At 38.0% G+C, this 288,358-nt stretch overlaps 1 protein-coding gene across 4 annotated transcripts; it reads left to right on the forward strand.

Annotated features, from left to right (window-relative positions):
• The first annotated feature begins 6,729 nt into the window (after positions 1–6,729).
• On the forward strand, positions 6,730–224,036 carry Drat (Death resistor Adh domain containing target). Of its 4 annotated transcripts, none has more exons than XM_083117531.1 (8): positions 6,730–6,851; positions 139,859–139,997; positions 157,108–157,394; positions 165,220–165,389; positions 185,493–185,646; positions 194,202–194,349; positions 197,812–197,964; positions 222,277–224,036. In XM_083117531.1, the coding sequence occupies exons 2-8, from the start codon at positions 139,881–139,883 to the stop codon at positions 222,391–222,393; spliced, it is 1,146 nt and encodes a 381-aa protein (XP_082973657.1). In that variant the 5' UTR covers positions 6,730–6,851; positions 139,859–139,880; the 3' UTR covers positions 222,394–224,036. The 4 variants fall into 4 exon arrangements, with proteins under 4 accessions (XP_082973657.1, XP_082973659.1, XP_082973658.1 ...); XM_083117533.1 differs by lacking the exon at positions 222,277–224,036 and adding an exon at positions 219,410–219,492; XM_083117532.1 differs by lacking the exon at positions 6,730–6,851 and adding an exon at positions 85,138–85,171.
• Positions 224,037–288,358: the final 64,322 nt, after the last annotated feature.

Here is a 288,358-nt window from a genome sequence, read left to right on the forward strand (position 1 = left end):
CCGACTAAAGTCAGAGATTGAAGGGGGTCGAGTGGAGGATTGTTTTTGCCTACTAAAAGATCGACCAAGAAATGGAGTCCTATTTTCCTTTATCTTATAGAAAATATAACAAACACCCCCGGCTGCTGGATTGTGTGACAATGCTCCTTTTTCGGAGCAACACCTGACTATTTGGCATGGGCACATGTTGGAAATTGTTTGGTGTTTACTTGGATCAAAATTTCCCTCATTCCTCCTTCCGACCGGTTTAGGCGGTTAGGCGAAATGGGATGCCATCCGAAATTGGAGTATTTGTTCAAATTGGCCAAATGGTTAGTGCAAGTTCTTTATATCAGAATTACTTTAATTCACAATTCCCTGCGAAGATGAATTATTAATTAATACCAGTGGCGTGTCCAGGATTTTCGCAGTAATTTCTATAATTTACTGCCTTTCACGTTTTTAAAATAATACTGGAGAAAAGGGGAGGGGTTATGAACCCCACCGATCCCCTCTTGGCACGCCACTGATTAATAGCTATCTGGCTGTCATATCCCTTGTCATTTTGAAACACATGATACCTCCTCATACAACCACATTTTTTCACAGGCACAACAAAGCAAATGAGTACTGATTGATTCCCACAAATCTTTCAGGGGGAACAAAAAGAAGGGGAGAGCTTTATTTATTTTTTCAATATGCTTTAATTGCAGTGGAGTCTCGTGGCCTCAAATTTGGCCGGGGCTTATTTTTTAAAGAATTTAAAATATAATGACAATTCACATGAATTGCAAAAAAAATGTATTTTTTCTTCTCGACTACAAAACTGGACTTACTTTTTTAAAAGAATTTAAAATGTAATGACAAATTACATGAATTACAAAAAAAACGGGTATTTTTCTTCTTCTAAACTACAAAACTGGACTTATTTTTTTAAAAGAATTTTAAATATAATGACAATTCACATGATTACAAAAGAAACAGGCATTGTTGTGAAACATACCTTTATACGAACGTTGACTCCTGTTCTTCTGCTCAGCAAATTTTGTTATTACTTTTTCGTTGAAGCCCTCTATGTTTGAAATGTATTATTTCTCTATTGTAAGCAAGTGCCAAGGCATTTGGTCTGTCTTGTCCCATTGCATTTCTTAAGCAGGTTTTAATACGCTTCAATGTGCTGAAACATCGTTCAGATTCAGCTGTTGCCACTGGAGTTATTAAAACTATGTTTGTCATTTTTACTGTTTCTGAAAAGTTACCCTCTAAATAATTTTAAATAAAAAATGAATGCAATCTACTGATAGAGTTTATGTTTTTCAACTCTTCACTACAATAAAGAACACGAAGTTCCCTCTTTAGTTTTCCCTCTTCTATGAAGGGATAATAAATCTGGGAAGATGCCTCTGTTTAAAGATTGTTCTCTTTCATTATGTCCTCGTAGAGCAAGTTCATGTCGACCACAGAATTTTAAGCATTCGATAATTCTATTTAATATATGCCTATATTTCCGGACAAATTCATTGTGTCTTGTAATTGACAGCCAATGTCCTTCATCAATTTGTGTTCGAACATCAACCCTGCCAAACTCACTCAAACATAGCGAATGAAAGCCACCAAAATACTACAGAACAACACACGAGATCGAACGCGACACAACGGAACTAGCCCCGAATCAACACTCAAATCCATTGTACTCTCCTCTCCTCCTTTGCAAGGGATAAAATTTCCCTTTTTCGCCAATTTTTTCCCTTCATTTAAGAATTAATAATAATAATAAATATTATCGGTGACCCATGTTCGTATGTATGTATAAAATGTTAAACAATTTAACTTTTAAATGCTACTACGCCAGTGGTCCCGGGTTCGAATCCCAGCCTGGGCATGGCTGTTTGTGAGTGTCCATTCATAAACTTCATCATACCATCACTCACCCCCATCTTTTTCAATTAGCCAAAAGTGGTAGAAAAGTGAAGTAAAATAAACCAAATCAATAAACAATAAAATATAATAAATCAATAACTTTAAAGGTTTTTTTTTTGGAAGATTTAGATTTTATTGCTATTAAACCAAACCATTTTTTTTTTTCGTTTTGAGATGAAAGCTAAAACTACGTTAAAGTTGGAAACTGAAGATTTCTTAAGTAAAAACAAAGCACACAAACAGTGATTGCATTTAGGGAGGCCAATACCCCTTGTCTTCATTACACCATCAGAAGAAAATTAAAAATATTCTTGTAAGGCTGTTCCAATAAGCGCAGATGAAACGTCACTTCCTTTAGATATGAAGAGTTTGTGTGGAAAATCACATTTTTGCCTCCCCTTCAAAATTTTTAAATTCGGCGCATGTGTATAGTACATACCTGAGTAAATGTTCCATTCTGGTAAATTTCACATATTAGGTGAAAACTTCTAAAACACAGCAAGTTTTTTTAATAAAATTTAATCCATTGAGTCTGAGAGGTATTGTTGGTCACTTCTTGCCACTCCGCACGGAAATATTTAACTTGTTTCCGTGGTGTTTTTTCATCTTCCAATAATTCTCCACGACGTTTTGTATATTCTGAAGCTGCAGATCGTTTCATTTGCTCTTCTTGTTCCTCCAAACAATCGCACTCACACACGAATAACCCAGTGTCCAATGAAGACTGAAGTAAAGATAGTTTGCGACCAAGAGAACTTTATGGTTTACACGTGCAGTGTTGAGGCAAAATTCAGAGAACCACGGAAAACTTTACATAAACAATAACCTCAGACTCCCACTCACAAAACCGGGACATGAGGGTGAATGGTCAATGACCTCCGGCCCCAAACGGTAGCCAGATGTGGACCAACCCAAATTCCACCCTTCCTCTCAGAACAAAGTATACGACAATTTTTTTTTATTAAAAAAAGTTCTAATTTTCAAAACTGGAATCTCTTATAATGTTTAATATATAATTAATGTTGAGTCTGTCTTAAAATTTCCCTGAAAATTTGCTATTTTTAATCGAATTTTCCTTTTCCCAATGGCAGTAAATTTTATGCTTGAAGTACATCCCTGGGTTAGTAAATTCAACATATGGTTCGTAATTAGCTCTGAAATGTCGATTAATATATATCTGAAAATTTCCGAGAGCCCTCCTCCTTCCATCGATACCTCCCCACTGCTTCGGGGGCAGCGCCGCCTGTTGCCCCTTCCCTGCTCCTCTCGTTCGTATTTTCTCCCCCCCCCCTTCCGTAGTTCATGAATTGAATTGAATTGAATTGAATTGTTGTTTTAAGTCCACTTCATGCACAGATAGGCAGGCTAATCTGGACTGGACCTACAGTTGAAAGTGACATCCGAACCACTATGTGCCTCTACTGGGTATCGAACCCAGGAATTCTTGATTGCAAACCTCCGTAATTCAGAGTTGCTATTAACGGGAGATGTTTGCTCTCTGTTCTTGCATCCACCATAAATTCTGTTATGTTTTGTGTTAAGTTCCTCGATGCAAGAAAATAATCTATAACGCTAGCCCCGTTATCAGTGACGTATGTTAAATCCCCCTCTCTGTCCCCTTCGCATCATCCGTTGAGGATGACAAAGTTAAAAATCTCCCCGAAATCCTCCCGTCTGCGTTCACGTCACGTGCGAGTCTTTGCTTTGTCTTGTAAAAAATATCCGGTCGTCGTTTGATTCGCCCCTCCCCCTCCCCCCTCCCATGGGATCATCCCCTCGATCATATCATCTATCCCTATTCTTGCGTTAAAGTCACCCGCGACTAACATGCTTGCCAGGGACGGCGCTACAGGGGGGCTAAAGGAGGCTGCAGCCCCCCCCAAACCGGTCTCAGCCTCCCCTGTATTCCCCCAAGATTTTTGTAGTACGGTAGACGCATTTTGACCGAAAACTTAAAAAGTTTAAGTTTACATTTTCTATTATTCAAATTCCATTGAGGCAAATAGAATGTTCAAGTACATTTTCTAGTTCAGTTAGATCGCAGAGTTACTTTTAATACGATGTGTTCTAAAATCAAGGGAAGGTGGGTATATGCAGATATGCCTGGATAGCAGTGGCTATCATTTGATACTACGCAATGGGCCAATCATGAGTGCCAGCCAAACTTGCTACGAAATCTGTTACCTGCCTCGTAGGTGGACGACGTATTCAGGGACTGTGAGATTGTTCTTTAATTGTTGGCATATGTAGCTAAACGTGTACATTATTAGGCTCCATAAATCGCATTGCTATATTTCTGAATAAATCTAACAGATGTGTAAAATGCTTTTTTTTTTTAAGTAGGAAAACGTTCAACATCTAAAGACCCGTCAATGTTATTTTCTGTTTGTTAGTTCATCATTCGAGTACCGACAATGGTATGAGTGTATCGATGTTCTCTCATTGTTTTCATCATTATAACTATCCTTATCGTTGCAAATATTCAAGAGGGAGAAATAGGACGTTAAGAAATCAAAGAGTACACAGAGTAACTAATTCTTAAATGTTAAGAATTGGAAATTAAAATTGGCCCTCTCCGCCCTGGTTATCTAGCAGCAATACTGCTGCCTTGAAATTAAGGGGTCCCGGGTTCGATCCCCGGTGGAGGCACATATCATTAAGTGGCTCGGATTCCAATATAAGGTGTAGGTCTCGTCCTAATTAGCTTCTGTGTATATAGTGGATGTTAATACAAATCCAATCAAGTAAACATTTTTGCATACGAGGCAAAAATCAGCACGCTTTGGCAAATTTCATTCTTCGCAGGCCTAGACCTACATGCTCCTAATTATTATTTGTGATGCTAGAAAATAATTTCTGCAGTACCGTCAAAGTGGCCAAATTTGATTCCGTGCAGAAGAATCAATCTTTGAAGCACATCTCATAAAACTATTGATCCAATTCTGATCAATATTCAGAGCATAATATATTCTGAAATAAAACTATAATCTTCAGCAGTCACTTCTCTAACCAAAATGCCCAGTGCAAGAGTTGCAACTACATATATTAATTGATTTTATGTCAATATATTTGTCTCGTATCGTAGTGGAGGTGGATTTGTGGTGAAAATATTTTTGTTCCTTGAGAGTGGCACGTCCTAAGTGGACGATATTTCTCACATCCTCTCCATTTTAGCCCTAAGTTCTGAATTCCAGTCGTTGAACAAGAAAAATAAGATATTTCATCATGGAAGAGAAAATGGTATAATTAATACAGTTTCTATTCAAGGGTGTTTTCGCTTATTTGATGCCTACTTTATTAAGTTAGTGCCACTTTTCTGAAGCATGAAAAGCTACAAACTTTTTTACGCTCCCTACCGTTGTGATTTGGACAGTTCAGAGTCATGGCACACTATGAGGCAGAATGGAAGCCAAAATACTGACCTTCAGCAGCTACTTGCAATGATTGAAACATTCAAAATTTCCTTTTACGAACTTTATAAGCTTTGTACTATTGAAATATTCATATCCCCATCAATGGTTGCTTGTGAAAAACCTTCGAAATCTAATTGGTGACGAGAGGTTGAGTGCTCTATCTGTTCTGTCCTTTGAAGAGCTTGCAAAATCTTTGGATTTAAAAAAGGTTGTGGCTGCTCATAAAAACAGACGTATCTTATCGTAGTTTTTTGCTGTGGCTCATTTTCTCATTTTAGCAACAAGTTAGTCACCCTGTTTACATAGAAATAGTGTTACGTGTAGTATTTATACGAATATCCAAAGAGTTGATAATGTAATGAGTGTAGTTTCTATGGTGTATTTTGTACTCTTCACATGAATAGTAAGACTCTGATATTATTCCACTCAATAATGGCTTAAGAAAAGAAACAATATAATTATTGCATTTTATTTGACTTAAAAGATTCGTGCCTAAAAGTACTTTTGTATATGATGGAACAAAATGCAACATCTCATTGATTCATCTTGATTTCTGATTGTAAAATATGCAAGCGGTTAAATTATACCCTAAAAGTATGAAGTATGTACATTTTAGTCGGTATTAGTTAGCCCCCCCGAGAATTTGACTCCGAAATCTGTAGCCCCTTCCCCTCTTATTTCAGGCTGGCGCCGTCACTGATGCTTGCATCCGGAAACTTGTCCTCAACCTCATGCAGAAACATGGTTAAGTTCTGAAAATAGATTTTATCCCGGTGTTTGGACCCCGTTGGTTGGTTATAAACCGTTACGAGACAGAATTTCAGTCCCTCCAGCGCAAAGAGAGTCCCCAGAATTCCATCGTGCTTGGCATGAGTTAAAAACAAAGCAAATATTTAAATGCCTCACACCCTGCTCTTTGGCAGTTGGGGTCGCTTTAGTGTTATATATATTAAAATTGGGGGTGCAAGGTCAAGAGAAAGAAGAAAGACAAGACAAAGTGCTTTTCATTCAAGAAAAGAATAAATGGATAAAAATGTCGAAGCAAGTTATCGTCATTGTTTGCGTAAATGTTTCATATGAGAAACACGACAATAATTTTTACTTTTTCCGGGCCCCTTTAGGCAAAGGGCCCACCTGTCTGTATGTTACGCCTCTGATTTGACGTATTCGTTCAGATTATAACGTTAAACTAAAATTTAAAGCCAGATAAAAACAATGTCCATAAAAGTTAGCCATTTCCATCCATTTTTTTTTATTTATTACATTTTTCGTATCAACCCTGAACAACATGGGACGCGAGACCCCGGGCGGTCACCCACTTCGCCCACACCTTGCTACGCCACTGTATAGGAATATCCAACTCTCGATCAGCTGCTACCGTTGTTCAGACTTCATGATAAACAGTCAGTCGTGACATCTCTCGGTCAATCTAGACAACTGGCGGACATGCGCGCAGTTGCCTGGCTCGCAGGAAGAGTAGCTTCAGAAGCACATACGGCGTCTTTCCAATTGATTCTATAGAAATCATCTTCTTTTAAGGTAAGAGGCAAAGGAAAAATAGTACTTTCTTCTTGTTTCTTGTTTTATTGTGTGTGAACCAGTGACTAAGCATCGTTATTCCTTCAGAGGACGTCTTTCTCGGAACCCGAAAAATCAATAACTAGGCCTAACGTGCGTGTCGCAATACATCTTGCTTCTGATAAAAGCTTTAAGAGCAAGAAAATTATATTTTGGGAGGGAAAGGATTTACAAATGGGAGAAACTTGTTTCCTCGTTGTGTTCACTTGACATAGACAATGATTGTTTCAAGTTATAAAGAAGTTCCCATTGAGGTGGACAATTATACTCCATCGTTAATTCTTTCCGTGGACTAAAGAATATGATGTGTTACTCTACTTGAGTGTTAATTCAAGTTTGAACAAATACTGTAAACAATTTTCCTTTTCATTTTTGACTAATTTTGTTATTCGAAGCTATAACGGATAAGTTACGATTGAGTGGGAGAAAGAGAGAGATGCATGTATGTGTGGGGTCCTTATTACAACTCAGAATAAGAAAACTTGCATGAACAAGTGGGAAGACGAATAATAAGTTACTTAGAAGCATAAAAAGGAAACTTCATATCCCTTCCCATTGTGCAGTTCTTGGACACGCAACCTTTTTCTTTCAAATCAATTCCATGTGGGTACAAAGAAAAACGAAGGACACTACATTCCACTTCTGAATCATTACAATATCTTTGTTCTAACGTATCTCTAAGATATCGCCCTGTAAACTTCCCATTACACTGTTATTAACACTATTTTTAAAAGAAAAAATGCAGTCAATTACGAGAGAAACTCGCACCTAGGTTAGATGCCTGTTTTACTTACGTAGTAGTTAATGCCTTCATTTCCATAACAATGTCAGTCTTATTCAACGAAACCAAGGGAAAAACAAAATATTAGCCTTTTAAAATACCAATAGAGGTGTCTTTATTATTACGTACGGGCAGACATGAAGTTGACCTTCCAATACGTATGTCCTCACATATATAATACACACCATTTGCACCTTGTAGCTGACACAATGGTAAAATTAATGTTATAAATAGCAAGTTTCATCCATACATTAATGTTGAAACAACAACTTTCTCTACATTATATTTTTCACAAATTGGCCAAATGAAATGCAGTTCTTTGCCCGTACTATCTCATCATGATTAAATCATTAACGCACGGTCACGTACGGCATTTATAATCTCATTGTTCATTCAATACTCAAGGTTAACGTTTCATAAACACGTTTATCTTCTCAACTGAAGAAGCACTATGCGAACAATTACAAGTTGTTTTTGTTGTTTCAGTTAAAAATAACGTTTACATGTATCCCTACTCTTCGTGATTCTCGTCACGTTCCCGACTTTAGTAAATTAGAATGTGAGGTACGTACATGAAAATTTCACCCAACCTAAAAATTGTTTTGCTATGCGACTAATTCGGACGTACCAAAGGTTGGCTCTGTAGATAGTTTTATTATTGCTCAACAGACAAACAAATATGCATTCATACAAGAACATCATCTGCGTTTTTGTTTCTCCGTTGATTCCGAACTAATGGCAATCTATTTATTTATTTATTGAGAAAATTCTAGATACAGCACAGGTGGCCATTTTACACTGAAATTGTCACACACACGTGATAAATTTGCAAAAAACTTAGTTTCGTAGGTATTTTTATTTACATCTAAATATCAGGTAACTTGTAAGTAGATCAAAAACCTCTAATAACATTCTTTGTAGATAATTTCAGCGCCGAATTGGCAATATGTCCGTTCTGGCAAACGTCAGAATGGCCGCTCCTTAAGTCGGTCTTGGGCCAAGTTGAGCCGATAAATTTATTATATGTACAGAAACACCAAACCTTGCTGTGTATTTGGCTCAAACACTGTACTTTTGAAATCATTTATGTCAACGTGGGGTCGTACAACATCGTTACACACTCAAGCACTGGCAATCAACCCAGCTGGACAGGCGGCTCAATCCGGTGAAACTTCTAAAAAGGCTGGGGGAAAGGGGAGGGGGGCAAGACCTCTTTATCTAATTCAAACGCTAACTGTGGTACATTTTTTAGTTTGTTGAGACTTTTAACGGAGGTAGAAATTCGAAAAAATTGCATTTCGCCGTTTTTGCGGATCACGTTTGTTTGTCCGAACTTGTTAAGTGTGGGGGGGAAAAGTGGCATGAAATAGATGGGACAACAACTGCCCTCCCTTCAGTGGCGGCTCGTGGCCTGGCTTTATGGGTGTGCACTTCAGTCTATCGTCCCGAAGTGTTATACCACCCCTGTGAAATACTCACGCCCGTTTGTGCGTACATAATGAAGCTTAATATATTGGCAATCCAAGTTTTGATCACCTTTCACTGAAAATGGGGCTATGACAGAGTTACACGTATTGCATGATTTTTTTAACACGGATTTTTTTTTACAAATTTCAAATATTTCGGAAATTATCCAGCCAATCACGAGAAGAGCGATGTTATTGTGCAGTACGTAATTCAGCATTCGATAACCTGACAAAATCACTCAAAACATAGAAATACCGATCTACAATATCAATACTATTGTCGATTTGCAAAATATTTCGTAAAAACTTTCTCCCCCGCTCTGCTGATATTAATGAACAAGGAGAATAACAACATTGGCGTACACCAAAGAAGCCGATCCAACTACCACATGGAGGAAATCAGTTGTAATCTATCTAGCTGTTGTTTATTTCTAATGACAGACTCATCAAACCAAGCAAATCAAGCGAAATCAAGATAATGATAAATGTTAAAGCAAATAACAGTACTCACTAAGTTCACACTGCCCTGCTTCGTAATCGTACTTCAGAATTTTCCTTCTCTTCCGTCGTATCCATATATTACTGCAGTTGCTACAGGTTTTGTAGCTAACTTCCCTCCAAAAATTCAATAACGTTAAATATTAAATCTGCTTTCGCTATGTACAGTTTCTCTATTCATCATGAAATCAAACACTTTGCACTGAAACAGGAACGACCTTTTGACAGCGATAAATAATTTTGTAACGCAGTAACAGCCACACAATGCAAAACAGCTTACTATTTGTTGTACGCTCCCTCCCCGCGGGTTGATAATTCGGCTACTGCGCCACAGAGGCCGTTTATTTTCACCAAGATGCACGAAGCAAAGGCGTGCTTAAAACACCCGTTTTGGTTTCAGTTGCCCTCCCCTCCTTTTCTTTCCCTGTTATGCTCGGGACAATATGCCATCGAAATTTCCCTTTCATAAAAAAAATCCCTCAATTTGCGATGATGTATGGGTTTCATCGACTCTTTCACACGATCTCCAATGGAATGGGTTTGCAACACTACATTTGCTCGCACACAGATCGCTTTGTTCCCGGCTTTCCTAAATGATGCAACCTCCCCTCACACGGCGCTCAAGCCAAAACATCCAATCAGCGTCCTCTACGCGACTGCTGCAACAGCGTCATAGGGAGCGAAACTACCATTGTGTTCCAGCCCCGATCGCGGCCTGGTCTACGCGGGTTGATACCACTGATCGCAGGCTTCTCCACCATCTCTCTTGGTGGAGTGGTGTGGGAACACTTGATGTTTCGAAGGAGATAGAGTTCAATAAATAAGTATAATAATAATGATTTGCATTACAGATTTATTTGGGTGTGCACGTGCGAATGTGCGGAAAGGCATAAGCCGCTACTGCCTCCCTTGCCCTCCTAATCGCCGCCTCCGTGTGTGTGTGTGTAACGCGCGTGCACAGTCACACACACACACACACACACACACACACACACACACAAAGGTGCCCCTCAGAGGGGGGCAAGGGTTCCCTTGCCCTTTCTGAGATATCATAAAAGACTTTATATAATTCAAATTTTGAAATTGTATCGTGAAAAAGTGGACGAGAGGTGCCCGTGAAAGACAGCAGATTATTAAGTGCATGTGCAAATTATCCTAGCGCTGGGGATGTTTCATGAGAATTTTCTGAACCGGGGGAAAGCATCACTCTGCGTTTTCTTTATTTTGATCACTGCTGACCCCTACCCCTTGATAAACAATCCTGTTGGCTTCCTTGACTTAAAGGTTACATACAATACACCACATGTTTTTTCTGTGTAAGTCACCTCCTTTCAGAGTGGGGCTCGCCCGGTAGTAGACTGTCAGCATCTGAAAATACAGTTGTGTTTCGCACGCATCACATTATAATTTTTTTGTTGAGACTGTAGGGGCCAGCAAGGGAACCTCAAACTAGGCTTCACTCAAAGTGCAAGTTTCCTGGAGGAAAAATAAATTTACCACATTTCGTTATTTAATCCATAGCCTAAGATTTCAGTTAAGAATAATATTGTGCTTTTACATTGCCCACATTTTAGATTAATAGCGTAAGCGTACGCCGGTGTTGGCTACCTGACTTTTCACAAGCACTTTATCCTGAGGAACCACAATAAACATACCAGAATCATTCTGATTGCAAATTGCTGTAGTTTAAACTTTTGACAGTATCTTGGCAAGTTCCAGTGTTTGGAAGTAACTAGTTACTAGTAATAGACAGTCTTTTTTCTCATGATACATGGGCAATTCCATGAAAAAGTTAACCTGATAGGCAAAATACAAAAGAATGTGTACGGGTAAGAAAAATGCACAAATGGAAGCTCAGATACCCATATTTCATGATATCAGCAATATACAGTCTGTTGTCAGTATTTCTGGCAGTAGCAACATTGCAAAACAATATGGCTTCCAGTGCCCTATGCCTACACACAGTGAACTGATTTTTTCACAGCCAAATCGTAGTGTATATGTGTAAATTCATTAGCACAAAGGGATTGATATTGAAAATATAGATATGGAAGAAGGAATTACTAGTAGAAAAACAGGAGAACATCAGCTATAGAAGCAAATATAGTCCTGCAAAGTACGTAGTACCTGTAGGCTGATTCCGTCACAAAATTTTGCAAATTTGGCAACAGTGAAACTGTACTAACGTGCAGAACAATAGTATTGTGTATTTAAAGCTAAGTTTTCATGACAAACAAAGCTACAAATGAGCAACAGGAACTTCTCATTCTTCATTTTGCTATAATGGCGTCACGGAATCGTATGTACGTCACGGACACTTCTGAGTTGTAACGACCCTATTAAAGAAGTACTGAAGCAAGCCATCCATGTCTGACCACCAAGCGCCTTGTGACTAGACAACCCAAACAACATTGTAATTCTGCGGCTTGTATACCAGTCACGGGTATACATTTCTGTAAATTGAGCAGTGATGCCAAAGAGAAATACAAGATGAAGATTGTCGGAAGTAATGTCTCGTGTTCTCGACATGGAATAATACTCGGTCCAAGTTACGTTCCTTTATTTAATGTTGTTTGGTAACGAACCTGACGGACTGGGTTTATATTTTCACTCCTTGCATTACAGTAAGCCCTATATTTTACAATTATATTAATTCTTTGAACGAAAATAATACTTAGAACAGCATCCAACACACGTTCACACCACTCTTGTCACACACATGCACGTGAAAACACACACACACAAAGCTAAGTTTTAACTTCCAAGTGAATGTCCAAATAACAGTAAACGGAGAAGCATGATGTGTGGAACATGGGATATTTCACAGAAAGAATGCGTCTATTTTTGACACACGTGGTTCCTATTAATAGACAATGAGACAATTATCAGAAATTAAGATGCATTTGCTTTTCCATGTGGTGAGGAAGGAAACAGACTGACTGGAAAAAAGAAAATGTAGTGCTATTGATAGTGTGTTGGTTAGCGTGCAGAGCTTTCATCAGCGAGGCCTGAATTCGATCCCCGCCATGGGATAACTTTTTTATTATTTTCTTGCAGTGAACAAGTTTATTATATTGTTTTCTAGGCATTTTAACGAAAGGATACACATCAAATTTAATATTTTAATCTGTCTTTTCATTCTTCTAATAGGTTCTCTATCACAAGGCATTTAGAGATTCTCTATCTTGGCGAAGGATATTTTCTCCATAGTTCCGTAGCTACGATTCTCCAGTCCCTTCCACCCACTTGTCTTATTTATTTACTTTCTTCATCTCTACTCACGAAATACCATGAATCTACGAAAACACACAGATATAGTTAGAACAAGAAACACACCTCGCATCGAAGGTTCCAGGCTCGGGTTTTGGATTTTTTTGCGAGGGTGTCTATTTATCATCTTCGTTTAAAAAAACATTCCTCACTATTCCCGTGATTAACCTAGGGAGAGATCAAAGCTACTCAAATAACAAAAGTACAGAAAACGCAAGACACACCTGGCTACGCATGTCATACCTTGGGAACTAGCAATCTGAAAATAAACTTTCGTTTTGGTGGACTACTTGCAAAATCGTTTCGTTTTGTCTTGTTTGGAGTGTTGGTTAGCGTGTGCGGGCAACCTGAGTTCGAGCCCAGCGGAAGCTAACCTTTTTTTGTCTAATTTCATCCAACCTTATTTATAAAACTCAGGTTTCTTCAAAACCTTTTGAATTGCATGCCACTTCGTATGTTGGCAATCTGAAAGCAGCAAAGATGAAAATTTCTTATTCCGAAGCGACGATGTATGTGTGTATAGGTTGAAAAAACACACTTATTTATTAGCGAAAAAAAATGCACCCACGTGATCATTGAGAACGCTTCCTAGTTGTCAGTGCTAATATGGCAGTAGCTACATTCTGTCAACACACCAACTTTAACGTTCCCCGTAAAATGATTACTATTCCACGTTTCAAAATCGTGAGTGCTGTCTAAAGTAAATACTTTGATACTTGCGTTTGCATGTTCGAATCCAAAGTAATACGTTTTTCTTTCCCAGCAAATGACATTGAAACAATTAATAACCGTGTTTGCAATGTGATATTGATATTATATATTGAAAGATTAAAAATGGAGAATTGCTCTTAAACCAACTTATAAATACCACTGATGTGAGGCGTAAGATGCACGATCAGAAAGCCTGAATTTTGCATTGAAAACTGCAGAGAACCATGACTGACTTATGAACAGCGAAAAGTTTTTCTGTGCTTCAATGGGCTTTTAGATATTACTATAAATAAAGAAGGGAGAAGAACACAGGTTGGTTTGATGAACTAATTTGTAAACTAAAAGTTTTAATTAAAGAAACAAAACACGTTCACGATTTAATATGGCATTCAATTTCACGCACATAAATTCCACCAACTGAAAGACTATTTTCAAAATTAATAATATTTGGATAACCGACAAATCCAAACTTGACGTTGAGCCCGTAAAGTACTTGATAATTACAGAAATATACGTAATTTTACTTGAGCATGCCTTTAATTTTGTCTTGATTGTGGAAACAATGTGTTGCAACGAGCAGTAGTATGTTTTAGAGAGTGTTTATAATCTCTTTGTGTACTGCATGAGAATACTGAAGTCATTCTTAGTTTCCTAATCAAATAAAAAATATTTATTGTAATCTTTAAAAAGGAAAGCCTTTGTTTCTTTGCAGCTGTTAATGATAGAAATTCAATTGCAAACAAGTTACCAAATTAACAAATATTTATCTTACATATTTGTGCTATGTGTTTGTATGCTTTATACAGGGTGAGGAAGGAAGCAGATATAATAGGTAGAAAATTACTCTTCTTGGGTAGCCTGTCCTGCTTTTTTCAGAAAACCTGATCAGTATACTGAATCAAGCCATCACATGAGATACGACTTCAATAATAAGATCCGTTTCTATGGCCAAATAACTTGAAAAAAGGTAATAAAATTGTCAGTGTGAGGAAACTGAGAAAAAATTGCCTCCCATATTACATTATACTCTGTATGCCTAGTGTGGTTTGCCTGTCCCTAAAGAATAAGCTGAAGACAAACCTCTGTCGATTGTAACGCGTGTAAAGTCTGTTCCAGCTTCCAAATCACATGAAATACCTTCGCTCGCTTCAGTGTGCTGCACAAGGTCATGTTCAACAGATAAGCAGATACCATGTGCCTCCGCGGCCAACCGACAGCACCCCAGAGAACCTTCTGTAACTTTGCGAGGTTCCTTCGCATCCCTGATAAAGAGCATGCATGTAGTCCTGGCACACTTTGCATAACTGGGTAACTAGCAGCGAGTTTGGACTCTGGATATTTTTTGAACTCGGAGAAAAGTAATGATGTGCAGAAAAAAACATTTTTTCTGTATGTTTCGATTGTGTGCTCAAATGTTGCAGTAAACATATCTCCGTGACACACAACAACAATTACATTAGTCATTCACTCCCGAGAAAAAAGCGCTTCAATGTTTAGAAACTTAGCAAGCGTTACTCACGAGACGAATATGTTGTCCGTCTGTCAGAAGGCCCGGTGCTGTGGTGGTAGTGTGTTAGTTTGTCACGTAGAAGGTACTTGGTTCGATTCCAATTTTTTCTTAACTCAAGCAACTAATTATTTCATTTTATTTATTGCACACATTCTTATTTTATTTGCTGTGCGAATTGTTGAATTTCGAATTGAATTTTGTTTTCCAAACTTTTACGATAATTACTTGAGAATACAATAATATTTATTCCTGGTTCATTTTCTCGAAAGAAATGTATACTTTTCACCAGGTATAACATTTTTTGAATAAAACACGTGGACAATTTAATATGTAAATGTTTGTAAAATAATGAGAAAAGTGGAAAACTATCTTAAACAATTATTTTCATAAATAAAATTGAAAGCGGTAAAATAGAGATTTCCACCCAAAAATAAAGTAAAAATATATTTCACCTTTATTTCAATAAATTATTAAATAAAATGCAAACATTTGTTGCTCGAGTTATTAAAATAAAATTGGGCAGTAGAACGGGAATCGAACCCAAAACCTTCTGGACGTGATACTTATTCGCTACTATGGGTCTACCTGACTACTTTAAAGTCATACAATAGCTTCTCCTCATCAAGGCACTTGGAGAGCATCGAAACCTTCAAGCGTCCTAGAATTTTTTCTTCTTTTAAGTCCACTTTATGCACAGTAAGACAGCTTATACCGGACTGGACCTACAGTTTAAAGTGGGATCCCAACCACTCCCGTCTAAACCGGGTATCAATTTTTTTCTTGGAAATTGCTGGCTAACGTGCGATATTATCAATACTCGTTTCGGGCATGGATGTTTATGTTTGTCCCAATGAGAATAAAGAGAACATAGAGAAAATTGACATGTATGAAAACTGAGAAAAATGTGAAAAACTTGGGATACTGACAAGTAGGTGTATTCCTTTAATTCAATAATAAAAAAAACCTGCAAGGTACCATACCACTATAGAAAGTCCCGTCCCAAACCGTAGCCTCTCCTTCTTAGATGAAATCAACAGATATTCGCAGTGTGTGACTTGTGTGCTTTTTCCTGAGAAACTTAGATATTTTATTTTAGTTTACAATTTTAGTTCATCATTAGTTCTTCTCTCTTATTTATTTATATTAATAACTAAATTCCTATTATAGTACGAAAATACATTTCACTGTTCATAAGTCATCCATTGTAAACTGTTAAAAAATAATGCATTGTTCTCTGCAGTTTTGTGCAGTAAGTGCAGTTTATGTAATTACATTAAACGTAACAGATCAACTACAGATCAAATTTTTCACATCAGATAGACATTTAAGAAAAAGGGGAAATATAATCAAAATGTCCATCAGCTATTCATTGATTTAAAAAAAGCATATGATTCGGTCAAAAGAGATAAATTATATAATATATTAGTCGAGTTTGGAATACCTAAGAAGGTTGTTAATATGATAAACGTATGCACCATGCAAAGTTAAGCTTGGTTGCCTACGTTGCCTAGCATACGACGCACCGACTCGGTTCCCCTCGAAAGACCAAGACCGGGCGTCGCTGCCTACCAATTATCTTTCTGTTACAATATATGCCACGACTATGCTCAGTACCTGCGGGACATGAGAGTCCGCATCTCAAGGTTCGGGTAAGGGTCTGCTTTTGAATAATAATAATAAAAATAATAATAATTTATGCTTACTTATCTAAGACTCCAAAATAAGGTAACCATTCTCCTGCTTAAACTTCCCTCGTGATCGCACCCGCATCCCACTGACCAGTGAGGATACGCATGCGAGTCGCGAGCGAAATCAGCATAATCGAATCTGACGTCCTTTGGATTGATAAAGCCTCCGCCTCACTGACCAGTGATGGCGGGACACCTCACCAAACCCAAAGGATGCCAGTTAATTTATACTTATGAGACAAATTTACTATAAGGAAATACCTATTAACGATTACAAATTTATTTACAAAGCTAAACATAGTGAAATTGAAAGAAAAATATACAAACTTCTGATCAAAGAAAACTATAATGCCAAAATAAAATTTAGATCAATAAGACTTCCGTATAACATAGTCAAAACTATCTATTGAGTAAACATAAAACCCAGAGAACTCTCTCTTATATAACATGTCCATATCCCATCATAGAACTAACACAGCGTTAACTTGGTTTCAATAAACAGGTGACAAATTATTCAGTAATGATCGACAAAATTTCTAGGAAAACAAAACAAAAGAAAAATTTTCATAACATCTTTCCGTAAATATCTATTCGTGCTTCTGTCATATTTTCACATCTGCATTATGTTCTCTAGAACTCATGAGGTATACTACCCTCTTCAGGGCCAACCTCCAATAACATTCATAACAAAATATAAGGGGAGCCTTTCTCTACACAATATCAAAGCCATATCTCGGCCACAAATTACAAATGTCCACGTGGAATTCCTTAACATAACAGGGGACACTGTCTACCCTTTTTGGCTACTCACATTGCAAAAGCAAAACAATAGACTTTTACATTAAATGAATTTCTATAAAAAAATATACTCGACCGGTCACCTATTATAACTGTTTCAAAATTATATCTAATATAAAACCTAAATAAGAGAAACCAATAAACGTTCCGGATACTCAGACTTTAAAAACGGACATGAAAATATATAAGCTATGAGATTTAAAAGGCACCCTCTGACCAGAGGTATGCTCTCGGATTTAAATATCAAAGAAACAAATTTATTTAAATGAACCTCCTGACCAGGAGAATTCAGAATGATTTAAGAATAAAAATTAACTAGACGAGAAGGATGTATATCTTGAATTTATATCGGAGTCACACTGACCAGTGCCAACTTCGATAGAATTTATGAATCAAAATTTTAAATTATTAAGATTAAATATGTATGAATAAAATTATTTATATGCTCGCTAAATCCCCTTCAAGGATCATGCTGACCAGCACAAATCCTGAAAGGTGGCTTACGGAGAACCTCGGACATTGTGGAAGGGAGAGCTGACCAGCCACTCCCCACACAACGCCCGTATTCTCCCAGCCCTGGACCTCGACAAGCGATTTAATCACCTAACGATTCCGGAATCTACTGCTATACTCCTTATTTTGCCAGCGAAACGGCTTGTATTTATACTTGCGAGATTGCGCAATTCTATTCCCCAACAAAAGATTTGGACAAACTGAAAAGTTATTTTTAGCATTCAACAATTACCCCTTCCAAAAAGGCATATCGAAAAACACAATACAAGCTAAACTTATTTACAAACCCGAGCAGCGCCGAACGAAAAAGAACCCATTGTTGTTAAGAAAGAAAAATAATGCTGCTTCAACTTGCTTCGCGTTCTCTTTCGCTTGGCAGAAACTGCGTTACAATTTTTAACAAAGATAAAATGTACATTCAAAAGATTAAAACTCCAAAAGAATTTATACGAGGGCTATCGAAAAGTAATTTAAATAATAAAGAAATTTACCAAAATTTGTCAATCGTTACAACCAGTGAAACAGAAAGTAAAATTCGTGTGGGTTTTAATGTGTCTGACAAATTTACAATTCATGATGGATTAAAACAAGGAGATGCATTATCTCCATTGCTCTTTAATTTTGCCTTAGAATATGCTGTTGGGAAGGTAAAAGAAACTAACGAAGGACTAAAATTAAATTGTGTGACTCAGTTGTTAGCATATGCAGATGATGTAGAATTATTAGGGGATGATATAAATACAATTAAGAATAATGCTAAAATATTTTTCAAAACTGCTAAAGAGATAAGTTTGGAAGTTAACCAAGAGAAAACTAAATATATGTTTACAGGCCGAGACCAAGTGTTAGGTAATAATCAAAATCTAATTATTGATAACAACTCGTTTGAACCAGTTTCAAAATTCAAATACTTAGGAGTAATATTAACAAATGAAAATTATATAAGAGAGGAAATAAAAAGTAGGCTTAATTCAGGAAATGCATGTTACTTTTCTCTTCATAAACTTTTGTCTTCTCGTTTAATATCTAAGAAACTAAAAGTTAAAATATACAAAACAGTAATTTTGCCTGTACTATTATATGGGTGTGAAACTGGTCCCTTACATTGAAAGACGAACATACATTGAGAGTATTTGAAAATAAGATCCTTAGGAAAATATTTGGACCTAAAAGGGATGAGGAGACAGGTGAGTGTAGAAGGTTACATAATTTGTATTCATGTCCAGGTATTATTAGAATAATTACAATAAATCAAGAAGACTTAGGTGGGCAGGTCATGTGGCACGAATGGGAGAGGAAAGAGTAGTTTACAGGATTCTTGTTGGGAAACCTGATGGTAAGAGACCTGTAGGAAGGCCAAGACGAAGATGGAGGGACAACGTTGAGTTGGACCTAAATGAAATCCGTAGGGATGGAAAAGAGTATATAGATCTTGCTCAGGATAGGGACAGATGGAAGGCCTGTGTTGCTGCAGCCATGAACCTTCGGGTTTAAGAAGGTTAGAGAGTTAGTTAGTTCTCTGCAGTTTTGAATGCAACATACATGCTTTCTGATCGTGCATCTTACATCAGGATATGATCATTTATAAGTTGGTTTAAGCGAAATTCTCCATTTTTAGTCTTTCAATATATGATATCAATATCACATTGCAAAAACCGTTATTAATGGTTTCATTGTCATTTTCTGGGAATAAAAAAAAATCGTATTACATTTCATCTTTGCTACTTTCAGATTGCCAACATACGAAGTGGCATGTAATTCAAAAGGTTTTGAAGAAACCTGAGTTTTATAAATAAGGTTGGATGAAATTAGACAAAAAAAGGTTAGCTTCCGCTGGGCTCGAACTCAGGTTGCCCGCACACGCTAACCAACACTCCAAACGAGACAAAACGAAACGATTTTGCAAGTAGTCCACCAAAACGAAAGTTTATTTTCAGATTGCTAGTTCCCAAGGTATGACATGCGTAGCCAGGTGTGTCTTGCGTTTTCTGTACTTTTGTTATATGAGTAGCTTTGATCTCTCCCTAGGTTAATCACGGGAACAGTGAGGAATGTTTTTTAAACGAAGATGATAAATAGACACCCTCGCAAAAAAATCCAAAACCCGAGCCTGGAACCTTCGATGCGAGGTGTGTTTCTTGTTCTAACTATATCTGTGTGTTTTCGTAGATTCATGGTATTTCGTGAGTAGAGATGAAGAAAGTAAATAAATAAGACAAGTGGGTGGAAGGGACTGGAGAATCGTAGCTACGGAACTATGGAGAAAATATCCTTCGCCAAGATAGAGAATCTCTAAATGCCTTGTGATAGAGAACCTATTAGAAGAATGAAAAGACAGATTAAAATATTAAATTTGATGTGTATCCTTTCGTTAAAATGCCTAGAAAACAATATAATAAACTTGTTCACTGCAAGAAAATAATAAAAAAGTTATCCCATGGCGGGGATCGAATTCAGGCCTCGCTGATGAAAGCTCTGCACGCTAACCAACACACTATCAATAGCACTACATTTTCTTTTTTCCAGTCAGTCTGTTTCCTTCCTCAGCACATGAAAAAGCAAATGCATCTTAATTTCTGATAATTGTCTCATTGTCTATTAATAGAAACCACGTGTGTCAAAAATAGACGCATTCTTTCTGTGAAATATCCCATGTTCCACACATCATGCTTCTCCGTTTACTGTTATTTGGACATTCACTTGGAAGTTAAAACTTAGCTTTGTGTGTGTGTTTTCACGTGCATGTGTGTGACAAGAGTGGTGTGAACGTGTGTTGGATGCTGTTCTAAGTATTATTTTCGTTCAAAGAATTAATATAATTGTAAAATATAGGGCTTACTGTAATGCAAGGAGTGAAAATATAAACCCAGTCCGTCAGGTTCGTTACCAAACAACATTAAATAAAGGAACGTAACTTGGACCGAGTATTATTCCATGTCGAGAACACGAGACATTACTTCCGACAATCTTCATCTCGTATTTCTCTTTGGCATCACTGCTCAATTTACAGAAATGTATACCCGTGACTGGTATACAAACCGCAGAATTACAATGTTGTTTGGGTTGTCTAGTCACAAGGCGCTTGGTGGTCAGACATGGATGGCTTGCTTCAGTGCTTCTTCAATAGGGTCGTTACAACCCAGAAGTGTCCGTGACTGTACGATGTCACAAAATTACGTAAGATGGTGTAGGATGTGGTAACGATGACTACCTACTCCTGAGAAAGATAATATTTTATTTTGTAATTTTGTATCATATGATTGACACGTTGGTGCGTAATGAACCACAGATAGTGGCGTGCTCAAGGAGTGGTTGGAGGGAGTCACAGCCCCCTTTGGCTCAGTATTCCTAGAGAAGAACGTCAAATGATTCCAGACATTGCTTACCATGGGAAAACTGTATTGTACGTTGTACGTACCATCATAGCCTTTTTATTATGAGAGAAAGTGTGGGTGAAACAGGAGACTGTTTCTAGGTGTCTTGATGTGCTGGACAGTCAACTCTCTCAATTTATAAAGCACACATTCATCAAAAGAAAACAAAGTACAGAATTTCAAACAGCAAATGAAAGCTATGATGATATATTTTGCAGATATACTGCAAAGAAAAAATCCATAATTAGCCAAGGAGAGATACAATCTGTTGACTATGATGCTATTTCTGTGCATCAATATCGTGAAGACAGGAATGCAAGCATTTGTGTTAGATACCTATCAGATGTTGACATTCAACAAACACAGCATGACCTTGATGCCGATGGGGTAATCTAAAGTCAGTTAATATTCCTGGCACAAGGAGCACACATTCTATTCTTGTAGGTACATAATTATTCCACTATCTTGCTGAAGGAATATCGTGATGCTGCAACATGTAAAACTTTTCAATATGGGATACACCAAAATCTGCATCACAAAGACAACAATGAAAAAGTATTTTTCTTCCTGGATCCATAAGATAGTTATTGGGTTGATGCAGATGACATGGGCTTTCTTTCCTAGCAGCCAGAGATGCAAGTGACTGGATATGTTCATTGTTTTCATCAGTTGTATTCCGTGACAGTAGATAATATTAATAGTTGCTTGCTTGATTGATTGTGTTTATATTTCTTCGCCTTTCTGCCTCTTTTGGCTAATCGCGAGGATATGATAAGTGATGGTATGATGAAATTTATGAAGGGATACACAGAAAACACCAATGACCAGGCCGGGATTCGAACCTGGGACACTACCTTCATGGCACACTGTGCTAATCACTCCACCACAGAGGTCGACTGTATATAAGGATAGCATTGGTAATCATGCATGTAAGATGATGACATATATGTATCACTCATTTTTTATTTGAGTTATATTTAATATCAAACACTTTACGTGTTTTGTATGTGTATTAGTAATATTGGACAAATTCTGATTCCGTGACATGATATCAATCAAGATATTATTTTAGAACTCTATATGTCTGAAGTTAAAATATCTTGTATTTCTTGCATTGTGTTCCTTGCATCATGTACTTTTTTATGAATAATAGATATTTGTTTCTTCTTTGTGCATCTCACAGATATATGTTACTGTTACTACATGCCACTATACTTACAATGGTTGACCCGAAGATGATTCCGTGACATTTTCATTACTAATGTTTCAGTTTATTGTCTACTGCCTTGCACTTCAACATGCCATGACTGTACACCACAATATGCATGACCTGTTTCTTATACTTTTACATACTTAGAAATTATCAATCATTAGGTAGTAACATCATGGCCGTAGGCAGGAAAAATTTTCGGGTGGGGGGGGGGTTCACTCATAATTGTTCCCATGGGCGTCGCATGAAATTTGAATAATGGAATTAATAACAATAATAATTGTTAATATAATAATAACAATAATTTTTAAATTTCATAAACTAATTAATTCCAAACGTTTTATTGTTATTGTTATTATTATTATGATTATTATTGCTGTCCTTATATCCTTGAGGAGACTTTTCTACTCTATCCATCAGAAGTGTGAATATACAGCACAACTGTTTCTATTTATTTATTTTACGCTTCTGTATCGGCGTAAGCAGAGGTACGGCCAACTGTGGGATCCTCAAGGAATTGGGCTTGAACAGGGACACGGCACAAGCACGGATGAGGGTTTTCAAATATTGGATGCGATTATCATTAGAGGGCAGGGGCGATTCCTCCATGTAGGAAGTGAGGAACTTTCCCCCATTCTCTTACTCTTAAGTGAGGAACTTCCTACAGTTCATTTGTACTTATTTCGAGTTCTCTACTTTTTAGGAGTTTAATGCGTGTTATAAAATTGTGAGCGCAAGGTACGTACAATTGACTAGATTAGCTACTGTCAAGAGTTGAGTGCTTTCGCACGCACCAGCAGCAGGCGAAAGACGATGGCCACAGGCTTTCTGCCGCTCGCTGAGGATTGAGGAACCACGGCGGTCATCCTACAGACAGATGGGTGAGGGGTGGAAGGGGCAGTGAAGGGAGGGGCAGTGAAGGGAGGGGCGTCGAGGATGTGATGATCGGCGAGGACTGAGGAACCAGCAAGTTGTTCCTCAATCAGCGTTGTCAATCCCAGCAAAATGGTACTAAACCAAGCACAGTGCAAACGCCAGTCCCTGGGAGAAGAAAAATCGAATTCAATGGAATATGTTTTCAGGAAATAGAAATAATATTATGTCCAAATCTTATTTCTAATTCACCAGCGGACATGTTTCAAACAAAAGGGAGTATGCCGATCCAGTGGCAAGCTATTTTACAATCATGCCACAATCCATCTTCTATATTTTCTTCATCCAGCCCGATTTAGTTCGTCAGGAGATTTTGTGGTAGGAAATCGGTGGAAATTTGGAGATAAACAATTTTCTCAAACCTTTTTAAGTTCTATGTTGAACTCATGTTGTTTGTTGCACACTTTTAAACAATTTTGGGGGGAAATTTATACTATTACATAACTGTTAAGAATAAGTAACGCAAGTTCAAAACTCTAGAAAAGTAGATGCAGAATTACAATTATCCGAAAAAAAGTAATTAATAATAAATCCTAGCACAATTTAGAAATATTTAGCATAATTTCGAAGTTTTAGCAGCACTTTTTGTTATCGTGAATCCACTCGACGACAGGGAGGGAGAAGAAAATCGAAATTATTGAAAAATCTGAAATATCGTTAATGTTATTTTCGTCGGTTTTTATAAGTTCACATTTAACTTGCCCTACCTTGAGCATAGGCCTGCAGCTAACATTCGAAATGCAAAGGATAGTACAAGCGATACGTTTGAATGTTATTGAACGCATTTTTCAAACTTTCCTCGGTTTACGATAATTTCTTCCTACACTCCGAAAAAGTCACGAGTCGCTACTGTTAGAGGGCCAAACTACACTGAGGAGACAATGCTTAGAAATACAGACAAGGGAGGAAAACGTTCACAACTGGGGTTGGGAAGTGAAGAATCTCTTATACAATAATGGAATGGATTGGGTATGGGAAGAGGGAGAAAAAGGGGGGGGGGGGCATTTCAACAGAAAACCAAATCAGAGACAGATTACTGGACATAGACAGACAAGAAATAACAGCAGACTGCCAAACGAAGTCCTCAATCAGGGAACAGTTAAGAGTAAGAGAATGGGGGAAAGCGAAATATATTAATGTTGTGGGAAAAGAGGAAAGAGGCGCGCTGGCATGGTTCAGACTATGGGGATGGAAACAATTAAAGAAGAGAAACGAAAAAGGGGAAACGATATGTTCTATGTGCGATGGAGAGGAGACGGACGAGCATATCCTCCTGAACTGCCCTTCTACACGTGACCTAAAGGATAAGTTTCTGAAAAACTTAACAGCGGGGGAGGTGATAGAAGTGGTAAACGATGGAATGAAGGCAAAGTGGCAAAGTGGGACAACAAGTGGGGAAATGACTGTGGGAAATAAGAGAACGGCGGGGGTAAGCTATTATAGAAGACAGCGAAATTAGTTATCATGCTCAAACCGAGCCACCTTTATAGTGTAACGTAAAGTGTAAACACCCCTTATCACATAAAGAAGAGAGGATAATGGAAGTGTGAAAGGCAGCCCGAGATATAGTATAAGGGGGGAGTTTGTGTGGGAAGTGAAAGATTGAAATAGAGGTATATAGAGACTGGACACCTAAGGAACCAGACACATAACTTTATTTATAACTTTATTTGATTGCTAAACTATACTTATTATGTCTAATTTTCTTATATTCTAATTTTCTTATATCTGATCAACTACTAAGAATATCTGTATATTAACGTAAAGAGGCTACAATATTAATACATGACTGTAAAGAAAAATAAAGTGTGTGTAAAGTAAAATTTATGTAGTGCGTACAGCGTACAGCTCGCATAAGGAAAATACAAATGAATAAAAATACTGAAATGCACAGTTATTATATTTTTTTATTAAATTTTAGGTACCTCAAGAAAAAGCTTCAAAAGTAAGAGAGAAATTTTAGTCATAAAGTTTATGTTGTTTGACCATTCACATATAATTTCCGGAATTTTGAAAACTGTGGAACCAGTTATTCTTTGGATTAAATTGTAAAACATAACCTGGTGCCTGTATTGTAACCTCAATTTTTCGATCTAACGCCGTTTTTCTTTGGTTATTCTGTTGGGATACTAACTGGACTTTATTTCCGTTATTAGCAATAAAACTAACAAACGTTCTGCTATTTGTAACTTGCAATAAACGATGCCAATTCGGAGGGAGGGGGGTGTTTCTATAGACCAGTTCTATCCCACTTTCCGACGCTCATATTGTTCCTATACTTACCAAACAGCATTATATACAACCACTATGCACTATACAAGTATGTGTTTTATAGGACCGAATAAAGGTTAAATACGTACTATATCGACCGGTGGGTGAAGGATAGTGAATGTAACGCGCTACGAAGTTGGATATCCTAGGTTTGAAAGGGGGAATTTAAAAGTTGGAACGGGAATTTTTGGACAATCTATAACGATAAAATCTTGCTAATTATCAGGTAAATCAATTAATCGCCGTAATAAGCAATAATATGCATTGGATGGTGGCTGTTCACAGAGAGTTGGACTGCAGAGAGCGGAGGACTAGCCTGTTTCCCGAGCGAGGAGGCCGATCCTCGGATAAAAAAACATAAAATACAACTTTAGTACCAATGATCAGATTCACCTGAAATTTAAGACGGCGCAGCAGCAGATTATAATCGACAAAATCCCAAAAGCAGAATTTGATAGGAGATGAATTAAGCCAGATATTAAAGATTAAACAACGAGACTGGACAACAATAACTACAGACTCCCTGGCGCTCTCTTCGGAACGAACGTGCAGGTTACAATGGGCCCGGTCTTTGGGTAACCTCTCTTCGAGGTGTTTTTGGAGAAGGGTCAAAGAACTCCAAATACACGGGCGAAGATAGCAGGACAAGAGGCTACGACTTGAGGACGATTTACCAACGCTTGGCAAGAGAGGGTACCGTAACGAACCTTTTGAATAGCAAATAAATAGACGAGCGGAGAAGCGGAAGACACAGTTTTACTCAGATTTTCTTCGACGTGTTATCGTGCACAATCTCTCGCGAACCACCCGCGTAAAGTATCCGCTTTGTGTGTCGCACCGTTCCGTGTTGTGTTTATTTCGCACGTGGCTGTTTACTATCAAGATAGAGTAGAGACAGCGAAAGGCCCCGCTAAGGGGGGCGTCCGACCTAGTTGCCACCCTTGAAGATGCGAAAATCCAATCTTATCGCCCGGAAGCCAGCTATTGACCACGCCGCCAAGCATCCATACCTCGACCACGAGGACTTCAGTCAGAGCCGACAAAGGTAAGCCGGAATGGACGTGAAAATGGATAAGCTTCGTTCGCCCCGTCGTGACATCCAATGAACTCGCTTAATTACATAAAAAATCTCGAAGAGACATTGCTTATTACGGTGATTAAATTGTATCAACTATAATTTTAACATGTAAAACCGTACAGCTTCCAAGTATTCATTTATCCAAAGTATTTAACATTCAGATTGTACGACGCTATAAATTGTCAATATAATTATATAACAGTGATCCTAGTTAACCTCAAACGTAACAATATAAAGATTAACATTCAATTACAACAACATAAAAGGAGTAGTGTTTTGTCGTACAGGTTAAGCTCCTACCGGAACATGGTTTTCCCGGAAAAGAAAAAGTAAATGTCAAATTAAGAACAGTTTTAATCAATGTAGCTAACTTTAAACATGCCGCCGAACTATTTTTGTACTAATTACTCATGTCTATTGGATTGCCGAGATATGAATGCGTGAGTGAATGTATGAATGAAAGGGGCAATGATGTAAAGGTTTATGCATGTGCTCTTATATAGCAATTACAGTATATATAGAACTAACCCTGTGGTGTGATTTGTTCTACTCTATGTAATCTCTTGGGCTCCGACTGATGGCACTTACCCTGGGACAAAAGGTAAATAGGTTATTAATGACTGCCTTTTGTTTATTTGTTTAATTGTTTTTGTGGGTTTGACATTACCATTGTAATGTAGAACCAGAACGTCGTCAGGCACGTTAAATAAGGTAGACGTGACGTTACAAATCACAAGGAAAATTTCAGTCTGATCCTGGAACGGCACTGAAAAGAGGACTGCAGAAGTGAAAATGAAGGGGATTCTGAGAATTAAATTAGTTTCGCTCAAATTTCAGAACTCAAAATGTTTGAAAATTCTAGCTCGATCATTCCAGGATTGTCTCCCTGTTGTATTTTTGTGAAACTGCGAATGAAATTTTGAAAAAGGGTTACAAATTTTGGTTCCTGAACTTCCATTAATCCAACATGCCAGAAGTTTCGGGGAGGGGGTTGAACCCTAAACCCCCCCTCTAAATACAGCCATGAGTATCATTAGTCCCAAACTGATTCCGTGACAAATGGAATAGCCCACATATAAGACATAGAAAACTGATAAATTCGTACTTAAAGTGTACAGCTGACCGCTCAGGAGAAGATCCCTGACGGAAGTGAAGTGACGTAGCAGCAGCCGACTCCACTATTAGGGTCGGGGGTGTGCACCCTGAGTGAAAAACACATGTGGGCTCGCTGTAACCGGTGCAGCGACGCAAGTCGTTTAGGGTTACCAGAAGTTCTCTTTTACCCGGACAAATCCTGTTTTTCGGGTACTAATAATGCTCCGGGCAGGTTTTTAGGAAAATTTGGAAATATCCTATTTTTGGGGGTATAGACAGCTGCTTAAGATTAGTAACAAAATGTTATTTGTAAACAATTATTAATATTGTTTCCGTTTTCAATTTCAAAGTAAAGAAATACAACAGTCTCAGTTGCAAGCGCAAAGAAAATAAACTTTTCTTGCAACAACGAAAAATTGTTGGCCCTTGGCGTCTCTTCTCTTGTCACCGCCGCGCCGAGTGAGGTTTTGATTTCAAACCATTTGTGACATCTACCGCGGCTCTTGGTGAGCAGCAAGTTTCTGACAATAGGTAAGAATATGCAATTCGCCGCGGCTTACTTTGATTTGACTTTCATGGCAGAATTCAGAAATAAACAGTATTTTTTAACTGCCGTACTTTTGTTGTTCCATGGCAGTGGAGTAGTGAAATTCTGTCGATCAGCAATCTGAACCATGCCAAAATGCAAATGTGTTTTTAGTGACGTCTTACAAAAACGGTTTCGTGACTTTAGGCCTGGAAGAAAGAAAACTCCGAGGCAGAATGTCAATTTATGCCATTTTTTTTAAAGTAAGAGACCAAGTTTCACAACCGTATAATATTAGGAGCATAGGGAATAAATATTAGAATATTAAGACATTTGCCTACAATGAGGCCTATTATTAGTTATACGGAAAAGGTGTAAAATTATTTTACAGGGGTGTCTGATCTACAAGCTCACCAAACCACAGTAGACGGTACTACCCTTGACGTCGTTTTTCATCGATTATCTGTCATTTTTAATTATGATTAATGGGTTTTTTATTCATTATCGAGGGGTGACGCTATTGTTAATTAATCTAGCGCCACGTGTCGTGGGTGGAGGAGGAGATGAGTCACCGATGACTCATGCACACGTGTGAGTTTGAAATTAATGGTTTTCCATTAGTGCACAAAATACACTATTATGTATTCCGTTTTTACCCTAACCTAACACTATTGTTGTATTTTATTAATGCGTTTCTGCCGGATATGAGTCACAGATGATTTATACTGACGTTGGAGTTTGGAATTAATGGTTTTTGCCATTAAGGTACAAAAGACACTATTATGGAGTTCGTTTTCGGACTATTCTAACACTATTGTTGTATTTTATTAATGCGTTTCTGCCGGATATGAGTCATGGGTGCTTTATGCACACGTGGGAACTTGGAATTAATGGTTTTTCCATTAAGGTACAAAATACACTTTTGGCCTATTCTAAGGCGTCACGTCCGGCCATTTTGGCGTCGGTGGTGAGTCATATTTGGTATAATTAAGGATCCGGATTTACCCGAATTCAACCGGTGTCGACGCGTTCGATCGAAGGTAGAAGATATTATAACACATGTTCGCTTTAAAGGCGAAGAAATTGAACGATGTATCCTATATGCAAACGAAGTATGCGGGCAGAAGATATGTTATTAATATTAACCTGTTACGGAAGAACCTGTTATGTGGTTGCATTCATCGGCACCCCCAAACCGCGCGCGTTCATGGACATGTGAGGGGGAAGAAAGGTTCTCTATTGTTACGGCCCCCAACGCTTGGTCTTCTTCCGAAGTTGAATGGAAGTCAAGTGTCGCCAAATTTTTACACACGAGTATTGATTTTCTTTGAGGTTCCAATTTTATTTGGCAGAAGTAATCTACGCGATGTTTTCTCCCGCCTTTTGTAACATTGCAAAGACTATTTAACCAAATCCGTAAGGAATTTGGCTGAACTAGGAACATTCAGTTCCAGTATCTACAGGTTAAAGTGGATGCGATCCACTATTTGCTCTTATTTCTGGGTTGCGAACCACGGCCCATTTGATTATTGGGTTATAAACATCAGGATTCATGTAAAATTGACCAGATGTTTTTACTGTTAGAGACAATATTTCGCATTTTTTGTGTATTTTTACTCAGAAAACGCTATTTGAACGATTCAAGCAAGAGTTCGCATGGCAATTTAGACACACAAACTGTGTTTCTTCAACTTTAGTTGAAGTTTAGGTTTATTTTTAATACTGGGGTGGATTATTTACTTTTCAAGTACCCTTTTTTTTTAGTAACTTAATACCACTTTTTATAAATGAAACAAATGGTTTCTACACACGAAATTTTTATTTTCACAAACTAGTCTACTACAAAGTATGTAATACATCAAGCTTTTTCAATTGTTACATATCATTCTACTACAAAGTAGCGTTATACTAACGCTTTTTTTATCTCTAATATAATTTCTTCACAAGTGCGATATTCAGGCTGATTGTTTTTTACTGTTCACTCAAAATTCTGCTATCCATGTTCACATTTTACCCAAGTACTCTGAGGCTAATGAACCTCCAGCTACTACAAAGCTCTGTGCCCTGATTAGGCTCTCACAGCATCCACACTGTTGATAAAGTCAAGAAAATGCATTTGTAAATTTTTATCTCACTTGGCGGTCATTCTTTTTCAAATCTTTCCCAAAGAAAGATAGAAAGTATTCCATAGTTAGATTTCTGCTGGCATAATAGAGGAACATAATACAGTACAATCCGCACACACTGGACAACGGATTCTGAATAACTGTTCTGTTTATACACCAACAAAGGCACCTGCGTTTCAAAAACGCTGTCACAGAAGCACTGGGGTTTTCACCAAAACTGTCAAAATATGTTCCGTGGCAATTCGAATCAATGTACAGGGCAGTCCAATGTATTCCAGGCCCCGAATCTCTGTCTGTATTGATAATCAGGGAAGCTGGAAGCTTGATATTTTTCGGTAACGTATTGTCTGCAAACACTCCAACGAAGCTTTCAGATAGAACACTGTCTTGATGTACTGTCATGGCAATGCTTATGGTATCCATTTTGCAGCCGAATTCAATGAATATAAGTTCTCGTCTGACGACGAGATGCTGCCTTCTTTGTAGTCTGATGACGAGTTGTTCTCGTCTTGGGTTGAGGCACATGCAGGTAAAACGTGCTGAATGAAACTGTAGTGGTGTAGAAACTGACCGTACAGGTGCGCGTTTCTCAGAGCACAAGCTATTTTTCTCAGGCGGTGGTTCTTCTTACAGCAGGTATAGGCAGAGAATCTTAGTAGTGCTGATTTAGGGCATCCAAGCTGCTCCAAGTTAATCACAGTGCGTTGAAGTAAGGTAGAAAGGAAATGGCACTTTTCTGCGTCAAAGGAATAAATGGCTGAGGCATTTTCGGTACAGCAGGATAAAATAGTGGACATATTGGTAAAATTCACTTCTCCAGCTTGCCAAGAGAGGCCGTGCACATTTTGAGTTTCCCATAAATTTTCATTTTGTATTCGGATATCGAGATCATCCCATGCGCACGGAGGTTTAAATACCCATGATTGCAAACAATTAGAATCTGGATCCACAACAGCTATTTCTTTCGGAATATATTTTCCATGATTATCTCGAAATCCTATAAAATCGATAACGGCTCTCATATTGTGATCCTACTTTGAGGCCGACAGTCACTCAACTGAAGGCTTATTTGCTATAATCAGTATATATGGCGCGGTTCTTGTCAATTTGTACCAGAGAATCAAATTCTCCATAAATAACACAAGTGACTGAGGAGGGAAGTGCCGAAGCAAAAGAGACCTTTAATGTCACACTACTGTCGCGAATTAAGTCCCAGGTGGAATCAATTTCCATGGTTGGTGAAAGAATAAAGGCATACAGGGCAAATCCATTATCGTAGTCCTCACGCGATATACCGTTCCCACTATCAGAAAAATAAAGAGAAGTACCAGAGAATAATGAATAATATTTTTGAACGATATTTTGAGTGCCAGAGGCTGACTTGGGATAGACTTATTACCAATTTGAAACTGAAGCGAACTAAGATTGAAATGCTGAAAGTTGAAAGGGTTAGAGTCAAATCTACCATTGAAAGAGCTATTCGATACGAATCCTACTATGATACGTTTAGGTACTGTACCTAAAAAGATGTTATCCAGATTGTAGGAAGTGATATTTTGAGGCAGTGTGATTGATTTTACTTCTACTCGTGTTATAGGGTACTTTGCTGTTGCTTTTTCAAGGGCTTCACTGTGAGCTAAGCCTACATGAGGTATAATTGTCACACGGCGAACAAATAAGGAGACATCTTGTAACTGAACTCGATATTCTGAATTCCCACTAGTTATTAAAGCAAACGCATCGCTTGTTCTGTGCAATTTAACTCGCATAGACACTTTGTTCATTAGAAGGCGGGGCTGAGAGGTAATATCTGTATGAAGCCGACCATACATTTCGAAACTACGGCTACCTGTTGCAAAAGACATGCGTTTCTCAATTCCTTTGTTTTCTGTTAGATTTTCTAGTTTTCCAGGAGTATCGCGATACCAGAGAGAGGCAGTGAGGTGAGATTTTTTAGCTTCGTTCGAGTAATTCAATAAAGTTTCAATGTAAGCACGGTAGGCATATGATCCAGAGGAGGATGAAATCAATTTGTCGTTCAACATTACGTCAACTTGAGAAAAGAGTGAATGTAGAAAATTGTTCACGGGGGAAACCAAGTTATCTGGAGCCAAATTTGCTCCATCCGGTTTAGTAATTTTACATCTCACATACAAATAAACATGCGAAGGGTCCAAATATTCATCGCCGCCCCCAACTACTGAAAATTCGACTGGAGAATCTGAAGTTAGCGTTGAAAGTGGGCGATATTCAACTAATGCTGAATTCTCTATACTTGTCTGAGTGAGTGGAATTGTAAACAAATCAAGTTCCGAGTTTGTACAATCACAGGAGCCAGGATGTAAGAACGACATGGTGGTTAGCTATCGAAAATATCTCTGTTTACCCTACGCCTTCTCTTTTTGAACTGAGAAGGTACTAGAGGGATGCCAAATTTTATAGTTGCACCCTTCCGTTTTCTTTTTCCGCTACCAGAGAGAAGTTGAGAAACTTTTTGTTCTGCCTTGCCTCTCAATGTTTCTCCTGCTTCGCCTAACCGAGTTCTAATCGAATGCTTTACCGGCTTATTTTCCAGCACATCCCCCACTACTTGCATCCCAGTTGTCAGTGCTTGTTTTCCTAAAGTTTTAGCGCCTTGTTTGAGTAATGGAATAGCCAGACGGAACAACCCCTTGAAGATAGATCCTAACCCGTGTCCCCTTTGAAAGGGTGGACCTGAGTAATATGGGAGTCCCGAACCGGCCTGCTCGAGATAGTAATTGCGGTACAGTTCGCCTCTGTCGTATTTCATTTTCTCTTAAAATGAAGTTTAACGGTCAACTCCCCAAATGCAAATGAAGGTTTACGACCAGCATTGTCCCTTAAAAGGATTTCAATGGTGTCGAAATAATGCTTTGATGCTGATAAATAATGAACAGGATTGAAAATAATGCTTTGTGAACGTCCATACGGAACAGAAGGTATTGTAAACATTCTGAAAAGTGGAGCTTTAGTATCTCCTACTATCTGGTGACTTACTATGTCGCTGTACACCATAATTTGTTGTGGAACGCCAATACTTAAATTTGGTTGTTTCGAAGCTTGTGATTGCTTCACAATATTTCTATCTGGTTCAAAGCCCAACTGTAATGCTAAGATGGGCGAAAATTTGAGTGTGGATAATTGAGAATCGTAGTTTCCTTCGACAGAGTTTGCGGAGTAATTGCACCTGAAACGAAAAAGCCCTTCTCCTATGTGATTTTCATTCAAAACTTGTAACACAGAGTCTACAGTGGGATAATATCCAGGGGGCACCACCGTTTTTCCACTCTGCCTATTTGCCTGACCTGGCTGTGAGTTTTGAACTGTCCATGCAATCTCATTTTCCCCTTTCATAACATTGTAAAGACTATTAGTAAAGTGGACTTCAGAGAGCCCTACAACCCATTCTCCAGAATTTAAGTTGATTGGATATGCAAGTTTGGTACTAAAATGAGAAGGTGTATTGTTTCTGAAAAGTTTCTTGGACGCATTTGAAACCAAAGTGACGTAATATTCATTGTCACTGCCTTCAGCGATCATTGTTCCGCTTTTTTAAAATGTAATGTTACGCTCGACGCTCCAAACTGAAATGGGAGAGGGGTGCCGTGCTCTGATTTTAATAGTATTTCAATTGTTTCAATATATTGTTTTTCAACTTTTATGTATTGTCGTGGTTCGAAAATATAACTTATCTTTGCTCCATATTCATAGTCTACAGTGCTGAATGATCTTATCACGGGGCCGATATTTGGTTGAGATTTCACAATATTTAAGCAAATGTGAATCTCGTGTGGAATATGAAAATCCATGTTGCATGGATACGTGGAACAGGTTCGTACTATCCCTGATCCCATATCAGAATGTATAAGTTCCTTTTTCTCTGGAACAGATAACGAATAACCAAACACTGGAACCAAGGAAGGCGACAAAAGTACTTTCATGCTTTCATCATGTTCCAAAGTTGTTTGCACGTAAATTGTGTGTTTATGTGCATCGTATCCTAAAGTTACATGTTGAGCAAGCACTTTTCGTTTTGGAGGAGGAATATTCGAAAGCAACAAAGAAATATTGGAATAAAATCCTTCTCGGACCACACTTTCACTGTAAAACACTTCGTCTCTGTTTTTAGGTTTATATTCATATATAATAATATTGTTATCTCCAGCTATATTATAGAAACTACATGTCATATGTACTTCAGCTACAGCAACGACCCACTTTTGATCCAATTCGATTGACTCACTCAACTTTGTACGAAAGTGAGCAATTGTGTTGTCTGGAAACAAATCTAAACATGCATTGGAGGGTAAAGTAAGATAGAAATCGTCTTGTGCCATAGTGTCAACTAACCTAAACTTGAGTAATATCAGAAATAAATACCCATGATCTCATGGCTCTGGGATACCCCCGCCAATGTACAAACGCCTTATTTCCTTTTCGCTTCAATATTTTTTCAATAATAAAAGGTCTATTTGGATCCAATTTAATTTTCTGTAATTCAGGTTCGTAAAATATCCCTTCTATAATTTCTCCGTTCCAATCTTTGATTCTATACTAATTTGTTTGTCAACGACAAAAATTTCCTGTGTCCAATTAGGCAAATAACCTTTTTCGAATTTGAGCTTGTTTTTACTTATTCTTACATAATTACCAATATTAAATTTAAATTTGATATTTTCTTTTGGTTTAACGCGAAAGCGAGACCACACTTGCAAAGCATTATCAAAATTTACTTCTGCAGGCGCCATTTTTATGGATCTATGGTAAGAATGATTGTAGGATTTAACAATTTTAGCTAGAATATCAATATATTTGTAGGTATTATTTGCAGTGAAATGCTTATACAATTTTGATTTCATAGTACGTATAAATCTTTCGACCACGGCTGCTTTCATTTCAGAATTAACACTGTAATGTTGCACATTATACTTGTGAAACACTTTCTTCACATGAGCGTTGTAAAACTCTCTGCCTTTGTCTGTCTGACAATACACGGGAGGATATTCCAACATATTTATAATCTTTGTGATAGCCTTTGCCATAACCTCGCCTGATTTGTTTTTTACTGGGAGACAGTACGCTTGTCTTGAAAACACATCAATTGCACAAAGAATGTATCTAAAACTGTCGTTAAATCGAGCGATATTTTGCATGTCAGCTAAATCCATTTGAACAAGTTCAAGAGGAGCCGTAGCTTCGTAACGTTTACGAGGGAAAATTTTACGAGCAGGAACATGTAAGGTATACGCATCCTGTTCTGACAACCAGTTCTGAATTTGAGTTCTAGATTGTGTTGAAGCCTTAGATAATTTTTCACTATTAGAAAAAGAAGTAGGAAGTTTATGAGTATAGTACAAAGTTTTCAGATCCATATTACAAGTCTTCCCAAATCAATTCAGGTTTCCTTTTTCTTAAAGGGGGTGGAGGCGTGTGTGTAACAATATATTCGCGAGGGATGTTTAAAGAGTGAAGAATGCGTTCGAACTGATCTTTTCCTATTGGTTCCCTGCTTTTTTTACGTGGGCGTACAACTTCGTTAATCAAATCGACTATATTGGAATTTTGATATAATTTCCCATGCATGGTGACTGTTCCTTGAGAATCCCAGCTTATGTTCCGAGAAGCAAGCAATCTTTTCAATAACAATTCTGTCTTTTTCTGGAGTGTTTTAGGCACCGAAGCAATAATTTCTTCTTTGAATGTGGCAGTTTGTGGAGGTTCTTTTCGCTCTGTATCTACACGTATTTCTTGTTCTTCTATCACGGGTAAATATATCTGACTGGGACTCGTATGTTGTAAGTATCTTCGAAGAGCCTGTTGGTATAATTTCCATTTTTCGGGTTCACTATAATCTTGCCTTGCCAATATAGCATGAATATCAGAATCTAACCGCGATTCGTGCATTTGTGAACGAGTGGCAGAAGCTTGCATTGCGGCTCCTGCTTCTTCAGGTACCAGTATCATTTTTTTTACACTCATTTGTTAAACAAGGCACTTCCTAAGGCTGCGATAATATGGCCAATAAGAAAAGGTAGAAATCCAGCTCCTTTTTGTATAAGCAACTTTTTCTTCTTTTTAAGCGAAGTGCTCTTTGCAGCTAGCTTTCGTAGAGTGACTTTAAATTTTTGGAGCTTAGACTTTTGTACTTTTGAAAGTGGAACATTCCCTTTTATTGTATTGGCAGCACATTGACCGAGAACGCGTACTAGATCGGGGGACGCACGGTGCAACAATAGTTTACGCAGCTGAGGGTTGGATTTGCACAAAACTTTGAGCGCTGGAGCGTGTTGGTTCAGTTGTGAGGTCATTCTGAAGTACGCAGCAGAAATGACTTGTTTGCGTGCTTTCGTGCCGCATATATAGTTAATTGTTCGTCTGGAAATATATGCGCCCTCATTCTTAATATTTCGGGACTCTGTTGTGTCATATCGAACATTAAATAGCTATGAGGTTTCTCTGTTGCATCTTCGAATGCTTGCAAAACACTTCTACTTTCGTCAGGTTTGAATTGTCGTGCCAAATAATGTATTTGTTGCTTATCTCGAGGGTTCTTGAAATACACAATGTAATGCGCGTTCAAGCTTATATCCCGCATCTTTGCACCTTTATGAAATAAATTTTGTACAATAAATATAACACTCATGTTCTTGTGGTGAGAATACTTGGTACAAATGTCTGCTACTGAAGAATCTTTTCCACTCTCGTTCATCAGATCGTCAATAATAATTAATCCTGGAGATTCAATATCCATATTTGCAATATTGGGTATTCCTTCAACAAACTGAATATTGGTGTCTTGACACAATTTAAGATTTGGTCTAACAGCGCCATACGCCCAGAGTATCGATTTCGGTACTCGAGTAAACATTTCATTTTTATAAAATAGTAACTTATCCACAAATGTAGTCTTCCCGCTCTGAGAAGGGCCGCACACAATCATAGCAAACGGGTGACCAAAGCGAAAATCCATTGTAAAATGAGCTTTGTTCCAACGTGAGCGTTTATTTTATGTTCTCTTGCTTGAACAGCAAACACAAAATGGCTGACCTATGCGATGTAGTCAGTATAGGTGCCAATATTTTCTCTGTTGACTCTATTCGGCGCTTAAAATGCATTTTGTCTACAAAATACGTATCCTTCCGACATTCACATTCCGGGGGAACATGAAATATAGTTTCTATGTTTATAGCAAAATGTACTTTTGACTTGTTCATTTTTCGTTTCAAAATAAAACTAATGCTTGTTACGTACAGTCATGGAAAAAAGTTCTTCCCCATAAGGCTTTAATAGGAGCAAGTAATGCAGGAGGGTAGGCAACACATATTGCACCCTTCGATGATCGGGTGATTTTGCCTGTCTTAACACCGAGAAATGTGTTCCACGCGAAGGTCAACATGACAGGAAAGCAAAGAGGGTCACGTGACTATTGGTTACGTGGAGTGTTGTGCTTCTCCACGTCCCCAGTTCTTGATCCACATTGCAGAAAAAGTAGAGCTGCATGCAATATATGAAAATAGGTTGTTTTCAACTACACGCTTAATTATGATTTTCCCAATTGTAAATCTATCAGACGTGTCTCCCGATTTAGTCGGGACAGTCTTTTACTTTGAATTCCTGTTTTTTCATAGGCGTAACTTGACGGGAGCAGAAAGGGCATTTGTAACCCCCCCAAAAAATCAGGTTTCTTAAAGCTGCTAAAACAGGAATTAAATACTATGATTTGACGCGTCCAAAAAAAGTATTATATTGAAAGATTTTTCCCAAATACGTAGATAGCAATTTAATACTTTGAAAGTGTCTCAGATTTGTTTATTATGTCACATCTTAGTGTGGCACAGGTCTACTACAAAAGTGGAATTTCGTAACAGAAATATGAACCCACTCCTTTTATTTCGTAGCCGATTTCATCTTGAAACTGAAATTAAGAATATTAGTTAACAAGGTAAAAAGGTAAAGTGTTCCCCTGTGCATAGCACCACGCCATGAAGGCGTATAGGGGGTGTGGGGGTAACGCCCCACACTTTCTTGATCCGGTCGTGAGTGGGGGTGATGTGATCAGCATCACGCCCCTGCCGCCTTTACCCCCCAGGGTTTCCCCCAGGTACCCATGTTATTCGACGCTGGGTAGACGCCGGGACCGCTTCCACCGTTAACAAGGTCATTGGTAAACAATAAAAAAATGTGTTAGACCCAATTCTTTAATACCTTATCATAATCTTTATCGCAATTTTAAATTTTGTTGTAAGTCCACTTTATGCAAAAAAAAAAAAAGGTAAAGTTCTCACCTGTGCTTAGCGCTACGCCATGAAGGCGTATAGGGGGTGTGGGGGTAACGCCCCACACTTTCTTGATTCGTTCGTGAGTGGGGGTGATGTGATCAGCATCACGCCGCCCCATACTTTCTTGATTCGTTCGTGAGTGGGGGGTGATGTGATCAGCATCACACCCCTGACCGCCTTTACCCCCAGGGTTTCCCCCAGGTATCCATGTCATTCGACGCTGGGTGGGCGCCGGGGCCGCTTCCAACGTTAGAAAAGTTCCCGGGCTTGAACCGGCCGGGGATCGAACCCGGGGCCTATAGCATGGTAGTCAGACGCGTTACCGACTGAGTCACCGGCACAGATAGACTAATCTGAAATGCATACAGTTTAAAGTGGGATCCGAACCACTATGTGCGATCACCTGGTATCGTACCCGAGACCCCTTGATTACAAGGCCTTACCACTACGCGATCAGTGAGGCGCACACAATCTTTGTATTTCGACCTTTTTAAACCTATATGTATCATATAAGAGGTTGTTTAACGTTGCTATGCCTCTATGGATTATATATAGCCAGTATTCGAGCACATAGCGTCAGGTTTCATAGAATATAAGCTTCTCTTGCATGTTTATGGTTTCCTGTCTGCAGTAGAAAAACTGGCAGGTTCCCGTAGCTTTTCTTTCAATAGTCTTCCAATGGTTGCATATCATATCACTCAAATTTGATTCATTCGTTGCGAACACAATCCCCGATGGCGGAGTGGGATCGTGGGCGCCTTGTAATTAAGGGATCCCGGGTTCGATACTCGGTGGAGGAACATAGTGGTTCGGATCCCCCTTTAAACTGTAGGTCCATTCACGATTAGCCTAACAGGACATAAAGTGAACTTAAGACACCAAATCAAGCAACCAACACAATCCCGTTATTGTCCAGATTATCGAATCCAGAGCCTTCGTCGCGAATAACATAAGCAGGAAGACAACATGAAATAACCGAACAGAAACAGAACCTAAAACCTACATCGGATAGATTGGATTAAGTCGACGATACAGCACGGGTTCTGAAATGAAACAGAATACGAAAGTTGAGGGACCTCTATACGCACCCACTTTTCCTCCACTCAATGGGGAAGATATCCTTCTAGCTCAGAAGCCTTTACGTAGGAGTGCCCTGAGGGAACTTCAAGGCCACTACGATAAAGTGTTCTACGTGCAGCGGCGTATACTCTGGGTCATCTAGGTAATCGCAGATGACCCGGCTGTATTTCATTTTTTAATATATATATATATATATATATATATATATATATACATTTCCTCGCAATATTCTTCCAAACCAATTTCGATGCATACATTTCCTTGCTTCCAGCGCGCGAATACTTCCAATCGTTTGCCACCGAATGTCCGGGAACCTTTCTCCAGCCGGTGGAATGACTTCAGGGAATCTCACCCTGACGTCATTCCTCCCGCTTTCCTTACAACCCTTGGCGAGGAGGGAGGAGAAAGGAAAGAGGGGGAGGAAACACTGCTTTTCAGGCGCGGTGATTCCGTGCCCAGGGTAAGCTCCTTCTTGTGAGAGTCCACCGGTCGCACTCTCAACCTTGAGAGCCTTTTCCGTTCCCTCCGCTCAACTAGGGAAAACATACCCGGTAGAGTGCGAAGAACAGGAAAACTGAATAACATGGGCAAACCAATTCTACGCTAATTTTCACTTTACATTTGCTTCTGTCTTGCTGATTTCTGTTACTTGAACATAAATTTATCAAAAGGGAAAAGCTTAAATATTGAAGATGAAGCAAACTGAATTAAAATTCAAGGCTTAAGCAATTAAAGCACCTATTTGCTGACTCCCCCCATCCTTGTATTTACAAAAATAGTGATTGTTTCTCCTCTCTAATCTTCAAAAGCAGCGAGAATACTTATCTCACGGAACTGAATATTTTTTTAAAGGGAAACCCCCCTCCCCGAAATCCTACAAATATCTAATTTAAAAAGTGTATAGTGGTAATTCATTTTACTTCATTAGCAGGATTAAACACTTTGCTTAATACGTTCTAATAATCTGAGATTCATCTTCAGGACTTCTAACCCCACTGTTTCAAATTTATGTGGCGGCTGATAATAAGGGATGATCCTCATCCCGAATTAAAATTCTGACTCTGACCTGCAATGATTCGAACTTTTAAAAACCTGTCAATTCGAGCTCGGAAAGGGATTTTTTTTATTATTCATAGGGAATTTCATTCTGAGCCAGGAACACAACAACAGAAGTTTGGCGCGTGAAACTGAATGCGTGTAGTCGTTGGCTTCGTGCTGTGCTTCGTGTTTATTATTTATTTAGGTGTTAGTGTTTGTCGTGATAGTGCTGTGTTAAAGGGTAATGGATGTGATACAAGATTTGCTGGTGAAACCTTTTGGAACAAGATCTTTTCAGGAGAAGTTGCAAATTGTTAATACAGGTAGGCCAGTGTCATCGCTTGAACTTATTTCTACACACAAAGACAAAATCGGGAATATGTGAGGCATTTTCGCAAGCAAATTATGACAAAACACCATGGTTGACAGGAAGTATAAGTGTTAATAAGCTTTGCATTTTTGTTCGCCGTGCTTACTTTTCGGGGCTGAAAAGAATGTATGGACGCGTGACTGTAATCTTTGCAACACTTGTGCCAAACATGAAAAATCCAAAAGTCACATAACTTCCTTTGTTAAGCTGCAATCTTTCGCCCAGACACGTATTGACGTGCAACTGGACAAACAGCGTGCTTTGGATGTAGTACAGCACAAGTAATCGGGTCCTGGAGTAAGTTGAATTTTGCACTTAAATTAATATTGCGGGTTTTTATTTCACTAGTGCACGTCTTTCATTTTTATATTTCACAGGCTGTTTTTTTATAGCTTTATAATACTGTCTTGTTTTATTATTTGAAATTCTACGCGTATAGTAAACTGCAATAACGAGAATTAATTGATTGTGATCGTAGCAATAAGACAAACATTCCGACACAATATTCCTAAATCCAATATGGAGCGTGACATAAATTGCACGGAAACTTTTGGAGTTTGAGGATCAAAAGGTCGGAGATTACCCACTCGTTAGAACCAGCATACGCCACTGTCTACGTGCAATGACGGGACCAAAACATACGTCAGATAGCTGTGTTCCTCCTTATTTCGTACGCCATTGATAACTGGAACACGTGACCTCGTCTTTGGTAGAGCACAAGCCTGCTTGCTTGCCACCACCCTTTAGTTCAGTGACCTTCGCCCGTAGTCAGCAAGAGTGAATGACTCACCAGATACTTGTTGTCTGTGAGGCTACACAAGAATAGTTTCCTGAAACAAGAAGAAATTCGAAGACGCAAAAAGAGTTGTATAAGAGTAGTTAACAAAAGGAAAAAAGAAGAAGAAAACGAAAATGTAAATGCTGAAATAAATTATGGTAGAGATCGAGTGAATAACATTTTGTCATGGGGCCTCCTCGATGGAGTAGTGATAACGTCGTCGCCTTGTAATCAGTGGATCCCGGGTTTGATACACGATGGATGCACATAGTGGTTAGTATCCCACTTTAAACTGAAGGTCGAGTCCAGATTAGCATATCTGTGCACCAAACCAAAACTAAGAAAGAAATTGTCACAGTGTAAGAAAATTTCATGTTCAACCAGATACGAAACAAAAGGGAATAATATATTGCAGGTTGGAGTTCACATCTGTAGCATCTAACCAGCACAATTATGAATCGCAACATATCGTATGAGATCCATTTTTATTATACATGTATGATAATATAAGAGAAGTAGAGGAAAGAGAAAACCAAGCGAAACACGGACGCCTTCTCCAGAATTTCAAATCTCGTTACATAAGGTTCTGGGTTGGAGTCCCGAACAGGCATGACTTTCTTGTTCTTGCCCTTTTATCTGCTTCATTTCATCATAATTCATCGTTATGGTTTACCTGCAGGGGAAGAATAATGACAATAATTGCCAATACAAAGCCAATGACAAACAGAACAACTCGATTACGGAGGTGCCAAGAAGAAACGAGACTTGACAGTTTCTCCGCCTCTCGGTTTGTCGAATTGAAAATTGCTCTCCCGTTCTCGGTCTCGACTAGTTAAATATAGAAATCGAAAATGTATGTGAATGAATATACATGTATTTTATATATTCCGGTTTTGTAGGAGATTTCGTGAGAGATGAAATAAGTACTCTTCCATCGTATTTATTTTTATAATTTTTATTCCCTGTTCGATGATCGCGACGATAAGGACGAGTGACCATTACACGAAATTGATGACGAAATAGTCAAACACCCCCGACAAGGACGGTACTCAAACCCGGGAACTTTGGCGACGATATCGAATGTCAATCACTTAATGAGCTTGACCACCGAGCCTGCTTAATGTTGTTTCTGTCAGGTAATTCCTAATAATATCCCACATTCACTATCATTTGCTTCATAATTTATCTTATTGTTGTGATTAACCTGAATTCAAAGAATTAGTTGAAAGGCAAAAATGCAAGATTGAATGTCTCTGATGTTACTTCGTGCCGAATAATATGACGTGGTATTATGATATGAATTTATTAATCATATAATATGCCTATTCATTCCATTGATTGATCCCAATTGAGCACACAAAATATGCTATAATGTCCACTCCATGGAGGAGTGGTTAGCACAGCGCGCTACGATGCCATGGGTCCCTGGTTAGAATCTCGACTTGGGCGTGGGTGTCCTTGGTAAGTGTCCCTTCATCAATTTCATCATAGCATCACTCATCTTCATCGTCGCTATTTGCCAAAAGTGAAAGAATAGCAAATCTAAATAACAAACATCCAATCAAATCGAACATCTCTACCGATTTAATTCTATACGGTACCGAATTCCCACTTTATTACTGCATCTTAAGTCATTTTACAGCATCTCAATTGTTTTCCGATTCGAAAACATTTGGAATGTTGTCTTGTGCAGTTGATTGTGCATTGTTTCGTTGTTTGGATTGTTTAATTAACGTCGCATTAATTAGTTTTAGACCAATCGTGACGGGGGAAGCAAGAGCACAAAGAAAGCGAAAGAGACAAGGAAGAGACCACGGCTTTCTTTAAAGATAGCATCCCGTGAATACAACTCAAGTGACTGCAGAATATTATGAATAAAATTTATTTCGCTTTTTCCTTTTATTTCTGTTTCAGTTATTTTACTTCGCTTTTCTTCTACCACTCGCGTTACTCGTGTCGGTGAGGAAGAATTATAAACTCGTGAAATGGACGATGGTACAAAAAAATATATGCCTCTCCCACGGTTCGAAACTGTCAGTACAAAATATTGTCTTATATTTAAAATTTACGGGCAAATATGGTTTGTCAGGTAGCAATTTTCGCTTATCTCTTTCTCAAGGGGTTCCATTGCCTCTCTGATGTCGTAGTAGTAACGTCTTCGCCATGTAATGAAAGGCTTCCGAATTCAATACCAAGTAGAGAGGCTTTGGTTCGAATCCCATTTTAATCTGTAGGTCCAGTGCATGAACTAGACTTAAACAATTAACGTGTGGCATGTGGTCTGTGATGAGAACCATCATTTCAGCGAACCTTCTTGACAATGACTCTAATATCACTTGATAGAATAGTATTTCCTTACGAGTAGCTCTTGTCAAGAAACCAGTTCCTGAAATTTTCTTCTGGAGGCATCGTAGCACCCAGCTGTTTGTTGTGGCTGGGGCACGAGTCATGTGACTCATGCTATCAAAGCTCAATCCTTCCCGAGAAGTCAGAATCACCAGGCAAACTTAAGCGAATATTTTGTTATTTGGGTTGCATAAACAACAGGCTTTAAGACGTTACGAAATTCTACGTCCCGTGGCCCAGGTATTTTTTTCTCAGACTGTACATGCGGAACATTTTATCTTTACATCTCGTACGGTAAAAAAAGAGATGGGGAACATCTAAGTCTAAAATATACTCGAAAATACTCTGACAGAAAGTTGACGGTTATCTGAGATCGAAATTTTCAGCTCATGCATAAAGTGGCTCTAGGACCCACCAAGCCTCAATAAAAATGGAAACATGCAGTAAAAGCCCTTGGAGAGTTGTGGTGATCACATCATATGAAAAACATGCAAGAACAAAAATATATGGAACCCTACTCATATATTTAGGAAACTTTACCTACCCTAACAGTAAGAAAATACCTAGGAAACTCTAAAATAAGCAAACTTTCCTACGAACCAAACCAAAAATAGCGTAGTGGAAGTCAATAAACCCTAACAACAACAATAATAATAATACTAATAACAATAGTAATAATAAAGTTTGTGGGTACAGTTTTACTTAAAAGTACTTCTTCCTTAGTGATAGAGAAATTTTTTAAATAAAGAACAAAACTCAAAGTTAAGAATTAAAAAATATAAGATACAAAAGGCAATAAATAGAAAAATTAATAAAAGAATTGAAAAAATTATCTTTGCAAGTCTAAACTGGAATAAACACTCCTGCCAGAATAGATGAAATTGTGATATTAGAGTAAAAAATGGAAATAAACTTTTAAAATAACAAGTTAAAAGTTGAAAAATGTCTTTGTGAGTCCCAAATGTAATAAAAAATGTTGCCTGAATAGAAGAAATTGTGATATTAGAGTAAAAATACACAAAAAATGCGAAATAGTGTCTCTAACAGTAAAAACATCTGGTCAATTTTACATGAATCCTGATGTTTATAACCCAATAATCAAATGGGCCGTGGTTCGCAACCCAGAAATAAGAGCAAATAGTGGATCGCATCCACTTTAACCTGTAGATACTGGAACTGAATGTTCCTAGTTCAGCCAAATTCCTTACGGATTTGGTTAAATAGTCTTTGCAATGTTACAAAAGGCGGGAGAAAACATCGCGTAGATTACTTCTGCCAAATAAAATTGGAACCTCAAAGAAAATCAATACTCGTGTGTAAAAATTTGGCGACACTTGACTTCCATTCAACTTCGGAAGAAGACCAAGCGTTGGGGGCCGTGGCCTTTAACTTTTTTTTTATCAGGATACAAACTTAAGTCAGCAATTTCTCGTCAACTATGAAATAAATTATAACCCATATTTAAAAAAAAATTTTACAAAGCTTCATTTGAAGTTAAGTGACTCGTAAAATGGAAATGTTCGACCCCCGTAAATTGTCGAGGTATGCCCTGGATCCCTCTCATGGACACAAAGACACACACACGCACATGTGAGCAGCGAGTGAGAGAAACTGGTATGTTAGATGGTAAAAGTCATGCTATTTCTGTGCAGTTTCTAGAATCCCCCCAATTGGAAATTTCTTAAATACGTAGAATGTGTGTGTGTGTGTGTACATATATATATGGGGCATTTCATTGTCACGTGTGGGATACGCGGACTACATTTCTGATATTAAAGTAACTGTTCTATTGATAGTTCAGCAACATTTTTCTTACAGTTTCTGTGCAATGAAATATGAAACTTAACACTGTTGATTAAACGTAGCTACCCTTGAAATACTTTCCCAGATTTATAGCTATAAGTGAACAATTTTGTGTCACGGGTGGGACAGATAAAACACTGCCTCTTCACTTAAGACATTTATTTTAATTTCTGTGAATTGTCAAATGATGAAAAATAAATTATTTAAGGCAAAGAGAGAAGGTATTGACCTTTGAATATTCTAGTGGAGTTGAGGGGGAATGTAACAGTTAAATAAGAAAAGTAATTGATTTTGGTAGGACATAATATAATGCAAAAGTAAATCAAAAGGTTAAAATAAATTAACAATATGTAAAATACCTTCTACCTTCTAACTTTTTTATGTATAATACTCGAATGTGTATCCAAATGAGAAGTCTATATTGTTCGCTCAGAAGATAGGATAAAGTTACAGCATTGCATTTAATTTTTAAAAATGACATTCAGGGGCACTTTGACATGAAATGCCCCATATATGAAGATTTATATACCAGTAGCATAAGTCTTCACAACATATTTTATTACAATTAATGATCGATCTGTGTAATTTGTTTGCAAGAAAATTTCTAGCAGAAAGTAACTGTAAAAGTAACTTACAGTTACTTTTGAAGCACAGGTAACTGTAACTGAGTTACTTTTTAAAACAAGTAACTGTAACTCTGTTACTTTTTTAAAGTAAGTAACTGTAACAAGTTACCTTTTAAAAAGTAACTTTCCGAACACTGGTAAGTTTCCACTCCACACTTTTCTTCTCCCAACGCAATGTCACTTTAATCATTTCATTCTCCTCCTTCTCCTCTTCTGCTTTCTTACTTTCTCTAAAATTCTCAAGTAAGGAACCGATATCTATTGTGGCGTTTACATGTCTTTATCTATGCTGCAATCAGCATAGACAAAGCATTGAAAGCAACTTCATTGTATGCAGTGTTGCAAGTCCTGCTGAACTCTTTCTTTTTCTACACTAGCAGTAACTTGACCTGTAAGAAATCCTGATTTTTCGAAACACTTTGTCACGTTTCTGGTAAAAACTTATTTACAGCTTGACTTATGCAGTACATATAACTTCGTCTAAACGCACGGCCATGAAAATAGGCGGCTGGACAGAATTACGCTGGTGTCACGTATGGGAAAAGCAAAGTGAGAGCGAGCCAAAAGTTGCTGGCACCACGCACCGTCTGCCAATGTCAACTTGACCCCGCTGCCTAGTTCGAGCGTCGGACCGATCTCTCTACCAGGCATACAGTTGTCACCCCTGACCTTCCGATTGATTGATTGATTTGGTGTTTTAAGTCCACTTTATGCACAGTAAGACTAATCGGGACTGAACCTACTGTTTTTAAAGTGGGATCCGAACCACTATGTGCCTCCAACGGGTATCGAACCCGGGACCCCTTGATTACAAGGCGACGACGCTACCACTGCGTCATCGGGGAGGCCACCTTGACCTTTCGAGTAGATACTGTCAGTTTGTATCACGTGGATTGCAAAGACCAACGCCACAACCAGGGCCGGACTGGGACCGCCAACGCCAAGAGGTGAGTGGCAATTTTCCTCAACAGGGCGCCGATTTTGAACAGTTGGAGAGAAAAAGGCACCGAATATACGAGTATATCTTTTCGGAAGGGCACTGACAGAGCGTACCGGGATTTTGACAGGGGTGTCACTGTCGCGTATTTCATAAATGCACATGGGATTCGCAACTGGACAATTTTCAACCAGTCACAAGGGAGAAACATGCTGACGTCATTTGCTGCAAGTGCAACGAGAGGGGAGGTTCTTCAAGGTCGTTCGCTTTCACCTCCTCGAAGCCACCCTTCTTTCGACAGAGTTGAGGTTTACACGTGTTACAGCTACATAACAGTTATCAATGTGAGTCAAAAAAACAGCTCAGTTGATTACTATAATTGAAGAAAAATCTTCAGTGCACAACAAAGTTTGCTATAATACATACCGTCTAGGCGAGGACTGTAAGAAAGTTCTTCCAGATGTTGGTAAAAAAAAAAGAAGTTTCAGTAAAGTAAATTTGAACTGCGAAAACATACAGGTGGAAATATAAATTCAAATGATGTTCACAATTCTTATTTAAATTACATATACCACCATTTGAATTTACACAAAACTTGTACTTACTACTACCAAAAAAATATACATGCGTCGTACAATATGGAGAAACAACACTGTTAGGAACTTATCGAAAAACATGCTGAAATTCCTACAACTTACACTCTATCCTGTATTGCCTCTTTGATTCTTAACATTATCAGGGTGGCGACAGACCTGGAAAACCTGGAAAACCGGGAAAAGTCAGGGAATTTGAGGTGTCAAAAAAAGTCAGGGAAATGTCAGGGAATTTCGTCTTCATTGACTTTTTTTTTTTTAAAAAAAATATTTATTTAAATATATCGTTATGAAATTCTGCACGGGAACAGGAAATCTTGTTTGTAAGTTTCGGCCTCAACTTTTAGGCCCCTTTTATGCGCAACACAACCAGAAACACAACCACACCACACCCACAACGCCAGAAACCAGTGATGACAGGAGGAGAGAGAGAGAGAGAGAGAGAGAGAGAGAGAGAGAGAGAGATTTCTCTCGCTCAGGCTTCTCGGCGGGAATTTTAAATTTGAACACTCTTTGGAGGAAAATTGTTATAACTCGGGCACTATGGGAGCAATCTACTTCGGATAACTTTTGTTTTTCAGCTAAAACATCATCGCATGCATCCGTGTACAATTCAGAACACCAGACCGAGGAAGGGGGTTTGGGGGGGCACGTCCCCCGAATTTCAATGGAAAAAACATATAAATCTGGAGTTTGCACCCTGCTTTGGGAGAAGGCGCGACCTTTAATATTCTTTTCAAAGAATGGACATTTCTCAAGAGAATGAAACATGTTTCATGTTCTTGGGTGCCATACAAGTTGAATAATAAGCCAAAATGTGAATATATTTCTTACGAAAAATAGGTAATTTGCATTTTTGAAGGAAAATTGTTATAACTCGGGCACTATAGGAGCAATCTACTTCGGATAAGTTTTGTTTGGCAGCTAAAACATCATAGCATGCAACCGTGCACAATTCATAACGCTGGACCGAGAAAGGGGGCTTGGGGGCACGACCCCCGAATTTCAATGGAAAAACATAAAAATTTGGAGTTTGCCTCTTCTTCCCCCGCTATTGTGGGGAGAGGGAGCAAACTTTAGTATTCTTTTCAAAGAATGGACATTTATCAAGAGAATGTAACATGTTTCATGTTCTTGGGTGCCATACAAGTTGAATAATAAGCCAAAATGCGATATTTCTTTTACGAAAAATAGGTAATTTGCATTTTTGGAGGTAAATTATTATAACTCTGGCACTGTGGGAGCAATCTACTTCGGATAAGTTTTGTTTTTCAGAGAGAACAACAGTGCATGCAACCGTGTACAATTGACAACGCCGGACCGAGGAAGGGGGCTTGGGGGCGCGACCATCGAATTTTAATGAAAGAAAACCACAAAAATCTGTAGTTTGCCCCCTCTTCTCCCTCTATTTTGGGGAGAAGGCGCAAACCATAGTATTATCTTCAAAGAATGGACGTTTCCAAAGAGAATGAAACATGTTTCATGTTCCTGGGTGCCATACAAGTTGAATAATGAGCCAAAATGTGAAACTCCGTTCGGAAATGTGGCATGTATATGTTGCGGAGTGGGGGGGGGGGGGGTGAGAGACGGAAGGTTGGTCATCAATGTGAAGAACTTTAGACTGCAAATATTCTGCTGGAATGTTATTACTCTTCTGGCTCACTTCACCTTATTTAATGTAGCAGTGCTTACGAAGGTCTTTTTTCATCATCCTGACGTATTACTGGTTTCGCACAAGTTAACATACGTTTACAATGACATTGCACTATTCTTAGATATCAAGAAGAATCCAACCAAACGGGATATATATTGAATACTATCACGAAAATGTGAAACATAAATCTGCATTGGTGAACGTTATAAAAATTGGCATGTGCATGCTCCCAACCTCAAATTTACTGCAACACTAGTATTGCAATGAAATTAACGCCACTCTCTGTCCTGTCTGTTTAAATTCGTGAGAGATGGTCATTAATATCTCACTGAGTAAGGTTATATTATTAAATAAAATACTAATAATAAATACGTAAATATTTTAATATCATATTTACTCGAATCATTCGATCATAAAAGCAAATCACTTTCACTTTCAAGAATTGACTTTTCTCTGCCAGCCTGGTAAATTTTCACTTTCCATCTACTGATTTATACGAGGGGTGGTCAGAATGTAATTTCCAATTAGTAGAGACATTGATTTTTCGCAAACATCAAAAAAGTGAAAAATGGTAATTGCTGCGAAGTTATGTTTAGGAATGTGCAGTGATATCTGGACACATATTTCACCCGTTCGAAATATCGAAATAATGCGAATTGTGGGCGTTTTCAGCGTTTTTTTTAAAAAGAAATGTCCTAAAACAACGAAAAATTACATGAAATCCAACATTCTTGTCTTTTCTAGGCCATGTTTGTGTACATAGAACATGCAAGTTTTCCAACATTTTACTCAAGAGTAAACTATAGAGTTATACGTACATGGAATAATTCCGACAGCCACATTAAATCATGTATTTCCAACGATTTTTTCAACTTCTATAAAAGCCATTTGCATCACAGAGCAAAGTGGCAGGGTTCTAACAGAAGATCGAGTGCGTATCTACCGTCACACGGGAGCCACATCTTCGTATTTGTCGCACGAGATATGTTTTGAATTACCAAGCTAAGTGTGCACCATCGGCATTTGTTGAGCGAGTAATAATGGAGCTCAGTTGTTAGGGCGTCTGACTACTATGCGAGAGACCCGGGGTCAATCCCTTGCGGGGTAGAACCGGGATGTTTTCCACCTATTCAAACTGCTCCGGCGCCCACCCAGCATCATATGAAAAAGCATCACTTTGAGGAAACGTTGAGGGATAAAGGTAGCCAGGAGCGTGGAGCTGATCACATCACCCCCACCTTCAGCCGTGATCCACACCCCTATACACCTTCATGGAAAAGTGCAGGGGAGCACCTTACTTTTACTTCCTCAAAAATCTGCTCCAACATATCAAACTGTCACGAAAATACGTAGACCATGTAACCTACAATTTAAAATAATAGTTTAAAAGCACAATGGAGTATTACGTTTCGGTATATTTGGCAGATAAATGTTCTAAAACAGAAACGCGAATTTTGGGAAACGTAACACTAACAAGTCAAAAATGATAATGCCAATTTTTGGTGCCATAATATATCGGTATCTGTCACGTGAGATTGATTGATTTTATTTTTTTGGGTGCGTTGCCATTGATTTTAATTTTTTGGGTGCGTCACCACTTATGGTCATTATGCACCCTTCAGTATATACGGGGAAAATTACATTTTCTACAATCCTTACCTTAAAATTAAAAAAAGGGGTATGGAAAATAACTTTTCCAAAATAACTTTCAATATATCAAACTCTCACAAAGAGGCATAAGCCATGTGACTTACAATTTGAAACAGTAGTTTAAAAACACCATGAAGGTATAATTTGAGATATTTGCCAGAAAATGCGCTAAAATGAAAATGTGAATTTTGGGAAAAATAACAGTATAGTAAAAAATAAAAATAAGAAAATACACCAATTTGAAAAAAAATATCAAGGTCCCTACCGATTAGGCATAAATAAAACAAGAATATCAGTTGTAATTTATTGCATTAGTAACAGTGAGTCCTAACCTAATTTTCGGCATAATCACCACCGTTGTTCTGGCATTTGTCGTAGCATGGCACTAAATTTTGTATGCCCATGGCATATGTGTCTGACAGCAAAGACTTTAAATATCTCTACCGCAGTGTAGCTGTCAAATCCTTGTCCTTCCAGAAACCTCTTCAGTTAAACAAAGAGATGAAAGTGGGTACATTCAAGGCGAGTGCTGTACGGGGAGTGGTCCAAGATCTCTCACCTGAAGTGGTGCAAAGGGCCCGTGTGTACTCAGCTGTATGGGGTTGTACACATTCGATTGGCCTTCCGTGAATTGTCTGCACCATCGTCTGACCACACTATCACTCACGACGTCCGGTCTGCACACCTCACACGATTGCAGGTGGCTCTGTGCCAAATTCTGAGCGTGCAATGTAGGCTACATCGCAGTCGGTGGGAGACTGTATGAGAGCTGCAATCTTTAACCTAGAACTGTCCTAAAACGGCTGCATTGCAACTGTACCAGATTACAGCTACATGCCACTTCTTCCTGCCTGCATGTGTGTGTGTCGCTCTCCGGCCACTAGTGCTGCGTATAGGCACCATTGGAGCTTTTTCAGGATGCCCCTCGTATATGAACTTTCAAAAACTATTATTATTAGAGTGTTCCTGTTTTAATGTGTGGTTAGCTAAATCAGGTACCTATACAATGTAATTCTATAAATTCCTTGCGTTAAATTTCTAATACCTACATACCCTTTTCGTCAGCATTAATGGTATAACTGCATGTTGTCAGTTTCACAGTACTTCACTTGGATATACTGTACTGAAGCAGAAATCCCATTGATAATGCAAGGAAATATAACACTTCCTTTTGTACAATTCAATTGTTTCACTTCTATGCAAGAGTTAAGTTGTTTGCTTTACAGAGAAGAGAGAAGTAGCTTTATGCATCGAAAAATGAGTCTGCACCCATGGTTCTTGCAAGCAGAGGGTTCCAAACCGCAGTGGAAATATCAACATATAATACCGAGAATGTATAAGGAGACTGATAAATTACAAATTGTATTTCTTAATCAATCACTCTTCACTCTTATATCATTTAGTCGTAACTTTAAAAATAATCAAGTATTTTATTTTAAACTTACTGCGTATGACAAAATTCCGTAATCCTTCCCTAGCTTGTGAATTGTAATAATTTTCCAAATTCACTATTTTGCAGTTTGAATTCAAATCATAGGGAATAGAGAAATTAAGTCAATTTCATTGAAGATAATATTGGTATTTAACAAAACCATACGTAGAGCTGTATGAGTATATTATTTCCATTTGCAAAAACATCGATTTAGTTTAGTTTGTAATTGTCAGGGAAAAATGTAAATTTTGTCCTGGAAAACCTGGAAAAGTCAGGGAATTTAATTTCTGCTTGTTTGTAGCCACCCTGATTATGTTTATTGCATGCCGAAAAGCAATATAAATTTACAATGTATTTTAAAGATTTCATAACTAAAGCATCCAATCACATTACGGCGTTTCTGTGGCGAAGCCTGTGGAAAGGTGGACTCTCGATTTTGCCACCGAATGTTCCAAGTTCGACTTCTGTCTGGGCATGGGTGACGACTTTCTAAGTGTTCTTTTATCCTATCACTAGTCATCCTCAGGGCTTCGATTAGTTCAAGTGGCAAAAAAGGTGACGCAGAATAAAATGTGGTGTATATAGTGGGACACGTGAAAAACTTAGAATTTTCAAAATGTGCTCAAAATCTGAGAAAACTTGTAATTCATTTTAAAATAGTATTATCTAGTTCTATGTATATATTCTTGAAGTTTCGTAACAAGCGAAAGTCAGCTTTCGACTTATCCTGACATTAAATGTCCAGTAATATATGCGTATACGTATTTGGAAACCGAAGATCCTGGAGTATTACCTAGGTAGTATGAATATATTTAATATATAATAATTCAATATCTTCCTGAATGTACGATGCATTTCAATATATGTATGATATGAGTGGGTGGGTGCGCGTGGTTTTCGTTTGATATTTGGAATAGTTTTATTTTCAATCTGAATTTATTCACTTTGTATGTGAGGGACACAATCTCATTCCAGTTTTCTGTTCTATTGTATTAACGCATAGATGCAAGCAAGGCCGACAGCAGGACTTTTTTCAGGGGGTAATAGTGCTTAAAGTAGGAGAAACGTGGAGTGATGATGCTTTCCCGCAGTTAAGAGAATTCTCATAATGATGAATTAAAAGAAAGGGCACTGTAGATTTGCTTAGCTATGTAAATATAGTCGTATACATATAAATACGGTAAATAAAGTGTGTCGAATGGTAATTAACGTTAAAACAGCAAGTAAATTAATCACCAGCTTTTCCGCAAGTCATTTTAAATGTTAACTTTTGAACGAATTAGAAATAGTTTTTTTTCCCAAGAGCAGTAAAAATTAAAAGAAACTCAGAAAAAGAACAAATCTCACAAACTTTTTGTTTTAGGGGGCGGTTTCTCGGATGAAACTCCAAAGTATTATTTTGTGTTTTGTACAGAAGGTATTTAAGATCAGTTCTATTTCATTAATTTCCTTAATTCACTGTGTGTTCGAGAGAAGAAATACTGAGAGTAAACGCACAGACATGCTGGCATTATAAATATTCGGTGGTCGATTCCACATTGTTATTGTGCCCATTTCAGAAGAGAATTCTGCGTAATTGACAGACTCTTTGTATGCAAAATATCAATCACTCTTAAATAAAGTAAATAATTCGAATTAGAAATTTGACGAAATAAGGACTTAAAATGTTTTCACAAAGAATCCTCAATTAATTTATGAACTTTTCAACACACAAATAATATTTTGTTGCAAAATTAAGTAATGTTGAAAGCTATACATTGGGCCCCTTAGGGGAGCTAAAACGATTTTTCGGTGGGCCCGGCCTCCCCCGGTTTCGGCGTCCCTGGGAAGAGGTGAGAGCGGGAATGGGGCTTGAGTTGAGTTTTAAATTCATTTTATGCACAGATAGGCTAATTCCGACTGGACCTACATTTCAAAATGGGATTCGAACCATTACTGGTATCGTTCCCAGAACCCTTGACTACAAGGCAACGACGTTACCACTACGCGTCACGCGATCAGAAGGTGCGAAGGTTGGGCGGGGGTAATAATTATGGTGGCATATCGTAGAATTTTACAAGGAATTAAAGGTGTACATATTTTTAATTTTCATAATATTAGGGCCTCTCTAATATAGTTCGCACAGAGCCTCGCGTTTGATAACGGCAGCCCTGGGGAAGACATTTTACTGAAATATTCTGAGATGGCATTGTCTCCATTGGTATTTCCATACTTCCTGGGTGGGTAAATCCTGAATCCTGTTATTATTGCTTCTCTAAATATTGATGGGGCTCCAGCCCGGCCCGTTTTGATGCATTTGGTGGTTGTGAAATCAAGACGAAGCGCGAAGTTAATCTGTACATCGCCTGCATTGTGTATGATATTTTATTATTTTCTTTTGAATTCTTTTGAATTGTTGCACACCATAATTTAAACACCATGAGTAGTTTGTAATCTACGTAGTCTGGGAACTGTTACTAAGTAAAATGGTTCATGGATTTTTGAAAAGCCCCTCGTATTTTTCCTTCTTTCAAGTAGAATTATATAATTGTTACTCCAGATTGTAGAACATCACATTCAGACTAAAAGCACACTAACATGAACAGCGGTTTCCTAAAAATGCTGGTGGTATTCGAGGAAGTGTTCATGATCGAAAGAGGTGAATATGCTTTTTATTACTAGTTTTTATTGCATTATCTTATGTTTTTCCGTACCCAATGTTATTTTCTTCTTTTAGGAAAACTAGACCCCGACGGTGAATAACAAGTGAACCAAAAAATCAAATAAAGGAAAGTCTTATTGCAGAAAGGCATACGTGTTCCTCCATGTGAATGCAAAGTCCACATACAATATCTTGAATACAGACTTGAAATTTGTTCTTGCGGTGTTTGTTCTTCGATAAGGAGCTTTGCAGATAAAACATTCGTCACACACAATACTTCTTCCGAAAAGCATACTAACGCCTACAAACATTGTGATGACCGATTTAAGAGATTCTCAGACAGTTGACCTATTAGCTTTGAAGATGAACAACACACTGTTACCGTTATTGAACTTTGCCATATTTGATTTGGGAACAGCAAGCAAGCACTCGTTCAGCTGCACGCCGAGTCGATAGAGAAAGCAGCCATTCAGTTCGTGCAGTTTCAGCACCTTTCTGTCTTTCATTTCTATCCTGAAAAGGAATGCTGTCATTATTAATTATAATTTGGGGAACCCATTATTGAAAAACGTCGTGATCGCTTTCCTAAGGTGACAAACTGGTAAATAAATTTGAATTGCATTTGTATTTTTTCTTATTGTACTCCATTTTCTGCTATTTTTGGCTAATCGCGACGACGAAGATGAAATAGTGGTTATGTGAAATTGGTGTCATGTTTAGACCAGGACCAGTGGCGCAACCTCAGGGAGGCAGGTGGGCATTGCCCCCCAACCTTGGACTTGTGACGTGGTCGCGTCCTTTTGTATAATGGTATAAATTTGGAAGCTAAACAAAAATATGAAATAGGTTTTGTTATACCAGTAAGTACACGACCACTTCACATCAGCACTGGCAAAAAAAAATAGCCACAAAAAAGGTTGGTTGCCCCCCCCCCCCAAAAAAAAAAAACGATCTGTACAAATATTCGAAAAAACCCACAACCCTTTTCTCTTTTGCTCTATTCCACTATTTATTACTACCGTGGTAAAATCACCATTCAGTCCAAAACGATGACCACAGATATAATTGGCCCCCTTGCGCCGACTCAAATTAACGTGGATCTTCGAGCACCAATCCCCACCATACCATATATTTCCCAGCTTATCTAATCGTCGAGATTTAATATTGGTTTCAGTGGTCGTCTAGCCACGAAAACGGAAACGCTCTCAACATATATATATATCAAAGCAAGGTGGAACGCTAATGAACGTAAAAATAAGAACCATTGCATACGTCATACTTCAATTTTAGTGTCCTTTTATTGTAACAAATTAGCACCCGGACAAATAGAAACATCTCCCCAACAATTTGACAAAAATCTCCCAATATATATATATATATATTTAATTGTATGTACAATATAATAAAACCCACGTGGCAAATATAAATACTTCCCTTTTTTGCTACATGCCGTTAAAATTTATAACCCGAAACACCCGTTAAATAAATACAAAGTCATATTTGTGGTTTAGGTGATCGGAATCCTATATCGACGAAATTATCTATAATCAAGGTGGCGAATTTTTAACTGTGTTACGTCGGTCATGGAATAAATGCACTAAGTTTTAAATCACAAAACGGATAATTCCAAAAAGACTATTCCTGAAAATCATTACTAAACAAAAAGGACCGGTCACTTAACTTTAACATAAACTGAAATAATTTAAATTATTATACCCCGTTATTCCATGTCCAGACATCAATCCAATGCCACAGTCAAATTCCGATGTCGATGCGGATCCGATCACCCGCGCCCGTGACCAAGGAAGGAGAAGGAAGCTCCTTACTATACCAGTGCCTTAGCTGCCAAAGAGAATGGCTCTTTGCTTAGCTGCAACGTACTGATTTCTCGGGAGAAAACTTCGCCCGCAGCCGAAGCTTTCCACCTTTAGTTACAAAGTTTTCCGCTAGGGGAAACAGTTGCCAAATTTACTCTGCTCGACGTCCAGAGCCGAGCGTCAGGAACACAATGACGCAAAAACTCCTTGTTAGAATAACGAGGAGAATGTGGTGGAGCTTTTGAAATTATATAAGATATAAGCAAACACCACAACCTCCCCCTACATCGAGAAAAATCAACACAGGCACCTTACAAAACAGTCATAAAAAAGGTAAGGCAACAATCCTAATAATTTACAAGCATAACAGCAATGACGAATAAAAGAGTGAAAATACTAACATCAAAAGTTGCCCATAAATACCATGACTAGATATAATTTGTAAGCAGATAATATATTTCACATTTCCCATAATTTTCCTGTTTTTGTCCTTTGTTTATATTATTTTTTTTAGTTTTTTTTTTTTAGATTTTTACATGTTTTTTTTTTGTTTTTAACCCAATAATAATTCCCATCCAAATATGCGATATATGATATATGCAAGCTTTCATCCCCACACAATATGAACACGAAAGCTCCATTATATTAAAGAAACCCACAGAGATATATGAAATCTCACTCAAGTGATAAACATACACAGATATATATATATATACAAATATGATAAAAACATGACATGAATATACCTTTCCCGGAATGAAAAGATGAAAATAGCGAACCAGCGCTTTTAATATAAATACAAATCCATCCCTATGATGGATACCAATTTTCTTTAACTACTGGAGATTCAAAGTTCAAAAAATGTGGAAATATTTGGGTATGCAAACAAGGCAAATAACCACTCAATCACACTTGACACATTTTGCGGATGGAACCTGAAAAAAAGAAAGGCTGTCCTGCCAAAGAAAGTTTCTGCTCAGTAACATCCTAATGTCAGAATCCTCTTCTAGCCAGGGTACAACCATAACCTCCAATCCAACAAAGGCATTCCATTTCATTCCATAAAGTTCTCATATCCACTTGGGGTCCGGATTCCTTTTGTGAAACACACTTCTCCAAGGACATCAGAGTGCTTCCCGCACAATGGACTCAGGAGAATATATTCACCATAGAAAGTACATCCAATCCATATTTGCAGCCAATCCATTTCCACACAATCTTGGCGAAAAAAAAATCCATTTCTCGAATATTAAGGAGCCTACGTCAAAATGCATCCCGCATAATGAACTCCCTTAAAGAGAATCTTCTGAAATCTTGCTACGAAGATTAAATATACAAGGTATTTATACATCCTTGAAAACTTTTCACTTTAAACACTCACATGTGGAGGTACAAAAAGCATTTGTGAGATAAGCACAAAAAAACACATCGAGCGAACTTCACTAAGTGAACACATCCTTGGGATCCTTGCAGGAGAAAAATACAGTACCAAACATACCGGAAATCCATCGGTGTGAGCCCGTCTACACCGTCACAGAGATCCAAGTTCCATTTTCCAGATGAGCCATCGACGAAACGACGACTATGTCCAATCCCGGCTGCGACGAAAAAATTCCAGGCAGTGGCAACCATTGAAGAGCAGGTGCATGCGATTCAAGCAGAATCTGTAGTGGCAGGTCAGCAGGTGGCAAGCCTACAGCAATCGTGCATATATTGCGGAACATATCTCCATCGAAGTAAAAAACATGAAACAAAAAATAACCCAAGCATTAATAAGAAGAAAGAATAGAATAGAAGAAACAAGAAGGTATAGAAAAGAATAATGAAAATATTCACGCAACAATTATTAATCTGCCAACTTTACTACAATTTTGATTCCGAAGTATACAAGACAAGCTTTACATATTATGCCCCTGTTGAGGGGTATTCGGTAACCTAGCTCTACAGAATTTTTGAAAATGCCCCCATCGTAAACAGCGGCGGCATTGCACATTTCTTACATTATATGACCTCTGAATGGTGCCTGTTAAATTCACATTAGGAGAAGGCGTCGCGGTTAACCTTTGTATCGAAGTTTCATCTTTTGTATCACCATTTGCCGGAGCCACGTCAAATTCGTGCTCCATAGAAGAAGTTTCTTGAGCAAGGCTTTCCAAATTCAAGAGGCAAGCGCCTAAATCTGAATCTGGTTGGGAAAGCACCTCGTCCTGATCTGACCCTTCCCGTAAATGATACGGTTTTAAATGCATTACATGCATCTTACGCAGAAAGACTTCTGTTTCTGGATCAACAAGTAGGGCAGTAACAGGTCCTAATAATTTCAAAATTTTTGCGGGACCCGCCCAACGTTCCATAAGCTTTGCTGCTATATGGTTTAAAGCATTACTTTTGGGAAAAACTTTGTACAATACCAAATCTCCATTTTTGAACTTCACACTGACGCTTAGGATCGTAACTTGCTTGGCGCCTATTCCATACTTTCACCAAATTTTGAAATACCTCTGACCAAATTTTTGCTCTATCCTGAGTAGGGTTTGCCCCCAAATCATCTTCCCCCTGAAGTTCCCAAAAGAAATGCAAGGGACCATCTAACTCTCTACCAAAAATAATTTTAGCTGGTGAACATTTGGTACTTTCATGTACCGCAGTATTAAATGCGTAGGCAATTTGCTGAAGAGTAGTATCCCATGCCCGATGGTCTGTAGAATGATAACAGATCAGGGCAGATTTCAAATTACGGATAAAACGTTCCGCCAAGGAAGGGTTGGGATAATGCACACTAGTATAAATATGTCGGATGGAATGCTCAAACAAGAAGGTGTTGAAAAGAGTAGAGCGAAAATATGAAGCATTATCAGAGACAAGCTCAGCAGGGCTACCAAATACATGAAATAACGACTTCAACCTATCAATTATTTGCGTTGACGTAGCTGCTCGGAGAGGGAACAAAGAAACCCATTTAGAAAAGGCGTCTACGACTACAAGGATATACACATTTCCCTTTACCGAGCGAACTAGGGGGCCAACCAAATCGATGTATAGACGTCGCCAAGGGTGACGAATGATTTCTGATGAGAGAAAACCCACAGGCTTCCCTACCGTCAATTTGGCCCGCTGACACAAATCGCATGATTTAACATATGCCTTGATATCCTTCTGTACACCTTCCCACCAAAAAACTGACATGATTTTTCGTGTCGTTTTGGCAATACCCAAATGAGCGCCACCTAAAGGGAAGTCATGATAATAACGACAAATAATATTATGCAGGATTTTTGGTAGCACTATACATGCAGCATTAGAGCGCGGCGACTTCCAGACAAGTAAATCCTTGTGAAGATGATAATGTTGAAGTTGTTGACCATTTTGAATTTTGTCCCGTATATCTTTCAAATAAGTATCCTGCAATTGCAAGAGCTTAATATCCCCTGTTGAAAAAGGTATTACAGCAACCTTGGGCGCTAAACATAAAAGTTCAGCAGGTGATGAAGAGGAAGTAAAAGAAACTTCGAATTCTTGTGGAGAGTGTATACGAGATAGGCAATCTGCTACTGGATTTTGTTTGGAAGTGATATGCTGCGTCGTATAAGAAAAACGGGAAAGATATAATATCCATCTACCAAATTTACCATATTGTTCTGGGTGCTGTAACAACCATGACAGAGCCTGGTTATCAGTCTGCAATATGAAGTACTTACAAGTCAAATAGGTTTCGAATTTCTTAAAGCCATAGACAATAGCACTACACTCTGCCTCATAAATTGACTGACGTCTCTCCAAGGGATTACGCTTTCTGGAAGCAAATGCAATCGGTCGTAGAGAACCATCAGCCTCACGTTGGTTCAAGGAGGCCCCAATCGCCAACCCTGAAGCGTCGCATTGCAATACGAAGTCTTTTGAAAAATCAGGCAATGCCAACACCGTATGTTCAATAAATTTCTGTTTAAGGGTCCTGAATTTAATGTTATCCTCCTGGGTCCAACTGAAGGTTGAATTCTTCCTCTTTTTATCAGACAGAAAGGAAGTTAAAGCCGCGTAATTAGGAATAAACTTGCTGTAAAAACTCAATAAGCCCAAAATTTTCATAACTCCCTGTATTGAGCGTGGAGGGGGAATATCCTGAATAGCAGAAATGCGATCAGGATCCATTATCAATTTCCTTTCTTCAATAATATAACCCAAGTACTTGATACGAGAAGCCATCCATACACTTTTGGACGGATTGACCGTAAGTCCTGCCTCCCGAAAGGCTTCTAATACCAACTTAAGATGCTGTATATGGGATTCCTTGTCAGGTGAAAATATAAGCACATCATCAGAATAATTTACCAGAAATTTATATTTATAACTCCCCAAAACCTGATCCAAGGCCCTGCCAAGGAGTTGTGTACCAAGGTTAATACCAAAGGGAACTCTCGTATAACGATATAAACCCCAAGGAGTACAAAAAGAGGTAACATCACGACTGGGTTCATCCAACGGTAATTGATGGAACGACTTGAGATCCAAAACCGAAAACACTGACGCCCCTTTCAGGTGCTGTAACAAAAGGTCAATTTTTGGGAGTGGAAAAGAATCGTACGAAATCAACGTGTTGATGGTTTTGAAATTACATACAAGACGCTTCGATCCATCCGCCTTATCCACCATGAAGCAAGGGGTAGCATAAGCAGACCGCGATTCCTCCACAATGCCTTGTTTCATCAAATCGTCAATAAGTTCCCTCATAAGTTTTAATTGATTGGGATTTAACTGATAGGGTTTGGAGCGAACAGGAACATCGGACTTAAGGGGAATATGAAACGGGCCCAAACGACATTTTCCTACTCTGTCCGTAACGACGTCATCATAAATAGTGAATAACTGTTGCAGTTGATGACGCAGGGGGTCAATAGGTAAGGGAGAAGCAACATTATCATGAACTGCAATAGTCTCCCGTGACGGGGAAGCACATGAAAATGGTACGCCATCAGGCCAATAGGGAAAAGAAATTAAATTGTGATGAAAAGAAATTGAAACATTATGTGAACTCAAAAAATCACTACCCAATATCAAATCAAACGGCAATTCATCAGCAATCCAACAAGGCCATTTCCATGACAAAAAATCAATTTTGATTGGTAACAAAACACGTTCCTTTAAGGTGACTGTTCTATTATGCACGTCATTAAGTACTATGGAAGTTTGTTCTATGGGAGGTAACATCATATGCAAGACATTATACATTGTTCGAGAAAGAATAGACACCGAACTACCTGTATCCAACAAGGTACGCACTGGATGTGTCCGAACTGTAGAAACAAGAACAGGACATTTAGTAGTTGAAATATCAGACGTAAAACTTTGTTGCAATTTGTGAGCTTGTGAACCTTGAAGTTTATTCTTATCAACCGGCGTGGAGACACACGTAGTCTGGGAAACAACCGGGGTACGTAAAGATACCGAAGTTTGACATTTTTTAGATAATGTGTGTTTCCTCGACGCATTTTTCTGCTCCTTTCGATCTAAGTCCCCGGGAGGTAAGCGAAAAGGGATACCGTCCTCCAGTTCAATATGCCAAATATCATGAGCCAATTCAAAAAATTCCTGCAAGGAACGGGGTTTACGCTCGCAAAAAAGGCGATTACGTGTATTCATAGATAACCTCGAAATGATCTCTTCAATCAAACGTTTGTCAGCCCATGTCAATTGCAAAGTACGGGTGGCATCTATAACCTCGTTAAGGTAGTCATACAAACTCAGTTGGAAGTTGACTACGAGTAACAAAGGCGGAAATAAGTTCCTGTAAAGCATTACGGGTGACAAGACGCTGCCAAAGAGCGCACTTAAACACAGGCCATGGGAACTTCCGCGAAGGAAAATCAAGCCAACATGTACGAAGTATACCCGCAGTCTTTGGTATGCATTCCAGTAAGATTGATTCAGAGTCAAAAATATTTAATTTGATTACATGTTCAATGGCCAAAATAAATGCAAACAAGGAACGAAAATCAGTGCCATCGACCGAATGGAAATCTTGTAACAAAAAAATCACCGTATTATAACGGATCTGGAGTTGTCCGAAAGATCTGGCGTTGGAGAAGGCGTCCGCAAAAATCCCAAAAAAGGACTCACCCGATCACGAACTAACTGATGAGAATGCTGCAACGGAACTGATCGCGACGGTTGTGGTGTTAAATTAGCAGTGGGAGTTACATTTACGGAGGAATTGTCACTGGGAGGACTCTGTGGTATAGTTTCTAAAGATTTGCTAAAAGGCCTGGCACGTAAGGTGGAAGGAACAGCTTGAAGGCTTATTACACTAGTTTCCAAAACATGCGACATACTAATTCCCCAAAAAGACAATAATGCTATAGCTGAAAGGAAAAAATATAAATTACAGTAATCGGTGTTGGGGGGGGGGGGCTCGTTTTTTGCTCTGCTACCATAGAATGTTGTGACGTGGTCGCGTCCTTTTGTATAATGGTATAAATTTGGAAGCTAAACAAAAATATGAAATAGGTTTTGTTATACCAGTAAGTACACGACCACTTCACATCAGCACTGGCCAAAAAAAAAATAGCCACAAAAAAGGTTGGTTGCCCCCCCCCCAAAAAAAAAAACGATCTGTACAAATATTCGAAAAAACCCACAACCCTTTTCTCTTTTGCTCTATTCCACTATTTATTACTACCGTGGTAAAATCACCATTCAGTCCAAAACGATGACCACAGATATAATTGGCCCCCCTTGCGCCGACTCAAATTAACGTGGATCTTCGAGCACCAATCCCCACCATACCATATATTTCCCAGCTTATCTAATCGTCGAGATTTAATATTGGTTTCAGTGTTCGTGGTCGTCTAGCCACGAAAACGGAAACGCTCTCAACATATATATATATCAAAGCAAGGTGGAACGCTAATGAACGTAAAAATAAGAACCATTGCATACGTCATACTTCAATTTTAGTGTCCTTTTATTGTAACAAATTAGCACCCGGACAAATAGAAACATCTCCCCAACAATTTGACAAAAATCTCCCAATATATATATATATATTTAATTGTATGTACAATATAATAAAACCCACGTGGCAAATATAAATACTTCCCTTTTTTGCTACATGCCGTTAAAATTTATAACCCGAAACACCCGTTAAATAAATACAAAGTCATATTTGTGGTTTAGGTGATCGGAATCCTATATCGACGAAATTATCTATAATCAAGGTGGCGAATTTTTAACTGTGTTACGTCGGTCATGGAATAAATGCACTAAGTTTTAAATCACAAAACGGATAATTCCAAAAAGACTATTCCTGAAAATCATTACTAAACAAAAAGGACCGGTCACTTAACTTTAACATAAACTGAAATAATTTAAATTATTATACCCCGTTATTCCATGTCCAGACATCAATCCAATGCCACAGTCAAATTCCGATGTCGATGCGGATCCGATCACCCGCGCCCGTGACCAAGGAAGGAGAAGGAAGCTCCTTACTATACCAGTGCCTTAGCTGCAACGTACTGATTTCTCGGGAGAAAACTTCGCCCGCAGCCGAAGCTTTCCCCCTTTAGTTACAAAGTTCTCCGCTAGGGGAAACAGAGTTGCCAAATTTACTCTGCTCGACGTCCAGAGCCGAGCGTCAAGAACACAATGACGCAAAAACTCCTTGTTAGAATAACGAGGAGAATGTGGTGGAGCTTTTGAAATTATATAAGATATAAGCAAACACCACAGACTGAAGTCAATTCTAGGGAGGAGGGAATGCAAACATTGAAGTAAAAGAAACACAAGGCTAGCAGAATCTAAGAGTAGCAGGACAAAGGAATACTCAAGATATATAGATTGATTGATTTGCTTTATTTCACTTCGCTTTTTGTGCCACTTTTGGCTAATTTGCGAAGATGGGGATGAGTGATGACATGATGAAATTAATGAATGGACACTCACAAACCACACAAACATCCATGCCCAGGCCGGGATGAACCTGGAACCCGTGGCGTCATAGCGCAATATGCTAACCACTCCGCCACGGGGGCCGACGATACTCAAGATAGAATTAGTATTCATGTATTTTTCTTCCAGACAGTCAACGGCACGCAGGGGGGCAGAGAGGGGCAATTGCCCGCCCTCTATTTAAAATTATATGCAAGTAAAAATACATTTCGTAAAGTTACCTTCCTAGCTTCGCTCAAAATACCTGCATTTCTCACAGGTTCATCAAGTTCAGAGCCGTAGAGTTGTAAAAGAGAGAATGCCATGACAACCCGTGAAATTATTTGCGGCCTCTTCGTTATATATATTTTTTAATTTGCAAGAAATAAAGAAATTAGATCGAAATGTTTTTTTTTGCTCGCTTTGCTCACAACTTTATCCTTTTTTGTAATGCATTGTAAATTACCAGAGACAGAAGTAAAACCAAATATGTACTTCAGACTGTTGCTGCTAAACAATTTTGTCTTAATTGCACGAACAATTGTTTGGAGGAATAGGAGCGTGCACCTGTGAGAGACAATTTACATCATTTTTGCTGTTCGTTTTGTTATGAGATAGATGAATTGATTGATTGATTGATTTAGTGTTTTAAGTCCACTTTATACACAGTAAAACTTTAATCGGGACTGGACCTACAGTTCAAAGTGGGTTCCGAACCACTGTGTGCCTCCACCGGGGATCAACCGGGACCCCTTATGGATGAATTGATTATGTATTTAAATAATATGTGTTAATACATATGTATTATATAAACTTTGAATACGTACACAATTTGGTGTTAACATGTATTTTTTATTTTATGTTGCTCTATGTTGCATACGTGTAAAACGTATATTGTAGATGAAAGTTATGCATGTGATGTGTACAAATAGAATTATATTTGTCATGCGTTTTCTGTCTTTCAAAGATACAGTTTGTGTGCTTGTTTTCCATTATTAGCTAATGTGAAATTGAACGTATTGAAAAAAAATATTTCAAATCCTTTGTTCCAACATATGCTTTAGCACCGACTTCTACCCTTGTGTCATTTAGAAGAATAATAACGTCTTTGATGCAACATAATAATAATAATTAGGGCTGAGCCGATACCGATACCGATCATCGGTGAGCTAGAAGAGCGGGTAAAGGCAACAGCTCGTCTCAACATTTGTCCTTTTTAAAAGTTCGTTCACCCTTCCTTGTGACAGATTGGGAGGCCAGCAGAGGAAGTCCCATAGATTTTCCTAGAAACACTGGAAAAAACCCCACCCTCCTGGGAAGCAGATGGCAAGATCAAAGGCATGGGCAGGGGTTTATCCAGGATTTTTCCCTTGGGGAGGGGTGTTGGAAAATTTGGGGGGGGGGGTAAATTTGGGGAAGTTAAGTGCATATTTTGGACCGTTTTAAAAATGTTTGCCCTAATTCAATTTGTTCATGGATGTTTCTAGAGATTAACCCCCCCTCCCTTCTCTTCACGTAACATTTCAGAAGAAAAAATATGTCAAATACAGGAAAAGATGGAAAATAGATTAATGTTAACATTTCAGTTTAACGTTCCGAGTATTGCTTTCTTTCCGATAATGTTCAGTACTTGATTTAATCAATCGTTAGACAAAACACAAGGAATGACATTAAAAAGAAACACAAAATTTTAACATATTATTACAAGGAATCATTTCATGCAATTCTTAAGCTAGTTATAAAGAAATTAGGAACACTTGCGCAATATTTTAACTGTATTTGTATCGTTCTTGCCGTAGGTGTAACTCGGAGTTCAACTTGGGGGTGCCCAATTGAAATATCAGTGATAATGCATTGCATGGGTGTGGGCACACTTGCCTGTCTGAAGTAGTAGTAATTGTTACCCTGCCCCCGTGTCAGGGCAACAGTGTTTTTTTCCTTATTTAAAAATTTATTCATATGTTAATTAATTGGGTAATTACGTGTATAAACATATATATGTGTTATTAGTGTAAATCAATTTATTATGCATTTTTAGGTTCATATTATTCCATGTATAAATACCATGTAGCTCTCTGTTCTTGCTTAGTGTTTTGAACGTTCAGAAGAAAGGCGGGCAGTTTAGCTGTTAAAGATTAAAAATTTTGAAAGAAGGGCGGTTGGCAACAGACGCTAACCAAACGTATATAAACTCCCAGATGAGAGTAGAGGGGTCGGCTGTTGGATCTGAGACTTGGAAGGGAGAGGCTGTTTTTGCTTCGGTTGGCTAGGACCGGAGGACAGATCTCCCAAAACGGATGCTGTAAGAGATTGGATTGCCGGGCAAGCTAGTGCCTTGGTGTCCAGTTTACAGGTAAAAAGGTAGTTTGTACTGGATGTTATTTTGAAGTAATTACGGTGCGCCGGGCAGCCTAGTGCCTTGTCACCGTGGAGGTTGAGAAATGTACACGTCGGGCGGCCTAGCGCCTGTTAAGACGTTTCTTGGAGTAACGCGAGTCTACCTTGTGACAAGCTTACTCCTGATGTAATTCATGAAATGTAAAGCATCCAGGTACAAACAATAGAGATTCCAACATCAGAATTAGAGTTTTGGCCCGATAATTAGAGAAATGAACGTTCGGATACGACTTGTATATACTTTAAATTTTACGTTAATTAAACTTATAGAAATTATCCAAAATTTCCGTTTTTAATTTCACACATGCTGGACAAGGTAATTTATCCCCTATAGCAATAAGGTTTCGAAAAGGTTATCCGTTGTCTCTTGTAGTTAATTATATAATTATGTTGACTTGTAGCAACCCACGTGCACTGTCGTACAAAGAAAGATACCCCTAGACAAATCAGAGCCGAGTACGAATTGCACCGAACCTCGAGTGCAGAGGTAAAGTGTGGGGGGGCCAGGCGAGTAACATAATAAATACAGATATAATATGACTTAAATAAATTATGACACTGCTAGCGAAGCGAGCAAGAAAATTTTTAGAACTATCTCTTTGCAAACTGATAATGCATATTATTAGTTAAACATAGCGACAGTATCCCATGATGTTTACTCTTTACAATCTTGCTTTGCTCGTTCGTTGAAGACTTCAATATGAAATTCCTTGGCCGATCTCGTTCAAAAGCAATATCAGGTATCTATCAAACGTGCATCCCAACTTCCCACTATATTTTAACGTCTTCATGGCCATGCTCTAAATACGTATATCGAGTTTCATTACTTTATTTCAGTTTTTGAATCATCGTTTAAACAGAGATTTGAAAACACCAGCAGAATTTGGAACTCACTCGCTACATAGAACTATTAAAATAATACATGCATATTTTCTAACTGTTAGAACAGGAGGGGGCAGGGGGCATGTGGTGAGATAAAGAGGACGCCGAACGAGCAAAGGAAGATTGTAAAGAGTAAACATCATGGGATACTGTCAGGACCGGATTAACCTATTGGCAACTGGGGCAATTGCCCCAGGGCCCCCACCAATAGGAAGCTGTGAAGGGCCTCCACCAAAAAAATATTTTAATCAGCTGGCTATGCTTGTGAAAAATTACATAAGAAGTTGTATTTTTAAAATAAAAAAACTTGAATATTGTCGTATGTCTACACTCTTCTGGATCCAATTGTTGCACAGCTCTCAGTCGATCTGTTTGTAGATATCTGAAGCTCAGTATACTTTATAACATGGATTGATTTGGATGTGGTGTGGAAATAAGGCACACTTATTCAAACAATCAATTCTCAGATACGATTAAGATAATAAATAATCCTACGAAGTACATAACTTTCTTTCGTTAATAACATCGTTTTAGAACTAAGCTTTTATAGGGAAAAAAATTGTGGAGATACTAGCGCTCTCTCTCGGTGCATAAGTGAACTACGGGACACCTAACTTTAAGCAGCGCTTTTGTGAACCGCGCAAACGGCGGAATGAGTTGATTGTTTCCTTTCGGCTAAATGAACTAGCAGAGCTAGTTGAATTGGGTAGGGAAATCAGCGGCTAATGCATTTCCTACAGCTGTTCATTTCTTCGATTTTGTACAAAGGCTTTATGTGTTCTTCACAGCATCACCTCACCATTATCAAACATTGGATAAGTTAAGACAGGCAGCAGGGAAATACTATGTTCCCAAGAGTTTAAGTGAGACTCTGTAGGCATATAGAGCAGATGCCACAAGAGCCATAGTCCAAGGTTACGAAACATTTAAGGAAGCTCTTGTCGAAATAGGCAATGACAAAGAAGAGAAGGCTATTGTAAGAAGTGAAGAGAATGAGTTCTCACGGCAGATGTCATCCCTGGAAATAGCATTGTTAGCCGTCTTCTGGAATGACATTTTAGAGAGATTTGATGCTACGAGCAAAACACTCCAGGATCCAAGACTTCTGGAATTTTATTGAAGAAAGTGTAGTTACTACAATTTTCACAATGACCCTGTCGGTAATTGTCCAGTAGATGGACCGTGCATATGAAGTGACATATTTACTCTTAATTGTAAATACGTAATATAATTTAAAATAAATTATGTACGTAAGTACAGTCTACTGCTCAGTTATCTGTTTCCGTCTGAACCCCCTTACTATTTACCATATATTGTAGTTACGGTGTTCACTCTTCATAATATACTGTAGACATTTAGATGTAGAAATTTACTGCTGCTATAGCGCTACAATTTTCGTCCTGTAACTTTATTTTACTGCGCTATTCTCCCTGCAAACCTATCTGCGATATGTCCGACTGTGAATGACTAGTACTGATTCTGAAATCAGGTCTACCATTTCAACTGCTGAAAATTGGTGGTAAACATTTTGAGCTAATAAAGCTCCTAGTAAAAAATAATTTAAAAAATGGGGGCCCCCACCAAACATTTTGCCCAGGGGCTTCCACAAACCTTGATACGGCCCTGGATACTGTCGCTGTGTTTAATTAATTATATGCATATGCATTATACCCTTACAAAACTTTGGAAAATACGCTTGGGGCTTTTGTGAGTTTATCTTTCAAATATTAAATAAGAGAGTCTAGGGAATTAGGAGTCACGTGCCTCTTTGCCTTAAAGAAAATGAAATAACATGTGCAAATAAACGCATGGCGTGTTAACTGCAAAAGGAAGGCAAGGAATTTTCCACTTCTAAATTGAGGCAATGCTCTATTTTCAATTATTTAAAAATTGAATAGCATTTATTTCACTATCCAACACAAAGAGCACAATGGACCAAACAAATTTTCTCTCTCCACGTTTTCCAGCAGGCAGTGGCAAGCGCCGTCGTGTCTTCACTGGTGCGCCTATGATCAGATATAAATTTTGGACTTAATGTAAATTAAATTTCTTTTATGTTTAATTCCTCACACTCAGGCCCGTAGCCAGGAATTCTTTGTAGGGGGGAGGCAAAGTCAATCCTAGAGGGGGCAAATTTTTAATATATTGTGTCGCATTGGCAGATATAGCAGGGTACACAGATGTACTTGACATCTCCCCCAAAAGAGATAAGTAACAGAAAAGAGATGATATCTTGAAACTGCAACGGACAAAAAAAAAAACAACCTTCGAGCAACATCAAATGCCATTTTTTCGATAATGACCTTTCCAGATTGGCAAATAATATAAAGTTTAACATAAATAGGCTAATAGGGACTGTATCTACTTGATATTTACAGGTTGATAATGTTAATAGACGATTAATTGGCGCCTCTGCAGAACTGATTAAGGGAGCCCTTTATAAATCATGCTTCATAATGATTCCCTCTAGTTTCCAGTATGCAAGATTTTTCCGCAGAAAGGAATCTAACGAGAATCCAACAACACCATTGTGTTGTGTTATGAAAGAAAAATCGAATTAATTAAATAATAATGGTTACATATTATCTACACTTTGATGAATTGCGTAAAAATTTGTAATACATTTTTTTTGTACTTGCTAAAACATGGGTCCCTTATTCCTCCACGGACTCTATTTCCTTCAAAGGGGAGACTCTTGCATCACTACAGACAATGTTTGCCTACTGGTTACGTTAACCATTTTGCAAAATATTGTGTGAATTGTGTTATATTATAGTTGAAATACATGTTTTGACACCTGCCAAACAATAGGGCCTCCCCGTTGGAGCAGTGGTAGCGTCGTCGCCTTGTAATCAAGGGGTCCCGGGTTCGATAACCGGTGGAGGCACATAGTGGTTCGGATCCCACTTTAAACTGTAGCTCCAGTCCCAATTAGCCTTACTGTGCATAAAGTGGACTTAAAACACCAAATCAATTAATCAATCAAACCTGCCAAACAAATAGGAATACCTTGATTGTTCAATGACTTCTTGGATTACAGTGTCATCATTAATATTTCATATTGAGTTTCATAGAATTAATTTTTTTAATAGGGCGCAAATAATTTTACGGGGCGCCATGGCATTCTCTTTAACATTTTTTTTTCATATAGGTCGTTTGGCTCCCAGGGCCGATTCCCACCGCCCCATAGCTATGGCTCTGAACTTGTACTATAAGAACAGAAGAAATTGCGAGCGAAGCGAGCAAGAAAATTTTACCAAATGTATTTTTATTTGTATAAAATTTGAAATCGAGAGGGGGTCAAGTGCCCTTGGCAATACAGAAGGAAAATGGAAGGAACTCGTAAAAACTAATTCCATCATGAGTATCCAATTTTCCTGCTATTCTTAGATTCTCCTAGTCTTGTTTTTTTTTTATTTCAATGTTTGCTTCCCCTAGAATGGACTTCCGTCCAAGGTCGGGAAGGGGGGGGACAATGCCCCCTGCCGCCCTGTGGTTGCGGTACTGTTTATGAGTGTCTCTTCATCAATTTCACGTCATCATTCATTGTTGGGATTAGCTATAGCCTAAGTGGCAGAAAAGCAACGCTAAGTAACAAAAATCAAATATCCACTCCCTCTCTCTACCACATGAATCACTATTACTAAAAAGGAAATCCCCCCCCCCATCCTGATACGACATTATACTGAATCCCCACACCTTCATAAATCACAAAATCAATACGTGTCTCTGTTATGTTGCTAGAGTAATTGTAAAGATTAGTGAGAATTCCAGGTATTCTGTATTTTTCATAGGGGGGCAAAGCAGGCTACGGGCCTGCTTACACTTCCTTTGCTTCCTCTGGAAAGTTGAATAAAATTAAACATATCATTATGTCAGGGAACCGACTAGATTCAAAGAGAAAGACATTTTTTACTAAAGCTATATCTTTGCAAACTGGCAATAACTTTAATTTAATAGGGTGTCAGTAATTTCACAGGGCACCACGACGTTAACGTTTTTCTATTTTTATCTGTTTTGCTTGTTCGGCACCCCATTTGTACTTAGCGCTCAGGCAAGCACCACACGTGGACCCTCCCGCTTTTACAACTATCTTTCTAATAGTATATAATTTATTTTATCCACAAAAATGGTCATCAACTATAGACGTGAATGAAACACTTAGGTTCTTCATGAAATACTTGCCATTTTATATCGAATTCTCGGTCAGTAAATTTTATATTGGTACTTTATGAATATCTGTTGGAAGAAATTATACCTACATATAGCGTCACTGATTTTCTACTCACCACTTTCGGTTTCTTTCTGTCTGGTTTTTCATTTTCTCTATCTTCTTCAGACAGTTTTGCAGTAAAGTTTCAGACATTGTTATACACTAACAGAACGACAACACACGAACGGAGATGCTACACTGAGACTGACCTAAGGCCAAAGGCATTTGACTGTTCTTTTCTCTACCACTCCAAAATCATTCATCTCGCCAAGTTACAGAAAATAGTGTTGCTAACCATAGTAACAGAATTCACTACAAGGAGTCGAAACTGTATCTTTGAATTTCTTCCCTTACTTTTATCGTACATTTTTCACATGCAAGAATCGAAAGGAAAATGCAACAAAATGTCAATTTCATTGACTCAGGGGTTGAATAATTGAATTTACGAATCTGTAACGTATTCAAACGCTGAACTGTCAACACTGTGCGCGGAATGTGCTCCCTGGAAGGAGGGCGAGAGGTCAGTTTGACATTTTCCAGATGGCAGTGTTCCTTCCCTAGAGCTGACCGAAGCCTTGTCAAGGGAGCTAGTGTTTCCAGGAAATGACGATGCTGCACATTCCACCCTCCTTCCTTGACACTTTGGTTTTCGTTGATCGAAAGGTCCATTGGACTACGCTTCTTCAGCTACAAATGATTTCTTTCTGTTAATGTTGAAGTATTGTCATTCTATTGTTGATATAAACATCCATATTTACACCCCCCCTTGTAGGGGGGTGTTCCACTTTTCTGCTTGGGGGGTGTTCACCAAAATTTGGGAGGGTGTTAGGGGTGTGGTTAAATCACTGGGTTTATACATGTAGGTTAAAACTTTTCTTGTGCTAATGCACTTACAATGTCGGGCCTCCCCCATGGCGCAGTGGTAGCGTCATTGCCTTGTAATCAAGGGGTCCCGGGTTCGATACCCGGTGGAGGCACAAGTGGTTCGGATCCCACTTTAAACTGTAGGTCCAGTCCCGATTAGCCTTACTGTGCATAAAGTGGACTTAAAAAACACCAAAACTTACAATATCACTTCTTGACAACAGTTTCGGTCTGCTTTTGTGACTAAGAAGACATTCGATTTGGTTGGAGGAAAATACTGGTCGAAGAATTTCCCTTATTTTCTTAGTCACGTTGAAAGCAGGTTGCTTTGATTTGTGAAGTTTTACTAACTGTTGCCACAAACTTTTATTGCTAATTTGTAAATTCTTCACTTTATGTAATATACGATTGCATTGTTCCTTTACTTTGTTTACTTTTTTAGCACTTTCATCCTGTAGAGTCTGCAGTTTCTTCATTTGTTCTTCAGCACATTTTCATTTCTTTTTCAGTGAGTATATTGAGTCTCTGAGTTGTGTGCCATGTAAATTCTTTTGCGAGGAGATAACTCTTCAAGTATTCCCACTGCTCGCTTTCGATTGAATTGTTGTTTTAAGTCCACTTTATGCACAGAAAGGTTAATCGGGACTGAACCTACAGTTTTTAAAGTGGGATCCGAACCACTATGTACCTCCACCGGGTATTGAACCCGGGACCCCTTGGTTACAAGGCGATGACGCTACCACTGCGCCATCGGGGAGACTGCTCGCTTTCGAATCTGACGTTTATTGGCACGTCGACTTCGATCAGTTATGTAATTTGACTGTTGCACACTGCAATTCACCATACAACCAGGCAAATTTAAACTTAGTACAGCGTTTTTATTAAGCTGCAGTCTAAATGTAATGCTCAGCAGTTCTGCTTTTAAGTTTCGTGTAATCGGCATCCAGCTGTTTTGGTGTTAACATGATCTAATCTCTTACACTTTGAAACCCACATCTTGCACGTAATCGGATCATTTGGAAACGAAAAATAGCTTACACCTACTGTATTTTTGCCGCCTCCCCCCGTGGCAGACTGGTTAGCACATCGCTCTATGACGCCAGAGGTCCCGAGTTCGAATCTCGGCCTGGGCATGGATGTTTGTGAGGGTCCATTCATCAATTTCATCATGTCATCACTCATCCTCATCTTCGCAAATTAGCCAAAAGTGGCACAAAAAGCGAAGTAAAATAAAGCAGATCAATCAATCAATCAATCTACTGTATTTCTTGCGTTGTTCGGAAACAAAGCAACAGCACAATTACGCGACATCTTCCTGAAGTGTTACTGTTGTTGAAAAAAACCTCCACTATCACACAAGCTACAGAAAAATGAAACACAAGGTACTTTCACGCTCCCTCGCACAAATGCAGATCCTATAACAAGCGGAATGGTCAGTGACAGCGTCACCCCTGTCCCGTCAGGGTTGGGACCGCCCACGACCCTCTTTTTTCAGCTTCGAGAGGGAAGATTGCGCTACTTTCTCAACTATATTATATACTTACTTTGTTGCCGTCGACCTTTTTCTTCAGGAAGGAAGAAGGACACTGACCATGCAAGAACTGCATAAGTCACTCGAAAAGCTGGGAGAAAGGCGAGCAGTCAGTCCTCCTCCTTCCAACGCGGATCAGCTGTGCCTCGTTGCCGAGGCTCGTAAAGGGTGCAGCCGCTTTATGTTTGCAGCCAATACGACAGGAAATAGGGGAATTGAAAATTTAGCATATGTAAATATGTTAAACTAGATAAATTACATTCCAAGGTGTATAAAGGCTTTGAAAAACATGAACTTAATATATCAAAATTGCTTTTAAACAAACAACGCAAGCGGCGCTTACACCGCCTTCCTTTACCGCACGCTTCTGGCAGGGGCGTGCCGTGACCTTTCGTGATAGGCAAGCGATGGGTTAATTTTTCGTTTCGGTTAATTATAACAATTTCAAATATAATATAGGCCTACACACATCCCTACTTACAATAATGTGCATAATGGTGAAGTATCGGGCTTGAGTGTGTGAAGTGCATACATACCGTAAAATCAAATCTTCGCTGCACGGTTTTTAAAGAAGAAAAACAGCCTCTCGATATAAACTTGTAAATTTCAACCATGAAGAAAATAATGATTTACTTGATATTTGAGGGCGGCAACTGTAAATTAAATTATGTTCTTTTTTAACCCTGAAAATAATAAACATCCTTTAGCATAAAGTTTCGATCTTAAATAAACGGACGGGTTTCAGTTTCTTACTTAGCTAGAATTATGAATCATGACTTGTCTTCAGTTGGATGCAAGCGCAGATGTGATTCTGGGAACGTTCGTGTATTTGCACTGCATTATAAAAATTGCTCAAGTCACAGTAGCATGCCTGTATAGTTCCATGGTCCTAAATTTGTATTGAACAAAACACATAGCAACAAAATAATTTATTAATATCATTGCTGCCGCATAACCACATAATATTGTTGTACTGCGATGTTTTAAACTGCCTAATGAAAACCTTCTTAGTTGCTTTGGTTATGCACAGTTCAGGACAATGTCGCTCATGGTTCACAATCACAAGCTCAACTTTACACCATATGTTCTCGAACTGAATGGTTTTGAGAGAAAGTCCCTAATCAAGTCCTTACCTGCAGCACTGCAAATCGATGGCTCGTCTGATATGTCAACCATGGTGGAAATTTTCAATGTAGAATCATACTTTTACACCAGGTACAAAAAACACGACACAAAGAACAGAAAAAAAAAACAGCACGATATCACAGTAAAAAAACAAAAAAACACGCATCCGCAGCATCCACGCTTCTAAATTAACTTTCCTTTTTACCCTACCTGCAGTGTTACATACCCTCCATCGTCCTCGCCTTGTAATCAAGGGGTCCCGGGTTCGATACCCGGTGGAGACACAAGTGGTTCGGATTCCACTTTAAACTGTAGGTCCAGTCCCGATTAGCTTTACTGTGCATAAAGTGGACTTAAAAAACACCAACTCAAACCCAACTCAAACATACCCTCCATATTTCCGAGTAACTGACCACATGACGAATATGTTCAAGTACCGGCTGCGATTTCATTTCTTATAAATAGCATACGACTGGTGATCACTGGCTAACTTCACAATGTAATTTGTTGATTACTATAGAATTTCAAACATGAAAATCGTACCGCGTTAGGTTGTGCTACGGATGCACAGAAAATTCTGGAAGTTAGCAACACTTGTGGCCAGTGTGGACGAATTCTTTCCAACACCCTTGCCAAAGACAGATGCGGTCTTGGTGTTGCTTGCCCTCGGCCTTTTTTCTTCGTAAACGGGGATGGACAGTGTCCATGCAAGAACTGCATAAGTTACTCGAAAAGCGGGTAGAAAGGCGAGCAGTCCTCTTCTTCTAACGCGGTCATTCGTGCCGCATCGCCCAGCGTCGTCAAGGATGTAGCCGGTTTATGTTTCAAGCTAAAAGAACAGAACGTAGGGGAAATGAAAATTCTGCATTATAAATATCTTATAGTAAATAAATTCCATTCTAATGTGTATAAAGGCATTGAAAAATACGAAATTAAGATATCAAAAGTGTTTTAAAAAACAACGCAAGCGGCGCTTGCCCCGCCTTTCCTTACTGCACGCTTCTGCACAGTAGCACCTTTCCTCCTTACACTTGCCATAACTCTTAAAACACCACGAAAACCACGCAAAATCCCCCAAAAAATCACAATTAAACACACACGCACAAGGACTTCCACAACGACAATGACCGCAGCGGAAGACTTCCTGCTACCACTAAAATCTGCAAATAGACCGGTCTTCCCCTGTCCCTCCGCACGTCCTCTCCCCTCATTTGAGGATCTTCTCGTGAGCGATGAGCTGTACCTGGGGGGTAAAGGCGTCAGGGGCGTGATACTGATCACATCACTTTCTTGATCCGGTCGTGAGTAGGGGTGATGCTGATCACATCACCCCCACTCACGACCGGATCAAGAAAGTGTGGGGCGTTACCCCCACACCCCCTATACGCCTTCATGGCGTGGTGCTAAGCACAGGGGAGCACTTTACCTTTTTATTTTTTTTTTAAGTTGGCAGCTACATTCTGCCGTGCTGTCGCCTAACGGAAAACTGAACCCAGGACTGTGGAGTTCTTCTTCCCCTCTTCACCTCAAATGGAAAGAAAAATGACAAAAGGGCTCGGCCACTATTCGTAGGATTTTCGAGCTTTCTCAGGAGTGATAGTTCTTCCTATTTATGTCAGTATGTGTGTGAATACATCACCGAGGTGGGTTGTAAAAAGAGAACGAAATTAACAAAAAACTAGATCGAAGATATCTGGGTGGGGGAAGGGTGGAAATGATATCGTCTAACAACCACAATTGTCTTTTGGCAGATAACACTGTTGAAAAACTCACGCCACGTGACTGCAATAACATAAAAATGATCGATCATACGTGTACTTACGCGTATTTTCTTGATACCCCGCTCTTGAAGTGGAAAATGTAGCTTTGGGTATGTTTGGTCGAGCCTAGGGGTTAACTAAGAGGATGTTTCCATGATTTAACATTGTGACAATGAGACAACTGGGGGAAAGCTTTGCAAAAAATTTGCTAGCTGGGGGATACCATTCCCCCTCACTTCGAGCATCATTAATTCTTTCACGTATATCACACACACACATACATTTGTCATCTGGAAAAAACAACCCAGCTACTCTGGTATCAATTAAAAATTCAAACCATTTCAACCAATGTCTGTATTTGTACGTTGCGGGGTAAAGGAAATATGGAAATGAGAGATTTCCTGAAAAAATCGTCGTGAAGCTAAACATACTGAATACAATTAAACAGTGGCATCTCGTCCTTTGGGGCTTCCGGGGTTTAGCCCCTAAAGAAAAACGGACGTATTCACGTAATTATCAATCACCATAACGCATAACTATCACACAGTCTTTTAAAAGGCGATTTTTACCCACGTAAATTCATCGTCTGTTGCAATGGATACGACAGCGCTCCTAGCGGCATTGATGTCAATTATCGTTTTCCGGGGCACGTCGTAAAGGAAGGCGTGACCTACACCCACCTACGCTACAGTGAAGGTCACATGCTAGCAGAGAGAGGGAAGAGTGCAATGGATTTGAGTGCTGATTCGGGGCTATAGCCTGACAAGTTAAGTCCCGATATGCGCAGATCGCCGCGGAGCACTTCCTATTACGTCATCCTCCCCACCACTCTTCTACTCACTGGTCTGGCGTTGAGAGTACCAGTGGTGCCAACTCAGCAAAATTAAGCTAAAACAAATATGACGATTTTCATGGTACAGTGGCTCTCAGCGACAGACAAACCTGCAAACGAAACTGAAATCGATGCGGAGAATAGAGTGAAAGCATTGTGAACAATAAACAAAAGGAAATTGTACTTAAAAATTCAAAGTGTACCTTATGTGAAACAGTATGCGATTGACACGAAATTTAGAAACGCGGGGCACACCATAATACGACTTCCGCCTTACCACGCAGACTTAAATCCCATTGAACTTGTGTGGGGGGGAAATCAAGGGTAAGGCAAAGGAATTCATTTCGGATTCACTGGACACAATGAAAGATTTGCTCCGTTGCGTCGCGTTCGATCTCGCGTGTTGTTCTGTAGTGTTTTGGTGGCTTTCATTCGCTATGTTTTAGTGAGTTTGGCAGGGTTGATGTTCGAACACAAATTGATGAAGGACATAGGCTGTCAATTACAAGACACAATGAATTTGTCCGGAAAAATAGGCATATATTAAATAGAATTATCGATTGCTTAAAATTCTGTGGTCGACATGAACTTGCTCTACGAGGACATAATGAAAGAGAACAATCTTTAAACAGAGGCATCTTCCCAGATTTATTATCCCTTCATAGAAGAGGGAAAACTAAAGGGAACTTCGTGTTCTTTATTGTAGTGAAGAGTTGAAAAACATAAACTCTATCAGTAGATTGCATTCATTTTTTAGTTAAAATTATTTAGAGGGTAACTTTTCAGAAACAGTAAAAATGACAAACATAGTTTTAATAACTCCAGTGGCAACAGCTGAATCTGAACGATGTTTCAGCACATTGAAGCGTATTAAAACCTGCTTAAGAAATGCAATGGGACAAGACAGATCAAATGCCTTGGCACTTGCTTACAATAGAGAAATAATACATTTCAAACATAGAGGGCTTCAACGAAAAAGTAATAACAAAATTTGCTGAGCAGATGAACAGGAGTCAACGTTCGTTGAAAGGTATGTTTCACAACAATGCCTGTTTCTTTTGTAATCATGTGAATTGTCATTATATTTTAAATTCTTTTAAAAAAATAAGTCCAGTTTTGTAGTTTAGAAGAACAAAAATACCCGTTTTTTTGTAATTCATGTAATTTGTCATTATATTTTAAATTCTTTCAAAAAAGTAAGTCCAGTTTTGTAGTCTAGAAGAAAAAAATACATTTTTTTTGCAATTCATGTGAATTGTCATTATATTTTAAATTCTTTAAAAAATAAGCCCCGGCCAAATTTGAGGCCACGAGACTCCACTGCAATTAAAGAATATTGAATTTGTCTTTATCATAGGCTAAACCAAGGTTTAAGAATCAACGTAATGCGCGTGCACATCTCTCATGTCTCCACTGTATTATATTTTCACTTACCTGCAACTTACGTGTTTCTTCGTTGCATATGCGTGCGCAGAAGGTGGGGGGAAGCCTTCATGAATGTTCAATCGGAGATAGAAAAACCTCAATTCATATCACTGTTTTATTGTATTGATGGGTACGAAACAGGGGCGTGTATAGAGTGTGTCCGGACCCATCGAAAATCACTATATCCAATGTCCGTGGCACCAATGTTCTTTGCCCCTCCTTCAATTCCCCTCTCTGTGATTCCGAGAGTAATTTACATGTACAAATAGTTTCGTAGAGCAGATTCAAAACAACTACACCTACTTTATTCTTTTCCATCAGTAACGGTCATCAGGGGTGCCCCCCAAGGCCAATGGGGCATCCCCCCAAAAATCAAGTCGTGCGTCCCCCCAAATCATATCATTTTCGCCCTCAAACCATATCGTAATCCCTACAATGTATTTAATTACGACAGCGTGTCTACCGAAAATAACCTTTTCCTTAGCTTTACTTAACACTATACTTAATCTGCCCCTCCTCCGTAAACAGGGGTGTCCACCACTCAAGACCGTCCATAAAATCGTTCATCATAATCCCCCAAAATAGTTTGGATGAGTACGTAATAATTGATGTCTGAATGAATCTTAAACTGTCCATATTTTATAAATGTTCGATTTTCGAAAAAAATTAAAGTTATTGATTGGCTTAGTAAATTAAATTAGGTAAATGTGCATATAAATAGTGGTTGTGAGTCGGTTTATAAAACTCACAATTTGAGTATTTAACACAAATTGTTACACAACTTAAGATAAAGATAGAAAATTCTACACTGGCAAACCAAATAACATGTTCCAGCCGTATGACCGATTCAATTAATGCTTCACGAGACATTACCGAACCCTGGCTAGAAATCCTTAAGCTCAGGGCGATAATATAATACGGTTCCTCTTTCAAATAACTCCCCCCTTCCCCCGCCGTTTTCTTGTTGTAAATATAATTATTTTAGTAACCCATAACAATAATTACGTGGATTTTATCTTCAGTGCAAATTTAACTCTTATAAAGTAAAATTTTCCCGTGACAAGAAGTTAGAAATGCGGATTCTATATATTTTTGTTCCAAATGATGCACCTGCATTAAATTAAGCAGTATACCAACACTATATTTTAAGAAGTGATGTTATTAATGAATATCGAGAATGTCTTGTAATACAGCTATAGTATATACTATAAAACTTCACATTCACCTCAGTAAAGCGTCAAACACAGATGCTCGAAATACATTGCAAACGAACCAACCAAGAATATTTTTTTCATCCATTTCTTTGCAGACTTTCAAGAATATTAATTTAATGAGGTGTCAATACTTTCTTAGGATCCTAAGATATTTAGTCTTTTCCAGCTTCTCTTTTGGCACGTTCGGGGTCGAAAACGTGTGGATACCATATCGCTAAATAGAGTCTCCAAAATTTAATGTTCGAACTCTCTCTCCAATACAGAAATCCCTTGACTGTAAGATTTAGCACTTTATCAAGAGCTTCCTATCTCCCCCTTTAAATTTAATACTCAATCCTACCACCAAAATTACCATGCCAATTTTAGACTTACTGTTGATATTGAAGACTGGATATTGCCCCCCCCCCCAATAAATTAATACAGTCTCTATACCAGAATTTCCGCAAAAGTCCAAGACAATAGTAATACACAAGAATTGGATACCCCCGTCAATTTAATGCTCAATTCCCCCCTCTAACTAACATACCCGCCGTAATCGAAGACCTAGATTTGAATACTACCCCCCGCCCCAACGTTCAATTCAGAATCCCTTAGAACCCACGTGTCAAATAAGGCCTAATATGTAAGAGTTGGATATTTCTCTCCCCCGCTCTCCTACAATAATACCCTTAATTTTTTATTTTCTTCATCTAATGAATTAAATAAAATTTAAGGTGTAAAATTATTACATATATTTTGGAAAAATATATAAATGTTGCATTTTTATATTATTTGAAGGGAAAAAATCCCCCCCAAAATCTCGATGGCGTGGCTTGCGCCATAATTCCTCACTGTGGGCACCTCTGACGGTCATTAGGGGCACCATTGTTTTATTTATTTCGTCATGTTTTACATGGCGAAGTTAAGGCTGTGGAGCCTTTTCTTCCACTTGACCATGTTTACACAATTTTTGAATATGGAAGTTATTAGTCTACATTGAAGTATTAAAAAAAGAAAAAAAAGCAATATAAAGGAACAAAAAATAAAATAAAAGAAAGAATTACATATTTAATCTATACACGAGCACACACACACACACACACACACACACACACACGCTTTTACCATTGCATTATGGCCCTTTAATGCTAAACCTTGTCTACCTTGAAAAATTAAACTGTTCTTGACCAGCTCCCACTCCATCAGATACGTAGCCAGGAGAAGGGCACTGGGGCTGAGCCCCGCCGAATTCCTACAAATATCTAACTTCAGTAATGTGTAGTAGTAATTGAGGACTAAAAGTGGTAAACGTTGTACGTAAGTGCCAAAAGCGAAAGTGTTTGGAAATCGCATCGTTGCGCACATCAGCCCGTAAGAACGTGCACACTAGTGACCTCTTTACACGCCCTTTGAACTACTTAGAGGGCTGCCAGCCACATTTCACGTTTACCACATTATAAAGCATGGCACATTTCACAGTTTAACGTGGAAAACGGTGTTTGATTTATTGTGGCACTTACAGCGTTTATCGATTTTAGTCTTCAATTACGTAATTTTACTTTCTTAGCACGATTAAGCATCTTGTACAGTGCGATCCACTAGTAGCATGACTATTTTCATCAATTTTTCTCTTACATGTTTGATTTTTTTTGTATGCTGGTGCAGAAGTTTGTCAACAGCTTGTTTTGAGTTTCCTTTAAACTCTTGAAGCTCTTATTGGGTCAAATAAAGTGCACAAACATGGCGATGGACAATTTGCACGGTAATTCTCATGGATCCTACTCAATTAATTGTAATGTCCTGAGAAATTCATATTCAGGGCTTTTAACCCATTTTTTCGCTTTTAGATGTCGGCGGCTGATAAGGGATGATCACCCCAAAATAAAATTGTGGCTACAGGCGCCTGCAATCCCCAGTTTCGGCATCCAATCACCACTATTGACTTCCAATGTATGGGCAATTTATTCTGCAAACACTTAGAGGTAACACAAGTAACGGATAAAGTATGTGGGAGTGTTAATAACAAAAGAAAAAAAATTGCTAGAGAATGAAGTTGGGTAGTTCAATTACATAGGAAATAATGCGCCCCTTCCGTATCTCCTCTCCTTGAAAGTTTCGACAGCTTCAAAATACTTATTCCTTTCAGAGCATAATATTATTTGACTACGGTGATTAGATTCCTCTACACAAAATTTCTAAGTAAGAGTATTATGGGGGGCTACTGCCCCCTCTTGCACCCCCATGCGCACGCCTATGGTTCGTTGCCATTCCGATATCACTTGCAAAAGTTACAACAAACTCTTCACCAGCAGAAGTTGAATGGTTGGCGACAGAACGCTGGAACGGGCAGCAGGTGCAGACGACAGAAACGCGCGGGCAACAAAATCCTCGCCTCTGATTGGATAATTCCCTAGATATGGCATAGCTGTTTGTTAAATAAATTCTCGCGTGCGGGACAGAATTTTTTGTTTCGGGTCGGGATGGTAATTTTTTTTTAAATCCCGGCATTCGGGACGGGAAAAATTCACAATTTCCCGACAACGTCAGGAAATTTTCGAAATTTCCTGAAACTCTGAAAATCTCGAATTTACACGTCATTTTCACTTTAAGTGATTGTTTTTGCCATTCTGGAATAAAAACTAACAATTTCCGATAAGTTCCAGAAATTTACAATGCAGAAAACGTCGAGAATTAAAGACTTTTTAAAATGACCATTCGGTATTTCCTGACTGCTCGGGATCGGGACGGGAATTTTTTTTCCCGATCCCGGTCCCGACTTTTCGGAATCCCGCACACTCCTAAAAATAGCCAAAAACCATATATTTCTCAAACAAATTGAAGAAAAACAAAAGAAGGTAAAACTTTCGTTTCAGCAAAACGTATTTCTTCAATTTTACAGGAGAAAGTACTTACCGGAATTAGAGACGTTTGGTGGTTACTGAAATTTTACCGAAAAGAATTTACAGACGAAAAATAGAAACTTCAATATCAAAAAATAAAGGCCGAGTCTGCTGCCACGCACGTGTTTTTTGAGGTTCCAGCAGAAAAAGAACGTGGCAGCAGACACTACCAAAAATAAAATGAAAATCATAAATACAGGTGGAAACACGAAATAAAAAAAGTTGAATCCTAGTGGAAATTCGCATACATATCCACGTTAAAAGTTCGACCTGGCAATACTGTGTGTTTACAACATGGATTCCGATGAAGGGAAGCATTTGTGGTAAGTAATGTAAGAAAGTTTGTATTATTTCACAGAATAGGAACTTCTAATTGAGAAATGCACAGTGCTAATTAGAAGCACAAATTAAGTACTACGAGTGAACAAATTTCCTTTTGCGCGAAAATGGTAGGGTGAAAATTTACAGTAGTAACTCCACCGGAAGTACCTGCCGCCATTTTGAAAATCACGTCATCATTCCAAACTCGCATCATAACCAATCAAAAACGAACCGCCATATTGAAAATACAAAATTAACAATTTCCGAACACAAAAACGATTTACGCCTTTTAACACACAGTAAAATCAAATTGGAACCACACCAGTAAACACGAGGAGGAAACACGCCAATAAACTCAAGGAAGAAATGCGCCTTAAAAATGAAAATGTAACCACGCCAGTAAACACGAGAGAAAAAGACGCCACTAAACACAAGGGGGAACGACAAAAAAATAAATGATTTACCCCTTTCAACACACAGTAAAATAAAATTGGAACCACACCAGTAAACACGAGGAGGAAACACGCCAATAAACACAAGGAAGAAATTCGCGTTAAAAATGAAAATGGAACCACACCAGTAAACACGAAAGAGAAAGACGCCACTAAACACAAGTTGGATAATGCCAGTAAACACAAAGGGGAACGACACCAGTAAACCCAAGGGGGAACGACTAAACACAGGAATAAACCACTCCAATAAAAACTTTCAATTAAAAAATCTTCATTTATACTACTGTTGGGGCTCCGCCCCCAAACCCCCGAACCAATCCAAATCAAAATCACTAAATCTAAATTTCTATGAGTACCCGAATTTAAAACTAAACGAAAACTAAAAAATTTACATTACAACCACAAATTACCTACTCCAAAATAAAAAGAAATCAAACTTACCTTACTAATCACAATTAGCTGGAACATAAACTGGTGAAAATTTACAGTAGTTTCACCAAATTCAACGTCCGCGGACGTAGAAGCCGAGGCCATACCAACATGACCCACCAGTAAAATACGCTCAACCGGCAACTGATAACAAACTACTACACAATCTGTGACTACACACCAAGCACTAGCTAATTGAACATCACCAGAGCCACCTACCATCAACTTACTAAAATAAACATACGCTCGCTGACTTACCACATACAAACCACAACTTCCGGTGGATACACGGCAGTAAAGTTTAACCAATGGTAGAACACAAAGGTCGATTGTGCAGTATAGCCGTCGTCGCCTTGTACTCAAGGGGTCACGGGTTCGATACCCGGTGGAGGCACATAGTATTTCGGATCCCACTTTAAACTGTAGGTCCAGTGCCAATTAGCCTTACTGTGCATATACTTGACTTAATAATACATAAACTTGACTTAACACCAATTGAACTAAGTAACAAGTAGTGTCTTGCGTTTTGTAAAATTACATTTTTTGTGAACGAAGTTGAAAAAAGAATCATGAGAGACTGCAGAAATTGCTACCAGCTAAAAGCACAACTGGAAAAACTGAAGACTCAACTTGGGTAAATTTCTCGTATCGGACAAACGGCTGAAATTTGCTAGTTCATTTAATTTGAATATTCGTACTTACGTATTCTGCATTGAGAAATATTGCTGAAGGTGGAATTTCGCTTATTTCACGGAAATAAGCTTTATTTGCGACATATCGAGTAAGTTTTCTTCGTTTCTTTTTGCTTTCGGTAACATGAAAAATGGCGGTCACAGTTTCACTACTGTACTCTGCATGCAGTGTTTCCACCCCACTACACCCAAAAATACCTACGTAGCCCCACAAACCATTGACACATAGCCCAACGAATCATTCATACATAGCCCCACGAACCATTTCCGGTAATGTTAGGTTAGGTAGGGTCACGTATAGGTTACAATAGTTAAAAATTAGTTTTGAAAAAAATATGTGTAGCCCCACACACCATTCTCGCATAGCCCCATGAACCATTGACACACAGCCCCATAAACCATTTGCGGAAACATACCTTCTTCAGTTACAAAAACACATGTTTGGAGAAACTGACCTGGATTACGTCGTCACACACAGGCTACATCCACCTGGAAGTAAATGGATGCAAGAGCTTTTGTGCATCGGTCACACATTTATATCGAAAAATAGATGATTTACCGGCAAAATTCAATGAATGTTGTGAGAAAACACTTCTCCGACCTTCCACAAGTATAAAGAAACTGCATTTGGTAAGTAATTTCTCCTGTAAATTTGGAGAAATCCATTTGTCCCATACGAGAAATTTACTGCGAGCTACAGGAATAACTACAAAGGGACATGGAGCGAATTTACAAGATATGGCACAAAATGTAGTTTGCTTCCATGAGGAGGTTTACCACAAATAGCTTCCATAAAGAAAAGCTTCACACCCAACCCGACAGTAGCTCACTAGAATCCTTTTGGGCCTCCCCCATGGTGCAGTGGTAGCGTCATTGCCTTGTAATCAAGGGGTCCCGGGTTCGATACCCGGTGGAGGCACAAGTGGTTCGGATCCCACTTTAAACTGTAGGTCCAGTCCCGATTAGCCTTACTGTGCATATAGTGGACTTAAAACAGCGGAGCGATTTTACAATACCTGGAATTTCTCCATTTTGTTTGAAATTTGGCGTACTCACTAAATTAGGACTCCTAATCACGAATCTGAAGTTAAAATTTGGCGCTCACGTGTCAAACTTGCAAAATAAGAGGGTCAGTCATCGCAACCGACAATGCACAATTGCTCATTATTTATCGCAAGATTTTCCGTTTCGAATACTTAAAGAACGATATATATATATTCCTGATATTACTATGACCCTAAAATTTTTTAACTATGTTTCCTAACCTAACCTAGCCTAACCTAACCACGCGCCAATGGTTCGTGGGGCTAGCCATAATTCAGGAATTTCTATACGTGAGCGCCAAATTTGAAGTGCAGATTCGTGATTAGGAGACCCAAATTAGTAAGTATCCGAAATTTCAAACAAATTGGAGAAATTCCCTGTATTGTTAAATTATACCAAAACAGCAACTCAATAACAACAACAGAATCCTTTTGCTATACTTGACAATCCCGCGATAGCAGAAGATGATATGTGACCAACAAAGGTACTCAAGACCAATATAAATCTTAGTCCACACAACAATATGCATAGTGCCGAAAGCAAGAATACACGAGTAAAAATGCAGGAAAAGGTAATATCACTCAAGCTACAAGTGTTAAATCCGATGAGAAGAACATTAATTACACCAACAAACATAGTCGTAGCCTCAGGGAAAGTAGTACTGAAAAGATAGGCATACCACAAAACAAACCAAAAAGGAAAATGCGATATCATCACCAAAAATTCATATATATGGTGACAGTCAATGTCACGGACTAGCTCCAATTTTGTCAAAAGAGACGAACAGCAGTTTGTGGCACTGTGAAACCTGGTGCTACATCAGAAAATGTACTAGAAAGTGTCAAAAAAGAGTGTACAATGTTAGGACATAATGATCAGGTAATAATAATCACTGGCACCAATGATGTATCAAAAAATGAAGGTTCAAAAGTAATTAGATCACTAAAAAAACAACCTAAAAAACTTATTGATACCAATTTAATTGTAGCACTACCCCACACAAATATGATCTGATGGAAAATTCTTGTGTGAACAAAGAAGTACAAGCTGTAAATAGTAGAATAACAAAATTGTGTAAAGGGTTTGCAAATGTAACAGTTCTTGAAGTCCACGCTATTGCCAGAGACATGTATACCAGACATGGACTTCATCTTAGCAAAAAGGGTAAGGAATACTTAAGTGATAGAATAATATAAATTGTAAACCAGAAAAATGATAAATGCAGTGAACCCATTCCACTTACTTGGAAATCTTACCTACAAAGTATCAGATCAAATGATAAGGGCGAGAGAGGAATGTCAGGGGAATATAATGAAACTGATAAAACAAAATGAGTAAAAAATAAAAGTCGTCTACATGAAATGTATGATTTCCGAGTAGATTCAGTGGGGATTTTTTATGGTAAATACTTCTGATAAAATTACCAAGGTCAGTGATAATACAACAGTGTTCGGCATAAATCTAAGCCATGGAAAATCAAACACTTACTCATCATCTATAGACAGTACTAATACACCCAAGTTCAAAATTGCAAATAATGTAGATAGTCAAAACAAATTCAAACATATACACCAAAATCTCTCGCACCACTATGCACCTATCACACTGGAAACTAAGGAAACAGATTTTAAGAAAACACATTCAGGCTCTAACCACAGAAATAAAAATATGCAAAATCATATGACAAATAACTCTATTCTGACAATTATGCACAATAGTGTACGTACAATCTGACACCAACAAAGTAGATCTCATAGAATTATGTTTACATGAAATTCAACCTGACATACTGACATTAACTGAATTTGGTCTCATGGAAGGTGAATCTCAATTTTATACCCTAGAGCAGGGGTGGCCAATGCGTCGACCGGTAGGCAAGCCGCGAGAGGTAGCCTGCAGTGCTCTATCATATTATACGGATTTTATTATGCATAGTCACAATACATTTTATTACTTACCTCTCTGTATTTTCAACTGTTGTATCAGGAAAAGAGCTTTGTTGTAACAGATAATTTCTTTGTTTGTTGAATCACATAATAATTAACCATAAAAAATGTAAATGTTCTTTGCCTTCTCCATTCGGAGTAACCAACAATTCATTATTGAATGACTGAACAATGGGCAATCAAAGGCTTTCTTCTTCTACACTACATTGTTGTTAGCGACAAGGCTGGTTTGATTACATTGTTAGACGCAACATTGTTTGCACAAAATACTGGGCCAGTAGGCAGTTATTCGCAACCCTGTTGAAGGCTGTGATGTTTGTTGAAAGTTCGCGATCGTAAGACTCTAAACTCGCTGTGAGGCTGCTGTCGGCAGTTTATTAGTCGTGCTACAAGCCGCCAAGTCATGAGTGAACCAGGTAAGAAGAAACAGAAGACTTACCACTCATAGTGAATGGGAGCAAGAGTTCTTATTTATTATAGTGAAAGGTATGTGTGTCTGTCTTCTTTGTAACACAACTATTGCGCTCCCTAAAAAGGCTAATGTAGAAAGAATAAAATTGTAGTAATTATGTTTATGTAAGAAAGAATTTTTTTTACCTCTTCATTAATAGGGTGAAAATATGCTAATGATGAACTGGGGAGATACGGCCTTAAACAGGTGCCAGGCCCACAGTACTGGAACCAAGACTTATTTAATAAATAAATAAATAAATACATACATAAAATAAAGTAATCAATGTCAATGTTATGGTATTGGCCCTTTGCTTCCTTTTTTAGGCTCTCATTGTTAGATAAGTAGACCGCCAGTGATTCTTGAAATGTAAATGAGCCCTCAAACCAAAAAAGGTTGGCCACTGCTGCCCTAGAGGTTAGTGTCAAAATTTACCAGGGTGGAACATAAAAGTGGAGGTATTGCCATATATACAAAAGCGAGCCTTTCAAGGACTAAACAGATCAAGTGGTTTAAACAATTATGCATTGAAATGGTATTCAAAGCAGCTGGAATTGAAATCAATGTAAATAATCACATTTACACAATAATAACCGTATACAGATCTACAAGTTGTAATATCAATGATTTTCTCTCAAAATTAGATGTATTACAAAGGCTAATAGTGCCAAATTGCAAGGTCCTTATTCTAGGTGACATAAATATTGATCTCCTTCAAAACAATGCAAAAAGTAAAGAGTATATAGATCTTAAATCTCATGCTCTTAATCAAATTGTTTAAAACCCCACCAGGATAACACTCACTACTGAAACTCTTATAGATCATATTACATGGTGGCGACAGACCTGGAAAACCGGGAAAAGTCAGGGAATTTGAGGTGTCAAAGAAAGTAAGGGAATTTTGTCCTCAATGACTTTTTTTTTTTTAGGATATCGTTATAGAACTGCACAGGAAATCTTGTTGCTAAGTTTCGGCCTCAACTTTTAGGCCCCTTTTATGCACAACACAACCACGGTGCCAGAAACCAGTGAAGGCAGGAGGAGAGAGAGAGAGAGAGAAATTTCCGGAGGGGCAGAACAATGTGTTAAGCCTCTAAATATTACGTGGAAAATGCATTGAATTATCATTTTTTTCTTGTCCGTATGGGAGTAGTAAGGGGACAGAACTGCCAACAGATGGAGGGGATGGGAGCAGGTGGCGCCATCCGATAGTTGTCGGACATTGCAGTATGGCATTTTGTTGGACAAACTGAAGGAACATGGAAACAAATAAGCTCCATTGATGCATACGATTTTTGTCGAATATCGCCACCCGTCAAAGTATCTCACTACAACATGCATCAGAAATTGCATGCATGGCAATCTTATGTAATTGATTTTTGTTGGATGTCTTTGGACTGCAACATCCAACAAAAATCGCATGCATAAACAAGAGCTTTAAACTCGTGAGAGATGGTCATGAATCTCTCACTGAGTGAAATTAATGTCCAATATGAAATAAAATACTAATAAAAAATACGTAAATATTTTAATATATTTACTCGAATCATTCAATCATAAAAGCAATTCACTTTCTTCAAGAATTGACTTTTCTCTGCCAGCCCTGCTAACTTACTACTTTCCATCTACTGATTTATACGAGGGGTGGCCAGAAAGTAATTTCCAATTAGTAGGGACATTGATTTTTCGCAAACGCGACAACCGTGAAAAATGATAAGTGCTGCGAAGTTGTGTTTATGAATGTGCAGTGAAGTCTGGACACCTTTTTCGCCTGTTCAAAATATCGAAATTATGCGAATTTGGCATAAAATGCGAATTGTTTGCATTTTTAGCGATTTTTTAAAAAAATGTCTTAAAACAACATTGTTGTCTTTTCTAGGCCATGTTTGTGTACATAGAACATGCAAGTTTTTATTCAAGAGTAAACTATAATGCTTGTTATACGTGAAATAATTCTGACAGCCACATTAAATCATGTATTTCGCACGATTTTTTAAACTTCTATCAAAACCATTTGCATCACAGAGCAAAGTGGCAGGGTTCTAACAGGAGATCGAGTGCGTATCTACCTTCACACGGGAGCCATATTTTCAGTATTTGTTGCACGATGTGTGTTTTGAGTTACCAAGCTAAGTGCGCACCATCGGCATTTGTCGAGCGAGAAATAATGGAGATCGGTCGTTAGGACGTCTGACTACCATGTGAGAGACCCGGGGTTGATCCCCTGCGGGGGAGAATCTGGATCTTTTCCACCTATTCAAATTGCTCCGCAGCCCACCCAGCGTCATATCAAACGGGTACCTGGAGGAAACCTTGAGGGATAAAGGTAGCCAGGAGTGTGGTGCTCATCACATCACCCCACCTTCAGCCGTGATCAAGAAAGTGTGGGGCCCTAACTCCACACCCCTATACACCTTCAAGGCAAAGTGCAGGGGAGCACTTTACTTTTACTTCCTCAAAAATCTGTTCCAACATATCAAACTGTCACGAAAATACATAGACCATGTGACCTACAATTTAAAATAATAGTTTAAAAGCACAATGGAGTATTAAGTTTTGGTATATTTGGCAGCATAATGTTCTAAAACAAAAACGCGAATTTTGGGAAACTTAACACTAACAAATCAAAAAAAGATAATGCCAATTTTTGGTGCCATAATATATCTGTATCTGTCACGTGAAATTGATTGATTTAAATTTTTTGGGTTCGTCGCCACTTATGGTCATTATGCACCCTTCAGTATATACGGGGAAAATTCCATTATCTAAAACCCTTACCTTAAAATTTAAAAGGGGGTATGGAAAATACCTTTCCCAAAATAACTTTCAGGATATCAAACTCTCACGAAGAGGCGTAGGCCATATGACTTACAATTTGAAAGAGTAGTTTAAAAACACCATGCAGGTATAATTTGAGATATTTGCCAGAAAATGCGCTAAAATGAAAATGTGAATTTTGGGGAAAATAACATTGAATAGTACAAAATAAAAAATACACAAATTTGAAAAAAATAACAAAAAATCAAGGTCCCTACCAATTAGGCATAAATAAAACAAGAATATCAGTTGTAATTTATTGCATTAGTAACAGTGAGTCCTAACCTAATTTTCGGCATAATCACCACCGTTGTTCTGGCATTTGTCGTAGCATGGTACTGAATTTTGTATGCCCTTGGCGTATGTGTCTGACAGCAAAGACTGGAACAATCTCTACCACAGTGTAGCTGTCAAATCCTTGTCCTTCCAGAAACCTCTTCAGTTGAACAAAGAGTTGAAAGTCGGTACTTGCAAGGCCAGGGATGTACAGGGAGTGGTCCAAGATCTCTCACCTGAAGTGATGCAAAGGGCCCATGTGTTCTCAGCTTATGTGAATTGTCGGTACCATCGTCTGACCATACTATCACTTGGTCTGTGCTATCACTCACGACGTCCGGTCTGCACACCTCACATGATTGCTGGTGGCACTGTGCCAAATTTTGAGCGTGCAAAAATCTAATTACTACATGTATGCTACATCGCAGTCGGTGGGAGACTGTATGAGAGCTGCAATCTTGAACCTAGAACTGTCCTAAACGGCTGAATTTTGACTGTACCAGATTACAGCTACATGCCACTTCTTCCAGCCCACGTGTGTGTTGCTCTCCAGCCACTAGTGCTGCGTATAGACACCATTGAAGCTTTTTTCAGGATGCCCCCCGTATATGAACTTTTAGAAGCTGTTATTAACAGAGTGTTCCTGTTTTAATGTTTGGTTAGCTAAATCGGGTACCTATACAATGCAATTCTATAAATTGCTTGCATTAAATTTCTAATACCTAGATACCCTTTTCGTCAGCAATAATGGTATAACTGCATGTTGTCAGTTTCACAGAACTTCACTTGGATATACTGTACTGAAGCAGAAATCCCATTGATAATGTAAGGAAATATTACACTTTCTATTGTACAATTCAATTGTTTCACTTATATGCAAGAGTTAAGTTGTTTGCTTTACAGAGAGGAGAGAAGTAGTTTGAAAAATGAGTCCGCACTCATGGTTCTTGCAAGCAGAGGGTTCCAAACCTCAGTTGAAATATCAACATATAATACCGAGATTGGTATTAGGAGACTGATAAATTACAAATTGTATTTCTTAATCAGTCGCTCTTCACTCTAATCCCATTTAGTCATAACTTTAAAAAGAATCAAGTATTTTATTTTAAACTTACTGCCTATGATAAAATTCCATAATCATTCCATAGCTTGTGAATTGTAATAATTTTCCAAATTCACTATTTTTCAAGTTTGAATTCAAATCATAGAGAATAGATAAATTAAGTCAATTTCATAGAAGATAATATTGGTACTTAACAAATCCATACCTGGATCTGTATGAGTTTATTATTTCCATTTGCAAAAACATCGATTTACTTTAGTTTGTAATTGTCAGGGAAAAATGTAAATTTTGTCCTGAAAAACCTGGAAAAGTCAGGGAATTTTATTTCTGCTTGTTTGTAGCCACCCTGCACCAACTTGCCTTTTGACATGATAAAAACAGGTGATTCACATTAATATCAGACCACACAGCACAACTAATGCAAGTAAAGTTGCCCACAAACAATAATATAACAAAAAGATATATAATAGAATGTAGAAATATGAATGAAGAAAATATCAAGCATCTATCTAATCTTCTAAAAAAAAGAAGAATGGGCAGAAGTGTACCAATCAGACACTACAGAAAAAAGATTGGGAAAATCTTATAAATACACTTGTATACCAGCGCTGCTGTAAGGGAATGCGAGGCCCTGTGCAAACTATATCCGCAAGGCCTTTGTGTTATGTAATGTTAAAATATCAATTACATCCGTTTCTCATAAATTTCTTCTCTATTGCCAACCTGTTTTTTTAGAATTGTGTAATTATTGCCTATAGTAGTGTAAAAACCCCTATTATAAACCCGAGAAAGTATGAACCCCCCTCATGCAGATTTGGCTACACTTAAAACAAGCTCAACATGCCCATATGAGCTTTTTGCTCAAGTGTGGAACCCTGTCTAATCCAAGATTTTTGTAAAAATGCCCTCGGGAATTTCCTGAGAAAGTATGACCCCCCTCAGATTGATTTGTCTACACTTACAAAAGGCACTTCTGTGAGATTGTTGTCCATAAACCTGTCAAAAATATGCCCCTCCTGATATTTTTTTTGCCCACACCTAAAACTACGCCAAACGTATTAACACACACACACACACACATATTTACTTCCGGTTTAAGTTCAATTGGGCACCAGGCTCAACTTGTATATCTAGTATTAAGATAATGTAATTTTTCTAGAATTGCTCTGTGACTCTCTCATTTCTTACATCATAAACATAAGATTTTTCCCCTATGAGAATAACATTACATATAGTGTCATCAGGGAGTGTATCGTGGAATTCACAGATAATTTTAATGTTTGTCCTGTCATTAACCACAACTTGTTTCCTTTTTGAAGTGTTGATGACAAACATGGGTCTCTGTGCTTTGAATTCATCTGGTGTGTAATACATGTCAGTATTGCCAGTAGTGACCCTTTTGTATGCTGTAAATGCTTCATATAATTTAAGGAAATCATTCTTGGACATGTCTAAATTATAATTTTCTCTAGGGAATACCTCATTTCTGCCATTTTTAAGATATATGTTCTTGATGTTGCAGTTATCAAATCTACTTGAATTTTTTTCCTGATTATTGTGTCTTCCAGTCTGAAACAGAACCACCACAAAATCCGGCATGTCATATTGTATACTGGAGAATGAATTTGTAGCATCAAACTCATAATAAGTACCAGCGGCAGGCTTCTGTACACATTGATATGTATAAAATTGTAAAGGAATTTGTGGATTTTTTATTATATCTGCTTTGTATTTAAGAGCATAACTGGCTTCATATTCAACAACTGGGATTCTTAGCTCCATAGTCTGAATAATGCATTTGCCTTCATCAGGTAGGGTATTGGGCAGAGCTTCCCCTGTAGAATTTAATGTGCTGTACCTCATCAAAGCATTATTATCATTGACAGCTCTTCTAAATGTGATTCTTAAACCACCCTTCCACATAATATCTTTGTATTCTGAGAAGAATCCAGGTAACAGGCGCATAGGGAACAACACTGTGTGGCTCTTAGATATAATTTTATCACCAGCCTCAAATCCACCTATTTTGTAGTAAGAAGCCTCGGTTTTGGATAATTTTAGTGTGGCCAAAGCTGTGGAGGTAATGCCGGGATAATCCACTCTGTTTATAACAACACCATGCTTTCTGATCTCAATTTCAGAGAATAGATGCGGCACAAAATTGTTTACCAATCTTATATGTGAATTTGCCGGATAATCTGTTCCATCGAGCTTTACAACATCAAATTTGATGTATAGATCTGCTCTGTGGGGGTGTATAAAGCCATCCCCTACATCAAGATCAACCTCAATTTCTGTGTTGGGTTGATTTAAATTTGCAAATGTCCTCCTGTTTGGGGGGAATGATTGTAGCTCATAACTCTCAATATTTTCCATTTTTTTGTATGTATTTTTATTTAAATATTAATCTCTATGATTGCAGTTGTTGTGGCTCCAGCAAAATCAACTAATTCTTCTTTTTCATTAGTGACCATCAATTCAATGTTATCTATTCTATTATGGCACACAGGAAAATATAATGTTGGGGATTGGCTCCATAAATTCAGAATTAGGTTTAAATGTTGCAATGATGCCAGTTTGTTTGTGAGTGCCTATGCCATTTGATTTGGTGATCATACCCTCGGCCACATTACAGTGAATATTCAGAGTCTCTATGGCTAAGAATTTAGGTATATTAATAGCAGTGTGTTTGATGGCTGCTTCAAGTTTTGTGTTGTTCTCAAAGCCTAACAGCTCTCCTATAGTACCCAGATCCACTGTTTCTGTAGCAGATACAATCTCTACTCTGTGAGTGACAGAATTTTGAGTTAATACTATACCTCTGGGTAATTGAGCATTTAGAGTGGACAGATTATACTGCCCTGGAGTGATGACAATTTTTTGATCCCCTACTGCAATTTTGTTGTTGTGGTGTGTAATATTAGGGATCAAGTACATGCCATAAAATGCTCTGAGAGCTATTGTTTTGGGATACACTATATCATCATGTAATTTGAGTTTCAATATTGAATTTTGGCTGGTGAGATGGAATGCCCCCATGATGTTTTAAATACCACAAGGCTTTTTGAAAATTTTCAATTGATGGTTTATTTATTTGAGACATATATCTGAGAACAGATAAACACAAATGTCCACAATTAACATCTTTGAAATTTTGAACACGGGCATTATTGTAATAAAGATTAGCTGATTTTAGATATTTTATTAAATTTTCAGGTGGAACACCTCCAAATGAATCAAACACAAATGCCTCATTGTTTAAATATTTAAGATAACAGATCCAGTGTGTGCCCTGATTTTTATACTTATCCAAATTAACAATGCCACACTCTTTGTTGAGTGGTTGTTCTGGTAAAGAATCAGACATGTACACTCCTCTAAAATTTTTGATGCCCAGTGGCTTGATTAAAGCTTCAATATCTTGGTTTGTAAGCGGCTCTTGTTTTTTTTAAACTTATTCATGGCTCTCTTAACACCTTTGCCTTGTTTCTCCATGGCCAGGTTATGGCGCTTCAATTCATCTAATTCTGCCCTATTTTTCTTGGCATCTATTACTGTTTTTGCTATGGCAGCTGATCCCCCAGCCAAGCTCCCAACAGCCCCAAGTGCTGCTAAGATGGCCGGGATAGTAAATATGAAACCCCCCACATGTGATTTTTTTCTGGATTGTTGTAATTTTTTTAATTGGGGGGTACTAAGCAACAATTTCATACCATGGCCCTTGGCAATACAAGAGCTTTTTTTCTTGCGCTGCTTTTTGGTTAAAAGACTATCAATAGTTTTAAGAGATTTAAGACCTGCATAAGGTATTTGATACATAACACCCTTGGCCTTCATTCTAGGTTTATTATATATATATATTCACAACCCCCACCCCAGTTTTTGTTTGGTGTTCATAGCTATAGTGGTTCCCAATGCTGCTATTTTTTCACTCAAAGAAGCATCTTTGCTTACAAATCTACCAAATGCAGCCTCTTCTAATTTCTTGTCTGCAACATGTCTCTTGTCAAGATCAGAATGTGTGTTGTATGCTATGTCATGGTCTCTACAAGCAGCATCTAGGAGATTAACACCAGGATCACCTCTGTTAATCTATGGTCCAATTTTGTGCCTGGACCACAATACTGATAGCCTGGAATGTGTAGTTCAAATGGCAGCTTGTTTATAATGTCATTAACCAACCCCCGGCCCTCAGAAATATTCCAAAATTTAGGTGGTAGAGTATTAATAATTTTTATAAGATATCCAATCCCCTTAGTGTCATTCACTATAAAATTAGACAATTTGGTGCTTATCATGTCCATAATTCCAACCTTTTCATTGTAAAAATTGTGGTTGCCAGCATTTTCCTCCCCAGCTATCACCAATAACCTATCTACAAGTTTCCTGACATCATCAACCCAGACAAATTCTTTAGGCAGGGTGTTGTATTGTTTGATTCCACTGCCAGTCTTAATTTGTGACCATATGGGCTTGATTAAGTTGTTGTATTTTGCTCCACTGCTAGACTTGACTCTTTTTTGTGTGGGATCATTGTTCTGGTATAGAGCATCTGATTTTATTAATATTTCTTTGTAGTGCTCATAATCTTGATCTGTATAGCTGCCAGGCCTTTTCCTAGTCATCAGTTCCCACAATCCAGGTGTGCCGGGATATTTAACAAAACCACTTTTTTCTCCAAGATGAGATTCTGAATATACAATTAGATCATCTCCCATAAATGTTACTCTGAAATTGCCAATTCTATGTATGATGCTACCATCACGCTCTGTGTCAGCTTATAAGCCAAAGACCTCATCTTTGTTGTCTTTAGGTGTGCTTAAATATTTTTGAGCAAGAAGACCCAATTCAATAGGATCCAGAGTAGCTTCAATTCTTCGAGGAGCAACAGGACTAGGTGTATGAATACTGGAAAGTGGGGTGATTGGATAATCTAATATGTTCCTTGCAGCTACAGGTACAAGCTCTGTGATCAAATTTTGATTTTGCTCTGTAACAGTTTTGATATTTTTACCTAATTCACTAATAGCATCAATAATAGGCTGTTCTGTTTGTTTGTGTTGTTCATAAATTCCTCGGTTCTCTGATTTCCATCCCTTAAATCTTTTTACAAGATAATCTCTTAATTTAAGATCATCAATGATTGGCCTTTTCATGGTTATTTATATATGTTTCAATGTCTAGAAAATTGTTGATTTTATTTCTGTATTTGCCACTATTGGGTTTTCTTGTCATATCAATTGTGACAAACCCATAACTGTCCTGGTTCCAGCACCTACTGCAAAACTTGGAAAAATCATTGTAGCTCAAGTCCCCACCTACATATTCATCATGTATGTGTTTGAGGTTGGTATGATCTTGATGAAACACACATATAAAATTGCTGTTGTCTCGGATCAGCTCGGATGAGGATCGGTATTTTAGAAAAAGTCTGTGCCAGGTAGAAGCAATCAATGTTTTTGTGTCGGCCCTGTGTAAAGAAATTTCTAACCTTGTTTTGATTATCCAGTATAATGTCATCAAACACAACAACAGAATTATCGAGACATTCATGAAGTGGCTTAACATCTGATTCAAAAGTGGCTATATCCAATCCATCATATAGTTTCATCAGCTGCTGATATTTTAATTGTTCCAAGCTCTTAGAAAAAACATACAAGTGCCTGTTTTTCCAGTCTAACCAGTTGGGTGCCAATAAAAAATTATCAACCATTAGTGTAGTTTTACCACAAGCCGATGGCCCAACAATAAGACATCTAATATTTTCAGGCAGCAACTTGCCATTTCTCTTAATCTGCTGTTCAGGTTCTGGCAGTCTTTTTATAACATCCCAGGTGCTCATATTATCACTTTGTCTGCATCGATCCAACTGTGTTCTGGAAGTCCTAGCCATTTGACAAATAACTTGTTGCCTTTTCTGCGGATGATTTTTTCTATGAGATATGTGTCAGGCTGTTTAATTTTGCTGAGTTCTTCTTCATAGAATCTGCCTTTGAGAATTTCTCCTCGGTGATCTTTTATTATATATGTGTTAAGGGTCCCAGGTTTAATTTGAACCACTGTAAATAATTCAGTGCTCCAGTTTCTTGTAAAGCCTCTTTTGAATAAGTGCTTATATTTGCTGATTCTTACTTGATCACCCACCCTGTATTTGACCTTTCTTGTTGTTGGCTGGTATCTAGGATAATAAACAGTCCTGATCAATTTTTGCTCATCAGGTGAAGTTACTTCAGAGGGTTTCATGTTGATTGTGGAATGGACCGAGTTGTTATATTTATGTAGAAGTTCTGGAAGAATATTAACCCATTTATAATTACCTTGAAGTGTAAATTGTTTATACATAAGATTTTTTAGGGTTTTGTTGAATCTCTCTACAATTGAGGCTTTGAGATCACTGTAACTCGAGTAATGTTTTATTGATTGGCTTTTAATAAATTGTTGGAACACAGAATTATAAAATTCTTTGCCATTATCTGTTTGCAAATAGCGCGGTGATCTTCCACTCTGATTGATGATTGTCCTGATGGCTTCTGTAACACATTTTCCAGTCTTGGATTTGAGTGGAACAGCCAAGGCAAATTTTGAAAATGTGTCTATTACAGTAAGTAGATACTTGTAGCCCTTGTTGATTTTGTCTAAGTTTTTCAACTGTCCACTTGCCATCTCAATCAAGTCGCTCTGCCATAAATCATCTATGCCTTTTGTGACTACTGGCAGTCTCTTATAATTATGTCTGGCTTGTCTGTGTAATTCATCAACAATAATTTGTCTAGACATAATATGAAAACAGGAATATTGCAACTATGGGGTGTTCAGCAGCTGATACTACAGGATTTTCTAAATATAATTTGTCCCCTATTTGTATTTAAATTCCAGAGAGCCATCATCTTCAGCATAGGCTGTTTCTAATGTATTGGGATCTGTAAAATCCTCTAACTCTACACTGGTGATTTTTGGTTTGTTGTCAGCATTTGTTATTGATAAGGTGGGGTAGTGGTGTGCCTGTGGTTGAAGCCAATATTTGATCTTGATTGGTCTCAGTGTGCCCCCAACAAAAAACTGGTAATAAAATTGTGCAGGGGACAGCATATATATTTTGCCACCTGGTGTAAATGGTGAATCATATTCTTTGTTGGGGATGCTGTACAATTCAAGAATTACTGTATGTTTTGGATTCTCGATTATGCCTGTCATTTCTTTTTCTGCTGTAAGCAATCTGCTTGTTACAGATTCAAGATGCTCATTGATGGTCCTAACAACATCATCATGGCCTGGCTTGATTTTTATGTCCACAATAAGTTTCTTGTATTGTTGCACAATCTCTTGAAGCTGGGTGGCAAAAACAGACAGAGCATTTGCTTGATTGGATTCCATGGTCCCTAGCTGTTGCTTGATATTAGCTACAATTTGTTGCAAATTTTCAATAACTGCCAATTTTGAATTTTGAGCAGTAAGATCATGGACCTGTCTTCTGATATCCTCAAACAGGGCATACAGTTCATTAATATGTTGATTAGTTGGTAGAGTGGCCACTGTCTGAGTAAGTTGTTTGATCTCTGTCTGGATATTCTTGATATCTTCTGATTTCAATATGCGATTCACTGCTCTCTTTATATTTTTAAGTTCCTGTGATGTAGGCAGATTTGATACAGTATTTTGCAAAGATTCAAGTGCCAATTTCACATTATTTAATTCAGATGCATCAGCCACATTTTGCATAGCATTTTGGAGCAGGGTTATATCTGCCTGAGTAGGTGTTGATTGTTGTAAAATTTCAAGTTTTGTTTGGATATCATCGATCAAGTGATGAAAATGAGATAGTTCAGATTCAGTGTTGAGGTTTTCAAGCTTTGTGATCTGTTGCTGGACACTGACAAGTGTGTCTACAATACCAGGCAGGCGGGATTCTAGAGATTATTGTACATTTGTCAAATCACTTTGCACTGCTGCTATTGTACCCTCAAGATGGGTTATGGTACTTTGAATTTTTCCAAAATCTTCATATGTTTCAAGTTGCAGCTTAATGTTGGCAACACTCCGAGTTATTGCACTCAAAGCATCAGAAGATGGCAAGTTGTTCATAAAATTTTCAAGTGTGTCAAATTTTTCTTTAACCTCGGCTATGGCATTGTTCAAGGGGTCCAGATTAGGTATTTGGAGTGATTGAATCTGTTCTTTTAGAGTGGAAATCACTAGATCAAAATCTTCTTGTGATTTTATGCTTTTGACAATTGTTTGGAGCTGTGCCTGGACATTATTTATCTGCTCTTCCAATTGCTGTTTCAATTGCTCAGAGTTGGTGGCCTGGGTCTTAAATTTGGCTTGAAGAGCTGCTACAGCTTCTTCTAAACTTTGAAAATTATCCAATGTGGCCAAATCAGTATATTTCTGAAGCAGCACTTTGAGTTCTGAATCAATTTTAAGAAGAGGGTCCATGCATTGTGATTGTAAATTTGTAATTTCTAGTTGAAGACTGGCATTGAGTGTGGTTTTTAAAGCTTGTAAATCACTTCTTAATTTTTTCACTCTGACATCAAGCATCAGAATCTCATCACTGTGATCTTCATGTCTTGTATGGCCAAATATATCATTAGGTATTTTTGTTTTAGTGGTTATTTATTATTGAATATCTGATTCTTAATTCTATAAAGAAAGGTATAAGCTTGTCATATGATCCCGGGACCTGAATATATAAGCAGTCACCAGCAGAAACAGTATAAACAGTGCCAGAAATCATGTTTGAGTGCTTAATTCTATAAATATTTCTCCCTACTGAAATCTTGACATCACCCTCAGGGGTTGTAATAAATTGTAATTGACCACCTACAGGTAATTGGTAATGATTTAAATTATTGTTAAATATGTACAATGTTTTACCTGTTTTATCATCAACATCTGTAAGTATGCTGTTCAGATGAATAATTAACAAAGCACTTAGTTTAGATATCATATCAGAAGAGGGTTGTGGTGTTGGCAGGTCCATAATAGCCTGTTTTTTGAACCCAAATAAGTTCATAGGCATGTTTATTTATTTCAAATCATGCTCTGTAATTGGGCATTGATTGCTATTTTTCAAATCACAATGACCCCCATGGTAGAGTATGTATGCCACATGATAAAATGCATCTCTTATCATCATGTGGGTCCAGAGTCACTTTTCTTACAATATTGCTAGTCAATAAGTGATCCACACTCTGAGTTCTATTTTCTGATGTTCTGATTGTGCTACATGATTTGAGACAATTTTTGTAATCCTCAAATTCAAGCTCTTTGTCCACAGTTACTCTGCCAATGCCCTTGGCCTTTTTGGCAACAACACCACTACATGTTTCAAAACTGTACATCTTGGCCCTTAACCCAGCAAATGCCACAATAACATCACCAAGTGTCTCATCTTTTAACTTGCCAGGCACCTTTTTGTTGTGGTGTTTAATTTTTGAATGTTCAGTGGTATCAAAATATTTAAACAATTCAGGCTGTGCTATATCTTTATAAACATCTTCTGTTTGAATATCAAAAACAAAACTATCTGTGTCCATGTACATCAGTTTTACACAATCACCATAAAAAGGTTTCAACACATCATAATACAATTTTAACATGTGTAATTTGGCCAATTCCAATATCACAGCCCCTACATAAATAGGCTTATCAAACTTAATATTTGTTTTTTTCATGTTGAAAAGTGCCATATTCTCATCATAAATTCTTCTGTAATTGAAGTTTGGCTTTGCAATCAATTTTTTGCTCCGGCTGGGGTCAGTAATTATTTTAACATCAATATGTTTTCTGACATTTTCAATTGTTTTGCCATACACTGAATTGACCATCAATTTAAACAAGGTCTTATCAAATTGGCTCAATGCAGATGTTCGAAACTCTGTGTTTGTATCAATATATGGTTTCAACCATCTTGAGTGCCTGAACCTCAAAACTTTTCCAACTTTGGTCACTTGAACACCATGATTCATCAGGAACTGGAGGTTTTTGTAATATATGACATAATCCTGTTTCGGCTCTAGAGTCATCATCAATTTCTTCTGTTTAGAGCCAGGTGAACACTTAACCTCAGGAATTGGGGGCAGATCAGAAAATATGTTGTGTAAATTATCAGGAATTGTCAGATCAACCTCTAAGAACAGGCCATAGTTACTGTCATCAAAATCCTTAAGATCTTCAATATTGAAATCTTCGACCCACTCAAGCCCTGCATATGGCAATTTATCCATCATAGCATAATCATAGAGGCTGTTTGCATCTACATACAGTATATAATTTGATGGCAGTGCTGGATCATAATCAGGAATATATTTGTTATTTGCTCTGGCATATCTCTGAGAACATTGCACCATGCCTCCTCTTATACATTGCTCCATAAACAGATACATGTCCTGATCCTGGATCAGATCCAATTGCATTTTAGTGTTTAAAAACATTGCAGACCATGCTAGGCCCAGAGCACTGTAAAAATACATTGGATCCAGCTTATAATTTTCCATGGAAGATTTTCTGAATGCCTGCAGTATATCAGCTAAGAGGGTCACATCAAGTTTTAAATATGCCTTGTGATAATCACCAAATGTCTGGCATTTTAAATTGTTCCACATCAATTGGGCATGGTAATAATAATCATCAGTAATTCCAGATGCTCTGATTTTGCTGTAAAACTCTTGTTGTGGTGGCAGAGAACACTCATCAAATTTAGAGAAATCTGTAACATAATCATATGGATATACACCCTTCCGCCTAATTAATTTCAGCTCCTGATTTGGAAACAAAGCACATGTGATTTTGAATTGATCATCAGATAATTGAGTGGCCAGTGTAGCCAGGCTAGCCGATAAAATTCTGTATGAATCAAGAAATCTTAAGTGAATAGAAACACCATTAACTTTAATTATTTTGCTAATGGCAATATATTTCTCATTATTTTCAGCTAAAATATTTAAATTCTGCTTGTCAAACCCCTCGTACCTGATCAAATGATGAAAATCATAATTGGATGCACCATGGCAAAATATAGGAACAAATTTTGGTCTCTGGATCTGAATATTGCAGCTATTACACAGGGCCATTAAGAATTTACCATCTGTATGAGAATGGTGATGAACCTTGATATTTGCATCTGAAAATTCAGAATCACATACCGGGCATTTTTCTGCATTGTTGAAATCTTCAATCTGTTTCTCTGTTAAAGGCAACATGGGTTTTGATTTTAATAAGATATTAGATGCTATGTCATGGCACTCATTTTCTATTCTATCTGCAAATTCTTTGATGGCATCTGCTCCCATGTATAAATCTTCTTTACTAACAACCCCATCCTGTACAACCACATAATAAAAACTGGAAGGTTCATGTAACTGGTATGGTGTAATTGAAGGTTCATCAGGATCTGGGCTACAGAATGCAAGAGGTTTGAGGTTTGATTCAAAATCACAGACTATATATGCTGGGTGTTCCAACAGGGCTTCAAACTTTTTGAATTTTGCATTTTCACTTGGCATTGGCATCACCATATGAACAGGTTTATGGTTGCCACAGTATTTCAGATGCTCAATTAACTTGTTTTTAGCAATTTCTGCATTCTCTTCCCGAACCCCTTTCACCATTTTTTGACCATCAAATACAGACAAACATCTTCTGCACAACTTGAATATTCTGTGAGTTTTGTCTAGTTGTGTTCTGACTAAAGCTTCAAGATTATGTATCAGAGTGTAATGATTTGTGCCATCCCCTTTAATTAAGAGCAGATCAATCGGAATAGCAGATTCATCATCAAGTGTACTGATTCTGAGAGGATCTATCAAGCAATTGTCACGGCCAGTAGAACAAGTAAATACATTAATAGATAATTGTTTGCCATTGATGTGCCTGGCCTTTTTTTCAAATTTATCAATATTCTGAACAGGCATTGGATATTCTAAACCCTCCATTGCCTCATCAAAATCATTTTCATGTTGTTTATAATAAGTTATTCGCTGAGGATCCTTTGAAACTGGATACAAAGCAGCTAAAATACACCACAAAAAGCATTTCTGGTCATTATTTTTTATATTAACCATGGCTGTTTTGTTTTTGATATTGGCAGGTAATGGCACATAAGTGGAACCTTGTAATGGGTTGAATTCAGAAATATTAACATATAACTTGTGTGAAGATCCGCATAGGCTCCATCCAGACTCTTTTGCTGCAAATTCAGAGTGTTTAATATTCAATTGATCTATCAAACTGCTTATTATTTTGTCTGAATTTGCATTTGAATATACCGGTACAGTTTCTGTTATGTGGGGCTGTGTAAATTTTGTGCCATTTGGCTTCTTATATTGTGTAAACAATTTGAGAGACAGCTTATAAGAGCCATTTTGTGATTTTAGAATTGCCTGCACATCAGAATTTATACTGTTCAAAAAATTCTTGATGTCACATCTTGGCTCTGATACAAAACGGTGATCCCTTAATTGGCCGTTAAAACTGCTATGGATGGGTTCATAGCGTGGCTGCTTTGCTGGTCCAGCATTAACAGGTGTTTCATGCTTCCTTTTCAGACCAGATGTAGATGGTTGTGGGGGCAATGTTGATGACTGTGCAGAGCAAGTACCTTTATGTTTATATGTGAAATATTCCAGATTATATTTTCTATGGCATTTTGGGCAAATTTTTGTGGGAGTTCTGCATTTGTCTGGATTACAATTCCTTTGATGCTTAGCCCAATTGGGGCTGGATATATTCTTTTTGCATTGATTACAATATTTTTGATTTGGCATTTTTGTTGTTGTTTATTATATACAATTTCTTGGGATTCAAATCAAAATTCTATGCTTAATAAAAAATATCAGTTGGGTTCAGCAGTGTGATTTGTATATTGTGTGTGTGTGTGTATGTGTGTATGTGTGTGAATATTTTTGGCTTTGGTATTTATATAAAATTTCCTGGGGTTCAAATCAAAACTCTATACTTAATAAACCTATGACAGGTTGTTAAAAATTCTATATATTAAATCAAATAGATTTGTAATTCAATTTATACAAATCTGCAATATTTTTGTGTTTAAAAAATATGAGCAGCACTGCAACAACACACCCTCACTCTTTAACAACTCTCACAATACTGGCTGATATGCAATGCAAAATCTCTTTATATACCCTAAGCACGGACCGCATTGAAAACATCTGAAACAATAAGCCAATCAGAATATAACACATCATCACATTATGTCATAACCAACCAATCAGAAAACAACACATGTCTAATGCATAATATTGGGTAATAATTTGTTGCAAAACATGATGCAATATAAATAAACCAGAAATAGGCCACAAGTGGACCGGAAGTAAATATAAGTGGGTGTGTGTGGGTGTGTATCTGAGTGGGTGTGGGTGTGTATGGGTGGGTGTGGGTGTGTATGTGGGTGTGTGTGGGTGTGTATGTGGGTGGGTGTGGGTGGGTGTGGGTGTGTATGTGGGTGGGTGTGGGTGTGTATGTGGGTGTGTATGTGGGTGGGTGTGGTCAAGGTCAAGGTCATCTCAAAGTCAAAGTCAAGGTCAAGGTCAAAATAATCGAAAAAATAATCGAAAAATAATCGAAAAAATAGTCAAGGTCAAGGTCAAGATCAAGGTCAGTGTGTGTGTGTGTGTGTGTGTGTGTGTGTGTGGGTGTGTGTGTGTGGGTGTGTGTGTGTGTTAATACGTTTGGCGTAGTTTTAGGTGTGGGCAAAAAAAATATCAAGAGGGGCATATTTTTGACAGGTTTATGGACAACAATCTCACAGAAGTGCCTTTTGTAAGTGTAGACAAATCAATCTGAGGGGGGTCATACTTTCTCAGGAAATTCCCGAGGGCATTTTTACAAAAATCTTGGATTAGACAGGGTTCCACACTTGAGCAAAAAGCTCATATGGGCATGTTGAGCTTGTTTTAAGTGTAGCCAAATCTGCCAGAGGGGGGTTCATACTTTCTCGCGCTGGTTGTATCATCAATTACACTACTGCCTATCGTTAAGCACGAGCGTGCGTTCGCAGTATCGCCGTTTAGCACTAATAAAATTTAAAATTTGGCAACCAGCTTTTCTTAATGACTGCTGATTGAGACCTTGTTTTAGTGATACAAACCCTAGAAAAAAAATATGTTATCCTGTGTGTTCGCAGCCATGTATTGTAAATTTACCCTTGTTGTTGATATGTATTTTTTCTGCCAGAAAATGCACTAAGTACGGAAAGGGGATCATGACAGCAAGAGTCATTTTTTTACAAGCACTATTTGCAATCTGAAGTGCTTGGAATATCACCAAATAAGGGACAAAAGATTGAAGCCAATCCTGTATTGAGAATTGCTTGCCAAAAAAAAGCAGGAAATTATTATACATGCAGCAAAGCTAAAATGAAAACACAATGAAAATTAATTCTTGTAAACTGAGGTTTGCTTAAATACTGCAGTCACATTTCAGTGCATTAAAGTGACAGGCAAAATATGGATTGTGCCAGCCAGCAATGGGACTGTTCTCAAACTATATTTATGCCTACTTTTCTTATTTTACGTCACTTTTATGCCTCTTTAGTTAAATCGTAACGATGAACATGAATGAAGCTTATATAGAATTGAGGAAGGGACACTCACAAAGGAACATCCAAGCCCACGTCAGGATTCGAGCGAGTGCATTTTTTGAGAATTAGATATTTGAATAGTAGGAATTAAAAAATGGGATGATATGAGTGAAGCAAATGAACTGAACTTATCTTTAATATCGAAATTCTTGACAGTAATGTTGCTACAAACAACTCCGTGTCGCAAGAGCCGTCTTAGGGCACAAGCTGCCAATCAGCTTTTCTTTGGGTGACTCGTGCTGAGCGCATCGAATCCCATCGCCGCTATTTTCTGGCTTTCAAGACTGGAGCCCACTACTGTTTTTTTCAAGTAGCTCCTTCATTGTTCTCCCGATGGGTTAACACCGAAATTTTGAGAGTTTGTACTGGGAATCGAACTCGTGACCATTCGCACCAAAATCTAGAGCGCTAATGAGTTGACTTCGCAGGAGCACCCTTCACAATAATAGGTACGCTTAAATTTATTTCTTTAATATAAAATAACATTCTCCTTATTTCATCTAATCACCATTCATCATCGTCGCCACGATTAGGCCAGAAAACAGAGAAATGCATTTTTATCCTTTGGATGCCTATTTGCCTATTTGATTCAGAGATTTTTGCTGACTACAAATCTGCACCCCTACCCATTATTCTCGAAAACAAGAGCTTTGCTTTTCACTAATGGAGTATTTATTAGACTCTCGGTAGACAGTTTCATCTTGCCACTGCAGTTGTAACACTAGAGGTTGTAGTAAAGAACCCAGCAGACCCTCAAGGCTTTGATGCCACCTCTTGTTTTCATCTTTTCGCGGAGCGGCACACCCTCAAATTTGTTGGGCCTCAGTTTACAGGCAAATAACCATTTTATGATGCCTGTCCTTGGTCGAACATTAGGCAGGAAATCAGGGAAAGTTGGAGTCACAAATGGGTCGTTGATCCTTGTCAGCAAATTTTCACTAATGGCTTGACAAGAGGAGACATAGTTGTTCGTTACCAGAAATACAACTTTGTTATGACACAATTTTTGTTTTCACAACAATTATGTTCTTCCATTTATTCGAGTGCAATCGCGTTTGCACAAAATATGAGCAAATAAGTGATTTGGAAGCCCAAGGCCCTGTGCGGTGGCATGCGTCGCACACCCCGAATGGTGGCCCTGTCGTATATTACCTAAATATTGCATGTCCCTTTAAAAAATACATATTGAAGTGTGATTTAAATAAAGATATATATTTAAATATATCAATATATTTAAATAAAAAAGCAAAGCTTGGGTTACAAACAAAATCGTCCAGAAAGAAATTAACTAAAAAGCATCCACGACAAATTCATAGCTACCAAGGACAAAATTTATAATGATATGTATAAAAGTAAGAAAAAAGAATATGAAAAATTAATTAAATCTGAGAAAGCTCACCATTTATCACAAAAAATAAAAAGTAATAGCAATATGTCTAAAATCATATGGGATATACTGAACAAGCAAAGAGGGAAAGATAACAAAATATCTAAAGAAAATATTTCACTAGCTATAAATGGTACCGATGTAAAAGACCCACAAACTGTTGCAGCAATATTCAATAACACTCTTCTGAATGATAACCCAAACACTAGAATGAAATATGCTAAACATTTGGGCCGATACACAAATAGCATTCAAAACTCTATCATTCTAGATGAAATAAGTATTATTGACCTAGAAAAAACTATTAATTCCCTAAATGACAAGAAATCATGTGACATTGATGGTTGGTCTAACCAACTAATAAAAAAGTGTACACACACTCTACTTCTGCCTCTGTAATTTGCTATAAATTCATCAATAAGGAATGGCATATTCCCAAAGATCTTAAAAAAGTGTGTCATAAAACCGATACACAAAAAGGGGCCTAAAACAGACCAATAGCAATTACATCACCCTTCTTGAAAATAGTAGAAAAAATAATCTGCAATAAAATTCATATTTTTTGCTCCAAATTTAGTATTATAAATCAATATCAACACGGTTCTCAAAAAAGACAAATCAACAAATTCAGCAACTGTACAATTTATAAAAATAATTACTGAAGCCTTGGAGGACAATGAAATTCCAAGAACGTTTTTCTAGATCTGTCTAAAGCATTTGACTCTCTCAACCACAACACACTTATGCATAAACTGCATAGTATAGGCATTTGAGGTGGCACATTTAACCTAATGAAGTCATTTCTTTCCAATCGAATATAATGCACTCAAATTGAGCACACAGATAATGCATCTATCAAAACATTTTACTCCAGTTTTAAATCGTCAAACGTAGGTGTCCCTCAAGGATCTATGCTTGGTTCATTATTATTCAACCTTTACATCAGTGACATACCGAAGAACAACATGACTCAAACTATCACCTATACAGATGACACTAACATATTATATAGGGCAAAAACAAAAGAACAATTAGAAATCCAAACTTACATCTTGATTAATCAAATAACCTAGTACTAAATGTGAACCATCAAAAAACAAGTTTCATGATTTTTAACCCTGGCAACAAGGAGAACTTTGATAACTTGACGGTCTACTTAGATGAAAAAAAGTGAAATAGAGTATGTTAACCAGGTAAAATTTCTAGGATTGATTATCGATGATAAACTAAATTGGGCATGTCATACTGAATATATCTCTGATGAACTCACCAAGGACCTATACCTGTTGAAAATCCTTTCGCATTATCATGTCAAGGAAATCAACATGAATCTATATATGCTATCTACCCTCACTTAGCGTACTGTATTACAGCTTGGAGAGGAGCAGCTCATGTACATACAAAAAGAGTATTTACACTACAGAAAAGGGCTGTTAGACTTATGTGCAAAATACCATCCAGATCCACATACAGAATTGCCTTTGCGAAAAAAAAAATTTGACATTATATTCACTGTATGTTTATAAATCTATTATTTTCATACTAAATGATGAGACACAAGTTAGAAATGAACACATCCATTAACATAACACAAGACAAAGAAAAAATGTTCATGTCCAGATGAACAGACTAACTCTTGACAGACAGATCACCACATTCTGCAGATGTAAAATTTTACAACAAACTTCCTTCTTGGCTACAAAATATAACTCCTTTTAAGAAAAAATTGCAGTTAATCAAGCAATATCTTGCAGAAAGAGCACTGTATGACATAAATGAATTGTAAAATAGATTGGACACAACTGTCAATTATGTAAAAGAATATATACTAATCTCATAGACCTTAGTGTTTATAAATACTATCACATAAATTTAAGGAATAATGTATCTAACTTAAGAAGAAGAAAAAATCATGCATGCACTATATATTTTTATTATGCGCATACCAGTTTATCATTGTTTTTAATATTGTAAATGTTCAATTTATGTAAATTTGTGTATCACATGTGTGCGTTATGTAAATATCTATGATGTTTTTATACTGTAATATCTCTTATACTATATCTTATCTTTATTTACATATATCTGATGATATCCATACTCATGGAAAAATGGGTCAACGGATAAATAAAGTTTATGATTATGATATGATTATGATCAACATTCTCTTGGAAAAGACTACTATTTTTCCGTAAATCTTCATCCAAAGGATTCGGGAAATTGCCAATTTTTTCTAGGTACTTTTGTTTCTCTATATCACTCAAAAATTTCAAGTGATCCATTTTGTTTCCAATCTTTTATAAGAAAATAAGCTTGGTGATGATCTGTATTCCACTTGTTTACATTGGAAAATTCGCCAAACCAGAAGTTCTTTCCCCGCCATCAATAATCGAATTGTCTGATTGATCATTTTTTGTTTACTCAGGAATACCCCCATAGGGCCATCCCTGAATAAACTGCAACTCAAAGTTTCCAGTAAAAACAAAATAATCAGAATCCTGGAACATGATTTGCAGGAACTATGCAAAGAAAACGGAAGAGCCAGAGGGCAAGAACTAAGTGTAGAACTACAAACACCATGGTCTAGAGGTTGTCAAAATGAAAAAGAATGAGAGTAAATAATGTATGTCCGCCGAATAATACAAATCGCACCTTTACATCCAAACTTAGTGAAATGACACATCAAAACCCATATTCAATCCTAGACAGCATAGAATGTGAAACCGATGCCAAATCCAACTCAATAAATGAAGGAAATAAAGTGAATCGTAGATATGCAGGTAACACACAAACTAAAGCAAAGAAATCGAATGGTCAAACTAAATCAACAACAAAATCTTTGGAGACAGCCATGGTCGTCAGGTAGCATTGCACATAACAGATTTTAATACAGACGTAACCTACACTGTGACTGTAAAACCTGGAGCCCTTACAGAACAAGTGGCCAAAACTACAGTGCCAAAATTTAACTTCTAGTGACTACGTAGTTTTTATTACTGGTACCAATAATGTTGCTAGAAATCAAGGGGATAAGATAATTAACACCCTGAAACACAATCTTCAACACCTCACCCATACTAATGTCATGGTAGCCAATCTGCCCGACAGACATGATTTGATTCCAGACTCATGCATGAATAAAGAAATAGAAAACGTAAACAAAAACTAGAAACTTTGTGCAAACAATCCAAAAATGCAAAAATCATGAAATTAAACTTACTTCACTGATCACTTCACACGAAACATGGATTACACCTTAACAAGCGAGGGGAAATATGTAAGAGTCAATCCATTCTTGATTTGGTGAACCAACAAAGAAACTTGATTAAAGAAGTAATACCATTGAAGTGGATAAAAAAAGAAGATGGCGGAAAGGATAGAAAAGAGGAAATGGTAGAAGTTAAAAGGAGTAGTGAAATAGTGAAAGGTAGTGAAACACAAACTAATAAGATCACCACAGAGGAAACAGAGAGCCGTGGTAGCTCAGTTGTTAGGGCATCTGACTACCAGTGAGAGACCCGGGTTCGATCACCGTCGGGCGAGAACCAGGACTTTTTCAACCTGTTCAAGCAGCTCCAGCGTCCACCCAGCATCGTATAAAGTGGGTACCTGGAGGAAACTCTGAGGGGGGGGGGGTAAAGGCAGCCAGGGGCATGGTGCTGATCACATCACCCCCAGCTCGGCCGAGATCAAGGAAGTGTTGGGCCCTAATCCCACACCCCCTATATGCCTTCATGGTGTGGTGCAAAGCACAGGTGAGCAGTTTACTTTTTTTTTTACTTTACAGAGGAAACATATCAGGAACCACCAGTCGGAAGAATTGCAGTTAAAGTGAACACCTCCAGTGAAGTGCTCCTACTCATGGGGAAAAAATGTGTACCAGAAGAAAGTGAATGTGAATGCAAAGATCACGAAGAAACAAGTGTGGAAAATGTAAAAAGTCCTTCAGAAACTTGTAAAGAACATTCAGAAGAAAGTATATTCAATGGACACTCCAAAAAAGACATCTCATGTATGCATGTGGCTTCACAGGTATGTGATCAAGCTGTTGATAACAATATCCATATCTTAAATCGGAATAAGTGCATCCCAAACAAACTAAAAGATGATTTTTTATGGTAAAGACAAGTGACTCATCCAAAAAAGAATCTGCCAAAATAGGGAAAAATATAACATAAGTAAGAACAAGAAAGGAAAGACCATAATACAAATGCAATAACAAATCTGAATATTCTTCACTTAAATATACATGGGCTAGAAGGAAAAGAAATTGATTTGGAGATGATAATTCAAGATGCAAATCAGGCAGACATAATATATATCACCGAGCATTGGCTCCAAAGTGATAAACATATAAAGTTGCCAGGATACAATCTAATAGTAAATAGCTACTCTAGAGAAGAATACAAATGTGGTGCTACATGTATTTTTTACCAAGTCAAACATAAAGGTAAATCAACTGTAAGTTAATATTAAGAAAGTAGAGAAAATTTTTGAATTCTCAACAGCAATGATAAAAGAAATGCAGCTAATCGTAATATGTATATACAGAACACCGGATGGTAATTTTGAAGTCTTTCAAATCTAAGATAGTGGTCTGTGGTGACCTAAACGTTGATTTTTTAAAAGACTCCACCCAGAAAACTAGACTAAAACATCCAGTGGCACAGGAACGTTTTTCATTTGGGGGGGGGTGTACAAATTTTAGTCTCCGATATTATATATATATATATATATATATATATATATATATATATATATATATATATATATATACACACATACGTATATTACTTCCTATAATGTGAAGGCTTGGGAAATATTCCATTTTAGAACAGCACACACAAATTTCTTGTTATTTAATGCAATATTTGCACAAATAATTTTTATTTCTTTGTTTATCTTTAGAATTTGATTATTTTAAAAACAGATTTTAAGACCAGATAATAATTCCGAAACATATAAAACTTTGAACCTTGTTCTGGGCTCATTTTGAATTTAATGGAACGGAAAATCAGGAGTTCGAAATGTGAAAATTGCGGACAAAGATACATCTATTCATTTTAATACAGGTTGTGATTTAAAGGGTGTGAGAAGGATTCACACTCCCTCTATCTTGAGCCATCCCAACCAGGAATAATCATCTCCCATCTACTGGATATAGAAACCATATTATTGAGTTCCACTTCAGTTTAGTTCATTTTAATTTTAAAGTCCCATGCCTACATATAAAAAATATCTTTAAAAAATTCATGGCAAAGCACTTACTTGTAATAGAATTAATTGTCTGTACCTAATGACGCTCTTCAAGCACTGATAGTACTATTATTTGTGACGGTCCTGTGGATCCTCACAATATAATTAGTTATATGTTTATTGAAACTATTAATTTCATATTATACAAATCACTTTATATTAACGTTTAAAAAATGTATAATTATTACTTTGTACAACGTTAATTATGTTTTATGTTATTTATTGCACTATACACTGTATAAACGAGATATTTGGAATTCTAACGTTGCTATAGCAACGAGAATCAATAGTCTTTATGTGGTAGTGTGTCTGACAAAAATGGAAATATAGGTAATAGTGAACTGCATATTGCTCAGTTATTTCACTAATATATAGACCCATAGAATTTGTATCTTCACCTTCGCGTTTTAGTTTCAAATATTTATGAACGAAATGTAATCGTGCAAATGATTGACTTGTGAACGTCACAGTATAATTGGTGGTCCAGTATTGTGGAACGTTATCAGCACGATCTTGAGTGATGTGTTTTGCGTAAGTGTTAACTTACCCCATTGTTTTCGTGAATCTAGTTTGTACATAAATTTCTATAATGCACGCATCAAGTAATCCTTATAATCTGAGATCCAAAACAAGTCTTACAGCTAGATCTATCAATTGTGGTGCTGATCCTGATGAATCACAAAATAAGAATGGTGCCATGAATATGGTGAAGTGCTGCAAAGATCCCGATAAGGAAAGGTTGGTAGCTTGTGAAAATTGTGGCCATTGGTATCATTTACAATGTTTGGGTTTGTCCGATAAGCTTTGGGAGTTATACCAGTTAAATGAAAATTATTTCTGTAAAGATTGTGATCCATCTTATGATCCGTTCAGTATTGAAGCTTTCATGCAATGGAAAAGAAGTCAAGAAAATGTTCAAGAAATTGACATTCATCCTTCTGTGTTGTCAGAGACGTCAATGGGGCAAAGTAATGTTCCTTTTCAAATGTTTGATCTACTTGCAGAGTTAAGGAAAATCAGCGAGTCACAACAGGTGGAATTTACAAAAATTAGGGAAACTCAAAAGCTTGAGTTTACAAAAATTAGGCAAACTCAAGATCCTATGAGGCAAACTCAAGAGTCTCAACAGCTTGAGTTTACAAAAATGAGGCAAACTCAAGAGTCTCAACAGCTTGAGTTTACAAAAATGAAGCAAACTCAACAGTCTCATCAGCTTGAGTTTACAAAAATCAGGGAATCTCAACAGGAAATTCAAAATTCACAGCAACTACTCAAGCTGGACTTCCACGAATTGAGTACATCGTTACGAAAGGAATTAGCTGAAGTTGCCGAGTCTTGCAAATTAGCAACACGTTCATTACATCAGGAAATGGAAAGAGAAGTGCAAGGACTAACAGAGAAAATCGAGGAAGTCAACACTACTTGTACAGAGAATTCTGATAAACTTGCTGGATTGAATGATCAGATTACAGAATGTCAGAACAATGTTTCAGGGTTGTCTCGGCAAGTTCAAAGACTTGAAGCCGTTGTGAGCAACGACGAAATAACTAAGCACGTGGAAGCATGTGAGGAAAATATTACTAAGTTAACATCTAATATCTCAACTAATGTTGAATCAAGTAATCCTGTACAAGTTTACAGTTCTCATGTGAATAGTAACTGTCAAGCTGGTATTCCTGCACGGAACCTAACCTCTCCTAAATCATCTGATTCTTCAGTGTGTGATGTTTCTGATGATGAATGCAATCGCATTGCTTCACAAAGACACAAACGTTCTAGAAATAATCGAGTGAGAACTAGTAATACTAACAAGTTATGTCAATCAACCCGTTCTTTATATTCTGATGGTTCTGGTCAAGAAAGAAAGAGGCAAGTAAACCAAAAGTCAGCAAATCCGCAGAATCATCGATGTGATTATCCTGACAATTGTATGCGTTCGCACACTCAAGAACCTCAACGGTTGGTAAGATTGAATGAACTTACTGTTCTTCCTAAATATTCTGGAGATCCTGAAAAATCAAGCCCACGTAAGTTTATTAAAACTTTAATGTCCTACTTAGACTTACTGCAAGTTCCTGACATGCAAATGCTTGAATGTATTACGAATTGTTTTCAAGGACCTGCAGAAGGTTGGTATAATACTCATGTTGATTCGTTTACATCATACAAACAGTTTGTTGACGAATTTCTGAATCACTACACGTCTTATTCGTTAACTCAGGCTCAATTATCTGAACTTAGAAGTCGTAAATATGATCCTAAATCGACGAGTAGTATGGAAGTTTTTGCTATTCGTACGCATTCAGCATATTATAATTTAGTTGATCGTCTGAATGATGCAGAAGTTATTGATATTTTAATCAATCAGTTGCCCACATCTATTGCACAAACAATATTAGCTGCTAGATTAGTTAAAATGGATGATGTAATTGCGTTACTAAAGAGGTTGGATTTAGTGAATTCAAGATCAAGCAAGAGTTTTAATGTTCATGATAATGTACGTGAAAAAAATTTCCGACATGAAGGGAATAATTCTAAAAGTTTTACAGACAATAATAGTGCAAGGGCAAACTGAGAGTTCAAAATGTTGCTAAAAGTTCATCGTTTGTGAACGATGATGAACTTAATTGAAATCAAGGTTCAAGACGTAATGTAAGACCTAATGATAGTGTTCATTTTGTTTCTTCTAGCGATGAAAATAAAATAATTAAGATTCCACGTACAGATGTTCCATTTGTTGCTGAAAACCAACAATCAAACTCCAGCCAGAAGATGATGATATTTAGTAGAAATAATAATTTTGGGAAACCTAACCTAACTAACAGACCATATAATCGTTACAGACGTAATGGTGCAGGAACTCAAAATTTCCAGCAAAATAGAAGTCCACAAAGCTCATGATACTTCAACAATAATGGTAGATTTATGAGCAACAGTTTCAATGCCAGAAACGAGCAAGAACAACAGCAATTTACACTGCGTCCTAACTCTCAGTTCTCTAACAATAATTTCCACTCATTCCAACCATGCATGTGCCAATTGCGGATATTCGTCTTCTCAGTTGTCAACGGGAAACAGTTGCAATGCAACTGCAGTGGCGAATACTCCATTAAATGAAAATGCTCCATCTTTTGATCTAAGAGAAACTTCTTGTAAACAGTTCATTTCTTCTGTCCCTGAAGCAACATTAAACAAACGTCGCGGGTGAACATGGACCAGTTTGCTCGCACTAACATAATGGAGGGTCCGTCTAAATCATATCGTAGTGATAATATAGGCACAACTTGTCAGTATGCTGTATTAAGTAATTCCGTTTTATCTGAAGTTGATCATTGTTATCCACTTTCAATATTTTTTCAATTAGATTGGTACGAAGATGAACCTACTTGGATTTTAAATGATACTGGTATACCTACTCCTATTACTGATCAACCTTTGATCACAGGAACAGTTTGCGGTATTACCATACAGTGTGTCATCGACAGTGGAAGCCAGTGTAATTTAGTCAGTTATGAATTATGGTGCAGTATAAAATCAATTATTCCGAGTGCCAAACTGGATACAGTGGATCAACTTAAGTTATTGCCATTTGCAGGACATCAGAAGTTTCGTGTTGCTGGTCAGAAGATTATAAGTATTTCAATTAACTCAGAAGTTTTTCTTGGAGATGTTTGTATTGAAGCAACTGCATGCTGAATTAATTCTCGGAATACCATTTTTAAGGCAATACAAAGCTGTACTCGATTTTAGAAGAAACGAAATTAGTTTGATGGCATCTACTGGTTCCGAATTGGTTCAGCCATTTAACTCTAGCAAAATCACAACTGATAGGGATCGCTGCCAGATGCAGGAAGTTACTATAGTCAAAGAAGCAGAAAATTTACTTGTCGTTTCTCTAGATCAGATCACAACGAAGGTGCGGTCGTGTGAATCACTCAACACGGAGCAGCAGTCTCAGCTTGAGAATCTAATAATAGAATATCATAGGTTGTTTTCTGATCGACCCCGATCTGCATTCGTAGAACCTTATCAAATTGAACTAGACACAAAGGAACCAATCAAGGCACCTATATATCCGGTACCGTTCACCAAAAGAGCAGCGTTAGAAAGGGAACTAGAGAAATGCAAGGCCTGGGGAATAATTAAAGAAATGTCTTCACCTTATTTAAACCCAGTACATATCGTCCCAAAATCTAATGGTGAGTGGCGTCCAGTGGTGGATTTTCGTCGCCTAAACCAACATGTAATTTCACCACTTACCCATGTTGAACCTATAAACGAGCTACTTCAACATTTTAAGGGTGCAAGATATTTTTCTTCGATTGATCTCTCCTGTGGATATTTTCAAATACCACTTACGCCCGACTCATATAAGTACACAGCTTTTTCGTATCGAGGACGACAACACGTGTTTTGTTACTTGCCATTTGGTATAAAATCAGCTGTTTCTGTTTTTGTTGAGAGAATGAATAAGCTGTTTGGACCAGAGACTCATTCTTTTCTGATGATATATGTGGATGAAATTTTAATATTTAGCCCAACAATAGAGAAACATTTTGAACATCTTGATTATGTTCTACAGACATTGCAGATGACGAACATGTCCATAAAATTTGCCAAATGCAAATTTTTCCAAACGGAAATTAAGTTTTTGGGTCATGTGGTGTCTGGTTCCGAGATTAAGGTCGATCATGAGAAAGACTCAGCTATTCTACAGTTTCCTGTTCCTCAAAACAAAAAGTCACTTCGCAAATTTTTAGGACTGGCAAATTGGAGGAATCGTTATACATGGATTTTCAGATATCGCTAGTCCATTATATCATCTCTTACGCAAGAATGTGCCATTTTATTGGACACCTCAGTGTCAAGAAGCTTTCTTGTTATTAAAAAATGCTCTAATTTCAGCACCAGCATTGAGTCAACCCAACTTTGAGTTGAGGTTTTGTGTTTCTGTTGATGCAAGCCAGAAAGGATTGGGTTGTGTACTTTGGCAAGTTGATAATGATGAAATTCGTGTTATACAATATGGCAGTCGTGCTCTTAGAGGAGCAGAGATTACATATAGTACTCACGAATTGGAATGTTTAGTTATATTATTAGGTCTGGAGAAATTTGCTATATATCTTAAAGGAACTGATTTCAACTTATATTCAGATCATAAGTCATTGTCTTGGCTTAAAACTGCACAATCACTTAATTCTCGTCTTATGAGATGGGCTCTCAAACTGCAGTGTTTTGATTTCACGTTATATCATGTCCCAGGAGTTTCGAATAATATTGCTGATACGTTGAGCAGATTTCCGCCTTGTACTACTTATTCTGCACTTGATGATAAATTATATATCAATCAAGTAATTGTGGAAGATTCACAAGATGATACTTCTTCTATTGGTTGAAAGCTCAACGAGCAGATGAAAAATGCAATAATATAATTTCTCACCTGGAAGATAGTACAACTGATAAAGACTTTTCAAAGTATCTTCTTCACAACAAAATTATTTTTTATAAACCCAATTCAGATGAAATTTGTAAACTTGTAGTGCCATGTGAGCTTATACCTTTGGTATTGCACAAAATGCATGATTTAAATGGACATTTTGGTTATCAGAAGGTTTTTAGCAGCTTGTAGAAGGGCATATTTTTGGCCGTACATGACAAAATCAATTAGAAATTGCCTGAAAGATTTCTTAGAATGTGCACGAACAAAGATTGTAGGTCGGCCGTTGCGGAGAGATGAATATCACGTCGTTTCTCACCAACCACACGATTTCCTCTCTATTGATCTAATCAGAAAATTACCAAGATCACGTACATATGAATATCTCCTCACAATTGTAGACGTTATGTCAAAGTTTGTTATGATTTATCCGTTAAGAAAAGTGACTGCCAGGGAAATTATCAATCGTTTTGAAGAACAATATTTTAAACATTACCCTGTATGTAATGTATTATTATCAGATTGTGGAAGCCAATTTACATCAAATGAGTGGAAAGCCTACATGGATTCAAGGAAAATTAAGCATATTACTACCACTACATACAATCCAAAATCTAATCCTATTGAGAGGTACAATAAGGAGATTGTTAGGTTACTGTGATTATTCTGCAATGATAATCACACCAATTGGTATCCAAAAATAAATTATATTATTCAGTTATTAAATCATTCATGCTCTTCAGTTGCCGGATTATCTCCTAGTGAACTTTTCTTACATGAAGATATGAAGGACTCAATATTTGAAGAAATCGCCTGGCCAGAACAAATTATATCTTTGCCATGGAAATGCAAATTCTTTTTAGCACAAATCAGGACTAGACAATCTAGAAAAAGTAGAAAGATTAAGAATGCATTGAACTCGATCAAACTTCAAACAGGAGATTTGGTTATGATAAAAAATAGGCAAGTTAGTTCTAAAATTAACAGCCAGATTCATAAATTGTTCAACTTGTATATTGGGCCATTCTTTGTCAAGGAAATTAAGGACAATAATGCAATTCTTTACACAATGAACCAGCAATATTATGACAAGGTGAACTTTTCAAATCTTCGAGTGTTTAACTGTATGGAAGAAAAGAGGAATCAACTCTTGTCTGAAAATTAAATTTATGAGACTAGATACTGGGAAAAGGAAACCATTCTGTTTATTATTTTGTACAATTGAATGTTCTATTATGGTCTGATTTGTTATTACCTGTTAGTCACAAATCTGTTTATGTGCTCGTTGTTGTCGAATGTCAGATAATATTGTGCATTTGTAACTTTGTTTTAGTTATGTTGATAAACATCTGACTGATTTTTAAATGAAAACTCCTCGCTGTTTCGTAGTTTTCATTTTCCCGGAGGAGGGGAATGTTGTGACGGTCCTGTGGATCCTCACAATATAATTAATTATATGGTTATTGAAACTATTAATTTCATATTATACAAATCACTTTATATTAACGTTTGAAAAATGTATAATTATTACTTTGTACAACGTTAATTATGTTTTATGTTATTTATTGCACTATACACTGTATAAATGAGATATTTGGAATTCTAACGTTGCTATAGCAACGAGAATCAATAGTCTTTATGTGGTAGTGTGTCTGACAAAAATGGAAATATAGGTAATAGTGAACTGCATATTGCTCAGTTATTTCACTAATATATAGACCCATAGAAGTTGTATCTTCACCTTCGCAATTTAGTTTCAAATATTTATGAACGAAATGTAATTGTGCAAATGATTGACTTGTGAACGTCACATATTACACATACCAAAACCGAAATCCTTCATATGTCAGAGCAAGCAAGGAAAACCATACGCTCAAAAGTTTATTTCATTTCAATCTTTGGTGGACAATATGAAGAGCCAGCCAAGGTTTCTTTTCATATGTAGTGGCATTAAATGTAGATACATGCATGTGTTTTAGGGTGACAAGTCAATTCCTCATCCTCCGGAGCGGTTAGCATAGCGCACTACAATGACAGAAGTCCCGGGTTTGAATCCCAGCCTGGGCATGGGTGTTATTTGTGAGTATCCCTTCATCAATTTCATCATTTTATCACTCATCCTCATCTTCGTGATTAGCCAAAAGTGGCAGAAATGCGAAGTAAAATGAACCAAATCAATCAATCAAACATTCCCATCTCACTCCAAAGACCTTGTGAATCCAATCCAAAATCTACCAATATCTACAATTGAATGTGAAAGCAGGTTCAATGCAATAAATCTAACCTTACTGATTAGAGAAATCATTTAGAAGTTTCAAACCTACTTTCCCTTTCAATAAATAGACTCCCAGTGCATTGTTTCCACGAAGAAAAATTTGCATGAAATTGGATTAAGTCTAAGCATCACAGTACTCTTGACAAGCCAACTGGCAAACCATAGAACGTGCAGTAAATCTCATTTATCTCATGCATTCATCTGATTTTCTTACAGTTTGACTTTAGGGTTTAACGTAAAATGGCGTTGTGTTTTTTGTTTCATTCGATATCAAATTAGATTTTAAGCAATTAGTGTCTTAATTCTAAGTATACCTAATACATAGGTAAAAATAGGTTCTCCTCCCTCTGATAAAATCACAAATCACACTCTGTTTTAATGACTAGGAAACATTTCATTTCACCTAGGAATGATATTGCGATGAGACGAGTCGAGAATTGTCACAGCATCGTCTCGTCTCCTGTGTGGTGAGGTCCTTCTCTTCCTTGTTTGTGCTTATTCTTGTCTCGGTTTCAGATCAGAAGTTATTAAAACTTTTTCTAGATTCACTTCATGCTCAGATAGGCTAATCGGGACTGGATCTACAGTTTAAAGTGGAATCCAAAGCACTGTGCATGTGGGACCTCTCAATTACAAGGCGAGATATCTCGTCCTGATTGATTTGCTTTATTTTATTTCAGTTTTTGTGCCACTTTTGGCTAATTTTGCAAAGATGGGGATGAGTGTTGATATGATGAAATTGATAAATGGACACTCACAAACATCCATACCCATGCTGGGATTCGAACCCGGGAACCTGGCATCGTAGCGTGATGTGCTAACCACTCTGCCATGGGGGCGGTACATCTTGTCCTGACCCACGAAATATTTAGTATAAGTAACATGTACATTGTGTCACCACTCTCACAACGTACAATATGTAATTAAAGCAAAAACTTTTCTTAATAACGTTTGTCTGCTTTACATCTTGCTTCGACACTGCACCGTCGAAATACGGAATTTTATCCTGAATAGATGAAATCGGGCAGCACAGGCTCGTAATTGTCAGTACTTGATTTACTTTGCAATTACAATAAATAAAATATACGTCTAATTTGAAAAAGCAATGAAATATACACTTGATATGTCTGAATAGGACATAGTATTTTAAATTTATTTTAAGCAATTTCTTCAAATATGATAACCAAAGTTTCCAATGAGATCATCTCGGACATCAAGTATCGTCTCGCTTTGATTTTGCAGAGATTTATTTCATTCTCATCTTGAAATTTGAGAGGAGAGACTCTTCTTGTCTTAGTAACATCTCTGTTTTCAACAAATCTCTCAATATATAGGTTTAAGTATAGTTTTCCGAGGTGTACATTGTACCCCCCCTCCCCCCCAAGTTGGTCTGTCGTGTCAAGTCTCGTTTGTGTAAGTATTTTGTTTTGGAAAATTCCATTTGAAAAATTGAAAAGAAAAGGTCAGTCATATACTCTTCTGACAAAGATTTGTATCTTATCATCGAATCGACGCGACTGTTTCTTAAGGAATGTGTACCCCTTCCACAAAAGAGCATTCGCCTGGAGAGTGATTTTTTGTGAGTAGACTAAACTTTACCCGATTCCACTGTTCCACACACATTTTGAACAATTTTCATCTCCTTAAAGATGTTTCCAAGAACGCAGGTCAGTGAACTAAATCGTAGCAAGCACAATATAGTAGAATAAGTTTACAATGGTTTGAATTTCTGTGGTAAGGAAGATAATGCTTATAAGTTATAAACTATTTAAACTTTTTTATTGAGCTAATTGAAAATAGGTTATTTTAACAGTAGCATCTTGTATCTGTCAAATTCTCCTTTCTTTCTCTTTCTTTCTCTTTCCTTCCGATAATGTTCAGTACTTGATTTAATCAATCGTTAGACAAAACACAAGGGATGACATTAAAAAACACAAAATTTTAACATATTATTACCAGGAATCATTTCATACAATTCTTAAGCTAGTTACGTATAAAGAAATTAGGAACACTTGCGCAATATTTTATCTGTATTTGTATTGTTCTTGCCGTAGGTGTAACTCGGAGTTCAACTTGGGGGTGCCCAATTGAAATATCAGTGATAATGCATTGCATGGGTGTGGGCACACTTGCCTGTCTGAAGTAGTAGTAATAAATACAGATATAATATGACTTAAATAAATTATGACACTGCTAGCGAAGCGAGCAAGAAAATTTTTAGAACTATCTCTTTGCAAACTGATAATGCATATTATTAGTTAAACATAGCGACAGTATCCCATGATGTTTACTCTTTACAATCTTGCTTTGCTCGTTCGTTGAAGACTTCAATATGAAATTCCTTGGCCGATCTCGTTCAAAAGCAATATCAGGTATCTATCAAACGTGCATCCCAACTTCCCACTATATTTTAACGTCTTCATGGCCATGCTCTAAATACGTATATCGAGTTTCATTACTTTATTTCAGTTTTTGAATCATCGTTTAAACAGAGATTTGAAAACACCAGCAGAATTTGGAACTCACTCGCTACATAGAACTATTAAAATAATACATGAATATTTTCTAACTGTTAGAACAGGAGGGGACAGGGGGCATGTGGTGAGGTAAAGAGGATGCCAAACGAGCAAAGGAAGATTGTAAAGAGTAAACATCATACGGTCGCTATGTTTAACTAATAATATGCATATGCATTATACCCTTACAAAACTTTGGAAAATACGCTTGGCGCTTTTGAGAGTATATATTTCAAATACTAAATGAGAGACTCTAGGGAATTAGGAGTCACGTGCCTCTTTGCCTTAAAAGAAAACGAAATAACATGTGCAAATAACCACAAGGCATGTTAACTGCAATAGAAAGGCAAGGAATTTTCACTTCTAAATTGAGGCAATGCTTTATTTTCAATTATTTAAAAATTGAATAGCATTTATTTCACTATCCAACACAAAGAGCACAATGAACCAAACAAATTTTCTCTCTCCACGTTTTAAAGCAGGCAGTGGCAAGCGCCGCCGTGCCCTCACTGGTGCGCCTATGTTCAGATATAAATTTTGGACTTAATGTAAATTAAATTTCTTTTATGTATAATTCCTTCCACTCAGGCCCGTAGCCAGGAATTCTTTGTAGGGGGGGGGGGCAAAGTAAATCCTAGAGGGGGCAAATTTTTAATATATTGTGTCGGTCGCATTGGCAGATATAGCAGGGTACACAGAGGCCCTTCACACCTCTCCCAAAAGAGATAAGTAACAGAAAAGGGAAAGGGATGATATCTTGGGGAAAAAAAAAAAAAAAACTTCGAGCAACATCAAATGGCATTTTTTTGATAATGACCTTTCCAGATTGGCAAATAATATAAAGTTTAACATAAATAGGCTAATAGGGACTGTATCTACTTGATATTTACAGGTTGATAATGTTAATAGACGATTAATGGGCCTCTCTGAAGAACTGATTAAGGGAGCCCTTTTATAAATCATGCTTCATAATGATTCCCTCTAGTTTCCAGTATGCAAGATTTTTCCGCAGAAAGGAATCTAACGAGAATCCAACAACACCATTGTGTTGTGTTATGAAAGAAAAATCGAATTAATTAAATAATAATGGTTACATATTATCTACACTTTGATGAATTGCGTAAAAATTTGTAATACATTTTTTTTGTACTTGCTAAAACATGGGTCCCTTATTCCACCACGGACTCTATTTCCTTCAAAGGGGAGACTCTTGCATCACTACAGACAATGTTCGCTGACTGGTTATGTTAACCATTTTGCAAGATATTGTGTGAATTGTATTATATAATAGTTGAAATACATGTTTTGACACCTGACAAACGAATAGGAATCCCTTGATTGATCAATGACTTCTTGGATTAGGGTGTCATAATTAATATTTCATATTAAGTTTCATAGAAAGAAATTGTTTTAATAGGGTGCTAATAATTTTACGGGGCTCCATGGCATTCTCTTTTTACATTTTTTTTTTTTTTTTTTTTTTTTTTTTTGCATATAGATTGTTTGGCTCTCAGGGCCGACTCCCACCGCCCCATAGCTGTTGCTCTGAACTTGGACTATAAGAATAGAAGGGATTGCGAGCGAACCGAGCAAGAAAATTTTACGAAATGTATTTTTATTTGTATAAAATTTGAAATCGACGGGGGGGGGGGGGTGGTAATTGCTCCTTGCAAGCTTGCAAGTGCCCTTGGCCGTCTCGAAGAAAAATGCAAGGATCTCGTAAAAACTAATTCCATCATGAGTATCCAATTGTCCTGCTATTCTTAGATTCTCCTAGTCTTTTTTTTTTTTTTATTTCAATGTTTGCTTCCCCTAGAATGGACTTCCTTCCAAGGTCAGGAGGGTGGGGGGGGGGTACAATGCCCCCTGCCGCCCTGTGGTTGCGGCACTGTTTATGAGTGTCTCGTCATCAATTTCACGTCATCATTCATTGTTGCGATTAGCTATAAGTGGCAGAAAAGCTACGCTAAGTAACAAAATTCAAATATCCACTCCCTCTCTCTACCACATGAATCACTACAGTATTACCAAAAAGAAAACTTTTCCCTCTCAATCCTGATACGCAAGGTCGGATTAACCTATGGGCAACTGGGGCAATTACCCTGGGCCCCCCCATGAAAAGGAAGTTCTGAAGGGCCTCCACCAAAAAAATATTTTAACAGCTGGCTATGCTTGTGTAAAATTACATAAGTTGTATTTTAAGAATAAAAAAATAATTCAATATTGTCGTATGTCTACATTCTTCTGGATCCAATTGTAGCACAGCTCTCAGTCGATCTGTTTGTAGATATCTGATGCTCAGTATACTTTATACCATGGATTGGTTTGGCTGTTGTGTGGAAATAAGGCACACTTATTCAAACAATCAATTTTCAGATATGATTAAGATAATAAATAATCCTACGAAGTACATAACTTTCTTTCGTTAATAACATCGTATTAGAACTGTGAGTTCTAAGCAGTAGCAATGTCAAACATCAGGAAGACATCCCAATGGAACTGTCTATGTGCCTATGTATAATATTGTATGTAAAGACCCATTCCGCAGTACATTTCCCAATGTTGAAATTCTCTTTAGAATGTATTTAGTCTTAATGGTAACAAACTGCAGGCGAGAAAGATCTTTCTCAAAAATGAAATTATTGAAAAACAGGCTTCGTGCTGCCATGGGACGGGATCGCTCATCCAATCTTTGTTTATTAAGCATTGAATATGAACTTCTTGGTGAATTGGACTTCGATGATATAGTAGATGAATTTTCAGCAAAAAAGGCAAGAAAAGTGTGTCTACTATAAGTGTTAAGCCTTTGGGAATTTTCTTGAAGAAAGTGTAGTTACAACAATTTCCACAATGAACCTGTCAGTAATTGTCCAGTAGATGGACCGTGCATATGTATTGACATATTTACTCTTAATTGTAAATAATATCATTTATAATAAATTATGTTCTGTACGTAAGTACAGTCTACTGCTCAATTCTGTTTCCGTCTGAACCCCCTTAGTATTTACTATATATTGTAGTTACGGTGTTCACTCTTCATAATATACTGTAGACATTTAGATGTAGAAATTTACTGCTGCTATAGCGCTACAATTTTCGTCCTGTAACTTTATTTTACTGCGCTATTCTCCCTGCAAACCTATCTACGATATGTTCGATTGTGAATGACTAGTACTGATTCTAAAATCAGGTCTACCATTTCAACTGCTGAAAATTGGTGGTTAACATATTGAGCTAATAAAGCTCCTAGTGAAAAAAAAAATAAAAAAAAATTGGGGGGCCCCCACAAAACATTTTGCCTAGGGGCCTCCACAAACCTAGAGTAATTGTAAAGATTAGTGAGAATTTTAGGTGTTCTGTATTTTTCACAGGTGGGCAAAGCAGGCTCTCAGGGGGGCAGTTGTCCCCTGTACAAAGAGAAAGACAATTTTTACTAAAGCTATATGTTTGCAAACTGACAATATCTTTAATTTAATAGGGTGCCAGTAATTTCACAGGGCACCACGACGTTAACGTTTTTCTATTTTTATCTGTTTTGCTTGTTCGGCACCCCATTTGTATTTAGCACCCAGGCAAGCACCACACATGGAACCTCCCTCTTTTGCAACTCTCTTTCTAATAGTATATAATTTCTTTTACAAAGGTAAGAACTCTTGGAGCCACAAAAATGGTCATCAACTATAGACGTGAATGAATCACTTAGGTTCTTCATGAAATACTTGCTATTTTTTTCGAATACTCGGTCAGTAAATTTTATATTCGTACTTTATGAATATCGGTTGGAAGAAATTATACCTACATATAGTGTCACTGATTTTCTACTCACCACTTTCGGTTTCTTTCTGTCTGGTTTTTCATTTTCTCTATCTTCTTCAGACAGTTTTGCAGTAAAGTTTCAGACATTGTTATACACTAAACAGAACGACAACACACGAACGGAGATGCTACACTGAGACTGACCTAAGGCCAAAGGCATTTGACTGTTCTTTTCTCGACCACTCCAAAATCATTCTTCTTGCCAAGTTACAGAAAAGAGTGTTGCTAACCATAGTAACAGAATTCACTACAAGGAGTCAAACCTGTATCTTTTAATTTCTTCCCTTACTTTTATCGTACATCTTTCACATGAAAGAATCGAAAGGAAAATGCAACAAAATGTAAATTTCATTGACTCAGGGGTTGAATAATTGAATTTATGAATCTGTAACGTATTTAAGAAATATATAAGGTATTCAAACGCTGAACTGTCAACACTGTGCGCGGAATGTGCTCCCTGTAAGGAGGGCGAGAGGTCAGAGTTTGACATTTTCCAGATGGCAATGTCCCTTCCCCAGAGCTGACCGAAGCCTTGTCAAGGGAGCTGCTGTTTCCAGGAAAAGGCCATGCTGCACATTCCACCCTCCTTCCTTGACACTTTGGTTTTAGTTGATCAAAAGGTTCATTGGACTACGCTTCTTCAGCTACAAATGATTCCTGGTCCTGGGTTCGATACCCGGTGGAGGCACATAGTGGTTCGGATCTCACTTTAAACAGTAGGTCCAGTCCCGATTAGCCTTACTGTGCATAAAGTGGACTTAAAACACAAATCAACCAATCAACCAACAAATGATTCCTGTCTGTTAATGTTGAAGTATTGTCATTCTATTGTTGATATAAACATCCATATTTACACCCCCCTGTAGGGGGTGTTCCACTTTTCTGCTGGGGGGGTGTTCACCAAAATTTGGGAGGGTGTTGGGGGCGTTAGGGGTGTGTGGATAAATCACTGTGTTCAGCTACTCACAATAGACACAAGCTGCAATAAAAATACAAGATATACCAACACTGCAGAAATGCGTGATTATAACCCGAACAATGTACTATGTTTTAAGCAGAAATTGTGAAATGAAAAATTGACAGAAATCTATGAAATTAACAGCACAAATAAAAAAATATAACTTTATTAATATTACCAAATCTCTATATAAAGAAAGAATAGACTCAAAAATCATACAAAAAACCACAATAAAATTTCTAGACATACATTTTGATGAAAACATGTATTTTGGTTATCATATTGAAAATCTATGTAAACAACTACCCACATTACATTATGCAATTTGGAAAATGAGCAGTAGCTCTAACTTAAAAATGGTAAAAATACTCTATTATGCAAGCGTAGAATCTAGACTAAGGTATGGCATATTGCTATGGGGAACTCAACAAAACTGACGTAGGTTTTCATTCTAAAAAAATAAATCATCAGAAGATCTTATAAAAATCTGTTCACCAAACTTTCAATACTCACAGTACCATCCCTATATATATTACAATGCCTCCTATTTGTAAAGCACAACATCAAAAACTTCAATAAAAATAGTAATATACATAATCATAACACAAGAACAAAGGCAAATATACACATAGACAACCACAGACTAAACATATACAAAAGGAGTGCCAAAAACACAGGAATACCACTATACAATAACAGGGTGGCGACAGACCTGGAAAACCGGGAAAAGTCAGGGAATTTGAGGTGTCAGGCAAATGTCAGGGAATTTCGTCTTCATTGACTTCGAACACTCTTTTGACGAAAATTGTTATAACTCGGGCACTATGGGAGCAATCTACTTCGGATAACTTTTGTTTTGCAGCTAAAACATCAGCGCATGCAACGGTGTACAATTTACAAAACCAAACCGAGGAAGGGGGCTTGGGGGGGACGTCCCCCGAATTTCAATGGAAAAAACAAAAATCTGGAGTTTGCCCCCTCTTCTCCTGCTATTTTGGGGAGAAGGCGCAAACTTTAGTATTCTTTTCAAAGAATGGACATTTCTCAAGAGAATGAAACATGGTTTATGTTCTTGGGTGTCATACAAGTTGAATAATAAGCCAAAATGTGATTTTTTTTACGAGAAATAAGTAATTTGCATTTTTGGAGGAAAATTGTTATAACTCGGGCACTAACGGAGCAATCTACTTCGAATAAGTTTTGTTTTGTAGATAAAACATCAGAGCATACAACGGCGTACAATTCAGAACACCTAACCGAAGAAGGGGGGTTTGGGGGTGCGACCACCGAATTTCAATGGGAAAAAAACTTTAAAATCTGGAGTTTACCTCCTCTTCTCCCGCTATTTTGGGGAGAAGGCGCAAACCTTAGTATTCTCTTCAAAGAATGGACGTTTCCAAAGAGATTGAAACATGTTTCATGTTCCCGGGTGCCATACAAGTTGAATAATAAGCCTAAATGTGATTTTTTTTTTTTTTTACGAAAAATAGGTAATTTGCATTTGTGGAGGAAATTTGTTATAACTCTGGCACTAAGGGAGCAGTCTACTTCGGATATGTTTTGTTTTGCAGATAAAACATCATAGCATGCACCCGTGTACAATTCAGAATGCCGAACCGAGGAAGGGGGGTTTGGGGTGGTGCGACCCCCGAATTTCAATGGAAAAAACAAAAATGTGGAGTTTGCTACATTCTTTTCAAAGAATGGACATTTCTCAAGAGATTGAAACATTTTTCTTGCTCTTGGGTGCCATACAAGTTGAATAATAAGCCAAAATGTGAAACTGTTTTTTACGAAAAGTAGGTAATTTGCATTTTTGGAGGAAAATTGTTATAACTTGGGCACTATGGGAGCAATCTACTTCGGATAAGTTTTGTTTTGCAGCTAAAACATCAGAGCATACAACGGTGTACAATTCAGAACGCCGAACCAAGGAAAGGTGGTTTGGGGGGAGCGACTACCGAATTTCAATGTAAAAAAACATAAAAATCTGGAGTTTACCCTCTCTTCTCCCGCAATTTGGGAAGAAGGTGCAAACTTTAGTATTCTTTTCAAAGAATGGATATTTCTCAAGAGAATGAAACATGTTTCATGTTCTTTGGTGCCATAAAAGTTGAATAATGAGCCAAAATGTGAAATAAAACTCTGTTCGGAAATGTGGCATGGATATGTTGCGGAGGAGGTGGGGGGGAGGTTGGTCATCAATATGAATTTCCCAGGCTTGCTCCAGACCTGTGTCAGAGTTTCCACCCAAACATAAGAGTATGAAGGTCCAAAAAGCACATTCATTTCGTAATCAGCACCATGATACCATATGGTATCATCGGGCCAGTACGACCTTACTTTGATGATACCATATGGTATTATCGGGGGAGTAAAGGTTAAGCCTCTAAATATTACGTGGAAAATGCATTGAATTATCATTTTTTCTTGTCCGTATGGGAGTAGTAATGGTACTTGCCGACAGATGGAGGGGATAAGAGCGGGTGGCGCCGTCCGATAGTTGTCGGACGTCATACTAAGGCATTTTGTTGGGCAAACTGAAGGAACATGGAAACAAATATGTTCCATTGATACATACGATTTTTGTCGAATATCACCACCCGACAAAGTATCTCACTACAACATGCGACAGAAATTGCATGGACTGAAACATCCAACAAAAATCGCATGCATAAACAAGAAGAGCTTTAGACTGCAAATATGCTGCTGGAATTTTATTACTCTTCTGGCTCACTTCACCTTATTTAATGTAGCAGTGCTTACGAAGGTTTTCTTTCATCATCCTGACGTATTACTGGGTTCGCACAAGTTAACATACATTTACAATGACATTGCAATATTCTTAGATATCAAGAAGAATCCAACCAAACTGGATATATATTGAATACTATCACGAAAAAGCGAAACATAAATCTGCATTGGTGAACGTTTTAAAAATTGGCAAGTGCATGCTCCCAACCTCCAATTTACTGCAACACTAGTATTGCAATGAAATTAACGCCACTCTCTGTCCTGTCTGTTTAATCTCGTGAGAGATGGTCTTAAATCTCTCACTGAGTGAAGTTAATGTCCAATATTATGAAATAAAATACTAATAATAAATACGTAAATATTTTTAATATCATATTTACTCAATCATAACAGCAAATCACTTCCTTCAAGAATTGACTTTTCTCTGCCAGCCCTGCTAAATTTTCACTTTCCATGTACTGATTTATACGAGGGGTGACCAGAAAGTAATTTCTAATTAGTAGGTACATTGATTTTTCGCAAACGCCAAAACCGTGAAAAATGGTAATTGCTGCAAAATTATGTTTAGGAATGTGCAGTGATGTCTGGACACATTTTTCGCTCGTTCGAAATATCGAAATAATGCGAATTTGGCAAAAATTACGAATTGTAGGCATTTTTAGCGATTTTTTTAAAAGAAATGTCCTAAAACAATGAAAAATTCCATGAAATCCAACATCCTTGTCTTTTCTAGGCCATGTTTGTCTACATAGAACATGCAAGTTTTCCAACATTTTACTCAAGAGTAAACTATAGAGTTATACGTACGTGGAATAATTCCAACAGCCACATTAAATCATTTATTTCCCCACGATTTTTTCAACTTCTATCAATACCATTTGCATCAGAGAGCAAAGTGGCAGGGTTCTAACAGGAGATCGAGTGCGTATCTACCGTCACACGGGAGCCACATCTTCGTATTTATCGCACGAGATATGTTTTGAATTACCAAGCTAAGTGCACACTATCGGCATTTGCCGAGTGAGTAATAATGGAGCTCAGTCGTTAGGGCATCTGACTACTATGCGAGAGACTCGGGGTCGATCCCCTGCGGGGGAGAACAGGGATTTTTCCACCTATTCAAACTGCTCCTGAGGCCACCCAGCATCATATGAAGCTGGTACCTTGAGGAAACTTTGAGGATAAAGGTAGCCAGGAGTGTGGTGCTGATCACATCACCCCCACCTTCAGCCGTGATCAAGAAAGTGTGGGGCCCTAACTCCACACCAAAATTCCATTATCTAAAATCCTAACCTTACAATTAATAAAGGGGTATGGAAAATAACTTTCCCAAAATAACTTTCAAGATATCCAAACTCTCGCGAAGAGGCATAAGCCATGTGACTTACAATTTGAAACAGTAGTTTAAAAACACCATGAACGTATAATTTCAGATATTTGCCAGAAAATGCGCTAAAATGAAAATGTGAATTTTGGGAAAAATTTTCGGCATAATCACCACCGTTGTTCTGGCATGTGTCGCAGCATGGCACTAAATTTTGTAAGCCCATGGTATATGTGTCTGACAGCAAAGACTGGAACTATCTCTACAGCAATGTAACTGTCAAATCCTTGCCTTGCCAGAAACCTCTTCAGTTAAACAAAGATATGAAAGTAGGTACATTCAAGGCCAGGGCTGTACAGGGAGTGGTCTAAGATCTCTGACCTGAAGTGATGCAAAGGGCCCGTGTGTACTCAGCTCTATGGGGTTGTGCACATTCGATTGGCCTTCCGTGAATTGTCTGCACCATCGTCTGACCATACTATAGTGGAACCACAAGGAAAGAAACCTGCGCAGACCCCATCGCGCTGGCGGGTGGGGGAAAAAGACGGGAGGAAGGAGCCTTCAGAGCGGCCAACGTCAGTGTTGCCAGACCTATTGATTTCTCGGTAGGATTCCATAATAAACTATTACTATGGCACCTCCGACGACCTGCTCAAAAACAAGTTTCCTGGTCACCTTACTTGAACATGGAGGGGGGAGTGGAACTCCACTCAGCCATGAAAAGTGCTGTTTGAACTGTGAAATTATACCAAACGATGTGCTAGGACATTATTATTATTTTATTACTATTACTACATTGCCATGGGCGTCCGGAAGAGGGGAGCGTGGCCCCCCCTGGAAAATGAAAGTCAACCAAAATTATATATATTTCACATATAATTTCATTTCAGCTGCAATAATGTGTGTTAATTATTGCATGAATATGATACATTGAAATTTAAGCAATGGTTTTTGAGGGAACAACACTATTATTGGAGAAAATGTGCCTTCTTTGCCCCCCTAGAAAAAAATACCTTCCTTGCCCCTGCCTGGAAAAAATCCTGCGGACGTCCATGTACATTACTATTTTTAGATGGTTGTATTTTATCCCACCCGAAAATTGAGTTGATTTCAGTTACAGTAATTTACATCCATTATTATAATAGGGATGTAGGAACGTGATAATTTCGAACTCAAGTTGCGTTTTCTGAGAGGGCAACATTATACGGGGTAATATGCCTCGTTTACCCGCCTGATAAAAATACATTGTTTCTCCCTCGCTGGAAAAAATCTGCAGACATCCTCTTGCCCCCCAGTGCGCACGCCTATGCCGCCCCCGAGAAGGTCGTTCATCCGCTACTATTAGATCATCGGATTTTGTAGCAGATCTTCTGGTTTCCCAAGGAACAATCTCCCGATTTTTTCAAGTCTGACCTGGCAACACTGCCCCGAGCACCGATAACGGCAGGGAAGATGCGCGAACGCTTTTGAGGGAAGGTTTTTTTCCTTGTGGTCGAGCTATATCACTCACGACGTCCAGTCTGCACAACTCACACGATTGCTGGTGGCTCTGTGCCAAATTCTGAGCGTGCAATGTAGGCTACATCGCAGTCGGTGGGAGACTTTATGAAAGGTGCAATCTTTAACCTAGAACTGTCCTAAAACGCCTGCATTGTAACTGTACCAGATTATAGCTACATGCCACTTCTTCTTGCCTGCATGTATGTGTGTCACTCACCGGCCACTAGTGCTGCGTATAGGCACCATTGGAGCTTTTTCAGGATGCCCCTCGTATATGAACTTTCAGAATCTTTTTTTATTAGTGTGTACCTGTTTCAATGTGTTGGTTAGCTAAATCAGGTACCTATACAATGCAATTCTATAAATTCCTTGCGTTAAATTTCTAATACTTACATACCCTTTTCGTCAGCATTAATGGTATAACTGCATGTTGTCAGTTTCACAGCACTTCACTTGGATATACTGTTCTAAAGCAGAAATCCCATCGATAATGTAAGGAAATATGACACTTTCTTTTGTTTGATTCAGTTGTTTCACTTATATGCAAGAGTTAAGTGGTTTGCTTTACAGAGAAGAGAGAAGTAGCTTTATGCATTGAAAAATGAGTCCGCACTCATGGTTCTTGCAAGCAGAGGGTTCCAAACCTCAGTGGAAATATCAACATATAATACCGAGAATGCATACGGAGACTGATAAATTACAAATTGTATTTCTTAATCAATCACTCTTCACTCTTATCTCATTTAGTCGTAACTTTAAAAATAATCAAGTATTTTATTTTAAACTTACTGCGTATGACAAAATTCCATAATCCTTCCTTAGCTTGTGAATTGTAATAATTTTCCAAATTCACTATTTTGCAGTTTGAATTCAAATCATAGAGAATAGAGAAATTAAGTCAATTTAATAGAAGATAATATTGGTACTTAACAAAACCATACGTGGATCTGTATGAGTTTATTATTTCCATTTGCAAAAACATTGATTTAGTTTAGTTTGTAATTGTCAGGGAAAATGTAAATTTTGTCCTGGAAAACCTGGAAAAGTCAGGGGATTTCATTTCTGCTTGTTTGTAGCCACCCTGAATAAATTTCCATGTGAAATAAAGGAAGAAAGAAATCTTAAGCTATTAAAAAAAAAAGACTATCTCTTAGAAACATCCCTACAGCATAGAAGAATTTCTACAGCATATCCAAAACTACCTTCTCTGTCTCACCCATTTACATAACCAATTTGATACAATATACAGTGCGTTTTATGGCCGAGTCTTCCGTGGAGCGGTGCCTATTACACTGGGCAGCAAGATCGCTTCTACCGGCAAACTGGATGCTACATCTGCGTAAATGGAACCGCTAGCAATGTAATGAAATAAACTCATACATGGACAGTTAAATTTACGGCATTTTTAAAGGAAATTTTCACTAACACATATCATCAGTCCCTCTTCCGAGATTGTTTCAATTACTCTCCTGACATTTTCTTACAGTTCTTCTAATATATGGATTCAGGTTAAAAAGCTTGGTAGCTCACCATGCAGACGTCATGCAAAAGTCTGTTTCTTGTGCAAGGCGCCAGAGGGATTTTTGAAAGTGTGTTCCAATCGTGCTCCAAGGTCGCCTAGTTTCTCCTCAGTAAGCACATGCTGTTTCCCTTCGCTTATCAAGAACAGACCCTGTTTCCCTAAATTTGCTCATAATTTCTCGAACATTGTCTCTGTGTGGAACAGGAACATCTGGGAATTCTGCTGCTGCCAAACTCCTCCTGAAAACCCTACAAGAATTCATAATGACGTAAGAGTCGTACCAAAAAATGCGTTGTTTTAAATTGTACGTGGCATTATTAGACAGCAGAAAAGCACCAGTAATACGTAAACTAAAACAAAACCATCTAAAGAACTTGTTAACAATTTAACACTTCACAAACATGTGCAAACTGGACACCAGCTAACTGGATACTGAAGCACTGACGCATCCAGTACCAAGGTCAGCATACAACTGTAGGTCTAAATGCCGGCAGACATGCTCCCACTGCCAATCATGTAAGCCGCCACTTGAACCTTGGCACTGGATGTATCAGTGCTTGAGTATCCAGATAGCTGGTGTCCAGTTTGCACGTGTTTGTGAAGTGTTAAGGTGTTAACAACTGTTTCAGATTGTTTTGTTTTAGTTTACATATTACTGGTGCTTTTCTGCTGTCTAATAATGCCACGTACATTTAAAACAACACATTTTTATGTACAACTCATACGTCATTACGAATTCTTGTAGGAAAGTCAGAAGGCATTTGGCAGCAGAATAAAAAAGACATGTATCTAAATGTATGATGCCAGAAAACAAAACATACAAGCAATTCTAAGCGAGTTTTTTTTAAAAAAAATCCGATTTAAATAAAAAGAATTATCAAAAATATTTTTTTAAATAATAATCATGATTTTATCCACCCTGCGGCCTAACCTAACCATGAAAGCATTTGTTTGTAACCAAGATGATAGTAAACGAATGGCTGTTGGAGAGTACAAGTGAAAAATTAGTGTCAAGGAAACATGTATTAAGTAATCGCTAAAACTCTGCAGTATGTTTTAACAGATATAAATCGAAATCCAACCATGTAAAAATTGCATATGTAGCATGATGAAATCACAATAAAACAAAATGAACTTGGACCCTAAACCTGACCCACTTAACCTTACCACGAAAGCCTTTAGGGTGATTCTTTAAATGCTAAGAGAACCAAACCTGGTGCACCTAACCTGGAAGGAAACAGTGTTCAAACGTCCATCCTGAACAAACTGTGGCAACAGAAAATGTGTCTGCATGTCCAGGCTTGTTGCTCCATTAATTGTGTTTTCTGGGATGAAGAATGGGCCATAAATCTTCTGTTAACCTTTCCACAAATGTAGAAGGTCATCTCATCACTGAATAAGAAGTGCTGGAGGATGTTGCGGTCTTCATTTGCAGCAAGCAAATCTATGCTCATGGTCACACACTCTGCTAAGTCCTCTTCATGCAGGTGGTGTAGAACCTGCAGGTGGTAGAGCTTCTTCTTCAGAGTGAACCACAACACCTTGTGCACTGTAGAGAAAACAGAATGTGTAATTCCTGTGACAAATCCACAATGATTTTGGACTCCATTCAATGGACATCCTAATGGCTTCAATGCTACCATCGGAGGTTGATGACATCCTTGTCCAGGCTCAGTTGCCACCATTCCATTCTGCTTAAACTTGTTCACCAACGTGCAAATTGTTTTGGCCATTGGTCCAGCTTGATGGAATTGGCGATTAAATTTCGTCCGAATGTCATACAATGACTCCTGCAGCCTCCGCATTACAACAGCCACCCTCTCTGGTATGCTGAACGTCATGTAGATTCACTTAGCTGTGTGTGTGTGTGTGTGTGTGTGTATGTATATATATATATATATATATATAAAGCAAGCTGTTATCACAAAGTCAATACACAGACTCCAGTAGCAATTACACAGTAAACATATACAATGTACCTGCAATGAGCTACTTACTCCTAAACACTCTATTTCTCTGAAATAGATACTTAATACCCACCCTGTATGTAGGGTTATGATCCTTATACAAGAGTTAGGTAAAATTCTTATTATATAAATTATATAAATCTACCTCTCTACAACTAATAATAGGGTTTTGCAGGAAGGATCTATTTATTTCTTTTTCTTTTAGAACTGGAAAGGCAAGCAGTGGAATGAATAAACTTTGTCGTCAAGTGAGCATTGAAAGTCCTGGACCCACAATAAAAGATTGTGTGTTCAGCTTTGAAGTACCAGTACCTGAAGCTCCTCCAAATGGTGCCAGGATAAAGGTCAGTTTACTTTTATTACTGGTCAACGCACATGTGAAATTTAAGATACAATAGTTTTCTCTACTAGAAAAAAAAGATGTGGTTTGCCCAATTCATTTCACTTCAGCCATTAATAGAGTGAATACAATATAAGGTCCCATGGGTAAATAATAACATGCTAAATTTCTCACAATTCTCATTGCATTAGCTTAGCAATTATTGTGAAGATCTTGTGTGGGAGAACAGCAACAGGCTGCACTTCACCCTTTAATAAAGAAAATTTGAATTTGAAATATTGGTGGTAGTAGTAGAGCAGTGTAAATTTATCAAGAAAAATAACAACACTGATATCTTGACTGTAGCCCCATCTAGTTCGCTGCCTTTTCTGACACTAGGTGTAGTGCAGGTATATTCCGGTGCCAGGCTGGTGCAAGCAAATGACATTCAACCAAGTAGATGAGTAGCTGTGTTCAAGTTCCGAAGATTCAACAAATGCCTGTCTGCTGCTTTAAACATTCATTTGATTAGTTGGCATGCACCACTTGACCATACACCACACACTACACCGCTCCAGAACATAGTGCAAACACCAAATGCACTACTTGACACCAAACCAACAAAGTTGACCGAGGGGGTGTTGCACCGTGTAACCAACTAGATGTGTGAGTGCAGAGAGAGTCAAAAAGTGCAGTGAACTTGACGGGGCTTATGATATGTCAGGAGCATTCTTTGTATGAGGTACATTTTAGAGTTATTGCCTGCAAGTGTTTGCAATGACACCAAAAGAAGTGTGGTTATAAGGTGATAATGCCAGTTCCAAAATTCTTAGTAAACTGAGATGGAAATAAATTTGCCTATGGTAATTTAGAAATTTACATCCAGGAGGGCTCCGAGCAATTTCTTAGAATTTTTTCTTCTTGAAGTCCATTTTATTCACAGTAAAGCTAATTGGGACTGGACCTACAGTTTAATATGAAATTTGAACTACTATGTGCCCTCACTGGGTATCAAACTCAGGACACCTTGATTACAAGGTAACAACTTTACCACTGCACCGTCAGTGAGGCATAATTTCCTGGAAGAGTTGATAATTTTGAACTAAATAAACATATCATAAGCACCAGAAACGAAAGGGAGATTAAAATTAAATTGAACATTATTTTTCATCTAGTGGTAACAGTAATTTCATGTACGATTTGTTGTGATAAAGTTTTTAAATCATGTAAGATGCTACCCATGAAAATGAATGGTACAAAATATAAGTTTTCACTAAGTAATAAACATCTTTAAAAGTAAGCTCTAATAGCATTTGATGTTAATGGATTCCCATTTGAATATTTTTTTTACAATTGTACTTCTAATTCAGAAATTAATGTGGATTTCATCCCCACTTTGAGATGGTACTAGCTTATTGTTTGATGTTCATATTGACTTGGAGTATTGAAGTGGATCAAGCAGTATGCTTTAGTTTCTAGGTACCAAAAACACAAAACGGACAAAATCATAAAATCACATCAATTCCTATGATAATATACAGCAAAAATCAATGCTAAACTGAAACAGCACAATGGGCCATGGCATTCTTACTTCAATTTTATATTATAGTGTGATAGAACACACCAGAGGCAAAGATATAGTACAAGCAATGCAAGCACTGCTTGCATTATTTGAATATCATTTAATGTACTTAATGTTTTAGCCTTATTTAATTTCCATCGCACTCGATTTTGCGAAAAATTACAGCCACAAACTTCCTCAGCAGCTCTGTAGCAAACTTCAGCCTCAATGCTTGCAGCTACTCTGTGGGAAAATAACGCACCCGAAGGAGTCACATGGCGAAGCGTGAAATTCGAGTGGAACCCATCCACAACGCTTCTACCAAAAAGCTCTGCTTGCTGAGCTTGCGTTATTCCCGAAAATTGCCGAGCTCAACCGAAAGCAGAAGGATATATTGCCACCAAAAACTAGTAACGAATATTTGTCTTCATGAACACGTAAACAAGATCACCAATATAACAATAATTCTTAGTCATAAAATAACTACAATAAGTTATTGTTCTAAATTCCATATATATATCATTTTATATTACAATTTATTTTAGATTTCGCGAATTGTAAAATGCATTAAAAAAAATGGACATTGGGAGTTCGGGCAAGTGTTCGTGTTTGTAGGAAGTGGAATGTCTGCATCCCAGTGAAGAGTTCCCCCAGGGAAGATTCGACGGACCTTGGTCTGCACCCTGTGTCCAGCTCGGTCCAGCTCAAATTAGGTCAAAAGTGTTGACCGCTGAAGTGTTTGCAACTGCAAAATTATTTACACAGTAATTCAAGTGAGCTGTTTCACAAAATTTACAACCACATTCAATAAATTGAGGGCTTTTGAATAAAACTTGGGGTGAAAATAAAGCTATCTAAAAAAGAACTCTCTACTGATATTTACACAGCACAATTAAATCGTATACATTCTACATATTATGAACACAAGAACATGTTTTAAGTTTTATTATTTTGACACAAGTGGTGCTCCCAGGTTTTTTTTTAGTTGTCTCCTCATTTTGTCAATTTTTCCTGCCTTTGACTTTCCTTTTCTTAGGAATACTGGGCCAAAAGGGGGGTGATATGTCTCCCACCAACCCTCCCCTAGCCCCGGGCACACCTCTGTATGACACTTTATTACTTAAATATTATGTATGTACTCTTTCTGCTGTAATGATTCTGATTCCACCGCTTAATCTCCCAACTGATATATCTTTCCTTCCCATGAGGGATAATATTAAGGAAATAGGTTGGTATCACTTTCGGTTGTTTCAGAGATTTTCAAAGTGATCTTGCTTGGATGCTTTCCAGTTGTGGAAAGAGTGTGGGAGTGTCTTCACGTTTTGAGAACCGAATTGTTCGATAGCGGAAAATTTCACATATATGCAAAGGAGTTTGGAATTTATTGTGGTGAGTACATCGTCTATGCACGTGTTTCTTTGGTTTGAAATGACATTTTTAAAGTTTGTGTTTAACTTTCTATTTTAATGTTTGACTCCGAATGCAATTTTTAGGGTGCCCACAAATCCTAAATTACAATCACGCAGCGTAAATTAAATAAATGAGTCCCCCCCTTTATTTTACCTAAATCCGTTTGGTCACCGTTTGCCCACATTAAAAAATAATGAACAAATAAAGGTAGTAATAAATAAATAAGAAATTACATACCCCTTTAGTTGTATGTGGAAAGTTTGCATATATAAGACGTTTACTACCATACGAATAACGTTACCTGCAATTTCGAAAGTAAATGTGATGTTTGCGGATCATATGGTTTACTTTTAGAACCGTCACTTTATTATGATATTTTGAAAAGTCCAGCGACCGAGCCAATGAGGCTATAAACCTTTAGTTTCCCTCTTGGCATGCCATTGTACTACATGTTTTGTTGTTCTGAAACATTGCTTGCCTCCTTCGTAAGACTATGCTTCGCTACTGGAACACACTATGTGCTAAAAGCGCAGTGCATAACCTATCTTCTTGAATTAATATCCAGCTCTTACATAGAATAAATTTATCTTTTGAATATTAGAGAAGCACCAGTGGTCAAAGTGAGGTGAGGGGAGCAGGCAGGGGGATGCTTTCCCCTCAGTTAAGAAAATTTTCATAAACCCGATAAGCATCCCCCAACTATACTCTATCCTGGAAATCTCTAGAGCAAGGTCATGCAGAAGGATAGAAAGGAAGTGGACTGAGGAAAATGCTGATACTAACAGCTGGGGAACTGCAGTCACGTTCCCTCTTCACGTAATCCTGTTCCCTCACAAGTGTTTATTGGTTGAGCCCCGTAGAGTCACTACTTGGGTAGAGACTTGCTTTCGTTTTCTCACTCCAGATATTTTCTGGACAGAGTATAGGATAATTTGCATAAGCATGCCCCTCCTATCCCAAAACTTGACTAACTATTACTGCAGCTAGGAATTTAAATGTCAAGTGCTGAATACCACATTCAACAACCAATTTTGTTCACTTATTCACTACTATCCGAGACAAAAATATTGAGCCCTCGGTTTACGCACTTGTAAAATTGTACTCTGTAGGAGGAAAAAAAAGTAAAATATACCTCATTGGAAAGCTTCATGTATCTACTTTTTAATAAGCGTTATCTGAAAATTAAACTTAACTTTGTTTTCTTACTATAATGAAAAATTCACTGAAAAGAGTAGTTTTTCTTCCAATTTTCACGAACGGGAAACTTAACACCATACAGTTCATAATCGACTGTACATGTAATCTTGAGATTTTGTGTACTTGAAGTTTGATTATTTTTGCACCTCTGTAGAAAAAATCAAATGCATATTTTTACTAGATACTTCAAAAATTGACATTTTAGGGAAACGTGCAAACTTGAAATGCATAATTACAAATGTAATAAAATTGCAAAAAACTGTTGATATAACGCATTTGATCAAATTCCAGAAGTTTGGCATGTGTATCTCAAATATGGTTCCAGATATTAATTATTCTTTCACACTCCTAAAATGGTAAACGGGTGCATGACATATCGCGGAGTGAGCCCAATCTCAGACTCCACGGGCTGCAGGCGACGTCCACAGCATTGCTGCTTTGCTGCAATTCACTGTGAGAATCGCGCAAGGTGCGTTCCGTCAAGCTGATGCAAAGTATTATCGCAGCATAATGAATGAAATATTTCTCATATTGCAAATGGAGTACTGCTGTAATGCAGTTTTTTTTTTTCTAGCTTTTATCTTCATATGAACGTCATCTTCTTCGATACCCGGCGAAGGTACATAGTGGCTCAGATCTCACTTTAAACTGTAAGTCCAGTCCCGATTAGCCTACCTGTACACAGAGTGGACTTAAAGAGAGAAAATATCTCAACTCGGCTTTATATGAACATCATTTTCCCAGTATTATTTTATGTTGCACATTTAAACAGATATATTGGGTGCAAAGATGTTCGATGAGGACGATTTGAATGAAGTCGATGAGAGATCCAGTATTTTCTGTATACAATAATAACACACCTGTTGTGTACAGCGATTTCATAAGAAAGGGAAGCAGAGTAAGGTATTTAAGATATTGCGCATTTGAAGCCTTCACGCCAACTAACATTTTAAAATATATTTCGAGCAAAAACACATGTAAATTGTGTTTATCTCGCAAAATTCACTTAATCATTGTGTCAAGTAGTGGTGGTGGTTTCAGCATTTAACGTGTTGCTATACATTCCACTTGAAATATTACTTTTATATTTTGGTCTGTTTCACAGCTGCAACTCTTGTAATAAGCAAGGAGCTGTGGGTTCATTAAGAGAGACAGAAGGACTAAAAACAGTAATAAATTTTCAATAAATATAATGACTAAAATGCTGTTCATAATGGATTCTGTTGAACTGGGTAATTATAATAAAAGTTGTGTATCTTTCTTCTCACTACACATTGGAAAAACTCGTCCAATAAAATATTGGGTCGATTCAAATTTTTGTTGTTCCCTTTTTCTTTACATACCTTTTTCACTGTGCTGACGTAACCCCCAAACACTCCGCCGTGCACTTGACACCTTGGTTTGTGTCTTGAGATGTGCCCATTCGTTTCTCCTGGTCAAAATATATCTTGGCACTGACTATCATTTCTTTTGCACCACTATGATATTACCAACTTGCCATTTTCATGCAACAAAAAAATCACTTCACTCAATACTGTGCGTACGAACAAACACGCGAACTTTTGAGAGACCCGACTGCCTGGATAGAATGCACGTAAGAATTATCATGACTATGTGGGAATTCAGGCAATAAATTCATGACAGGAGTGTAAACACAGAAGTGACAAATGAAAATTTCGGCATCTCTACAATGCTTTCCTTTGCACAACACAATGTTTTGGCTCATTTCTTATGTCAAAGCTGCTTGGACGCAGAGTTTTGATTTGATTTGATTTGTTGTTTTAAGTCCACTTTATGCACAGTAAGGCTAATCGGGACTGGACCTACAGTTTAAGTGGGATCTGAACCACTTGTGCCTCCACCGGGTATCGAACCCGGGACCCCTTGATTACAAGGCGAAGACGCTACCACTGCGCCTTCGGGGAGGCCGGAGGGCAAGTGGCAATGCTTGGCAACAAAACTCACTTTCTCTATGTGCAATCTTAGCAACAATGTGAATTGTGCAGGAACCGGTTGCCAAGAAAAAAAAAATATCTCTGTTCCTTTCAATTTGCAGTGTGTGCAAGAATGAGATATGGAAATTTAATTTTTATTCCACGGCCATCATTTTGATATGCATTTCTTGACCATTGGGCTGAGCATTACCAAGATTGCAACATCATAATTAATCATTAATTGTGGTTTTTCCACAGACGATAGTACCATTATATTTGGTTGAGATATTTCCACATAAACAAGCTTCATCACAAAAAAAAAATCATATTTTTACGATGGTTTTATACGAAGCTACATACAATTGAATTGGACTTATGTAAAAAACACACAAAAAACTACACTTTTATGAACATTTTTGTCTGAATAGAAAACAGATAGAGTTAAAATCACACACTTGTAGCTTTCCAATGAGGTATATTTGAGGTACAATTTTAAAGCGCGTAAACCGAGGGCTCAATATTTTTGTCACGGATAGTAGTAGTTCCTAGCTAGATGGCAATTTTGGGATCTAGCTCCTAAAGGCCAGAAGGTTTAAACAGGCATGTCTCCCACCAAAAACTTCTCTGTCATCTGTTGGTCATTTTTACCACTGAGTTCAGCACAAGTGAGCAAATGTGGCGACAGGTAATGCTGCATGCAGTCATTTGAGAGTGCAAGCACAGATGTCTCCACCACCAGAACATTCACTTCTATGACAATGAGGCAAGAAAGGACTTAGATTCCCCATGTGAAGGAAACGATGATCCTTGGTAGGCAGAGGACAAAGCATGTGCTGTCTCCAAGGCTTCTGCCAATGGAGGAAAAAACCCACGTGATGCCTGAGAAAGTCAGTTAGCAGAAGGAAATCTAAAGTTTAGTGCCAACTTTGCCAGGTTAAACCTTCTAGCCTTTAGATAGATGGCAATTTTGGGATGCACTACAGTTCATGTGACTTTGCCTTACGTATCTCATGAATAGGGAACGGATTTTTATATTCTCAAAAGGGATTTACAACTTTATAAACTCCATTTTAGGACTTTTAGGCAGTGGCGAAGCGTGACATTTTTATGTAGTCATCGCAAGACTTGTCAAACGTCAGCGTCGATCTTTCCAACCTGGAAGAGGGGGCACAATATTTCTCCTCAGTAAACCCCAAAAATATTCCAAGCTTTTGGTAGCTAATGTCATTCTCATTTCTACCCTGAAGATGAGAGTGATGTTAGCTCTCAAAAGTTTGGAATCTTCTCCACAACCACAACTCACCTGGTTGATAACCCGAGAGAAACTTTTCATCAAAGGAGAAAATGTCTTCAGTAAAAATATTGTTTGAAAGCATTGCAAAAAGTGCACAAATCCATACACCGTGCACACCTGCTCGGTCTAGGGTTACCAGACATCCGGTTTTCCCAGACATGTCCTACATTTTAGCCTTATGTCCAGCATCCAGGAGGAATTTGAAAAATATCATAAATGTCCTACATTTTGAGCATCACATAATATTAATTAGGAAAATATGTAACAAAAAAAGAATCATGCAAGTTACGAGTTAATTACTGCACTTCCAAACTCAACAGTGAAGTTTATTTTGATTCAGGCATTCATCAGTTGTTGTTTGTATATCTTGGTGTAGCTTGAAAAAACTCTGGGAAACCAGGACGAAACGTTGCAGATAAAATAAAATAAAAACCACTATAAATAACCATGTTAGATTACTTTGCATCTACAAAAAGTGGTTATGAACCTTTAAGAAGAAAACAGATATTCAGCCATTGCCCAAGAAGAAAATAAATGTTTGTCCCGCTAGAAAACAAACTGGAAAACGGAAGCTATTAATGAACAAAGTTTTGGGACCACTTACTGCTGATGTCACTGTTCAATGCCCAAGTGGAATTTTTGCCTTAGGGTTTATACTGATTCAATATTTTGATTGTCAAGCAGCAATAGAGAAAACAAAGTTATTCAGGGTGTTTGCAAGTCATGAAAGTCAAGAAAAAGCAAAGAAATCAAGAAGTAGCTCAAGAAGTCAATAAAAAAGCAATTCTTGTGGTCAAGAAATTTTGCTATCACAATGACTGATTGGGTGATTTAGTTTATTCTACTTCACTTTTCTGCCCCTTTGGGTAATCACGAAGATGAGGATGAGTGGTGGTAAGATAAGATGGATGAAGGGACAGTCACAAACATATAGGGACAACTGACACAAAGCCCCACATAATATTATACTGGCTGTGAGTTGTGCTAGTCTGCCAAATGCAGTCCAGGATGCATTAATAGATAAAGCAGGTTTAATTATCTTCTTAAATACAGCTTCAGTTTTCATCTTAACTGGCCCTTTGGTAGGGATTTTTCATTAAATAAATATTTATTTTTCTTTATTACTAATTTCCAACTTTACCTAAATAAACGTTAAGAAAAACGAAAAAAAAATGTCAAAAAAAGTCCAGAAAAAGTCAAGTATTTTGGATTTGTTATTTTGGTAGAAACACTGTAATTGAACTAAAAGCTACTCAAGATGAAACTCTAGAACCACTTAAATTTATGATAATTGCTGAATATTTGTTTGCCATTACAGGTCATAATGCAAATGTTGAGAGAGTACTTTTATTACCATCAGGGCAACAGACTCATGAGAGATATGATTTTTTTCATAAAGTCTGTAAAATGTTTGGTACTGGTCCCTATAATTTCAAAGAGTTTGACTGCCCACTCTAACATAAATATATTTTCACTAAACCTGAAATTTTGAGAAAAATTGGCTCCTCTGAAGTACCACTTATATCATGTAGTAAGAGGTGCATTGTTTAGTCTGATTGCAAGTTTTGAAATTTTGCATTTAAAAATTCATTAAGGATTCATTCTTTTAAACTGAAAAGTGTCATTTTAAAATTACTTTCTAACATTCTCTATAGAAATACGTATTATTTATTGAGAATGTTTTGTGTACTACATTTTGACTTAATGTCAAATTTTTGGCGAGTATTTGAGTGAAGTAGTCGTACCTAATTGTATAGTTTCACCCATTTCTCATACTTACGATTCTAAAAGCAAGAAACAAATTATCTTTTATCGTACCCCAAAGAAAATTAAATATTAGGATTAGACATGTAATTATACTGTTTGGAACTCTGAAGTTCCCGATTTCTTCTTTGTGGCTTCTAGGTTTTTTTTTTATGTTGGTATGCATACTTAGGACCAAAAATCTTAATTTTCAGGGTTAACACAGTAGCTAATGGGGAAGATGTTTGCAAAAAATATGCATGTCTTTAACTTTTCTTCTCAGGGGCAACAGGTTATGTGTTTTGATTATCTCTCAATAACTTAAGGTTGTATTTTGTTTAACCAGACACAAATGATCTGTGATAATATGTGTTATGTGAGAAAAATTGAGACACGAGATCTTGACTTGGAATTTAGCATTTAAATGTCTGATGTTCTTATATTATTGTTGAAGCGAGCAAGTGAAATGCCCTTTTAATGAAACACACCATTGGGCAGGGAGTATTTCTTAACATCCCCGTGTCTCCTTGCCGAATTGTTGACTTTGGTCAAATAAAAAAGAAGAACCACCATGACACAAGATCGACTCAAGGAATTATTGATGATGTTTGTTGAACAAAACTTGTGCTGAAATGTTAATATTGCATTGATAGATTCAGATCATACGGCCCTCATAAGCTTCTTTTGTAAACTCAATCTTGGTATTTTAACATGCACAAACATTTCAGTACAAATAGGGGAAAATTAAATAAACCTTACGGCACTGGCGCCACAAGAGAAAATTGGATTTCGTCTGCTTAGAGTGTATACCCTGACCCAGCTAACTGTAAAGCAGGGCCGCGCATATTGGCAGAGGAGGAGAAGGAAAATCGAGTGGTGAAAGTGCAGCGTTGCCAAACGTACAGTCCTGACCTTACATGTACAGACGTACTACAGTTTTATCTTTAATATTTCCCTAAGAAATTCTTAAACCAATTGTACGGACCTGGAGACAAAAATACGAACCGTTTGCCATGTGCATTCGGTATTGTCCTTTTCAAAAGTTTGCAACACTGCATAGTGAAGGAGGAAATCCGGTAACTCCCGTCGCCCATTACACAATCCCATTTCTCTCACTGTTTATTGGTGAATCTGTCTCGCGTCACTACTCGCACAGAGACTTGTTCGCCTGGTCTACAGTTAGCTGGTATGGAGTTTAAGGTGGATGGTAATATTTTGGAAAGGAGGACAGAAATCAATGATCAATCATAAGTTAAATTTCATCTTTCAGAACATATATTGAAAAAATATTGTATGTAATACCTCGTATCATGTACTAGGTTTTATTATAACAAATACAAAAGACATTAACAATATAGAGGCATTAATTATATTATTTAATTATTAAATATTAATAATTAAATGTTAATAGTTTCGTTAGAAGCATATAGAAATATGCCTGTATAATATAGGATCCTTTTTACTAGTGCTGTATATTCCAAAAAGTTCTTACCTTAATAATACTATATTATTAAACTTATAAAAAAAGCATCACACAGATACTACGTATAAAATTGCTAGAAAAAATTAGTATAATACATTCTTCTAGAAGAGAAATCCACGAGCAAATTTTATTGTACAAAATTATCAATGGATCAACGGAAAAGCAGAAAATTTTAAATTTATTGAAATTCAGTGTGAACAAAATAGATTACGCACTTACGCAAAAATAGGTTTGCTTTTGCACTTGCTTCGCTTTTGCAGTAAATTGTACATTAGTCACGTCAGTTGGTAATATATAAAAAACAGTGTGAAACTGTGGAATCAATTTTCATTCTGTATAAGTATGGGGGGGGGGGGGCACTGTTTTGCTTATCATACCCCTTGTTCACGAATCCTGAAACCACCAGTGCCTGGGATAGCACTAAATCTATACTTGAGCATAGCAATGCATAACTAATGCCTTTGGGTACTTGTCCTGGACCTCCTTTTGCAAATCCGCTAAATGACCCGACATAACTGCTGACCCATAATAAGTTTGAGCAATATTAAATTTATCCTCCAGTTTCTACTTATTGACAATTTTTACATGAACAAATAACCCGCCAGATATACAATCAGTACTCACATCAGCAAAACCAATAAACCCTCCATCTTATGCACAGATCTCAAGACAGTTGACAATTGAGACCTACTGTTAACATTAGATGGTGTGTCTAACATAATTGAAAAAAAGTCTGATTTTTCCATTTATTTTTTTAAAAAAAATCATGACATCACTAATTGCATGTATTAGATCATTGCATTGCTTGCTTTACAATGATGGAAATAGCACTCGGAAAAATTTTAATTCTGATGACATCAGAGAAACCCTGCCGTAAACATGGGAGCTAAAAAAAAGGGCCTTTTGTGACCAAACCTTGAAGCGGTTGTCGGGTGTCTTCCGAGCAGGTAGAGAGATTCGCACATTTTCTGCGATGACCTGGGCCAGCAAACACCATTGCCTTCAATAGGAAAGGTAGCACGAGTGTTGGCCATGGGAGATAGTACTGGGCTCTCATTCTTATGTGCTAAACTTAGCAAAATCCCTTGCGCATTTCTAGCCTTTTCATGGTGTCGCTTGGCTTATTTCGCACAAATATGAGAATATTCTGACTTACGTTTTACTTCTTCTCTAAAATATTTAAAATGCAGTATTTTTATTATTTTGCTAAGTCATCGCCACATCTGCTTTTAGGTGCTTATAAAAACTTAATAGGCACGATTAGTAATTAATTATAATTTTATGTAATAACTGGAATTAAATGCAATTTGCATGCAAAAGTTACTATTTTTAGTGCAATAAATACTATTCTTTGATTATAAAAATATACAATTTATCCAATGTAAAAACTTTTATCATATTTTGAAGTACTGCACCATCATATGCTTTACAATGTCCTCCATCTTCGTCACAAACGTCAAAAACGCGTATCTTTTTAAAATAAATTTCAGGAATATTTCACATTTACATTACTTTGATTGTAGACGTGGAAATTTCAGTTAATTAATATTTACACTGCAATCTTTCCGTTATCCCTTTTCTTTGAGTCTGAGAGACACAAAATTCCCTGCATATGGTTAAATTGATTGATAGTAAGCAACACTGCTCCTTTCCGAACACTTACTTTGGCTGTACTTCCGGGCAACGAAGCTGGACTTTAACTCAAACGAGTGTGCCACTTTCTGTGAACACAAGTGTACTATTGTCAGTTTCTTTATTAAAAAAAATCAAGAGAAAAAATCGGTGTACTCTGTCAAGAAATCAACACCAGATTGACGATGATCATACCTTGACTGCTAATGTGGATTCACCCTGACCGTGCGCAGACAGTGATTTGAGCGTAGATGTGAATCAAGCCTTACAGCTTATAGCGAGTCCAAAGCGTTTGTTTCTGACCCAGGTTGCACTCCTCCAACGTTAATAGTGGAGTCGCCTGCCCCTACGTCACTTGACTTCCGGCAGGGATCTTCTCCTGAGTGGTGAGCTGTACTGGGTAAATTAAGAATTGATGATGGGCCTCACTGATGGCACAGTGGTATCTTCATTGCCATGCAATGAAGGGGTCCTGGGTTGGATACCTGGTGGAGGCACATAGTGGTTCGGATCCCACTAAAAACTGTATGTCCAGTCCTAATTAGCCTTTCTGTGCATAAAGTGGACTTGAAACACCAACTCAATCAATCAAGGAATTGATGACAATAATTACAAGCAAAGTAAACAAGTAAAAAACATGAACATGTGATGACGTGAAAACCCCTCCCTTCCCCAGACCACTAGAAAATGCTAACCAGCAGAAATGAGACTCACACTGTGCCACTGCACGTGACGATGACTTGTCTTGCTCAATGTTGAATGACCCTTGTACAAGATCAGGGTGGCGATAGACCTGGATTAATTTAATTAATTTAACTTCTATCAAAACAATTTGCATCTCAGAGCAAAGTGGCAGGGTTCTAACAGGAGATTGAGTTCGTATCTACCGTCACACGGGAGCCACATCTTCAGTATTTGTTGGGCGAGATGTGTTTTGAATTACCAAGCTAAGTGCGCACCATCAGCATTTGTCTATCGAGAAATAATGGAGCTCAGGCGTTAGGGCGTCTGACTTACATGTGGGAGACCCGTGGTCGATCCCCTGCAGGGTAGAACTGGGATGTTTTCCACCTGTTCAAACAGCTCCGGCACCCACCCAGCGTCGTATCAAGCAGGTAGCTGGAGGAAACTTTGGGGGGTAAAGGTAGCCAGGAGCGTTGTGCTGATCACATCACCCCCACCTTCGGCCATGATCAAGAAAGTGTGGGGCCCTAACTCCACACCACACCCCCTAGATGCCTTCATGGTTTGGTGCTAAGCACAGGTAGCACTTTACTTTTACTTTTTCTTCCTCAAAAATCTGTTCCAACATATCAAACTGTCACGAAAATACATACACCATGTGACCTACAATTTAAAATAATAGTTTAAAAGCACAATGGAAGTATTAAGTTTTGGTATATTTGGCAGAAAAATGTTCTAAAACAAAAACGCTAATTTTGGGAAATGTAACACTAACAAGTAAAAAAAAGATAATGCCAATTTTTGGTGCCATAATATATCGGTATATGTCACGTGAGATTGATTGATTTAAAATTTTTGGGCATGTTGTCACTTATGGTCGTTATGCACCCTCCAGCATATACGGAGAAAATTTCATTATCTAAAACCCTTACCTTAAAATTAAAAAGAGAGTATGGAAATTACCTTTCTGAAAATTTGAACTTACAATTTGAAACAGTAGTTTAAAAACACCATGAAGGTATAATTTCAGGTATTTTCCAGAAAATGCGCTAAAATAAAAATGTGAATTTTGGGAGAAATAACACTGAATAGTACAAAATTAAAAATAAAAAAAAACACCAATTTGAAAAAGAATAACAAAAAATCAAGGTCTCTACCGATTAGGCATAAATAAAACAAGAATATCAGTAGTAATTTATTGCATTAGTAACACTGAGTCCTAACCTATTTTTCGGTATAATCACCACCGTTGTTCTGGCATTTGTCGTAACATGGTACTAAATTTTGTATGCCCATGGCATTTGTGTCTGACAGCAAAGACTGGAACTATCTCTACCACAGTGTAGCTGTCAAATCCTTGTCCTGCCAGAAACCTCTTCAGTTGAACAAAGAGTTTAAAGTCGGTACATGCAAGGCCAGGGCTGTACAGGGAGTGGTCCAAGATCTCTCACCTGAACTGATGCAAAGGGCCCGCGTGTACTCAGCTGTATGGGTTGTGCACATTTGATTGGCCTTCTGTGAATTGTCTGCACCATCGTCTGACCATACTGTCACTAACGACGTCCCTTCTGCACACCTCACACAATTGCTGGTGGCTCTGTGCCAAATTCTGAGCATGCAATAATCTGATTACTGCACGTAGGCTACATCGCAGTCCGTGGGAGACTGTATGAGAGCTGGAATCTTTAACCTAGATTGTACCAGATTACAGCTACATGCCACTTCTTCCTGTCTGCATGTGTGTGTCGTTCTCCGGCCACTAGTGCTACGTACAGACACCATTGGAGCTTTTTTCAGGATGCCCCTCATATATGAATTTTTAGAAGCTGTTATTAACAGAATGTTCCTGTTTTAATGTTTGGTTAGCTAAATCAGGTACCAATACAATGCAATTCTATAAATTGCTTGCGTTAAATTTAGGGCTGAGCCGATGCCAATGTATCGGTTGATATTTTTACACTGATGCTAGCTGATACCATTGTCTTTGAGTCGATAGAAGCTTGGCCAAAACAAGAATTTGTTCATTTTCAAAGGTTCATTCACGTTTTTCAACTTACCTTTGGCTTTGAAAAAAACTGAAAAATACGTATTTGTGCATTTGTTAGTTGAACGTGGACTCAAGTTCCGTGAACGGCAAGTACATGACAAAGAAAGAATCCATAAGCAGATAAGCCTCGCGGTCAAGTTTCTCGCAAATCAAGGGTAATGTGACATTATCCCCATATGAGTTCCTTCGAAGTCTACCAGGCTTTGTTCCCACAGATGCGGTCTCATGTAACAATAATCCCAATGTGGTCCCGGTACCAACAAGGCACCTGGTGTATTGTGGATATCTCTCTCCTTAGAGACCTCCCATAGTGAAAACAGTCATCGCCCACGTGGTGGACGTGTTTCGTAGTACATAGTATATTCCTGGAAATTCAAATACCAGAGCTAATCCACTTTTCCTTTCCAACTTTAGACTTTTGTTTGTTCCGACCTGGATAACTGGCTTTCATCAGGCGTGTTTCGAGTTTCGACACAGGGACGAGGCAGAGGAATAATGTTCTTTGAATGACAGATGATGGCAGGTACTTTCTGGAACGTGTAGTGATGCGTTTGGATTTTCATCCATGCCAATGGATAGAACTATGCAATTACTTTTTTTTTTTAGAAATCATTTGCTGAAAGTATATATGTCGAAAGCAAAGACACGTCGGAATGTCACTGTATTGAAGTCAATCGCCTGATTTAGAAGCAAGAGACTGGTTAGTTATCATTCTCTCCTTACATTTCGTTTACAAATGTTTCCAAAAGATGAGATTGGTTTTAATTACAGTTTCACTGTTAATTTTAGATGTTGTGTCCGGTTGGGACTGGTAAATCGCCAATTATTCTTGTGTCCATTGATGATTTAATGTTAGTTTTAAAAGATCGATCCCTTAGTTTTAGAGGGAGTTGAAGGGGCATGATCTCATTTTTCAACATTGAAGGGGGGATGACATGATTATCTCACTCTTAGCTTACAATATTTCTCTCATTTTTGAAACATCTGATTGATTGTCACTGATCTAAAAATACTGTAAACTTGAAATGCATTGTTGCAACAGCACACACACAGATATAATACCCTTTGTTATTTTAAATTGGAATTATACAAGTATTGGTATTGGCATTGTTGGGTATCGGTGAGACTATCGGCATCGGTATCGATTCAAAGTGGTATCGGCTCAGCCCTAGTTAAATTCCTACATACCCTTTTCGTTAGCAATAATGGTACGTACCTAGGTATAACTGCTGTTGTCAGTTTCACAGTACTTCACTTGGATATACTGTACTGAAGCAGAAATCCCATTGATAATGTAAGGAAATATGACACTTTCTTTTGTACAATTCAATTGTTTCACTTATATGCAAGAGTTGTTTGCTTTACAGAGAAGAGAGAAGTAGCTTTATGCATTGAAAAATGAGTCCACACTTATGGTTCATGCAAGCAGAGGGTCCCAAACCTCAGTGAAAATATCAACATATAATACCGAGAATGGATACGGAGACTGATTAAGAAATACATTTTGTAATTTATCAATCACTCTTCACTCTAATCTCATTTAGTCGTAACTTAAAAAATAATCAAGTATTTTATTTTAAACTTACTGTGCATGATAATCCTTCCCTAGCTTGTGAATTGTAATAATTTTACAGTTTGAATTCAAATCATAGAGAATAGAGAAATGAAGTCAATTTCTTGGAAGATAGTATTGGTACTTAACACAATACCTACCTGGATCTGTATGAGTTTATTATTTCCATTTGCAAAAACATCGATTTAGTTTAGTTTGTAATTGTCAGAGAAAAACGTAAATTTTGTCCTGGAAAACCTGGAAAAGTCAGGGAATTTCATTTCTACTTGTTTGTAGCCACCCTGAAGATGTACAGACCTGGCAGTGCTACAGGTCCCTAACTTCCGTTACCACCTTTTCTTCTAGCACTGATGATGTAGCTTGTGGCTGCAAAAATTTGAGTTTTTCTAGTATCTGGTGAGTGTTTTCTCTTTTTTTTTCACTTGTTATACATAGATATATATTAATATGTAATTACAATTATGACCATGTTGCAATACTCATTTGTAGGGCTTTACAGTTTGGATGTTTATGCTCAAAACTATGTGCAGACACACATTTGTTTCAAAGCAATATTTTTATGTTGTTGTTATTTTAGCTAGTGTGTGCTGGTGCATGTTACCGACTGAGACGTACTCCATCAGTATCAAGTATATCAAGTGTGTCCAGTTCATCCAGTTTGTGCAGTGAATTGTCTACAGACTTGTCACATTCATCAGTTCACTCTCAAAGTCCTGCTCATCATGGAGTACGGGATGGAGCTCTGTTTCCAGGTTATGAAGTTGCTGGAGTTATTGAATCATTTGGCACTGAAGTCAAGCCTAATGATGAACTTCAAATTGGAGACCGTGTTGTTGTTTATCCATATGAAGGCATTCCACATGGGTAAGATACATTTTCTGAGTACATGTTCTGTACAAAATATGTCTTAGTTTGTGGGATAAACTGTAGGTTATTGTTTGGCCCACATACATGTTCACCACAATAACACTGTCGAATAGTATTAATTTTTTTGATATTCTGTGTTGGAAATATTTACGTGGTTTAAGAAATCAATGTCTCTTACCTGACCAGTTGGTGTATGTGGACAATTTAATATTTTTACCTTCAGATATCGTATATTTTCTCCTATGTCAGTGGTTCCCAAACATTTTCGTTTCATGCACCCTTACTGTTTCAAGATTTTTCTGCAGTGCCCAAGTCAGCATGTAGGCCTATCTAACACTTGCATCACTCAGTTAGTGTGGTTAGGTTGCTTGCCTTAAGTTAAAAAATAAATGCATATTTCAAATTTAGAAACATTTTATGTGTAAAATGTATAAAACCGTGTGTAGACTAACAAGTAAGTGTCATTTCAGTGAAAATATTGGATCATTTTGCAGCACCCCTGTAAGTCAGCCAGGGCACTGTGATGCACACTTTGGGAACAACTGACCTATGTATTCACAATATATTTGTCTCTTAATAGTAAATAATGATGGCAATAAGCAGTACTCAAAAAATTGTTGCATATTTTGAAAACATGAGACATATCATTCATATTTCTGATGACGATTCTGTGTTCTGTAGGAACACAGAATCCATTGCATGCAATGGCCAGCTTATTCACCTGACCTCAACTGCATTGAAATTGCATGAGCACTCCTGAAGACAGCTATTGCCAATCATCCAAACCAACCACAGACCCTCGAACAGCTCACTGAGGCCACCATACAGGGATGGGACCATATTCGTCAGGATACACTGAACAACGTGGTGTGAAGCATGCTACGTTGTGTAGAATGGTGCATACATGCTTGGGGAGGGCCCATTGGCTAATGTAGACCAGGAACAACTGCATCAGTCATGGCAGTTGAGATTGATGACACTCACTACATACTTCGGTTGTTTTGGTTCATTTTGTCACAGTGCTACTGTGTAATTTTTTTCATGTAATACATTTCACTTTTGCTTGATATAAAGGTATTTGTTTTCTGCCTCATTTCGTGGCATATCACATTCCAAATATACACTATGTTGCCATTCGTCACCGGACACCCCATACCAGTACGTTAATCTGGTCGCAGCACCACATCAGTATCATGTAGGGCCACCTTTCGCCACAATGACGTCCACAACCCTTCTAGGAAGACTTTCCACCAATTTGCGATATGTGTCGATGGGAATCTTGCCCCATTCCTCCTGCAAAGTGGCAAACAGCTCAGTGGTGTTTTTTGGGCAGCATGGCCTGGCTCTCAAGCAGTGCTCCAACTCGTCCCAAAGGTGTTCAATGGGGTTGATATCTGGACTTTGGGTTGGCCAATCAAGTTTTTGTACACCCATGTTCTCGAACCACATGTTGATAATGCCTGCTGTATGACATGGAGCATTGTCATGCTGAAACAGGTATGGGCCAATACCCAATTGTTCCCACAATGTCGGTAGCGCTGAATTGTCCAGAACTTTTTGGTATGCATCGGCATTCATGTTTCCCCGAACTAAAACAAGAGGACCAAGACCATACCATGAAAAGCATGACCACACCATGATGCCACCTCCGCCGAATTTCACTGTGGGTACGATACAGTCCTGTAAACAGCATTCACCGGGCATATGCCACACCCACACATGTCTATCGAACTGCCACATCTGGTAGCGCAATTCATCACTCCATAGGATGGATTTCCATTGTTCGAGAGTCCAATGGCGGCATTCCTTATACCACTGTAACTGACAGGATGCATTGCAGGCTGTGATATGTGGCTTGTGAACTGCTGCACGACCATGAAAACCAAGTGTGATGATCTCCCGGCGGACTGTATGATCACTTGCATCACTACTGGAAGCCGATCGAAACTCCTGTGCCACCATCTGTAATGACGCCTTCCGGTTTGACTTCACCACATGTTTCAAGCATCGACGGTCACGATCTGTTAATATTTTTGGTTTATTGGGTCTGGGTCAGCATGTCATGACCCCCTCTCGCTTCCACTTCATGATAACATCACTCACTGTCGACCGGGGTATCTGAAATTTGTTGGAAATCTCACGGGTCGAATGCCCAAACCTGTGGGCTCCAATGATCATCCCTCTTTCCACCTCACTCAGTTCGCGTCGTCTGTCCATATTGACTGCTGTAGCTGGTATGAGTGTATTCTCAACCGGCAATTCCTTTTATAGGTTGTATGACATGTACAGACGATCCCGAGCACTTTTTGAGGGGTGACCGGTGACGAATGGCAACATAGTGTAATTGTAAATATCAAATTATGCAACAATTTTTTTGAACACTGCACAAATAATTATCTTAAAGTCTCTTTGAGATAGCGATATTTTGTGTGCCTGTAATATATTGAGTAAGTCTCAGTAGAGATAAGATTCAAAATAGGAAATTATATGTGTAAGTGATTAACAATATCTACTTCAAATTTTTGGAAAGCTTCAGAAGTTTACACCTATCATTACACTTGAAATAACAAAACTGTAACACTTTTAAAGGAAGGACTTGCTTGAATTATTACTGTCTTCATTTGTACACTCTTGTTCACATAATGGAACATTTTAGAAGGTTGGACAGTTGAAGTTTGTGATTATCATCCACAGAAGTTAAAATGAATATCAAGTGTTAAATACCCATAATATATATATTATGCTTGTTGCATACTATCAAGATTACAGATATAAAGTTACACTGATTAACAAATCATTTTGTTACATAGTATTCTTGTTTCTGTTGTAATTCTTCAAGTCAGGATTTAAATTCCCTACCTACTATACCTCAGGCAGTATGTAAATTTCCCAATTTATTGGGTTGTCTTGCCATGCATCAGTTCAAATTTATCTTGTTCATTCTTTGTGGGAAAATGTTGGCTTCCATAAAGACATCTGTGTTAAAATAACTCAGAGTGAGCTTCTGCTCTGTGTAGGGTGACCAGACACATACATTCAAAAAAGAGGACAGAGCATGGCGAGAAAGGAGGACAAAGTCATAAAAAAGAGGACAGAAAAAAATGGCTATACATTTGCTATTACTCATAATTTAATCAATATACAAAATTCTTACCAACATTTTGCTCACAGATGCTTTTCAGAAGATCTCTTTCAAGAACTTCATCTTACCTTTAAGCAAAGAAAGCAATCTCCTAATCTTTTTTTTAACAAATTACAAAGAATATCTATAATTTGAAGCATAGAATTTTACTCCTTTTCTAATTCTTGGATATTAGACTGAAATCTCTCCACAAGTGAATGCAAATGTAACAAGAAAGATTCGCTTAACTTATTTCGAAAAGCCAAATTAAAATTTTAGGTAGTTTAGATTGGGTAGAGAGATATGATTTCAATGCCACGAACATTTCTAACCCTCTTTCAACAGCAGAGGAAAGTGACAACCACTTTACACTTTACCCCATATTCGTTTCTTCCATCCTTTAAAACTGGATATTTTCTTGCAAGACCATTGTTGAATTTACACTTTCGCTTCGTTATTTCATGAAAGTAAATATTACTTAATAATCAAAATTCTCACTACGCATTTCTGTATCGCGTATGTATAACTCAAAAAGGAACTGGCCGACCTCTGTGGTGGAGTGGTTAGCACACCGCGCCACAACACCAGAGGCCTCGATTTCGAATCCCGGCCTGGGCATGGGTGTCCTTCCTCAAAATCATCATATCATCGCTCATACTCATCTTCGCGATTAGCCAAAAGTGGCAGAAAAGCAAAGTAAAACAAACCAAATCAATCAACCGAAAAGGAACTGCACAGACTACATGCGTTACAGCAGTCTCAGCGCTTAATACTAATGACTGGGGTGCGGAAATTTGCCTATTTGCCTTTTTTATCCCTTTGTAGTAAACCATAGGCTTTCATGTTTAAACTTTAAAGTTCGTTTCATGAGTTCCTATTCCGAAAACACATATTTATAGTGCCTATAAATTTCTATTTTGATGGTTAGTGACTATTTTGCTTAATTGTGCCAAAAAATAGGATATTCTGCAATTTTTGCATACTTCAGCTTTTTCTTACGTGCATTTGGCTCTCCCTATATTGAAAGATGTAAGGCTTTGTTGATGTCGTACTGATTGAAATATGGAATTCGCCAGATTTGATGGTCTGAATTGGAACATTGTTTTAAATATTTTTTTGTTACAATGGTGCAAATCGTTAGCACAAGCCCTTTTTGTGAGAATTACTTTAACAGACGATTCCCCTCAAATGTGAATTTCGATCAAAATAGTATTATAGTATGTTAATCGCTAGCGCACTTTTATGTATAAACTGAAGTTCTAATACAGTATAACTGTACATTGTAAGAAGAAAATTTAAATAAGTTCACATCCATTGCCTATTTTAATGTCTTTTTTTAATTTAAGGGTGCCTTTTTTAAGTGCCTATTTTCGTACCTTTTTTTAGTTTATGGGGCTTTTTAAGTGCCTATTATCATCATTTTGGTGCCTATTTGACTACCTATTTCAGAGGTTTTTAGTGCCTTAAATACGTGCCCTACTAGAGACTTAGTCGGGAAAGTGATCGTATTAAGCTCCCAGATGCTAGGTGAGCATTGGTCGAATTAACGCGCCCCAAATGAAGCATTCTGTATGCAGCACATTTGCTATGGTCAATGCTATACTCTTTCCAAAAAAGGAGGACATTTACCGATTTCTAAAAAATCCGCCCGGACGCCGGACAAACACCTAAAAAGGAGGACATGTCCGGATAAAAGAGGACGTCTGGTCACCCTAGCTCTGTGCCCATCAACATCAGCAACACCTCTCCTCCCCCCCTTAAAAAACCTACACTCTAAAGCAGTTTTTCATTGAGTGATTAATGGATTGGGCATCTATTCACATTGCTTCTGTTTTATGACTTTCTAGACTGGAGACCCTACTTCTTTTTCTTTCTGCCCTCATTAAGTTTTGGAGCTCCTGCAAGGTATTGAACCCTGAACCACATGCTCCAAAGGCACTAACGACTTAACTCTATCAGAAACCCAAGAATCTCAACCCTTGTTACCAGTTCCCAATCACTAACACAAGATCACAGTTTAGTAGTGCAGCCCTGAATGCAATGTTCTGTATACATGTTGGTCTCCTCCATAATAATTTTCATCCCTTTTCATCAGGGAACAATACAAATGAGTCTAAAATTATGAGTCTTTGTAACAACTGACAGACCTGTCAAAACAACTTTCTGTCCTCCAAAAAATGCCTTTCAACTCACATGACTTACAAGGTCATTATCACATGCTGTTGCAGAAGTTTGGAAATGAGAGTAGTTTTTCTGTTTTCCTGTAGGTGGAAGTGAAGATTAAGGCTCTTGCTATCAACTTGTTCCAATAGTTCATGTATATCATCAATATAAAGCAACTTAGGTCAGTTTTCTGTGAGCAATTCATTACATATGCACATGCACTGCCACAAGCATTCAATATTTCAAATGTACACATGAACATTAGCTAGATGAGAAATGAAAAGAAATGTGACAGCATTGTGTAGTTTGTTTAATATGACATAATATCCATTCCTTGTGATTGGAAGTCAACATGTAGCACACACAGTCTTCAAATATTTCTGAGTATTTATTCTTCAGCTTTCGTTCTGTGTTTTTTAAGATAATACAGGGTGTGGCATAAAAATGGGTCTTTTTGTTTTCATTGGGAGAGTTTCTGTAATGGTGTTGGCAATTCTTATTGATTATCATTTGCATCAGCAATGTATGCCATTACAGTGGAGCAGAGCTCAGCCTTTCCTTTGCTGTGAGAATGTTTCATAAGAATGGTGACTTTGTTGCCTCTGTGAGACAAGAATATTGACGTAATTTTAATCTCGGGAGACATGATCTTATTTTATCAGCCAATGAAAAGAGGATGTGGGTGAAGAACTTTGAAGCTGCGATAAGTGCATTGAAGCAGAAACCAACATGTTTCAGATGTTGGAAAGTGCAATGGACGATTTCTGTCGCAGATTGTCTGAGTGCTAACGATGAAGTGGTGGTAACCTGTAGGACAAAATTTTCAAAATATGAACGTGACTGTGCATATTTCACAAATGGCAATGTGCAAGGATGTAGTTGATGGTTTGTATTTTTTAAAAATAAAACATAGTATTAGTGTTGTTGCATTTAAAAAAGCCCATTTTTATGCCACACCCTTTATTTTAAATACATTAAATAATACAGTAATTAAAAATCTTTGTGTCCTTTGGTTATTTTATGTACTTAATGAAATTGTATTTCAGAAAATAAATTTATAGTTTTCACTAAGTTAAGCATAATGCATTGCAGATGATTTCAAATCCAAGAAATAAGACAAGATTTTGGAATTTCCTTGGGCATCAGGTACTTAAATTACCCTCTTCAATTTGTATTCATGCCATGTAAAAGTGAATTTGGCACATGGTCACAGATTACAAATATTAAACATTATAATTATTTGTATAATATATATTTGTGGTACAAGTAGTAAGCTCAAGTTCAAGATTAAAAAATCCACCTTCACCTTTTTTTTCCTTATTCTTTAACATAACATTTCTTTAATATTACGGTACTTTAGAAATGGACTGCTTTTATATTAATATTTATATTAATTAAATTTATATGAAGATACAGTTAAGAAGTGTGAATTTCCATTATATTATTCTGCTGACATAAGTAAGAATTACTTGCCAATGAAGAGGTATGCATGCACATGAACTCTTTTAGAAACATTCATATATATTTTTCAAAGAATCACATGTTTAGTTTTCAAAATCAAATTTTTTTGTTGCTTGGTTTAAAGTTCTAAATATATTATATAAACAGTCTTGAAAAAAGTTGTTAAATACTAATGTATGTCATTGTGGTGAAAGAAGCATGTCATTATTATTCTAATTTGAAAATGTATTTCCCATGCCATGGTTTTCCATTTCTGTTTTTTTCAGGTTCATAGTAAATATTATACAATAGTATATGTATGAGAATTTGTTGACAAGTTTTTCCTCTCACAAAGAAAGAAACTATCATACAACTTGTCGTGCATACTTATTCAGATTGAGGCATTTGTGAATTAAACCTAGTACAATTGGATTGATTTAAACCCATCAACTTTGGGTTAGCTTTCCCACCATATTACATCACCACCTTCATCTGATTAACCCTTGATGCTGGGACTGACTTTCTGTATGTAGGCACCAATGCTGAGTGAGAAATTACAAATTCTGCAAGGTTTTAAATAAATATTTATATCTTGAAAACTACAAATGCTCGAGTTACAAATTTTAGCTCATTTTGTACATTGCAGATTAGGCTACAAGACTATGATAAAAAAAAATGGAATATTCATTTATCAAGAAGAAGATGATGAACTTAAAAATAAGGATATTTGACTTTATTTAAACTTATTTTGGCCCCCATGTAGGCAACACTGAGAAGTGAGGGTTCAAAGTGGTACCTGTATATTTCATGATCTGTGTTCCATATTTGTGGCATGAATTATGCACTTACTGCTCATACTTTCAGAGGAAAAAATATTTTCTATTGTAAAAGCCATTCTTGTTTTTGGTGGGAAATTTGAAATCCTCTGCTCTTTACCAAAAAATAGCCAGGATCAAATAAAATTTTACTAATTACTAATAAGATTCTTCAAGGCACTGATTACTGCAAATCGACATAATGAGCATGTCATCACAATTAAACTTGTACCAAAATAAGACTAAAATAAATATATTTTTGTATTGTTTGGCTTTTTTTTAGGTATGCAGAATTTGTCATTGTTCATGACGTAAAATACTTAGTGAAAATACCTGAAGACGTTCCTTTAAGTGTAGCTGCAATGTTGCCAACAGGTGCACTTATGGCCATGAATACTGTTTACTCTGCACATCAATACATTCAGACTATGCTAAAGGAAAGAGAAGAAGGAAGTAAGTAAGATTAAACTCAATGATGATAAACTGGTTTTGAGAGAAATGATTTTTCTAGAAATGTGAAATATTTTAAGTAATATTAATGAAAAGTAAGTGGACTAGTGACTTGTCCAGTATTAGAATTTAGGCCTGTATCACTTCATGTAAGTTTTTTAACCAATTAATCTGTAGTGTGGTAGGTGAATTACATTATGTATAATTTCATCAATACATTTTCAATTATAATTTTCCATGTACATGATTGTAAATACTCCAGAAATTTCCATAAAATTAAAAAAATATTTATGAGTTAAATTTTAAATAGCAAGCTTGTGCAGCAGTGATGAAATAATTGGTAGTTTGAAGATAGTACCAACTTCTCAGTGAATAAGATGAGAGAGGAATCAGGAAAGAGGGTGAAATTGAAAGAAGGGAAGGAGGAATTGAGAGAGAGAGAGAGAGAGAGAGAGAGAGAGAGAGAGAGTGAGTGAGTGAGTGAGTGAGTGTGTGTGTGCGCGTACATTGCTGTGAATGCATGGGTGTTTCGATTTTATTGATTGAGTTGGTGTTTTAAGTCCACTTTATACACAGTAAGACTAATCGGGACTGGACCTACAGTTTTTAAAGTGGGATCCAAACCACTATGTCCCTCCATTGGTTTTGAACTCTGGACACCTTGATTACAAGATGACGATGCTACCACTGTACCATTTAAGATTTTATGTTAAGCATATTAGATGTAGGGGTAAGGGTTAAACATGTTGTGTTTAACACAACATTCATTTGAACAAGCAGTTTTTAAAAACACCTAAGTGAACTATTTTTCTTGTTGGACTGAACTTGTTGAACATGTTACTCGAAAGTGAAGAGGCACTTTTCAACCTTACATGTTTTGATTCATTTGAAATTTGGCATACTGAAAGGGCCACTTGAGGTAGAAAATATGCAGCTTTGCAGATTCATATCTACTGCATTTCCGAAATTACAGTGTTGCAAACTGCGATTTTGACCATTTTTTCCAACATTTTGTTAAATTAAAATTGCAATATTTTGGCAACCAGAGCACCTATAGAAGAGATTCAGATGGCATTGAAAAGGTCTTGAAGGTCTCTTTCACACGAGATAGCATGTTTATGCCAGGGTAAAAAAAACAATTGAAGGTGGTGTAAAGAAAACTTTGGTAGCCATTTTCTCAAAATTGGTTATTTTAATTGTTTTCAAAAAACTTACATGTCATACATACACTATTACTCAATAAGTATACAAAATTTAGAAATGTAACGACAATGGGGTCCGGAGTTAAGTTAGGTTAAGGTAGGGTATGATAGGTTAGGTATTAGGTAATGGATGATGATAGAATTTGATAGACAAATTCCTAATATTCAAAAGTAAAAGTCTAACAGAAATAAAATACAAAATTGTTTGAATTAATGTACATGAATATGACCCCTGGTGTCATAGCGCGATGTCCTAACCACTCTGCCATGGTGGCCAGCTCAGCACGTTTTTTTCATCAAGTTAAAAATGAATGTATTTTATCATATTTTGGAGTCAACATACCATCTTCTTTCACGTTTTCAAAGAGTTTAACAAGACCGACCCTGAATGTTAACTGCCATAATAGCAATTTTCACGAATGAAGCAGGAGCAAATAATGTTTCGTGAAATATATCAATGGAAAGTTGTTTAATTATCTGTAACTACTCATCAAAAATACACATATGAACCAATTACATGTCTGTTATAACATCACAAAGGCTTCCACATTCTGGTGATGTTACTTTTTCGTACATGAGGTTTGCTATACTGTCCCACCTTGTTGTCACATCGTGCAGATTTGGACTTTGAAATTTTCGAGGGTGGGTGTTTTTTTTTTTTCGCTCACGGGTGTACTTGGTCAAAACTTTTAGTATTATGAACTGAACGGTCTTCTGGCAAATTTTATGACATTGGCACAGCTTGGAAAACATATAAAGTGGGAAACAAGAGTTATGGCAAACATAAGATCCAGATGAATGGCCTAATGTTTAACATGTTTTTTTTTTTGCCAGGACCTGTATGACTGAACATATTAAATGGGAAAGCCTTGCTGCACCTTCCTCCTCCCTTTGGTGCCTTCACTGTCTATTCCTCATGATGATGTCCCTTTACATTGATGATTTACAACAGATTAGTGCAATATAGCGAACTTTGGTGCATACCGTATTTATGCACATATAGTGTGCACTTTCTTCCAAAATTTTTGACCCAAAAAAACTGTGATGCATGTTTTTCACGGAATAATTCCAACTCCTAACATTGAAACAATGTGTGTGTTTCCCTATGACACTGCATATAACATGTTATATCATTGGTATATTTGGATGAGAAATAATGGAAAATAACTTCTCAAAAATCATTTCCATGTTAGAAACTCATCACAAACGAATGATAGCGATCATGAACAAACGCTAGCAGTTCCTGGTCACTACCTGTAACACATATTCAAGGTATTGACAGACCTGGAAAATTGGGAAAAGTCAGGGAATTTCAGAGGTCAAAAAAAGTCTAAGAAATGTCAAGGAATTTTGTCTTTATTCACAAATGTTACTTTGAACTGTAGATGCAATACAATGAATCTTCCAGGCAGGACTGACCCATTTGATGAACCTCTAAAAATCAAATTTAAAAATGTATTGAATCATCATTTTTCTTGTCTGTATGGGAGTAATAAGGGGGTGGAGATGTCAACCAAGAGAGGTTAGGGGTTTGGGGGGAGGGGGACACCTACTATGGCTCCTGTTGGACATTCTGAAGGAACATGGAAACAAATCTTTTATGCAACCTGATTTTTTTTTTCGGATGTCTGGTACAACATTTTGTAATAATGGTTTCCATTGATATATGCGATTTTTGTCTGATATCACCATCCAACCAATGTCAAATTGCAACAAAATGCCTCACTACAACATCCAACGAAAAATGAATGCATGGCATTCTTATGCATTAATGTCCATTGTTATGGAATAAAGTAATAATAAATAGGTAAATATTGTAATATAATTAGATACTAATAATTACTATAATCATTCTTTCCTCAGTAATCGATGTTCCTCTGCCAGTTCTACTGAATTTTCACTTTTTGTCTATTTCTATTGAATTTATTAGGCTTTAACTTTATGTGAGGGGCATCCAGAAAGTAAGTTCCAATTAGCCATAAAATAAAACAAGAACATCGATTGTAATTGACATTTGTTGTATTAGTTACAGTGACCCATAATTTACTTTTCGACTTATTCACCACTGTTGCTCAGGTATTTTTTGTAGCATGTCATGTGTCTGCCTCCAAAGACCGGAACCTTCTGTACAACAGCATCGCTGTCAAAACATAGGTCCTGCCAGAAGGAAGAGATGGAAGTTGGCACGCATGATGTCATACCTCCCACTTGAATGATGCAAAAGAGCGTGCGTGCATTCAGCTGTATGGGGTCATGCATGGTGGGTCAGGTCTGCCTTCCATGAATTGTCTGCACCATTGTCTGACCATGCTGTGTCTTATGACGTCCAGTCCTTACACCTCACACAATTACCGGTGGATCTCTGCTTGCGTCTGTCTGCTTCTGAGCATGCAGATATCTGATTATGGCACTTACCTCTGTAGTAGAAGTCTGCAAATGTGATCCATTGCCCACTTGCCGTAATGGGAAGAAATAGCTGCCCACTCCCGCCCTGCACCGCTGTTCTCTCGAACCAGCTCAACTTCCCCAAATGAAGGGGAAGCTTTTGTGCATCCATCAGTACCCAGCAGGTGGGCAGCTAATGACCTTTACCATGTACTGCACTGCGAGCATGGGCATCAGAAGCACGGGCAGACATGGCATACAGGAACACTTATTATATACAAGGGTTGGATAAAAAGTAATGGCAACACTGGTATAATTGGTACTTGACTGTATTGGCAGAGGAGCACGTGTTACATTCCTTCAAAGTAATCGCCCCTCATCTCTACGACCTTCTGTCACACGTATGGAAGGCGTCGTACACCGTCAGCGCATCCATCTCTGTCGATGTACCTCAGTGACCGCCCTATAGCACGTATGATGGCTTCGCGCATGTCGTAGTGCTTCTCGCCCAGTGGTTACTTCATTTTGACAAAACGGTCGTAATCACATGGTCTCATACCGGTGAATATGGCGGATGTTCCAGTACCTCCCACTACCAGTTATGCAGGAGCGCCGTCACATTGTTCGCAGTGTGACACCTTGCATTGTCATGCAGGGTGATGGGAGACCGTGCCAGAACGTGCCGTCGCTTCCTTCTTAATGCGAAATGAAGGTGGTGTTGCAAGAAGGTGCAGAAGTAGGCTGCGTTGACCGTCTGCCTGAGAGACGTTGTTCTTCTTGCCTAAGCATATTGTTAGGGTGCTTGCACTCTCGTCCTCTGCTTCAGAGCACTGCTGTTTTTGACTGAATAACATACAATCGCTCCCACTCACTATACTTTCTCGTCTGACATTCCTTTATCAGCCACGAAACGCTTGTGGCACTGTGACTCACCCCTTTCACGGGACAGCAGTGTTGCCATTACTTTTTATCCAATCCTTGTATATACAGTACAAATTTGTTACAGGCAAATATTGCTAAAACTGATAATACAATATTTGAATTTTGAATGTCACTGCATGAAAACATATGGGTTGAATCGATAGGTGGTATTTTGAATGGCAGTGGTCCATTACTTAGAGCTTGCTCAGGAGAAATGTCGAACATGTTAAAGGTGAACGACTGTTGAGCAACTTCCTGTTTGATGGTTCTATTAATTTCAAACAACAGGGAACATAGTGTGGTACTGGTTTTCATAGTTAATGACAAATCTAGATCATATATAATTAGATATGTCTGTGGTTGTTATTTGTACAAGACAGCCTATGTAACATCCAGACTACTTCATATTGATCAATTTACTGACAACCTTCAAACCCACGAAACAAAATACTCTTTTTATACATTCTGTCATAGTGCACTGCGCTAACCACTTTGCCACAGAGGTCTATTTAACATTCACGTAATAAATGTTCTTGATTTGTGTGTAAATACTGTATTTACTCATGTATAATGCACACTTTTTTCCAAAATTATTGCCCCCAAAATCTGTGGTGCATATTATGTTGGGAATAATTCGGACAACCAATGTGAAACCGTACAGGGTCATTCCATGATTTTTTGACACTTGCATTGATTTTTCATGTTTACGGAACCCTATCATGTTATATATCATTGTAAAGCTTAAATTCTGTAGTTTCTGAATATGGCAAAAGTATTCCATTCAAGATGGTGACACAAATGTGCAATGCAGTTGAAATAAGATCATCACAAAATCAAGGAACATTCTGATTTTTATGGTACTTTGGATGAAAGAAAAGATAAGGAAAAAGAAAATAATAATTAAAATGTATTACTGGCCAAATAATATGACATATGGAGGGTGTAAATGCCTTAAGGGAAGATATTTTGTGTTGCTAACTGCTAGTTTTGAGGGTCCTGAATGTGCCTCCTATAAATGTTACATTAGTCATGGAAAAAGTATAGATTTTGAAGTTATTTTAGAAAAAGTAAAGAGAAAATTAGCAAAACCATGTATAAACGTTTAAAGGCCATGTCCAACAATTTTTCACACCAAGAAAAGCAGTGCCGTTCTGGAGGAATTTGAGGATGCACCTCCCATCACATGGGATGCATATCAGCAGTATTTGTTGGGCAAGAAGTAATAGAAAATAACTACCTGATCACTTCAGATCCATAAGGTAATTTTGATCTCACTTTCTACAATTACAGAATAAATAAGGTGGTTAAATAGTGAAAGCTTTGGGATGCTAAACACAGTGGAGGGAGAGGGGGAGGTGGCATGGGTTGGTGACTTACTGTTTACTCAAGAGGATATTCTCCCCTTGATCCACAGTGAGTAGGTATGATGTCATTCACTCTTAATTGGCATAGCAACAGATTTACGACCTTCTACTAAGAGAGCCATTTCTTGAACCTGGATTGTACTGTGCATAATACAGGGTGATTGCTAATTCGACCTATTCCTGGAAAGGGGTAATACTAGTGCACATTTTCAACAAATTTGACCCTATGCACCGGGGGTTGGAAATCAATGGGTTTCAAGTTATTGCAGTTTGTAGATTTCCGTGACATATTCAGACTTGCGACCAAAAAACTACTACACCCTGGGCACTTAATTGACACGTTGCTAACAGCTGACGAATGAGTGACTACTGGGAAAAAAATCATGCCAAAAATTCCCTTACCCACAGAAAAAAGCAGTCATTGGAGCACACGTCATGAAGAAATTTGGAAATTATCATTTAAATCGAAGAGGATTACTCAAAAAAAAAAAATGGTAACACACTTAATGTAAAAATTACGGAAAAAACTTCCTTGTTTCATAAGCTCTCCAAAAAGATACAAATGTTGTCAACTGGCACATGGGTTGGGGGAAAAATCTGAATAAAAGTAGAGAAGGCGCATTGTATACCTCTTTGTAAAGTGAAAAGAAGTTGTCTGTTGTGAGAAATAAATGAACGAAAATGAGTGAAGTAATAATGTTATTTATCATTCTCATGATTCTAGGTTGTCAGAATTAACTGTTACAAAAACTACAAATCCTGTTCAAATTGCCTTCCCTGGTTACGTATGCAAGCACACAGCCTGCAGCGTACTTCAGACAGTCACTCGCATTGACACTCTGTCTCTTATGTATTGGGCGGCTGCCACAATTCTCTCTCTCAACTCTTCTTGGGAGTCCACTGGTGTACTGTAGACTAACTCTTTCCAATGTGACCCCAAATGTAAAAGTCGCATGGCATCAAATCCAACCCCCGGTGCATAGGGTCAAATTTGTTGCAAATGTGCTCTAGTATTACCCCTTTCCAGGAATAGTTCGAATTTCCAATAACTGTGTATATGAGATATAATTGTTTGTCACTTTCCCGCATCAAAAACCAGGGTGCGCATTATACACACATAAATACGGTAGTCTTAAACTAACACAATGCTTGGTTTATTAGAGCTTAAATTAGGGTCTCTGACTACAAAAGAACAGAGCGAAGGGTACAACAAACCGAAGAAAAGAGAGTTAAATATCTTCAGACGACAATTGTCATGCCTTTTGTTGGATCTGGAGGAAACTTACGAGGAGTTCCAGGAATGGGCAGAGGAAAAGTGGATGAGAGTGTTACAGCCACTAGCAGACGAACTCTGGGAAAGTTGGAAAAGATTACTCCATTTGAAGAATTATTGCTTAGTGATGAAGAAAACAGACTGAAACATTACTTGGAATATTTAACGTATGAACAAAAGAAAGGTGAGCCAGCTCAAGAATAATGTACATAAGGATTTTGTAGATATCAGAATCACTTTTGGTAAAATTACATTAATCTTGTAATCATTGAATGGTGTTTACTAGGCTCTAAGAAAGAATAAGAAAGGACACAAGATAAATGTACTGATGAGGTGAAGCTCATACGAAAGGAAATGTAATATGTAAACTGCAAGTACACTTAATTTTCTCTTGATTTAAAATTCAATAATTTTTATAGGCAAAAATAGCAAACATAATATATGAAATACTAATCATGTTAAGCCACAAAGAGTGTCATTATCATTAAGCTGTAAACGAACATGGTAGCTAATATCTTGCAAACTATCATTAAAAAATTGCCAGAATTCAGCTACAAAGACTTAAAAATATGTTAAGTTACGATTATACAGGGTGTTGCAAAATACCTGTTACAATGCTTGGGAGGTGTTTCGACAAGTAAAAACAAGGAAAAAATGCCATGTGAAAAAATGTCGAAATCGGCACCGTTTTCGAGTGACAGGCATGTGAAAATCGCCTCAAACCATGTTTAAAGTGCACAATAACTCAAGAAGGAAGAAATATATCAATGTCGGATTAAACGAATACAAAAAAGGTCGTACCTGACGAATACAATGGTGCAGCTATTGAGGCCCAGTGTAAATTGCGCAAGGGGACTCTCAAAGAAAGTGGGGAATCTCCTGATGGAAAATACAGAAAATTTACTACTATTTCTACATAATGTTGAGATCGGAATGTAGCCAGTAATGTACTCACAAAGTACATTTGACATCACTATACAACACAGTAAGTTATGGCAGAGTGAGGTGATTCTGCAGCTGTGCTTTGTGTTGTGCATCTTTCTAGAGAGATGAAGTTAGTGTCCATCAAAACTTCTAAAAACATGAATAACCTCATAACGTTAGTGAACTGAGTGAAGTGTTTTGTTGTGTGTAATTAGAAATATCGATATGCAACGTTGAGACTGCAAGAACAATCCAGATACATTCTGTTACATGTGTGCCCATGAAACAATGGTGGAACATAACTGGGTTTGTTAGAAATGCTCACCTTGCTTATTTTGGTATCAGACTGGGAGAGAAGGATAATCCATGGCCACCTTACAAAGCTTTCAGAACTTGATTAGAGCAATTGTGGGTGTGAGTGAATGGTTCCCATTATGGTTCGGAATCCACTGTGTGGTGTGAACCTACAAACGACAGCAATGACTGCTATTTTTGTTCTGTGAACGTTTTTAACATCATGAACAAGAGCAAAATTTTGTATGTATCTAAATAACATTCGATCTGTAATTTTACCAGTTCCCCATGGTTCTGCTGTACCAGTCCTGCAGTACCCAGAACAATTACAGGATTCATCCTCTTGTGAATGTGATGCGGTAATGTCAGCCAGCAGCAATGACGCATACTTCCAACTGTTAGATTCTACCCAACTTATACTTTTCCAAAAAAGCAACTTGGTTCAAGATCTTGGTCTCACACAGGACTGCTGAGATCCTGGGGTCTAGACTCAGTAAAAGAAACTTTCTTGTGCCTGAGAGGATATACAAAAATATTGATGTGATGCTGTGTAAGATTAAGTACAAAGAACGTAAGTGTGGACTTGAAATTTATATAGGTATTCTATATAAATTCTATTAGGTTTCCTTACTCTTTTTCTCCTCATAGAATGTGTGATATTGAATTTTGATCTAATATCAATGCCATTTTAAAGTTTTATCTTTGAGCCAAAACAGTTTTTTATAATCATATGTCTCATTTTCTTAAAAGATGAATGAATCATGCTTAACAATAACATTTGGTGTAAACAATTTTCTAGTTATACAATTTTTTTGTAATACATAAATCTAAGGTTTCTTTACTAGTGTTGTTTCTTAAGATTTCTTTTCAACAATGACATGCCCACACAACTGGTTGCAATACACCGAGCCTCATGTACGACCATTTGGACAGTTTTGTTGTCGCCAATTATTTGAAGAAGCGCATCATAGACCTCTCCCACTTGATATCCCAATGGAGTTAAGGCATCAAATCTGCTTTCCCACCTTGTGGCACTCAGTGGTTTTAAAGTGAAACTACTGATATGTTCCTTTAAAACAGTGGGTTGGCACATGCACGCCTACTACGTGGGTGCTCCGGAGCTCGAGCACCCACACAAATGATCTTGTGGGTGCGGCGCACCCACAAGATTTTTAATTTGATAAAAACAAAATAAAATAAATATTTCTCACTTGTCATTATCAAAAAATAATAAGCAATTAAAACATTGAGATGGAAGTTAAAATGTCTAACCTCTAAAACATAATTGTTTCAAATGTGTTTGTGCAAAGGCAACCAAGCAACACATTCCCCCTTCCTTGCCTGTCTCTGGCCAAGTCAAAGGCAGTCCTCACAATAACAATGGAAGTATATTGTATTGTGAATAGAATCCCGTCTTTTCGGCTTGCTTTGATGTTTCCTTACAAGTGACACATTACAATACGCCCACTCCATTCGTCAACAATTGTTTTAAAATAACTACTTGCCGATATTGAGCACTAATAAAGAATAAACCGAAACACAAGGAAGCCGATTGTGACCGACTACCTCAATAGTTGATTTGATAGTTGAATTGAACATTGATGAACCAGTTTTGCCTAGAAAAAGGAAGATGCCAAAACCCTACGATGAAGGTAGTGATCCTCATACGTATCAAACGCTGGAGGAAATGTACAGACAAATATTTTTTGAAATAATTGATGTGGCTGTGGATTCGCTAAATCGTAGATTTCAAACAAAGGTTTTGGAACTTATTTCACAACTTGAAGCTTTTGCTATCAGTCAAATTGGTGCTGATAGAATTATGCAGTTCTATGGGACAGACTTTGATAAAGACAAACTAACATTGCACAGGGACATGTTTCTAGATGTGTGCAGAACGAACAAAGAAAAAGTGGCCAACTTGTCAGACATTACAAATATTTTAAGTAGAGAAAACTGTGGTCCCATGCGTGAAATGCTCACAGAATTTGTGAAGTTTGTATGGGTGATTTTAACTATACCTGTTACTTCTTGTACCTCTGAGCGGTCATTTTCAGCACTTAAACGATTGAAAACGTTTTTGCGGTCACCAATGACCCAAAAAAAGATTGAATGATTTGGCAATTTTGCATGTTCATAAAGAAATGACTAAAAATATTGACATTTCCAAAATTGCAAACAAATTCATAAGTGCAAATGACGTAAGAAGGAATAACGCCATTAAGCCTTGTTTCCATGATATGAAAAACTCAATATGCTGACCAAGGCAGTAATTTATTTTATTAAAAACATAAACTAAACGTAACGTTTCAACCTTCTAGCAAGGTCTTCTTCAGACTCTTAACATTTGTACTTGATACAGAGTCTGAAGAAGACCTTGCTAGAAGGTTGAAACGTTACGTTTAGTTTATGTTTTTAATAAAATAAATTACTGCCTTGGTCAGCATATTGAGTTTTTCGTAAGAAGGAATGTGTTTTATATTGAAAGTTAACATGTCATGATTATTATTATTATTTGGTACATAAAGTTAGTCATTTTGTAGTTTCTGTTCACAACAAAATCCTTGCACAGTTCTTTCTGCAATACAATTAAAATTATTTGCATTTATGAAGATTTTTTCATTTTAATTTGTATGAATGTGGTATTTTCTTTTAGTAACGTGTTGATAATATCATTGCCTCTCGCAATCATTGTGCATGTAAGTTGTTTAAAGTATACAATACTTGATAATTACAGATCTAACTGCCATTGATATGCACCCACTGAAATTTTGGAAAGTCGGCGCCCTTGGGTTGGGATATATTAACTTCCAAGTTATTTAATATAACATTAAAACTTTCAAGTTTTCAATAGGCTTATTTTTTTCTTCTCTTCAAATTTTGCCACTCTGGGCGGTGGCATGGTCCCCCCCCCCTCTGCCAGCCCTGACCTGAAATGTAAAAAGGGACCTATTCAACTGCAAGCGATGATCCAAAAGTTGAAATTCAAAAGGCTACTGTAATTAATGTATTGTCATTCGCCTTAATCACCTGTAATGCATAGACTGGATGTGGCTGGCAACCAACAGCACACCCTCGAAAATTCTGACTTTATTTTTCCAATCTGCAGATTTGGATGTTATAATGGGTGTCTGAAAGTAATTTTAACATGTAGAAACCACAAATAAGTGAGATATTTAGCCCCAAAATGTGCACGACATATCCAATTCCCTGCATCCCGGACCACTTTCACCACTTATTTGAAGCAATTTTCGTCATACATGCAAAAAGACTTTGGGTTTCAAAGGATAACACGTAATTACTCTGGTGCTCCATTACTATCACCATTAAAAGTAACCATCCTAACCTAATAAAAATGGTAAATCATCACTTTCACTATTTGGTTTTGAGCAATTTTTGTTACCCATGCATGAAAAAAAACATGTAAATTTTAAAAAGTAACATAAATTTACTATCACCATGCAGCCTAACAATTCTAACCTAAACTAAATGCTCAAAATAAATTATATACATACCTTGAAAGCATGCAGTTCCTACTAAGAGGGGATGGTTTTGGGTGTTTCTATATTACGTTGATTTAAAGTTGGTTTTAAAGGTTAACTTTAAATATATAATATATCAAAAACAAAAGAGAACCACGCTTTACGCGGCCACACGTATTCCATGTGTGGTGTTCCGTATAGTAACAGATATCCCCCGAGATATCTGTTAAGCAACAGACGAACTTTAGCCTAACTTTAATAATCAGTAACTAGGGGAGGGCTTGGTAGGCTTATGATTCACTAAAATGAAAGAAGGTCAGACACCTTTGAACGACATATTTATTCATTGAAAAGAACACCGCTTGTGGCATAGCTACCACCAAACATGAGCACTTCACTGTACATAACACAAAAAAGATATACAAAAGATTTTGTACTTACATACCAGCCGTTTTCACACTACATCAATCATACCTGGGGCCGTACACACACTATTTCACTCTTTATTGCCACATCCCGATACATGGACAATTTTGGGGTACACCACACTAAAAATTGGATATTATGTGCTTCCTTGGTGTAACAAAGGCTTTGGGGGAGTGATGAATGAGTTTTCCTGGCTTTTCTTGGATGGATGGCTAAGAACAACTTGGATATTCTCTGATATCCTATGGATGCTGCTATGGCGTCAGTTCTGCCGACCTTGTGGTCTGGATTTCCACATGGGATGAGGGACACAAAACTCGCTATTTTGCTGAATTTTCACTGGGATCCTTAAATGCAGTTGTGGACACAATATCCCACTTGGTCACACACACTTAGGCCTGTGTTTACTGTAACAGGACCTTAGATCCCTGTTCCCTTTATGTATCCTTTGTTGCTGGCACAGGTGGCCATTCACACACTGGATTTTACCAGCAACTTCCAGGTGACTTGCTCCCAGGTGGGTCTGTAATACAAGTGACCTTGAATAGCAAGCTCAGAACACAATAGGCCATCTGAAAGTCTCCTCTGTGACGTCACAGCCTTGAAGGCTTCTCATTGGCCAGCTGGAGTCCTTTGAGATCTTTCCTTGTCTGTAGGAGAAGTGCCACTTTCTCCCACCAGATGGCAGAGTTATCAATTGCTTAAAAAGTGTAAACAAAAGTGTTTTTTCACCTTTTCTGGCTTAATTATGCCAGATAATTGCAAATGAGTTTACTTTTAGTAAATTAGGCATTATTTTACCTATGGGTGAGTGTTATCTCTGATTTTCAATAAAGAATAAAAGATTTAGTAAACATGTGATTTGGAGCACATGGTTTTTGTTCTCCAAAATGGCTACTGTTAGCCTAAAAATGGTTGGTTCTTTATAAATAAAGCATTTCTACCCCTCCCATGAGTGACAACTGGTTGGTAAACATGACCCATGATTCTAATTGGGGGTGGGGGGTATAAATCTCTGGGAAAATAGCTCTCGCAAGCTTTCCCTGATGCCAACCTAATGGCCCTTGTACTTAGGTTGGCCTGTGGTTATTTGTGTGTGGGCATGTATGCCCAATGCTGATTGGTCATACATATCCCGGCCCCTCGGGAAAAAGAAAAAGGATTCGAGAAGCAATTCGTTTTTCTTTACCCTCACTAACCTTAAACACTATTATGCAAACACACACAAAAATAAATATTCATGGCTATATAAAATTAAATTACACATATGCTGTTAAGAGAAACACTTGAAATGGTCTTGCATATTGACATTAATATAATCCTGTAATAGACATGTTGAAAATTACGATACTTGAAATATACATCTACATTGATGCACTCTTGGAATATACATATTAAAAATATTTGTAATACATTGAGGACAGAGTTTCTGCCTCCTGTTCCATTCCTATCCCTATGAAAGTTCTTGAGTGTCTTGAGTCATGACTACCCATTTATATGATAAAGAATGGTTATACATGTACATATATATATATATATATAAGATACTTTGGTCACCGTACATAATTTGTAAGACTGTTTGTTCTCTTCACCTTGAAGGGAGTGGATTATTCTACCCTTTCAGCAATTAGTCCAAAGAGACATATTTATAAAAAGAAGCCCTTTAACACTGTACTTGTGTACATAAGTCTGCATACACACATTGGACTTTCTTTATACGTAAGTTCGGATATCACTCGTCTATGCGCACTTACACAATACGCACTATGGATATGTCCGGGTTTTCGTGGTTGTTAATTTCCGCTCAGTAATCTTGGGGGGTGACAACCACTATTCGGACACTCCCCATGCCTCCTGTGCCTCAGGGGGCATGGTGGATAGTTCCCAACATCTTGCTTGTGATGTCGTATCGCTCTTCACCCCTAAGCCTGTGTGTTTTGGGATGGTGTCACACTTGTGATGGGTCGCTGCACACTATCACTTTCCCCGTTACTTACACAATTTGGCTGAGTTGGTGGTGAATTCCCATGTTTGGCTTTGGCTGTACCTTGGTTGTGTCGACATTTACCTTTGGCCTACTCAAACATGGTGGTAGTGGAGATCTTTACTAATTTTGTTTTGGCATTTTTAGCTCTGAGATATATTTCTTACCATACCCTCAAATAGGACAACATAAATGTGAAATACTCTAAATATATGGTATATTAGAACATTGAACGTATATAAAATGCACAAAAATGAAATATAGGTCCCATATACTATTTACAACTGTTGTTCTGTATTCAGACAGAACTGAACCCCATCCACAACTTTACTTAGCATTTTTGAGGCACTTTGGATGCTAAATCAGGATGTAATAGTTTGAGCTTGTCGATGTACAGGTTGTATACTTTGGGACTACATCTCCATAGCTTCATGTTATTTACATGTTGATTACTTATATTTCTCCCACTGACACAATGTATAACATTAAAAATATTACATGTTATTTGACTAATACAAATTATTAATGGGTACTACACTGTTACAATTATCCCTAACCAGTTCCTTTTCTATAGACACACTGTCGTCTATGTTACAGGATGGTACATTTACTAATCTGGTGGGTTTTACTTCACCTTTGCCACCATCACCCCCTACGAGAGCAGCGTTGGCTAGTTTCCCGTGGGTGGGGTGTATGGCATTATGGCGTCTACATCCTCCCATTGTTGAGGTGACTGACGTTTGTTGGTCTCTGGCTGTTGCTGGGTAAACCACCGTACCTCATCTAACACCTTGAGAATTACATCCATACCCCTGGGACTGAGGTGAACCAGGTCAGGCCTTTTGTAACTGCCATACCCCATGGTTTCCTCAAATAAGGACATATTTAATTCTTGACCCTGGTGAGTAAACTTGGAAGAAACATCAAGCACTCTTATATAACCTTTGTTCTCCAGTGAGGTAATTTTACCTAGGAGAGAATCATACCCTGCCCAGAACTTAGCTCTATTTTCCTTCGTTAGACTGGGAATTGGTGGAGGTGTCAGAATGACTATCTTCTTGGCACCTTTCCTCTTAAGAACCCCTACTATGCACTCGAGGTTCCGCAGCACTCTGTCGCTGTCTTCCCCTCGGAGCATGTCATTTGTTGCAATCATCAACACTACTTTATCGTGCACACTTTTAGTACGACGGAGTTCACTGAGCAGCTGGCTAGAGGATTGTCCCGACTTACATAGCCCTACATGGTATCTACCGTCATAGTCCCTTTGGACTGGGTAACCAAACTTATTTTGAGCTAGCCTAGACAACATTGAATCTCCAATGGCTTGATGAGCCTTAATGATTGGATGATGATTACACTGGGTTGAACATGGTGGGCTTAATCTAGGTTCGGCATCGCCCCTCCCCACTTCAGGACGTTGCCTATCTAGTTTCCCTGACTGTGGCTTTCGGAATGCACCTCAGCTATATGCTCTGTGGACCCGAGAGGTCTTAACGAACTCCTACCCTGAGGTTCTATACCCTTTCTTGGTCCTTTACCTTTGTTCCCGCTGATGGGTTCCTTAAACCTATTCTTATCCCTATGCCTGTACTGGTTACTGTACGCTTTATCGGGATCTGATGGACCACTTGTGTCATCCTTCCCACGACTCACGTACGTCTGGTTGACGTGAGGGGTGGTTCTCCCATATGGAGGTCGTGCATGCCTTGTGCTATCCCTCTCAGGGTTTTGTGGCACCTGTACACTTTCATACCTGAGTATGGAATTGGCCACTGCCTGTAAAGAGGTAAAGGGGGCTAGGACCAGCTGATCCCTTAAGCTACGTGGCAGCTGTTGGATGACATGTGTAAAAATCTGGTGGTCTGCAATTTCTGGCAGGGCAAGTCTAAACATCTTCACCTGTTTCCAAAAATATTTATGCATTGATCTATGTAGGTTAGGGTTATATTTGCCATTAAGGGCTTTTGCTAATGAGGAAGCCCTCCAGCCATCACCTTGAAAATACTTCAGGAACTGTTTCTTAAAGTTCACCTACGATCGGAACTTGTGTTCGTTCCTTTCAAACCACTGGCGTGCCTCGTCCTGCAGACTGTACGACACTATTTTAAGGGCATCTTCTAGATCTATTTCTAGAAGAGCAAGATCCCTCTCAAATTCTTGTAAGAAATCAGAGGCCAGATTATTTCCCTGACCGCTAAACGTGGGCAGTTGTTTTAGGTCTGAGAACCTAACCCTGGGTGCACTTCGGTTTTTCGTTTTCCATTGGCTTCGGAATTCTGTGTCCGAACCTCCGGATGAGGATTCCGAGAAGTTATGTGAAACATGGTACCTTTGGGGGGAGGAATACCCACTACTATGATCTGACATTGTACCTCTGCTTGTGACTTCGGGAACCTTGTGCAAGTGGTTGGTGGCTCCGACGGCAGACTCTTTACTTGGGTGAGGACTTGGCTTGGTGCATGGGTTTACCGGAGCAGGTGATTTAGTAATGTACCTCTCCAACCCCTCTAGGCACGCCAAAATTTTCGTGAGGGCTGCACTATCTTTAGCCTGTTCGGTTGTCCGATCCTCCTCACTATTGTCTGATAGCGGAAGGGTGGGCTGCGGAACACTCTGACCCTCGGAGATGCTATTGTGCGAACTAGGTTCTCCAACCATACAGTTCTGCATCTCCCTCCTCAATCGCTCAAGAATTCTATCTTCTATGGCGATGGCACTATCACTGCGGGCAATTTCCCTGCAAGTGTCCTCCAGGGCATCTAACCTGCCTAGGAGTTGTGCTACGGTGGTCTGGTTGTCTATGCCATTTACCCCTTGCACTATTTCCCTCAATTCACTTACTTGTTCAGATAACTGGACATAATCCCTATTGACCTGTTTTTCCAGCTCGTTACATCTGATTTCTACGTTATTGATCCTGTCAGTATTTGAAGATACTGACCTAACCAGTGCTTCGGAAGTTTTTGTCGTTACATTGTGGATGGAGTCCAGTCTGGCCTGGAACTCCATACGAACAGCCTCCAGTTTCCTATGCATCTCTGCTGATGCCTGAATGACTTCCCTTCCCTGGCTATCAATCTTTTGCCCCTGACTATCAATCTTTTTCCCTTGGTCCTTGAGCATGGCAATGATTAAGGCTAGTTGGGAGTCTCCACTACCACTGGGGGATGACATATGGCCGGCTGGCCATTCTAGTGACTTTGACCTAGTATCCATTTTAGTGAATCTGCTACCTCTGAGTCTCATAATCTCGTAAGAGGGGATGGTTTTGGGTGTTTCTATATCACGTTGATTTAAAGTTGGTTTTAAAGGTTAACTTTAAATATATAATATATCAAAAACAAAAGAGAACCACGCTTTACGCGGCCACACGTATTCCATGTGTGGTGTTCCGTATAGTAACAGATATCCCCCGAGATATCTGTTAAGCAACAGACGAACTTTAGCCTAACTTTAATAATCAGTAACTAGGGGAGGGCTTGGTAGGCTTATGATTCACTAAAATGATAGAAGGTCAGACACCATTGAACGACATATTTATTCATTGAAAAGAACACCGCTTGTGGCATAGCTACCACCAAACATGAGCACTTCACTGTACATAACACAAAAAAGATATACAAAAGATTTTGTACTTACATACCAGCCGTTTTCACACTACATCAATCATACCTGGGGCCGTACACACACTATTTCACTCTTTATTGCCACATCCCGATACATGGACAATTTTGGGGTACACCACACTAAAAATTGGATATTATGTGCTTCCTTGGTGTAACAAAGGCTTTGGGGGAGTGATGAATGAGTTTTCCTGGCTTTTCTTGGATGGATGGCTAAGAACAACTTGGATATTCTCTGATATCCTATGGATGCTGCTATGGCGTCAGTTCTGCCGACCTTGTGGTCTGGATTTCCACATGGGATGAGGGACACAAAACTCGCTATTTTGCTGAATTTTCACTGGGATCCTTAAATGCAGTTGTGGACACAATATCCCACTTGGTCACACACACTTAGGCCTGTGTTTACTGTAACAGGACCTTAGATCCCTGTTCCCTTTATGTATCCTTTGTTGCTGGCACAGGTGGCCATTCACACACTGGATTTTACCAGCAACTTCCAGGTGACTTGCTCCCAGGTGGGTCTGTAATACAAGTGACCTTGAATAGCAAGCTCAGAACACAATAGGCCATCTGAAAGTCTCCTCTGTGACGTCACAGCCTTGAAGGCTTCTCATTGGCCAGCTGGAGTCCTTTGAGATCTTTCCTTGTCTGTAGGAGAAGTGCCACTTTCTCCCACCAGATGGCAGAGTTATCAATTGCTTAAAAAGTGTAAACAAAAGTGTTTTTTCACCTTTTCTGGCTTAATTATGCCAGATAATTGCAAATGAGTTTACTTTTAGTAAACTAGGCATTATTTTACCTATGGGTGAGTGTTATCTCTGATTTTCAATAAAGAATAAAAGATTTAGTAAACATGTGATTTGGAGCACATGGTTTTTGTTCTCCAAAATGGCTACTGTTAGCCTAAAAATGGTTGGTTCTTTATAAATAAAGCATTTCTACCCCTCCCATGAGTGACAACTGGTTGGTAAACATGACCCATGATTCTAATTGGGGGTGGGGGGTATAAATCTCTGGGAAAATAGCTCTCGCAAGCTTTCCCTGATGCCAACCTAATGGCCCTTGTACTTAGGTTGGCCTGTGGTTATTTGTGTGTGGGCATGTATGCCCAATGCTGATTGGTCATACTACTCTGTGGTTGCAGGGGCAAAAAATGTGAAGTGGCAGACGAATCACATGCTTCATACACTAACCATGTACAATGGTCTGCTGAAGGATATTCCTGAATGTGTCAGTATTATAGATCCATTCACCTGTCTCCACATATACTCACCAAAACTTCGAATTTATAACACCGTCTCCGCCTGAGGTATCCTTTAGCATTTGACCATAATCCTTCCACCTGGTTCATACAAACCCCAGTTATCGAATTGCAGAAGTGCATCTTATGCTTAACTGTGCTATGAATGTAAAGGGAAATATTCCCAAGATGGGAGAGACATTTATAAGATGCCAACAAAGATACTCCAACATAGATAAGAGGTAGAGTAGTTGGTAAGGTATCATTAACATCTCAGAAATAATAATGATTTTACTTTCTTGACAACTGAAGCTAAAGTAGACACATTTCAGTATACAATGTGGGTACCAATTTTGTTGCACAGCAAATTAGTTAACTTTGAAATATTGAAAGGTGTCAACTTCTCCATCTTGGCCAACCTTCACTAACTCTTTTTCTCCTCATAGAACTTGTAATATTGAATTTTGATCTAATATAAATGCCATCTTAAAGTTTTATCTTTGAGCCAAAACAGTTTTTTATAATTATATGTCTCATTTTCTTTAAAGATGAATGAATCATGCTTAACAATAACATTTGGTGTAAACAATTTTCTAGTTATTCAATTTTTTTGTAATACATAAATCTAAGGTTTCTTTACCAGTGTTGTTTCTTAAGATTTCTTTTCAACAATGGCATGCCCACAATTTTTTAAGGGGGATATGACTATGAGGGGAAGATATAACAATAAAATGATGAGAAAGAAGGGGTAGTTTATGACTTTTTATTCTTTCAGCAATTAATGTTATATTTTCTCAACTTTTCAGGTATTCAATGTTCTTTGTCTTAGGAAAGCTTAACCAAATTGGAGATTGCGGTTCTTATCATGTACTCTGGGCATGCCATTCTATGTTGAGAATCTTATTGTGAAATGCATATGATACTTACCTAGGATGATTTCATGATTGGATTAAATATCTAGTATTTTCATATTTATCTGCAGGAAAATGCTACATGCTAGTAGTAGGAACTGGTGGACTAGCCTTGTGGGCTATTCGAATTTCTAGATACATATTTTCCAGCCTAAATGAGAGAGTGAAAATAACTGTTGCATCTCTCAAGGATGAAGGTTTCCTCCTGGCAAAGGATCACCACAAGTAAGATTTGAGTACTTTATACTTCTAAAAGAATGTACATTTATTTGGCAATGCTTCATTTTTTGTAATATGGTACGAAACAATGGGTCATGGGTTCAGGTACTGATGTATTTCTTTGTGTTCATTCTGTCATATACAGAGCGATCCATTGAAGTGTATTGATGATTGAGCTATCAGCAAGTGAGGTGCTCATGGCTGTATGTTGTTCTGGGTTTGATACCCTGTAGAGGAACATAGTGGTTCAGATCCCACTTCAAACTGTAGGTCCAGTCCCGAATAGCCTTACTGTGCATAAAGTTGTCTTAAAACAGCAACTCAAACAAACACTGTAGACTGTCCACGAATCAAGCGTGCATATTTCTGTAACTAGTTTAGAGAGTGATTTATTTACTTATGAAAGATGGTTCTGAAACTGGCCACCTTTGTTGTCCACACATTTTTGACACCTCTTCATGAAGCTACCCATAACTCGCTGCAGTTCCCATTGATTAATGTTGGTCATTTATTTGTGGATGTTATGTTTCATTTTTTCCAGGGTGTGTGGATTTGACTTGTGTACAACATTTAGGTACACTACTCAGGTAACTACCTCATAGATAAAAATCGAATGGAATTTTTACACTTGGGAATCATGTTTCAAATCACCTTTGAATTTCATGTGCCGATTGAGTTAACACATATGAATCATAAATAAATACACACTGTATAGTAGGGCCATAACACACTATGTGGTTGAATTCACTAGGAAAACAATATATAACAAGCACCCTATTAGTCGCTAGACTAATAAACAGGCCACACAATACAGAACAAGGACCCTTATCACTTCACAGTCTCGTGTCTACTTTCAGGACCTCCCTAGAAACCTCACCAACTTACGTTAGTGTGTGTCTTAATGAAACTGTATAAAAAATATGTGCACATCGAAGGCGACTAGTTTGAACACCTCCTTTTACAAATCTGGTAAATAAATCACTTTTCAAAATAATTGCGGAAACTGTTGTGTGCTTGCTTCGTCGACACTCTACGATAACGACAAATGCTCCCTCCCCCCAAGCACCTTGCTTGTCAATAGTACAAACCCATGTGTTCACGTATCAGGATAGCCATTTTTCAGGGGGGGGGTGCCAAGGAATGCTACAGGAATTGTGGAGAATAGTGTCCTACTGTAGCATGTGCATGTTTTGTTAATATGATGCTCCTATGCTTTCATACTTGTAAACATATGTGGCACAATGTGGATGTTTCCTCGCTTTCCTATCATATACCTGGTACACATGATCTACATTGTTCATGCATTCCACAAAACTATACACTGTCCCCTTCCATTTCTATATTTCGGATTTTCGTGCTGGCTCACATACATCATATGTACGTATGATATTACGACCAATCAAGGATTGGGCATACATGCCCAGACACAAATACCCACAGACCCAACCTAAGGTTAAGAATAGAAAGGGCTGGTGAGAACTATTTTCCATTGTCTTATATTTTCCCACAAATAGCATCATGAGTAATGCTTAAAAACCATTTGCTACACCCATGGGATGGATAGAAATGCTTTATTTGTTAAAAAGTAAAAAGTTTCAGACAAGATACCATGTGCTCCAAACCAGATATTTGCTAAATCCCTTATTTTTTATTAAATATGAAAGATAACATTTGTGCATAGGTAAAATAAGACCTAATTTATGAAAAGTAAACTCATTTTTAATTATCTGGCATAAATGGGTCAGAAAAGGTGAAAAAATACCTTTGTTTACATTTTTTCAACCACCTGATAACTCTGCCACCTGGTCGAAGGAATTGACAAGCAAAAGTCACAGGTGACCACAGCCAGCCAATGAAAGGCCTCCAAGGCTGTGACGTCACACAGGAGGTAGTCAGGTGTCCTATTAGGTTCTGAGCTTGGCTTCCAAGCTCACTTCAGTGTTGTCACATGAAGGAAAATTCTTACAGAATTTTTAGCCAAAAGGGAAAAGGGAATTTTGATGAAAAATATCACAATTTAACCTTTTGCTGCCCAAGCGTCTCGAACGAGATACCCAAAAGTAACCCTCAGGGGACCAAGCATCTCGATCGAGACGCTGTGTCAAGGTCGTAGTTTTTACGTTATAACTTTTCTATTTTTGGCTAGAATTTCGATTTTATTTCTTTATATTGTTCCTAACACATGTATTTAACAGAAATGTTTTTTTGTATATTTTTTTTGTCTTCATGAAAATGGAGGTGGAAAGGCGGGAAAAGGGACTTCTGTTTTGCGTCTCTTTTCAAGGTCAATTTTTTGCCGACAAAGGAAGACCGGCTTTGTTGTTCTAAAGCAATGCTTTTCACTCCCTCCTGCATTCGAAGGAAGCTTGTTTATCAGTATCCGATGTCAAAATGAAAGTTTTCCATGAGGGCGCAAGCAGGGGGGAGGGGGAGGGGGAAGACTGGTTGTTGAACCTGCATTGTGAGAATGGAATTTCGAAGCGCGCTGAAGGAAACCTTTGTTTTTTTTAGCACAAGTGGCAACAGGGGTTATCCAGCATTGTCTAAAAATAGAATTTCAAGCAGCTGCAAGAATTGGCGCTCATTTGTCACTACGTTCTAGCTTTTCGTCTGTGAATGTTGTGCGTAGGTGTCGTTTTGTGCCCAAGTGCGAGGACATTTTTTGGGTGAGGTGACAATTTTTTAAAATAATTTTTGGGGGTTTTCTCCCTTCCCCCTCCATATATACACCAAATTTGCATAAATTTTGCATTTTGTGCGTTTTGACATTTTTTTCGGGGAAGGGGGGAAACACCATTTTTTTTAAGAAAAGTATTTTTGAGGGGATTTCCCCCCTTCCCCCTCCATATGTACGCCGAATGTGCATAAATTATATATCGTCTGAATCTGTGATTCATTCTGCGTACAACGGTATATCTTTCATATCTCTAGGGCATTTAGTTTCTGAGCTATAGTCATTTCAAGGTACCGCTGCATTTTGAAGCTTGAATCAGTGGCCATTCCTTTTGGGGGTACAACTCAAGTTACATTGGTCATACGACAATGATGCAAATATTTTTCTGTTTCTTACATGCCAGCGATAATTTCTATGTGCATTTTGAACTTTTCATATCCTTTTTTTCGAGGGGCGAAACCCCATTTTTTAAAAAAAAAATATATTTTCAGGGGATTTCTCCCCTTTCCCCCTCCATATATACGCCGAATGTGCATAAATTATATATCATCTAAATCTGTGATTCATTCTGCGTACAACGGTATATCTTTCATATATTTAGGGCATTTAGTTTCTGAGCTATAGTCATTTCAACGTACCGCTGCATTTTGAAGCTTGAATCAGTGGTGTGCCGACCATTCCTTTTGGGGGTACAACTCAAGTTACATTGGTCATATGATAATAATGCAAATATTTTTGTGTTCCTTACATGTCAGTGATCATTTCCATGTGCATGTCGACACTGTCATGTACTTTTTTCTTGGGGGGAGGGTGGGGGAACCAAATTTTTTTCCCTAAATTTTGGAATTTTTAGAGTTAGCCCCTCCCCCCCGCCACATATACGCCGAATTTTCAAAAATTTCATATAGTCTGAATCTCTGGTTAATTCCGCGTACAGCGGTATATCACTCATCTCTCTAGGGCAATTAGCCTCCGATCTACACTCATTTAATTGAAACTCTGCATTTTACTCAAAATCGGCTCGGGCAATAGAGGCTTACTTGTGAAAAAGGCCTTGGGCGGCAAAAGGTTAAGGGAAATTTTAAGACATCTGACTAAAATATTGCAGTTTAGTTTACAGTTGCATATCCATATTATTTTATTAATTAATTTATTTATTTGCTGTTCTTTCTTATTGCTGGTCTTTTGAATCTACATATATTCTTGTTAAGTGTATTGTACGTTGCTTTTCTGCATCTTCGGATAAGAGTAACAATGACCATTAATGATTTAAAGGATTCCTTTCCAAGATTTATACCTGACATCTGGCCAGGAAGCAGTGAAGCTGACATGTGAAAAAATTTGTTGAAATTTTTTTATCCAAATGAACATGGACCAAGGGAAATACTAGTACTACTACTATCACCATGAATAATAATAATAATTATTATTAGTAGTAGTATTATTATTATTACTGCTACTGGTTCTGCTGCCATTTATTATTATTATTATTATTATAGATGAAGGGGAAAGTTGTTAAAAAAGGGAAATTTTGACCCTTGGAAAGGGAAAGTGTCCCCTCAGATTGTGACAACACTGGCTCACTTGCAGAGGCGTGGCGTGCATGTAGCCGCTGTTACCGCAGGTAACACCAAAATATAAAGAATTGAAGAACCTGTTTTAAAATATTATTACGTACATAAACTGGTAATATTGTCGTAAAGTAAACATTGCAGTCTGACATTTTTTCTGACACCGGCAAAAGCGAAGAGGAGGACTGATCCGGTACCCTCCACAGGCAACATGAGGAAAGGGCCCTGAGCCCACACAAGGAAGACTTCGCGTTGCGGAAAAGACTGACTGCGGGAGGAGGAGGCGAGTTTTTGGCATCCCTGTTTAGCCGGCGCAGTTGCCGGTGATCCTTACCGGACACAGACCAGTGTTGCCATATTCAATTGACAGAAAAGAGCTAAGTCGCCTAATCGGGTCTAGCTTACTCTGAAGGTGTCCAGTCACACTGGGGAACGATGGCGCAGCGTCTTGTAATCGAGGGATCCCGGGGTCGATACCCGGTGGAGGCACAAGTGGTTCGGATCCAACTTTAAACTGTCCCGATTAGCATTACTGTGCATGAAGTGGACTTAAATCGCAAAATCAAAATTTAAAAAAAATCAAATCACACTGGTGGAAAAAAGCAATCTACCAAGTGATATTTTGTATTTACACTAAATATAAGCGATTACGAAAGTCCTCTTTGTCCTTCTTCGACATCATAAGCGAGAAGGAGAGGATTTGATTTTGATTTGATTTAGTTTATTTTACTTCACGTTTTGTGCCTCTTGGCTAATTTGCGAAGATGGGGATGAGTGATGAAATAATGAAATAGATGAATGGACATTCACAATCAACCAAGCCCGACCGGGATTCGAACCCGGGACCCTTGGCATCACAGCGCAATGTGCTAACCACTCAGCCACAGGGTCGGGCGAGAAGGAGAGGAGAGGGATGGGTATGGTCAAGGGGTCCGCTGTCCTTCTAAAAATGTCAACCTAAAATTCTATATTTCACGCATATAATATTATTTCCATTACAGGAATTTGTGATAATTCTTAAAAGGGCCGATTGAGATTGACATACGTTGTCGCAGGAATGCGATAATTTCAGATTGAAGCAATGTTTTTGAGGTGGTAGAACTATTTTTGGGTGAAAACATTACTTACAAGCATAATTTCCCGATTGTTATCTTAGCACGCTCTGATGTGTCAGGTGTCGCAGGTTCGAATCCTCAGCAATATATGGTTATTTCAATGTTCGTTGTTATTATTTTACTTACATAATTATAAAAATTAATAATTACATACACAAAGAAATAATAATTTTATTTCAATATTTCACCGTGCATCCTCATAGTCACGATTACGATTATCCTATAAAGTGAAAGCCTTAAAGGTAGAAAGGAGCGTAAAATATATGAAATAGTAGTGGTGTCAGAAATGAGATTTCTGTGATTTAGCGAAACATGGGAGTGGGAGTAGTTAGGAAACAGATGAAGACTACATCTACTCTACATACATCTTATTTGAAACGAAAAGTTTTGCTATTTGGGCAAATCTGGTTTCAAAAGAAATAAGATGGCAACAGTAGTAGAACTGGACTTCTTGCAGGTTCTGAAGGAAATATTGGGGAAGGGCCGATGCTGAGAGGGGAGGGTGCAAGGAGGGTGCTTCACGTGTTACAAAAGTAAACAACGGTTTGCGGGAGAGACTGTGAAGTGCGAGTTTTGTGAGTGGTGTCTTTCATCTTTATGTTGTTTTCGGGCATTGTCAATTAATTAATGGAGCTTGCTCCGAGTTCCGAGGTGGCGGGTTCATCCTATCTGAACAGTGTGTGTAATCGTGCGATAGAAGATATTTTGAAGCAACTTTCGGTTCGTTCTTTTGCAGAAAAAATCGAAACTGTGGTGAAAGGGAGGCCAAAGCCTATGTTTTTGAACGATTTAGAAACCAAGTCGTCTGCTGCATATGACCGACATTTCAATGTTTCATGGTATAACGACTATCTGTGGTTATGTGGATGTGCACAGTTGTCGAAACTCTTTTGTTGGCCATGTACTCTCTTTTCGGGTGGAAAAAAAATGTGTGGAATTCAGATGAGGATAACATGTACCATGACCATGATGCACCCAAAAATTCAAATTCAAATGAAAAACTTCACTTTATGACAGCATCATAGAACTTTTTTGATTTGATTTGATTGATTTTGCTTCGCTTGTGCCACTTTTGGCTAATTTGTGAAGATGGGGATGAGTGATGATATGATGAAATTGATGAATAGACATCACAAACGTCCATGGCCAAGCCAGGATTCGAACCCGGGTCCCCAGCATCATACAACTATTTTCAAAGAAGAGTAGTCAGATTGATCTGCTCTATAAGTAGCCTTCAATGTTTCTGTAAGTATCAAATTACGTATTATTGTGTAAACAACCAATGTTTGCAATTTCACTTCAGTCCTTATGTCAACATTTTTTTCCCTGATTAATAACTTTACCAAAATCTAGTATTGAATTGCAGACGTACCAGATTAATATTATATGAACTTCTTGGAAGACATTGAGGGGGGGGGGGCAAGAGGTGGGGAGGCGCCCAAGTCTCCCTTAAATGTCCTACTGATAACCGGTAACACTTTTAAAAATCCCACGCCACGCCACTGCCCACTTGTGTTTCGTAGCTGCTTGAGAGCAGGTCAGAGGTTATGTTGCTGGCCAAAACCAGTGCATTAGTGGCTGTGTGAGCCGTGAACAATGGACTTACTCTGGAAATAGGCATCGAAGGCCCATATAAGTTAAATATGCCAGGTTTTGGGATGTGGCGTGGAAGTGTGAAATAGTGTGTGTCCCCCAGGTATGAAGCATAGTATGTGGAAATGGCTGATCTGTAAGTACAAATTCTTTTGTGTATTTATTTGGTGCTTTCTTTGTGTATCAGTGATGTCTATGCTTGGTGGTGACCATGCCACAGATGGTATTTTATATTGAATAAATGTGCTGTTTCAATGTGATTGACTTGGATATCATTGACATGAGCAATAAGTCTGTAAAAGCCTCCTCTACCTACTGTTTTAGAATTTAGGCAAAAAGTTCGACTGTTGGTTAACAGGTCTCCCAAGGGACACCTGTTATGATCCACGGAACACCACACACAGCATAGGGTCTGCGTGCAGCAGCATAAAGCGTTGCTCTCTTGAATAAGTGTTTTTTTTATTATTATTCTTTGTTGATTTGGTTCTTCTCCACCAAACCCTCCCCATAGCAGAGTCGCTGAATCTCTAAGAGTAGAATAATCATAATTGCAATACATATCAAACATCACCCTTATAATATAAATATGTAGAATGATCAATTTCTAATTATTCGCATGTGAAAATAATTTTATTATGTTCAATGTAGAGGTGAATTTAGCAGCTTTCTCTTCTAACATATCAGGTACTCTTTTTAAACAACCAATTGAATTACTTTATAATTTAAAGTTAGTACGTGTGTTGTAAATAAAGTAGTGGCAACACTGTCAGTAAAAGGTTTTGTTGTAGAGGAGCGTACATATCTGAGACAAAATTGATATAAAGTAAGTCTTGAAGCTTTCTTGGTGAAGAATGATGAGCAGATTCTCTTTGGCAATCGTGGAGTGCCTGGTCATTTTCTCTTCTCCAAATTTTCTTTTTACACCTTAAAACCACCTTATTCAGTGCCTGAGGCAACTGTCTCAATTAACAGCCCCCTTCCAAGCTGTGACTCTGGTTGTATTCCATACATCTTGTGAAGTCATGATGGTTGCGGTAAACACGGTTTAAAATTACTTACGTGAAATTTAGAAGATTTCACACTTCCACATTGCACAATTTAATGGTTCAATCCTATTAATTTCGAAGATCCACTGTCTTCATTCACAAAAGGGTACGGTGCATTGTGCAGTGACGTGGTACGATCTCCGCTTCAAACGCCGTACCCTTTTGTGAATGAAGACAGTGGATCTTCGAAATTAATAGGATTGAACCATTAAATTGTGCAATGCTGAAGTGCGAAATCTTCTAAATTTCACGTAAGTAATCTTGTGAAGTGTTTGTCTGTTGATGAATATTTTAATAAGTTACATTAACATAATCACATGTAAAAATATATGTGAATAGAGATAGAGAGGAAAATAAGTATTAAGCCATACTTTCTCTTAAAGAAAATAATCACCTCATTTCAAGTTTAAAATCTGTTCATCATGATATAATTGTTTTTAACATATTGTCATAAATTTTGTTGAAGAAACCTCTACTATTTACTAACATTTACTATTCATGTATTGAATATGGCCCATGACAACTACAAACCCCTTAAGACAATTATCTTCTCCTTCCCTAGAATAAATGTTGTACAGTGGAATGAAGACGTGTATGAAAAGCAGTTAATAGAACGTACAATTGATGCCTGCCAAGGTGAAGTGGATGTTGTTATTGATTTTGGAACAACGTCTAGAAGCTTGCACAGATCACTTCAATGTTTGAGTAAGGTAAAGTATATTTTTAATACTTAAGTACTTTTTTATGGTAATTTCAAATTAAGAAAAGCTTTATAAGTATGGTAATAAAAGCGTTATAAGTATGGTAATGGCTTAGTGATGGTTTTAGATGTGTAAAAAAACATTTGAATCAAGGTACGGAGGCATTAAGAGGAAAGAGAGTAAAAGAAAGATTTATAGAAAGCCAGTAGTCCATACAGAAATAATGAAAGCACAGTGAAGATATCATAAGGGAGGAAAGAGTGGTTTGGAATAATTAAAAACAACCATAGGCAGAATATACAGCAGAGTGAAGAAAAGAATTGGAGTGGAGAACACAACAGGAAATACTGTTTGTGGATGACCTAGTTGTACAGTATGTGGATAAAAGGAAAAATATGTCCTTGGATGATTAGAAATATGAAATAGATGAGGAAGAATATGTCCATTTACTCTTGGATGATTGGAAATATGAAATGGAATAATGTTAGGTGAAATTCAGGGAAAAGAAAGTGAAACTATGGTCATAACAAGCAGAGGTGTCCCCTCCCTTCTGGCTATGGATCAAAGCCACTCCAAAAACATTCAACCCAATCCCCTGCTGTTTGAACGCAATTTATGTTCTGTATGGTGCACAATTATATGTACAATTTAATCATGTCCAAACATATGCATTTAAATATGTGTTTACATGTAAACAGGCAAATAATAGTGAATAGCCTTGGATAATCAACCTGAAAGAACAATGACTTTTTCCTCAATATCAACAAAAACTTTTCTTCTGTAACAGTAGTAAAGCCAATTTAGTATTTGATATTATTCTTTTCTGTAAGTAGTGTCAAAGGTAAAAAGTTTTTACACATCAGGCACATTATTTTGGAGGAGAGACAAGAAGGAAAATTCTAAATAAATTTCTTGTTACTTTGGTACAAATTTTCATGAAAATTATAATTTTCTTTCTCTTGGCACATAGTGAGGATATATGCTCTCATAAGAGAAAATAAGATGACTGCAATTAAGACACAGAAAAATGTATTCTTAGTTTTGGACTTTTAACCACTGTGTTATTTTTAAAATTACGAATGTTTCAGAGGCTGATTCTGCCTCCGTCTTCAGGGCATTGTGTAATCTACTCAATCACATTGCAATCCCTGGACACACAATGTGTTTGGGGATGGTGTCTATATAGAGAATAAATTGTTGCCTTGTAGGATTATTCTCTGTGGCCAAGGCTCCACCTCGTCTGTCGGTTACAAGGACCTCTTGTACATGAAGTTGCCAGGGAGAGTTATGAGTGTCCCAGGCTCCACTTCGTCTGGTGGTTACGTCAAGACTTTCTATGTATGCTGCCAGGGAGGATTAATTTGCGGTGGCCCAGGCTCCACCTTGTCAAAGGATTGATACTGTTTGGAATCAACCCCAAAAATATAATGCTCCTTCAGTGCCGCTTATTTGCAACTGTCAGACCCTGAATGGTTGTGGACATACAGTTCTCCCAGTGCTTGTGCTACACAGATCCTCGTTTGTATGCTGACTGGCCACTGACAATAATCCTACAAGGCAACAATTTATTCTCTATATAGACACCATCCCCAAACACATCATATGTCCAGGGATTGCAATGTGATTGAGTAGATTACACACTATCCTGAAGACGGAGGCAGAATCAGCCTCCAAAACGTTGGTAATTTTAAAAAATAACACAGTGGTTAAAAGTCCAAAACTAAGAATGATTGAATCACCACTGATCAGATACAAAGAAAAATGTATGTTAGATTTGATTAGATGCCATCTGTATTGAGCAGGCTATGTACTAAAAAATAAATAAGAATAATGAAAATTCTTGCTCATTCGGAAGTTTTGTTACATGGCAGTTTCAAACTGAAACTTCTTTTTATTAATTGCAAGTAAGTGAAAATAAACTAACTACTGGCCTCTGTGGTGGAGTGGTCACCAGCGATGCATGCACATGCCCCAAAATTTCCTCAGCAACCCCCTAACATTTTTTACAAAGATCCAAATTTTGCCTCTAAATTTACTCATGCACCTCCTGAATACAAACTTACACCCCTCCAGTTGAAAAATTCTGGATAAATCTCTACTGGTCAGCATAAATGCAACAAAACTAGGGACCTGGGTAAAGTATTGTGTTTGTCCCATCATCTTTCAGTTCATCAGTTCACTTGTCATCCTCGTCACCATGATTAATGCAGGAGCTAGAAATGTGACATAAAATAACTGGAATGGAAATAAAGAAGAAAAAACAGAGGGGAAGGAAGCACCCAGATAGCATTAAGAAATGTCAATGTTGCTACCCCTATTCATACACTTTTAAATCAAAGTCTTCGTGAAGCAGAATTTGAAAACATGCATTTATATTGTGAAACTTACTTCTTCATGTTCTTTGAAACCCTCACTTCCACTTAGTACACCCTGGACTGCAGACTAACAAGGCTCTGGCGACTGGCCCCATGGCCAGTATAATTCTGTGTTGTCCTGTGTTTTGTCCTTATTTGTGCTGAGTGCCCTTTTTAGACTCAGCTTTTAACCAAGGTAAGGAACTTTTAGTTATCAGACACGCTTTTATTTTTGTTATGATAAGGGACTGGAGCCCGTATAGTGTGATGGGTGCAAAATAGCCTCAGTGCTGATGCACACAAAAAAATTTAATTCAAATTCAAATTCTTCATGTTCTTTGAAAATGCTGGGCAGATCTGTATTTTTGTAATAAATGTAAAAATCTACATTAATTTGAACAAAAAGCAAATTTTTGAGATTTATATTAAAATATGAGCAGAAATGGTTATAAAGTTGTAAAATTAATGAGAATCAAAGGAAACAAAGTCCCATTTCAATATATTTTTTTCTTAGAACGTGCAGCTGATTGGAATCTGGGAGGGATATACCCTCAGTCATCGGTGCCCATGTTGGTAATCATGATAGACAAGAGAGCCAGAAATAAACAGGAGACGAAAATTAGATATAGAGGAACCTCGATTTTACATTTTTCAGGAACCAAGCTGAAAGAACTTAAAATGTGGAAAAAGTTAAAATCGAGGACCATTTTATAACATTGTGCTAGGTTGGGACCATTACAATTAATATAATGTGGGAAAATATAAAATCCTGGAATGTAAAATCGGGGTTACACTGTACAAACTTTTCTAAGAAAGGGGAAAGGATCTAATATGAAACATATCTGAAAGAAAAATTAAACACAAAAATTAGAAGGAAGTGTAGATTTTAGAGCATCCTCTGTTGGGTCATTTTGTATTTATTAACCAAAGATCAAGTATTGCTGTAAAATATTTACATTTTGCTCTTTCTGGTGATTCCTATCATCGTACTTTGTGCCAGGAAGCTACCAAAAATTTACATCAACTTAACTGTCAATTATTTTCAAGAAGACCCACATATCACCACTTGAACATTTGTCTATGTGCATAAAGAAATGTGAATATCTTGTTCTTGCAGGGTGGGGTTGTTTTCATTAGTTCTGAGGTTGCAGAGAGGTTGTTACCAAAATTTAGCCGACGTGCAGAAGAGAAACAGCAAAGCATTAAACCTGTTGATATGGGGAGTATAGAGCAACTCAAAGAATTAGTGGATCTTGTCGCAAAAGGAGAGGTAAGTTTAATAGTTCAAGAGCAATGACATTTTCTTCTTCTTCTTCCTCTTTCCCCTTTTGCGTCATAGCATCAGGGTTGCCTCTATCCACTCCTTCCATCTCTCCTGTTCCTTTGCCATCTTCTTCATTTCTCTTATTTCTTCTCCTTTCTTTTGTCCTATTTCTTTCCTTTTTCGAATGTCTTCAGGGGTTTACCTCTTGTTCCCCTTCACTCTGTTCTAGCTTCCATAAATTGTTTTGCTTTTCTATCTTTATCCATTCTTACCACATGTCCAAACCATTTTAATTGTATTTGTGTCAGTTTCTCTTCTATTGGATTCTGATTTAATTCTTCTCTGATTCTTTCATTATGTAGTCTATCTCTTCTTGTTTTGCCAACTATTCTACTGAAGCATTTCATCTCTACTGTCGTTATTTGTCTTACTTCTTTTCCTCTTACTAGCCAGCTTTCACTTCCGTATACATAGTACAATTGGTTACACTACTGACTTATACACTTGTATATAGTTGGTAGTATGCATTATTAGATTTCCTTACTCTATTCATCACTTCCTCTTCTATTCTTCCTGTCTGGTTTATGATTGTTCCCAGGTACTTGTATCTTTCTGTCTGCTCCAGCCATTCCATCGCATATTATACATATTCTTTCTATTATCTCTTCTGTTCTTCCTATTTGCATCACTTTACTCTTATTTGCATTTACAGTCATTCTTTTAGCCTTTAGCACTTCTGCCCATTCTGTAACTGCCTCTTGTAGCTTGTTCTCTGTATCTGCTATTAGTATTGTGTCATCTGCAGATACTAATGCTTGGCAATGTATTGGTCTCATATTACAATTACCACTTTTGTTCTTGCTGTTCTTCTTTTGCATATCTTTAGAGCTTCATCCATAAATACTATAAAGAGTAGCGGGCTCAAACTATCTCCCTGTTTCACTCCTTTCTCCATCTTAAATGTGTCTGACATCTTTCCATCCAATCTTACTATTCCTTCTACAATTTATATGTTGATTTTATTACTCAAGTGAGTTTTCCTGGGATTTATTTTCTCTAATATTGTCCATATTTCTTCTCTGTGTACAGAGTCGAAAGCAGCCTTTAGATCCAAAAATGCTAAGTTCATATTTTTTCCTTTTTCTAAGTATTTGTCATATATTGTTTGGGTAGAATATACGTGATCATGTGTTTGTCTCCCAGAAGGAAAAGTAGCCTGTTCTTCTTCCATATCCTTTTTTATCTCTTTTCTTAGCCTTAAAGCTCTCCTATCTCATCCTCATGCTTATCCTGCTATTGCATTTTTCTACTCCCTCCTGTTTTCTATCTATTATGTTTTCCAATCCTCCCATCTGCTTTTCTTATGTCTTCCTTTTCAAATTTACTTTCAAAGTATTCTTTCCATGTTTTCAACACATTTTCCATTTGCATTTCCAGAATATTTGCTTTGTTTCTTCCACTTCTTCCACCTTTTCCTCTTATTCCTTTCATTGTGCACCAAAATTTCTTTCTTATTCTCTTTGTATTGTGATTCCACTTCTTCTCCAAATTCTTCCCATGTTTTCCTCTTTGTTTCTCTCACTATTCTTTTAACTGTGTTTCTTTTTTCAACATAATCAAATTCATCTTCATCTCTGCTTGTATCGATATATTTCTTCCATGCTTTTTTTCTTGTCCTGTACTGCCTTTTTCTCCTCTTCATTCCAACATCTGGTTCTTTTCCTTCCTGTATTTACTCTTTTCTTCCCACATACCTCTCTTCTGCTGACATGAGTATTATTTCTTTGATTTCTTGACACATTTCCTCTATATCTTTATCTTCAAATGTTTCTTATTTAGTCGTTCTACTTTATTCTGATTTTCTTGTTTTTTCTCTTCTTTCTTCAACTCTTCTGTTTTTATTTTGTTATACGTCTTTCTGTTTTCCTTCTTCACCCCTGTGTAAAACCATGTTTCTGTTAACAGCAGCCTGTGTTCTGTTCCAAGTTCTGCTCCTCTTATTACTTTTATGTCTCGGATATTTTTTCTTATTTGTTGTGTGCAGAGTTGGCAAGGTAATTTACTAATTACATTTTTTACATAAATTACACATAATTTACCAGTAATTTACATCATGCAGAAAACAGTTTTTTACGCAGATGTAAAAATCTAATTTGCTTTTGTAAATTAGTAATATAAGAACTACTTTAATTACCTTACATTTTAAACTTTAATTTTCTTACATATTTCAATGCAAAATCATTATTTTCTGAAGATTGTTTATACAGCCACCTCACACCCTCACTAACAGATTTTTAAAAATAGAACTGTTCTTTCACATATTTTTTTAAAAAATTGAGATACCTGTTGATATATCTTGCTCACAACATAATGATTAACCACAATTTATTTGGATTGGATTTTAAAGTTTAAGTAACAGCTTCAAATTCCATTTCCATACATATTGTACACTTACATAGGCTAATTATGATGTGAATGTAAATATGGTAGTTTGTAAAATTCTTAATACAAGAGCACATACAAATTTGGAAGGAAAGCTTTAAAAGCCTTTTTTCTGCCAACTGTCATACATAACAATAACCATTGCAATAAAACAATGTTTTCTTTTAATTTTTATGTTTTATTCATAGTTTTTTACATAATTTATGTGTCATGTAGAAAACCTTTTTTTAAACGTAATTGCACAACCCTGGTTGTGGGTATATTATATAATCTATGGCATTTCTTTCCTTGCCTTCAAACGTTATTTGATGTGTTGTTTTATGTTTGTAAAAGGAGTTTCCTATCAGTATTGCATTCTCTACGCAAAAGCTTATAATTCTCTGTCCATTTTCATTTTTAAATCTTTCTTCTCCATACCTTCCTAGTGTTCCAAATCCACTCAAGTGGTCATTTCCCACTCTTCCGTTCAAGTCTCCCATAATTACAACTTTTCTTCCTCCTCTTTCTGTTTTTTGCACTTTTGATTTTAATTCTGTGTAGAATTCTTCCTTGTGTCTCACATTAGCATCTCGGTTGGTGCATATACTTGAATCAGTGTATTCTTTTCTTCTAAGTATGTCTAGAGTTATTATTCTTGAGTTTACTGGATCCCAGCTGATGACTCTTCTGTCTATTTCTTCTGTTACTATCATTCCTACTCCCTCTTTTGCTCTCTTTCCAACTGGTACTCCCGAATATCTCAATACATTTCCTCCTCCAAGCATTTTCTCCCCATTTCCTTTCTTCTTTATTTCACTTATTCCAAGTATTTTTATTTTATATCTTTCCATTTCCTTGATTATTTCTGCTTCTTTACCATTTATGGTTTTAATATTCCTGGTTCCAATTCTCGTTTCCTTATTCTTGCGTTGTCATCTTTGTGAGATCTGTCCAGGGTTTCCGAGGCATTCATTTCTTGTCTGAATCATATTCTACTCCTATATAGGTGATTAGTCCAGCGATAGGGGGCCTCTTGGTTTTTAGTCCTTATAGCCTCCAGGCCATGGCTGTTTTTCTGTCGGGGTTTTCTCACTTAGTTTTTGAGGATCCTTCCTCGCCACTAGACAGTGGTTTTCCCAATTTAACTACTTGGGAATGTAGTGGTGCATCTGCCGATGGGGGTCTTCACCGTTTGCTGGCTAGGGGCCCTTATGAGGTGCTACCATCCGAAGCCAGATGGACCAAGTTTTTTTTTTTTAGAGAAATGTTACTCCTCTAGGTTTTCCACCTCTGCTGCCATTGAGATGACCATCCATCTTCTTCCATCTGAAGCCGTTAACCAGCGTGGGGTCCTGTAAGCGCCACTCAATATATTTAGTAATAGTAAGTTCCCCTGAGGGGGGGGGGGGATATTGATCGAATTGAGAATAGGACTATAAATTATTGCATTACAGACAATGTATGTAATTATGACATATTCATAAAAAGTACTTATTATTTTTTTAAAGTTATAAGGTATACTTGCCACATTAGTCATGTCAGAGAGCAGTACTGGGTGTGCCCAGATGAAAGAAATTTATCGTACAAAAAGATATATAGGTTTACCTTATCTATATACAGGGACATCATTAGGTGGGCAGGGCACGTCCACGTGACCCTAGCAATTTTCTTCTGTATTTTACTGGAAATTTTACTTTGATGGCAAATATTGCGAAATTGTTCTTCAGTAAATTTTGCTTACAGTTTGAAATTTAAATTTTTCATGGCATGAATGCCAAAGAAAGACTTGTCTTTCTAATCCTGATTTTCCTACTTCTTGCCTGTCAAAAACAAACAGATGCAATGCAGGAGCTGCCATTAATGATTTTATTGTCCGTCCCATTAAGGGAACTCAGAGGTATTTTGAAAATGCACTTTACCTCCCTGCCAGGTCAAAATTCGGACTGATTGACTGGTAAGCGGTAACAGATGTCCCTCAGGATCGACAACACTCTTTCCCTCCAGAGCTCTTTGGAAACAATTTTCATTCTTGTCTCCGATTACGGAGACAATCATAGTGTGGTGCGTGTGATAGAAGTTGGAAGATAAAACTTCAGGGAGAGGGGGATTGCTGCTAACACATGGCTATAAGTCAACCCTCATTTAGGGAAGAAAACGAGATATGTAGTAAATTATTAACAATAATCTACATGCTTTAGATATATTAGCTTTTCATAACTGCATGGCTTTCTTCATTTCCAGAGGCAAATGTGGCAGTTTCAGTTGCAGCTTAGGTGACAAAGTAAAAAGTGAAAGTAAAGTGCTCTCCTGTAATTTGCACCACGCTATGAAGGCATATAGGGGTGTGAGGTTAGGGCCCCACACTTTCTTGATCTCAGCTGAGCTAGGGGTGATGTGATCAGCACCACACCCCTGGTCGCCTTTACCCCCCCCCCAGAGTTTCCTCCAGGTACCCACTTTATACGTTGCTGGGTGGACATTGGAGCCACTCGAACAGGTTGAAAAAAATCACGGTTCACCCCCACCGGGGATCGAACTCGGGCCTCTCGCATGGTAGTCAGATGCAGGTGGCAAAGTAGTAACTACTATTTAGACATACAAATATAATTAAGTTATGTAGTGAATAATAGTTACATAAGATATAGAGAAACAAATTACTTATGAAGCTCTTTCTGTTATCATTTGCATAATTACTCAAGGAAGATGGTGGAGTGGTTATCACATTGCTATGATGCCAGGGGTCTCAGGTTCGAGTCCCAGCCTCGGCATGGATGTTTGTGAGTGTCCATTCATCAATTTCATCATATCATCACTTATCCCCATCTTCGCAAGTTAGCCAAAAGTGGCACAAAAGGTGAAGTAAAATAAAGCAAATAAATTAATCATTACTCACGGAAGCAGAAATCTTCTTCCCATGGGGCAGTGTACTCAACTTGTGCAATTTCGAGGGAATGTTTTCTAATTCCATTTCTGGTTGGTTATCTTTCGTTGCGTTTCTATCTCGTGGGTTAATCAAGGAGGCGAGGATGAATCATGAACTGAAGAAATGGTTACACCCATGCCTGACCAGTTAGAGCCTGGGGCCTCTGGTTTCATAGTGTATTACGCTTACACGTTGAAAGCGGAATCCTTTGTAAAAACTGTAAAAGTGAGTTGAAGGAAAGTACCATTGCAGGGTGCATAAAAAGCCACATTCGGCTCACATATAAAAATAAAATTAGCCATGAGCTGTGCAAAATCTTTTACATCCAGTGCCATCAAATATTTAGTTCTGCACTCACAAACAAGATTATTTCTTATGAAATGACACTATAAATGTATGTAAAATTTGTTATCCAACGTCATCATTCTTGAAGTCCACAACCAGTTGGTAAGAAAGACAGCAACCTCCCAAGATGGTAGTTGGTAACATGATCGCCTCGAAATAAAAGGTGCTAGGTTCGATTCTGGTATAAACTATAAACATGAGATGCCCAGCAAATGATTTATTGGAGTTATATTACCATATTACAGATCCATCACTGCATTTGAAACCCTTGCATGGAAGTGCCAGGGTGAAAGATAGAGGAAGGGAAGTCTGTAGTTCCAATGTTTCAGTTGTCTTGGTGCAAGTATATACCGCTCAAGGCTTATGTGGGCGTCTATGTTACATTATGTAAACTGAAATAAGACGACATCCATTTCTAATAAAATTCTACTCTCAAATCCAACATGGTTATTAGTATTGTGTAATGATTACTTATTGTTACACACAGACACATGTGCGCTTGCAGTTGCACAGTAAATCACCAATATTATTTAAAATAGGGAGTGGTGTTTAGGGAGGGCGCTCAAGTATCAACCTTTCTTCCACATAGTACACTGTGGCCTGCATTGTTGCAGATCAATGAGGCTTCGGTATGTGGACCCACAGCCAGTGTAATCCTATGACGGGTTCTGCTTTGTCTTGTCCATGTTCCTTCATGATTGTCCTTTCATCTTATCACCATTTGTTCTCAACGCCGTGATTAAAGCCAGAGTTTTTGAGAACTAGATATTATTGTAGGAATAAAAGGGGAGGAAAACAATGAAGCCAAAGCAGTAAATGTATCAACAATTTCCAAGTTCTTCCCTGCAATATACTTAAATTTACATTTCTTCTTCGTATTATTATTTTTTTGTTTGAAGAAAGCATTTTTTCTATAATCAATTTCATCTAGCTACTGTTCATCATATTCATTGCAATTAAAGGCATCCTAGTAGGTAGGTAATTAATTTCAATCTTATAAAAATTAAACTTTCGTAGCAAGCACATCTCTAAAAATTACATTCTGCCCTAATTTAAATTCCGGCCATGTTAGTTTTGTACCATCCGTGCCGATGCACATTTGTAAATGTCGGCTTTTCGGGACTGTAGGCCAAGAAAACTGATAACAATTTGGGGCTCTGAATTTCCCGCCGATTCCGGGCTCCGCCCCTAGGGTAATGGGCTTCCCGCCTCCAACCGTGGTCCCGCCTCCGCTACACTACGCTTCGGCTTTCCCTATAGAGTCCCTTTTAAAGGCATCCTAGTAGGTAAGTAAATCATTTGATTTTTATAAAAATTAAACTTTCGTAGCAACTTCGATTTCTATAAGTTATCTTCCACGCTACTGGGAAGCTCCATTCCTTAGAACAAAAATTGCTAAAATGTTTATGCACGCTGTGGGGTACGCGATATCACCTCCAATTAAAATGGCGGCCTCTACACATCAACAAATTCCAATGGAGGTCCCCGAACCATATGGTGATATCATCAGCTTAACGTGCACGCTATATATGAAAACGATCTGAGCGCTTCACGGTGGACACTGGAGCAACCAAAAAAATTAAAGCATGCAGGGGACAAGTCGGAATTTCGTGTAAAAATGGCAAAATTCCAAAATTGCGGCCAAACTGAAAGCAGTGGAAATGCAAAAATATATCACTCGCTAGGTCTCTCCATGATAAGTGATGTCCGACAAGCGCCATTTTCCCACAGCACACAAAGGGGGCACTGGTGTTGTTCAAAGGTGCGAAACTGCAACATTTCAGGTATCAAAAATCGTCCATTTTAAAACCACTCTAGAAAACCATAACGAAATTCGAAATTTGGACTTCTGATGATGCCTCGTACATCCTTTCCCTACATGATGGCGACATCCATTCCACTCTACACCTCACACTTTACCCTGAGGAGGGATCGGTCAGGCCCGTAGCTAGAATTGATCTGTAAGGTGGGGGGGGGGCTCACGGGTTATCAGAGGGGCTTTGTAAACCGTCTATTTTTCAAAAGATTAAAAGTATTAAATGAAGACGTGTGTGTGTGTGTTTGTGGTGGGGGGTGTCATTAACTTATATAAAATTTATAAATATCATACGGATACTACATTTTTCAACATCTTTTAAACCATCTCTTGGAGTGTTAATTGATTGGAACTGATATCATCCCTTACAATAGAGGTTCCCAAACTTTTTCGTTTCACGCGCCCCTAGTGTTTCAAGATTTTTTCACGGTGCCCTGGTCAGAATGTAAGCCTATCTAGCACTTGCAATGCCCAATTAGTGTGGTTAGGTTGCTTGCCTTAGTTAAAAAAAAAATATACACAGTTTTCAAATTCAGAAACATTTTACATGTAAAAAGTACTAAATGAGTAAATATTTGGAACAATATAATCATTTCAATGAAAATAATGTAACATTTTGCGGAAAACCTAAAACCCAGCCACGTCGCACGCTGGCTAGGGGCCCTTATGAGGTGCTACCATCCGAAGCCAGATGGACCAAGTTTTTTTTTTTTAGAGAAATGTTACTCCTCTAGGTTTTCCACCTCTGCTGCCATTGAGATGACCATCCATCTTCTTCCATCTGAAGCCGTTAACCAGCGTGGGGTCCTGTAAGCGCCACTCAATATATTTAGTAATAGTAAGTTCCCCTGAGGGGGGGGGGGATATTGATCGAATTGAGAATAGGACTATAAATTATTGCATTACAGACAATGTATGTAATTATGACATATTCATAAAAAGTACTTATTATTTTTTTAAAGTTATAAGGTATACTTGCCACATTAGTCATGTCAGAGAGCAGTACTGGGTGTGCCCAGATGAAAGAAATTTATCGTACAAAAAGATATATAGGTTTACCTTATCTATATACAGGGACATCATTAGGTGGGCAGGGCACGTCCACGTGACCCTAGCAATTTTCTTCTGTATTTTACTGGAAATTTTACTTTGATGGCAAATATTGCGAAATTGTTCTTCAGTAAATTTTGCTTACAGTTTGAAATTTAAATTTTTCATGGCATGAATGCCAAAGAAAGACTTGTCTTTCTAATCCTGATTTTCCTACTTCTTGCCTGTCAAAAACAAACAGATGCAATGCAGGAGCTGCCATTAATGATTTTATTGTCCGTCCCATTAAGGGAACTCAGAGGTATTTTGAAAATGCACTTTACCTCCCTGCCAGGTCAAAATTCGGACTGATTGACTGGTAAGCGGTAACAGATGTCCCTCAGGATCGACAACACTCTTTCCCTCCAGAGCTCTTTGGAAACAATTTTCATTCTTGTCTCCGATTACGGAGACAATCATAGTGTGGTGCGTGTGATAGAAGTTGGAAGATAAAACTTCAGGGAGAGGGGGATTGCTGCTAACACATGGCTATAAGTCAACCCTCATTTAGGGAAGAAAACGAGATATGTAGTAAATTATTAACAATAATCTACATGCTTTAGATATATTAGCTTTTCATAACTGCATGGCTTTCTTCATTTCCAGAGGCAAATGTGGCAGTTTCAGTTGCAGCTTAGGTGACAAAGTAAAAAGTGAAAGTAAAGTGCTCTCCTGTAATTTGCACCACGCTATGAAGGCATATAGGGGTGTGAGGTTAGGGCCCCACACTTTCTTGATCTCAGCTGAGCTAGGGGTGATGTGATCAGCACCACACCCCTGGTCGCCTTTACCCCCCCCAGAGTTTCCTCCAGGTACCCACTTTATACGATGCTGGGTGGACATTGGAGCCACTCGAACAGGTTGAAAAAAATCACGGTTCACCCCCACCGGGGATCGAACTCGGGCCTCTCGCATGGTAGTCAGATGCAGGTGGCAAAGTAGTAACTACTATTTAGACATACAAATATAATTAAGTTATGTAGTGAATAATAGTTACATAAGATATAGAGAAACAAATTACTTATGAAGCTCTTTCTGTTATCATTTGCATAATTACTCAAGGAAGATGGTGGAGTGGTTATCACATTGCTATGATGCCAGGGGTCTCAGGTTCGAGTCCCAGCCTCGGCATGGATGTTTGTGAGTGTCCATTCATCAATTTCATCATATCATCACTTATCCCCATCTTCGCAAGTTAGCCAAAAGTGGCACAAAAGGTGAAGTAAAATAAAGCAAATAAATTAATCATTACTCACGGAAGCAGAAATCTTCTTCCCATGGGGCAGTGTACTCAACTTGTGCAATTTCGAGGGAATGTTTTCTAATTCCATTTCTGGTTGGTTATCTTTCGTTGCGTTTCTATCTCGTGGGTTAATCAAGGAGGCGAGGATGAATCATGAACTGAAGAAATGGTTACACCCATGCCTGACCAGTTAGAGCCTGGGGCCTCTGGTTTCATAGTGTATTACGCTTACACGTTGAAAGCGGAATCCTTTGTAAAAACTGTAAAAGTGAGTTGAAGGAAAGTACCATTGCAGGGTGCATAAAAAGCCACATTCGGCTCACATATAAAAATAAAATTAGCCATGAGCTGTGCAAAATCTTTTACATCCAGTGCCATCAAATATTTAGTTCTGCACTCACAAACAAGATTATTTCTTATGAAATGACACTATAAATGTATGTAAAATTTGTTATCCAACGTCATCATTCTTGAAGTCCACAACCAGTTGGTAAGAAAGACAGCAACCTCCCAAGATGGTAGTTGGTAACATGATCGCCTCGAAATAAAAGGTGCTAGGTTCGATTCTGGTATAAACTATAAACATGAGATGCCCAGCAAATGATTTATTGGAGTTATATTACCATATTACAGATCCATCACTGCATTTGAAACCCTTGCATGGAAGTGCCAGGGTGAAAGATAGAGGAAGGGAAGTCTGTAGTTCCAATGTTTCAGTTGTCTTGGTGCAAGTATATACCGCTCAAGGCTTATGTGGGCGTCTATGTTACATTATGTAAACTGAAATAAGACGACATCCATTTCTAATAAAATTCTACTCTCAAATCCAACATGGTTATTAGTATTGTGTAATGATTACTTATTGTTACACACAGACACATGTGCGCTTGCAGTTGCACAGTAAATCACCAATATTATTTAAAATAGGGAGTGGTGTTTAGGGAGGGCGCTCAAGTATCAACCTTTCTTCCACATAGTACACTGTGGCCTGCATTGTTGCAGATCAATGAGGCTTCGGTATGTGGACCCACAGCCAGTGTAATCCTATGACGGGTTCTGCTTTGTCTTGTCCATGTTCCTTCATGATTGTCCTTTCATCTTATCACCATTTGTTCTCAACGCCGTGATTAAAGCCAGAGTTTTTGAGAACTAGATATTATTGTAGGAATAAAAGGGGAGGAAAACAATGAAGCCAAAGCAGTAAATGTATCAACAATTTCCAAGTTCTTCCCTGCAATATACTTAAATTTACATTTCTTCTTCGTATTATTATTTTTTTGTTTGAAGAAAGCATTTTTTCTATAATCAATTTCATCTAGCTACTGTTCATCATATTCATTGCAATTAAAGGCATCCTAGTAGGTAGGTAATTAATTTCAATCTTATAAAAATTAAACTTTCGTAGCAAGCACATCTCTAAAAATTACATTCTGCCCTAATTTAAATTCCGGCCATGTTAGTTTTGTACCATCCGTGCCGATGCACATTTGTAAATGTCGGCTTTTCGGGACTGTAGGCCAAGAAAACTGATAACAATTTGGGGCTCTGAATTTCCCGCCGATTCCGGGCTCCGCCCCTAGGGTAATGGGCTTCCCGCCTCCAACCGTGGTCCCGCCTCCGCTACACTACGCTTCGGCTTTCCCTATAGAGTCCCTTTTAAAGGCATCCTAGTAGGTAAGTAAATCATTTGATTTTTATAAAAATTAAACTTTCGTAGCAACTTCGATTTCTATAAGTTATCTTCCACGCTACTGGGAAGCTCCATTCCTTAGAACAAAAATTGCTAAAATGTTTATGCACGCTGTGGGGTACGCGATATCACCTCCAATTAAAATGGCGGCCTCTACACATCAACAAATTCCAATGGAGGTCCCCGAACCATATGGTGATATCATCAGCTTAACGTGCACGCTATATATGAAAACGATCTGAGCGCTTCACGGTGGACACTGGAGCAACCAAAAAAATTAAAGCATGCAGGGGACAAGTCGGAATTTCGTGTAAAAATGGCAAAATTCCAAAATTGCGGCCAAACTGAAAGCAGTGGAAATGCAAAAATATATCACTCGCTAGGTCTCTCCATGATAAGTGATGTCCGCCAAGCGCCATTTTCCCACAGCACACAAAGGGGGCACTGGTGTTGTTCAAAGGTGCGAAACTGCAACATTTCAGGTATCAAAAATCGTCCATTTTAAAACCACTCTAGAAAACCATAACGAAATTCGAAATTTGGACTTCTGATGATGCCTCGTACATCCTTTCCCTACATGATGGCGACATCCATTCCACTCTACACCTCACACTTTACCCTGAGGAGGGATCGGTCAGGCCCGTAGCTAGAATTGATCTGTAAGGTGGGGGGGGGGGCTCACGGGTTATCAGAGGGGCTTTGTAAACCGTCTATTTTTCAAAAGATTAAAAGTATTAAATGAAGACGTGTGTGTGTGTGTTTGTGGTGGGGGGTGTCATTAACTTATATAAAATTTATAAATATCATACGGATACTACATTTTTCAACATCTTTTAAACCATCTCTTGGAGTGTTAATTGATTGGAACTGATATCATCCCTTACAATAGAGGTTCCCAAACTTTTTCGTTTCACGCGCCCCTAGTGTTTCAAGATTTTTTCACGGTGCCCTGGTCAGAATGTAAGCCTATCTAGCACTTGCAATGCCCAATTAGTGTGGTTAGGTTGCTTGCCTTAGTTAAAAAAAAATATACACAGTTTTCAAATTCAGAAACATTTTACATGTAAAAAGTACTAAATGAGTAAATATTTGGAACAATATAATCATTTCAATGAAAATAATGTAACATTTTGCGGAAAACCTAAAACCCAGCCACGTCGCACCAGGGTGCCACGGTGCACACTTCGGGGACCACTGCCCACTCAATACTACAGATGATACAGACATGTATATCACAAACAAAAGAATGCACAATATTCAATCACATTGCCTAAAATACATTTCACCCCCGGCCGAAGCAATGAAACCCCTTCGTTCTCAAAACTTGGGAGCTGCTGACCTTTGACGCAAATGCGGAGGGAATTTACTGGTACATGATAACATCAAAGTCACAGATTTCTGTCTGAGCCCCCCCTGGCCCCTGCCTGGCTGCGGGCCTGGGATCGGTGGAAGTCATGTTTCCCATTATGCTCGTAACTTGAATTTTATTGAAGGGGTGGTGTGGTCGCCAACAGAGATCCAACGCCCTTCCCAATTTTTGTGTGTCGACAACTTCCAACCTGCTTTCCGATTCTATGGAGAAATCCAACTTTCCTCTCATAACGGCTATGAAAAAAATCCAAAATGGCTGAAATTTTGATTCGTCATGAGGGCTGGGGGGCGCCCCCCGAACAAAAATATCGAAATCAGCCCCGTAGTTTCTATCACTGGGAACAAAAAGGCTATCCTTGAATTTTCGTACATAGCACCGTTTAGGCTCTTCTCGTACGGTATACGGCTACGCGTGACGTCACTCCCATATACAACAAAAATGATGCAACTTTTCAACTTTTTACACAACTTCACTAAATCATCAACTCCAACCTCACTATCAAACTGAAGAGGGGAAATCTTGCAGGCATGTGCACGAAAGTGCACCCCACGAGTACAAATCAAAATGGAGGCCTCTACATATCACCAAATTACAAAGGAGGTCCCCGAACTGCATGGTGATGTCGTCACCTTGCCATGCACGCTACACATCCAAACGATCTGAGCGCCTCACGGTGGACACTGGAGCAACCAAAAAAATTTAAGCATGCAGGGGACATGTTGGGCAACTTTCTCGACTGCACTTTCCCTATACCTATCTTGAACGGTTTTGCCGCCAAAAGTACCGAAAGTCTGAATTTCATGTAAAAATGGCAAAATTGGAAAATGGCGGCCAAACTGAAAGCGGTGGAAATGCAAAACATATATCACTCGCTAGATCATTCCATGGTAAGTGAGGTCTATTCACCGACTTTTTCCCAGAGCACGCAAAGAGGGCGCTCGTGTCGTTCAAATGTGCGAAACTGCAACATTTCAGGTATCGAAAATCGGCCATTTTGAAACCACTGTACATGCGAAACCGTAAGGAAATTCGAAATTTCCACTTCTGATGACGCCTTGTACATCCTTTCCCTACATGATGAACACATCCATTTCGTTCTACATCTCACACTTTACCCTGAGGAGCGATCGGTGAAAGTCATGTTTCCTATTATGCTCGTAACTTGAATTTTATCAGTGACGTGCACTGAGGAGTAGCTAGTCTAGCAGAGATAGATCAATCAATCTCACATCTCGAATTATATTCAAATCACAATATTTATTGTCTTGTTAAAGCCACCACAGCTCATATGCAACACCTTCTTTTCCACGCACTTCTCGTCCATCGGTGTTCTCCGCGGGCAAAGCAGGCTGGATACCCTAGCTCGCTCTTCTTCAGCCAGGCCAGTTTCCAGGTAGAAACGGCCGGCCCAAGGAAAAGGAAGATTTCTACCTCTACTTCCCTTGCCCCACGCCCCCCGCTGCAATGGTTGAAAGCCCAGGCTTTCAGGTCCCCCAGTCTATCTCCTATAGGACAGATAGGGGATTGGTTTCTCATATTTTTTTGTAAATCCTCTAAAGAACACAGGGTAAAATTTTCTGCAGTACTTATGTTCTCTGTATTTACACAACCTTTTACACGTTGTACAATATGTGTGTATGTATAATATGGGATGTAGTTTTATTATTTATGAAATGGGAACGTGTTATGTGCAGACAATAATGTTATGCTTTCTTTCTTTTTTCTTTTTCAAATATGGAATATATAATGATTAAATTACAAATATGTGCTCAGGCTCTCTCTGACTCTCGTTTTAGTAGTGTTTTATTTAAATGTACTAATATATTGGCCTGTAACAGTCATAAATACGGATGTATTTATTTGGGCAAGAGAACGCGTGTTCATATTGTTGTTGATTTGGTTTATTTTACTTCGCTTTTCTGCCACATTTGGTTATCGCGAAAATGAGGATAGAGTGATGATATGATGAAATTGGTGAAGGGACCTCATATGAACAATCCAGGCCAGGATTCGAACCCGTGATGAGTGCGCATTCTTGTCCTGTGTGTTGCAGTGAATAATGAAATAATTTGGAATGAAAAATGTATCTCAGAACTCAAAAAGTCAAATGAATATCATTGAAGAAACTACAAAAAAGTGTGTTGTGTTTTGTTACCTGTCACCAAATCAACCAAGCGTGGGGGAGTGGTTATCACAGCGCGCTACGACACCAGGCGTTCCGGGTTCGAACCCCGACCCGGGCATGGGCGTTCCCTGTGCTCGTCCCTTCATCAGTTTCATCGTATCATCTTCACAATTAACCAAATGTGACAAAAAAGCGACGCTAAGTAACAAAAATGAAATCAAATCATTGATTGATTGCTCAAATTGGTTTATTTTACTTCGCTTTTCCGCCACCTTTGGTACAACAAAACAGATGAAGGAACACACACAAAGAACACAAATGGCCAATCCGAGATTCGAACCCAGGATCTCTGGCTTAGAGTCAAATCAAATAGTTTTTTATTTTCGAATGTGGGTGGGGGTTACGTGTACTTTTTTCTAGTACTCATTCATAATTTTGCAATCTTTTCCTGTTATTGACATTCTTCTTTTTTGAAAGAATACTTGCACTAAAGGGAGGAAGGGTGTGACTCACACCAACCCCCCCCCCCTTGAGCACGCCACTGACTGCTACCCCAAGTGTCGACGTCACCGCACGTCACTGAATTTTATTGAAAGGTTGGTGTGGTCGCCAACAGAGATCCAACGCCCTTCCCGATTTTTGTGCGTCGACAACTTCCAACCTGCTTTCCAATTCCATGGAGAAATCCGACTTTCCTCTCATAATGGCTACGAAAAAAAATCCAAAATGGCTGAAATTTTGATTCGTCATGGTGGGGCAGGAGGGTGCCCCCCCCCCCCCCCCGAACAAAAATTTCGAAATTACCCCCATAGTTTCTATAACTGGGAACAAAAAAGCTATCCTCGAATTTTCGTGCATAGCACCGTTTAGGCTCTTCTATTACGGTATACGGCTACACGTGACGTCACTCCCATATACAACAAAAATGATGCAACTTTTCAACTTTTTACACAGCTTCACTAAATCATCAAAGCTGTAGAGGGGAAATTTTGCAGGCATGGGCACAAAAGTGCACCCCACGAGTACAAATCAAAATGGAGGCCTCTACATATCGCCAAATTACAAAGGAGGCCCCCGAACCGCATGGTGACGTCATCACCTCGACATGCACGCTACACATCCAAACGATCTGAGTGCCTCACGGTGGACACTGGAACAACCAAAAAAATTTAATCATGCAGGGGACATGTTGGGTAACTTTCTCAATCCCACTTTGTCTATACCTATCTTGAACGGTTTTCCCGCCAAAAATACCGAAAGTCTGAATTTCGTGTAAAAATGGCAAAATTGGAAAATGGCGGCCAAACTGAAAGTGGTGGAAATGCGCAAATATATCACTCGCTAAGTCTGTCCATGGTAAGTGACGTCCTCTAAGCCACATTTTCCCACAGCACGCAAAGGGGGCGCTGGTGTCGTTCAAAAGTCCAAAAGTGCAACATTTCAGGTATCGAAAATCGGCCATTTTGAAACCACTGTAGATGCAAAACCATAACCAAATTCGAAATTTCCACTTCTGATGACACCTTGTACATCCTTTCCCAACATGTTGGCGATATCCATTCCGCTCTACATCTCACACTTTACCCTGAGGAGGGATCGGTGGAAGTCATGTTTCCTATTATGCTCGTAACTTGAATTTTATTGAATGGTTGGTGTGGTCGCCAACAGAGATCCAACGCCCTTCCCGATTTTTGTGTGTCGACAACTTCCAACCTGCTTTCCAATTCCATGGAGAAATCCAACTTTCCTCTCATAACGGCTACAAAAAAAAATCCAAAATGGCTGAAATTTTGATTCGTCATGGGGGGCAGGGGGGCACAAAAATTTCGAAATTTCCCCCATAGTTTCTATAACTGGGAACAAAAAGGCTATCCTCGAATTTTCGTACATAGCAACAAAAAATATGCAAGTTTTCAACTTTTTACACAGCTTTACTAAATCATCCAACTCCAACTACACTATCAAAGCTGAAAAGGGGAAATTTTGCAGGCATGCACACAAAAGTGTACCCCACGGGTAAAAATTAAAATGGAGGCCTCTACATATCACCACATTACAAAGGAGACCCCCGAACTGCATGGTGACATCTTCACCTCTACCTGCACGCTGCACATCCAAACGATCTGAGCGCCTCACGGTGGACACTGGAACAACCAAACAAATTTAAGCATGCAGGGGACATGTCGGGCAACTATCTCGACCCCACTTTCCCTATACCTATCTTGAACGGTTTTGCCGCCAAAAATACCGAAAGTCTGAATTTCGTGTAAAAATGGCAAAATTGGAAAATGGCGGCCAAACTGAAAGTGGTGGAAATGCAAAACATATATCACTAGAGTGCGCGTCAAATCTCCTGCATATGGCCTTGAACTGCTGAACAGCACCAGCGAATCGCAGACGTGCGGCGTTGCCTAGTTCAGAACCTGTTTCACCTCGCTACTAAATCGTGTACCTGGCGCTCGGATATAAATATATTATTTCAAGTGTCAGTAGTTCAACAGATGGAAAGATAATGAATTTGCGAGTATGTACGAAAAACAAGCGTGATTGTAGCTTATACCGTTCCCTCTGTAGAAGCAATGTCATTATAAACGTATTTGCATTGTATCGTTTTTGTTCTCCCTTCGTTCCTGTTGCATTCCGAAACTTTCCGATTAGCGAAGGGAACAGGGCAGGTTCGTTCCCAGTGATGGTAGAAGGAGAAATTGACGAAGAGGATACCGTCACTGTTCGTTTTTCCCACGTTTTTAGTGTGTGTGTGTGTGTGTGTGCAGCATGTCGTTGAGTAAACCAAGTGGTAGTGATAGCGAGAGAAGAGAGAACAATACAGTGTTGTACGAAGCCAGGCACGACGGGTGATTTTTCAGGTGTACAATTTTTTTAAAAAAAAATGTTCGAGTGAAGAAGAGAGCAGTAAAATTGACTTTAAGAAGTGCCAGGCTCTAACAGCTCAAGCGTGTGGTGTGAATCAAGCAACCGTTTCTCGGATATGTTCGGGGGCAAAACAATGTGGATCGGGGCCTGCTCCAATGTTTCAATCACCTAGAAAGCACATTAACGTACCAAAAAAGAACGACAAACTTAGATAACTTTGAAAAAGACGTAGTTCGTAGAACCGTCTTTGAAATTTACGATTGTGGCGAATTTTCTACTGCCAAAAGGATAACGTACTCTTTACGGGGCAAAATATCTTACAAAGGCTAGGGTTACCAGACGTCCGGATTTTCCCGGACATGTCCTACATTTTATCCTTATGTCCGGCGTCCGGGAGGAATTTAAAAAATATCATAAATGTCCTACATTTTGAGCGTCACATAATATTAATAAGGAAAAAAAAAGAAAAATAGCGTGCGAGTTCAAAAAGAATAGTCCGTAATTAGAGATCGGTTAGTTCATCGAACTCTCCAGCCTAATTATTGCCTATTTTTGTGGGAGCATGAAAAGGTTTATTATCCATTTTGCCTTGACTCATCTCACTCAACAGGTCGCTAGGTGCCGTGGCTTGCCGCGAGTTGATAGCTTCCTGAACATGAGGCCTTTCTCGAAAAGGTTTATTATCCAGAAAAAAATCATGCAAGATACAAGTCTATGGATTGCGCTTCCAAACTCAATAGTGAAATTTATTTTGAAAAAAGAAAAAAGTTTGTCCTTCTATTAAACAAGCAGGAAAACGGAAGCAATAATGAACAAAGTTTTGGGGGATCTTTTTCTAATAACGTCACGGTTCAGTGCCTGAGCAAAATTTCTTGCCTTAGGGTTTATACTGATGGAACAATGTGTTGGCCATTCTTAGTCAATATTCAATATAAATTGATTTTAAAGCAGGGGTTTAGAGAACAAAGTTATTCAGACTGTCTGCCAGTCAAGAAAATCATGGAAGTGAAGAAAAAGTAAAGAAATCAACAAATAGATCAAGATGTCAGTAAAAAGGCAATAAATTATTCTTGTGGTCAAGAATTTTTGCTACCATAATGCCGGATTGGTTGATTTAGTTTATTTTACTTCACTTTTTTCTGTTTCTTTGGCTAATGGATGAGGATGAATGGTGGTAAGCAGTGACGTTCACTGAGGAGTAGCTAGTCTAGCAGAGATAGATCAATCAATCTCACATCTCGAATTATATTCAAATCACAATATTTATTGTCTTGTTAAAGCCACCACAGCTCATATGCAACACCTTTTTTTCCACGCTCTTCTCGTCCATCGGTGTTCTCCGCGGGCAAAGCTAGCTGGATACCCTAGCTCGCTCTTCTTCCGCCTGACCAGTTTCCAGGTAGAAACGGACGCCCAAAAGAAAAGGAAGATTTCTACCTCTACCTCCCTTGCCCCCTCGCCCCGCTGCAATGGTTGCAAGCTCGTGCTTTCAGGTCCCCCAGTCTATCTCCTATGTGTAGGACAGATAGGGCATTGGTTTCTCCTAGATTTTTTTTTGTAAATCCACTAAAGAACTCAGGATAAAATTTTCTGCAGTTCTCTGTATTTACACAACATTTTACACGTTGTACAATATGTATGTATAATATGGGATGTAGTTTTATTATTTATGAAATGGGAACGTGTTATGTGCAGACAATAATGTTATGCTTTCTTTCTCTCTTCTTTTTCAAGTATGGAATATATAATGATTAAATTACAAATATGTGCTCGGGCTCTCTCCCACTCTCGTTTTAGTAGTTTTATTTAAATATACTACTCTTGGCCTCTAACAGTCATAAATACAGATGTATTTATTTGAGCAAGAGAACGCGCGTTCATATTGTTGTTGGATTGGTTTATTTTACTTCGCTTTTCTGCCACATTTGGTTATTGCGAAAATGAGGATGAGTGATGATATGATGAAATTGATGATGAAACATCATACGAACAATCCAGGCCAGGATTCGAACTCGTGATGAGTGCGCATTCTTGTCCTATGTGTTGTACTCTGCAGTGAATAATGAAAAAAATTGGAATAAAAATGTATCTCAGAACTCAAAAAGCCCAATGAATATTATTGAAGAAACTACAAAAAAGTGTGTTTTGTTTCTGTGCATAAAGTGGACTTAAAACACCAAATCAACCAACTGTGCGGGAGTGGTTATCACAGCGCACTACGACACCAGGAGTTCCGGGTTCGAACCCCGTCCTGGGTGTTCTTTGTGTTTGTACCTTCATTAATGTTATCGTATCATTTTCTCAATTAACCAAATGTGACAAAAGAGCGACGCTAAGTAACAAAAATGGTTTATTTTATTTCGTTTTTCCGCCACTTTTGGCTAATCGCGAAGATGATACGATAAAATTGATGAAGGGGCACACACAAAGAATACCCATGGCCAAGCCGAGATTCTAACCCAGGATCTCTGGCTTAGTAGTCAAATCAAATCGTTTTTTATTTTCGAACGTGGGTGGGGTTTACGTGTACTTTTTTTAGTACTCATTCATCATTTTGTAATCTTTTCTTGTTATTGACATTCTTTTGTTTAGGAATACTGGGCCCTAAAGGGGGGAGGGGTGTGACCCACTCCAACCCCCCTTCCTTGAGCACGCCACTGACTGCTACCCCAAGTGTCGACGTCACCTCACGTCACTGCTGGTAAGATAAGATGGATGATGGAACAATCACAAACATATAGGGACAACCGACACAAGCCCATATAAGAATATACTGCCTGTGAATCCAGAAGCCAAAGTCTCGCTTGTCTGTCAAATACAGTTCAGGATGCATTAATACGAGAAAGCAGATCTAATTCTCTTCTTAAATTCAGCTTCAGTTTTTATCGTAACTGGCCCTTTGGTAGGGGTTTTCATTAAATAAATATTTATTTTCTTAATTTCTAATTTTCAACTTTACCTAAGTAGGGGTCGAATAAATAAACGTTAAGAAAAACGGAAAAAAGGTCTAGAAAAGTCCAGAAAAACTCAAGAATTCTGGATGTGTTATTTTCGTAGACACCCTGTTATTGAACTAAAAACTACCCAAAGTGAAACTTCTGGAACTATTTTAAATTACGGTAATTGCTGAATATTTGTTTGTCATTACAGGTCATAATTCAAATGTTGAGAGAGTTCTTTTATTACAATCAACACAACAGACTCACGAGAGAAATTATTTTTTTCATAAAGTCTTTAAAATGTTTGGTACTACTGGTCCCTATAATTTCAAAGAGTTCGACTGTCCACTCTAATATAAATATAGTTTGACTAAACATGAAATTTTGATAAAAATTGTCTCCTCTGAGAAGTATCACTTAAATCATATAGTAAGAGAGGTGCATTGATTAGTATGATTGCAAGTTTTGAAATTTAAAAATTCCTTAAGAATTCATTCTTTTAAAACTGAAAAGTGTCATTTTTCAACTGCTTTCTAACGTGTTCTATAGAAATATGTATTATCTATTGAGAATGTTTTGTGTCCTACATTTTGACGTAATGTCCTACATTTTAGGACAGCATGTCCTACATTTCCCTTACCGCGATCTGGTAAGCCTAACAAAGGCTGTACAACTTCCACTTTGAGAATATTGAAACAATTATGCAGTCCCTCTGGCACAATCAGGTATGTTCTATTCTTCCATTAAGTTTATTATATGTTATATTATCTAATGTTCCGTGCTCTCCGTGACAAGGCGTTTCGCTCAACCACGCTGTCTCTTTTCCGTGTGAGATTTCGACATGGCACCGCTGCATTGCGCTGCTATTGGCTATCGCCATATGCAGGAGATTTGACGCGCACTATAGCTAGGTCTGTCCATGGTAAGTGACGTCCACAAAGCCCCATTTTCCCAGAGCACGCAAAGGGTGCGCTGGTGTCGTTCAAAAGTGCAACATTTCAGGTATCAAAAATCGGCCATTTTGAAACCACTGTAGATGCAAAACAGTAACGAAATTTGAAATTTCCACTTCTGATGATGCCTCGTACATCCTTTCCCTACATGATGGCAACATCCATTCCCCTCTACATCTCACACTTTAACTTGAGGAGGGATCCGTGGAAGTCATGTTTCCTATTATGCTCGTAACTTGAATTTTATTGAAATGGTGGTGTGGTCGCCAACAGAGATCCAACGCCCTTCCCGATTTTTGTGCGTCGTCAACTTCCAACCTGCTTTCCGATTCCATGGAGAAATCGACTATCCTCTCATAACGGCTACGAAAAAAAAATCCAAAAGGGCTGAAATTTCGAACTACCCTGGGGGGAGGGGGTACCCCCGACCAGAAATTTCGACATTTCCCCCCACTTTCTACAACTTTGTAAAAAATGGCTATCTCACTTTTTTCGTACATAGCACAGTTTACACTACAAAACCAACATAAGTTGAAATAGATGTAGTCTCTTTTTTTAGGGAGTGACTGGGGTTGGGGGTGTGGTGGGAAGGGGAGCAAAAATACAATCTTGCCCCTCCTCTGTGGTTTCTTCACATCGGGCAATAACGAAAACATTTGTAGGTAGAGGGGAACAACCAAAGAAGGAAGGTTTGTTTCTTGGCCATTTTGATTTGATAAAAGTTTACTGTTTGTTTTAAACGTCATGTTCAGGGCTGATGGCTTAGTTTAAGACCTCAGAGAGAGGTAACACCATTTATTCTTATGTTCACGTGTGATTTTTTTACCCATTCATATAGCACCGTGCCATTAAGACACATTTACGAAATGTGGGAGTAAGGCCCACACATTATCGATCTTGGACATTTTGAAGGTGATTTGATCAGCACCATGCTTTAGCCGCCTTTACCCCCCCCCTCCTCCAAGGTTGCTCCCAGGTACACATTCATTTTATGCTGGGTGTGTTCCGAATCCGCTTTATGCTGGGAAAAGGACGGAAAAATTCCGACCTTAGATCACCCACCCCGGGAATTGAACCCGCCTCTCCGCATGACAGTCAGATGCTCTACCGACTAGACCTCTGCGTCTTCTCACATTCGTCTCGAATTGTTTTCCACCTTGAACTTCTAAGCTAGAAGGCTGAAGCTTCAAGTGTCCCTCCCCCTTCCCCTGTTCGGAGTCCTTGCATGCATGCAATGTAGATGTAGATGGGAAAGAATAGATTTAAAAGTAAACTGTTCTCTGCCCCCCCCCCCTTTCCCATAGGGGTACGCTGGATTTGTTGTTTCACACCAACCGCACCTGTACATACAACACCTGGTAGATACAAAGGAAAACTGGAAACCGAAGCTGTGAATTCTAGGGGGATAATTCCACCTTACGCTTGATTTGCGGAGACATTGCTGTGATTATTTTGTGCATGTAGATTTTTCTGTCACATACTTGTTGCTGGTAGCTAGAACTTGAGTCCGCACTCATTTAACATGTGCAAAAATATTTTTCCATTTTTTCAAAACGAAACGTCAGTTGGCACGCGACCGGGGGGGCAAAAATACTATCTTGCCCCCCCCCTTGATGATAAGTGGGGGGGCAAGTCACCCCGATGTTCCTGAACATGATGTGTAATATTTCAAATGTATTGGACAGTGAACAGGAAGAAAATATTGGATATTTAAGTGTGAGTGAAATATCATGCCTTAAGTATGCGAGGTTCACTTCGTGTGAGATGGAACATACATTTTCGCACTGTAAGGCACTGTTTCAGGACAATCGTCAGTCCTTTGTGATGGACAATTTAATGATGACAGTTGTGGTGTATTGTAATTCACCATTATTCGCCAAAACATGCTAATTTCATCTGGTGAGTAGAGTTGTTTTAAGCAGAAATTGTCATTTTTAGCACATAAAAATGCATATTTTCCATGTTTAACTACATAAAATGTAAATATTTTCCATATTTTGAGCACATAAAAAATAAATATTTTTCTAATTTCTAGCACCTAAAAATCCGAGCCCTGTTAATAACTAATGGTTCATACAATGCTGGGAACATGAAATAGAAACAACAGGTTTTTTTTAATAGTTAATAAAACTGCTATACAGCAAAAATTGATATAATAATGCCAAGGTTTACCATATATTTTAGTGAAAAAAAAAATTAAATCTGGAAGATGAAGTAATGAAAGAAAGAAAAATCTGGAAGATGAACTAATGAAAGAAAAAAATCTGAAGAAATTATGATTGGAAGTCTTTAGTTCAACAAGGGGAGGAAATACTTTTTTACTGGTTGTAAAATTTATGCTCCCTAGTGCTTGAAAACTCATGAGTGGCGGGAAGGGACCAATTAGTGTCTTTGCACCCAGTGCCACAAATCTTAAGGCCTGTTTTGTTTACTATATTTTTATATATTACTGTGTATGCGTCTCATTTATATTTTCTGAGGTTCTCACATTATTATTATTATTATTATTATTTTCATTTTATTCTCAGATTGAACCTCCACCACATACTGTATTTCCAGCAGAAGAAGCAAGTGAAGTTGTCAAAAAACTCTGTCATTCAGAAATTAAAGGCAGAGCCATACTTCGTTTTCATTCCATAGATTAAGTTCAAGTAAAAAGAAAAAAATTGCTAAAAATGTGAAAAGCAGTGTAAGAAAGTGATGCTGTTAATCACCTTTTAGGATCATTACAGGATACTCACTACTTTTTCAATGCAATATATTTGTTGTTATGTTTGAGTGTACAGTTCTTACAAACTTTAAATGCCAATTAAGAAGTAATTGGTTGTTTTTTTCACATAAGAATTTATTAATTTGCCTTTTTTAATATGATTTGTTCAGTATTCAACAGTTGTAATATATATAACCTTCAGATATTATATGTGTATATTGTACATAATGTTATTACATAATTGTTATTAGGAATTGCATTATAGCATTTTATGTTTGAGAAATAAAATATATCAACTTAAGCATTAAGCTTGCAATATTCAGGATTTATTTCCATAGTTAATAAAAACTAACAATAATGACAGCCGCTACTTTAATATCAGGTCGTTGCACATGAAATGTTGGATTTTGGGATAATGTCAGTTGTATATTCCCAAAAGCTGCCAGATTTGCCAATGTATAGGCAAGTGACAGGTACATACAGTTTCCCAGCACTTGCAAGAACTTGGAAAGTCAAGAAGCTGGATAAGTGGGTTCCCCATGAGCTCATTGAACAACACATGACACTTCACCTGGTAGTGTGCCTTTCTCTGCTGTCCCGGAACCAAAACGTTCTGTTTTTGCACAGAGTAGAGGCATGTGACGAAAAATGGATATTATATAATGGCTAGATGCTGATGAGGCCCCAAAACACATGCCAAAACCGACCCTTCAACCGAGAAAGATAATGGTGTTTGTTTGGTGGTGTGCTGCTGGTATTCACTATTTGTTCTTGAAAACTGGTGTAATAATGAATGTTGCGAAGTACTGCACCCAGCTGGATGAAATTACAAAATATTCTAACAGTGACTGGTATCTTTTTCTAAGTCCACTTTATGCACAGAAAGGCTAATCAGGACTGAACCTACAGTATAAAGTAGGATCCAAACCACTATGTGCCTCCACCAGGTATCAAACCCAGGACCCTTGTTTACAAAGCAATGATGTTACCATTATGCCATTTAAACTTAGACAAACTTTTGAGAGTACACCAAGATTAGAACGAGACAGGCATTTCAAATCAACACAAGACTGAAACAGATATCATCACACACATGATGAGACTGCCAAGTCTTGACTCATCTCATCTTGGTACCACTCATAGTTGAAATGGAGCAAAAATGTTTTTCAGATATCAAAATGAATACATGTATGTTTAAACCTCTGGTTTTCCATTCCATTAATTTGAAATGAGCCCAGAAAAAAGCCTCGATTTTCATCTGCTTTTAAAACCTGTTAGAAAAATCTTCAAAAAAACCATGAAATTTTAAAAGTTGTACCAATTTTACATCAACCTTTAGTGAACGGATGCGATATTTATATCCCTCACAGGTATCCCAGCATCACATGGCAGCAAACTACATGATATTTGAATTCTGTCTTTATTGTTCTTAGTATATGTGGGCTGTAAATTTTAAAATTGGCAACACTGTGAGGAAGAGGTGAAAACACTGTGCATGTGGTATCAGGTAGTGAGCATTGTCAGTTGGGTCATATGTCAATGTGTGGAGTGCCAAAAGTGGTCGGTGCAGCAAGTGCTGTTGTGTATGTAAACATGGGCATCGACATAAATTTTTCCAGGGGGGGGGGGTTAATGATTAAAGTTGAATAGTAGATAAATAATAAGTATTATTACCATGGTTATAAATGTTATTATGCAATAATAAATATTACAAACTAACAAAAATAAATTTTATTTGAAATAAATATTATTATTATTATTATTATGTAAATGCGGAGACTCAATTCACCAAATGAGTGAATACCAGCACAACTATTTTCCATTATTTCTTTTGCAATTTATGCACTTAGAATCTGAATGCATTTTGATATTAACCTTTGCACGTCTCGTTCAAGAAAAGCCATTAAATGTTAGGGAGACTTTTTTTTTTTATAAGTGTGTTGTGCGGTCTCTCACCTACAACTGTAATTATTAAAATTTTGAAAACTGTGGAACCATTTGTTCTTTGGATGAAATGGTAGAATATAACCTTGTTCCTCTATTTTTCACTCAATGTTTTCGATCCAATGCATTTTTTCTTCGATTATTCTGTTTGAATACTAAGTAAATTAACTTTATTTATGTTCTTAAAAATAAAAGTAACAACCTTTTGGCTCTCTTGTACCTTTAAATGAACGATGTCAATTTCCATGGGGGTCCACCAACCCATTGCCCCCCCCCCCTCTCACTCGTTCGCCCATGTATGTAAGTTGGAATGAACAACACCATTTTGTGTACTTATCTAAAACATGTTGACAAAAGTAGAACAGCAATTGTGAATCAAACTGATTTTATTTCTCTATAGCAGTTAGTTCTCGAGCTACAATTTTTTTTTTTTGTGCTTCATGTTGTGCTTGACAAGGTCCCATCTATAGAGGGTTTACCCTCACTTAATGCTCTGTCCGCTAAAGGTTAAAGAACCAGATGTGCTATTCTCAAATGCATTGTCAAATTGCTTGTGGTGTGGCTGTTCCGAGTACTAGGAGCAGTATCTTTTGGTCACTAAAAACCTGGATTGCTGTGTCGTGTGTCTACTCTAACAGCAACATTTCTAGCTCTTGTAGTTCTTATGACTCCAATCCTGGTAAGACACAAATGTGTTTGTCCCATAAGTCATGTATTTCACTAGTTGATCTTCCATCATTCAACCTTTAGAGGTGGAAAAGCAAAGTGAAAATAACCAAAATGGAAATAATAGAAATATAAAAACAATATTTCTTACAAATTATTTCCTGATGAGTTTTTTCTTTTAAAATTATGCCTGAACCTAATAAAATTGTAATTAGATTGTGCCTTTATTAGGACTGAGCAGACACCACTTTGAACCAATACTGATACTGATGCAGATACTCTCACTGAAACCCACCGATACTGATGCCGATACCAATACTTGTAAAATTTGATATTAAAATAACAAAGGCTAGTTAACAAGTCATACTAGCTCGTCAGACAACAAATTATTCTATGTAACAGTTGGGCTGAAAAGTTCGTAGGCTGACTCATAGATGGCGTTACTAGAATTAAATCCATGTGATTTTTACTTAGTACTAACCTTCAAAAGATACGTGTATAAATTTCACAGCTGCCGGATAATTAGTTCGTGAGATATAGCATTGTGAGTGAAGCAGCTTTTGTTATTGTGAAAAAATGGATAAAAAAGAATTTCGTGTGTTAATAAAGCATTGCTTTTTGGCGAAAAAAAATACTGTTGAAGCCAAGGCTTGGCTTGATAAACATTATTCGGACTCTGCACCAGGAAAATCAACCGTTGAGAAGTGGTTTGCTAAATTTAAACGAGGCGAAATGAGCATCGAAGACGATGCACGCAGTGGGCGCCCCAAAGAGGCTGTTACCGACGAAAACATCAAAAAAGTCCACAAAATAATTTTAAATGATCGTAAAGTGAAGTTGATCGAGATAGCTGAGATTTTAAAAATATCAAAGGAACGTGTTGGATTTATTGTGCATGAATATTTGAACATGCGAAAGCTGTGTGCAAAATGGGTGCCGCGCGTGCTCACAATCGATCAAAAGCAACAAGTTTTGATGATTCGGAGCAATGTTTAGCGATATTCAACCGTAATAAACACGAATTTTTCCGTCGATATATTACAATGGATGAAACATGGCTCCATAACTACACTCCAGAGACCAATCGACAGTCAGCCGAGTGGACTGCACGTGATGAACCGAATCCAAAGCGTGGAAAGACGCAACAGTCGGCTGGCAAGGTTATGGCATCAGTATTCTGGGATGCGCATGGTATTATATTCATCGATTACCTCAAAAAGGGCCAGAACATCAACAGCGATTATTACATAGCGTTGTTGGAGCATTTAAAGGATGAAATCACGAAAAACGGCCCCATTTGAAGAAGAAAAAAGTGCTGTTTCATCAAGACAATGCACCGTGTCACAAATCAATGAAAACGATGGCAAAATTATATGAATTAGACTACGAATTGCTTCCCCATCCACCATATTCTCCAGATCTGGCCCCCAGGGACTTTTTCCTGTTTGCAGACCTTAAAAGAATGCTCGCTGGAAAGAAATTTAGCACTGATGAAGAGGTAATCGCCGAAACTGAGGCCTATTTTGAGGCTAAAGAGAAATCGTACTATAAAAATGACATCGAAAAATTGTATGACCGCTATAATCGTTGTATCGCCCTCGAAGGCAACTATATTGAATAATAAAATCGAATTTTGTCAAAAAAATATTTTTTACTATGTTAGCCTACGAACTTTTCAGCCCAACTGTTAGCATTGTAACACTTTAAAATGTCTTGTGACATTTGTTATTTTCTTTTATGTGAACTCCTCTGTAAACCCAGAGGATGCAAAGAAAGAGGTTTTTGAAATGTTGCAAGACTTTCTAAAGTGTTACCGTTACACACACACACACACAGGTGGATTGTCTCTTCTGAAGTTTCATGAAAACACTATTCATTCTTGTCGTTTGGGTTAACCTGGTGAGGGAGAAAAGTGATGTAAAAATATATGCAAATGAGCTCATTGAACAACACATGACACTTCACCTGGTAGTGTGCCTTTCTCTGCTGTCCCGGAACCAAAACGTTCTGTTTTTGCACAGAGTAGAGGCATGTGACGAAAAATGGATATTATATAATGGCTAGATGCTGATGAGGCCCCAAAACACATGCCAAAACCGACCCTTCAACCGAGAAAGATAATGGTGTTTGTTTGGTGGTGTGCTGCTGGTATTCACTATTTGTTCTTGAAAACTGGTGTAATAATGAATGTTGCGAAGTACTGCACCCAGCTGGATGAAATTACAAAATATTCTAACAGTGACTGGTATCTTTTTCTAAGTCCACTTTATGCACAGAAAGGCTAATCAGGACTGAACCTACAGTATAAAGTAGGATCCAAACCACTATGTGCCTCCACCAGGTATCAAACCCAGGACCCTTGTTTACAAAGCAATGATGTTACCATTATGCCATTTAAACTTAGACAAACTTTTGAGAGTACACCAAGATTAGAACGAGACAGGCATTTCAAATCAACACAAGACTGAAACAGATATCATCACACACATGATGAGACTGCCAAGTCTTGACTCATCTCATCTTGGTACCACTCATAGTTGAAATGGAGCAAAAATGTTTTTCAGATATCAAAATGAATACATGTATGTTTAAACCTCTGGTTTTCCATTCCATTAATTTGAAATGAGCCCAGAAAAAAGCCTCGATTTTCATCTGCTTTTAAAACCTGTTAGAAAAATCTTCAAAAAAACCATGAAATTTTAAAAGTTGTACCAATTTTACATCAACCTTTAGTGAACGGATGCGATATTTATATCCCTCACAGGTATCCCAGCATCACATGGCAGCAAACTACATGATATTTGAATTCTGTCTTTATTGTTCTTAGTATATGTGGGCTGTAAATTTTAAAATTGGCAACACTGTGAGGAAGAGGTGAAAACACTGTGCATGTGGTATCAGGTAGTGAGCATTGTCAGTTGGGTCATATGTCAATGTGTGGAGTGCCAAAAGTGGTCGGTGCAGCAAGTGCTGTTGTGTATGTAAACATGGGCATCGACATAAATTTTTCCAGGGGGGGGGGTTAATGATTAAAGTTGAATAGTAGATAAATAATAAGTATTATTACCATGGTTATAAATGTTATTATGCAATAATAAATATTACAAACTAACAAAAATAAATTTTATTTGAAATAAATATTATTATTATTATTATTATGTAAATGCGGAGACTCAATTCACCAAATGAGTGAATACCAGCACAACTATTTTCCATTATTTCTTTTGCAATTTATGCACTTAGAATCTGAATGCATTTTGATATTAACCTTTGCACGTCTCGTTCAAGAAAAGCCATTAAATGTTAGGGAGACTTTTTTTTTTTATAAGTGTGTTGTGCGGTCTCTCACCTACAACTGTAATTATTAAAATTTTGAAAACTGTGGAACCATTTGTTCTTTGGATGAAATGGTAGAATATAACCTTGTTCCTCTATTTTTCACTCAATGTTTTCGATCCAATGCATTTTTTCTTCGATTATTCTGTTTGAATACTAAGTAAATTAACTTTATTTATGTTCTTAAAAATAAAAGTAACAACCTTTTGGCTCTCTTGTACCTTTAAATGAACGATGTCAATTTCCATGGGGGTCCACCAACCCATTGCCCCCCCCCCCCTCTCACTCGTTCGCCCATGTATGTAAGTTGGAATGAACAACACCATTTTGTGTACTTATCTAAAACATGTTGACAAAAGTAGAACAGCAATTGTGAATCAAACTGATTTTATTTCTCTATAGCAGTTAGTTCTCGAGCTACAATTTTTTTTTTTTGTGCTTCATGTTGTGCTTGACAAGGTCCCATCTATAGAGGGTTTACCCTCACTTAATGCTCTGTCCGCTAAAGGTTAAAGAACCAGATGTGCTATTCTCAAATGCATTGTCAAATTGCTTGTGGTGTGGCTGTTCCGAGTACTAGGAGCAGTATCTTTTGGTCACTAAAAACCTGGATTGCTGTGTCGTGTGTCTACTCTAACAGCAACATTTCTAGCTCTTGTAGTTCTTATGACTCCAATCCTGGTAAGACACAAATGTGTTTGTCCCATAAGTCATGTATTTCACTAGTTGATCTTCCATCATTCAACCTTTAGAGGTGGAAAAGCAAAGTGAAAATAACCAAAATGGAAATAATAGAAATATAAAAACAATATTTCTTACAAATTATTTCCTGATGAGTTTTTTCTTTTAAAATTATGCCTGAACCTAATAAAATTGTAATTAGATTGTGCCTTTATTAGGACTGAGCAGACACCACTTTGAACCAATACTGATACTGATGCAGATACTCTCACTGAAACCCACCGATACTGATGCCGATACCAATACTTGTAAAATTCGATGTTAAAATAACAAAGGCTAGTTAACGAGTCATACTAGCTCATCACACAACATTTCTTTAATAGCATGAAATAACTCCCAAATTATTCTATGTAGCATTGTAACACTTTAAAATGTCTTGTGACATTTGTTATTTTCTTTTATGTGAACTCCTCTGTAAACCCAGAGGATGCAAAGAAAGAGGTTTTTGAAATGTTGCAAGACTTTCTAAAGTGTTACCGTTACACACACACACACAAAGGTGGATTGTCTCTTCTGAAGTTTCATGAAAACACTATTCATTCTTGTCGTTTGGGTTAACCAGGTGAGGGAGAAAAGTGATGTAAAAATATATGCAAATACAGTTATTAAAAATAACGCCTCTTTATGCTATGCTGTCCATCATTCTCTGTCATTTGCAATAAAAACAAATCGCTGCAGTATCGGCTGTACCAACAGTCACATAAAGAGACAAAAAGGGAAGAGTAGATTAATAAATTGTTGAATCCACAACCCTCCCTTCAGACGTCTTTTCCAAAAACTCCGCAATCATCTGGCCCGGAAACAGCCCAGCAGGAGAATAATGCTGGTTTTGAAAATATCCATCTTTGTTACCCTATGAGTTTGCGAGCAGGAATTGGAAATGAATGATTTCTTTTATTTCCACACAGCCTTTACCAGCAGTTTAAAGTGGAATCCAAACTATGGATGGCCAAATCTGGATTTTTTAAAATCCGGAATCCGGATAGTAAAAGTGGAGTATCTGGATTTCGGAGGGAATTCGGATTTCGGATAAAATCCCGATTTTGGATAAAATCCGGTTTTCGGAGGGAATCCGGATTTCGGATAAAATCTAGATTGCTGAGGGAATCCGGATTTCAGATAAAATCCTGATTTCGGAGGGCATTTGTGATCAGTAGGGCTAGGATTTTTATGACCTAAAAATCAACAAAATATGCTCAAATGACCTAAAATTTTACAAAATATGCACTAGAATTTGAAAAATATGCTCTTATAACTGCACTGTCAAACATCAATATCTAATATATGCTGGAATATTTTCACATATGAACTATTTTTAGCTCACTTTATGGGCACTGAGTTGCAATGCACAATTAATACTTTCTGTGAATTTTCAAATAAAAATGAAAAAGATTTTGCTGCAGTGAAAAATTTTTAAAAAAACTCGAGTGAACATGGAGTTTAGAACGAATCCACTTCAAAAATGACTGTATATCTCTTGAAAAAGCGAAAATAGCTGAATATGATCGAAAATCCATCAAAATATGCTCTATCACGTATAAATGGCCTATGCCAAAATATGCCCTTAAAAAGTACCTTAATTCAATTAGTTTCTTCACAATATGAATTTCTATATATTTAGGGAACACATCACTTTTACCAAAAAAAATATGCTGTCATGAAAATCCTAGCCCTAATGATCAGTGTTCTTGCAGTAGCATTGTACAAAGTTCTTTGTTTTGGCCAAACATGCCCACATTGCTCGATGGCTCCTTATCTGTCATAGCAGTTGCAAAAGAGCGATATTTTGATAGATTGGACAAGTTCGCGCTTCAGTTTAATGTGCAAACACTTTCTGATGCCAAAAGAGCTATAATCATTTGCATCTGCTTCCTGAGATTACATGCTTCGGAGCTCAAACAATGAAATCGTATACAACACAAAATGTCATATATATTTCTTTCTGCTTTCGACCAAACTTTTCTTGCTCTCATGCATGGGTGGTGCAGGGAAGAAGGTGCGAAGGTGTTTTTCAGCACCCCTTAATTTTCCTCCGCATCTGCCATGTTACGTTATGTATGACACTAAAACTTTGTCGTCACATTGGAGTAACACCGCTGTCATTGTAGACAAGAGACATTGATCGTAATCTGAAACAGAACCCACATTTGCTTTCCTGTATTGGGTGGGGGAGTCTCTATAATTATTAGTGGCTGTTGTCCTTTTTTCACCATTACTATTTTGTTTTTGTTAAAAATTTCTTTTTCTTTTTTAAGACACAGTATATGGTCATTGGCCTGCATAAACAAGCATTGTTCATTTAAAATTACAAAACATGCGCTTGTAGTGGCCAAAACAAACAAAACTGAAACAAGTCACTAGTAGTCTTCAGTTTCATTGGCATATTTTCATAAAAGTCTATTAAATGTTCATTGGTATTTGATAAAATGGTTAAAGAAGGCATGTTTTCTTTATTTTCAACAACACACCCCTACAACTTCATTCCACGCCCCATCAGCACACTTACATGATTAATACGCTGCTCTCCTATCATATGTACAAAACAATATTCAGATTACATCTGATTGTTGCGGAACTGATCTCATGTACCAACCTTTTGCTGCCAGCCCCCGTGGCAGAGTGGTTACCACATTGTGCATGGATGTTTGTGAGTGTCCATTCATCATATCATCACTCATCCCCATCTTCGCAAATTAGCCAAAAGTGTCACAAAAGGCGAAGAAAAATAAAGCAAATCAAATCAAATCAACTTTTTGTTAACCTGTAGCAATTATTTTATGGTAAAAAATGAAAACATAATGTAGTGCAATCATTTCATAAAAGAAAGGAAATCTGCCATATTACTAAGCGCAGTCGGCTTCTTTCATGCGCGGTGCCAGAAAATTTTGGCCACCTTGGCAGAAGCCAAATACTGATAAATTAGGGTTGACAGATATAAAGTTTGAGTTTCACACACAGATATTCCCTCACCCTCTCCTGAATTTCTTTGTATGTCTTTCACCTTTTCTCATTACTGCTGTACGTCTTATTTTTCCCTTCCACCATTTTCTCTGCTTGTATTACCCCCCCCCCCTCTCTCTATCTCTCTCTCTCTGTGTTTTAAAAGATACATCTGCGTGCACAGGTAATCTGTTCACCAAATCTTCTGATTAAAATTCTCTCTATCTGCTCGAGTCTAGAAAAAAGTAGCGAAAGTAATCGATGTCGTCACCTGTTATAAAGCCTCTTGGCTATCATTCCTATCTTTTGATCACACTTTAAACTGTAGGTCCAGTCCCGATTAGCCTTACTGTGCATAAAGTGGACTTAAAACACCAACTCAATCAATCTATGTTTCCTGTGTGAATCTTGATATGGCCTCCCTACTTCCCTCATTTATGTGTCCCTTTCCTGATGCCCTTCAATTGCTCAGTATGTACTTCGCTTTGTACAGTCATGGACACTTCTGGGTCGTAACGATTCCATTGAAAGTTAATGGAATTTTTACAACCCAGAAGTGTCCGTGACTGTACAGGGGATATTTTATCTTATCCCTACAAATTAAGAAGAAATTTATCATAGCCCATACTTTATTAGTTAAACGACATATTACATTAATTGATTTGATTTATTTGTTGTATTTAACTTCGCTGTTCTTCCACTTTTGGCTAATCACGAAGATGAGGATGAATTGTGGTAAGATGAAGCAGACAAAGGGACAATCACAAACACACATGGGCAGGTTGTGACAATTAGTTTGTCACCTACGTTTTTATAATTCTATATCCTAGGTTTTTATTATTTTATATTTTTGCGTAACTTTATATTCTTTTGAAGTTTGGGTAGAGAAACACCACTTTTCTGAACCTTTTGTGGTTCTCTGTTTTTGTCGACTTTTCCCCTGTTCGGTCAGAGGAGCTGGGAACTACAACAATATGCTGTAGTAAATCTTTCACTGTTAGAGCGACTTTTGTGCATTCTGCGACAGGAAGTTCAACTTGGGAGGCCAATGAGTGGAGAAGTAGCCTATGTTACCGGATGAGGGTCCAGGCGCTAGAACTATGTTTTTCACCCCATTCTAACGCAACACGTGCGCATTGAAAAAGCTGGACCAAGCAAAAAAGGGACGCTTGACCACCAACGACGCAACTTCAGATTTCCGCGCCTAAATGTCAGTCTGTTAGAGTTCGAAATTTCAAGTTGTCTTTAAATAGTGGAAGAACAGACGAATAGTACACAGTAGACCGCCAGTTTTTGATCCAACAACACCTCTGTGACAGTCGGAGTAAGGTTCTTGACTTTGTCTTTTTTCTACAGCGCCGTGTGTTTTACTCTGCGTGAGTGACAGTGACTAGTGCTATAGATACGCAGTGCTAATTATTTAGTGACCTGTGCACTGGATGTGTTATTTTTTAGTGACGAGGAACAGTAATGCGATCATGGCGGGCTAAAGCAGAAGAGAAGGGGGCCTACATGGGTCTTCCCAGATGATAGCCTGCATAAAGCCGACGCAGCAGATCATCACCGCTCAGCGTCCCGACGCCACACCGCTAAAACACCGCCACATGTGCCACGTCGCCACACACGACGTCCACAGCCCGATATGAAGCCGTGTAACGATACCGCCGAAAGCCGCCAGCCGAATCAGCGTCCTTGAGTACTTCGACGCCGACGCCCGACAAAAGTTCTACAGAGAGAGAAAGAGAGAGAGAGAGTGAAATGGGAAGATGAAGCAACACCAGTCCTCACTTATACATACCATCTAGAAGAAGAGATTGAGAGATGAAGCGACACTTACTGCGTCTTGAGACGACGCCGACGTCCCGCGTAAGAGTAGTGGTGAGAAGCCACTAATGCCCCAGTACAGCGATTTCGCCCATTTTCGCCGTCCCCCGAGTAGAGAGAGAGACGATGTCCAAGCAATTAATCGCTCCACCACGAAGCAGACAGATGGCAGAGAGGCAGATTTCCCCCATCTTTGTTGCCGTGAGTCGTAGCGCGGAATGAAAGTGTACGAGAAGTTTGCGAAGCGCCCCCGCTGATGAGTGAAGGTACGAGGTCGACGCCGCCCAAGAACTGGGTTCGTCCGCCAGGAGGGCAGAAAGTTGAAGTGCTAGTACCGCGAGGAGGACCGCAGATTGACGTCACGCCGCCGTCTAAAGGACTACGGTAAACGTCGCTGGAACATCTAGTACCTACGCCAAGATGGTACAGTATACAACTGTTAATTTTTCTACATATACGGTATGTGTGAGTGATCATCGACCCAGGACTCCAAAGATCGGCCGTCGGACGAAAAGATACCAGTCTTTAAATTAAGAGTCTCAGTAGTATTAATCAAACGTTTGGCCAACATAATCTAAATTTCACGACAATTTCTAATTCGGAAAATCGATTCACGGCATAATGTTGTTTTTCCATGCTCTGCGCCGAGTCGCATGAATAATTATCTTTATGTCATATTAGGTATGTACTCTTAAATATTTGATTAAAAGAGTGTAACCTGTCTCCCGTCCGGAGAATTCGTGTATCTCTTGCAGAGATCACCTCTCAAGTTTGTTAAATAAGGAAGTAAATTAACTTAGTGCTATTTTTAATATATTCCTACATCAGTGTCTTCATTTTTCATTCTGTAAACATGTTTGTGCCTTGCATTTGATATCTGTGTTGCACGAGTTGCGTGCCCTGCCTAAGGTTATTGAAGTTCCAAGGCGCATTTGTGAAAATTCTACAATAATTATTTAATGTTTTAATAAATTGCGAAATATGAAAAATTACGTGTCATGCTAAAAAAAAAAAAAAAAGGTAAAGTGCTCCTCTGTGCATAGCACCACGCCATGAAGGCGTATAGGGGGTGTGGGGGTAACGCCCCACACTTTCTTGATCCGGTCGTGAGTGGGGGTGATGTGATCAGCATCACGCCCCTGACCGCCTTTACCCCCCAGGGTTTCCCCCAGGTACCCATGTTATTCGACGCTGGGTGGACGCCGGGGCCGCTTTCACCGTTAGAAAAGTTCCCGGATTTGAACCGGCCGGGGATCGAACCCGGGACCTTGAGCATGGTAGTCAGACGCGTTACCGACTGAGCCACCGCGGCCAGTTATGCTCTTTGGCAGAATTTAATGAGCGTGCGCAGATGAAAGCTAAGTATCTTGGATTCTAAACAAATTAACGTCTGCAGGTGCAGATTAAGATTCATCCCGGCTCATAAGAAAACTAAATATTGCTTGATATCTAAAAAAGGGCCAATGTATTCATCTTAATGTAATTTTATCCCTGCAGTATGAGTGAGAGTGTGAATGCTTGAGTGATAGTGAGAGGTTGTGTAATGTGTATATTTTTTGTGTGTTATATAATATACATTTTTGTTATCTATGATTTGACTATGATTTGTGTTATACATATAATATATATTTGATTTGATTTAGTTTATTTTACTTCGCGTTTTGTGCCTCTTGGCTATATATATATATATATATCCTCATAAATATTGGTATTAATATTTTGTTCAACGTTAAGTCAGCAAAGCATTTCCGCTGAATTTTAGGGCTAAATATCAATTATTATTATCGACGTCGTTATTATTAATGATTATTATTATTATTATTATTAATTATTCAACATCACTTTATGCACGAGCCGGCTATGCGCTGGGGGTGAAAACCGATCCGGTCACACGTACCCTGGAATCGAACCGTTTAGCTTGGCATCTAGGAAGTGGACTTCGGTCTCCGGACTAAGGTAAAGTTTCCCAGTGAAATTTGGCGCCCACGAACAGGTCACCACGAGAAATGCCGGGTGAGAATTTGGCATCCCGATCAGGGGACTGGTCTATCTTTTACCCCCGTCGCGAGAAGTATTTTTTTTTTAAGACAGGTAGTGTGAGGATTTTTTTTCATTGTTTTGGTGATTTTGGGGGGGGGGTATTTTAATGTGTTTACATGTATTCTTGTGGCGTTTTTATTTTAATTTTATGTGTCGTGTAGTATTCTGAGTTGGTATTATTCATTCGTTGGCGCGAATTTGAATTAACGTAAGGGCAATTAAGTAGGCGAATATCGGCAAGGGCGAATTTTCCAGGAATTATTAATGCAAATTTAGTGGCGATTTTTGCGTTGTGTGTTTGCGTTAGGTTTTTAAGCAGGTAGCAGAAAGTGGACCCGTCGTGCCCTCCTCCCTGCACATTTAATAGGTAATTGTTTGTATTGCTTTTCTGTAGTGCGTTATATTTTTGGAGTGTAGACTTATTTTCTAACGACCTCAGGACATAGTGAGTGTTTTTAAGAATCTAATGAAATTGAGAAGTGAGAAAATTATTTATGGAAAGATGAGCGAAACAAGGAATTGTGTAGTTTGCGGGATTGAAATCCCATTAGGTGAAATGGACCCGTCGAGCGAAGCGCAGTCACGCTGTAGCAAATGTGTCATTCCGTCAGGAACGCCAGGACACACGGGCTTAGTCGAAAATACCGAATCTACGCCAGCTTCTGAAGACCTGAATCAGCTGACCGCTCCCTCCCCGAAAGAAGACGCTACGGTCGAAGAAAGAGCTGATGCATTGAAGAATGGCGCCTGTGTAACGGGGAATTTGGACTCCGTAGAAAAGTGACTGTACAGTTAATTTTCTACGGAGAAAAATGACTGTACAGTCAATTTTCTACGGAGAAATATGACTGCCTTTCCAGTTCTAGTCAATTAAGCAGGGGGTACAATATCCCCGTGGAAAAATGACAGCCTCTCAATTCTCACTTAAAAGAGGGGGTACAATTTCCCCGTAGAAATGTGACTGCCCCCCTAAATCCTGCTTGTTTTAGGAAGGGGTACAAATTCCCCGTAGAAAAGTGACTGAACCCTTAAATCCTTCTTATATTAAGAGGGGGTACAAATTCCCCGTAGAAAAGTTACTGTCACCTTAAATCCTTCATATATTAGGAGGGGGTACAATTTAGACGTAGAAAAGTGACTGCATCCTTAAATCATGCTTATATTAGAAGCAAGTACAATTTTTCCGCAGTAAAGTGACTGCCCACTTAAATCCTGCTTATATAAAGAGGGAGTAAAAATTCCCCGTAGAAAAGTGACTCCCCGCTTAAGTCCCTCCTATAATAGGAGGGGGTACAATTTCCACGTAGAAAAGTGACTATCACCTTAAATCCTGCTTAAGTTAGGAGGAGGTTCAAATTTCCCGTAGAAAACTGACTGTCCCCTTAAATCCTTCTTATATTAGGAGGGGGTACAAATTTCCCGTAGAAAATTGACTGCCCCCTTAAATCCTTCTAATATTAGGAGAGGGGTACAATTTCCCCGTAGAAAAGTGACTGTCCCCTTAAATCCTGCTTATATTAGGAGGGGGTACAATTACCCCGTATAAAACTGACTGTCCCCTTAAATCTTTTTTATATTAGGAGGGGGTACACATTCAACGTATAAAAGTGACTGCCCCCTTAATTCCTTCTTATATTAGATGGGGGTACAAATTCCACGTAGAAAAGTGGCTGTCCACTTAAATCCTGCTTATATTAGGAGGGGGTACAATTTCCCCATAGAAATGTGACTGCCCCCTAAATCCTGCTTATATTAGAAGGGGGTACAAATTCCCCGTAGAAAAGTGACTGCCCCCTTAAATCCTTCTTATATTAGGAAGGGGTACAATTTCCACGTAGAAACCTAAATCCTGCTTATATTAGAAGGGAGTACAAATTCCCCGTACAAAAGTGACTGTCCCATTAAATCCCTTTTATATAACGAAGGGTTACAAATTCCCCGTACAAAAGTGACTGCCCCCTTAAATCCTTCTAATATTACGATGTGGGACAATTTCCCCATAGAAAAATGACTGTCCTCTTAAATCCTGCTTATATTAGGAGGGGGTACAATTTCCTTGTAGAACAGTGACTGCCCCTTAAATGCTTCTTATATTAGGATGCGGTACAAATTCCCAGTAGAAAAGTGAATGCCCCTTAAATCCTTCTTATATTACGAGGGGTATAATTTCTCCGTAGAAAAGTGACTGTCTCCTTCAGTCCATCTTATGTTAAGAGGGGGTAAAATATCCCCATACAAAAATGACTGCCTTCTTACATCCTTCTTATATTAAGGAGGGTACAATATCCACCATTATATTAAGAGGGGGTACAATTTTCCCGTAGACAAGTGACTGCCCCCTTAAATCCTTCTGATATTAGAGGTGGAGCAATTTCCCCATAGAAAAGTGACTGCCACATAAAATCCTTCTTATATTAGGAGAGGGTACAATTTCCCCGTAGAAAAGTGACTGTCCCCTTAAATCCTTCTTATATTCAGAGGGGTTACAATTTCCCCGTAGAAAAGTGACTGTCCTCTTAAATGTTTCTTACATTAAGAGGGGGTACAATTTCACCGTAGTAAAGTTAATGTCCTCTTAAATCCTGCTTATATTAGGAGGGGGCACAATTTCACCGAAGAAATGTACTGCCCCCCTAAATCCTCCTTATATTAGAAGGGGGTACAAATTCCCCATATAAAAATTTGACTGTCCCCTTAATTCCTTCCTATATTAGGAGGGGGTACAATTTCCCCGTAGAAAAGTGACTGTCCCCTTATATCCTGCTCATATTAGGAGGGGGTACAATTTCCCCTTAGAAACGTGACTGTCCCATTAAATCCCTTTTATGTAACGAGGGGTTACAAATTCCCCGTAGAAAAGTGACTGCCCCCTTAAATCCTTCTAACATTACGATGTGGGACAATTTCCCCGTAGAAAAATGACTGTCCTCTTAAATCCTGCTTATATGAGGGGGTACAATTTCCTTGTAGAGCAGTGACTGCCCCTTAAATCCTTCTTATATTGCGAGGGGTATAATTTCTCCGTAGAAAAGTGACTGTCTCCTTCAATCCTTCTTATGTTAAGAGCGGGTAAAATTTCGCCGTAGAAAAATGACTGCCTCTTTACATCCTTCTTATATTAAGGGGTGTACAGTTTCCACCCTTATATTAAGAGGGGGTACAATTTCCCCGTAGAAAAGTGACTGCCACATAAAATCCTTCTTATATTAGGAGGGGGTACAATTTTCCCGTAGACAAGTGACTGCCCCCTTAAATCCTTCTTATATTAGAGGGGGAGCAATTTCCCCATAGAAAAGTGACTGCCCCCTTATATCCTTATATTAGGAGAGGGTACAATTTCCCCGTAGAAAACTGACTGCCCCTTTTAAATCCTTCATATATATATGGAGGGGGTAAAATTTCCCCGTAGAAGAGTTACTGCCCGCTTAAATCCTTCTTATATTAGGAGGGGGTACAATTTCCCCGTAGAATAGTGATGCCCCCTTAAATCCTTCTTATATTAGGACTACCCTTGAAAGTGCTCTCAAATGAGAAGGGGGTACATTTTCTCCGTAGAAAAAGGATTCCCCCTCTTAATTTTCTCTTAAACGAGCAAGAGTCCATAATCCTCGTTGAAAAAGGACTGCCCTTGAATGTGCTCTCAAATGAGAAGGGGTACAATTTCCCCGTAGAAAGAGGACTCCCCTCTTAATTTTCTTATAAACGTGCAGGGAGTCAAAAAACGCCGTAGAAAAAATACTACCAATACAGCAATTACAAACTTCTCGTTGCGTGCAATAATATATTTACACGTTCTACGAAGCCATATTTTTACGTTTCTTACCAAGTAGTTTAGGATTATGAAATCTTAACGGATACAAAACTAAAAAGAGGCTGCACACATAAGAGATGACCTACAGAAGGAAGGCAAACACACTTAAACATTTGGCGGGAAGTACCCAGGTCCTATATACAACTAGCGTCAGTTGTAGTATGTATTTACAGCTAGATGTTTGAATGAAGAAATCACTCGGCATCGAGTGAAAAAGTCATATTAGGGTGATGCAAATTGAGCATCAGTATCTCCCAACTGTGTACATTTCCCGAATTATTCCATACCGCAGAGGGTTAGTAGCTAATTTTGACCTCTTCGCATTTAACATGAAATAAATAGAACAGTTCTATTAGGAAAGTTTTAACCCATCATTAATTGTAAATTTGTCAGATACATTAATACTTACCTTACCTTACCCTGTGACTCTACAGCCCCTGTAGGGCCTTGGCCTCGTCACACAATGAACTACCAAAGGGATCTCTTCCCTACATTCTTCCTCTATCCTCTCACTCCCAGCTTCCTTAGATCTTCCTCAGCCTCATGCAGCCACCTCTTCCTATGCCTTCCTGCTCTTCTTCTTCCCTCTGGTTTTTCATATATTATTCTTCTCGCACACCTCCTTCCCTCCATCCTTTCCACATGTCCTAACAATCTTAGTAACATCCTTTTGATTTCATTCACAGTATCTGGCTGCTGATATAAGTCCTCGAGTTCTTTTTTTGTCTCATACGTAAGAGTCCCCTATCATTTACTGGTCCATATATCTTCCTTAAGGTTGATCCGTTCCCATACGAGTAGGTTTTTCTCATCTTGTGCTGTTAGACACCATGCTTCTGGTTCATATGTACCTGTGGGTGTTATTACAGTCTTGTAGAGCCTTATTTTAAGATGTTTAGATATGCTCTTTGATCTGAATAATTTCAAGTGGGAAAAGTAGCATTTATTGACTGCAGCTTTCTGTTGTTTATCTCTGCACTTATATTATTCGTATGTGTCCGTAGATATTTTAACTTCTCAAATTCCCTGTTGTTTATTTGTATACCCTTGACTTCTTGATATTTACTCTTCTCCCGCGTGTTTATCATCTACTTTGTTTTCTTTTTCCTTGTTGACTGCGAGACCCACTCTTTCTGCTTCATTCTCTAGTTGTACAAAGCTTTCCTTGATTCCTATCTCAGTTTTGCTTGTTAGACATTCGTGATCTGCAAAAGTAAGATATTGTTTCATCCTGTTTAATATATTTCTTCCTTTGTTTATTTCTATCCCTCGTATGGCTTCTTCCAAGACCATGTTGAATTGCTGGGTTGAGAGTATATCTCCATGCCTCACTCCTCGTGATATTTCAAATTCTTCAGTATATTCACCTCCTACCTTCACCTTTGCTTTTGTGTTTATTAATGTCATTTTAATTAGCCTAACTAGCTTCTGTGGTACACCAAATTATTGCATTATGTTCAAAAGGCTTTCCTACATATATTGTCATATGTTTTCTGGTAGTCTATAGACTTTTGGTGTAAGGTGGTGATATGTTCATAGCACTTTTCGAGTATACACCTCATGGAGAAAACATGGTCTGTGGTTGATTTATTTTTTCTGAAAGCACACTGATAGTCTCCTAAAATTTCTTCACTGCAATGTTTTATTCTCCTCGCCAATATTCTTGACAGAACTTCGTATGGGACACTTAGCAGCGAAATTCCTCTATAATTTCTACAATCAGTTTTATCATTCAATTTATGAATGGGGCAAATAATACCCATTGCCCAGTCTTCTGGCATCTCTTCTCTTTCCCACATTCTCTGTATTAATTCATGTAGCTTTCTTACTATCCTCTCTCCTTTGTATTTTAAAAGTTCTGCTTTAATTTTGTCTTCTCCGGGGGTTCTATTATTCTTCATTTCTTTTATGGCTTTCAGGACTTCCTCGTAGCTAGGTTCTGGTATATGTGGCTCAGGTCCATAAAATACTATTTTCTCCATAACTTCTCTCTCTTGTACTATTGGTGTATTCAACAGTTCTTTAAAATACTCTCCCTATCGCTTTAGAATTAATTTTACTTATCCCACTAAATCCCCTTTCTTAGTTTTACACACTGCAAATCGTGGTTGATACCCTTTCTTTATTTCTCCAGTTTTTTGGTGCATTTTTCTTGTCTTCTTATTTCTTGAAAGCTCCTCTGCTTCTTGGACTTGTTTATTTTCATGGATTATCTTCTTCTTGCGGTACACTTTCTTAACCACTCTTCTTTTCTCCCTGCAGGTTTCGACTGAACTTCGTGTTCTTCTAATTAACATTTTTTGTCTTGCCTCGTTTCTTTCTTTAATCACTGCCTAACATTCTTCATCATACCATAGATTCCTAATTTCCCTCCTTTTATCCAACAACTTCTTCTGCTGTACTTGTTACATTTTTTAAGTATGTTTAATTCTTCTTCGACTGATCTTTCTCCTCTGTTCGAGCATTCTTCTATATTTCTTCCTATCTCCTCTTTATATTGTCTTCCAACATTTCTGTAATTTTCAACTCGGTTGTTTACATCAAATTTCTCTTGAATCCTTCTATTTCTCTCCTTCTTTAATGAAATCCTTTGTTTGTAGTTCATTCTGACCAAGACGTAATCCGAGTCACAATCGGCCCTCCTACAACTTCTTACATCCAGCACATCTGACTCATGTCTTCTATCAATAAGCACATGATCTATTTGATTACATGTACTTCCGCCTGCTGACATCCATGTCATCTTGTGTATGTTTTTTGTGTGAGAACTTTATGCTGCACACGATCACATTTCTACTGATTGCAAAATCGATTAACTTCATTCCATCATTATTAGTTATGGGATGTAAGCTGTGCATTCCTATATTTAGTCTAAATATCACTTCTTGTCCCACCTTGGCATTAAAGTCTCCAAACACAATCTTCACATCATTTCTAGGTGCACTGTCGAACACTTCTAATTTGCTTGAAAATTCCTCTTTCAGTTCTTGCTCTTCATCTTCTGTTGGTACATGTGCATTGATTTAAAAGACATTGAAAAAAATTCCTCTAATTCTTAGTGAACAAAGTCTTTCATTTATAGGTTCGAAGTTTATTATGGCATGCTTCAGATCCTTTCTCACTACAAATGCTGTTCCAAACATATTTCGTTCATTACTACCACTATGAAATAACATAAAATCCCCAGATTCCATTATATTACCTTTCCTCCATCTAATTTCTTGTATTGCTTCTATACTAATCCTATATTTTGTAAGAGCTGCTTTCAAATAGGTGAAGGCACCTGGCCTGTATAAACTGAGTGCATCCCATGTAGCTAACCATTATCATCTTATCCCCTTTCCTTGCTTTGGTCTATCCAAAAGATCCGTCCGGCTTTCTCTTTGTCTTGGTTTCTTAAAGACCTAATTTTTACGAAGAGGGGTCGTTAGCCCCCTTGTTCAACCCCCAACCTTGAGGACCAGGTTATATGATTTCGGGGTTTCCGTCCCTTAGGTTGGCTGATTCACTACAGCTACAGGGCCCATCCTGCTCCTGGATTTACTTCAGAATTTTCCTTCTCCTAGCCTTTGGGATCCCTCCCCTCACCACAAGGGAGTGCTTTCCTCTTGTCCCAAGAGAATGGGTTGCCTCTTCCGCCATCTACGCAATCTCCGACGTTCTGAGGGTTTCCTCTTAGCCGTAGATGTATACACCGTAAGCCTGGCAAGGGGCCCATACAAGGTGCTACCAAGGTCCATTTTCATCCATTTCATCACTCATCCCCATCTTCGCAAATTAGCCAAGAGGCACAAAACGCGAAGTAAAATAAACTAAATAAATCAATCAATGTTGTATGTAGGGAAACAACGTTGTGATAACGTTGCCACAACTTTGTATGCTTGTTGTATTTATGATGAATGTTGTAACAACGTTGTGATAACGTTGCATCAACGTTACAAAAAAACATTCCACTGAATACGCTTTAGTTTGGATGATCACCACCATGAGCGCCACAAGCGTCAGATCGGAGTGTTTTGTTTAATCTGAATTTGTGTGTGCACTGACCACCAAACCTTATATTTCCTACAGCGTACACTAGATGGCAGTGAAACTCAAATGCAAAACAAACATAACTTTTAGTAACATAAATAAGGACAATTTCGATTGTAATTAGTGAAAAAATGTGTTTTATTATCCTTCAAAAGATGTGTGAATATTGAAGTTGTAAGGAAGATCAAAAAATGAAATGTGGTGAATACAAGTAAAACTACCATGATAAATATTTTTCTCCCACACTATATAATCAGGAGGTAAATACTGAAAAAGAAGCTGGTTACCAGGTGTAGTTAGAGATTGGTTAATTCATCAAAATCACCAGACTAACAATTGCCTATTGTGGTGGAGCTGGAAAAGTTTTTATAATATGTAAAGAGAAACTGTGACACATATGTATTATATACAAAAATGGCTTGGCAAGATTGCTAATAGCTTACCATGCGAAATAACCATATTTTAAATATGCATTGTTATATTCGTAAATTACACAGGCAGCAAGGTAATGTTGCAAAAAAGTTGTGGCAACGTTAACTCCTTACATACCTAACGTTGCTACATAATGTTCAGTATATGCTGTGACAACGTTGTCAACCAACGTTGCAGCAACGTTGAAATAAATGACCCTTAAACGTTTCACAACGTTGTATCAACATACATTCAACATTGTAACAACGTTAGGTATGTTAGCGGCTAACGTTGTCACAACGTTGTGGTAACATTACCTTGTTGTCTGGGTTGGTTCTTCCACCTCCTCAGCCGTTGAGATGACCATTCATCTTCTTCCGCCTTTGGAGCCGTTGACCGTTAGGTTGCTTCTTAGTCTGGCTCTTCACCCAAAAGGACTGTCTTTCAATTTCCTGTTAAATGCGAAGGGGTCAACATTTACTACTAACCTTTTCCTGTACGGCATAATTCGGTAAATTTTCACAATTGCGGGATATTGATGCACAATCTCCATCAATCTAATATCATAGAGAATTAAGCTATATTTTTTTATGAAGTTAAATTTTGACATTTACCTTCCCGACGAATATAGTTAGAAGAGAAAAGTAGAATATTGAATATTTATACCAAAATTTTCATTCAGGAAGTCACTATGGCCACCACAAAAATTCCTAGCATAGCACAAAGAACGGGTTGAAAACTGTTAAATTTAAACATTGTATATCTTTGAAAAATATTATTGGGAATATTGGTCAGCTACAGTAAAACTCGCAACCCCTTTTGTGTGAGCTGTTGTATGTAAAAATCAATTGATTAAATCAAAACCCCGCATGTTAGGTTGACCGCAAACTTTCCAAGTTACCAAATCAATTAAATTGTCTTTAACTTTACCAAATTAATCAATCAGATAATGCAGATATTCTGTGTAGCTATACAATCTCAATACAAAAACTTAATTTCTATATCCTTGCAGCCAAAGCGAAAGTTATTGGTACAAGGGCAATGTTACATTTCTGTGTATAAAAACTAAACCTAAATAATTTGTCACATTGTAATTTCGACCGAATTGACTTATTGAACGAAAGATAATAAACAAATTGAATCTTTTAATTGTCGTTAGTAAGATCTGTGACAATAACAAGAGTTTCCAACATTTTCATTGAAATGAAAAAGCAGATTAATATTTCGATCTTAGCGTTCACTTGGAAAATATACAGTTGAAATATTTCCTTACACTGTCTTTACACTCTGTTAATAAAATCGTGAAGAATGTTAATAAATTATGAAACAATAAACATTATCACTGGTTTAATAAAGTTACGAACATCGAAGCTTCACAAAGACAAGAAATAAAAAGCTGTTCATATGAAACAGTTTTATTAAATTTAATACATTTGTAGTTCATATTAACATAGCTAGGTAACAAAATGCTTTCTGTGTGAAAACATTTGTGTTTGAAACATAAGTAATATATTCTTGGATAATTTTACGCACGAATATTTCATCGAAGTTCTTGTTACACATCGCACCCTCGTATTTGAATGCACAACATATCTTCCATCAGCCTCCGATTAGCCTAAGGAAGCATGAAGCGGGCTAATATAAGAATGTATCAACTTTGCCCTGTCGTATAGCTTTCTTTCATTAAGCATATTTTGAAACTTAAAATTTGTGCAAATAATATGAGTATGTTATCGAATGCTTGCATAAAAGTTACACTAACAAACTGCTTGTAGACACAAACGTATATTTTAAACGTTGACTAAATCTTGAAATTAATTTGCAATCATAAGCAACAACGCATCTTAACGTCAACCAACGTTTGTAATTCAGGGTAAATTTTAAAAAAAATTTTGACAAGAGATAAAACATGACTAGGTTGACCAGACACATACATTCAAAAAAGAGGACAGAGCATGGCGAAAAAGGAGCACAAAGTCATAAAAAAGAGGACACCGAAAAAAATGGCTATACATTTGTAATTACTCATAATTTAATCAAAAATCTTACCAACATTTTGCTCACAGATGCTTTTCAGAAGATCTCTTTCAAGAACTTCATCTTACCTTTAAGCAAAGAAAGCAATCTCCTAATCTGTTTTTTTTATAACAAATTACAAAGAATATCTATAATTTGAAGCACAGAATTTTACTCCTTTTCTAATTTTTGGATATTAGACTGAAATATCTCAACAAGTGAATGCAAATGTAACAAGTAAGATTCCCTTAACTTATTTCGAAAAGCCAAATTAAAATTTTAGGTAGTTTGGATTGGGTAGAGAAATATGATTTCAATTCCACGAACATTTCTAGCACTCTTTCAACAGCAGGGGAAAGTGGCAACCACCTTACACTTTAACCCATATTCGTTTCTTCCATCCTTTAAAATTGGATATTTTCTTTCGCTTCGTTATTTCATGAAAGTAAATATTACTTAATAATCAAAATTCTCACTACGCATTTCTGTATCGCGTATGTATAACTCGAAAAGTAACTGGCCGACCTCTTTGTTGGAGTGGTAAGCACACCGCGCCACAACGCCAGAGGCCTCCGTTTCGAATCCCGGCCTGAGTGAAGTGGCCGATTCCAGAACATTTATTTTTTATTTATTTATTTTACCCTGTTTATATGCTAATCTCCAAAGCGAAAAATATCCAAGTAGAGTAGGTTAATCGGTTCAAATCAACACTTGGTACGAGGCCTATTATTTTTATTAATTTAAGCACAATGGAAAACCTATTTTGATGATGTTTTTGTCGATTTTATACTACTGCAAATCTGTGTTTTTTTTATCTCACACTTGGTACGAGTGGTACGAGGCCTATTGTTTTTATTAATTTAACCACAATGGAAAACCTATTTTGACGATGTTTTTGTTGATTTTATACTATTGTAAATCTGTGTTTTTTTATCTCGTACTTCGTACGAATGTCATAATTTCTTACGAGTTAAAGTACGTAACGCCCACCCACGCACGCCTACACCTATGCACGCCTACACCCACGCACACCCACACCCACTTACACCCACCTACGCACACCCACGCACAAGTTATTATGCTACATTGCGATGGCTCGTAAGGGTAAACTATTGCATCATGTTACGCAACAAGTTATTACGCAATATTGTGATGACGCTGTATCTGATGTGTTGTTTTCTGATTGGTTGGATTATGACGTGTTGTTTTCTGATTGGCTCACTGTTTCTGATGTTTTCAACGCGGTCCGCGCTTAGGTTATTTAAATGCGAAAGCATTACAGGTCAGTCAGTATCGTGAGAGTGTTTGAAGAGTATGGACGCGTTGTTGCAGTGCTGCTCATAATTTTTTATACTTAGTACAAATATATATTTTATATATAATAAAAAAATAGCTAATATAAAATAAAACGTCATGAATATTTTTGGGTTTAAAAAGCAACAACATAATCAGCCTGTAGAGAGAATTCAAGTGAACATGGATGTCTTGAGAGAAATTTATCATCAATTGAAAGGGTTACTTCTTGTTCACTTGAATAGTATTTGGTCTCATGTTGACGAGGATACTGGAAAGCACTTATTTGTATTTAACAATAACTTATCATCATATAAGTTACCTGTTAGTGGGAAAATTCAAGTAAACGTTTCACCACCCAATGCGGCAGTTTTGCACATAGGTCGAAATTTGTATAGAATTAAACATAGTACATTACTTCCTGATACGTCTTATGATGTGGAAGCTGGTTAATTTTTGTATGCTGAGATAATTGGAGAGTATGATAAATTGATTCCACTGTTTGTCGAAATAAGAATAATCTATCCTCTTATTAATATATAAAATACATAAATAAAAAAAAAACATGGATATATATTTGGTAATAGAAGGCGACAGGAGATTCCAGATAATTCAAGCGAGATTGCTAGTTTAGATGCACGTCTAAAGAAACTAAAATCAGATTTACTCATATTACAGAATTCGCTAAATCTAAATATTCAAGCAGAGATTACAGATCTTCAAACTCAACTGATTGATCCTATAGTAAAAATTGATGGAGAACTTAAATCTTTGCTGGAGAAGTATACTGATTTAGCTTCAATAGATAATCTTCAGAACTTAGAAGAGAATATTGCCAACTTGAAAAAAGAACTTGCTAAATTTAGACAAATCCAGAGAACGAATACCGAACAGCTGAAACAGCAATTAAATGACCAGGCAAATAGTATTCGTACCGAACTGCAAACCATCATCCAGAATATCAAAACTCAAGAAGAATATGAGCAGGTAAATGCTAGTATTGCTAAATTGCAAGAACAGTTTCAATCTTTCGAAGTTCCTACATTGCAAAGTATCAAATCTGAATTACAGACAGATGAACTGCATACAGCTATAACGGAAGTTCAATCGAAACTACAGACATTAGAAGATTTTATCAATAATTTACCTTCATCTTCTGAATTAAATGCTATTGCTCGGAGCGTTGCCGGCATCAAATTGCAGTTGGAGACTTATGAAGATTTTGGGAAGATACAAGGTACCATAGGTCACATAGAAGATACTATGGCAACTATGAGAAATGAGCTAACAAGTGTACAGGAAACTCTGGAATCGAAACTGCCTGGCATTACTGATAACCTAGCTATAGTTCAACAGCAAGTTACTAAGCTTGAAAGCTTGAATACTGAATCAGAATTATCGCATTTCCATCATCTTATCGACGACATTCAGAGTAAATTAGAGACACTGCAACAGTCTACACCTACGCAGGATGACATAACGCAACTGCAAGAAATTTTGAAAAATGCAGCTGATGCAACAGAACTCGATGCTATAAAATTAGCTCTCACCACACAGTAGTATAATTGATGATACAACCAGTGCGAGAAAGTATGAACCCCCCTCAGGCAGATTTGACTACACTTAAAACTAGCTCAACATGCCCGTATGAGTTTTTTGCTCAAGTGTGGCACCCTGTCTAATCCAAGATTTTTGCAAAAATGCCCTCGGGAATTTCCCGTGAAAGTATGACCCCCCTCAGATTGATTTGCCTACACTTATAAAAGGCACCTCTGTGAGATTGTTGTCCATAAATTTGTTAAAAATATGCCCCTCTTGATATTTTTTTTGGCTACACTTAAAACTAAGCCCCCCTCACACACACACACACACACACACACACACACACACACACCCACACCCACACTTATTTACTTCTGGTTTAAGTTCAATTGAACACCAGCCTCAACTTGCATATCTAGTACAAAGACAATGTAATATGCAAAAATCTTCTAGAATTGCTCTGTGACTCTCTCATTTCTTACATCATAAACATATGATTTTTCACGTATGAGAATAACACTACATATAGTGTCATCAGGGAGTGTATCGTGGAATTCACAGATAATTTTAATGTTTGTCCTGTCATTAACCACAACTTGTTTCCTTTTTGAAGTGTTGATGACAAACATGGGTCTCTGTGCTTTGAATTCATCTGGTGTGTAATACATGTCAGTATTGCCAGTAGTGACCCTTTTGTATGCTGTAAATGCTTCATATAATTTAAGGAAATCATTCTTGGACATGTCTAAATTATAATTTTCTCTAGGGAATACCTCATTTCTGCCATTTTTAAGATATATGTTCTTGATGTTGCAGTTATCAAATCTACTTGAATTTTTTTCCTGATTATTGTGTCTTCCAGTCTGAAACAGTACCACCACAAAATCCGGCATGTCATATTGTATACTGGAGAATGAATTTGTAGCATCAAACTCATAATAAGTACCAGCGGCAGGCTTCTGTACACATTGATATGTATAAAATTGTAAAGGAATCTGTGGATTTTTTATTATATCTGCTTTGTATTTAAGAGCATAACTGGCTTCATATTCAACAACTGGCATTCTTAGCTCCATAGTCTGAATAATGCATTTGCCTTCATCAGGTAGGGTATTGGGCAGAGCTTCCCCTGTAGAGTTTAATGTGCTGTACCTAATCAAAGCATTATTATCATTGGCAGCTCTTCTAAATGTGATTCTTAAACCACCCTTCCACATAATATCTTTGTAATCTGAGAAGAATCCAGGTAACAGGCGCATAGGGAACAGCACTGTGTGGCTCTTAGATATAATTTTATCACCAGCCTCAAATCCACCTATTTTGTAGTAAGAAGCCTCGGTTTTGGATCATTTTAGTGTGGCCAAAGCTGTGGAGGTAATGCCGGGATAATCCACTCTGTTTATAACAACACAATGTTTTCTGATCTCAATTTCAGAGAACAGATGCGGCACAAAATTGTCTACCAATCTTATATTTGAATTTGCCGGATAATCTGTTCCATCGAGCTTTACAACATCAAATTTGATGTATAGATCTGCTCTGTGGGGGTGTATAAAGCCATCCCCTACATCAAGATCAACCTCAATTTCTGTGTTGGGTTGATTTAAATTTGCAAATGTCCTCCTGTTTGGGGGGAATGATTGTAGCTCATAACTCTCAATATTTTCCATTTTTTTTGTATGTATTTTTATTTAAATATTAATCTCTATGATAGCAGTTGTTGTGGCTCCAGCAAAATCAACTAATTCTTCTTTTTCATTAGTGACCATCAACTCAATGTAATCTATTCTATTATGGCACACAGGAAAATATAATGTTGGGGATGGAGTGTAGATGATTGGCTCCATAAATTCAGAATTAGGTTTAAATGTTGCAATGATGCCAGTTTGTTTGTGAGTGCCTATGCCATTTGATTTGGTGATCATACCCTCAGCCACATTACAGTGAATATTCAGAGTCTCTATGGCTAAGAATTTAGGTATATTAATAGCAGTGTGTTTGATGGCTGGTTCAAGTTTTGTGTTGTTCTCAAAGCCTAACAGCTCTCCTATAGTACCCAGATCCACTGTTTCTGTAGCAGATACAATCTCTACTGTGTGAGTGACAGAATTTTGAGTTAATACTATACCTCTGGGTAATTGAGCATTTAGAGTGGACAGATTATATTGCCCTGGAGTGATGACAATTTTTTGATCACCAACTGCAATTGTGTTGTTGTGGTGTGTAATATTAGGGATCAAGTACATGCCATAAAATGCTCTGAGAGCTATTGTTTTGGGATACACTATATCATCATGTAATCTAAGTTTCAATATTGAATTTTGGCTGGTGAGATGGAATACCCCCATGATGTTTTAAATACCACAAGGCCTTTTGAAAATTTTCAATTGATGGTTTATTTATTTGAGACATATATCTAAGAACAGATAAACACAAATGTCCACAATTAACATCTTTGAAGTTTTGAACACGGGCATTATTGTAATAAAGATTAGCTGATTTTAGATATTTTACTAAATTTTCAGGTGGATCACCTCCAAATGAATCAAACACAAATGCCTCATTGTTTAAATATTTAAGATAACAAATCCAGTGAGTGCCCTGATTTTTGTACTTATCCAAATTAACAATGCCACACTCTTTGTTGAGTGGTTGCTCTGGTAAAGAATCAGACATGTACACACCTCTAAAATTTTTGATGCCCAGTGGCTTGATTAAAGCTTCAATATCTTGGTTTGTAAGCGGCTCTTGTTTTTTTAAACTTATTCATGGCTCTCTTAACACCTTTGCCTTGTTTCTCCATGGCCAGGTTATGGCGCTTCAATTCATCTAATTCTGCCCTATTTTTCTTGGCATCTATTACTGTTTTTGCTATGGCAGCTGATTCCCCAGCCAAGCTCCCAACAGCCCCAAGTGCTGCTAAGATGGCCGGGATAGTAAATATAAATCCACCCACATGTGATTTTTTTCTAGATTGTTGTAATTTTCTTAATTGGGGGGTGCTAAGCAACAATTTCATACCATGGCCCTTGGCAATACAAGAGCTTTTTTTCTTGCGCTGCTTTTTGGTTAAAATACTATCAATAGTTTTTAGAGATTTAAGACTTGCATAAGGTATTTGATACATAACACCCTTGGCCTTCATTCTAGGTTTATTATATACATATTCACAGCCCCCACCCCAGTTTTTGTTTGGTGTTCATAGCTATGGTGGTCCCCAATGCTGCTATTTTCTCACTCAAAGAAGAATCTTTGCTTACAAATCTACCAAATGCAGCCTCTTCTAATTTCTTGTCTGCAACATGTCTCTTGTCTAGATCAGAATGTGTGTTGTATGCTATGTCATGGTCTCTACAAGCAGCATCTAGGGGATTAACACCAGGGTCCCCTCTGTTTAATCTATGGTCCAATTTTGTGCCTGGACCACAATACTGATAGCTTGGAATGTGTAGTTCAAATGGCAGCTTGTTTACAATGTCATTAACCAACCCCCGGCCCTCAGAAATATTCCAAAATTTAGGTGGTAGAGTATTAATAATTTTTATAAGATATCCAATCCCCTTAGTGTCATTCACTATAAAATTAGACAATTTTGTGCTTATCATGTCCATAATTCCAACCTTTTCATTGTAAAAATTGTGGTTGCCAGCATTTTCCTCCCCAGCTATCACCAATAACCTATCTACAAGTTTCCTGACATCATCAACCCACACAAATTCTTTAGGCAGGGTGTTGTATTGTTTGATTCCACTGCCAGTCTTAATTTGTGACCATATGGGCTTGATTAAGTTGTTATATTTTGCTCCACTGCTAGACTTGACTCTTTTTTGTGTGGGATCATTGTTCTGGTATAGAGCATCTGATTTTATTAATATTTCTTTGTAATGCTCATAATCTTGATCTGTATAGCTGCCAGGCCTTTTCCTAGTCATCAGTTCCCACAATCCAGGTGTGCCGGGATATTTAACAAAACCACCTTTTTCTCCAAGATGAGATTCTGAATATACAATCAGATCATCTCCCATAAATGTTACTCTGAAATTGCCAATTCTTTGTATGATGCTACCATCACGCTCTGTGTCAGCATATAAGCCAAAGACCTCATCTTTGTTGTCTTTAGGTGTGCTTAAATATTTTTGAGCAAGAAGCCCCAATTCAATAGGATCCTGGGTAGCTGCAATTCTTCGAGGAGCAACAGGACTAGGTGTATGAATACTGGAAAGTGGGGTGATTGGATAATCTAATATGTTCCTAGCAGCTAGAGGTACAAGCTCTGTGATCAAATTTTGATTTTGCTCTGTAACAGTTTTGATATTTTTACCTAATTCACTAATAGCATCAATAATAGGCTGTTCTGTTTGTTTGTGTTGTTCATAAATTCCTCGGTTCTCTGATTTCCATCCCTTAAATCTTTTTACAAGATAATCTTTTAATTTAAGATCATCAATAATTGGCCTTTTCATGGTTATTTATATATGTTTCAATGTCTAGAAAATTGTTGATTTTATTTCTGTATTTGCCACTATTGGGATTTCTTGTCATATCAATTGTGACAAACCCATAACTGTCTTGGTTCTAGCACCCACTGCAAAACTTGGAAAAATCATTGTAGCTCAAGTCCCCACCTACATATTCATCATGTATGTGTTTGAGGTTGGTATGATCTTGATGAAACACACATATAAAATTGCTGTTGTCTCGGATCAGCTGCTTCGGTATTTTTGAAAAAGTCTGTGCCAGGTAGAAGCAATCAATGTTTTTGTGTCGGCCCTGTGTAAAGAAATTTCTAACCTTGTTTTGATTATCCAGTATAATGTCATCAAACACAACAACAGAATTATCGAGACATTCATGAAGTGGCTTAACATCTGATTCAAAAGTGGCAATATCCAGTCCATCATATAGCTTCATCAGCTGCTGATATTTTAATTGTTCCAAGCTCTTAGAGAAAACATACAAGTGCCTGTTTTTCCAATCTAACCAGTTGGGTGCCAATAAAAAATTATCAATCATTAGTGTAGTTTTACCACAAGCTGATGGCCCAACAATAAGACATCTAATATTATCAGGCAGCAACTTGCCATTTTTCTTAATCTGCTGTTCAGGTTCTGGCAGCCTTTTTATAACATCCCAGGTGTTCATATTATCACTTTGTCTGCATCGATCCAGCTGTGTTCTGGAAGTCCTAGCCATTTGACAAATAACTTGTTGCCTTTTCTGCGGATGATTTTTTCTATGAGATATGTGTCAGGCTGTTTAGTTTTGTTGAGTTCTTCTTCATAGAACCGGCCTTTGAGAATTTCTCCTCGGTGGTCTTTTATTATATATGTGTTAAGGGTCCCAGGTTTAATTTGAACCACTGTAAATAATTCAGTGCTCCAGTTTCTTGTAAAGCCTCTTTTGAATAAGTGCTTATATTTGCTGATTCTTACTTGATCACCCACCTTGTATTTGGCTTTTCTTGTTGTTGGCTGGTATCTAGGATAATAAACAGTCCTGATCAATTTTTGCTCATCAGATGAAGTTACTTCAGAGGGTTTCATGTTGATTGTGGAATGGACAGAGTTGTTATATTTATGTAGAAGTTCTGGAAGAATATTAAGCCATTTATAATTACCTTGAAGTGTAAATTGTTTATACATAAGATTTTTTAGGGTTTTGTTGAAACTCTCTACAATTGAGGCTTTGAGATCACTGTAACTCGAGTAATGTTTTATTGACTGGCTTTTAATAAATTGTTGGAACACAGAATTATAAAATTCTTTGCCATTATCTGTTTGCAAATAGCGCGGTGATCTTCCACTCTGATTGATGATTGTCCTGAAGGCTTCTGTAACACATTTTCCAGTCTTGGATTTGAGTGGCACAGCCCAGGCAAATTTTGAAATTGTGTTTATTACAGTGAGTAGATACTTGTAGCCCTTGTTGATTTTGTCTAAGTTTTTCAGCTGTCCACTTGCCATCTCAATCAAGTCGCTCTGCCATAAATCATCTATGCCTTTTGTGACTACTGGCAGTCTCTTATAATTATGTCTGGCTTGTCTGTGTAATTCATCAACAATAATTTGTCTAGACATAATATGAAAACAAGAATATTGCAACTATGGGGTGTTCAGCAGCTGATACTACAGGATTTTCTAAATATAATTTGTCTCCTATTTGTATAAGAAATTCCAGAGAGCCATCATCTTCAGCATAAGATGTTTCTAATGTATTGGGATCTGTAAAATCCTCTAACTCTACACTGGTGATTTTTGGTTTGTTGTCAGCATTTGTTATTGATAAGGTGGGGTAGTGGTGTGCCTGTGGTTGAAGCCAATATTTGACCTTGATTGGTCTCAGTGTGTCCCCAACAAAAAACTGGTAATAAAATTGTGCAGGGGACTGCATATATATTTTGCCACCTGGTGTAAATGGTGAATCATATTCTTTGTTGGGGATGCTGTACAATTCAAGAATTACTGTATGTTTAGGATTCTCGATTATGCCGGTTATTTCTTTTTCTGCTGTAAGCAATCTGCTTGTTACAGATTCAAGGTGCTCATTGATGGTCCTAACAACATCATCATGGCCTGGCTTGATTTTTATGTCCACAACAAGTTTCTTGTATTGTTGCACAATCTCTTGAAGCTGGGTGGCAAAAACAGACAGAGCATTTGCTTGATTGGATTCCATGGTCCCTAGCTGTTGCTTGATATTAGCTACAATTTGCTGTAAATTTTCAACAACTGCCAATTTTGAATTTTGAGCAGTAAGATCATGGACCTGTCTTCTGATATCCTCAAACAGGGCATGCAGTTCATTAATATGTTGATTAGTTGGTAGAGTGGCCACTGTCTGAGTAAGTTGTTTGATCTCTGTCTGGATATTCTTGATATCTTCTGATTTCAATATGCGATTCACTGCTCTCTTAATATTTTTAAGTTCCTGTGATATAGGCAGATTTGTTACAGTATTTTGCAAAGATTCAAGTGCCAATTTCACATTATTTAATTCAGAAGCATCAGCCACATTTTGCATAGCATTTTGGGGCAGGGCTATATCTGCCTGAGTGGGTGTTGATTGTTGTAAAATTTCAAGTTTTGTTTGGATATCATCGATCAAGTGATGAAAATGAGATAGCTCAGATTCAGTGTTGAGGTTTTCAAGCTTTGTGATCTGTTGCTGGACACTGACAAGTGTGTCTACAATACCAGGCAGGCGAGATTCTAGAGATTCTTGTACATTTGTCAAATCACTTTGCACTGCTGCTATTGTACCCTCAAGATGGGTTATGGTACTTTGAATTTTTCCAAAATCTTCATATGTTTCAAGTTGCAGCTTAATGTTGGCAACACTCCGAGTTATTGCACTCAAAGCATCAGAAGATGGCAAGTTGTTCATAAAATTTTCAAGTGTCTCAATTTTTTCTTTAACCTCGGCTATGGCATTGTTCAAGGGGTCCAGATTAGGTATCTGGAGTGATTGAATCTGTTCCTTTAGAGTGGAAATCACTAGATCAAAATCTTCTTGTGATTTTATGCTTTTGACAATTGTTTGGAGCTGTGTCTGGACATTATTTATCTGCTCTTCCAATTGCTGTTTCAATTGCTCAGAGTTGGTGGCCTGGGTCTTAAATTTGGCTTGAAGAGCTGCTACAGCCTCTTCTAAACTTTGAAAATTATCTAATGTGGCCAAATCAGTATATTTCTGAAGCAGCACTTTGAGTTCTGAGTCAATTTTAAGAAGAGGGTCCATGCATTGTGATTGCAAATTTGTAATTTCTAGTTGAAGACTGGCATTGAGTGTGGTTTGTAAAGCTTGTAAATCACATCTTAATTTCTTGACTCTGACATCAAGCATCAGAATCTCATCACTGTGATCTTCATGTCTTGTATGGCCAAATATATCATTAGGCATTTTTGTTTTAGTGGTTATTTATTATTGAATATCTGATTCTTAATTCTATAAAGAAAGGTATAAGCTTGTCATAGGATCCAGGGACCTCAATATATAAGCAGTCACCAGCAGAAACAGTATAAACAGTGCCAGAAATCATGTTTGAGTGCTTAATTTTATAAATATTTCTCCCTATTGAAATCTTGACATTACCCTCAGGGGTTGTAATAAATTGCAATTGACCACCTACAGTAATTGGTAATGATTTAAATTATTGTTAAATATGTACAATGTTTTACCTGTTTCATCATCAACATCTGTAAGTATGCTGTTCAGATGAATAATTAACAAAGCACTTAGTTTAGATATCATATCAGAAGAGGGTTGTGGTGTTGGCAGGTCCATAATAGCCTGTTTTTTGAACCCAAATAAGTTCATAGGCATGTTTATTTATTTCAAATCATGCTCTGTAATTGGGCATTGATTACCACTTTTCAAATCACAATGACCCCATGGTAGAGTATGTATGCCACATGATAAAATGCATCTCTTATCATCATGTGGGTCCAGAGGCACTTTTCTTACAATATTTGTAGTCAACAAGTGATCCACACTCTGAATTCTGGATTCTGATGTTCTGATTGTGCTACATGATTTGAGGCAATTTTTGTAATCTTCAAATTCAAGCTCTTTGTCCACAGTCACTCTGCCAATGCCCTTGGCCTTTTTGGCAATAGCGCCACTACATGTTTCAAAGCTGTACATCTTGGCTCTTAACCCAGCAAATGCCACAATAACATCACCAAGTGTCTCATCTTTTAACTTGCCAGGCACCTTTTTGTTGTGGTGTTTAATGTTTGAATGTTCAGTGGTATCAAAATATTTAAACAATTCAGGCTGTGCTATATCTTGATAAACATCTTCTGTTTGAATATCAAGAACAAAACTATCTGTGTCCATGTACATCAGTTTTACACGATCCTTATAAAAAGGCTTCAACACATTATAAAACAATTTTAACATGTGTAATTTGGCCAATTCCAATATCACAGTCCCTACATAAATAGGCTTATCAAACTTAATCTTTGTTTTTTCATGTTGAAAAGTGCCATATTTTCATCATAAATTCTTCTGTAATTGAAGTTGGGCTTTGCTATCAATTTTTTGCTCCAGCTGGGGTCAGTAATTAATTTAACATCAATATGTTTTCTGACATTTTCAATTGTTTTGCCATACACTGAATTGACCATCAATTTAAACAAGGTCTTATCAAATTGGCTCATTGCAGATGTTCGAAGCTCTGTGTTTGTATCAATCTATGGCTTCAACCATCTTGAGTGCCTGAACCTCAAAACTTTTCCAACTTTGGTCACTTGGACACCATGATTTATTAGGAACTGGAGGTTTTTGTAATATAAGACATAACCCTGTTTTGGCTCTAGAGTCATCATCAATTTCTTTTGTTTAGAGCCAGGTGAGCACTCAACCTCAGGAATTGGGGGCAGATCATTGTGTAAATCATCAGGAATTGTCAGATCAACCTCTAAGAACAGGCCATAGTTACTGTCATCAAAATCCTTAAGATCTTCAATATTGAAATCTTCAACCCACTCAAGCCCTGCATATGGCAATTTATCCATCATAGCATAACCATAGAGGCTATTGGCATCTACATACAGTATATAATTTGATGACAGAGCTGGATCATAATCAGGAATATATTTGTTATTTGCTCTGGCATATCTCTGAGAACATTGCACCATGCCTCCTCTTATACATTGTTCCATAAACAGATACATATCTTGATCCTGGATCAAATCCAATTGCATTTTAGTGTTTAAAAACATTGCAGACCATGCTAGGCCCAGACCACTGTAAAAATACATTGGATCCAGCTTATAATTTTCCATGGAAGATTTTCTGAATGCCTGCAGTATATCAGCTAAGAGGGTCACATCAAGTTTTAAATAAGCCTTGTGATAATCACCAAATGTCTGGCATTTTAAATTGTTCCACATCAATTGGGCATGGTGATAATCTTCATCAGTGATTCCAGATCCTCTGATTTTGCTGTAAAACTCTTGTTGTGGTGGCAGAGAACACTCATCAAATTTAGAAAAATCTGTAACATAATCATATGGATATACACCCTTCCGCCTAATTAATTTCAGGTCCTGATTTGGAAACAAAGCACATGTGATTTTGAATTGATCATCAGATAATTGACTGGCCAGTGTAGCCAGGCTAGCAGACAGAATTCTGTATGAATCAAGAAATCTTAAGTGAATAGGAACACCATTAACTTTAATTATTTTGCTAATGGCAATATATTTTTCATTATTTTCAGCTAAAATATTTAAATTCTGCTTGTCAAACCCCTCGTACCTGATCAGATGATGAAAATCATAATTGGATGCACCATGGCAAAATATGGGGACAAATTTTGGTCTCTGGATCTTAATATTACAGCTATTACACAGGGCCATTAAGAATTTACCATCTGTATGGGAATGGTGATGAACCTTGATATTTGCATCTGAAAATTCAGAATCACATACCGGGCATTTTCTGCATTGTTGAAATCTTCAATCTGTTCCTCTGTTAAAGGCAACATAGGTTTTGATTTTAATAAGACATTAGATGCTATGCAACGGCGCTCATTTTCTATTCTTTGTGCAAATTCTTTGATGGCATCTGCTCCCATGTATAAATCTTCTTTACTAACAACCCCATCCTGTACAACCACATAATAAAAACTAGAAGGTTCATGTAGCTGGTATGGTGTAATTGAAGACTCATCAGGATCTGGGCTACAGAATGCAAGAGGTTTGAGATTTGATTCAAAATCACAGACTATATATGCTGGGTGTTCCAACAAGGCTTCAAATTTTTTGAATTTGGCATTTTCACTTGGATTAGGCATCACCATATGAACAGGTTTATGGTTGCCACAGTATTTCAGATGCTCAATTAACTTGTTTTTAGCAATTTCTGCATTCTCTTCACAAACACCATTCACCATTTTTCTACCATCAAATACAGACAAACATCTTCTGCACAACTTGAATATTGTATTGGATTTGTCTAGTTGTGTTCTGACTAAAGCTTCAAGATTATGTATCAGAGTATAATGGCGTGTATCATCCCCTTCAATTAAGAGCAGATCAATCGGAACAGCAGAATCATCATCAAATGTACTGATTCTGAGAGGTGCTTATCAAGCAATTGCCACGACCAGTGGAACAAATAAATACATTAATAGATAATTGTTTACCATTAATATCCCTGGCCTTTTTTTCAAATTTATCAATATTCTGAACAGACATTGGATATTCTAAACCCTCCATTGCTTCATCAAAATTGTGTTCATATTGTTTATAATAAGTTATTCTCTCAGGATTCCTTGAAACTGGAAACAAAGCAGCTAAAATACACCACAAAAAGCATTTCTCATCATTATTTTCTATATTAACCACGGCTCTTTTGTTTTTAATATTGGCAGGTAATGGCAGATATGTAGATCCTTGTAATGGGCTGAATTCAGAAATATTAATATATAACTTGTGTGGAGATCCGCATAGGCTCCATCCAGACTCTTTTGCTGCAAATTCAGAGTGTTTAATATTCAATTGATCTATCAAACTGCTTATTATTTTGTCTGAATTTGTATTTGAATATACAGGTACAGTTTCTGTTATGTGGGGCTGTGTAAATTTTGTGCCATTTGGCTTCTTATATTGTGTAAACAATTTGAGGGACAGCTTATAAGAGCCATTTTGTGCATTTAGAATTGTCTGCACATCTGGATTTATACTGTTCAAAAAATTCTTAATGTCACATCTTGGCTCTGATACAAAACGGTGATCCCTTAATTGGCCGTTAAAACTGCTATGGATGGGTTCATAGCGTGGCTGCTTTGCTGGTCCAGCATTAACAGGTGTTTCATGCTTCCTTTTCAGACCAGATGTAGATGGTTGTGGGGGCAATGTTGATGACTGTGCAGAGCAAGTATCTTTATGTTTATAAGTGAAGTATTCCATGCTATATTTTCTATGGCATTTAGGGCATATTTTTGTGGGAGTTCTGCATTTGTCTGGATTACAATTCCTTTGATGCTTAGCCCAATTGGGGCTGGATATATTCTTTTTGCATTGATTACAATATTTTTGATTTTGCATTTTTGTTGTTGTTTATTATATAAGATTTTCTGGGGTTCAAATCAAAATTCTATGCTTAATAAAAAATATCAGTTGGGTTGAGCAGTGTGATTTGTGTGTGTGTGTGTGTGTGTGTGTGTGTGTGTTAATATTTTTGGCTTTGCTATTTATATAAAATTTCTTGGGGTCCAAATCAAAACTTTATACTTAATAAACCTATGACAGGTTGTTAAAAATTCTGTATATTAAATCAAATAGATTTGTAATTCAATTTATACAAATCTGCAATATTTTTGTGTTTAAAAAATATGAGCAGCACTGCAACAACACACCCTTACTCTTCAACAACTCTCACAATACTGGCTGATATGCAATGCAAAATCTCTTTATATAGCCTAAGCACAGACCGCATTGAAAACATCTGAAACAATAAGCCAATCAGAATATAACACATCATCACATTATGTCATAACCAACCAATCAGAAAACAACACATGTCTAATAATTTTTTGCATGATATTAGGTAATAATTTGTTGCAAAACATGATGCAATATAAATAAACCAGAAATAGGCCACAAGTGGGCCGGAAGTAAATATGTGTGGGTGGGTGTGGGTGTGTGTGGGTGTGTGTGGGTGGGTGTGGGTGGGTGTGGGTGTGTATGTGCGTGTAGGTGTGGTCAAGGTCAAGGTCATCTCAAGGTCAAGGTCAAGATCAAGGTCAAGGTCATCTCAAGGTCAAGGTCAATATGTGTGTGTGTGTGTTAATACGTTTGGCCTAGTTTTAAGTGTAGCCAAAACAAATATCAAGAGAGGCATATTTTTAACAAATTTATGGAAAACAATCTCACAGAAGTGCCTTTTATAAGTGTAGGCAAATCAATCTGAGGGGGGTCATACTTTCACGGGAAATTCCCGAGGGCATTTTTACAAAAATCTTGGATTAGACAGGGTGCCACACTTGAGCAAAAAACTCATATGGACATGTTGAGCTAGTTTTAAGCGTAGTCAAATCTGCCTGAGGGGGGTTCATACTTTCTCGCACTGGTTGTATCATCAATTATACTACTCCACACTTCAGAATACTGTAGCTGCTTTGCCTACTTCTCAATAAATCAGAGCTATGAGGAGAGCAGTACATCGAATTTTAAAATCTGAGGAAATCAAAAACATTCAAGCAGAAATTGCGCAAATCAGAGAAACTGTTGCCACTCTCCCCAACAATCAAATAATTAACGAACTACATGCATTATTTACAGAAATCAGAAGTCAAGTACACGATCTTGCTACCCAGAGTTCTAAATTGAAACTTGTGGAAAATTTACAAGAGATTATTTCTAATATTACGTCATAAATTACCACTCTTGAAGCAAGTCAAGAATCTGCTTTATCAGGTTTTGCTACTCAACTTCACGATCTCAAAGAGGAATATAAACAACTGTATGTTGATGTAAAAATCAAACCTAGCTACGATGAGTTGGTTCGTACTATCAACGAACACTTGGAATCGGTATTAAGCAAACTAGATGATGTAGATACTCGTCAATTTTATTCTATGGAAATTGCTAGGTTACAAAGTGTTCCAAATGCTCGAGGGCACTGGACGTACGCCAATGTTTACAAATTATATCCGTACACTCAGGTACATCAATTTTTTGTTCATGGTAGTTTACGATTTCTGAAGTTTAGTTTTCTAAAACATGGAAAACATATTGAAGTTCCTCAGTTTACTATAGTGCGAAAAGATGGTATACACAAGGCAGTTCAAATACCTATTGCATACTGGGATGAGTCTACCAATAAATATGAAATACATGACGACGAACAATTATCAGTTTTTGATATTGAAATTGGTGACAAGCTAGTATTTGACATAAAGCGGTTATACTCTGAGGACAATCCATTTTATGCGATATTCTCACTTCGAACTCGATGTCAAGACAAGATATAGTTCATGAATTACACAAACCAGCCCGTCGCAATTTCAAGCGATTAAGCGTAGTAACGAAAGGTATAAATGATTTGTTCCAGGCTGATCTGATCGAGATGGCTCCTCGCCTAAAGGGGGGGACTTTAAAAAATTTGGATAAGATAAATCATGGTTACAAATATATGCTTACAGTTCTTGATACCTTTAGCAAATATCCATGGGCTGTTCCCCTAAAATCCAAGACTGGTACTTGTGTTACCGAGGCCTTTAAGTCGATATTCAGTGAGGGAAGGATACCAAAATATTTACAGACAGATAGAGGGAAAGAATTTTACAATTCTACATTTGCTAAGTTAATGCAACAACATAATATTAAACATTATTCTACGTACAGTGATCTGAAAGCTAGTATAGTGGAACGATTCAACAGAACATTAAAAAATCGCATGTGGAGACAATTCACTCTACAGGGCAATTATAAATGGGTGCAAATTTTACCCGAGCTAGTTCATGATTACAACAATACAGTACACAGTACTATTTGCATGAAACCTGCTGAGGTAACCAAATCTGATGAGCAACGATTGATTTCTACTGTTTATTGTAAAAAGTATACATACACTACCAAGAAGCCAAAGTTTAAAATAGAAGATCAGGTAAGGGTCAGTAAATATAAACAGTTATTCGAGAAGGGATTCACTAAAAATTGGAGTACGGAGTTATTCTCAGTGGTTCAAGTTCTACCAGGGAATAGAAATACATATATCATAAAAGATAACCATAACAAAATATTGAAAGGGAGATTCTATGAAGAGGAACTTAGTAAAACAAAATATCGAGATACATATCTAATCGAGAAAATATTGAAGAAGAAAGATAATAAATTGTATGTGAAATGGCTAGGTCTGCAAGACAAAAGTTGGATAGGGGAAAACCAGGTGATTCTTTGACACCAACATGGAATGTGGTACAGCGTTTACCAGATGTACTGGAAACTAATAAGAAAAATGGAGAGTTGTTACCTGATAACATAAGATGTTTCATTGCAGGCCCACCAGGTTGTGGAAAAACCACTTTGCTGGTTGATAATTTCTTGCTTGCCCCCAATTGGTTAGATTGGAAAAATAGACACTTGTATGTATTCTCAAAGAGTTTAGAACAACCGAAATACCAACAACTCGTGAAGCTATACGAGGGACTGGGCATAGCTACATTTGCATCAACAATAAAACCTCTCGACCAATGTTTGAAAAATTCTGTTGTGGTATTCGATGATGTTATTCCGGAAAATCAGAATGAAATTAGAAATTTCTTTACACAGGGTCGTCACAAAGAAATAGACTGCTTTCATTTAGCTCAAACTTATTCCAAAATTCCCAAACAGTTACTACGAGATAATACAAACTTAATCTGTTTGTTTCGTCAAGATCATAATAATTTGAAACATGTATACGATGATTATGTGGGACGAGACTTAAATTACAATCAATTTTCAAAATTTTCTTCATCTTGTTGGAACAGCGACGATTTTGGATTTGTTACTATCGACATGACACGTAAACCTAACAATGCTAGATTTAGAAATAAAATCAACGACTTTTTAAACGTTGAAACGATATAAAATAACCATTAATCAAAAAAACAAAAATATGATGGAACGTAAAATAGAAGATAATTCGAAATTACGAGAGTACTTGTCCAAACGTTTCAAAGGTTGGAAATCACAGAATCGAGGTTTTTACGAACAACACAAGCGTCAAGACCAACCTATTATCGATGCAATCAGTGGTCTTGGTAACGAGATTAAGAGTGTGACAGAACAAAATAAAAATCTCATCAATGAATTGGTACCTCTTACTGCTAAAAATTATGGAGATTTTCCTCCTACGCCATTATCTAGTATCCACACTCCTCTAGTACTTAAGGAACCACCTGCTAAAGCAGCTATAGAAGAGTCAGAGAAAATCGAGTTGGGTCCCCTGGCAAGGGATTATTTGAGTACAGGAAAATTCGAAAAAGATGAAGTATTTGGATTGTATCCAACTATGGAGGGTAATGAAGGCGTAGTATGAAAAATTGGCAAGTCTAAAGTAACATTTCAAGGTGACAACATAAAAATTAATTTGAGTGGGAGAAACAGCTGGTCCAGATATCCTGGTACCGTAGGGCTATGGGAGCTTATTACCAAAAAACAACCAAAACATTTTACAGAAGATGATTATCAAAGTTACTCTGAAATTTTGACACTCTCTGATGCTTTGTATCAAAATAACGATGCTAGTCAAAAGCGTGTGAAATCGAGCAGCGGGGATAAATACAAAAATCTGATTAAACCTATCTCGAATCAACTCAAAACCGGTAAAACAATACAATACTCAAGCTAAGCAATTTGTATGGGTAAACGATGTAAGAAAACTTATAGATAGGTTCCTTGTTATAGCAGGGGAGGAAAATGCTGGGAACAATAATTTCCATAATGAGAAAATGGGTATTGTAAACATGATTAGTGACAAATTAGCTAATTTTATGGTAAATGATTCTAAAGGCATAGGATAATTAAAATTATCAATACTCTACCTGCTAGATTCTGGAATATATCAGAGGGTCGAGGTTTAGTGAATGATATTATTAATAAACTTCCGCTCGAGTTACACGTACTTGGTTACCAATATTGTGGTCCTGGTACAAAACTTGAGAAACGAATAGAGAGAGGGGACAGGGGTATTAATCCTCTGGATGCAGCTTGCAAAGAACATGATATTGCATACAACACACACAAAGATCTGAATGATCGTCATGTGGCTGATCAAAAACTGGAAGAGGGAGCTTTTGGAAGATTAACAAGCAGAGATGCATCGTTGGGTGAAAAAATAACAGCGTTGGGTATAACTATTGCTATGAATACAAAACAAAAATTAGGGTGGGGTTTGTAATATAAATACACTGAAATATAATAATAATAATAACAACAACAACATGAAACCAAAAGGAGTTGTGTACCAAATACCGTATCACGATCTTAAAAATTTAAAACTTAATTCGATTTTAACTAAAAAACAACAAGAAAAGAAGAGGCAATGTATAGCCAAAGGGAACGGAATGAAATTATTACTCAGTACGCCACAATTAAAACGATTGCAAAATGCAAGAAAGAAAACGCACAGTGGTGGATTCATATTCAGCATTCCAGCTATCTTGGCTGCATTGGGGGCTGTTGGGAGCTTGGCTGGGGGTAGTGCTGCTATTGCCAAAACTGTGATTGATTCGAAGAAGAATAAGGCAGAACTAGAAGAGCAAAAGCGTCATAATCTTGCCATGGAGAAAAAAAAAAATAGGCGAAGGAGTGAAGTCTAGAGCACTTAGAAAATTAAAAAGAAAGAAGAAGCTCTTACCAACCAAGACATTGAATCTTTAGTTAAAATATTTAAAATTAAACACTTCAGGGGGGGTTTTCATGTCTGATTCTCTCCCTAAAGGTAGTACTTACTCTCGAAAATGTGGCGTGGTGAATTTGGACAAGTCCGAGAACGTCGGTACTCACTGGGTATGCTATTATAAACAAAATGACAATGCTTTTATTTTCGATTCTTTCGGAGGAGAACCCCCTACAGAATTAATTCGTTACTTGAAACATGTTAAAATTTATTGCAACGACGATCGTATTCAAGATTTCGATCAAATTATATGTGGCCATGTTTGCATTACGATGCTCAGAATTTTAAATAAAATACCAAACATCAAATTAAAAGATTTTCAAAAAGCTCTATTATATATTAAGTATGGGAATTTTCCATCTCTCCAGCGAGACTTCGGTCTTGAAACTACATCTCACAATGATATTATCTATCCAAAATCCATAGCTCTGAGAGCATTCTACAGTATGTATCTGATTCCGAATGTAACTACCTACAAAAATACTATATTAGTAGGTAATAAAAAATTAATTATTCCTCCTGGACAGTATAACTTATCTACTTTACAATCTGAACTTCCAAACACTGTATTGCTATCTCAAAATTCTGTAACACACAGAGTGGAGATTGTGTCTACCAATGAAACAGTGGACTTATCTACCTTGGGTGAACTTCTAGGATTCGAGAACAATAGCAAATTAGAACCAGGTATTAGGCACATAGGTAAATTTATACCAAAATTCTTAGCTATAGAGTCATTAAATTTTCACTGCAACATTGCCAAAGGTATGATTATCAAAGCTGAGGAAAATTCGATTGGCAGCCACAAGGAGACAGGTATCATTGCTACATTTAAACGGAATTCGGAATTTATGGAACCTATCTTCTATTCCCCAATCCCACCAGTCTATTTCCCTGTTTCTATTGATAAAGTTAATTACATAGAGATAAGAATTACAAATAAGAAAAATGAAATCATCGATTTTGCAGGTGCTAATAGCACTGCGATAATAGAAATTAATATTTAAAATATATAAATAAATACCAAAATGGAAAATATCGAGAGTTATGAATTACAGTCCTTCCTTCCAAACAGTAGGACATTTGCAAATTTAAATCAGCCCAACAAAGAGATACAGTATGACATCACGATAGGAGATGGGTTCATTCATCCACATAGATCTGATCTGTATATAAAATTTGATATTGTAAAACAAAATAATGGTGAAGAATATCCCCTCCCTGGGGATAATATAAAACTTATAGATAATTTTGTTCCATTCTTATTCTCTCAAATTGAAGTCAGAAAGCATGGTACAGTGATTGACAGGATTGATTGCCCTGGAATTACATCCACTACAGTGGGGAAATTGAAACTGTCCAAATCAGAGAGTGTATATTATAAAGTTGGTGGGTTCGAAGCTGGAACAAAAATTCAAGCAAAAAGTCACACAGTACTGTTCCCCATGAGATTGCTATTTGGCTTCTTCTGTGATTATAAAGAAATTATGTGGAAAGGTGGTTTGAGTGTCATATTTCGCAGAGCACCCAATGATAATAATGCCATCATGAGATACAAAACTTTGAATGCAGATGGAGCATCCAATGAGACTAGTTTACCCGAAGCTGCAAAATGTGTAATCCAGTCTATGGAGTTACGAATGCCTATAGTTGAATATGAGTCCAATTATGCTCTCAAATACAAAGCCAACATTTTGAAAAATCCTCAAATTCCGATTCAGTTTTATACATACCAATGCATACAGAGGTCAGTGGAGGGTAAATTGTTTGAATTTGATCTTACTAATCAGTTCCAATCTTTGCAATATGACATGCCAGAGTTTGTGGCTGTGCTGCTTCAGACAGGGAGAGATGACAATCAGGAAAAGGATAGCAGCCAGTTTGATAATTGTAAAGTTAAAAATGTGTATTTGAAGAATGGTAGAAATGAAGTATTTCCTCGTGAAAATTACAATTTAAACATTGCAGAACAAGATTATTTAAAATTATATGAAGCTTACAGTGCATTTAAATGAGTAACTGAAGGTAGCATAGACATGTATTATAATCCAGAAGAGTTCATAATTCACAGACAAATGATTTTAATCAATGCGTCAAAAGGAAAATTAGTAGTTATAAATGATCGAACTAATATTAAATTAATATGTGAATTTTATAAAACTCTATCTGAAAATACTACATGCAGTGCAAATTTAATTGCGGAGAAATCATATATTTATGATGTAAAAAACGAAAGAGTGATAGAAAAATTTTAATAGTATAGTAGAGAATAATATACAAAAAAATAAACTACGTGTATACTGCAATTATTATTAACTTCTAAACTAAAGTGCCCCCAAGGCAAAGTATGGATTCCACACTCGAGAATACACCTCTTGTCGTCATGTGGATCCAGGGCTACTTTTTTTATTTTATTCGTTTTAATCTCATGGTTTGAGCTTTGTATTCTATTATCCTCTCGAAGTATCCTCGACTGTAAAGAAAGACAACAAATATAATCTTGGAATATTAGTTTGTTTTCCACAGTATCTTTGCACGTTCCTTTTGCTTTCTTCGTGACGCTGCTCTCTGTTATGAACGCAAACCAGCGAACTCAACAATAATATCGCCGTTACACTCATCTTTGAACTTGCCGAGAACCTTCTTGTTGTGGGAAGGAATTCCAAATCTGTTGGGTTGAGGATAGAAGAAGTGTCGAAATACCCAAGCATGGAAGCATGTTTAAGATCTTCGTAGAGGTTAGATGTTTGTATGTCATAAATAAAACTATCAGTGTCCATGTACAAAATTGACAGCTTATCATTATAGAAAGGTTTCGTAATATTATAGTTAAATTCGAACATGTACAGTTTCGACAAGTCGAGAACCGTTGCGCCAACGTAAATAGGTTTTCTGAATTTTATCAATTTTATATCTAGATTAAAAAGTGTTGATTTGAATCTAGCGTCAGAAACTAATTTTCTACATTTATTGTTATCCGAAACCAATTTTATGTCTACATGCTTTCTGACGTTCTCCATCGTCTTTCCATAAACGGCATTATTCATTAGTTTATAAACATCTTTATCTAATTCTGAAATGGCAGCTGTTCTATGTCTCGTGTTGGTCTCAATATAAGATTTTAACCATGCAGAGTGTTTGAACTTGAGAATTCTTCTCACATTTACTACCTGAACACCCTTCCCAATCAAAAACTGGAGATTCTTGTAGTGGACGACATATCTCTCTTTTCTCTCTAGAGTTAACATAAGCTTGCTTTGATTAGATTCAGGTGGACATTTAATTTCGGGAGCCGGAGGCAAATCGGAAAAAATAGCATGCAAAGTATTAGAAAATTCAATGTCCACCTCAATGAACAAACCAAATTCACGATCGTCGAAACGATTAATATCAATTGAAATAGGATCCAGCCACTCGAATCCTCCGTATGGAAGTTTCTGTATCATTGCAAACCCGTATAGATTTTTTACGTCAGCGTAAAAAATGTAATTCGATGGTCGATTTACATCGTATTGATTCTCCGACATGTGAATATTGTTTGCCTTTGCGTATCTCTGCGAACATTGCAACATCCCCCCACGTATCCCCCTTTCTATAAAAAGTAACATGTCCATGTCCGATATCAATTCCAACTTGATTCTTGTCTGGAGCAACATAGCAGACCACGCCAAACCTGGAAGGCTGTAGAAGTGTGCTGGATCTAATTTATAAATATTTATTGCTGTTTTTCTGAACACTTGGAATACATCAGCAAGTATCGTTACGTCTAATTTGAGATACGCATCGTGATAATCGCCAAGAGTATTGCATCTCAATTGCTTCCATATTAATTTCGCATGTTCGTATTCTTCGTTCGTGATTCCGGTTCTTTTCAGTTGACTGAAGAATTCTTTTTGAGATGGGAGAGTGTCATCGTCAAATTTAGACTCATCGGTTACATATTCGTAAGGATAAATGTCTTTACGTTTAATCAGCTCTAGGTGTACCTTGGGAAAACTAGCTTTTGTAATTTTAAACTGTTCGTCAGTAATTTACTCACTAAAGCATCGAGACTTGCCGATAGGAATCTGAAAGAAACCGCATCTCTATGATTTCATTCGTTGCTGGAATCTTAACTTTCTTACTTATAGAAATATCACGCTCTTCGTTTTGAGCAAGAATATCTATTCTTTGCGTATCGTATCCAAGATTTCTAACTAAGAAATGGAAGTCGTAATTGGATCCATTGTGGAAAAATATTGGTACGAATTTGGGCTTCTGGATCTTGAGGTTGCAGGTGTTACAAATTCCACTAATGTAGTTTCCGGTGAAGTGATTGTGGTGAAATACTTTCCAATTGTCATGCGTGAAATGTTGATCGCACACTGGACACGTCTCAATGTTATTGTAAGATTGAAGTTCATCGCTTGATAGTGGAAGCATTGATTTCGATTGACATAAGAAGCTGCCAATGTTCTCAACCTCCTCCACCATCTTCTTGAAAAAGTGTTCAATAACATTCGGTCCGCGATATATATATGGCTTATCTATCCTATCTTGCCAAACAACTACATATCCAAAACTATTTGGATCATGAACCTGGTACGGTGTTGTGGAAGACATTTCTGGATCCGGATCGCAATAAGACAAAGGTTTGAGAAAAGCCTCAAAGTCCGCAATGATGATGGCAGGATGTTCCAACAAGGCCTTGTGCATTTTAAATTCTTCCACTTCATTCGCTTTGGGCATCAACATGCTAGCCGGTCTGTTGACTCCACAGTAGACTTTATGTTCAGCAAGTTTTTGAGCAGCAATTTGACGTCCGGTGTATTTTCTGTAGTCTACTTGTTTTTGATCGTCGAACGTGGTCAAACACCTTGGACAGACCTCGATGTTGTGTTCAAGCTTGGTTGTTTGGCTTCTGGCTAAGCGGGAGAGTGAACGAATTAGCGTGTAATGAAACTTGTTATCATCAGCAATGAGAAGCAGATTGATTTCCACAGCTTCGTCATCAATAATATTAGTTATCCTAACAGGATGCACAAAATTCTTAACTGAAGTATACGAATATACATTTATCGCTAATCGCTTTCCTTCTCTATTTCGTACACTGTTTTCAAACTTAGCTATGTCGGAAATAGCAACAGGGTATTCGATGCCTGTCATAGCATATTCAATCTCATCGATATATTTCTTATAGTGACTAACCTGTTCCGGATGATTTGAACAATGAACCGGGTGAAGCGCTGCTAGAATGCACCACATGAAACACTTATTGTCAATGTTATGAATGTTCAGCACAGCTCTCTTATGCTGAATTTCTACCGGAAGTGGAACATAGCTCGAAGCAGAAAAAGGTGTAAATTTGTTTACATAAGCGATTAACCTGTGAGGGACTTCCACATAGAGACCAACCTGATCCCTTAGCCTCGAACTCATCGTGTTTCCTAATCAATTAGTAAGATTAGAATAAAAAACGTTCAAATTATCAATGTCTGCCAAATAAAGAACTTGGTTTTTCGTTTTGTGAAAGAAAATACGATTGTACCAATTCTTGTACCATTGGGTTTCTCATATTCACAAATTAGATCAACATATACTTTTATGCAGTTGTTTTCTAGTTTATTTTTCAGAATATTTATGATAGATGTTTTAATTTCACTCAAGAAACTAGAAATATCACAGCGTGGATTCGAAGTAAAACAGAAATCCAAGAGTCGGTTGTTGAATGCAGATCTAATCGGCTTTTGGTCATTAGACATTTAGAAGTAGAAGCTTCAGTTTCAGGATGATCAATTTTTCTTTTCAATATTCCATGTCCGGTTGATGCCTTGCAAATTTTCATGTGTTTACTTAAATGTGCAATGCTAATTATTTTTTCGCATTGAGTACAAGGCCTAGTAGGTAACAAACGATTCATTTTCGAATCTGCTTCGCAACATCTTGCCCTATGCTTGCTAATATTAGTTTTGGAGATGAATTTTCCACAAATGACACATTCGATGAAAGTGGTAGATGACATTTTTTTAATATGCTTTAAGTAAATAACAATAAGACGCACAATCAAGTCAAGATTCAATAAGACAATTTTAAACTTACGATAATTGATAGAATGTAACTTAAAAAAGACAATAGTTATAATGATAATAATTTTTTTTCAGCTCTGGTATTTATATACAAATTTTCTCCGAAAAAAATACAAAATTCATTACAAATACAAATTCATACAAATTCAATCTGTGTGAAAAACGACTTGAACCCTCTGCAAAATAAAATAATTGAAGCTATTACGACAAAATTTTCAGCTATGTTATTTATACAGAATTTCCAGAGACAATAGAAGTAGACCGGAAGTAGACCGAAAATAAATGTGCTTGGGTGTGCGTGGGTAGTGCGTGGGTGTATACTTAAAAAACCTGGAAAAACTAACAAATATCTGTCAAGTATACCGGAAGTGGACCGGAAGTAGACCGGAAGTGGACCGGAAGTAAATAGGTGTAGGTGTGCGTGGGTCAGCGTGCTTGGACGTTACGTACTTTAACTCGTAAGAAATTATGACATTCGTACGAAGTACGAGATAAAAAAACACAGATTTACAATAGTATAAAATCAACAAAAACATCGTCAAAATAGGTTTTCCATTGTGGTTAAATTAATAAAAACAATAGGCCTCGTACCACTCGTACCAAGTGTGAGATAAAAAAAAACAGATTTGCAATAGTATAAAATCGACAAAAACATCATCAAAATAGGTTTTCCATTGTACTTAAAGTAATAAAAATAATAGGCCTCGTACCAAGTGTTGATTTGAACCGATTAATCTACTCTACTTATCCAAAAAAAACAAATGTTACCATTTTATAGTGTGAAAAATTTTTGTTTAATAAAGGCCGAAACACCTGAATTTTACTATTTTTTATAGTGTGAATTTCACAATTTCTATAGTCTATAGGGTAAAATCACCATATTTCAAGCAAGCATTTACAATTATCATATTTTTAAAAGAAAATAGATGTGTACAGTACTTACTGTACAGTACAGTGCAGTGAATGTGTGTGTGTATATATATTTAAATATATATATATTATTCAAAAGTGTATCTACAGTTGAAAATGTAGATACTTATAAAAAGTTATTACCAGTGGCAGTATATATATATATAATTATTTCTTTCAAATATACGTATATATATTCTGAAATCATGTACAGATGAAAAAATGTACATGTCTGTAATTTTTTTAAGAAAAGCAAGAAATGCTATATTTATAAAAATATATATGCACCTCAAAGTGTATAATGCTAATAACATAATTTTTTTTTATTGAGTATAAATTATTTCAACATTTTTAAAAAAAGAATATATAAAATCATACATTTTATAAAAAAACAAAATTAAATATATAAAAACCAAAGAATTTTTTTATTTTTCAAATTTTTTAAAAATATATAAAACAACATTTTTTAAATATATATATATATATATATATATATATATATATATATATAATTATATATATACAAATTATATAAAAAGAAAAAATAAATAAAATGAATAATAACCAAAAACAAGAAATTTTGTGTACAAAAATATATACCACATCAGACATAAATAACGAAGATACAGATATTCCAAATTTTCTAGCAAAATTAGAGTCAAAAATTATAAATGCAATTCAAAATAAACTTGAAATAAGTTCTCTCAAAGTATATTTTATTTTATCATCAAATTATAGAAATTCTAAAACTGAAATAAAAAAGAATGTACACACTGTACCAATGTATTATTTCAATATCATAATGATATTCATTTTTGCAAGATATTTATTAAAATGTTTGCGTAGAACTTAAGACAAAACACCATGAATTCCAAGATAGAGGATCTGGATGGACACTTTGTGATACAAACCATGAACTTAAATAAAAATAGCAAAATATTACCCCCTTTGGGGTGGATCAAGTTATATTGAATTACTTGACCAGATCAAAAACAAAAATGCTGTAATAAATATTCAAAATGAAGATAATAATTGTTTTCTCTGGTGCATCATAGCCTATTTTCATCCAGCATCTCACAATAAACATCGTGTGTCTAATTACAATTACCCTGAATATATAGCAGAATTTGACATACCTATGTCAGGCATAACATATCCTGTCGATCCAAAAAACAGCACTACTATCAGTCGATTTGAAAAACAATATGAAGAATACTACAAATGACTAATAACTGTGCTTGTTTTTGGCTATCATAAAAATCGTGTTATTTATCCACTCAGACAAAAATGGTCAGCAGATGGTGCACATGTTATTAGATTATTATATGTTACAGAAAAAAACAAGAAGCTTTTTTGTCTTATACAGGATTTATCACGATTGATAAGAAAACAAATAACATTCCATCAACATAAAATAGCAATATGTGATCGATGCTTGTCAAAATTTTATGGATGAGGTAAGAAAACATGTGAAGAGCAATTAAATGAACATATTCAATATTGTTCTCGTTACCCTCTTGCAACTTATGATTTTTCAACCAAAAGTGTAAAATTTTGTAATTTTAAAGCATTGCTACCACATCCATATGTAATTTATGGTGATTTCGAAACAATATATGAATTAATAGCAACATGTTTCCCAGATCCAAATGTATCAAGTACGACACATACAGCCAAACATAAAGCATGTGGTTTTGCACTAAAATTAATAAATACTTATGAACCGAATAGATCAGAAGAATGTGTTTATCGAGGTGAAGATGCAGCCGAAAAATTTATACAAAAACTTAAAGAGTGGGTACAAAAATATGGTCCAAACTTATATAATGAAAAATCAATGAAGCCTCTTACACTACAACAACAACTGAAACATGATAATAGTAGTCCAGTTTAGAGAGTTCACGGACCGAAAGTGAGGCTCGGTGAGGCTCGCCTTAATGGACTTGTCTCGTAAGGCAATGAGCCTCATTTTTTCGCAGTGTTGCCAACTGCTTACTCGAAAAAATCACCAAGGGTTTTTTTTTGGGTCTAACGTAGCCTCAAGCAAGGAGCTGGCAATTTTGCTTGAGGCTCGCCTTAATAGATTTTTCTCGTAAGGCATCAACTCTATTTTCTTGCAGTGTTGCTAATATTTTACTCGAAAAAATCACCAAGGTTTTTTTGGTCTAACCTAGCCTAACGCAAGAAGCTGGCAACCTTGCTTGAGGCTTGTTTCACAGTGCATAAAGCAAAAAGCTGGCAATCTTGCTTGAGGCTTGGTTTACAGTGCATAAAGCAAAGTTGCCAACCTACTGGTATTTTTGCCATGGCTTTTTACAAAAAAGAGCGGGAAGAGTTAAACAACCGACAGCCTACCTACAGCTTTTTTTTTGTCTAACCTAGCCTCAAGCAAGGAGCTGGCAACTTTGCTTGAGGCTTGCCTTACAGTGCATAAAGCAATTTTTGCCAACCTGCACACACTAAACAAGAAGATAGGTTAGGTTAGGTTAGGTTAGGTTAGGTTAGGTTAGGTTAGGCAACAAATATATATACTGCCGTAAAAGAGATGGATGGGTGGATGGTAATATAGTATGTGCGTGCGTGTGTGCGTATAATATGTAGCATTATTAACTGGAGTGTGTTGGCAATTTACTTACAACTAAAAAAAATAGAGATGCCAACTTTGCTGTAAGATGAAGAGAGAGAGATTTATGGCTGGCAACGGTAATGAGCGAATGCGCCATATCGTAATTTTCCAACTCCCGGGGAAACGATGTGCCACACATGTGCGCGCGCTTATGTATTGTAACCCAAACAAACAAACAAAATAATAATTGTTGTTTTTTAGAATACCTGGCCCCTAACCCCGCCAGGGTGCGTGGTGCCCAACCCAAAAAGGTTCTAACGGCTGCGGTTATAGATTACCGCACCTCTGTAGGGTTTCACGTGTTTTTTTTTCCCCCCAAACTTCCATGAAACCCTACAGAGGACCTCCGTAATGCATGCAACGTGTACTAACGACTCTAGTGTTATTTGATGTTGTGATATTTTTGGATATAGAGTTTTATTGTGAGATATAGATAAAAATAATTATGTTTATTATAATATTTTCTTGATGAAGATGGAGAATGTATGTGTGTGTTACAAATAAAGTTGCATGCTTTTTTTCTAGTGTGTGTGTATGTGTTTTTGATGTTTCGACAGCATCTGAAACGATAAAAAAGAAATTTTATTGTTAATTTTCACGTGTAAAAACAACAACAAATTTTTTTGTGCAAATTTTCTGATTGTCTCGTGCTATAGTGCAAAAAAGATATTGTAACTGATAACTAATGAAATTGACATTTGTAACTGATCTGAACTAGTGAAATTCGTATTGTGCCATTGTAACTGATTGTGCTAGTGCAGAAAATTTCTTATTGTGCAAGAAAAGATGTTAAAAAACTTGTTAAAACTGCTCTGTGACCCTCTCGTTCTTCACGTCGTAGGCGAAGGACTTCTCTGCAATCAGGATGACACTGCATAGGGTATCCTCGGGCAAGGCATCGTGGAACTCGCAGACGACCTTGATGTTGGTTCGATCGTTGACCACAACCTTCTTTCTCTTAGATGTGTTGATGACGGTCATGGGTCTCCGTGCTTTGAACTCGCTGGGCGTGTAGTACATGTCCACGCTTCCCTCGGTCACGCGTTTGTAAGCCGAGAACGCTTCGTAAAGTTTGAGGTAATCGTTTTTTTGTCATGTCGAGGTTGTAATTCTCGCGCGGGAACACTTCGTTGCGTCCATTCTTGAGATAAATGTTCTTGATCTTGCAGTAGTCGAACTTGCTGGAATCTTTTTCCTGATTCTTGTCCCTCCCGGTCTGAAAGAGCACTACGACGAAATCTGGCATGTCGAACTGTATGTTGTTGAACTGCGTCGTCACGTCGAATTCCATGTGACTTCCCGACGCCATTTTCTGCACGCACTGGTAACCGTGAAAGTGAATCGGCACCTGCGGATTTTTCAAGATCTCCGCTTTGTACTTGAGGGCGTAGTTCGTTTCGTATTCCACCACCGGCATTCTCAATTCCATGCTTTGGATGACGCACTTGGCTGCTTCGGGTAAAGTGTTGGGCAGTGGTGTGGTGCCGTCCGGACCCAAAGTAGCGTATCGCATCAGTGCGTTGTTGTCGTTGGCCGCTCTTCGAAACGTGATCCTCAGTCCCCCCTTCCACATGATCTCCTTGTAGTCCGAGAAGAAACCAGGCAGCAGACGCATGGGAAAGAGCACTGTGTGACTTCTCGTCGATATTTTGGCCCCGGCTTCGAATCCCCCGGCCTGGTAGTACGCTGCGTCCGTTTTGGATAATTTCAAAGTTCCCACTGCCGTCGACGTGATGCCTGGATAATCTATTCTGTCGATGACGGTGTTGTGTTTTCTCACCTCCACCTGCGAGAACAGGTGAGGTACGAAGTTGTCCACGAGTATCAAGTTTGCTGCTGCGGGAAACGCGTCTCCGTTTTCTTTCTTCACCACGTCGAATTGAAGGTAGAGGTCCGCTCTGTGAGGATGAATGAACCCGTCGCCTACGTCCACGTCGTATTCGATCTCCCTGTTCGCTTCGTTCAGATTGGCGAACGTGCGACGGTTGGGAGGGAAAGACTGCAATTCGTAACTTTCGATTTGCTCCATTTTACATGTATGGTTATTTATTATATGTTGATCTCCACGATGGCCGTCGTAGTGGCACCTGCGAAATCTACCACGTCTCCTTTCTCGTTCGTCACCACCAACTCTATGTCGTCTATGCGGTTGCGACATACTGGAAAATAGATCGGCGAAGAGGGCGTGTAGATGATCGGTTCCATGAACTCGGAACTTGGTTTGAAAGTGGCTATGATTCCCGTCTGCTTGTGACTTCCTAATCCGTCCGAGGATTTCGTGATCATACCTTCGGCCACGTTACAGTGTACGTTCAGAGTCTCTATGGCCAAGAATTTAGGAATGTTGGTTGCTACGTGCTTGATACCAGCTTCGAGTTTGGTGTCGTTCTCGAAACCTAAAAGTTCTCCCATGGTGCCCAGGTCCACGGTCTCCGTCGCGGATAGGATTTCCACTCTGTGCGTGACCGAATTTTGAGAAAGGTACGTGCCTTTGGGTAATTGAGCTTGCAAAGTGGAAAGATTGTATTGTCCTGGCGTGACGACGATGTGTTCGCTTCCGACGCTAATTTTGTTGTTGTGCTGCGTAACATTGGGTATGAGGTACATGCTGTAGAATGCACGCAGAGCCACGGATTTAGGATAGACGATGTCGTCGTGCAGCGTGAGTTTTAAGATTGAAGATTCGCTCGTGAGATGGAACACGCCCATCCTAGTGATGCTGTTTGAGGTTCCACAATGCTTTCTGGAAATCCTCGATCGTAGGGTTATTTATTTTAGAGAGAAACGCGAGCACGGAGAGGCAGAGATGACCGCAGTTCACGTCTCCGAAATTTTGAATGCGTTCGTCGTTGTAGTATATAGAGGTTTTGTTCGTTTTCAGATAATGAATTAAATTTGTAGGTGGAACACCTCCGAAAGAATCGAAAACGAATGCTTTATCATCATTTTTGTGGTAACATATCCAATGCGTGCCTGGATTTTCTTGACCGTCCAAGTTGACTACTCCGCATTCTCTTCTTTTAACGCTTGAAGGTAACGAGTCGGACATGAAAACTCCTCTGAAGTGTTTGATTCGTAACGGTCCGATCAGAGATTCAATGTCTCGGTTGGTGAGTGCTTCTGTTTCTTTTTTTTAAACTTCTTCATCACGCCCTTTCCTCCTTTCTTCTCCATGGCCAGGTTGTGACGTTTCTGTTCTTCCAACTCGGCCTTGTTCTTCTTCGAGTCGATGACGGTTTTCGCGATGGCGGCACTTCCGCCGGCCAAACTTCCAACGGCCCCCAATGCGGCCAGGATGGCCGGGATGCTGAATATGAAGCCTCCGATCTTTTGCTGTTTCCGCGAACGCTGCAATCTTTTCAATTGAGGTGTGCTGAGCAGCAATTTCATTCCATGTCATTTCGACAAGCAAGAACGTTTCTTCTCGCGTTGTTTCTTGGTGAGTAACCCATCGAGGGCACCTAGATTTTTAAGATTGGAGTATGGTATCTGGTACACGACACCCTTGGGCTTCATGTTGATGCTCTATGTGTTATTTTCACGGTATGTTATTTATATATATATTCTGAGATTTTTTCTTGTGTAGTTTTTTACGGTATGTTATTTATATATTTTCAAGGCCTCGCAGTCGTTACACAAATTCTATTACGTGCTTCGTTTTCTTGCCAAGAAGTTCTTTTGTCCCCTTGTACACGATTCGAGTTTTGTTCTCGATTAAAATAGATAGCTTCTCGTCGGATAACATGTTAGCGTATCGATCTGGTAAAAATAGACTGTATTGTGCGTTGAGCAACAGGCGTACCTTGGGACCATACTGGGTAGAAACGATTGAACCGGAAGTTATCGTGTAAGGTTTGTCGACTTCCAATTCCTGAATTTTTACATACTCGACTGACAAATTTAGCATTTGTTTTAATGCTTGGAGATCGCTCATTTTTTCAGTTTTCAGAGTGTTAGAGAGAAATTTAATTGCTTTTTTTTCACGATGTGTGTTATTTATATATACCGAAGATTATTTTTTTTACGATGTGTGTTATTTATATATCAAGTTTTTTTTTACGGTATGTTATTTATATACCCCACCCCAATTTTTGTTTCGTGTTCATGGCGATGGTGGTACCCAGTGCGGCGACCCGCTCACCCAGCGATGCGTCTCCGCTCACGAACCTTTCGAAAGCTGCGTGCTCTAACTTTCTGTCTGCTTCGTGACGTGCATCCAGATCCGTTTGCGTGGTGTTGTAAGCGATGTCGTGATCTTTGCATGCGGCGTCCAACGGATTCACACCCTTGTCTCCTCTCTCCAATCTTTTCTCGAGTTTGGTACCCGGTCCGCAGTACTGGTAGCCAGGTAGATGCATCTCGAAAGGTAACTTGTTGATGATGTCGTTCACGAGCCCCTTTCCTTCGGCCACGTTCCAAAATTTCGGAGGCAGCGTGTTGATGATTTTGATCAGGTAACCTATGCCCTTGTCGTCGTTCACGATGAAGTTGGAAAGTTTCGTGCTGATCATGTCCACGATGCCAACCTTCTCGTTGTAGAAATTACGGTTGCCTGCATTCTCTTCGCCGGCTATCACCAACAATCGGTCCACGAGTTTCCTAACGTCGTCCACCCAAACGAATTCTTTGGGTAGCGTGTTGTAGCGTTTGACGCCGCTGCCTGTTTTGACCTGGTTCCAAATCGGTTTGATGAGATTCCTGTACTTCTCGCCGCTGCTCGATTTCACCCTATTCTGCGAGGCGTCGTTGTTCTGGTACAAGGCATCCGTCATGATCAGAATTTCCTTGTAACTTTGGTAATCTTCGTCGGTGTAATCTTTCGGCTGCTTTTTGGCAACGAGTTCCCACAGTCCCACCGTACCCGGATACCTGTTCCAACTATCCTTGTCGCCTAAATTGACTTTAATGTCGTTGCCTTCGAAGGTCACCTTCGATTTCCCAATCTTCCACACCACACCGCCGCCTTCGCTGGTTTCCATGCTGGGATACAATCCGAACACTTCATCCTTGTCGAATTTCCCCGTGCTCAGGTAGTCTCGTGCCAAAGGTCCCAACTCGATTTTATCCGAAGACGTGCTACCTATGGCTCGACGTCGTGCCGGTGCATCCTTCAGTTCGAACGGCGTCGAAGGAATGCTCGAAATGGGCGTGGGTACGGCGTAACTTTTAGCTGCGAGCGGTACGAGTTCATTAATCAAATTTTTATTTTGTTCCGTGACATTTTTAATTTCTTTACCTAGACCGCTGATGGCATCGATCACAGGTTGATCCTGACGTTTCTTCTCTTCGTAGAATCCGCGATTCTCGGATTTCCAACCTTTGAAGCGTTTCGCGAGGTAATCGCGAAGCTTGAGATTTTCGTCTTCGATTTTCCGTTTCGTCATGACGTTATTTATACACGTCGTTTCTCACAACGTTGCAACGTTTAGAAAGTCGTTGATTTTGTTTCTGTATTTTCCATCGTTGGGTTTCCTCGTCATGTCGATCGTCGCGAATCCGAAATCGTCACCGTTCCAGCAAGTAGAACAGCAGCCTTCCGAAAATTGATTGTAGTTCATGTCTCCGCCTACGTAGTCATCGTACGCATGCTTGAGGTTGGTGTGATCTTGACGAAACAAACATATGAAATTAGCGTTGTCGCGCACTAACTGTTTTGGAATTTTGGAAAACGTTTGAGCTAGGTAAAAACAATCCATTCCTTTGTGACGACCTTGCGTGAAAAAGTTGCGAATTTCATTTTGATTTTCCAGGATGGCGTCGTCGAACACAACGACTGAATTTTCACGACAATCGTCGAGTGGTTTTATTTCCGAGGCGAACGTTGCAATGTCCAGACCATCGTACAGTTTCATCAGTTGCTGGTATTTGGATTGCTCCAAACTTTTCGAGAACACGTACAGGTGCCTGTTCTTCCAATCTAACCAATTCGGTGCGAGGAGAAAATTGTCCACGAGCAGTGTCGTTTTCCCACACCCCGAAGGACCTACGATCAGACAGCGGATGCTGTCGGGAAGCAACTCACCGTTCTTTTTCTTCGTTTGACTTTCCGGATCCGGTAGACGCTTCACCACGTTCCACGTACTCACAAGATCACTTCGTTCGCGTCGATCCAACTCTTTTCCGGAAGTCCCAGCCATTTGACAAACAGTTTGTCACCTTTCCTACGCAATATTTTCTCGATGAGGTACGTGTCGGGGTGTTTCGTTTTAGAGAGTTCCTCTTCGTAAAATCTTCCTTTCAAAATCTCGCCGCTACTATCTTTTATTATATACGTGTGTCGGTTTCCAGGTAAAACTCGAACCACCGTAAAGAGTTCCGTACTCCAATTTTTTGTGAATCCCTTCTCGAAGGTGCGTTTGAATTTGCTGATCCTCACTCGGTCTCCAATTTTGTATTTAGCTTTTTTTGTCGTGGGCGTGTACTTTGGGCAGTAAACGGTAGAAATTAAACGCTGCTCGTCGGACTTGGTAACGTCGGCTGGCTTCATGCCTATCGTTCTGTGTACCGTATCATTATAGGTGTCGACGAGTTCCGACAGGATGTCGACCCATTTGTAATTTCCCCGAAGCGTGAATCGTTTCCACATGTGTGTTTTCAAGGTTCGATTAAATCTTTCCACGATGCTGGCTTTGATGTGACTGAAGCTCGAATAATGTCGAATCTTGTGTTTTTGAATAAACTTTTGGAATACGGCGTTGTAAAATTCTTTACCGTTGTCCGTTTGCAGAAACCGTGGTTGTCTGCCGCCGCTTTCGCGAAAAATTAATTTGAATGCTTCCGTGACGCATGTTCCCGTTTTGGCTTTCAAGGGTAGAGCCCATGCGAATTTCGAAAACGTGTCTATAACGGTGAGGAGGTACTTGTTACCCTTGTTCAATTTATGTACGTTTTTCAAATTGCCGCTGCTCATCTCCACGAGGTCACTTTGCCAGAGGTCGTCGATGCCCTTGGTTACCACAGCCAAACGTTCGTAGTTACGGCGTGCAGGTTTATGCAATTCTTCGACGATGGCTTGCCTAGACATTTTTTAGAGATTACGTTTCAAGAGAAGCACAAGCGTGATGGGATTCAAAGAGGGTGGCACTTCGCTCGTGTTTTGAATGATCAGCTTATCGCCGGCACTCACGTCGAAAACGGTGAGATCTTCGTCTTCGTGTATTTCATATATGTTGCGCGTTTCGTTCCAACGTGCCAGAGGAATGTTTCCTGCTTTCTGGACACCACGATTCGATATTAAAGTCATGGTGGGAACGCTAGCTTTTCTACCGTGAGACCAGTACGAAAATTCGTTTATCTGAATCGTGCCATCGAGGAGAAACTTGTAGTACGGATGATAAGGATGTAACATGTACAGTTTGTTACCTTCGACGAACGTGGAGATTCTCTGTTGATTGGGTACGCTGTTGATTTCGATGGCTTGCAGAGAATGCAGTTTAGCGAATTTAGTGTCGACGCCGAGCAGATTACTGTGAACTTGACCGAGTTTATTTTCGATGGGCAGCAAATGCTCGACTATGGTATCCGTTACGGCAGAAAACGACGGTTTGATTTTCACTTCCACGTTCAACTGCTTGTAGTTTTCGTTGAGTTCTTGCAACTTGGCACCGAAAGAGGCCAGCGTCGATTCCTGCGTGGATTCCAGCACTCCAACTTGATCTCTGATGTTGACGACAATGTTCTGAAGGTTCTCGACTTGATTCAATTTCGAGCTCTTCTCGGTAAGATCGTTCACGATGCTTCGCATCTCTGTAAACTGCGTGTGAAGGTCGGCAACGCTCTGCGAAGTGGGCAGCGTCGACACCAGCGAACTAATTTCGTCTCGAATCTGTTCCACGTTCGCCGTTTCCGTTTCCAGTCGTTTCAGCATACGTGATATGTTTCTTTTCAAAGCGTGCAATTCTTTGGAGGTGGGGAGATTGGCCACCCTACTCTCGAGATCGCTCAACGAACTTTTGATGTCGCTCGATTCGGATAGTGCCGTCACCGCCGTTTTCAATTTTTCCAAATCTTCGCTCGAAGGCACGCTCGTCCGTAACGATTCCAAGTCACCCTGTATGTTGTCGAGTACGTGATGAAAATGAGCGAGATTCGTTTCGACGTTCAAATTTTCTAAATATTCGATCTTCTGCTGAACCGTGCTCAACGTGTCTTGAATGCTCGTCAATGCTCTCGCTTCAGCGTGAATATTTTTAATTTCTTCGTTGATCAATTCCAGAGACGCCTGAAGCGTAGCGATGGTGGTTTGAATGTGTTCGAAATCTTGATAGGCCTCCAATTGAATTTTTATGTTCGCGACGCTTTTACCGATGACCTGCAGTTCGTCCGACGATGGTAGGTTCGTCATGGTTTTTTCCAAAGTCTGCAACTTGGATTTAATTTCTTCCAACGTGCCGGTGAATTCTTCTTGTAATTTGGAAACAACGACATGCAAGCGTTCTACATCAATATCGTTCACAACGGTTTGAAGTTCGGAGAAATTCTTTTCTATTGCGGAAGTTCGTTCTTCGATTTCGAGTTTCAATTTTTCCAAATCTTCATTTTTCGATTGAAATTGCTGTAATTTGGCCAAATCATTTTGAAGCGAATCCACGCTCAACTGTATATTTTGAACGCTGTCGTAAGAAGGTACGTCGACATATTTTTTTATCAGCGTTTTTAGTTCGGAATCGATTTTCAGAATGGGGTCGAGACATTGCGTTTGGAGCGTAGCGATTTCCGACTCTAAACTTTTGTTTAAGGTTTCCTGCAAAGCGATCAAATCGGTCCTCAACTTCTTAACTCGAACGTCCAACATGAGAATCTCTTCTGCATGGTCTACACGCTTGGTGTTGCCGAAAATGTCGTTAGGCATTTTTGGTTAACGGTTATTTATAATAGGATAGACGATTCGTAATTCTACGAAGAGAGGAATAAGTTTGTCGTAATCTCCGAGGAGTTCCACGTACAGGTAATCTCCTGCAGACACATCGTACGTAATGTTAGAAAGCATCTTGTCGTGCTTGATTCGAAAAATGTTCTTGCCGGTAGAAATTTTGATTTCGCCTGCGTTCACCGGATTCACGGTGATTTGAAGTTTCCCGTCGATCGGAATTTCGTAGAAATCTAAATTGTTATTAAAAACATAAAACATTTTGCCCACATCGTCATTCAGTTTCGTCCAAATGCTGTTGAGGTGAATGATCAACAGACCGTTGAGTTTAGGTAACACGTAAGGTAAGACTTCATGATCTGGTATGGTTTCCATGATGATCTGTTTTTTGAAACCGAACAAATTCATAGGCATGCTGGTTATTTAAGAATACGGTCAAAGTTTTTTGTAATGACAGTCAAAATGTTTTTTTTTTTGTTTTGTTTTGTTTTTATGAATCTTCTGTTGAAGATGGGCATATGTTGCAGGTTTTGCTTTCTGCTAAGCGATAGTGCCCCCACGGCAATGTGTGAATACCACACTCGAGGACGCACCTCTTATCGTCGTTGGGATCCAGCGCAATTTTTCTAACTTTGTTTGTGGTCAACACATGGTCGACGCTCTGGATGCGCTGTTCTGCTCCTAGAACCGACGACCTGGTCTTGAGGCAATCGACGAAGTCCTCGAATGCGAGATGCTCCCGAACCACCTGTCTGCCGACACCCTTGGCCTTCTTGGTAACGCTGCCCTCGGCTTTGATGGCATAGGCCTTGGCGCGAAGACCCGTAAACTCGAGAATTACATCACCGTCCTTCTCGTCTTTGAGTTTGCCAGGCACTTTTTTGTTGCGGGCCAGGATGCCGTACTGATTCGGCTGGGGATAGCCCGAGGTGTCGAAGAGGTTAGCCAAAGCTGGTACCATGACTATATCCCTGTATGCATCGGCTGAGTGGACGTGGTACACCAAGCTGTCCGTGTCCGTGTAGAGAAGCGAGATGTTGTGGCTATAATGTGGACGTAATATGTCGTAGTACGTCTCGAACATGTGCAGCTTGCTCAGGTCTAATACTGAGGCACCAACATAAATTGGCTTGTCGAGCCTCACCTCACTCTTCCTCATATGCACCAGAGCAAGCTGCTCATTATAAATGGTCCTCGATTTAAATAACGGGTTTGCCACGAGCCTGCGACATTGTGCTTTCCTCGTTACCAATTTTATGTCCATGCGATTCCGTACATTCTCCATAGTTTTCCCGAACACCGCATTGTTCATAAGCTTGAAGAAATCCTTATCAAGCTCGGACGTGGCTGCGGTGCGGTGTTTCGTGTTGACTTCAATATATGGACGCAACCACGGAGAATGCTCGAACTTGAGGATGCGGTGAACTGCGCGGACCGTGACCCCTCGCTGCATCAACCACCGGAGATTCTGGTAGTGCAGGACGTAATTCTTCTTGGACTCGAAATCCATGACGAGCTTCTTCTGGTTGGAATCGGGTGGACACTTGAACTCGGGTGCAGGGGGAAGATCGCTGAACAAATCCTGCAGCTTCTCGGAGAACTCAAGGTCCACCTCGGCGAAGAACCCATGTTCCGAATCGTCGAAGCTTTCGATGTCGAAGTTGGAAGGGTCAGCCCACTCGAAGCCTCTAAAGGGGAGTGACTGCATCATGGAGTGCCCGTAGAGGTTATTGACGTCCGTGTACATAATATAGCTGGACGGCTGTGAGGGCTCGTAACCGGTGGCCATGTGGTGATTGTTGGCGCGCGAGTGTCGCTGCGACACCTGGACCATTCCACCCCGCACGGCACGTTCCACAAACATCATCATGTCCACGTCCGAAAGAAGCTCCAGCTCGATCTTCGTCACCAGAAACATGGCTGACCACGCCAGTCCGGGGAGACTGTAGAAGTAGGCAGGGTCCAGCTGGTAGATGGTCTTCGCGGTCGCACGGAACGTCTGGAACACGTCGGCGAGGAGCGTCACATCAAGTCTGAGGTAGGCGTCGTGGTAGTCCCCGAGAGTTCGACAGCCCAGCTCGCGCCACATGGACTGGGCATGGTGATAGTCATCCTCGGTGATGCCCGAGCCTCGCAGCTGACTGTAGAACTTCGCCTGGGGAGGTAGCGACGTCTCTGCGAACTTGGAAGGGTCTGTGATGTATTCGTAGGGATAGACCCCCTTACGCTTGAAGAGGCCGGCGTCCAAGTTCGGAAAGTTTCCGGAGGTAATAAGCATTTGCTCGTCGCTAAGCTTCCCTGCGAGAGCATCGAGGCTGGCCGGGAGGAACCTCAGGGAGTCGAGGAAGCGAAGCTCGACGGTAGAGTGTGTTTCTGAGATTCGCACCCACTTGCTCAAGCTAATGTAACGCTCCTCGTTCTGCGCCAGGACGTTGATTCGCATGTCGTCGTAGCCAAAGTGAGGCACCAGATGGTGGAAGTCGTACCCCGAGCCATTATGAAAAAACACAGGGATAAATCGCGGGTCCCGAGCCATGAGGTTGCATCCGTTGCACCAAGGACCAACATACCTACCGTTAAAGTGATCGTGGTGTTGGACTTTACGGTTGTTGGTGGTGTACCCCTTGACGCAGACAGGGCAAGCGATGGCCTCGTCGTGTCTACGTTGATCGTCGGGAGACAGTGGGAGCATAGACTTGGGGGCCAACAGTACCTTCCCTATCTCGCTGGCTTCCACAACCATCCTCTCGAGGAAGTGTTTGGCTGCGTCGGGACCGCGATACACGTAGGGCTCGGGGGAGATGTGCTGGTCGCGTCGCACCACAACGTATGCGAAGCTGGATGCCTCGTGGAGTTGGTAAGGGGTGGTGGAGGAAACTTCGGGATCTGGATCGCAAGTGGACAGGGGTTTGAGGAAGGCCTCGAAATCCGCGATGATGATAGCGGGATGTTCCACCATGGCACCGTGCATGTGGAAACGCTCCACGGTGCCAGGTTTGGGCAAGACTGCCACACCAGGCTCGTTGTTACTACAGTAGAACTTGTGGCGAGCGAGCTTCTCAACAGCGATGTTGGAACCTTTGATGTGCTGATAATCCTGCTGTTTTTGATTGTCAAAAGTTGACAAGCACCTGCGACAAACTTCTATGCTACCATGATGCTTGCTTGTTTGGCTCGACACCAACCGGGAGAGGGAACGGATAAGGGTGTAGTGGTGATGGGTCTCGTCCTTGATGAGCAGAAGGTGAATTTCCTGCGCACCATCAACGTTTACGTCGCTCACCCTGATGGGGTACACCGCATTTTCGTCAGTGAGACCGTAAACGTTGATGGCCAACCGCGCACGAGCCTCGAACTTGCGAATGTCCTGGACCTCCACCGGGTAGTCGATCCCAACCATAGCATCTTCCAGTTCCGACTCGTAGGGTAGGTAGTGGT

The sequence above is a fragment of the Lepisma saccharinum genome, chromosome 2 (genome assembly GCF_977018435.1).
Source record: "Lepisma saccharinum chromosome 2, izLepSacc3.1, whole genome shotgun sequence".
Taxonomy (NCBI): domain Eukaryota; kingdom Metazoa; phylum Arthropoda; class Insecta; order Zygentoma; family Lepismatidae; genus Lepisma; species Lepisma saccharinum.

Excerpts from the sequence above, each read along its gene's own strand:
- Drat (XM_083117531.1), top strand. The coding sequence starts at position 139,881 with ATGAATAAACTTTGTCGTCAAGTGAGCATTGAAAGTCCTGGACCCACA. Across the intron at positions 139,998-157,107 it reads CAAATGGTGCCAGGATAAAG|CTAGTGTGTGCTGGTGCATG; the intron begins GTCAGTTTACTT and ends TTGTTATTTTAG. Across the intron at positions 197,965-222,276 it reads ATCTTGTCGCAAAAGGAGAG|ATTGAACCTCCACCACATAC; the intron begins GTAAGTTTAATA and ends TTTTATTCTCAG.